The sequence below is a fragment of the Cupressus sempervirens genome, chromosome 1 (assembly GCF_028749045.1).
Source record: "Cupressus sempervirens isolate cs-2001-9-10 chromosome 1, ASM2874904v1, whole genome shotgun sequence".
In the NCBI taxonomy this organism is placed as follows: Eukaryota; Viridiplantae; Streptophyta; class Pinopsida; order Cupressales; family Cupressaceae; genus Cupressus; species Cupressus sempervirens.
The window spans coordinates 571,578,293-571,866,650 of NC_143118.1; the positions used below are offsets into that span (position 1 = coordinate 571,578,293).

The 288,358-nt window shown below is 35.8% G+C and overlaps 2 protein-coding genes across 3 annotated transcripts; both read right to left on the reverse strand.

Moving 5' to 3' along the window:
* Positions 1-30,050: 30,050 nt before the first annotated feature.
* Positions 30,051-235,304, reverse strand: LOC149578701 (S-adenosyl-L-methionine-dependent methyltransferases superfamily protein). Of its 2 annotated transcripts, XM_089831198.1 has the most exons (9): positions 235,015-235,304; positions 207,091-207,160; positions 202,511-202,648; positions 162,327-162,493; positions 122,683-122,767; positions 101,418-101,474; positions 87,748-87,864; positions 30,706-30,776; positions 30,051-30,608 (listed from the first exon to the last, which is right to left on the reverse strand). In XM_089831198.1, the coding sequence occupies exons 1-9, from the start codon at positions 235,098-235,100 to the stop codon at positions 30,209-30,211; spliced, it is 1,191 nt and encodes a 396-aa protein (XP_089687324.1). In that variant the 5' UTR covers positions 235,101-235,304; the 3' UTR covers positions 30,051-30,208. The 2 variants fall into 2 exon arrangements, with proteins under 2 accessions (XP_089687324.1, XP_089687333.1); XM_089831207.1 differs by lacking the exon at positions 101,418-101,474 and having other exon boundaries at positions 235,015-235,237.
* Positions 150,711-153,893, reverse strand: LOC149578702 (uncharacterized). The gene is made up of 5 exons (XM_089815436.1): positions 153,793-153,893; positions 153,578-153,628; positions 151,589-151,649; positions 151,379-151,463; positions 150,711-151,273 (listed from the first exon to the last, which is right to left on the reverse strand). Exons 1-5 carry the CDS (start codon positions 153,891-153,893, stop codon positions 150,711-150,713), a joined length of 861 nt encoding a protein of 286 aa, XP_089671562.1.
* Positions 235,305-288,358: the final 53,054 nt, after the last annotated feature.

A 288,358-nucleotide genomic window follows, 5' to 3' on the forward strand; every position in this document is an offset into this window, starting at 1 on the left:
ACAAAGAAACCAAGCTCATTCAAGATTCCCTTTTCCTATGTTTTTATTGGATATTGTGCACATTTTGGGAATTGGGGATCTCTTTTTTTCTATCTTTTCGAGGTATGGGATGCAGTACTTCTTTCCCTAGATGGAAAATTTAATTTATTCAAGGGGAGTGTACTTCTTCCACCATCCCATCCTTATACCTTTCACTTCATAAGGAAGCAGACACCTTCTCCCTACAATATCACTTACTTTAAAGAATTTCAACAATTTTGAGCAGCGCCTATCTATTCATTCCATTCTTATAGTGATTCTTCTCTTCCTTTTTCTTGCCAACTTAGTTGACCATTTTAGCTTTCAATAGAAGGCAGAGTTGTCTGGGTTTGATGAAGGTTGGTCATATCATGAGGATGATTTCATAATTATAGTTTTCAACTTAAAAAAATAAAGTGAGCGGGGATTTTCTAGATGGGTAAAGGAATAATCAAATACCATAGACATATTCCACTGAGCTACACATCACTATGTGAAGCATATGCTCCTACTTGGAGTAATAAGAAACAAGGTCCCCTAAAATCAACAAAAGACTCAAAATATCATAATAGAAACAACAAACCAATGACCCAACGCAACTATTTACAAAGGTCAACAAAGTAAAATAAGGAACCAAAAGGAAACAAGACAAAAGGGAAAATTTACAGGGTGCACCCAGAGAGATGCCAAAGAAATATTTATAAGAAATTGTACACATGTTACAACAAAAGGGAATGGGAACCCTTATCCTGCCTCCTCATTAAGAATAATGCTTTAGAAATTATCCATTAACAGGAAAGGTAACAGGTTCTCTAGTTAAGGTGTTGAGACAATAATTATTAGCCCCATAGTTCTCTACATTCTGGTAAGGTGAATTATGCTCTTGTAGGGAACTTTTACTTCAAAGCCTAAAGATTGTGACCATCATTTGAGTTTCAAGATAGACTCTTCAGATTTGGAAAATGAGGGTGACCCAAGAGGGCATATTGTATGCATGAATTCAAATCGATGCAGAGTTGAAGACTAAGACACTGATCATAACCATGACAAAGTAAGGACTGACTAAGGTCCCCTATTTTAGAACCAAAAAGGTGGTCAAGTTAGTGAACATGAATATTCGTTTACTAGGTTTTACTCTACACAAGTTTGAAAAAAACTAGGAATCGACACCAACCATTAAGGGTTTGGTTAATGGTTTTGACACTCCTTCTAGAGCCATTTAGCTATTGATAGAACTCTTTTTCTAAGCACTGCTGACAAAATAACAATTTTCACCAAACTAGAATGTTCAGCCAATATCACCTAAAAGAGCAGAGAGAGGAACTCTTGACTCCCAAGCTCCAATAAATCAAGTCTTTATTGTGTAAGGAATAGGAAAAGTTGGATAAGGAGGTGACTACATTTATAAGGTGGGCAAAGACTTTAGCAATTCTTTGTGAATATTGGTTCTGGAAATGGTTCACTTGAAATAGGTTGGACGAATGTCATAGAATGGAACCAAGGGTTACTAAAAGAAAGTAATAGAAAATAAAGAGCCTACAAGGTTAGAGATTTAATCTACCTATAGTCTACTTTTGCACCATTATTATTAACAATACATGCGTGCATGGTAGGATAACTTCAAGACATGCTTGATTGATGGATCTAACATAAATAAGTATTGCAAATGAAATAGTACCAAAGTAGACAAAAGGTCATTTAGATGTATCCAAGACAAGGAAGATAACAATAAAAAAATTAAAAGATCTCACTACTTTTGAAGATACACGAATCCCAAAGAAAGCACTCTAGGATTACTCCACTCTAATAACAACTCATAAATACTAGCATGCACTAGGTGAAATAAAGAGAATGTTTTCAGAAAGCTAATTTTTATTGATTCTCTCAAAGTGATATTACAAATGTGTATGGTTTTCAAAGAGATGTAACAATAGACCTTGGAAAACAAAATCAGAAATTCGACCAACTCGTTTTGAGTCTTCTATTGACATATTTGTAAACCAAATAATTACATCTTTATAGCATATCTACGCAAATATGATAGTCTAAAATATTTGCAAATGCTTCTTGAAAGAAAACATCCTTATCTATCTACGCTATTTAAGACTAAACACACAAGTATTACCTATGGTTTTTACATCATTGCAAAAATAAAGAAATATTTTCATTAGGGAAAGAAGGTGCAATAGAATCAGATATTCTTCTCATTTTCCAAGGCAAAAAAAAATTCACATTGACATATTAAATTTTTCTGAACTACTCCTATCCCACTTGGTAATTACTTTCCTAACAATATCAAGTGGTGATGATTGTGGGTAGCAAGGGAAATCCCCCACACAACCTTGTAAAAACAACAAAGAAGAGATCATTTCACCCTTGGTCCTCGAGTTAACAATTTATCAATTATCCAAGGTTCCTTCTTTTACCATCTTTGAGGATGATCAAAGAAATATTTACATCATTCGGCTCTCTCTTTAGCCCTCTGGAATTCTTCAATGAATCTCGAGATTGTAGCTCGATCAAGGATTCTAAATAGAGTCAACTTTTTGATTCTTCAAGATAATTATTTGTATCCTTGGCATCTGTCTCTATTGGAAATTTGGCTAAGGTGATGGACTTATGTTGTCCTTTATGGAAACATGATTTTCGTATGAACAAGGTAGATCATGAGAATGAAGTTCAGATAGTTATACTTAAAAAATAATTTAAGTATCTAGTAGTTCTACTAGTAGAAGAAAGAGAATTTTGATGTGCATGGTCAACAAAGGTAATATCATCACATGTGCAGTTAGGTATGGATAGTACAAATTTCCAAGATGACATGGGAAAGTGTGTGTAACGGTATAGATAGTACAACAATAGTTATGATCAATTTACTAGTTAGACAAATTAAAGAGAAGAATAGAGTATGACAGAGGAATGAAGCTTATGGGTTAAGGAATTATTTTGGTCACAAAATAATTACTTAACTAATTAGGGATGACAGCCTAGATGTTAACCCTAGTTCAGTGAAATTCAATTTTGTATTATGCCAAATGTTTGAATGCTTCAAGACCGATAGGGCAAGTTCTATAAAAGGAAAAGGTATAAGTAAAACATCATAATATGTGAAGTGTGTGAAGCTTTGTGTGTGATATGTGAGCTTATGTAAAGGCAATGATATGCGATAAGTGAAGTACTATGTGAACTAAATGGTGCAATTTTTTTTGTATGATCAGAAGATTTTGTGATGTACACCAGACATCAACAAGAGGTTTTTGTATCTATCTCTTTTTGTATAAAAGAACTAAATTGTATAATTGCATATTTGGGAAGTGGGCTCTTCTTGCATACATTTTATGGTTATATACACCAACTCCTAACAAGGTTGATTCTTTTAACAAGGCCTAGTCATCTAACAAGACCCAAGACACTATATATACTTCATAGACTCCTAATAGGGTCAACATTCTTAACAAGTTTCTTTTGTTTAGTGGATCATTTTGTAGGTACCAACCCCACCAAGGTTTTCCCTTGGCTAGGGTTTCCCTAGTTAAAAAAATATGGTGTAATAAGTTCTCTTTGTGTATGGTTATCATTAGTGTTCCACATTGTTAGTTCACTTTCACATGCATGTTATAAAGTAATTAACAATATTCAATTGTGGACAAAAGTTTGTAGAATATTGATTCACCCCCCCCACCCCCCTCCCCTCCCCCCTCTCTCAGCATTACCTATTTCTAAAAATTGGTATAAAAGCCCAATTACTCTAAAGAGGTTTAACAACTTGAGTAAGATCTCTATGAATATGGAACAATTAAGGAGGAATCTTGAAGAATCCCTTGAGCATATTGATCTTCTTATCGAAGAAAGAGAAAACTCGAAAGAAATGTATGAAGATTTAAACAATTACATAAGAAAATTGAAAGATAATATTGATCATCTCAATTCTAGAAAGAACCTAGATAACAAACAAAAGATAGTGATGAAGTAAAAACCTTAAAGAAAGAAAATGAGATTTTGAAACATAAGTTGAAGATGTTGAACTTAAGCTAAGTCTAAAGAAAGATGATAGCAAGATTGAATCAGATCTAAAATATGAGAATTTAGATCTAAGATCCCATCTAAGACAAGTGACATCGGAATTAGATTTTATCAAAATATAGCATGCAGAACTCAAGAAGTACAATACTATTTTGCAAGGAGAATTAACCAAGGCTGAGAAACAATTAGAAAAAGTATAATCCAATAGTGAGAATATTAATGAGAAACTATATTATTAGAGACATTCCTATGATAAGACTAGTCTTGGATATTTCATTCGAGAAAAATTAGCAAAGAAATCTAAAGCAAGACAAGAACTAGATCCATCTGTTGAAACCCCTAAACTTAAGAAGAATAAATAGAATGAAATTGAGCCAAGTAAATTTGAAGAAGTACCTAAAGAAGTTGAGTAAGAAAGCCAACCTGAAAAATGTGATGAACCCAAGAAAATAGAGAAAGTATAATCACCTGAAGAGGTAAGGTATGAATTCAAAGGTATATGTTTTATGAGTAATGAAATTGGTCATTTGAAGAGAGATTGTACACATGAGCCTTTCAAACCTATTACTAATTTCTATTGTTATAATTATCATGGTTTTGGTCATAAACCAATTGATTGTAGGAAACTTAAGTTTGATAGTAATAATAGCAATAGTAGAATATTTAGGGATACTAACCCTATAGGTAATGACAGAAGGAGATCTTGAAGTAGACCTAATGAAGGAGAAGGAGCTAATGGGGCAAGGCGAAACATTGTGTGTTACAAGTGTAACAAATTTGGACCTATTGCGAGTAATTGTAGAGCACTGGTAAATTAGGATGGACCTAATTAGAGGAGTACACATGTATATTAGTTATGTAGTAACTTTGGCTACATTACAAGACTTTGTAGAATGAATATGACAAACTTCAATAGAAACCCAAATTTCACAAGGAACAACAACAAAAATGACAAAAGAAATTATAGTAGCAACAACAATCAGAAAGATGCACTCAAAGAGAACATTGAAGAATTCAAAGAGGTATTTGTGAAGGAAAAAAATCCATCAAGTTTGCATGTGCTATTAGAAGAACATTGTTTTGATGCACCTAATGAAATATTCAAGTCAACCATTGTATATGCTTCAACCTACTTGAACTAAGCATTTTTCTATAGAGGATAGAGAACCAAAAAGATGAAACTAAAGATAGAGATTGAGTTGGAAGTTGTGAAGTTAGTAGAAGAAAAACCAGATTATGTAGAAGCTCTGGTCAAGAAGGCATGCCATTTGGAGGTCTCAAGAAGTCATATGACAAAGATAAAGTTCTCTGGCAATAAGGAACAACTTTTTATGAACTAGTAGTTGACCATTTAATGTGAAGTTCAAGTTGAAAGGATTTAAGGCATGCAAACAAGATTTCTTGTACCATTTGATCGAGTGAAGAAGTAAAGAGCACTTAAGAGTGAAAAGACAATGAATTGAAAAAGTGTTCTAGCACAAATTCAAGCAAGCCATTGTTACATGATTTCTAGGTACTTTATGAAGTTTTAGTTGTGTTTCTAAAATCGTTAAATCATCTATAATATAGAATGCCACAGTATGTGATGTGAGTGAGAGGCCTAGGTATAAGTTTAAGAAACGTCCCTACATTTCCTTGGAAGATGATCCTCTAGGCACATTTTCTCAAATTCTAGCTAATGTTCTGCATGTAGAAGATGTTAGAGCTTATATTCATTGTAAGTTTGAGAGTATTGGTGACAATGATATTTACAATGAGCTAAATGAAGTCTACAAAAATGATTTTTCATTAAAGCAAGGGTATGAACACCTGAAGGACATGAACATTATTAATCACATGTTTTATACTAAGTTTACAACCATAAGTGGACAAGGATAATTTTAAGAAGAATATACGAAGACATTTTCTAGGTTGGAGATATTCCAATTATGATTGACAGTGATATGATCCATAAGCTCATCGGTCTTAGTAATGAAGGAATTCATCCAATAAATGAGAAAAAAGAAACAGGTTGAGGTAAATCTTGGAGCAAAATCTGATGGAAGGAATATGAAAATAGATTTGATAAGATAAACTGATGTCAAATTGATCGGTAAGATAATTTCCTATAAGTTCAACTATAGTTCAAGAGTGAACTCTATGCTTTTTGGTTTCATTCACACAACTTATCTGATGATGGCTAAGAAGGAGAAAGTAAACTATGTGAGATTGTGAAACAACAACTGCTTTACAATATTTATAGCTTGAAAAAGACAAAGAGCACAATATTTAGATTTGAGTAATTGTTAAGTCATTTGTTTTTTCAAGTAATCAAACAATTCCTTGGGATATCTAACTAGGAATGGGATAGAAAACCCTACACTATGAGATTAATAACTTGTTTTTAGAAGACAATCAGAAGAAAGAGTTACTAAGGACATATTAAGGATAATGAAAAGATTTTAGTCTGCAATGAAAAAGAGTCAGAATTCCACCTGCATTAGTTGAAAAATATAAGAATGACATATGTTTGATGGTTGAAACAGGTGTCACATGTATGGAGGTAGTGGAACCAAGAGTAAAGCTCATAGACACCATGGGTTATGAAATGAGTGAAGAAATCATTAAAGGGTATGAAAAGATCCTACTTGAATTAAAAAGAGATACAGATTGTCCTAGATTAGGGACTTATGATGAGAAAATTAGAGAAGTACAAGGAGAGCTATATAGAAAAGACATCAAGAAGAAAGTTCACAAAAAGAGAGATGAAATTTTGAATGAATCTAGTATGACTAGAGAGGATTTAAATGAAGTTAAAAGTATTTCCTTGGAAATGAAGGCAAGTGGACAAACAAAAATATTGGAAGCTACACCTCTTGCAGTATTAGAACCTACAGAAGGTGTTATAGTAGTAGGGCCATCTAGTCAGGTCCCTACTACTCCTTGTGTCCTTGTGTCACAAGTACAACCCACTATTGCACAACCCTCCTAAAAAAGAAAGAAGAGGAGGAGGCAACCACAATTCAGGAGGAATCAGTTACAAGGAAGTTTGAAAGACTTTCTAAAGTTAAGACAAAACCCACTGAGTACTCATCTAAGAAAAGAACTAAACAATACTCTAGTGGACCGAGAAAAAGAAGAAAGTCATTGCAAATTATTGAATTTGATTCAGATGAAGAAAAAGAAAAAGAAGAGATAGAAGACAAACCTACAAAGAAGATGGTTGGAGAGGCAAGAACATCATCCAGAAAGAAGCCATGGAAACCCAAGGTCAATAATCTAAACATTCAAATCTTTGATAATGATAATTTTGTTCAAATAAATAAGTATTATAGTTTGTACAATAACATGGATAGACTACAATTAGAAAATGCAATAGTCAGAAATATGATTTTGAGAAATAAAATATTTAAAGATATTTAGAAGAATGTCTTGCAAGATTTGTACAATAGACTAATAAATAGGAGAAGGAAAGTTTTTGATGAAGATAAAAGAATTAGAGAAATTCAAGTTAGGAAATTTTGTGAAGTTAATGATGATGAAGATATTAGTAGAATAATGAAGGGTATTGATCCTTTGTCAACAAACAAAAGAAGAGTTATTCTTCTAATTGAGGGTAACTATGAAGAAGTGAATAAAGAGACCGAGGAAGCCATTGTTAATTACATGAATTATATACCTAGTACTATAGAGAAGAGCACAGAGTTAGGGGGAGACATTCCTATGAAAAGGATGCTAAGTTGAGAGCAACATCTCCACAAATCATAATTAGTACTAAAACCATGCAAGTGGATTGTACACAAATAACTATGGATGTGCAAGGAAATCCTTTTAAGGATTATGGACCAAGCATTGTTGACAATTTGGTCAATTACACTAGCTCTAAAGATGATAAAGTAGATAATGTACATGAAGAAAAGAAAAGAAGAGAAGATGAAGAAAGAAGGAAGAATGTTGAGGAGAAAAATAAAAGGAAAGTAAAAGAAGAAAAGAAAATGAAAGAGTCAGAAAGGGGGGGAAAGAGAGAGAGAGAGAGAGAGAGAGAAAGAGGCAAAGGAAAAGAAAAAGATAGAAGTCAAAAAAGGCAAGAGGAGGAGAGAAAGAAAAAGGGTGAAGACAAGAAGGAGGTAGAATAGGAAGAAAAGAAGAAGAAGAGGGAAGAGGAAGCCAAGAAGGAGGAAGAGAGAAAATAGAAAGAGGAAGAGGAAAAGAAGAAAAATGAAGAAGATTCAAAAAAAGGAAGTGTAGCTAGTTCCTCTAGGACATCTATGTCATTGGTAGCATTGGTTGGAGCAAATAATGATGATTAGACTAAACTAGTCTCATCGCTTAACAAGATTATAGAGAAAAATAGGAAAGTAAAGAGTCTATAGACAACCTTGATGGAATCCACACAAAGACTTGACAAAACATTAGCCACAATGATGAAAAATTATGATCCCCAAGATAGAGAAAATGTTGTGATACAATAATTTGATATAGAGTTAAACAGATTATCTAATATTGCAGTAATACAAGCTCAAGCAAGCCATGATGCACAACTATTCAGCACACTTTGTCAAAACATCCAAAATGACTTGGCAAATCTTGATGTACGCATTAAAGAACTAAGAACATGTGAACATGAAGGAAAGATAATGTATTCTAAGTGCGCATTGACATTCAAGTTCACTAAGCACAAAGATGAAGAGATGAAGAAAAATAATGAAGAACTTGAAGCACTAGTTAATCAGCTTCAGCAGTCAGACCAAAGAATAGAAGACATTGAGATACAGATTGAAAAGATCTATAGAGAGATAAGAATAATTGAGATGGAAAAAGAGAGGATTGTAAAAATATTTTCAGTCTTTAGAGAGGATCTATCTCTAAAAATTGGAACCTTAGAGTAGCATATAGAAGAATGTCTTAGAGTTGCAACATCATTTGAGAAGTTTGTCTATTCAGACCTTAATGTAGTATAGATTGCATCTTATGGACTTTGTGTCCTTAGCATATCAAAGGCACATAGATTCATGGATGAACTTTGAGAATGTGAAGAGCAGCTTTGATGATTGCATTGCATGACTATCCACTTGATAAATAGGTATTGATCAAAAATTTTAACTTGTAAATAAGTTTTGAATTTTGAAATCTGTCATTGATGTCAAAGGGGGAGAGAAAAGTGTGGAAAATTGTATAAAGCTAGAATAAATATGTGTAAGTCAAAGGGGGAGTAATGTAATTAGGAGGTATAAGGAAAGATGGTTAGTAAAATGATCCATAGGTTTTGCAATTTTTTGTCAAGGCCAATTTCATAAAGATTTTTTGAACAGATCAATTTTCTTTTTTGGACTTAGCCAATTTTCCTCATGTTTCCATCAATGATTAAGAGGAAGACTATTGTAAATTTTGCTAAGGTGATGGAATGATCTTGTCATTTATGGCAACATGATTTTACTATGAACAAGGTAGATCGTGAGAATGAAGTTCAGGGAGTTATACTTAGAAAATTATCTAATTATCTAGATAGTTTTACTAGTAGCAGAAAGATAGTTTTGATGTGCATGGTTAGCAGAGGTAATGTCATCACATGTGCAATTAAGTATGGATAGTACAGATTGCTACGATGATGCAAAAAAGTGTGCATAATGGTACAAACAATACAACAATAGTTATGATCAATTTACCAGTCAGACAGATTAAATAGAAGAACATAGCATGACAGAGAAATGAAGGTTGCAGGTTAAGAAATTATTTTGGTTACAAAATAATTACTTAACTAATTAGGGATGACATCCTAGATGTTAACCCTAAGTCAAAAAATTTACTTTTTTATTATGTCAAACATGTAAATGCTTGAAGGCCAACTTGAAAAGTTTTGTTAAAAAAAGGTATAGGTAAAAGATCATAATATAAGAAGTGTGTAAAGCTTTGTATGTGATATGAGAACTTATGTAAAGGCAGTGATAAATGACATGTGAAGTACTATGCAAACTATATGGTGTGGAACCTAACGTATGATCAGAAGACTACGAAGTATTGCAAACAAAAATAATGATTTTTTGCATCTATCCCTTTTTGTATAAAAGAACTACATTGTATAATTGCATGTTTAGGAAGTGGGCTCTTCTTGCATACATTATGTAATTGTATACACCAACTCCTAATAGGTTTGAGGCTTTTAATAGGTCCTAGTCCTCTAACAAGGATCGAGACACTATATATCTTCATGGACTCCTAATAGGGTCAACATCCTTAACATGTTTCTTTTGTTTAGTGGATTATTTTGTGGGTACCATCCCCACCAAGGTTTTCCCTTGGTCAATGTTCTCCAAGTCAACAAAATATGGTGTTATGAGTTCTCTTTGTGTGTGATTATTACTATTGTTCAACATTTTTAGTTTACATTCATGTGCATGTTATAAAGTAATTAACAATATTCAGTTGTGGGCAAAAGTTTGTAGAATACTAATTCACCCCCCTTCCCCCCCTCTCAGTATTACCTATTTCTAACAATCTCCAAATGTTTTAATTCCTCCTAGGCATAATGAGAGTCGAGCACCATCTCAGTTAAAACTTTCATGGACTCGATACTTAAACTTCTAGACCCTAACACTATTTCTTCCACATGCTCATCAAATTTGGTGAACATAGAATATATAGGGGTGTACCCCCAATCTTCTCATGGATCAAATCTTTTTATTTCCTTTATTAATTTTGAGAAGTTCTCCAATCGGTTCTGGAGTTCTGCATTCTTTGGTCTCATCATAGCACACAAAGGCTTTATTGTTTTGTTTTAGCACCCGATCAATTGATAACTAAAATGAAAATAGGAAATATCTTGTCTACGCAATATATCCAAGTCTTTTATGACCCCATCTCCATCCTATAAAATATCATTAAAAGAAGGCAAGAGCCTACAACACAATAGTAATATGTGAACCTCTCACGTGGGAGGTCTTGGGTTTGAATTGGCTTAACACATAAAAATAATTATTTACAAAAAATTAATAATAATTAATCTAGGCTTCGATCATTTATCAATCCAAAAACATATATATATATATATATATATATATATATCTCACTAAAAAAATACCTCAACCAAACCAATTTCGACTCTTCTTTTCATCACTCAACTAGGACATCCCCCACTTTCAAACCTAGACTAGCCTCTTTGAAAAACATAGCCAAGGAAGAAACCAGAGCCTCCCTTGTTTCCTTTACATGCTCGAAGATCCAACCATCTACCGTTATGCCCTTCTCCTTCATTTCTCTTAGTTTTACAAGATGCTATAGTGGTACTAGAGCATTTATATGTGAAGAAGGAGGAGCTAGTGGTGTGACTGAAATTGGCCAAGACAATTCAACCAAAAAGGCCTTGTAATCTTCGATGTCCATTTCCAAATCAATTATCCTCTGACCAAGATTATTATATGTATTGTATATTCTCCTTGATATGGTAAATATCTACTCGTTTGGTTTCCATGGTCTAACATCTCAGTGATACTTTACTAATTACACATTCTTTAGGTTAGACCCCTCCTTCATTGTGTCCCTTTGGTAGGATGGCCAACATAGCGACCACCTCCTCGTTGGGATCATCCATTATTTTGTACATGGTCTAAGCCTTCTTCTTTGGCCTATTAGTTTGGGTACTCTGGGCAACGGTCATTACATCTACCATATTTATCAATGAAATAACAAGAAGTGGACCTTCCTGCTTCTTGCTTTGTTCTTTCACTAGCCACACTGAGGAGTCTGATCTAGTAATCCATAGTGCAGTAGTTTCCAGTTTCTCAGCACTTGATGATTTCATGGCTGATTACACTCTTTGTGAAGTTTCACCTACACTTATTACCAAACTTGGGGTAGTCTTTATAATAGTTTCCCTCATTTCCTTTGGTTGGTTGCTATCCATGATGACTACATCCTGTGAAGTATCCTTTTTATTTTGTGAGTGCCTTGTGACTTCGGGTACCCTAGCAACATGTGCTTCATTTTTCTTCATCCTTGATGTGCTAGTCCTTGCCACAACAACTTTTGACCAATCCTTACAAGAATTTTCTTCCACTTGTCAAACTTATTCTTCCAAGAGATCATGATCCTTTTCCAAGTGTCAATGAAGATCTTCCTTTTCTCGTTCCTTTTAACTTTGGAAGCATAGATCAATTTCTTTGTTTTCTTTTTATATTCTTCTTTTTTCCTCTTGGAGGCATAAATCAACCTCCCCTTGTCTTTCTTCTTCTTATATGGTGTGTGGTGCTCCCTCACCTTCACCTTTTTCTTCAATCCTCTAAGTAGGATTGTAGTCCACTGGTGGACTAGACACCTCCTCAACTAGTACTTCCTAGATGTTTATCTATAACGAGTCCTCCAATTCTATAACATCATGGGGCTTTAAGCTAGGATAGTCCTCCTCAATTTCCATTGACATATTAAAACTCTCTTCACTTGAGTAAATAGTAGGGCTACCCCTTAGACCCCTACATTTTACTTTCTTTCTCCTTCTAATCAATCGAAGACCTTGATCTTCCACCTCCCCCTCCTTGTCCACCAGAATGGGCTTCACTCTTGGCTTTCATGGATGAGTGCATGAGCACTATTGAGGGGGACGAGAATTCCTGCTACACCTTCTTGGACAACTTCTCCCAATCTTTGGGATTCCTTGACTTTGTTCTTCAATTCCCTAGCGAGCCTAATGTGTGGTACATTATGTTCCTCTAGTCAAACCTATGGTTCACTAGTCTTTTTCTTTCCTTTATCCTAGCCTTATGAAGACAAAAGTTCTTCACACTCCTCAGCAAGGAGTGCACTTCTAGGACACGTCACCTTAAAATGATTGTGCCTCTGATTGATTACCTCTTCCATTATCTCCTCTATTGACATGGGATCCTCCACATCCCAGTCTATGGGAAGGAGAGCATGAAGGCCTTCCCTTGACTTTCTATTTGCCTCTAGTAGTTCCCTGTAATCTTTGAAACTTTTTTGAAATGCCTAGAGCTTGAAATCATCCATGTGCTTGGCAACCAATTGATTGCATTTCCTCTCCCAAACCTCAAATTTTGTTGGAAATTTGGGCCAGTAATCCTCTAGATGTGTCATGTAAAACTTGGTGCAAATGTTTGAGTGAGTTGTCCAACTTGAATAATCCAAATCATGCCTTTGCAAGTAAAACTTCTTCAAACCATAGGTTGTTAATTCCCTCTTCTCCTCCCTAGTCTAAACCAAGGTGTATTAATATTCTCTGCACCAAACAGGGAAAGAGATACTCATTACCTTTTTATCGCACACATACCATGAAACTCCAGTGCCTATCTAAATAAATCTAACAAAATCATGCAGACATTTCAAACCTGGGGAAGCATGAAAGGTTGTTCACTAAAAGGTGCCACCCTAATGTATGTGAACTTCTGGTATTTAGTAAAATAAGCACCCCATCCCTCTACTAATAATTTTGATGTATTCAAGATGTGGCCCTAATGTTGTCTGACAATAGAAGGGATCTATTAGTGATGAAGTAGTATTTTACCCTTGTATAATGCTTAAAACATTCCTCAAATGATAGCTATGGGTAATACCGCCATGAGGGTTGATTATCTACACTTAGTTTTATTTTCATCACTCTACTCTTTGTCAAACCTAGAATTTGAAGTGTTTGTTGAGCAATTAGCCACACTAAGTACGAAATCATCATGAAAAATTTCTCTCCCTTCCTCTAGTCTCCTAGAGGAGCTAGGTAAGCCTAGACCACCCTGAGTTAAACCTCGATTGATCATGAAACAAGAGTGTCCCAATCAAGTTGAATAGCCTCTATAGTAATGCCAACTAGAAAATAGTACATCAAGGGAGTGAACTCCCAAGCATGGGGCTTCTCAATAATTTTTCACAAACAACAGATGTAGAACTATATCAGTTCAATAAAATCTACCAAAGGCATTGAGACAGACATCTTTTAGCTATCCTTCCTCTGCTTCTTCAGCCAATTTACATTGATGAGTGTGCATATCTTACTCTCGACAGTGTTGAATTTCTTCATTGGTGCATCACAGTCTAAAACCTAGGCATCGAGAAAATCCACACATTGAAATCACTAAGTTACTGCCCCCCATCTGTGGCCATGAAGGGATCTCCCAAGCCTCTGGTAACCATCTACTTCTCCCTATCAAATCATTGGGCATAGATCATCATAATTTCGAGGCATTGGACCATGTAGAGGAAGATCCCATCTTGTATAATTCCACTAGCAACAATTATTTTGGCCATTATATCTTCATTCCTTTCTCTAACTTACAGGTTATCATAGAGTGCCTGGAAATCCTTCCATTCCCTGACATCCATCTCAGTGATATACTTCAAAGAGGTTTCCTCCTTGGAGGGATGTAAACCATCATCATCTTGATACTTGAGGACTAGTAGAAACTTCTCAAATTCTTGGTCCAACTTGGTCTTTTTAGATGAGGAGGATCCTACATCCTGCATACCTACGAGAACATCAAAAGATGGATCCAATATTTTCTTGCAAACACTAGACAGATGTCAGAAGCTCATGTTTAAATTAAATCGAGTATGAGTTACCCTATTCAAGTTTCAAGATTACCTTCCCCCATTTTGATTCCTTTGTTGATGACAATGGTGGAAGATCTTATCACCCGAATCCTAAAACATTATAATGACTTCACCAAAAATGGGATTTAGGGATATCATACCTAGTAGGAGGGTTACCTCAAATGAATGAGGAAAGTGGATAGTGCGTACAAATCCATGGACCTATAACATGATAACCAATTGTTAAAGGGTGAAACCTCACCTCGTGAAACCAACCTCTATTACCAAAATCCCAATCATGTGTCGCCAGTAAAAACAAAACAAATAGTGTAGATCACCATGTCATCCTATATGATCAACATAAAAACATAAGCATTTAATGTCTACATGTGTCACATGTAAGAATAGGACATGATTTGTTTCAGTTTCTCGAAACGACTAATGTGACCATCATTTAAATTTATATGAGCAACATATTTGAAGAGAGGTTATGAGATGCTCTACCAGAAGGGGAGTGGTTATGAAATTGGTAGAATAAGAAAGCAAACCCCCACCCACTAGCAGGATCACCAAACCATTTGTGAAGTACCACCAAATCATCACTACTCAACCACAACTTCTCTACTAGAGCCAAAGTTCAAAAATAGGAGCTTTAAAACATCATGCCCAACCCTAGTGGAAATGAGCCTAATTTAAGGTGATAAAATTATACCTACAAAAACACATAGAGGATGTGTTTGCAATTCCAAACATTATGAGAACCACCTAGTTTCTTGAACCTTTCCTATGCAAAGCTAAGCATAACACAACCCAACCAGCGGAAGTGCATGAAAACACCTTTGTGACCAAGAAAAAACCTGGCACCTTTAAAAACGAAAACCATTGGATAAGAGGAAATATCTTCTTTTAGACATAAAAATGGACACTGACCTCAAGGTCAAGAGGCCATGAAGTGGAACCCATTTTAATGCCCAAAAGAAGGTAATTCCACCTACCCTCCTATAAAATAAAAGAAGGGAAAAAGGAGTCAATCCTTGGTAGGAAAAACAATAAACACACCAAAGGACATGACATTGAACCACACAAAAAAAGAACAACAATGCAACCGCACCAGACAGAAAAAGCACAAACTAGAGAATGAAATCAAGAAGAGCTAATGGAAAAACATAAGGGAAAGCCTATTGACCTAAAAAACACCACACCCGAGGTTGAGTGCACCCGCAGGAATGCCTACAACAACTTTAGAATCCGCTTTACCAAAAACATATGATCCAAGCGAACAACAATATCATAGTATTCTAAGAATATGGAATTTGTCAAAAATTGCTTGTAGAGCATAATTTTTCATCACACAGTAAAGGTAAAACTGAGCTGCATTATTGTCTTAAAGAGCCTAGTAATTATTTCATTTAGGGTGTATTAATTACATTTTACTTTTTGGGTTAGGCTTTTCAATGTTCCCTCCTAAAGGACCCTAAAAATTCCTCTCGCCAGATTGAGAAAGATGAGGAAAGAACAACCCACAGATCCTGAAGTCTGGCCTTCATTTAGTTAATCATTTTAGTCATCTTCCACATCAGTGGGAGACGAAAGCTTCTCTGATAGCCACAGTAGGAGAGGGTCCTACTTCTTCGATGAGAGGTGTGGAAACTTAAAAATTGAGACCTAAACACCAACAAAGGGGACCCCAAATAGGATCCCAAAAAGTGAAAATAAGCGACCAAATTTTTTGCTAAGAAAAAGTAGGGATGTATATGCAGGGCATAACACACTACTTGGGATATTGCACTAGCTAATAGTTGCGAAGGTATCCCCTCTCTTTCAAACCTAATCAATAGGATTATTTACCAAAATGATAAGCATACGCTTAATGTAAAGTGGTCCCCATGGCTAAAAATATCATCAAATTAAACGTTGATGGGTGTTCTCATAGAAACCCTAGTGAATCTAGTATTGGGATCTCTTTGATGGATTAGAAAGGGGTTTTAATTGCATTTACAACTCAATCGATTCCTCGGGGAACAAATAACATGGCAAAAGCTCATGCCCTGCTCCAAGGTTTTTCCTTGGAAAATAAAATGATGATTAAGTATCTCCACTTTGAAGGTGACTCAATGGTTGTTATGAAAGCTTGCATTGACAGGTCATCCCGGAGTTGGCAAAATACATACATCCTCCAGTCTGCTTGGGCCTTAATTGATTCATTCCCCTCTATTTCCTTCTAAGACATGCTTCGTGAAGGAAAGAGTTTGGTTGATGCTCTATCAAGCATTGGATGTGACAACATATTCTTAGACTCAACAACATCAAGCATGGCCTACTTCAAATATCCTCGCCTTCAAGTAGCTATAAGTATAGACATAATGGTTTTGGATATCAATTGTCCTTCTAGATATGTTGGCTCATCCAACCTTTAGCGTTGAGCTTGTGTATGGCAAAGAATTTCATCTCTCCTATCAAATGAACAATGGAATATGGTTGATCTGTAATAGGTTGATTATAGCCACATGTCAAGTTTATGACCAATTGATATCACCCATTTATTAGAATTTCAACCAGTTGATTATTCTCTTTCCCACACTTTAGAGCATGGTAGATATATGACCTATTGATATCACTCATTTATCAGAAGTGTGACTGGTTGATTTTTCCATTTCCCATACTTCAGAGGATCTCATCTTATCAGTCAAATGGACAATGGAAAATGGCTTAATTATGATCAGTTAATTACACCCATTTATCAGGTTTGTGACTAGTTGATTATGATTCCAAAATATTTTGTTGTAAGTACGGTAGGAATATGTGATGTCATTATAAGAGGTAGTCATTTAATTTTCATACCCTTTCACAATTACAACAAAGCTCGTACACACAGTGTACATCCCAAGTCATATATCCTCTTTTTATGACATAAATGCTTATTGAAGACTAGCATGTAGGTACAATTTTTTCACTATGAATTGGTACTTCTACTAGCTATTTTTAATCATGGTGGGTAATGCTTAAATTAGTTCCCCTTCCACCTCCACACTAACCTATGTGAGCTTCTTTATATACATTTATGCATTATAAAAATTGCATTTACTCTTGTCATCAATCTCATTTCCCAAATATGGGTTCCTACCCAAGAAACTTCAAAATATGGCTCCAATTTTCTAAGTGGGAAAGGCTATTTAAGGACCCCATTTTGGATATCCATTTTTCCCAACCACTCTCATCTTCTTGTCCATTCTTCTTCAAGGCCATCAAATGTATTATTGGCAAGGAAGTGATTTGCCTATTTGAAAAAAGATTCATACTTCCATCATGATTGGTATCCATTTTCCTCTCTCATATCATGCACATTGTTCAGTGTTGGGTGGTCCTTGGAGATATTATCAATTTAATAAATTTCCCTCAAATCAGATTCAATATCAACCTGTTGGAGCTCGTGAAATAGTATGATCTATGGAATGGTAGTATGTGAGTTGATGGAACTTTCCTACAAGAACCCCTAATGGGTAAGTGGGAATTCAAGTATATCTTGGACAATATGAACCAAACCATTTGAATTCAACATATACACCCTCTCTAATTTGCAATGCAAAAAGTGGGTTGCACATTTTGCTTCAAGATTTACAAAAAAAAAATGCCAATCTTTAGGCTATTCAAACCATTCTTGCCCATGAATTCCACCTTTTTCCTTTTTCTTGGTTAGGGGCTCCATCTTGCAACTCTTGTGTTCCTAATGGCAATGTTTTCCAACCTCAAGCTCTAGTAGCATCCCCTATTTTAGTTCACCTAACAAGTGGCTTTGTTGGTGTGTTGATTCCCCAATATAATGTTATAGGGCAAATTGTCTGAGGCTTTCTCCAATATAAAAAGTTTGATGTTGTTGATTTGAGCTCCATGACACCCATGGAAGAATAAATTGACTCTTGAGATTTAAAAAAATTCCCTTGAGATGGTTACTTCCACTCTATTTGTTGCCATCGAATTTTCTACTAGGATGATCTCCATTTTCCCATGGTTTTTGCCCCTAGTATGTCCATTTTTCCCTAGGGTCAATGTGGTGATGACTGGGATGATATTCTTGAAAATTGTCCACTATTTTATTGGAAGAGCCATAGATTTTGTTCTCATGATATCACATCCCATATGGACTATGGTCTTGCATTCCAGTCCAATGTTATGGTTCATGGTTATGGTTATTCATACTTTTTGCAATTGATTATTTGGGCCTTTTGCCATAATGCAACTTGTGTTCAACCAATGTTTTGGGCCTTCTTCCATAATGCAACTTGTGCTCAACTTAGTCGGCCTATGGTTAATTCCCAGTTCAAATTCTAGGAGCACTTTGATCTTTCCACTATACAATATTTTGGATTTGAGGTAATCTTCACATGTCACATCACATATCTTTGCTATAGGAATTGGTTTTTGATTAATCACAATGTTAATTATGGAGTGTTTGTAACAACTTAAAATTGTATAGTCTTTAGGCTAGTTATTTTTTGGTGGGATCTTCTAATGTGTTGTTTCTAGCCAGAGTTATTAGGGCATTTTCATAGATCCAAGTACAGTTTTGCTAGAGTTGTGGTTTGAGGCTCTCTATACTTGCTACCCATATTGTGTTGGTTATTTCCCTCATGAAACTTGAACCAATGGTATTATAATATTAAATTAGTGGCTTGCCACTTTCGCCAAAAATAATAATAGTAATAATAAAAGAATAATATTAATATCACATACTCAACTTATATTTATTAAATGGAAAATGAAAGTCATCTAGCAAGAGTGGTCTAAAAAATAAAAGTTAGGTATTTGATATTAATCTTATAGAAATAAAATCCCATACAAATATATTAAAGGGAAAAGGAAAAAAGACATATAGCTCTAAAAATATCAATTTCATCTTCATTTTGCAATTTTCTATTTGGAAAACTCTGGAAAGACGCCCACTGACTTAGCTAGGGTGTGATTGGAGACTATGGGAATTCTGCAATAGTTTTTTCATGTTCCAGTTTTCCTCAAGCTTGAGCATTTATAGGTATCTATTCTTCTTTAGAAAAAAAAAAATTGGTTTTGTGATTATTTTGCTCATTGCCTATTTGTAAATTGGTTCCTAATTCTTTCATGGTGTGAGTTTCATATTTTGCTAACTTAGAGCCATTCCCATAGAAGATGTGGCTCTTCTATGAAGGAACTCTTAAGAACACTTGATCACCAATAAAAAAGTGACAATCTAGCCTATGAGCATCTATATGCTTCTTTTATTGATCATGGGTAGTAACCAAATTCTCTCTAATTCCAACAACTTTCTTCTCTATATTCTAATTTATCTCAGGACCCAAAACTACTTGGTCTTCCAATCAATCCCAACTCAAAGGGGTATGGCAAGGTCTATAGTACAAGGCCTACAAATGTGACATGCCAAGAGAACTATGGTAACCATTTTTATATGAAAAATCAACCAAGTGAAAATAGTCCTCCCAATTTTCTTGTCAATCCATCATGTACATATAGAGTATGTCCTCCAAAACTTAATTAATTTTATCAATTTGTCCATTAGTCACTTAATGATAAGTAAAACTACAATCAATTTGTGTGTCCAAAGCGTCTTGAAGAGATAACCAAAGTGTTGACGTAAACATTGGATCTCTATCTAAAATGATCCCGTGAGGAATCCCATACAACTGAATAATATCTTCCAAGAACATGTCAACCTTAGTATGCCAACCTTAGTGTGTCATCCTTAGTATGCTAACCTTAGTACAAAAACCTTAGTGCACCAACCTTAGTACACCATCCTTAGTATGCCAACCTTAGTACACCATCTTTAGTATGCCAACCTTAGTATGTTGATATGCCAACATCTTGGTACGTCATCCTTCCACATCGATGGGAACATTACAGTGGTATCAAAGTTGGTGATTCTACCAACATGTTGGAAGAATTAGGAGTTTAGTCCTAGATCACACTATGGCACCCAAAGATGCCATATTGTCTAGACATTTGATTGGAAGGCACATCTATTGGTTAAATATTCCAAGAACACTTTTTCATGCAAATTGATGGATGGTGACATTCACGATGACAGATACAAGGTATTTGATGACATCATCTACTACAAAGAAAAAATCTATTTGGTACTCAATTCCAAGATAAAATAAATGATTCTAGAACAAGACACTTCCACAAATATTGATGGATCAACACTCGATGATCAACCTAAGGAAAATATGAGTTGTACCTACAATCCGTCAAATAAGAAAACTCTACCAAATGCAAACTTGATCAAGGATTATTCACAGGAGCAATCTTTATAGTTGGTTGAATATGGAGCTTACCATTTGGCTGGGCATGAGGCATACATGATTTCCACTTCTTTGTGTGAGGGGAATCCTTATGGAAACTACAAGTTGTGTTTGAGCTATGAGATTCCCGAAGAAATTTAGGAGCATGATGATATGAAGGCTATGGATTTGATTGTCAAGGAAACTCAATGGTCTCCTAATCACTCTAGGCATAGCCATGTTTATATTAAAGTAGCGCAATGAAAGCTTGATTGACATTTACTTTTTTGCCTACATCCTAGTGCATGTACATGATCATGATGTGGCATGAAGGCTTCAATAGTTACTATTATCTGTGCTTGATTTTAGAACCCTAGAGCTGCAATGGGAAAATCATTTGATGATGAACTTCTTAGGGGCAAGAAATCTTTGGGTGGCGAGGATTTTTAATGTCCCAGATTTTTAATAAAATATTTTAATTTGGTTAGTAAATTAAATAATATCACAAGGAATTATTTAATTAATAAAGGGGCCCAATTTTATTAATTATCAATTGATATATGTCTTCTCAGCATTCTTTGTAAACCCTCAGGAATTTTCTTTGAAGGAGTATTTATGTGAAACATGTAGGAAGTTATTAATGGAGGTGCTTTGATTATTTCTTTTTATTTGTGAATTCCTGTTGGAGTTTTGGATTGTTCGACATTTCAGAAGTGGAAGATCTTCCCTACTTGGCTTTCAATTTTAGTGGAATTCAACCCTCGCCCTATTCCATCGCCTATAATACTTTGCTCAGATCTTGAAAATTGGAGTACCATCTTTGTTTACGAGTATTAATTGGATGTTATATGTATTCAATATCTATTCATTCTTGGCATTTATTTGATGAATTTTGTGTTCTAATCTTATTTGCATATAATTTTGTATTCTCTTTCCAAAATATGTGCAACATCCTCCATTCATCTTCAACCTCCCAATATGCCAACCTTATAAGTACACTATCCTTAGTATGCCAACCTTAGTCCTCCGACTTTAGTGTGCCAACCTTACTATGACATACTTAGTATGCCAACCTTAGTACACCAACCTTTAGTATGACAATCTTCGTATGCCAACCTTACTATGTCATCTTTAGTACACCCACCTTAGTATGCCAACCTTAGTACGTTGATAAACCAACATCTTGTACACCAACCTCCCACCTGGACAAGAACATTACATCCTCTAATTCAAAAAGTTTATCTTTATCAACTTTCCTATCATGTGCCACTAGGTTTTATTTTCCTTTTCCTTTGCTAGAAGCAAGTGAACATTGGAATGCTCTATGTCCAATATTTCGACATTTGAAAAAAGTAATTTTGAAATATTTTTTGCATTGCCTCTTGCATAAATCTTTTAATCAGGTTCTGCTTCAATCACAAGTTTATCCTTTCTCTTATCACCAACTAGTTTATCCCTTATCTTAGGTCTAACTTGTTTTCTCTTCAATTTAGCTTCTAACTCTAGGGAATAATAATAAGCATGTACTAATCCTCAGCATAATTAACTTATCTTGAATGTTAAGTCTCAAACTATTAACATACTTAGCCAACTTTTCCTTAGATGAATCTTAGTGTCGATATCTAATGATCATCTTGTATAAATCTTCCTTGTACTCCTTAACTATCAAATCCTTTTTCTTTAGATTTTATGGTTTCTTAAATAATTTCAATTTATATCCTTTGGTTTGAACTTGGGATTAAGTCTGGATACCACAACTCCCCACCTAGTGACCTTGGATTCACCATTTTCTTCTCTATCTTTCTACAATTCTTTCCATCATAAGACAACATGACCCTTCAACTTAATTTGGCATAACCTAACCTTTTGTGGATTCTTACCATATTCAATATCAAAGTAATTTGCAAGCTTATTAATCTAATTTATTAATTTCTCTTCTACAAGGAACTCAACTTTAGTTGTCTCAAGATCTTTAGTAGCTTCTTTAAATTCATATTTTATTTCAAGGTTCTACCTAACCCTGATCAAGGAATTTCAGGTCTTCATCCTTATCACATTTTTGAATCCCTCCATCATTTTCTCTCTTCTTCTAGGGTTCATTCTTCTAGGCGGCATCCTTGCAAACATTAGGAATTTACTTCTCAACTTTCATAATATACTCAGGAATATTAATTTTCCTAACATAATCAACAAATATACAAACACCTTCAATCTGCCTCAAATAATTTGTTAGTGCAATCCTTAAAAATTACCAACTTCTCCTTTAATTGATCTATCAACGCTTCCTTATGTGTGACTCTCTATGATTGTAGGCCGAGTCTACTTTCTACCACCTCACAATTAGGATATTTATGATTGAAAATCTTTAGAAAATAATCTAATCAATAGCTTTATCAAAAATTTGTTGTCATACACCATAAGAAACAATCCTGTCCTTAACCACCTTGCTCAATCCCTTTTCTTACATAGGTTACATCCTTGATTCTTCCACCCCACAAACAAGTTTGTAACTTTGTAGGATTAGGGAATCATATCTACAATCATAAGGATTACAACCTAGCTCTAATATCATTTGATGTAGTCAAGGCAAGATCAAATGCCAAAGGAGGTGTCTAACCTTGTAGCTAAATCACCATAATAGAAAAAACAAAACAAAAATGCATAATAAGGATATATGATCTTCTAAAATCACCACTAGAAAATAAGGATATATGATATTCTATTATCATCAAGTTGGCATGGAAGTGTAGATTACATATTATTCAATAGGCATGCCTCGTTACTAAGGAAAAAGCCTTATTCCCAATCTTCACAATAAGAGATATTATCTCTCTTCATTACCAATCTTACTACCTGAATCTTGCAACTAAACAAGAATTACTACCCTACTTATATACAAGATTGATGTAGTAAGGCATTGGGTGTCTCTTCCAAACTCCAACAATGGACTTTTATAGGCTAACTCAATCCTCCAAGGATTGGTTAGATAGGATATTCCAAAGACTCCTACCTTGGTCCTCTCTCTCCTAGAGACAAGAACTCATCATATTAGCTCACCTCAATCTGGTCTTCATAGTCTCCAAGATGCCCTAGTGTCTCACCAACACCCCCACACCCCTTCTATGGGATCTTTGCAATTCAAGGTGTCCAACACCTTCCACAAACCTAAAAGTACTTATTTTTCGATTATCTAACTTGGGTTTCACTCTTTTCCCTCTTCTTGTTCGACAATTCTAAGTTTTAGCAAAAATAGACCTAGTTGAATTAGCCCTATAAATCAGGAATTTTGCAAATGGTTCAAATTTTACCTTGACAAGGAACCAAACAAACTTGATATTTGGATACCCTTTTGGAAGAACTATCAGATTCCAAAGAATCTCATCTGGGTTCCACACATAGATGCCCTAACAACAAAACCCTCCTGTTTAGGCTTAAATCTAGGGTTTAAACTTAATCCACTTTGTTTCACGCTGAAAACTCTTCACCGAACCTGCAAACTGGGCTCAAATCTTCCATACTAGTTTGTATTATTCATTTAAGGTGCAAAACCTTGTATCTCAACACACAAGGTTAACCTAGGCACATTTTTTCTTCTTGCAATGGCTCAGCACTACACTTATTCAGCCATAAACTCACTATTTTGGCATCACAACCAAGGAAGAAAGGCTAGAGCACTTATTTACTATCATTTCACTCCTACTCCTAGCCATCCACAAAGACATAGCCAGTTGGAGGCCATGGATTGCTAGGAATGCATTAGAGGCTTCAAAACCCTAGTTGTTAAGAAAACACAAAAATTAAGGGAATGAATGCAATCAATTGATTTAACCTATTGTACTGATTCTAATCAATGACTTGAACGTGTGAGAGAAATCCAAGGACTTGATTCAATCAGTTCATCATGCAAACCAAAGAAATTGCTTGGAAAAGTATGGATCAACACTTTAGAAAAACACAAAATTGATCCAAAACTTGTCTTCTTGATTCCAACCTAAAAATTTGGTGATCTCCAACATATATATATTCCTCTAGACCATTTGGTCATTGCCCAACCACCTTTTCGACTTAGTTATGCATTCTTGACAACTTTTGGAAGAAATTGCAAAAATTGCACTTTTGCGACTTTTGAGCAACATTTTGCAGTATTATACAAAAGACTCCAACTAGGTGTGGAATGATTTCAAATCATGTTTATAGACTAAAGATGACCAAAAATGGTCAAATCCATCCTTGATATCTAAGAAATTGTGTAGATCATTAGGTATAGTTTAGTGCATTGGCCACAACATGTTGTGGTTCCTAGGTTCATCGATTGAATTGATGATCTTAAGTTTCCATATTTTAGGTTCTCGTTGTGGAATTCATATGATGACATCAATTGTGATTAATATTGTAATATGTTAAGCATGACCTATAGGTCATAATGTAATGTAGTGGTTATTTAATTCTAGATTAAGGTAAGATGCTTGAAATTAAATATAATATCATAGTTGATGTATCAATGATATTGTATGTTTCTTTATGAAGTCATCATATGTATGTTTGGATACCAATATAAATAAGGAAAACCCATTTGTATCTAAGAGTAGTTATGAGTTGTGAATGTGGAAACAAATGTGAAGTGTGGTGAATGTAATGTAAATGTGAACTTATTTAGAAAAGTTGATCTAAGGAGGTGTATACAGTAGAAGAGTGTATTGCTAAGGTTCAACAACTGTAATATGTAGTGGTTCAACTTTCATCCTTATTATGGTAACTATAAGCCCATTGAAAATGAGCCCTATTGTATATCTATAGAGTAGAAATTTGGTAGTGAAGTCTACTGGTAGTACCGCCCTTGTTGCAGTTAACATTTCTGGTAGTTAGCCCTTGTAAAAATCACCGTAACAGGTGTTTTCATTTCATGAGAATTAGCTTATGTGTAGTTTTTATTTTCCAAATTGGGTTCTCCATGAAAATTATAAATGTCAATAATATTGGTTTTTTCATGTTTTCATGATTATCTTTGTTATGATGATTTATTGTGGTTTAACTGAAAGATCTTAAGCATTGATTGATAGTTGTTGAGTGTTTATTGATAGTTTAAAGTTTTTAATAAGTGTGGGAGTAACTAATTCACCCCCTCACTTATTTGGCATTTTCAAAATGTTAGGTTCACTCAAATGTAATGTACAAAAATCAAATGCATTAGCTTATGTACACTAGGAAACAAGGCTTATTCCTTCCGACTTTGTGTAGAATAAAAACCCACCATGAGATATGTTTGAATGACTAAAACTTTTCTCAAGAGAATTAATTCAATATCATACTCTTAGTGATTATATCACTTTCTTGATATGAATTTTAGATCGAGTTATTGAAGGACTGGGTAATTAAAATTTATGCGTAAACAACTAGCAATGACTATTACCAAAAATTGAGAACTACAAAACATGTACAAAAATGAAAGCGAAATTATATTGTTCACCTATGCCTAAACTCTAGATTAAAATAAGAAGAACATTCTTAGGTAAGGCAAAAAATCCAAAAAATTGATCCAAATTGTAGGTTTCAAGATCAAGGTCTTGGGACTCCATACAAGGCTCTCGAAAAATCTCAATTGATGTTGGGAGAACAAGGTCTTCCTAGAATGAAAAAGTCAACCCTATTGACCCTCTCTTAGAATAATGTCCCCTTAGATGACCCATCCTAGGTTATTTTGCATGCCATTGCAAATGTATGTTTGTGACATTGTGTTACGTGTTGATTCCTTCTCGGCCTATCTATCAAGACCTATGACTAAACATGGATTTGCACACAAGAGAAGAAAAATAGTGTTTGGGGTTGTATAAAGGTTTCCCTTAGTCAAATCATGACTTGGGATTTAACCCTCCATTGTTGATGAATTGAAATGCTTAAATGGAAATGCTCAAATTAAGATGAATATACCTTTAATTGATGATGTAATTCTCTCTAGACAAGTCCTCCATGTGTTGATATAATAACATGATAAAACACCCTAAAATCATAAATTAAACATAATTAAAGATGCATTAGTGTAGTTTTACGTTTCTTGAATCAAATTTTCTCTCGAAGTGATACATTGTGTAAATGAAAACGAGATAATCTATGATGATGAAATGAAATAAGGAAGCCTTATATAGGGATCTCAAAGTAAAGTTAATTAACTAACTTTGAAAAATAATATTTTTGCATTGCAAGTAGTTTTGGATATGATAAGACCTCCTTATTATGATCCTAACTTTTTGGGAGAAAACATGGGACAAATTGTCTAATTCACCATCATCCTAAGTCAAGGATGCTCTATTCACCATCATCCCAACTAAAATTGACTAGATTTTGAGGAATGCAAGCTAAGAGTATATAGAGGTACGGTGTTTATGTACGAGGCCCCAAAAGCATTAGCACCAACAAGTATGATGTTTATATAGGGAAAAATGTGCCTTCAAATTTTAAATGAGGGGGGATTCATAAAAAACTAAAATCAAGTCCACGCATAGAATTAAGGTTCCAAAATAAAGTCGAAGCGGATTCATAATATTAGCTTAAATCAATAATAGTCGTATAGAGCATATAGGAATGACAAAAACCAAAGTGAGCACTACGAAACTTTGAAATTGAACACCTTAATTAAAGGTGTACAATTTACAATGTAATTTTAAGGGGTGCAAAATTTCATGTCGTCTATCATATTGAGTTTTGGGTACTATGGGGGTCATATTCCTTGTTTCACACATCCCAAACCTTATCCACTATATCCTTGTTGGGATGGGAAGCAATGCTTCAATCATTCAACATTTCTTTTTTACTTGAATGTTAGGTAACATCATTAATGAAAAAAATAACATCATCTTTGATTAAAACATGTTGAAGATTAAGGTAAGCCCCAGATGACTAAGAGGCATATATGTCCATATATGGGTTAAGATTTAGCTTATTAATATTTAAAATGGGTTCCTATTGCAATAAAACGTCATTATGGGAGGAAGGCTCATCATTACTCTTCAATGCTTAATTTTCAGTATAGAGATCATTGATGAAAGTATTAATGGTTTCCTCTTCAATAAGAGAAACACTAGGAGAAAAAGAGGTACAATTTATCTCAACATCATTTGAAGGGGGATGTCGATGCGTAATATGAAACATCCACTAAATATTTTTTTAGAGTAGAACATACTTCTGAAAATATCTTTGGAAATATCACAATATAGCAACATGAAATGTTTATGAAAGCTTTTAGAACTGAAACAAATGTCATAAACATCCTTGAGTTCATTGCTATCCAATACATTAAGATCCAATAAATCAATGCAAGGAACATAAAATAAAAAATGCCCCCTTTCAACAAATGTTTTTTTATAAACGTAACTAATTATTAGTAGCCAAATGTGAAAGTGAATCTAATTATGTAGGATCTATATAAATGAAAATTAGATCTGGAAACTTTAAATCAAAATGTGGAAGTAGTGTAGGGTTCACCAAAATAAAATCTAGTAAATGTCAGTCTTAGTCAAAAAATATAAACTAAGACTATGAAACCACTATTTCAAATTTTCATTGGGAGGATAACCAATACGATTTAACTTTAGTCCCAAAGGAGTGTTGGATGTTGTATATGACTGTTTAATTTGTGTTTGATATGATTGACAATATTAATGCAAATTAGGTAAAATGGTGTAAGATTGATGAGATTCAATAAACATACAATAGAAAACAAATACAAAATGCAGATCTAAAATCAAGAGAACCCATGACAAAAATCTGGAGCAAAAAGTGTCACACTATGGAACTAGGTAAATTAGTCTAATGGTGCTTAGATCAACTGAAAGTTCCACATTCTCACCTAGGAGGATCTCTAGATCTACCTACCTAAAATTTGGACAAAAAGTATTTCCTGTTCCATGTATATTTAGCTATAAAGTAAATCATGTCAAAATTGGCCGCATAAAAGAATGTCCTAGCCATGTTTCATTAATAGCAAGTAGAAGTTGGGAGGTAATCATCATATACTAAGGTTTAGCTATCTTGCATTGATACCACAGATGATAATTATTAGTGGCTATCCATAATAAGTTAGGGCATAATCAAATTTCCCTAATAATTTGCAAGCAATGGATGAGAACAATTAACTATTTACAAGTTGGACCAACTTTCACTAATAGCATGCAAGTGATAAATGTTAGGATCCATTGACTCAAAAGTTTCAATAAGCTATATAAATATCATTGATGTTCACATGTTTTTTACATTTGTACTCTACCTGATAATCACCACAAGCATTATCGGACACTAGATTCATCATCACTATTGGCAATGAATTAAAGACATTGAGCAATGGTGACATGTGGAATGCACCATCATTTCCTTTTCCAATAGGGATGGTACTTAAATGTTAAAGTGTTAGTGAGAAGTTTCGTGTATTCAGGTTGCTTCCACTTCTCATTACTCGCTAATCACTATGCTTGAGGCAATCGCCATGTATGAACAATTTGTACATGATGGTAACCTAGTGAATGCAAGTCATTATCCTATGCACCCTAGGTTATGGCATTGAGAATTTTCTCATCAATTGTCCAATAGAGTCCAATGGTTGGGATGGATATGCATTCTTGTTCATGTGGTTGGGATTGCAATGCACCTTTGCCCATGAAACCATGATCTGAGCAATCTTATTGAGGAATCATTCAAGCTTGTGATATCATCCATTAATTAGATACTTCAGATCTGCCTTGTTGATTTTTAAGCATCAGGCATGTCTCTACTATTTATATGTTCTATTAACGTAAGGTAATCATACTCTCATTTGCTCATGGATGTATTTGTAACTAGATTTCTCAACTTCTGTAATGGTCCATGTTAAGAATTTCTAATTCGTATTGCAGTTGCAATGAATTGGTCATGATATCATAAGGTAATACTAGATGCCCTTGATTGATGAAAATCACGTACCTGTATGATTCTGTCAGCAGTTGTGAGTACCATTCATTCATGGTGATAACCTTACAGGATTCTCCCATCTGCAAAAACATCATAAATGATATAGATGACTGGAAGGTAACAACAAAAAACAGATTTGTTAATATTACATTAATTCAGTAAGGTTTGTGCAGACAAAATATCTGAAGAGAACTAAGAGGGATTATTACACTCATTCTGCATTATCCTAACAATTATAAATTACTCTATTTTATTTTGAAGCCTGCATTATCTATTATCTAGACAATTCAATTATACCAATCCAACTTAAGATACTGACCCTGGTAATATTAAAATTTAGATAAAAAGTTATTTGCAAGGATAACACTACGTATCCACTTAAAATTCTTATGTGCAGTTAAAATTTTCTATTTAAAGTTCAGTTTTGTGGTTTTCATTGACAATGTATCTCAGGAATGCAGAGATGAGATCATGTACAAATTAACGGATGATCTATCAAAACTGGGCAAGTAAGGCAACAGGTTCAATGAACCCATCACTTTTGTTATATTTATAACCCTTAAGCCAGCTTCAGATGCTAATCTTAGAAAGCAATTGAATGTATCAATGTTCCTAATAACCGTTGCTATGTATGCAACAGGATGTGTATTGGTATAAAAGATGCTTGAATCTATATTTTCACTGCAACTATTATCCTGATTGCCTTCTGTGATCGTGTCCTCAAAAGAGCTTTCCTTGGAATTGGTTGTCAACTGCTTTAAATCTGAAGACCTTTTCCGCAGAAGTGCAGCCAGCACCCGTACAAGGGGTGGTACACATGAAGTATCATAAATAATATCTGCTCCTAATCTGTTGAACAGGAAATGATACCAAGAGAAAAGTAAAAATTATGTGTTAACCATCTGTTCAGAATCTCTCAAGATAGTAAACAAAAACAAGCACGCACATTACTTCTGCACCACAGTTTTGAAGGTCATCTTGAGAGGCTGACTCCCATTTTAGATGTCTGCATTCTACCTGCAATGCTCAACAGATATCCATGTATTAAAACTACAATCTTTTAAAAGCTTGGACAAAACATTTCCAAAAGGTCATCTTATCAAAAGAAACATTACACTGAATGTTAGTACACAGATTTGACAAAAAATGGATGGATATCAATGTGATCAATAAAGATCTGGTAAGCGAACCAATTATTCTTTCACTGTTTATATAATTTTGAAGTGGCTATTAGAGAACAAAGGAATAATATATCATTGACTGTTGAAGCAAAGTGGCATTTGATAGTCAAATTCTCTGGATCTGAGATCAAATACACACAAATAATAATAAAAATTGAAGTCTAATATAAAGAGTACACAAAAATGTATTATATGGGTTTAAATTTATACTTTAAAATATGGGTTGATGAAGATACCTCATTTAGCGACTCATCAATAACTACTAACCAAACTAGTATGCATCAATAACTACTAACTGAACTATTAACAACAAACCATTAAAATACGTAATATTAATACATATCAGCAAAGTAAGATTTTGGATCATATAATCTAGCTGCTATCAAACCCCCTTTGATTCTTGATCTCCATTCCATCTCGCCCCTACTGGTATTGATCAAGCAATGCTGAACCTTAATGAATCCTCCTAATGCCTAACCATTTGTTCTGCATTCCTATGTGAGTAAAACCAACCAGTCCTATATATCTAATGCTCTATGCCACTACCTCTCACAATCTAACAATCAATTTTTCTTTTCGTGCCAAAATCATATTGAATTCATCATTTACCAACATGCCTTTGACCATTTATACCACAAGCATTATAAGCAAGATACTTCATTGCCAAACTATACTGGCCACTATCCTAATGAATACTTGTACCTATAGCCCTCAAGTTCATCCTCAACCAATGACCAACTACTTTACCAAATATCAACAAGCCTCATTTTTCCTTTACATCTCTAGCACAGGTAATTCCTGTTGAAGGTATAAAACCACTCATCATGAAGACCTACTTCCACCCAACCATCAAGAGGTGGGAAGAAAAATAATATATCTCCAACAAACCAATATTACTCGTAAATATTCAAGAAAACAACCTATATTGAACACAACACACCAAACTTAAAAACATTTTTTAGAGTACCCCTTGTGCTCATCAGTTGTGCCTTTTAAAATAAATTGGGCTATCAAGGAAAACATCCAAGTTGGAGTTTTTGAGTCCAACTTTAACTTTTCCAAGGTGGTGGTAGCTGTGATCTGCTGGTTGCTAAGAAGTAGGGCCCAGATGATATCTCTCACCCAATCAGAAGACCATAAGCTTCCAAACACAAAATAGCTTGGTGTATTCCAACATAGTTGGATAAAAACTAATTTTGACAAGGCGGCCAAGGAAAAGTCGGGGCCTGCCAATTGCAAAGTACTGTTGAGAGATGACTTTGATTGGCTTCTAGCAGTGGTGGCACTGCCTCTGGGAATCCAGACCAAGCACAATGCTGAAGCAGCCACTGCTTATCATAGTTTTAAATTTGCTCATTCTCATGGGAACAAAAAAGTGTGGATTGAAGGTAACTCCCTCAACATAGTCCAATGTTTGAAGATGGCTCGAAAGCCTAGTTGGTTTATTGAAACCTTTAATCAGCTCTAGCGACGATACCTTTATATACCATATCTTTAGGGAAGGGATCATCTTGGCACATTCTTTTGCCAACAGAGAGGTCTCAAGGACTAATATGTGTTAGATGGTGAAGGAAAAACCCCCTTCTCCCTAATGTTGAAGACATCATAATGCATGATTTCCTCCATAGTCAATATGGCAATATCTCTTAACTATTTGACATTTTCCAAGATCCTTATTGGTGGTTGGGTAACTAGCCAATCAATGATGTTATTGGAAATCTCAGCCATTTAATGATTATGCAATGTCCCCATTTTTAGGTTCTCTAGAAGTTCAATTGTCATTGACTTTCAAGGTGCCAATGGGCTCAAAGGGTTTTACAAGAGTCATTATGATTAGACACTTTTGGATGTTATTTCCAACTTTTGGTTTGAGCTCCAAGATTCTTGGAGGGAGTGTCTATTTTAGGTAAGTTGTCCAATCAGATTTGTTTATCATATTTCATCATCGGGGTCAATCCTACATAGTCAAATTTCAAATCCAATGCATTTTTTTACAAGTCACTAATTGGGTTTACTTTTGAGTTATAACTAATTAATTCTAGTAAGGTTGCCATTTAATTGAATATATTTATTAGGCACCCTAGTGCTATAGCTCATTGAAAAAGGACAAAAAGTTTTAAATAATGAGAGCCTTAAAAGTGATTTTAGGCGATAAGGGCACAAATTGAGACAAAATGAACACCATAGGAGAAGGAAATTCTTTTATCCAAAATAAGAAGCTACTACATGCATTACAATAAAAACAGACCCAACGACATGCCCTATGGGCTATAATATTGTTAGATTTTGGAGAAAAACCCTTCTCATGATACCTTCTCTCAAACTCCACCAACAATTGCCTTTACACCTCAAGGGTGGGCCTTAAATAACCTATCTTAGGTTTAGTTAGGAATACAATTTATATTTTGACATTTGTCGGTTGGTGCCAAAACAGAGGTTATAGAATTCAAATTATAAGTCGGTGCAAAAAACAAAAAGGTTCTAGAAAAAGTAGTCCAACTTCCGAGAGGCATAACTTTTGATACAAGATTTTGATTGACGAACCGTTTTTGTTTCCAAAAAGCTCTTTGAGCGCTCTACAACTTTAAATACTGCACACGACCGTTCCCACTTTTTGGGGGCTGTATAAGGTCGTTTAGTGCGTCAAATTTGACTTCAAAATGTTTCTAGGTCTCCGAGCAACTTAAAACTTTCAAACCTTAAAACTCTTTGACCTGTTTCTTTTTTTGGAGCGCTTGAAATTTCAATTACAACCTTCTCTCCAACTCACACCCTCTAATTTATCATAATTATGGCTCACCAACAAAATAACCTATTTTCTGCACTTGCACGTATCCTGAGGACTGCCAAAATACCAACCTAGAAAATAATGGAAGTCCGAGAGTTGGAATCGCTATTTCGCCCAAATGGTTATCTAGAAATGCAAACACATCAGACAATAACTATCTCTAAACATGTTTTTGGGTGATACAAGGCTACCCTTACACCATTTGATGCTTCTACATCAAACACACAAGGTAATTTGAGAAGTGACCTTGTCATGTCTCAACTGGTTGTGAAAAATCCAAGCGGTCAACCTCCACCTTAGACAACCAAGTTGAGTCTTCCAGAGGTCGCACAAGTCGTCATTTCCACTTCACAAGATAGTCCTCATACTACTTGTTTCTAGTACTTTCCACACAACTATCAAGGATTTCTAAAATCTCCTACTTCCTAGAGGTAGGAATTAGACATTGCTCAAGTATCGATTCCTCCTCTATGCCACCTTGATACATTGTTAATTTTGCAATACTGAAAATAGGAGAAATGTGGATTCCATCTAGCAACTCCACCTCGTACACATTCCCTAAATCATGTTTCTTCAAAATCTTACAGGGACCAATCTTTAGCTTATTGTAGGTGCCCACTGTAAACCATTTTTTTCTCAAGTACATCATAACTTGATCCACAATTTGGAACTCCTTGTGCCTCCTCTTTTGATCTGCCCTAGCCTTATATTGCATGTTCATCCTAGTGATATGCTCACGCACTTCGTCATGTAGGTTCTTAACATATTCATCAAAACCCTATACCTCAGCAATAGTCTTGCCTCCTTGCCCCATCTTACTCAATTCTGTTGCAGTCCTTGGACTACTCTCATACATATTTTGGAATGGTGACCTACCAGTACTCCTGTTCATAGAATTATTGTATGTAATTTCTACCTATGGTAGATACCTATGGTAGAATCAAATCTCATCCTTTGGGCTTATCACCTATTAAACAAATTAGCAAATTACCCAAACTTTAGTTTACTACTTCTATTTACTGGTCAATTTTTGGGTGATGTGCAGTAGTAAACTTCTACTTCTTCCACAAGGTTCTCCAAAAATACCCAACAAACTTTGTATCTCGGTCTAAAACTATACTCTTTGAAAGACCATGTGAACCTTACCAGCTCTCTAAAGAACAAATCTGCAATGTGAACCACATCATGTGCCTTGTGGCAAGGAATGAGATGAGCATCTTTGAAAACCTGTCAACCACCACAAATATTGAATCATTACCCCTTTGTGTCCTTGGCGACCCAAGAACAAAATCCATACTAATGTCTTCCCAGGGCCTTGATGGAACAGGCAATGGTTCATAGAGTCATGTATTTTGACTTACTCCTTTAGTTGTCTAACACACTTGACAACTTTGCACAAACTTCTTCACATCTTGTGAGAACTAAGGCAAAAAACAATGTTCATTGACAATGGCAATGGTCTTATCTCAATCAAAGTGTCCTGGCATTCCTCGACTATGTTTCTCTTTGATCAAGTTCTCCCTTGTGAAACTCCTTGAAATGCACAACTAACTCCCTTTGAATAACATACCACCTTAGATCATATAGTCTAGCCACGTTGTCCTATCTAGAGTAACAAGTTCCTTGCAAGCCTTCCAAGTCTCTACAATAGGGTCTTCGATTCATTCAACCCATCTACCTCAACCTACATGTCTGTTAGTAATATTTGTCTCCTACTTAATGCATCTACAACCCTATTAGATCCCCCACTTTTGTGCTTCAATAAAAATGTATAGCTTTGCAAGAACTTGACCCATTTCAAATGCCTCTAAATCAATTTAACTAGGTTATTTAGGTATTGCAATGCCTAATGATCAGTATACAAAACAAATCCTTTTGGCTTTAATGCCTAAAGTATTGTAGAGAAATCCTAATCATAAACAAAGTACTTCTTTGCATCATTTAATTTTTCACTGAAATATACAATAGGCTTACCTTCTTGGCTAAATATGGCTCTAAGGGCACTACTATTGGCATCACAATCCACCTGAAACACCCTGTTGTAATCAAGGAGTACTAACACAGGTTGCTTTGTCACCTTCTTCTTCAACAACTCAAAACTCCTTGCAGCTCCTACACTCCACCTGAACTCTTTTCTATCCCCCTACATTATTTCAATTAGGGGTGCACAAATACTACTGAAATTGCTAATAAACTTCCGATAGAACCTAGCCAAACCATGGCAAGACCCCACCTCAATGGCAAACCTTGGGGTAGGACATTCTAGGATGTCCTTCACCTTCTTTGGGTCCATTTTGAGACCATCAGGGGAGACAACAAGCCCCAAATAGACTAACTCCCTTTTGACAAAGCTATACTTCTTCAAATCAATCAAAACTTTCTCTTCCCTTAGCTTCTCAAAGACTCTACGAATATGCAGCAAATGTTCATCTAGACCCTTACTATAAATCAAATTATCATCTAAATAAACAATAACAAATTTCCCCACAAATTTCTTCGATACCTCATTCTTAAGTCGCATGAAGGTGCTCGATGCATTGATTAGTCCAAAGGGCATGACTAACCACTCATATAGAACTTCCTTAGTCTTGAATACAGTCTTCCATTCATCACCCTCTTTGATATGTATCTGGCAATAGCCACTCTTGAGGTCTATCATTGTGAAGTACCGAGCTCCACTCAAGCAGTCCATAAGATCATCCATCCTTGGCAAGCAAAACCTGCATTTGATGGTTATCTTGTTTATGGCCCTAGAGTCTATACACATCATACACTCTTCTTCCTTCTTTGGTGCTAGTATTACAAAGGGTCTCCTGAATCAGACCTTTCCTAAACATCTCCTCAACTTGTTTGTTCAACTCCTTAGTATCAATGAAAGTCATCCTATGGGCAGCCTTGTTAGGAAAATTGGCTCTATAGACTGAATCTATTTGATGACTAATTTGCTTTACTGGTGGCAACCCCTTAAAGACATTATTAGATAGAAAATCTTTAAACTCATTTAACAGACCTAGAACCTATATTGGAACTTTCTATTACCTTCTTTATCCACCCAAGGAACTAAAGCATAACACAAGTGTTGATGTTTCATACCATCCAAAAAAATTCTTCCATCAACAAGACATACTGAATGTAGTCTTCTATTCATCACCCTCTCTGATTTGTATCTGACAATAGCTACTCTTGAGATCTATATTTGTGAAGTACTGAGCTCCACTCAAGCAGTCCATAAGATCATCCATCATTGGTAGGCAAAACCTGCATTTGATGGTTATCTTGTTTATGGCCTTAGAGTCTATAAACATCCTCCACTCTCCATCCTTCTTTGGTGCTAGTATTGCAAAGGGTCCCCCGAATCCTTTCCTCAACATCTCCTCAACTTGTTTGTTCAACTCCTTAGTCTCAATGGAAGTCATCCTATGAGCAACCTTGATAGGAAAATTGGCTCCAAAGACTAAATCTATTTGATGACTAATTTGCCTTACCGATGGCAACCCATTAGAGAAATTATCATATAGAAAATCTTTGAACTCATTTAACATACCTGAAACATCTATTGGAACTTTCCTATTACCTTCTTTATCCAGCCTAGAAACTAAGGCATAACACAAGTGTTGATGTTTCATACCATCCAAAAAAAGTCATCCATCAACAAGACATAACCTAGCATTACTGCATACCTTTTCATCTTCCTTCATTAGGCGTTTGAGTTTGTGACAAACTTTATCCTTCGTCAGAGAATAGGTGTTTGCATGACCATCATGTACAACACACCTGTCGTATTGCCACGACCTTCCCAACAACATATGACATGTATCCATCGGTATGATGTCACAAAGTACCTTATTGTGGTAGCTTCCAATTGTGAACTTCACCAAGCACTATTCATTGACCGGGACCTTGCGGTCATCCTGCACCCAGGCAATCCAGTATGGATGTGGGTGTTTCTCTCTCTTGAGCTTTAACTTCATGACCATATCCTTGTTGGCAATTTCGCTAAAGTAGACACTAGATGTTGTCATTTATGGCAACATATCTTCAGTATGAAGATGGCACACTTTGATGATTCGTTGATGGCACTCATACTTAGAAAATTGTCTAAGTATCATACTGATTATTTGGCAAAACAGATAGAGTTTTGGTTGGCGAGCTTTACCGAAGCCATAGTGGCATATGTGCACTTGAGGAATGATAGTACAGAGTATGATGATTAGGTATGCCAAAGCGCAGCTCAGTGCAAAGAGTATGGATAGAGTTATGAGCAGATTAATAGTTACGGCAGTATGCAAGGAGAACAAAGCATAACAAAGAAATGGGTATTTTGGGTTAAAGAATTGCAAAATAATTACTTAACTAGTTGGGGACGACATCCTAGATGTTAACCCCAAGTCAGCGAGTTATAATAATGCATTTTGTCTATATACACCAGGGACGCGCCCCGGCCAAAAACTCCATGATTCCAAGAAGGGGACGACCAAGAGACCAAGGAATGGGAAGGGGACATCCCCCAACCATGCCCAAAATTTGCAAATCACTAGGGGACGTCTCTGAAACTTGGGGACTTCTAGGAAAAAAGGGTCGTCCCCGGTACGGAAAGGGGGAGTCTAGAAGTCCCCTAACTGTACTGGGGACGGTTGTGAAGCTTAAATTTTTTTTTTCAAAACAAAAAGCTTTATTTTCCTTATCCTTACTTGGTCGTCCAATGGACTCTGCCTCTCCAAATGCCCTATATGGTCAAAAAAGACCACATTGTTGTTGTTTTGTCATTTGTTTGGTTTTGCATATGAAGTTGTTGTGTGTTGTAGCTAGCTAGGGTTTTCGTTCTGCAAGAAGAGGTGATTATTTTGCTTCCAAGAGCTTGAGCAGTAGTCTACTTCATTTTACTATATTTTGTTTTCTATGTTGAACTTGAACATGATGATGAAATTTTCTGACAGCCCTCTAGCCTTTGGGCATATTTAGATTTCCAGAGTTTTATGATATTGTTCACTACTAAACTTATATTTAAATATTTTTGTTCACATATTGATATGCATATTGACAATTAAATACTGGAATCGGTTATTATTTCCTAGATGTCATTCAAATCATGTATGTTAAGGTTCTATAATGTTTAAATGACATGCTTTATGCTTAGTTTCATATGAATTACATGTATATTTACAATTTGCAATGTATATTTTAAAATTTCCCTATATATATAGCTGTCCCCCCTCCCCTACCCACCAGCCCCACCCCCCACCCCCATCCCCAAAATCACCAAAAACAATTGTCGTCCCAAAAACCCACCTGCCATCCCCGTCCTAGAAACTCGAGGGAACATAGCATTTTGTAAAGTGTGTAAAAGCATGAAGGCTAACTCGACGATAATTTTGTAATTGTTAAGGTATAAAGGAAAGATTGGAAGTACAAAGTTAATGTGTTGAAAAAGTGTGAAACATATGTGATGTATGGCATGCGAATTCTGATGTATGGTCAGAGGAATGTGAACTAAAGTTTTGTGTTGAGAAGCGAATGCAATATCAGATATTGAGGATATCAACAGCAGTGTGAAAGAGGTTTTTGTATCTAACTCTTTGTCCAGATTGTGTATTGCATGTTTGGGAAGTGGGCTCATCTTGCATACATTTTGTATTTGTATAAAACAACTCCTAACAAGGTTGATGAGGCTTCTAACAAGGACCAAGACACTATACAGATGTATAATGTCCCCCATCTTTTAGACCCTAAATGGAGTTCTTAGCTTTTCGTTCTCCAAAGGCTAAGTGGAGAAATAAGGAGTAATAAATTAAATTAAAGTCAATAAATAAATAAATCTAAAGGTGACTTTATATTTAATTAATTTGATTTTCTAAAAGCACAACTAATTATTGTATTGGAAAAAGGGAAGCTTCTAGAGAGTGCATTTTTTAGAAGCACAACTAATTATTGTATGGGAAAGGGGGAAGCTTCTAGAGAGTGCAATTAAATGATATTTTATTTCCTTCTAGAAGGGTGAAGGAAAAGAGTAAATAGAGGCAAGAGCTTCATTGTTAGGCATCTGATTATTGTCAATTGCATTTGATATGAACTTGGGAGAAGAAACTAAGGGTTTTTGAATTCAGTTAGCCATTAAAGAGCGTCAATTCTTCAGTGTTTCAAACATTTGAGGTGGTGAAATATCCACTGAATTTAGCATTCTGGAGTTCTAGTTGTGCTTAAAGTTAAAGAATAACCAAAGGGTTTGAAGAATAGTGAAGGGCTGACGAGTGCAGACCTGAAGATTCATCTTTGGTAGCCATTAGTAATCGTTTTTTCCCTTGCTGCTACAGTACGCGTGAACAGTGTCACACTATAGTATTTATGCTTGATTCCGATTGCAACTTTCATCTCCATCCGTGGGCATCACTATTATCAAGTTCCTCTTGCAACTATTAGTAGTTAGCATTATAATCTTAGGCATATAATTTTGCTGTTGTAAGTGATAATTCAGAATCAGATTTCGCAATGTTGTAGTCATTATTGTAAGCCCATTTGTCTTGGCAAATTCATACCAACATTGTACATCGGAATGAATTTAAAGGAGATATATGTTGCATACCATTTGTTTGACGAAATGTCCATCTAATAGCATATATGATCAGCATAATTAGTTATATGTCAATTGTTTGTCAAAATGTCAGTTGCCTGTAGGTATGCATTCCAAATCTAATTTCCATGTATATGCATTGAAAATACCAAAAAGAATTGCACTTGCATATTAGTTCATTGTAAGAGGTGTCGTAATATCATTTGCGAACATTCTAAATTTCTTAGCATCATTCAAACTATATCAAACAATCTGAAACACACAAACATCAGAATAGAGAAAGGCAGCATACAAGTGTTTGACAATATTATTTGAGTTAAAATTAGTTAGTTTGGGCAAGGGAGATTATATTGGTATCAAAGCAATTTCCTGCCATCTTGTGGGGTAGGAAAATATTAATTATTGTCAGATTTGCTATTGCATTTGGAGTGACCAGCACTCAAGCATTTTCTAGCCATGATAGACATAGGAGGACTAACAATTCTAGAAGTTGGTGGAGTAATGAGGAAGTTAGCACGAAGATGAATGCTTTGCAAGAGAGTATGGAGAAACTTAAGCTTGATCAACAAAGATGGATAGAGAGCTTGTCGGATCCAAAGACAATTGAAAGCGCAACAAGGTATATGGTTTCCACTTTGGAAGGAAGGAAGCTCAAGTTTACCCCGACAGGAGTCCCTGATTTAGATGTACCTATATTTAGTACGACACTTGCTAGTCCTATCTGTAATGTTGACGATGGACTTATTTCACAGGGACATGCGGTTGTATCAGTGGTAGCAGAGGATAGCGGCACTAAGCTTCAGCAAGTTGAGGCTCCCAGAGTTGTTGCTATAGTTAGTACAAAGACATTTGATGCAGTTGTTACCACTAATACTTTTGGCTCTCTTGAGAACAGGATTATTATTGGAGATTTGTATGTGAGATCTCATGGTGTTGCTACAGTGGAGGAGGCAATTGCTTCCTCAGGTAGGATCGAGACATGTATAGAGTCACCCAACTATGATGTTGGTGATGTGGGTGTTTCAACGGAGTAAGTAGATGTGGGTTTATGTTCTAGTATTACTGGTTTGCAACTTGGGGTTGAGTCGTGTGTAGAGTCGGGAGCCTGCAATTGAGGCTCTGTCAGGATGTGTCAATGCAGATAGTATGGACACATTTGATGACCCATTTGATCATGCTATGAGATGTACTGGGTCTACCACCCCTTGTCAGATATTGGGTGATGACTCTAAGGAGGCTTTGGACGGGTCCCAGGATTGATGCTTATAGGATCTTACTATTGAGGTGGAAGCTGAGACATGCGAGGAGATTGATATGGAAAGGCCTTCCATTTCTTCGAATGAGTTGGTTGAGGTACATGGTAGTTGTATGTCGGATGCAAAATTGTGTGAGGAAGATAGCACACATATGAGCGATCTTGTGGTCGAGAGTTCTAATTCAATTTCCTATCTCAGTGTAGTTAGTGAGATAGAGAGCTTGCATAGGAGTCAGGGATTAAAGAGGCATCATGTGACTTGTCAGTTGAAGGTGAGTGATAGTAAAATTTCTTTAGGTCTTGAGCATTATGATGCTATTCGTCAGATGTTAGCTACATCTAGTTGGGGTGCTCCTATGTTTGATGAGCATGGTGATAGTACTCTTTCTCTAGCAGAGGTTCATGTGCTCTAAGAGGCTCTTAGGATCTTAAAGCATAGTTACTCTCAGTTGGTTGTTGACAGGTATTACCTTCTGGAGTGGGCTAGCACCTGCTATCAGATGTTGTTAAGGAAAGAGGAGGAGGTGGCTGAGCTCACCCAGGAGCTTGAGGTGACTGTGGACTCTCTTCAGTATACTCAATTGGCTCTTCAAGAGTCACAATCACAATTGAATAAGGTGACCATGGAGTTAGAACGAGTGCGGTCAACACCAACCCTAGACCCTGTTCAGTTACATATTGTGGTAGGTGGTGAGTTTTCTTATACGATTGAGGATGAGGGACGTAATGATGTGGCAAACACATTCGTCCTAGATATGAGTGTAGTATGTACAAAGGAGGTAAGAGCGTCAATGGACTCAGGCTCTCACGGTGATTTGCTTCCTTCTATTGGAAGTGAATCTATTTCTTCTCTTCATATAGCGGGTAGCATTGGACAGTTGCAATTGTCACATTTTCAGATGGATCAACTACGGATTGGGGGGGAGCATATTGATGCTTCCACATATAATTTCTACGATACTAAGCCATTCATGGAGTATTTGCTTGAGAGCTCGGGTTTGCGGGAGGTTTCATATATTATATACAAGGGTACTCTCATTCAGGGCTCTTGTGCTATACGATGATTGGTGAGGAAGATTGTAGAGACCTTGACTACAATGCTTCCTAATAGGGATTTGGTGGTTGGGTTTGTTGAGAGGGTTGCCTGAGATCCTGCCTGACCAACACTTCGAAGTCAGAGAGTGGAGCCATCTTCTGATTCTCAGTTTGATGATGATGAGATTGGGAGTTTTTATCAGCAGTACACTATGAGGAGTGCTCATCACTTTTCTTTTGACTCACAAGTAGAGGACTTGTTTTTCAACATTATGGCTAGTGACAGAAGGTTTGGTATTCATTATACCTGCAGAGGGCATACTTCTCTGCCAAGGGATGGAGATTCTAAGATATAGGGTATTGTGAAACAATTGGATGTGCTAGAGAATGAGATGAATCAAAAACACAAATAAATGACCCAACTAATTTCGAATCCGATATTTGAGAAGAGCATGATATCGTTTTTGCGAAGAGTGAAATGTAATGATAATTCATGTCAGGTTAAGTCAGATGATGTAGTGATTGGCATGAGTTTCCCGGATCATGTATTTGATGGTGATGCAGCGATAGTTAGAGTAGGAGCATGCGAGGATACTGTCATATCAACAGCCACTTCGATGTCCGTTAAGCCATCCAACGAGAATTTTAGTAGTATGCATGCGGTTGTAGATGTGTGATCTGATAATAGTACACTTGTTATTGTTGATGAGGTGAGTGATATAGTGATAGAGTCATATTATACTATCGATCAACAAAGTGTTGATGTTCACTTTACGAACAGTCCTATGTTCGACATGGATGCAACATTGTCTTATGACAATCCAATGTTTGAGGTTGATTTTAATCACTCACCTGAGTGGAGTTGGACTCAATTTTCACCATTTGCAAAAATTCAATTTTGTGTTGCGACAGTCAATAAGGTTCCTATGTCCACAGATTTTGACGTAGCTACAACTATTGTTGATACAGTTGGCATGAGTGTATATGGTTCTTCTGTAGCTACTTCTCTTCAAGGGATTGTTGTTCAAGATTCCAGTTCAGTATATATTATATGGGTGGGGACCAGGATGAAGATATTTCTTGTGGGGTTTTCTTCTAATGATATTCTAACTCCTACATCATTAGCATAGGTTTTGAGTGTTATACTGCATCTTATGTTGTTAGTCCTGATGATGTTAGTGGTATGCAGTTGGTTCAACATTGATAGGGGTATCACATACTACTTCATTTGGGATCCAAATGGAGGTTGGAGTTCATTGTGTTGCTGGATTGCTTGAGAACAAGCAATTTCAGGAAGGGTGGACTGTAATGTCCTCCATCTTTTAGACCCTCAATGGAGTTCTTAGCTTTTCGTTCTCCAAAGGCTAAGTGGAGAAATACGGAGAAATAAATTAAATTAAAGTCAATAAATAAATAAATCTAAAGGAGACTTTATATTTAATTAATTTAATTTTCTAGAAGCACAATTGATTATTGTATTGGAAAGGGGGAAACTTCTAGAAAGTGCATTTTCTAGAAGCACAACTAATTATTGTATTTGGAAAGGGGAAGCTTCTAGAGAGTGCAATTAAATAATATTTTATTTCCTTCTAAAAGGGTGAAGGAAAAGAATAAATAGAGGTGAGAGCTTCATTGTTAGGCATTTAATTATCGTCAATTACATTTGATATGAACTTGGGAGAAGCAACTAAGGGTTTCTAATTTTAGATAGCTATTGGAGAGCATCAATTCTTCAGTGTTGCAACTATTTGAGGTGGTGAAGTATCCACTGAATTTGGCATTCAGGAGAGCTTCATTCTGGAGTTCTGTTCGTGCTTAAAGTTAAGGAATAAACAAAGGGTTTAAAGAATAGTGAAGGACTAACGAGTACAGACCTGAAGATTCATCTTCGGCAGCCATTAGTAATTATTTTTTTCCTTGCTGCTACAGTACGCGTGACCAATACCTACGCTACAATAATTATGCTTAATTCCGATTGCAACTTTCATCTAAATCCGTGGGCATCACTATTATCAGGTTCCTCTTGCAACTATTAGTAGTTAGTATTGTAGTTTTACGCATATAATTTTGCTGTTGTAAGCGATGATTCATAATCAAATTTGGCATTGTTGTAGTCATTAATGTAAGCCCATTTGTCTTGGCAAATTCATAGCAATATTATACATGGGAATTAATTCAATAAAGAAGATATATTTTGCATATCATTAGTTTGACGAAATGTCCATCTAATAGCATATATGATCAGCATAATAGTTGTATGGCAATTGTTTGTCAAAATGTCAATTGGCTGTAGGTATGCATTCTATATCTAGTTTCCATGTATATGCATTGAAAATACCAAAAAGAACTGCACTTGCATATTAGTTCATTGTAAGAGGTATTGTAATATCATTTGCGAACATTCTAAAATTCTTAGCATCATTCAAACTATATCAAACAATCTGAATCACAAAAAAATCAGAATAGAGAAAGGCAGCATACAAGTGTTTGACAATATTCCCTGAGTTAAAATCAGCCAGTTTGGGCAAGGGATATTACAAGATGTAATAGAATCCTAACAGAGTCAATATGTTTAGCTAGATACTTTTGATTAGTGGACCATTTTGTGGGTAGCATCCTTACCGGGGTTTTCCCTTGGCCCAGGTTCCCCTAGTTAAGAAAATATGGTGTTATGAGGTATCTTATTGCATGGTTATGTTTATTGTTTAGCATAAATTAGTTTACTTTCATATGGAAGTAATAAGGTTATTAATATTACGTAATGACTGTCATCTAGAAATAAAAAAGAGAAAGGCATCAAACACATAAGAGAGAATCACAACCAATAGCAAAACAAACATTTGGACCAGTATCAGGTCATCAGAGTAAAGTCCAAAATAAATCTTTTTCCAAAAAAAGGTATGACATATAACTTTTAGTGAGAGCTTATATTCTTATCGACCAGGTAGATCTGGTAGAGGACACTATAATAAATGTCAAATCTCTTATAGAGAAGGACATTTGCAATCGAATGTCGGAATCCCAAATTGGATTCGAGAGAGTGATTTATAGAGAATCCCTTAGAAGAAATATATATATATTGTAGTGGTCAGTCATATGCATATGTTAGAGAAGGGACTTGGTAAGAGGTGGGATCTCTACCTTGCAAAAATTCCAAAGATTCCCGAGGCCTTAATGAAACACGTCCCATATGATGAAAAATTTAGATCTTGTAGTCACTAACTTATCTTTTCTCTAACTCGTTTAAGACTGTTTATATATATATATATTTCTTTTTTGTGTCATGCTAACATCTTGTTGCAGGTTCCAACACTTATCCTTGAGGTACATACTAGGGTCAATACATTCCCTTCTTTACTCGGTACTACATTACCATGTGGCTGCCCCACATACACCTCTTCCTTAAATGCTCCATTAAGGAAGGTGGGACTTCACGTCCATTTGAAATACCTTCCATTTGCGTTGGGCTGCAATTGTTATGACAGTGCACATAGTTTTCATTCCTTCAACAAGGGCATATGTCTTATTATAGTCTCTACTAGATTGTTGTTTTTAGTTTGTACCCCTTAACCACCAATCGTGCTTTATGCCTATCTTATTTTCCTTCAGCATTGCATTTGGTCTTATAAACCCATTTAACTCCAACAACTTCCTTTTTGGGAGGTAAATCAGTAAGCACCCAAGTTTTCTTTCTTTCTATTGCAGCTATTTCCTCATCCATGGCTTCACACCACATCTCCTCTTTCACAGCTTCTTCAAAATGAAATGATCACTATAAGAAATAATGCAAAATTGATGTTCTCATCAATATCTCCTTCATACCTTTCATCTTGGTATATCTCCCTTAGAATCTTGGTATTTCTTGGCAATAGGGAAGCAAGAGTGGGACCAAAACTCTCACTGTTGTTGTTGTTTTTGTTTCATCCAAGTTGTGTCAGGAGTCACTAGGAGCCATCTGTAACTCTCTGTGTACCGACCCGAAACTATCTAGACTCACTAGAAGCCAATTCTATGGTTGTCTGTAGCTGCTTTCCTTTTGCTATCAAGAGCTACTGGAAGTTGTCAAAAGTCATTAGTATCTATTGTTGCTTCATCTTGTTGAACATCAAACTCATCTTCTTCATTAATAATAGGCACTTTATTTGAAGTGCTTGAGAATTTATCCACCAAGCCATCCCATGACTTATTTTCAATGAACTCTACATTTCTTAAAATGATGATCTTTTTGATGACCAGGTCATATAACCTATGCCTTTGATTCTGAACTATAATCAGTGAAGATACAATTCACACCCTTGTCATCTAACTTTTTTCTTTACTCCTTTGGCACGTGTGCATATGCTACATACTCAAACACTCTCAAGTGTCGAACCGTCCATCTATGTTTGACCATGCCTCAACAGGAATCTTGTCATGGATTGCTTTTGTTGGACACCTATTTATCAAATATTTTGTTGTTGCTACAATGGCTCCCCAATATTTAGTTAGTAGAACCTTTGCCTTCATCATGCTCTTTGTCATTTCAATAATGGTCCAATTCATTTTCTCAACCACTCCATTTTGTTGCGGAGTATAACTGGCAGTAAACTCCTTGATGCCATTTTGATCGAAAAAATATTCAAAAGCACTGACGTTATACTTTCCTCCTCTATCTGACCTTAGGACTTTGACATAATGTCCACATTCTTTTCAGCTTGGGCTTTAAACCCTAAAAACTTATAAAAACTTCAGGCTTCAAACTCTAAAAACTTACCAAAAACTTCAGACTTATTTTTCATAAACTACACCCATGTCCTACCCTAATAGAAGTGTGTTGCATAGGGCCAACTAAATCAATTTGTGTCATCTCTAATGGCACCCTTGCCCTTCTAGAGTTAACAGATTTAGAGGAAAGCCTATGTTGCCTACCCAAAATACAAGCCTCACACTTGCTAGTAGACTCTACAATACATGGAAAACCATCTACCATTCTTTTCATAGACAATAAATTCAAACTAGTATAAGTAAGATGTCCATACCTAAGATGCCATAGCTTGGAGGGGTCTTCTTCATCACCCTCTTTAGAGCTGATTTTTGTTGTACTATTGTACATGCATGCTTGAGAGGTGATGCAACAGACTAACAAGAGAAACAAGTCTCTATCCTCAAAGGAAACATTTAGTTTTTTGTCATTTGGACTACTGCAGCTATTATATTTACTCCCATCTTTCTTGTGAATGACACATTTGTCATGCTCCATCAACACTTTCTAACCATTTTGAATGAGTTGTCCAACACCCATGGAATTGTGCTTCATACCTGGGACAAAATAAACATTTTGAATCTTCTTCTTCTCACCTTGCTTGGAGCGGATTATGATGGATCCTTGCCCACAACTAGAACAATTTCATTGTTCCCCATTCTAACTTCAGACTTGAAATTTCTATCAATGAAAGAAAATAAATTTTCATTTTCACGTGTGTGGTTGCTACAACCACTATCCAAATACTAGACCTCAAGGTTGCCTTTTTCACCAATGTTGCATATGATGAAGGTTGTGGGATTATTTGTTTCACCCACATTCACATCAGCCACATTTTGCACTTTTCCTTGACTAATTGCCTTGCTTTTTCCAACACTCATTTGCACAATGCCCAAATTTAAGGCAAGAATAACACTCGGCGTTGCTTTTATTAGAGTGGCGGTTCTTCTTGCCTCCCTTGGGGCTTTTTTGAGAGATGCTTGCTCCCTCATGACTGCCTTCTCATCCTTAGCTTTTACAACCTCTACCTCTAGAGCCTCATCCACAGCTATTTCTTCCTCTGAGCTTGCCTCTTGCATTGGCTTGAGCTTTGAAAGCTTGCTCTTGGGAAGATGGTGCAAATCCACTAATGTGCACATGGGTTTGGAGAGAACCCATTAACTCATCCATAGTTAGTGTGGAGAGATCCTTTGCCTCTTCAATAGTGATCACAAGACTATCAAATATTTGGGGCAAACTTCTCAATATTTTCTCCACTATTCTCTACTCGTCAAACTCCTCCATTTGACTTCAACTAGTTAAGCAAACTAGAGACTCCTGAACTAAAATCTGAAATGGACTCGTTGTCCTTCATAAGAAGATTCTCAAAGTCTCTTCGAAGCATTTGTAGCTTCACCACACGGACTTTATCAGTCCCTTTAAATTTTTAAAATTTGTTTCAAGGATATCCCATGCATCCTTTAATTAGTTAGTTGCTTCTATTTTGGGATAAATTATCTTTGTCATAATTGCTTTAATGAACCTTAATGCTTTTGCATTTTTCCTCCTTGACTTTTTCAACTGAGCTGTTTAATTGTCTGTGACAGCAGCAAATCGAGTTGATTCTATTACATCAACAAATCCACTGACCACTATGTCCCACAAATCCTTTACAACCATAATGGTTTTCATCTACTTTGCCCAAATATCATAGTTTTGTCCATTAAAGAATGGTGGTTGCTGCCAGCTCTTTCCTTCATCTCCAGTCATGTCTCCAACAGAAAAAATTTTAATACCCAGAAAAACAAGTGCCCAAACTCACAAGGATTCAGGTCCAAATAGCTCAGGTACCATATAAAACAAACAAAATCCCCAAAACTAGGAAAACACGGAGACTTGAAACTCTGATTTTTCCCGAATCCGAAAATGCACAGAAAAATAGATTAAATGCAGACAATAACAAATGACTGGAGGTGTGCAAGATTCTTTCTTGCTTTCTTTCTATTAAATTTGAAAATAAATTTTACAACTATAAATCTGAAAACTACAAACCCTGAAAATAAAACTAATGATTGAATGTACAATCTGTGAACTAGCTTGCAGCATTCTGGAGCTGCTAAGAGCTCTTACAAATCTGCTAACATAGAGCTACAGGGAATGTCAAGAGAAATCATTGCTCCCTCCACATTCATTCACAAAAACTCACACAATGTTGCTGCACACTCTGAAAATTCGTTTTGTTGCTGCTCACAAAACTGACTTAATGAAGTATGAAAAAATTCTTTCCTTTTGTCTATTTGGTGTAGACAAATCTTTCCCACAAAAATTTCAAATTTCAAACTCACCTATCAGCATTAATAAATCTGGCTGTTACTATTGTATTTTTCTGGAGATGTTAGGAGCCTGCTGAGGGTCGCTTTCAACAAAAACATTTACTCACTGCTATTGACTTTTGGCAGCTTGTGACAGATATGTGGGTGTCAATGACCCAGGGAAAAGACAATTTATTTTTAAATTCCAAAATCAAAAAATAATTCCCTAGGTATCTAACTAGTGTTGTTTGTGTGGGGTAAGTTCCTAATCATGACTTTCACATTGCTTCTCACTATGGCTGGCGAAAGGAATAGGTTACAGCCTATAATCACTAGTGATATAAAAAGAATCTCAAGGGTTCCACCACAAAGAAATCAAATAATCTGAATAATATAAATCAGTTCAAGAAACCCCTCATATATTTTTTCCTCCAAACATTCTATAATCCTAAGTTACCGATGCGTCAAGGAATAGGGGGGATGCGGATGCGGATGGGTTTTGGTGTACAGACATGGGAGGATGCATGGGGGATACTGCTAGGAATCATGCCCTTCTCCTGCAGATGCGTGCAGGTGCTTGGGAGAGCATCTTGAGAACATCGGTTGAGCATCCGGGCAAATCCTGTGAGCATCCGGATGCTTTGACCAGCCAGTCACTTAAATGACTTGATAAAACATGTGCTTAATATGTTTTTTTATTATATTTTTTTCTCCTATTTGCCTCACAACCCTAAAACGGCCCTAAAAGAGGCCATTCATCGCCCATTCTTCCCATTTTGTTTGTAGCTGGGCTCTCTTCTCATTTGGTCTCCATTGTAGCATTTTGAAAGCAAGGTCATTAGTTTTGAAGAGGATCATTTGTAAGGTGTCTATTGAGCTTCCACAAAGAACAATTAAGCATCTAAGGTAAGCATTTGATCCATTTGATGAGCTTTTTTACTGATTTTTTTTTAGATCGTCATGAATCTTTCAAGTTTTGGAAGAATTTTTTCAAGATTTTTCAATTTTTTTTTTAAAGAAATGAAGGAATAAGTGTAGCCATCTTTTTTTAGTATTTTTGTATTGTATATTTGCACTTGTATGTTTCATGTTCATAGTTTTCTTTAACATTTCTAAGTTATTTTTTCTATTTTCTTATTAGATTCATAGTTTCTATTGTGCAAGAATGACCAATACTGATAGTCAAAGTTCAGCAGCAAGGAAAGCTGAACGAAGTGATAACTTTAATATTGATGTGGCATCTCCATTATGGAAATGCAATGTATGTCATAGTAAACCATTCATGAGCTCATATTCTCGAGTCAAAGCTCATTTTATGGTCCCTAATCGTAAAGGAATAGCATTGTGCAAGGAAAGTAAAAATGGAAAAAGGTTGAGAGATGCACAGTTAGCCGGATTCATAAAAGAACAAGAGGTGGTTGATAGTGAGCAAATCAAAAACAAGTTTGTACAAACCTTTATCTACAAAGAGCAAAGTGAATGTGCCGACCGATCATGTTGTATCCTCCAAACATACATTCTAGGAAGTGGGAGAGGAGGAGGATGAAGTAGAAGTTAGTACCCACAAAAGAGATCTGTTGGATCAAGCATTCAAAATAAAGGCAAGAGAGATTGTGGATGAAGCAATTGCACGTTGCCTTTATGCCAAAGGTCTTCCTTTCAATTTGGTAAGATCACCATATTGGAAGGAAATGGTTGCAACCATCCTTAGAGCACCAGCTAATTACATTAACCTCAAGTTTGAAAAGGTGCATACTACTCTTTTGCAAAAAGAAAAAATTTCTATATAAAAAGCTCTTCAACCAATTAGGACATCATGGAAAACTTATGGCATAACTATTGTGTCTGATGGATGGAAAGACACAAGAAACCGACCATTGATAAATGTGATTGTAATGTCCCCCAAAGGAGCAATGTTTTTGAGGTCTATTGATTGTGAAAGACAAGTTAAGGATTCACAATTCATTTCTAGCATTCTTATTGAGGCAATAGAGATAGTGCGAAGTGAGAATGTGATCCAAGTGGTCACAGATAATGCCACGAATTTTCAGGGTGTAGGTGCTTTGGTTGAGTCTCAATACGACCATTTTTTTGGACACCGTGCAGAGTCCACTCTCAACTTGGTCATGCAAGAAATTGGCATCCAAATAGATTTGGTAAAGCAAATATACCAAGAGGGAGAGAAGATACAAATGTTTGTGACAAACCACCACACATCACAATCTATATTCAGATCATTCTCCAAGTTGGAGTTGTTGAAGGTAGATTTAAAATTGTAATTACTTAGTTTCATTTATTTATTTATTTTGAATAAGTTTTATATTCATGTTCAATTATCAATTTTATTGTTTATAACTTCGTTTTCTATTTGATGTCATATTGTCAATTTTCTTATAGGTAGCTAAGACTAGATTTGTATCTCCTACTATTGTTTTAAAACAACTCCTCAAAGTGCAATCAGCATTGGGCCAAATGGTTATTTGTAACCAATGGTTTATATGGAAGGCTTCAAATTCAAAGAGAGCCTTGAAGGTCAGGGGTATGATCTTGGATGAGCATTAGTGGGTTCATGTGCAATTTGTATTGAATTTCACTAAGCCTATCATGACTATGCTATGCTTCACCTATACAGATGTACCTTGCTTGGGGGATGTGTACGATGGCATGAACAACATGGTAGAAAAGGTAAAGCTTTCCATACAAGCACATGAGACTAACCCCAGAAAATGTCTAACCTTGTGCAAAAAGATGGAAGATATCATTCATCATTGTTGGGGAGAGGATGATTACCCCATTGCACCTCCTTGTATATGCCTTATCTCCAAGGTACTATAGCCAATAAATACTTGCTATGCTGAATAGAATTGTACCATATGCACATGAAGAAGTTGCTACTGGGTGCTATACTGCATTTGCAAGACTCTTCTCCAATGATGAAATGCACAAAAGGGTGAGGCTAGAATTTGGCTTATTTGCTTCAAGATCAAAACTTACTCCATATGTAATAAAGGGCCAAAATGACATGGGAGCTATCACATAGTGGTACATGTATGGTCAACCATTCAAGCATCTATAACCTCTTGCAATCAAGATCCTGTCACAAGTAAGTTTTCATTATTTATTTATTTAGCAATTGTATTATACACTTAAGTGTTTAACATTCTCTAATTTGCTTTTCATTTGTATGTTTAATTTTAAATTTTTATGAGGACTATTTAGGTTGCAAGCTCTTCTTCTACTGAACAGAATTGGAGTACATACTCCTATATCCATTCAGTGAAGCACAACCGTTTGGGCTCAAAGAAAGCTAAAGACTTGGTTTATATACATACCAACTTGCGTCTTTTGTCACGTAAGGAGGATGTAAAAAGGAAGGGTCAAACAAGCTTTGGGATGTAGCCCCTGAATGTGCAAATTTGGATGCAACACTTCAAGATCTTACTATGATGACAGATGATGATGTTGCTAATATCATAGCACATGCATCTAGCACAATTGGAACCTACTGAAGTCGTTTTTGTACCACTACATTACATATAGCGATTGAATACTTGGCATGGAATGTCAAACACTCAATCCCTCTCTTCAAAAGTTAATACTCATGAAGGCATGAGAATAACTCCAATGTTCCTTACACCTATGGATACTAACTCAGTTATCAATGTGATTTGTTGGTAATCATGTAGGCAGCCTTATGTAGTTCATTCAAGGATGACTTGAGTTTTTGAATGATGGTGATGATGATGGGTTTGTAAAATATATGGGTGCCAAATAATGTTGATGGTGGTGATGGTGGGGGTGTGTCTACCAATGATGCTTCTCCTTACTTCCTTCCTCAAAGCTCCAAATACTAAACTACTCACTGCTCTACTCCTACTCCTATGAATGGAAAGATTAGCAAATAGACAAGGATCAAATCTAATGAAAGCTAACCAGAAGCTCTACCTCCATAGATGCAATGATTCAAGGGAAAATGACTAGATTACCACGCAAGACTTCCGAACAAGCCACTAGGATGCTAGGGGCCTAGTTATAGATCCCTATCAAACATCCACTAATATTACCATGCAACTATCCATCTATTCTTACTCTTACTTAGCAACTTTCTCAAAATGAAATTTACTTTAACAACTTCAAAGGAAATCTAACTTTAACTATTTGGAAGTAGAAACCATGCAATAACACCAAATGTTCTTAATCACCATGCAAGTCACAACAATGATAAAAAGAAGCGATTTTGGTATTATATTAGAAACAATTTTCTCTGACCCTTAACAAATGAGAGCAAATGGCCTTATATAGAGGCCCAAAATTACAATTGACGGTAGAGATAAAGAGGCAAAACCAATGATCAAAATTGGGTCCTAGAAACCCTACTTAGAGTTGCCATCCCATCGACCAATGAGAAGACGCCATCTCATCAATGGACCAATGAAAAAAAGGAAAAGTGGCAACCAATGAGAAGGCACCAAAATGGTAGAGATAAAGAGGCAAAACCAATGATCAAAATTGGGTCCTAGAAACCCTACTTAGAGTTGCCATCCCATCGACCAATGAGAAGACGCCATCTCATCAATGGACCAATGAAAAAAAGGAAAAGTGGCAACCAATGAGAAGGCACCAAAATGGTAGCCAATCAGAATCAGACACCTATCCTACCCAAAAGAAAGGAGAATTTGCCACTTGGGCTTACATCAAATGATCTTCGAATATAGTTCTACCATTTTGTTTCATCTTTTTAGCCAAAGTGATGAACTTGGCTAACATGTCAATGACTTTCTTCATGGAAGGGCAAAGTGTATGCTTCATCTTGAGCTCAGCTGAATTCATCATGTTGCTTGCTTCTTGTAGTGTTTTCTCATGATCCTTCTCATATTCTTTCACATATCCAATAAAGGCATTGAGGGAGGCAAGGGTGCCCAAATGTTTCTTTTTTATGGCAACCTTCCCCAACTCATCCAATCTTGATCCAAACTTTGTCTCATTGACGTCCTCCTCTCTAATATCTTCAAAATCAAGCGCGGCCCCAACATCGCTCATCATGATTGAAATGAAAGTGTCAACGCCTGGGTTGTGCTGTGCAATCTTGTTCCATACCTCTTCAAGTATTCTCAATCTGATAGTCAAGAAAACAAACCAAGACTCCACCGTACTCAATCCTCCTCCATCTATCAACTTGGCTCTTTCCAAATATTTCTCTAGTAGCTCAATGAATGCCTATAGCCTGGGAATGGCTATCTTTGACAAGAAGGAAATCCTTCCATTCCCTTTCAAATGTTTCGCATTTATCTCTAAAAGCCACTAATGACCCAAATGTCGAGACAAAGGAAGGCAAGAAATTTTGCCCATCTTGAATTGTATCGCGGATCCAATCCCTGACTTCGTTCAACTGGGCTGATATCTCTTCTGTGTTGCTTCCGCTGTTTTGAGGAAGGGCTGCCTGGTGCAATTGTTGGATAGGCTAGCAATCTCTCCAATATTTGTTCTCGGCCTCCAACTTGATAATCTTTTTGTTTTCCCTCCTCAACCTTTCTCTGATTGAAACCATGCCTTCCTAGATCTCCTCACATTCCATGTCATCCGTGATTCTTCTCAAGTTATGCTCAACTATCTCATATTCTTGAGCTACAATCTCATCCAATACCTTGCTAACCGTTGGTATAGCAATCTAAACTTTTCGGTGACCATCATCATCATTCTTGAATACCTTTGCCACCGTTTTTGCAATTTGTTTATGGTTCTCACTATCACCCTTTTCCATTAATCCTTGGATATCTTCAACTATTCGAGTAGTCACTACCTCGCCTCTTGGCATAAACATTTTCCTTAACCATAGTGGTGCAGTGCATCTCTCCAAATCTGGATTCGGTTCGACTAGCAAAGCATCACCAACGGCCACAGGCGCCTGGCTTATCTGCTCAATATCAATTGGCCTCTCTTCTTCTTCACTAGTAACCATCACATCATCTCCATGTTGATTCTCCGAGAGAGGACAGTACTTGGTGCTATCACTGTAACCGCTTGAATCTGAATTAGAGCTCACCTCTACCATGGCCCCTTGTCCACTTGTATTATCTTCTTGGCATATGGCCTCAATTATGCTCTCTTGGCGGCGCTGCATTCTGTTTCATTGTTGGAGGTTCTCAATGTTCTTTAATTTTCTCAACCTCCAAACCTCTCTTTTTGCTCTTGATCGTTCTTTGTTGTTGGCTACTGCCCTCACCTTTCTATCGACTAACTCCGCTGAACCTTCCTTTGGTTTCATCTTCTCATTAGGTGTACCCTCTAGCTTTGTAATTTCCTTAACTTCTCATTGTACCACAACTCGGTGTGTCGATCCACTGTCCTTGTAACTGCCTCCAAGGAAGGATCCTGATGATCATCCCAATCCACTAGATTCAACTCCATTCCATCTACTATATCATAATCTTTTGTCAGCACATTTTCATCACCTTTCAGTTCATCAGGAATATGTAATATCCTCCCCTATTTTTTCCCAAATAAAGAAACTTGCAAGCTACTTTATGATATCAATTAATTTTCTTAATAACTCAACATAGCATTTTTGTCAAACACTTGGCACACATACTACAATATATAGGAAAATCTAAAAATTCTTATTTGCCAATTAAATATTGATTTTTGCCATGTAAATGTGCTCATACAATTGTTTAACATGCTGCAACAAATATCAATCTCGTATTCAACAACTACGATGCAAAAGTATTAAAATCTGACAAAAGAAACCTGGAATTAGTTGTTGTAGTATTTTTGCAGATGTAGTTGGCAGCCTTCCAAACCCTCAAATCAGCAAGAATAAACAATAAACTTGTTGCAAATACTGTTCACGCACTGTAGCAAATTCACTATTCATCCGCACTGTAGCAAAACACTATTCATCCGTACTGTAGCAAAACACTATATGAAACCCCGTATGTTTGGAAACACCGTTAATCCTCCTGACTGTGTCTTTCAACAGTGAAGAGAATGCTAGCAAAGAGGGATTCCGTCCTCCAAGCCCAATAAACAAATATCTAGCAACATAACGTTAATCTTCATCCAAGCATACTAAAAAGAAGCTCTTCCATTTCTTTTATAGTGTTCTCACAAGAGCTCAGTCTTTCGTTTTCTCAATGTGGGATAAAACATAACTCCCTTTATGTAACTTATGTCTCCAATGTGTTATAAAGTAAAGGGGACTCTTAATTTAAATATTTTCCACAAACTATAGTCTATGCATTAATAAAGTTAAATATTTAAATTTAACTTTATAAAATAGCTTTATTAATGCATAACAAATCTTATCAATGATAAACAAGTCTTCTTGTCGATTTTAAACAATTACCATCGAAATACCGCTGCCACTAGATGTCCGACCATGTCCAAGATGACTTACTATAAATAGTAAGTATGTCCAAAGTTGCCTCAAAACCCCTCACAAAGGCCTACAACTGAAACTATCTAGGCCAAATGGCCTCTAAGTCCCTTTAATGTCCTGGTTAGCCTACGAGACTGTGGGGAAATAGGCTAACGACAACATCATGCTATGAATGCTAAAAAGGGGACATTACAGAATATCAAGGCTTCTCCATCTGATTGCCCTCATCATGTTTACTAATAATCTTGAGAAAGCTAACTTTTTCACATGAAAGTCATCCTGGGCATTCGCCCAAAAATCTTCTATAGTAGAAACATGTTTAAATGTATTTCTGTGAGATACCTTGATAAGACCATTAGGATCGAATCCTTGCCTTGCTCTATACCATCCTAGATGATACCATTCTAACTCTTTCTACGCAACTGCAAAGGCAACAGGATTGGGGAAACTATCATTGCCAATTCTAAACTAGAAGGTAATCCCTGTCTCACCTTTAAGTTTCATCATTTTGTCATAATGCTCAAGTTGCCTAGCCATCTCCATCAAAACTACCTTGTCGGGTGGGTACCTTGGAAATTTCTTGGGACAAACTATACTTCCTACTACTCTAATGTATGTGAATTGTGGAAACTGAATGAACCAACTCCCATACTTCTTAACTTTTGCTTCTACTTCCGATGAGAGCCTCTTAGTAGGTGTCCCTTCTAATATCCTTACCATTTTCATGGCAAATGCATCACAAAACATCTTATAATCCTTAGTGTTGTGCAAATGAAGTTGTGGATAGCACTTGTGCACCAAACATTGCCTCGGCCCATTGCCAATTACTCCTAAGGCCTTAAGTCCAAGATTTTCATATAATCTTGCAATCAGATAGAAAAGATAGGACCCCATATAGAATTGCTTTTGATTTTGCATGGTCCTAAGTTGCAATTCGAAATGTTCACTTATGATACTAGGCCAATCAAATCTTCTTTTTCCATTTTCAATTCCATCAATAAAATAATACATCCAGTTCTCAAATTGCATACCTTGAGCTAAACCCATGATCCGACAGAGAAGCACAATGAGATTGCCATATTCTGATTTGAAATTTGACACGATGAGCCTTGATGATCTGGTAACTCCCTTTTTGCCTTCATGTAACCAATTTTTCTTTAGGTGAATGAAGAAAGCATCCTAATTATCCTGAAATGACTTGGTCGCTTGATCCATCATTACCACTGTCATGCCTTTGTACTGGGGGAAATTATATGCTTCTTCGACCACTTGTCCGCCGATGTTGGCCAACACTCTCTTCCCTTCATCAAAATGATGGATTTGGTAACAATATCAAACTGGAATACACACTCCATTACCAATTCTAGACAAGGCAAGGTAGAAGGGAAGGCCGCCACGTGTACAATTCTGCTTCTATAGATTTTCTTTGCCATGGGAGATTGCTCTTCATTCAGTCTGTCCTTTAACTGTATCATGTTCACTGTACTGATATTGGTGTCACCTATTTGCCTCACTTTCGAAAAGAAGGTGGTCTTAGGCATCATGTCTTCTTGTCTTTTTTGGTGTTCGCTCCCTTTGGGTGCTTGCTTACACTAACATCTACCATCCCAAACACTTATTTCTGCCCCTTCATTTTAGATGATATGGACTACACTTATCGATCTCCAACCTCCTTTCTACCGATGTAATCTAGCTTATTTCTACCTCGCCCAATCCTATCTCTACACTTATCAATCTCCAACCTTCAACCTAGAGGTGGGACTACCACTTATTTTTGCCTCTTCGCTACCTTAGGATGGACTACACTTAATATCTCCCAACTTCAACCTAGGGTGGTCTAGCTTATTTCTGCCCCGCCAAGTATCATGAAATCTACACTTATCTCTCCAAACTTCAACCTATCAATGAGATGATGAAATGGTGGATGATGAATGCAAGAAGAATATAAGGAAAATGAAACCAAGCAAGAACAAGCGGTGGAATTCGCCTTTAAACAAAATGAGTAGAATTTTACCTTAATTTTGTCTTTTACCAATAATCGGGCTCTTTTTGAATTCGGATCAGATCTCGAAAACTTCAAGCCTCCTTGCAAATAATGATGCCCTAGCAAAAATCAGAACTTTGACGTCCTTGAAATTGCCCATATATTTGCCAAAAATCAAACCTTGGATCATGTATCTCCTTTACCACATAAAATCGCCCAAATCTAGGGCAGAAATTCGCAGCCTCTAGCAAAAATCTAAACTTTGAGAAATTGCCCAAGCAAGATAAAATACTCAGATCTGCTCCCAAATCGCTTATGGCAGAAATTCGCCCAAATTGGAAGAAGGAAAATGGTGCCAAGCAAGGAAAATCTGCTCCAACAAGAAAATCGCAAAGGCTGGAAATTGCCTCTTCAAGAAAAACCGCCCAACACATGAGGAGAAGGAAGGTGGAATCAGGAGATAAGATGGGGGGAGCCTCTCTTATACCACAATTTCATGTCCCTCCAAGCTAGCCGACTTGCCCTGGACGAGAACAAAATTAAATTAGCATCCTTGGTAATGGCCCAAATTTAAATGCCATGCTAAATTTACTTATAGCTCAAAGTGAAATTAACATATTTAATTGTCGGTTGTGATTAAAAATTGCAAAATAAAACAAGGAAAGCCTAGGAGTTGCCAAAATTTTCATTTAAAAATGTTTTAACAATTAAAATATCATTAAAATCAACTCTAGCAAGCCAAAATCGAGTTTCAATTTTAATTTACCAATTTCTTTTGAACATTTAGAAATCTCCAAAGCAATATTTCAACTGATTTAATGAGATTTTGCAATTTAATCCACTTTTAATTTTGCAATGCAATTTTAACTTTTAACCAAAATAAATAATTTTTCTAGCATCCAAAACTGATTTTCCAATTTTTAATTTTACTATCAAAAAATTTCATTTTCATTGAAAAATTCAAGATTTTCAAAAACAATTAAATCTAAAAAAAAATATTTTGAAAATGCTCAAGTCTATACAATTATTTCCACTTTCCAAAATCCATTTAAGTCCAAAATTTTGCAAACTTATCCTACCGAATATTGTTCTAACCATCGAAAATGTTGTCTTTGAAATTTGTTTGGCCTAAGGATAAAATTACATTTTCTGGAAAAAATCAAGTTAACACCGGGTAAAAAAATAAATACAACCACATCCCTCCTGGCCCGAAGGTGTCCAGAGTGTAAAATTATCAAATTGAAAACTTTTGGACAACTCTAAAAAAACTTGCCAAGGCAACCGAGAAAAAAGGGGGTCCCCAAAATTTTGGGGTGATGGTGTGAAAACCTCACAATAGAACCATGCACGGTTCAAATGAACTTGCAAGTGTTGCAACAAGAGGAGATGATGAGAATATGGATTTTTTTGAGAATCCTTATGATTTTGAATGATTGAATGTGATTTGTGAATTTTGAGCCTCAACTCTTGATTGATCAAAATTGAACCGTGAACTATGTTTTGATTTTGGAATTTGAATTGCATTGGAATCTTGAACTGGGGTAATTTACTAATTAGACATTACTGTTATTTCAATTTGATTATGATAATGATTCAATGAATGGTCTATTTTTGTATAGTTCTTGTATTTCTTTGCATACATAAATTATAGTTGACAACATTACATACATACATATATTAATCAATGTTACGGAACTCAGACTCACTTATGACTCGAAAAGTCAAAATCCAACTCAAACTCGAACTCAACGACTGGAATCAGCAAGGACTCAAAAAAAAAAAATGCAATTCAAAGATTTTTAAGAATTTTAAGATATTTTCATGCATCTTTTAGTCAATTAACATCAAATACATAAATATTGAGATAAATAGAAGCTATTTAATACACTACACAATTTTGCATAGATCACATAAGTATAAAAGCGAATTTCTGAAGGAAAAAAACTGAATAACACAATATAAAGTAATAAACATAGTGCCACTGCGGTGTCAAATGTCTACAATATTCATGGATTACAAAATCCATGGTATCAAAAGTTCCAGGCCTAAGCTATGCGTCCTAATTAAGAGAAAATATATCATTGTTTCCACATTTCGATCTGCATACCCAAATGTTTATTGTTGTTTATAGCTTCTTTCTAGATTCACATCCAACACCAGATGGCCACAACGCTTGTTTGGTCACTATATAAATTCACTTAATTGTTCTTCTACAAGTATAGTACTCGGAAATGCAGATGTTTGTGTTTTTTGAGAAAATTGTGAGTTCATATGACAGCACTAGGTAAGTCCTAGCTTAGTTGTCTCTCATTATTAGTTGCAGTCAGCAAGTAATACTCGGCCAGCATAAAAACACCACATCCTTGAAAATACAGCTCCAATGAAGACTAATAGAAAGTTCAAGACTTCTACTTGGTGAGGCCTCACAACTCCTCATATTTTGAAGTTGAACCCTAGGCAACTTAAAATAATTAACTCAAACACAGATTTTACCTTGTAGCTCTGAACTAGATCCAAGACCATGTATTTCAATGGCGTCAATATCAACATCATAGAGGGTTTGCATCTTCCAAGCCCAAGGGACATATTCTCCGAAGTTTCACAATTTCATTCAATCTCCAAGCATAACCAAGCATGCTGAAAGAGAGCATTTTCGTCTCCTTTATAGCATTTCCTAAGAGCTTTTTCACTCACATTGACAATGTGCGATAAACAAAAATCACTTTTTGCCCCTTCCCATGATTTTGGGGGTCTTTCTCTTTTATTTTTTATTGTTTTTTGCTCTTTTTTGCTACACCCACCAGCAAGAGTCCTGAGCTTGAGACTCGGCAAGTCTGGCGAATCCACGTGGACTCTGCCAGGACTCAAGCGAGTCCAAGTCTAGAGGCCATTTGCCTTGGAAAGGCTATATATATATATGTATGGACGCAACCAAACACATCCAAAATCCCCCAAAAAAAAAATCCACACATCCATGCATCAGCACCCCGCATCCACATCAACATCAAAACCAGAATCGGTAACTTAGCTATAATCTAGAGGACTCTTTAAAAATCACTATTCCATTCAAAAAGCCAGCTGTTGCTCCAAAAGGCCCTACTATAAAACTAAAGACAATATTTGATAGGCACGATTAATGGTTTGTGTCCATAATTTAGAACTTTTTATTCTCTTTTTGACAACCTATTATACTATGGAGCCCAGTGATTTTTTAAATTATTTTCATCTAATTAAGAAACCTTAGAAAAATAATAAAATTAATGTCAATAAATAAACATGAGTTGCATCCTAGCACCCACTAGTATATCCTAGGATCTCCTAAGACACCTAGGACCCCTTAACACCTCTTAAGACTCCTATGAAAAATTAATGTATCCTTGGACACCTAAGGACCCGTCAATGTATCCAAAAACTCATTAATGTATACTACAACACATTGATAAATGCAAAAGACGTTAGGATCCCTTAAGACATCTAGGGACCCCCTTAAAACATACTAGGACCCATTAATGTATCTTAGGCTCCTTTAGGACCATTTAAGACATTCTAGCACCCATAGGGCCCATTAATGTATCCTAGGACATATTAGTACATAGAGAACCCGTTAGGACCTTTTAAGACACTCATTAGACCTTAAGACATGCTAGGAACCATTAAAGTATCATAGGACCCTTTAGGACAAGTTAAGAACACCAAGTACCCTAGGACCACTTATATACATAAGATCCCTTAAGACATCATAGAACCCATTAATGTATTGTAGAACCCCTTAGGACTACTTAAGATACCTAGGGCCCCTTAAGACATTCTAGAACCCCACAATGTATCCTAAGATGCCCTTTGAATCATCAATGTGTCCTAGGACTCATCCACTCCCATTAATGTATCTTAGGATCCCCTACAACCCATTAATATACCCCATGACCCATTAATACATATATTGACCTGTTAGGACAACTCAAGGCACCGAAGACCCCTAAAGACATCCTATCACCATCTCCATTTCATCTCTCTCCCCCTAATTATCCCCTATCTCTCACTCTCTCCACTACCCAATATCACCATCTCATCCCAACCCTTTCCCCTCTCACCATCTCTCTCTCTCTCTCTACCTTACCTCCTCTAATTCCTGCATCACCATCTTTGTCTATTCCCCCTAATTATCCTCTCTCTCTTTCTACCTCATTTGTCTCCTCATCCTCTCTCCCCCATCCCCATTCTTCCTTTCTCCCGTCTCCGTTGCTCATCTCACCATCCCATATCTTCATCTTTGTCTATTCCCCCTAATTATCATCTTTATCTCTCTACCTCATTTGTCTCCGCTCCTCTCTCTATCTCATCTACACCCCTCTCTCCCCCCCATTCTTCATCTATTATGAGCCCTAATTATCCTCGTTATCCCAACTCCTCCTCTCTCTATCTTTTCTCTCCCTCCCCCTTATTCCTATCTCCCATCTCCCTCCCCCTCTTACCATCTCTTTCCCCAAATTATCATCAATCTCTACCTCATCTCTCTCTCTCTCTCTCTCTCTCTCTCTCTCTCTCTCTCCAAATCACTCATCTCACCATCCCATCCCATCCCCTCCATCTTGCAACCACGTCACCATCTCCATCTCATCCCTCCCTCTCTCTACCAAGAGGGGAGAAATTAGTAGAGAGAGGGGGGCAAGAAAGGAAGAGACAAAGGAGAGATATACATAAATGCAAAACAAGGAAAAGGGATACAGATGGCCTAAAGGGGGATATAAAAGGGGGCAATAAGAGAAAGATAGAATTACATAAATCGAGAGAGGGCAAAAGAGGCATAAGAGACATTTTCTCTCAGGTCATCTTGGGCAAAGGTGTACGAAGGATCAAAGACAAGGAAACCCTATATGATGATTTTTAGAAAAAAATGAATCTCATTAGTAGACAATATATATGTTTTTCATTATTCACTACTTTTAACTATTCCAATTCTCATTGGAGAAAATTTGAACTAAAAAAGAACGATTTTGTATGCAAAAGTTTGATTACTACTAGATCAAAATTAAGGATTAACTTCAGATCAATATGGTTAAATTTTGGTCTAAAAAATTACCTTATCCTTGAATCTTCTTCACAAGGCCAGTAAAAAATCAAAATTACGATAAGAAATGCAAAATGTATACTTATTTTACTAAAAAATGTTTATTAATTTTTTTTCAAAATAGACATCTGACATTAACAAATATCTGATTGGTTGGGCATTACCAAACCAAATTTAAAATTTTGTCTTATCCATACAAAAAATCAAAGAGGTTTTTGACATGTTTAGCAAAATCGAAAATGCATTTTTATCTCATTGCCACTTTTTTGCCTCGAATGATCTTGCCAATACCCAGCAAAAAGTGAAATCTTTCCAAAACTTGAGTGGTGAGAGTGGTGAGATATAGTCAGCTACCCTAATCCCAAAGCAAGCACTAGCGAAATTCTCAAACATTTGAAATTGGAATTGGCAGACAAGGGCATTTCACCTATCCACACATGCTCCTAGAATCTAATGGTTCTTCTGTCCCCAATTACCTACTTCAGTCCAGACCGAATGAAGTTTCTCCTTTAATAATGTCATTCCAAATTTTAGAGCCTCTAGGATAGGTCTGATTGTCAAGATTTTTATCAAATTTCTGTGAACTTAAGTATTTCAAAGTTATGATGTCACACCAATCAGCCTTCTTATGAACTGTCAATTTCCACCCCATTTTTGCCATTAGAGCTTTATCATAGGAATTATCTTTCTTTGCCTAATCCGCCTTCTTTCTTAGGTTTGTAAACCATGTCCTAACTAAAAAAACCATTCTTTTCTTTTCTTCCATGTCTGTCCATAGGAATGTTCTCTGAATTTTTCGTATTTTATTAGTAATTGTACCTGTTATTTTAAAAGAGAAAATATGGCATAATACCTTGTAGAGACAAGGACCGTAGTTAAAGCTTTCCAGCATTATTTAGAAGCTTTCCCTTCCATGCAACAATCTTTCTCTGAAGACGTTCAATGGTAGAATTCCAAAAGGTCAGAGAAACCTCATTGACAGTAAGGGAAAAGCCCTACTATCCTAGGAGACCAGCAGTTTGACATCCAAGAATTGTGTGTATCTTGTCTTCTAGATCCTTCTTGGTGTTAAGAGATGAAGATTGTTTTTCTGAAAATTAATATGTTGACTTCAGGCTTTAGCATAATCATTAAGAAATTCCTTCCAAAATCTTGCTTCAGCTAGGAAAGATGGTAAAATCAATAAACTTGCAGGAATGGTGAAAGAAGCCTTAATCCTCTAGAGTTTGCCAGTATTCACCAAGCTCAAAAGTTTATTCCCACTACTTCGGCAAGGATAATAAAAAGGTAAGGGGAGAGGATCACCTTACCTTAATCTTTTTTCTACGCCAAACTGCCCTCTAGGAATACCATTTATTATAACAGAAAATTTGACAATCCCTTTGTTGTCAGCATAATTGCATTTGTGGGGAAAAGAGATTAAGTTGTTAGTTAAGTCGTTAGTGGCCGAGGGGTAGGTCATTAGGGCCGTGACGGTTGAGTCACCCGCCTTCGGATGGTATATGTACACTCTCTCGATGGATGAGAGGTACGGTGATATGATGTAATGTGATGTCTACTTTTGCAAACAAAGAAGAAAAGTAATGGAATACATGTTGGTTTTCTGATATCCATTGCCATTTACTTTCCCTATTATAACTTTCATAATATAGTAGCATGCATAAAACTAGTTACCCATAGGCAGTAAACATCTGACCATATTGCCTTTACGATAATGGGAAGCAAGACAGAGTGGATGCCAAATGGAATGCAATGGGGCAAGTAATAGACTACAAGGAGAGTAGTTGTCACGAAAATGAGAACCCAGAGTTATTCAAAGGTGAACGAGAATTGATGACTGACTTCATCTTAATATTTCAAGCATCTATTCAGACACACATGCAAGAGAAGCTGCACGAGAAGAGATACCTGAAGGTGTCATCTGGAACACCCTCATAGTAAATTCGACTGTAGACCGTTTGATGCATTGTCTCCCATGGTTGTTGGCATAGACATTCTTGGCATTTTAAAACAAACGAGAGGAAATAAATCAGGGGAACCAATAACAACAAGTACTTCAAGAGTACTACCACTGAAGGGAGGAACCACGAAAGGAGGAAGAGGAGAGAGATGAATCCCACTGTAAGGAAAATATGAAGTTAACCCCGAGAGGGAAGATGAATAAGGAAGAACACATTGTTATGAATATGTTCATACAATGACATAGATTGTATAAAAATAATAAATAAACAAAAGTGTTCATTGACTTTATCATATGTTATTTTCTTGTCGATGTGTAAGGAAAACATTTACGCCAAATCAGTTGAGTAAAAATAGGAAGCCGGAAAAAAAGTACAAGAGTAGGAGGCAACCCGAAAAGCAATATTATTACAACAAGCATAAACACGATGAAGGTTCAAGAGACTCATGGAGGAACAACGAGGGAGCTGGTTTGTGAAGGCGAGGTTATCAGTAGTGAACACGACAAGGAATTTTGCCACCACGAACAGTGGAACAGTGAGAAACATAGTGAGGAGAATAGCGAGGAGGATTTTATTGAGGAAACAAGAAGTCTATTTGAGAATCTAACCTAAACCTTATATACGGAGGCAAGGGATGATGCCTAAATGAAGGAAAGAGGAAAGGTTGAGGGTAGAGAGGCCGAGGATACTAGTTCCGCCACGAGTGTCGAAAGAACAGAGGGGCGCCAAAATCAAGGAAGCCTGCAAGGCTTGAATACTTCCAATAGTTTGAGGACGTCGAGTGTGTGGGTGCCAAGAACTTCGAGTAAAACAAGCTCGGTGGTACCAACACAATTGATGGTACCAAAACAACCGGTAACTAGACTAGTTACAATGGCGTAGAAGCAAAGAATTACCTAAGTTTAGAGGTGACAGGAAGGAAGATCCCGTTCCACATTGTAAAACATGTGAAACGATTTGGAAAGCCAATGGGGTAACATACCAAAACGACTGGATAAGACAATTTCCAAAGACTTTGCATGGAATGGCCATCGATTGGTTATCTGGTGCAAATTAAACAAAAATGACCACATAGGCAAACCTCTAAAAGAAGTTACAGATGGAATTTTGACTGTTCGGAGATGATAATGAAATAGTGGCCAAAATTTATAACACAAAGCAAGCAAAGGATGAAACCGTCTGATGCGGTTGGTGATTGAAAAAATTAGTTGGGAAAATGGAAAGCTAGGTAGCAAATTGGCTAAAAAAGTGGTTTATTGAGGGATTGTTACATCCCAATTTTTTACCTAATTTAAAATATAGCCATTGAGGTTCACATGAAGTCAGTTGATGGTTAATTTGGTTATAATCCTATGAAATGAAAAGATGGTTAGTCGTTATAATTTCAAAATGAAGATAACAGGCTAGTTGATCATTTGTCAGGAATTCATGGAATGGAGAAGATGGTAAACTGTTATGATTAATTATGATTAAATAATTGATTATGATAATATAATTTAACTGTGGAGAACTTCCTTGCAAGAAACACGTTAAAGGGATGGAAGCATTGTCAGAAAAGAATTAGGCACAAGAGCATCACCATCATTGGGCAGATGGGTTGATAACCTAGCGATTGGAAACAGGGTACATCCGAGGGACCCGCATGAGCTATTTAAATGAATAAATTGAGAAACATAAAATAATTGAGTTAAAATGTAATACATACCTTTAGAGATTGTTTATTAATTTTTATCTTATCATTATAATAAACACTTACATACGAACACATCAATATAAAAATGAAATGGCACCAATAAATTATAATCTAATGATGTCACTTCATCAATAGACTTATGTGAACGTATGTAAGAACGTATTATAATAATAAAATAAAGTCTATAACTCTTCAACTCCTTAATTCTTTTCCTCTTTATTTCTCTTCTTTTCAAATCGAATTAATGTTTGAAATTGAATGGAGATCTTCAGAAACCGATGGGAGCCGGAAAGTCACGGCTAGCTCCTTAAGAGAACTTGTGATAGGAGTCGAGTCATATCAAACCTCAGCTTACATCTTTTTCCTGCTAAGATTCTACATATGTTCTGTTTGCTTAAGCTGAGTTATATAATGTTTTTTCTTATTTCCGCCATTACTTGCAACTCCCAAACCAAATCCATAATCAAGTCGGGCAAAACACGACTCCCAGCCTTGCCATTATTTTGTAATCATTTCCATATGCATGCTTGCAACAAGCCGAATTCCAAGATATTCTAGTTATTGCCTATATCCACCGCACTCTGCAAATGTCGTATCCAGCTTGATTTGAAATTGTGTATCTCAAACTAAGTCGTCCAAGAGTTTCAGCTGGAAGACATGTGGGTATCAAATACAAGCCAAGGCCATCAATAACCAAGTTATGAAATGCTTCCACTGTTTTATTTATTTATTTTTCAGAATGCAAGACACAGTGCAACTGGCTAGGCATGGTAAATCATTATTTGGACAGAGATTATCATTTGTAGCACTGTTGTTGGCCACCTTCACTTTCATAGAGCCTTTCATATTCGTTTTTCTATATGTATATTTTCATTCATTGTATCTCAGACCTTCAATAAAGAAGTTGATGGTAACTTAGGGATCTCAAATAAAACAAGAGCCATTACAAACAATATGAATATGAACAGCAATAATTATTCTGTTTCCGAACCATAACACACATAATATAAGAGAAGTAAGGATTATTATGCCATTGGTTATTAGAATCAATTATGGAATCTTTAAAGAACATAATCATGTAACCATAGATAGTGAAATGTTGGATGCATATAATCTTCTTGTATAATTGACAGAACTGATTGTTCTGAGAATTCCAAACACCTAAGACTCACCTAACTGTGTAGCCAAGGAATAGGGTGAAAAGGTGAGAGAAAGGAATCTGCAATAACATGAAAACAGTATCAATTATGACAACAATGTTTATCATTTTTAATATGAATTATTTAATAGCTCATGCATGATCCTGTTATTGTAACTTCTGCTATCAAGTCTAGTGTTGTGTTTAAATAGTAGGATGCTTAGTAGATGACATATGATCCCTCTCTATTCCGGGTAGGGAGGGCTTTTCTCATTAGAGATTGTGTGGGGATATGTTATGGTCTGAGGTTGGGTGGTTAAGCCCCTGACAATGTTTCACCTCTCCCAAAGTTGTCGGACGTACAACAGACAAAGATAAGCTATACATTAAATTGTTTGTTGGAAATAGGTATTATCACTTTTATGATGTTTATGCAAGAAGGTAAGATTAATTGAGTTAATTCATCGTTACAATTATTTTACACCTAGATGCGAGAGATAGATTTATGAATTGTTTTTCATTTATATGAATATCGAATATGAGCATATTTTCTAATCTTGAGTTATTGCCATAGTCAAGTAATCGAAAGGAAAGGAATGATACAGCGGTATATGAAGCCCTAATTGATTCAATGGTAATTGGAACTGTTAATGTTATAATTCTGTCGGATAAATTATATTATATATATATGAGATATATAATATATGACAATGTTATATATGGAATAATTATCTTATATTAAGAGTGATATATATATATATATATATATATATCATTATAATATATTGAGAGTATATTAATTGTGTTATAACTATAACTAATGTAAATTAATATATTAAAGAGACATGTCTCTTCAAGAGGCATGCCTCTTTATATCATATATATATTCATTGGAATAGTAACTTGGAAAACACATAAAAATTCTACAAGTGCTATTACAAGTTACAGATCCTATTTCACTAACATGGTATCAGAGCACATTCAATCTTAGGGATCTTTTGATATCTATATGATGAATAGAAAAATACTGCGATAATTTTTCCTGAGTTGAAGCAGAGTGAGGGCAGGTAAATTGTAGACACAATGGAGACGGCCTTCAAACAGGCAGATACTGTTAGTACTGAACTGGAATGTTTCTGACCATTACACAAGCAAGAGGAATTGACAGCTTCTACCAGAATTGAAAGCTTGCAATAATCAGTCAAGCAGCAAAAAGAACTTGAAAGACAACTACAGATTCGATACGAAAATCTGCTTGTCAAACAAGCTAATATGGAGAAACTTTAACAGGAATATAAGGAAACAAATCCTTTTTTTAGACAGCACTTGCATTAGAAAGACGACACAAAAATCGATCTGCATGCATACCAAATTCACGGTGCAACTATTGGTCCTCATGTAGATTCAGGCCTACGTGTTTAAATATCTGGGCATAGATTCATGAGGTTTTATCCACCACGGCAGTGGTAAGTAAGAACACCATCAGACTTCACGCATCTTCTCAACCTTCAAAGCTAATGACGACGGACACAAAACCCCCCAGTCGAAAAGTATTTTTTGTGGGATTCAATCAGGACCACGGGTGTGTAGCCTATGGCACAGATGGAGGGTTCAGAGTCTACAACTGTGAGCCCTTCAAGGAGACCTTCCGGCGGGAGTTCAGCGGGCGGAGGAGGCATAGGAATCGTGGAGATGCTCTTCTGCTGCAACATCTTGGCCATCGTCGGCGGGGGTTCGAACCCGCGATACCCATCGAACAAGGTCATGATATGGGACGACCACCAGGGGCGCTGCATCGGCGAGCTCTCCTTCAAGGCACAGGTAAGGGCCGTGCGTCTCCGAAGGGATAAGATCGTTGTGTGCCTGGAGCACAAGATTTATGTCTACAATTTGGCTGATTTGAAGCTCATTCTTCAAATCGAGACCTTGCCCAATGCAAAGGGCCTTCTTGCTCTCTCAGCTTCCGCCCCCAATGCTGTGCTCGCTTGCCCTGGCCTCCACCACGAGCAAGTGCATATTGAACATTTTGGTTCTGGCCAAGTTCGGAAGACTCTGGTAATTGAAGATTTAAATGGTGAGACATCATTGCGAAATGGGCCAACGCGGGCATTCAAGCTCCCTGTCAAATAGAGTTGCACAGATATTGTGAGCATCTTGTCTTTAAGAATTTAAGAAATTTTGAGCACGGTGATCAGCCCATATATTGTTTCTTAATTAAGATTTCCAAGGTAGTTGGAATATTTTGGTCTCGAGCATCTCTCGATTGGAGAGAAGCATCTGCCCCTCTGTAGGGGACTGCAGAGCAGCCTTCACTTGTCCTACCATAATTTTGTGTGGATCAAACTACAATCAAAGGTGGCAAAGGAAAATTAAACTCTTTTACTCCCCCCATGTGGATTGGTCAACAGATTTACATGGAAGATGAGCATATATGTGTTGATACCTGACACCCAGCATGGAATCCTCTGACATGGGCTCGCTAATCAAAAATGTTGAGAAAATACTCGTGTAGAAATCAGTGGTTGTGATTAATGTGTGTGTTTCAGTTCAATTTCACACTTGGTGCGATGACTTGTTACCTGTAGTTGGATTCGTGTTGACTGAGCACATAATGTGCCAGAGATGGGATGAGCCTCACAATGGACGCTTTGTCGTTGTATTGATTGGGAGTACTACATATGCATTACAGTCTGCATGGATTCAAACTTAGTGAATTGACTATAACATCGATGTTGAAAAGGAAAATCATCCAATTCAATGTATTTGAGTTCACGCAGAAAGGGCACTTGGAAATGATAGTGAAAGATGAATCGTACAAAGCTACGAAGGAAGTTGATCGGTTTCACCTGGGTTTCTTCCTAAGCACACAAGAGGCTTGGATCCATGTCCTTCATGAGCTCTAGTGTAGCAACATCTACTATGTCTTCAAGAGTACAATCATAATCGAGAAAAGTTGAGATGAAGTCTATCATATATGATGAGATACAAAATATGTTCAATAATATAAGAGTGAGAAATCTAACATTGTAAGTGGGAATGATAACCAATGTTCTATTTCCATTTGAACCGTCCTTATATGCGGAGCAGACAAGACGTCCTCATTGGAGTAACTTATATTATTATTGCAGATAAGTATTTATTATCCTCGGGTATTGCATGTATCTACTTATTGTAGTCTCTCTCTTATTTTATATTTCTATAATTACTATAAAGAGCTATTTGCCTTGATCTTTTCCTTTCTCTCTGAGGATGTTCCTGCAGGAAAAGAAGATTGGTACATTAGGCATGCTACCAAATATTGTGTAGACTCAATCTAATGATAGTAGCTTCAAAGAAGCTGTGATTTAGGATTCATTACTCATCTGATGATCAGGTTGGATAATTTGAGTCTCTTGAAGCGAATATCCTTGATGATTGACATTATGGGAGGGAGTCTGACAGTTCACTAGAGGCAACCTTGGAGAAAGAGAGGGAGCAGAAAATAAAATGCTTCAATCAAACTTTTGACGATCTTGGTTCAAAAGGGGTAGACCTTGTTGATGGATTCTCCACTAGTCAGGAACTATAACAGCTATAGGACTATGATTCATGGGATAAAGTCTCATGTTTGTAGGCTGGAAGACCTTATGCTATCAAGATACCTATTGAACTAGGGAAGCATTACATGACTTGCTACCAAAAGCTTAGAAGGATGATAACAGATTCAGAGGAAGTTTGACACTTCATCGGAAAGAACCTTTTGCTAAGAAGTCAGAAAAGGTTATATCAAACTAAGAGGGAGAAACCTTATTCTCTAACATGTTTTATGGTGAATGTTGTGACAACACCACATGACAGTATTCATGGAGACCTCATGGGAACTTTTGATGTCATACATGTATGAGCCTGTCCCCTATGTACATCATGAAGAAGTGACAACTTTTAAATGATTATCACTTGTATTAGGAGAAGTTGTTGTAAAGTGACGTCCTTACAATAACTTGTAGCATGATTCATTTTTTGTGAAAGTATTTCATGTAAGGGCTTTATCTTGTAAATCAACAACTAGGCGGTTGATATCATTAATTTGATTATCTACAAGTTGTTTGTATAGATATATTTTCGGTACTTGGTGTATATCATGCCCTGATATTTTGATAGGCCATTACCACATTGAGTACTTGGTGGATATCATTTAGTTGATGTTCTGATAGGCCATTACTCAAAGTATTTGGTGAATATCATTTGATTGATATTCTGATAGGCCAATGCTCATGTTACCAAATATGATATCAAATAGTAATTGGTGAATATCATATGTTGATATTCTGATAGGCCAATACTTACATGATATCATATTCTAGAAATCTTCTTATCAAAGATTTCCTATATAAATTATTTTTGAAATATTACCTATGGTGTAATATCTATGTGTTTTATCCTTCTTCATTAAGAGGGAGTGTTAATGTTATAATTCTGTCGGATAAATTATATTATATATATATGAGATATATAATATATGACAATTATATATATTTAATAATTATCTTATATTAAGAGTGATACATACATATATATATATATATATATTGAGAGTATATTAATTGTGTTATAACTATAACTAATGTAAGTTAATATATTAAAGAGACATGTCTCTTCAAGAGGCATGCCTCTTTATATCATATATATATTCATTGGAATAGTAACTTGGAAAACACAAAAAAATTCTACAAGTGCTATTACAAGTTACAGATCCTATTTCACTAACAGGAACCCTAAATGATACAGTGGTATCAGAAGCCCTAATTGAATCAATGGTATCAGAAGCCCTAATTGAATCAGTGGTATCGGAAGGCCTAAGTGATGGAATGGTATCAGAAGCCCTAAATGATCCAATGGTGATCATTGCCCTAATTGATACAATGGTTTGTGATGCCCTAATTTTATATAGTGGTTTTTAATAGTAATCATCATTTGATTTTGATATAGTATTGGATGGTAATCGTTATATGATTTTGTTATAGTGGTATTTGTGGACTAATCTGGGTGAATGCAAAAGACTTCTTACAATGATTTATCGGTTCAAATTCCCTGGTATGTGGATTTAAATTTCTATAGTAAATTCCTTCGTGGTGTTTTAAGTTCTTAGTTAAGAAATTTTGATTAATTGATTTTAACCGTCAATCTCTTTCATATGAACGAAACTAATTTAACTGTCTTCCTATGACATTGAAGTATAACTATATTCCTTTAAGTATGTTAGTTGTTAATTAAGACCTGGGAAAACAGATTGTTACATGGATTAAAACCTTCCCTCGGGAGAAAAATGAAGACTGTACCACCCACATTGTACGTCGATGCTTACAACAAAGTGATGGACTAGGAAAGCAAAAATAAAACCTCAAAGAATAAGAAAAGTAAAGCATCTGACAATGACGAGGATTCTTCCAATGAAAGCAGCTGTGAAGAGTCAAATAAGAAAATCCAAGCCCTCCAAAAAAACGTGCTCCGCATGGTGAGGGACCAGTTAGGGTGAGGAAGAAAGGAGAAAGGCCATACTAAGAGGGCATGCTTAAAGAAACTCTTCTGCGACATCTCCCTAATAGCAAATCATTCCACCATAGAATGTTTGTACAATATGAAGACACTGAGCCATCAACAAGTTTTGTAGACACAAGAACCATCTAAGACAACGACAAGAAGGGGGAACACACAAAATGCCAATATGACATCATTCAACAGTTATCGAAACAACTGACAGGAAGGAAGAGGTCATGATAACAATAATACCGATAACGACAACAACAATGGAGGCCGAAACCGCATTCAATATGATGCTAGTAGGCGGCCAATGATACAATGTCATACATGCAACCAATGACGGCATTTTGTGAGACATTGTCTGAGAGGAGAAAATCCACAATTCTAGGAGACCGCGATGATGTGAAATGTCCAAAGCCTGGGGTGAATCTCCTAAACATTAAAGCCAACAGGAAAGAGGTGTTGGCCATCACTCGAGGGTGAGCAAGGAAGGCCACCTACTCGAACCCAAAGGCTAACAAAAAGAGGATGCGAGAAACGAAGGTGGACATAGAGAAAGATGATAGTAAGGACACATAACAGCACCAGTACCTCATTGAGAGGCTAGGAGGAACAAAACATATACGGCACATGATTCAAACCAAAATCTCAAAAACGTTAAAGGGCCTCTTTGCAGTCATGCCGCAACTAAGAGCCACCCATCTAAACATGACATTGTCTCTGACAATGTCAAATGGGACTGAGCCAAAGGGAACCTACGTTTGAGGAGAAAACCCCCTCAAAAATAAAAACTCTCCCAAGACCTCAAAGGACCCGATGTTATTGGAGGTAAACATTGGTAGACATCTTGTAGTTTTCGATATCCTTGACACCATCTTGACTGACACCATCGTTGATGGAGGGTCTAAGGTTGATGTGCTACCTGAGGCAACATGGAAGAGACTAGGGCAACCTAGACTATGGCCACCAACCTTCCAACTTGTAGGCACGGCTCAGCATGGGATCGAACCCATCAATACATTAATAGCACGACAGGTAATGATCGATACTTAACCGTTCATTTTAGATTTCACGATCATCCCACTGAAAGGAAAGGGTAAGATGCCATCCACGATAGGGGTTGGCTGGTGCAAGCTAAAGCTAACCATGATTGGAAGAGGAACACCTTATCGATGGAAAGGAGTGGTAGGAAATTCACAATTGACCTGATAAGACAAATGGTTAGCAAAGTGTTAGCAAAGACTTGCAACTTCATTTGAGTTTGAAGCGGAGTAGGAGGTGGGACCAAGGAAAGTGTCGTATGGAGCCTAAAAAGGAAAGAATTCTCGAACTAGAAGGGTGCTCTGAAGATGACCTAAACTCAATGAGCTGACTCTTCCACTAGAAAATGGAAGACTACAAGTTATTCCACTATAATATGTAGTGGATGAAGGGGAGGAAAAGCACTCATTCCCAATAGAATACAAAGAGTACAAGGAAGGGAATGCTCAGAGAAATGTAACTCCAGCACACAGATTCGATAAGGAAAAACCAATCAGATATGAGGAACCTTCCCTCCACGTCACGAATTTAGGAGACAAGGCTAACCCCAAGAACATTCTTGTGGGAGATGATTGATACCCCATCCTAAAGGCAACTGCATTCAAAATTTTCATGCGATACAAGGACACCTTTGCCTAGACATATAAAGATTTGAAGAGGGTTCCAAGAAAGTTATGTGCCCACTAGATCCCGTTTGTGCAAGGAGTCGTACTGTACGAAAGTGGCCATACAAGATGAACAAGAACTATGCTGCAAGAGTTACGATAAAATTTAACTCATGTTAGATGCAAGAATCATATTTCGCATACAAACAAGTGAGTGAAGTATCCCCAATTGTTATTTCATTAAGAAGGAAGCGAACCAAATCCGAATATACGTGGACTTTAGGTGCCTGAATGCAGTCACCATAAAGGATCCGTTTCTGATACCATTCATAGAAAACATTTTGGAAGAAGTTGTCGAACATGAAATCTACTCCTTCATGGATGGATTCTTTGGATACTACCACATATCCACCACAGAGGAAAAACTAAAAAATAACATTCGTAGTAGAAGATGGGGCATATGCTTAAAATTAGGATGTTCGAACTCTCTAATGCTTCAGCGACATTCGACAAGATAATCCTGCTATCTTCGACAGAATGTCAGTCAGGAATCTTAAGGCCTTTTTGGACGATTGGCCTTTTTGGACGATTGGTCCATGACGACAAACACCTGGTACCCCTTTGAGAATGCATGGAGAGATGCAGATGGGAAAGACTTGCACTTAACCCCAAGAAGTATAGGTTCATGGTACCTCAAGGAAAGCTACTCAGACATATTGTATGAAAGGTCAAACTTAAGATGGATCCAAACAAAGTGAGAGTGATCATTGAGATGGAACCATCTACGGATGTTACCGGAGTGAAATTATTTCTTGGGCACATCACGCATCATTAAAGGTTCATTAAGAAATCTGCCCACGTGTCTGACCCATTGGATAAGCTGACCCAAAAAGGGGAGCCATATACTTGGGGAATAGAGCAAGGAGTCTTTCAAGGAACTCAAGACAAGGTTAGTAGCTTCACCCATTCTGACGTACCCCAACTACAACAAAGAATATCATGTCCATGTCACTGCATCCAATTTTACAATTGGGGATACAGTGACCACGGTTTCAGCCATCCAATATACTTCACAAGAAGGCTAATGTCGAAGGCAGAAAAGAACTACAATACAACCAAAAGGGAAGCCTTGGGAATCGTCTATGTTGTACAAAAATTTGAGAACTATTTGTTTGTAACACAAAAAAGAAAAATTATGTGGATCACCAGGCCTTAATGTACTTGGTGAATAAGTTGATCATCAAGGGAAGAGTAAGTAGATGGCTACTTTTATCACAAGAGCTCAAATTTACCACTATAATTCGGCTTGGGAAAAGCCACGTGAGTGTAGACCATCTTTCTGGTATCAAATTTGGGAAGCCATCAGAATTAAGACTTTTCAAATGTCCATCTTTTCTAATTTAGAATTCTACCCTCTTGGTATATGAGTATCGAAGACTATCTTTGCATAGGATAGTTCCCTCGAGAGATGCAATCAAGTGAGAGAAGGAAACTTGTCCTAAGAAGTAGAAAAACTAATAAATGGGTTACTATACAAGATGGGACCCGATCAAGTACTCCGACGGTGTGTCATGGAGGAAGAGGTTCCGAGTGTGCTGAGAGAAGCCCACAAAGGTCCTGCAGAGGGCATCAAGGACCCAACAAAACCTCACAGAAGGTCCTACTTGCAAAGTTGTGGTGGTTGTTAACGTACAATAATGCTAGATAATGGGTGGTGAGTTGTGACACATGGTAGAGAGATGGGAAGCCTTTAAAAGGAGACTTCATGCAATTGAATCTCTCCAACATGCAAGAGTTATTTGAACAATGGGAACTCAATTTTGTCAAGCCACTTAAGGCCAGTAGAGCATGCGGATGTCAGTATATTGTTGTAGTGACAGAATATCTGACCAAATGAGTCAAGGCACGAGCCCTCTGATAATTCAGCCTTAAGCACGATTAGGTTCATCTATGAGCAAATAATTACAAGGTATGCAATACCCATTCAAATCACTAGTCATAGAGAGGACATTTTGTAAAATCACGTTTTAAAGTTGCTTACCATGGAGTTCAAAATTTTCCACTCATTCTCAAGTCCTTACTATCTGAGAGCCAACAGCCAAGCAAAGGCTACCAATAAGATATTGGTATATGTAGTTTACAAATCATGTGGAGTCCAAGAAGATTGGGAAGAAAGGTTACCATCAGTATTATGGACCTATCACACAACATATAAAGTCACTATCGGACAAACCCCTTTTCAATTAATGTATCGACAAAAGATGTCGTACATGTTAAATTCATGGTGCCAAGTCTAAGAATAACCATCCAAAACAAGCTAGGAGATCTGAAAAGTTTAAGGAAAAGACTATAAATCTCAATATGTTGGATAAATGACAAATGAATGGACAATCAAGGTAACCCAGTAATGCAAGGAATGGTGCAATGACAAACACCTCAAATGGATGAGGTTTACACATGGGCAGCTTGTCTTAAAATACAATTTGTGAAATAAGATTAAGCTAGGCAAGTTAGGTCAATGGATTGGGATCTATAAAGTGTTCCAAATAATGGTGCAATCAAGTTATGGACTTTAGGTGGGAAGTGAAAAATACCGTCAATACCTCCAAACTAAAGGTCTACCACAAGAGGCAAAAAACCAAACACAACTGCACATGCCTAGGTAGACAAGGCCAAGCAACTTCAAAACAAAAATTTAAAAATAAGGAAAAATCGGCCAAAATCACCGAACGGTGGGCACTGCCAAAGAATGAATGGGTGATTTTAATAACGTCTACGATGCCAAAGCAGCGTATGGGACCGCCTAGAAAAGCACACCCCCAAATAAAGTATGAGAGAACATTAATCCTTTTGAAACTGCTTCTTTAGTTCCACTCTTTGGCAATGCATATTGATCATTAGATTTGCTGTCTTGTCAAGTTGTGCTTCCTCAAAACTGAAATATAAATTGCCAATTGCAAGGATATCCCCGTAGCTGAAGCGGATGTCAATGTATGTTGGGCATTCCATGATAAAGTGTCTCTCTATTTCCAACACTCCCATGTCGCAAAATAAGAATATTCTCTACTCCCATTCTTCCTTTGGCAACGTCCATCTACCCATTTCACACCTCAAATAATGAGAAAATATTCTAATTTGTGTTATGAGCATTTTAGCTTTCCAATTTATATTTTCCCTTACGTATGGTTTCTCCACATGGTCACTTGTTGGATTAAATTCTTTGATATAATATATTCTTTTTTGCGTCCTTTTTGTTTTGACCATATGAGACTCCTAACATTTTCAATCACAAACTTTTTTATACCTTCATTGTTATATGGGCATTCCTGCATACTAATATTCCATTTGACATTTTGTTTCATCCACATATTCTTTTTTGTGTCAAGTCTTTCCTCTATGATCAATTTAGGCCATCGTTGATTCTCCATTCTTTCAATTTTCTTTAAATAGCATAATAACCAAACCATGGTTGTTGCCTCTAAAGGAAATATAACGGCTTCAACCAATAAGATCTCGTAAAGAACCATGGTTTTAATTTTGAGGTTGCAAATTACTAAATGCTTTTGAATTCTTTCTACTTGTCGCCACTTCTAATCTGACATGTTGCTACCCCATATCACGCATCCATAAAGGATCACCAAGGTAACCAACAAATTGAAGAGCATCTTTTTGGTTTTCCAATCCCATAATTTTGCATTCCTACATCTATTTTGTAGAGAATACAATGCTTTCATAGGAACACCACCGAACACTAGCCACACTTCAACAGCATAAACACCATCGTCGATGGCATAAACAGTAGTCCAACTCACCGTACGGGTTAGTTCCACATGATGAAGAACTCCCTAATGGTAAGGGTAGCGGAGGATTGACGCCAATAGTAGTAGACCAACCGTCGTACAGAGCAAGAGAAGTAGACATGGATCAAAATAACATTGAGAAGGTCATCGATATATTTACATGCCACATAAGTAAAGGGGTCTATCGTGCGGTACTAGTGAAGGTTGTCAACAACAAAGGTCATAGATCTTGGGCATTGAGTTGGAAGCATTCAAACATCTTTAAGCCACATGAGGACACATAATACCACATTAAATGAGAAACCCCATTTAAAGGATAGGTAAAGCTCGCCAAGGGTGAAACCGAACCTTTGGCTGAGGGTGTATGACTACATACCATCGAGCAACGAGTAATACAATAGAGCTACGACGTACGTTATGATTGTATGACATTCCATATAAGTTGTACATGTTGAGAGAAAAGACATGTGATACAAGAGAGAATACAAAGCCACCTAACGGATCCCAATACACTCAAAAGAAGAAAGTACAAAAAGCGACGAGAAAGAAAAGCAGTGAAAACAAGCCCTAACTGTTTTTCTCACCTTGCACATAACAACAAAACAAGTGACAGACCGATATTGACAGATTTAGCGGGAAAGAGGAAGTGGTGAGTGTAGTTACAAACAAATTCGAGCGTGGACAAGAATGCTCACACACTCCCATTAGGAATAAGGGTTGCAGGTGGAGGAAAAATAGATGCAAGCAGTAGCACATAAAAGAAGAAATTATCACTTAAGGTTCCAATAGGAAAAGACACCACAATTAGTAGCCTTTAAAGGGCTCAATGGCTTGGAATGTAGGAAATGGTGGCAAGAGACTCGTGAGACAGACTTGAAGTAGATGTTGAAGAAGTTTGAGGTGCATTGGGCCATTCAAATGCCTGTTTTTGCCATTAAAGACTATGAGGGCTTCCTACACATTATGTTGGAGACTTTTGACAAGCACTCACGCATGACCACAGTTTGGTATCACAAGAGGAACTTGACCATCTCTTTCAAAGCCATAGAATTTACACGAGTTTTCGGTGTTCTTGGGAGATATGGGAAGAAGATAGAAATTAAGGCCAAGAAGATGAAAAAGGGAAGAAAAAGAGTTCTAGATAAATTTTATATTTCAAGAACTCACACAAAGCGAAATGGATTCAGTAGCGGTTGCAACCAAAGGACGTGGGATAGGAAAAACTTTTGTGGCAGAGGGGCACTGGCGATGTCTATTGGACTTGGTCAAAAGTAGACTAACAAGGTAAAGTAGAGCGTCCAATATAGTAGTGCCTCAGTTTGTGCTCATGAATGGGTTAATGAATGGAGTGATCTAAGACTGGGCATCTCTTCTTGTCGACAAGATGTACGAGTTTATGACTTTGCAACACCACACATTTTACATGCCTCACTGTTTTAGCGGTCTCTTCCTGGAGGCTACACGGAGACAAATTCTAGTAGGGTAGTTAGAGGTACCACCCCAAGGGACTTTGGCACCCAACGAGCTACCAATCATGGATTGGCGACACCTAGATAATGGACAATCCAAAAAGAGGAAATCTTCGATCAAGTCTAAATCAAAGGACATTGACATCGAAAGAGAAGCCACTTCCAAGAGCTTGATCTCATCAGGGGATAGTAGCAACAGACTGGGAGAGGACGCATTCGAGTCCTCAACCCTTGAACTAATAGAGCCTTACAAGGTCCTCTTCACTCGACCCCTCCTATCGATGATAGTTAACACCACATCCATTCTGACTTTTGGGAAAACCTAGGCATAGATAGGCATGACCCCTTTGGGAGTAACACATGCACCACCCTGAGTGAGCGTGGCAAAGGGACCTCTCATAGTGGTTGCTAGGGTTGACGCAAAGTCAGAAACAATGTGTCACCACACAGGACTACGCCAAAAGTGTTAAAGCTGGTAGAGCAACACCACATCGAGAAACCTACAGAGGTGGGAGAGCCTCAAGTATGATTAGATGTGTTGGGGTTGGATGTAGTAGTCACAGTAGATGCGACATTGCTACCAAAGCTGGCTATGGAGGATCCAGTGGCCGAAGTAATGCCTAGCCAAGACCCTTCACTTGAGAGTATGAAAATTTGGCTCACTCGACAATTCAAGATGACACTATTGCCACCTATTGGAGTCACCACTTTTCACCCGCTAGGGATGCACCTCCTCCCGAAGTCATGGATTTGGAAGAACCAATGTCACCTGTAGGAGACCATACTTGTAACCCCTGCACTAGAAGCCGCAGCTGAGATAGAGAGGGATGGAGATCGTCATGTCGTTAAGGTCCACAAGAATGAGAGATTGCCAGCACTGGAGTCCTCTTAGGTTGTAGTGGAGACCTTTAAACCTCCACCATTGGTTTCACATGGGGAGTTTCGAACAGCCTTACAATTGTCAAGGAATCTGCCTAGTGAGGACATTGAGACATAACTTTCGGATGTGATAGCTCGAGGTCGTCAAGTGTTGATCTCTACGCAGGCTCAGGCTCTAAAGGGGGTTGTCTAGAAGTTGGAGCAGGTATTGGCATTCATGAGAGCGGATTGTTTCACAACCTTCACGACTTGTTCTAAGGCTCTTAGATAGCCAACCATGGAGACTCCACAGATGCTATAGGACTAGGTTATTGGTGAGCTAGTAGTAGAGAGTTGAATGGTGGCCTTTAGCCGAGAGATCGAATAGGTCTTCCAAGAGACATACTAAACTCTAAAACGACAAGAGGTTGATCAGGTAATAAAACAAGAGAGCTCAAGAGGAGATGGCTACCCAATTAGGGATAGTTGAGGGGCATTTTGCTCACCAGAGGTAGGAGTTAGCTAGCCAGTAGATGGCTTGGGCAGCAGAGAGCATATTCGGTAGTCGAGATGGAGGCCTCTAGGAAGGAGAATAACTTGTGTTAGTAGCAATATGATGAGTAGAGGACAGAGAGGAGTCAATTGCAAAATCAATTAGCTAAGGTGAGCAAGGAGGCAGACACCAAAGAAAAGGAACTTGTGGAGGCTACTCTTATGAAGAAGATGACCCTGGAAAAACTTATGGAGGAAGAGTAAGACCTGAAGGCTCATACTAAGTAGGTTTATGCGTTATGAGCACGCCTAGCTTCTTTGGTAGGATCGCAACCACCATCTTCAAGGACACTCCCTCATCCCCTTCCTTCTTAGCCTTATTTTTCTAATTTATAGACTTGTCCAACATTGTCCTGTTTGCGTTGTTAGGCATCAGAAATGACTATTTTTGTGGGGGATGATGTTGTCAGCATAATTGTATTTGTCAAGAAAATAGGTTAAGTTGTTAGTGGCCAAGGGGTAAGTCATTATGGTCGCAACGATTGAGTCGCACACCTTCAAATGGTATATGTACATTCTCGATGGACAAGTATAGTGATATGATGTAATGTGATGTCGACTAATATAAACAAGAAAGAAAAGTAAAGGAATACATGGTGCTTTTTTTATATTCATTTGCATTTACATTCCCTGTTACAACTTTCATAATATAGTAGCATACACCAAACTAGTTTACCATAGGCGGTAACACCCTTCACATACTTTAATTAGATAAAATAAACTCTCATTGAAACCTAGTTTATCTAGCACTCTATAAACAAATTTCCATCTAACTCTATCATATGCATTAAAAATGTCAAACTTGAGAACCATTCCAATGATCCACATTTATTCATGGAGTGGATTATTTCACGTGTAGCGATTACTGCATCAAGAATTTTGCGACTTGGCAAAAATCCTTTCTAGCTTTCAATAATCACGCTATTAAGAAAAGGGTTGATTCTATTTACTAAGACTTTGGCAAAGACTTTTTAGATGGTATTGCAGAAACTAATAGGTCTGAAATCCCCAATTCCTCTTGGCTTTCATATCTTAGGTACCAAAGCAATTTACATGCTAAGATTCCTCAACAATTTCCCTATCCTAAAGAAACCCTTTGTAACCTTGGTAATGTCAAACTTTTCATTTTTTTACAATTCCTAAAAAGATGCCAGAGAGAATTCATCTAGTCCCATGGCACCTCCCATCAAGAAGATCGAATGTTTTACCTCCTTTGAAAGGAGCAAGGAGTTGAGCATTATCCTCTAGGCAAAGAGTTGCTTGCAAACATTGAAGGATTTATTCCTTATAATACAATCCTTTTTCCTTTGTTCTTAGCGAGCATTGCAAATATAATCTATAGCCACCATTCCCAATTGCTACTTTTCTATGATGCTTTCATTCCAATTATATGTCAAGCCTTGTATCCATTTTCTCCTATGTCTACTAGCTAATTTGTGGAATAAAGTCAAGTTCCTATCCCCTTCTTTTAACCATTGAATCCTTGGCCTTTGTAACCAAAAAATCTAGATTCCACTAAAATTTTCTTCCATTTATCTCCTAGAGCTTCCTCTTCTTTACATCTTTCTCCTAGAGCTTCCTCTTCCCCTTTTCCATTTGATCTTGCACGTCCTTCGGGCTTGTGCCAATTTCTTTTCTTAGGGTGGAGATATCTCCAAAGGTTGATTTACTCCAGCCTCAAACATTTTTTCTTACTACAATTAACTCTTTACATTGCAAAACCTTGGATGGGGATATTCCACCATAGTTCAATACAATTTCTAAAATACCGATACCAAGACTACATTAATTCATACTTGGATGTATTTCTCCTTCCAACTGAAAAGTATTGGATTGTGATCCAAAACTATGCTTGGAAGGACCACCAATATAGCATTATAGCCCATAACCTAGTGCATTGAGACCAAAATTCTATCTAGTCTCACTTGAATTAAATTTGCTTCCTTTTCTATTATTTGATCAGTTGAACTTTTGTCGATACAAATCTACATACAAAAGGCCAGCCCTATTGATGAAATCTGTTAAGTTGGCCATATTGTCCAATGGTCAATTGCCCCAAATTCGTAGAAGGAAATAGTGTTGTATTAAAATCACTAGAAGCCATCTAAAGTGCTTGAAATCTTCCCCAAACTCCTTGTTTACCCAAGGAAGTATTTGGTGCATAGGCATTGACCAAGTTTCAGACTATAACTAGCATCTAGGTTAACCTCCAAGAAGTTGGTAGCGTGTTCAATCGGATTCTTTTGTATTTTCTCGGATCCCATTATAACAATCCCTTGCAAGGCAACTCTGGATTCTCTAATGAAGTAGGAGGAGCACAACCATATTTAATCCACAATAGTGTCAAAGTTCTACTTAGTCATCTTCACTTCCTATAAAAGAAGAATCTCATTTTTTTCCTATAAGCAGTTCCTTAGAGCATATTGTTTATGAGGGTTGTTTATCCCACTCATATACCATGAGAGGATTTTCATTTCTTATTACTGAGATTTGCACCAAGGGTCACCCGCCTAATATTGGTGATTTCCCTTGCAATTTCCTTATGTTTAGAAAGTCATATAGAAAAGTCTGATGTCCCATTTCCAGCATCTTAAATTCCATGCTCCTTTTATCTTTGGCCCTTTCTTCCACAAAATGTATCAAATTAACATTTAGGGTAGATAGGGATGTTACTGATTCCAATATCTCTATCTCTCCTTTATTCAACAGCCCTCAACTACTATTCAACAACTCTTCTTGATTGTTTCTTAGGGGAAAGTTAGGTTTCCCCTTTATTCAAGCAAGTCATTCCTTTACCAACTTCCCTTTTCTCTTTACACCAATCCCCAACCATCTCGTTGCTATTGTCTAGGATGATCTTTCCCTCTGTTAAAGGGGTAGTCTTCATTTTTAGCTTATCAAAGACTAGCCCTATCTCTTTCTGCACCATATTAGGACTTTCAAAATTAGTAGGGATGGTTTAGTCTACCCTTGAAAATGAGCTTGTTATTCCCTTTTTGGTATCATTATTTATTTCTTCTCTTACTGGAACAGAGGATTTAAGCTTTAGTTTCCTTTTCTCCACCATGTTAGGGTTTTCAACCTTAGCAAGGATTTTACCCAAAGAGCCATTGCAATCTGAACACAAATGCTTGGTTTGGATGAACACAAATGCTTGGTTTGGAAAAAATTTGACAATAAATTGTAGCATTCGCATGAATGAACATGTGACTTCTATTCCTTAATTTTGATTCTAAAACAATAAGATTTGGAAAGGTTTTAAGAATAGTGACATTGACATAGAAGTGGGCATAGACTAAAATGGCTTTCGTCTTCATTACTTCATAGGTATTCACATACTATCTAAATGTGTTCTCGACCCACTCGAATATTTGTTTGACCTAGAACTCCAACGACAATCCTAGCATTCTAAACATAGGTACTCTATTATTCAAGTCTGCCTCTGGGTCAAAACCTAGTTTCCATTTACAGAGGAAAAGGTCATGCTTCCCATAAGCTCAGGTTTTCAAGAGAATGCTCTAGTCAAGTAAATTTAAACAAGTAATCCTCTTGGCACTGCACTAGGTAAAATGGTTCCTTACAGATTCCAAGTGGTAGCATTCCATTTACGAAACATCTTGGTAGAAGTTCTAAATGAGAAGAACTTTCCCATTAGAGCCTCATTCCAAGACTTTTCCACATGGTCCACCAGTGTGTGTGGGAGTGAGTTTAAATCCCTCCTCTATTGGTAGCAAGTTCAATGTAGATTCCTCTTCAACCAATGCTTTTTTTTTTTTTTTCCTCACCAATACATTCTTCCATTCAACATTTTAGCGAATATTTGCTGGTTTATTTGGTTTACTTAACCCCTATCTTTTATGGGCCTTGACATATTAGGAAGATCCCTGGTTGTAGAGCACCCCCCCTGCTCCCCCCCACTCATCTTCTCCCCCATCAGCCACCATGAACAGTAGAGTTGTAGAGCTCAAAAAGTTATTCTCTTGAAACATTACAACTTGGTATGACAATATGTGATGAATTTTAAAAAATCATGTTTGAGTGATCCCTTTCACACAAAATATTGGGACACGAGTTGTGTTGTCACACTAGTGCATACACCTCTATTATGATAATCAATGATTAGAAGTAAGCTTCTAGATAAATTGTAAATTGAAAAAATTAAACGACTTGTTGAAGCATAAATTGTTTTAAATCTTTCTAGGTAAATTGTCTAAGCATCTAGTGAATTCTAAAAGTAGCTTGCACGAAGTACTAATGATTACTAAGTAGATCACAAGTTTTTCTCACATTTTTCCATGATTTCCTAAGTTCTTGCCACATTGTTGCCAAGTTTTGTAATCATAGCTTTTGTTTTTAAGTTGGTGAGTTTTTGCTGAATCCATGTTTTTGTACCATGCTCAAGCTATCTATTGAACAAGATTATGGATTGTAGATCCTTAAAGTGTTTGCTAACAATAATACTAATATTTTTTATGCTCTAGGCTTGGAGAAGCTTTACATTTTGCAGCTGTCTTTATTTTCAGTGGAATCTATAATAGGTGATTTTTATGTGAAAACATAATTTGTGAACATAACTAATCAATAACTTTGCCCCTCTTACAAAGAAAAGAATGAAATGCAAAATAATCATCAAGAGAGTCCACAATGAAATTATAGGATAGGAAGGAAAATATCCTTAGACATGATTACAGTATCTTAGAATTTATAACTCTTCAAATTTGATCTCCTTTAAATTTTAATATACAACACCATTTGAAAGACAGTATGTAATAAAAGGAACTTGCTGATCGAGGATCTTGAAAAATTTCTTGCTCCATCTTTTCCATATCACTAAAAGATTTACTATTGTATGAAAGAGAAGAAAGGTTAAATTCTCATTGAGTGTGTAAACATTGAAAAACAGAATAGGAAGGGAAATAGCCTTCGAAATTATACAAATATCTTGGTCATTTATTTCAATCTGTAACACTTCAAGTTTCATCATATAAGAATTTTAATGTACTGAACTCTTTGTAACAAAAAACAAAATGCCTTCTCTAGCAAAGATGCAAGTGTAACTCACCAATCTATGGTCTTGATGAAATTCTTGCTCTGTCTGTTCTGCCATTACTACATGATTTATTTGTAAATTATGTTTCAAATTGACCAATGCAAACAAATCCCCATCGCTAAGTATGACCTGCATCAAATATATTGTTTCTAATCAGAAAAGTTTGGATATTTCATCTTTCTAAGGTAATGGCATTTAAGCATCAAGATCTCATCATAAAGTACATGATCTATGTTGTCTCCTTATCATTACTACAACATTTATCATAACAGATATCAAGCACTACAGGTTTAGCTGAAATTGTATATTTCAAATGCTGATAAACTTTCTAAGCCCTACATTAACACCTTAGTGAAACGTATGTTTAGGGGTCACGAAGGCACCCTTGGTTTTAAAAATCCTCTTCACACCCATCCCTCAAATTCGCTTACTCCCCCCGCTCTCTCTCTCTCTCTCTCTCTCTCTAAATTAGTGCCTCTCTTTCAACAATCATGGAACAGTCTGATAATCTAAAGTCCCTGCTGGTGTAGATACTAATCTGTCTCAGAATTCCAGACATTAGGCATTATTTCTAACTTCTTAGTCAAGTAAAAGAAAATCAAACTAGACTTTTTATACTAGTGTCTCTATGAAATTTGCCATTGTTGCAATTTGATTAGAAGGCGAGGATTCTTGTTCTCTAGCTCCAAACATGTATATTCACCATCCATAGTCATTGAGCATAAAACGATTGATTAAATTTTCAAGTTAACCATACAGAATGGATCCAGGTAAGTAACCTGTTATGGCCTTGAATCCATGATGGCATCACTATGCAGGACATATATTTAACCTAATTAACAGAAATTTTGTAAAACTAAAAGCCATAAAAAATATAATCAAAATAAAACGATGTCCATGTATGTATCAAGATCTTGAAGATACTTAGTAATAAATATAATTATAAACACAATAATTGAGTTGTTAACCACATTTTCCAAATTTTCACATCGTAGAATTGAGTACATCTGCATTTGATATAATTAATGAAATATATAGATACAATTCAAAATGGTAAATATTTCAAGGCTTTCATCTAATAATCTTTCTTTACAATAGGGCATTGCAAGAGGTAATAACATTATATTTTCTTGGATGATGATGGGAATATTGAAATCAGAAGGCATAATATCTGAATCGTGATCTTTTAGTTGCATACATCAGTAAGCTTTTCAGTCTAAATTTGTATGATTGAGCTCAAAATGGAAAATGACAGTCCTGGAAATGTCTTACAATATATTCCTGCCAATATCAACATGTAACGTCAGCACAGCAATAACAATTTATAAGTGTGATTTTTTAAAACTGTTTCAAACATTGTTAACATTGGCAACACAGTTTCAATATTATCAGACAATATGATTGAGTTAATCTTAATGAATGCCCCTGACAGAGAAAGTTTCACTTTGATTTTCTACTACCTGTAATTTCCCTTAAGAAATTCAACTTACAAATAAGAATATAAATCAATCTATAAGCACAATAACGAGAATAAGATCTCCAGGTTAGTCCATGGCCATATATATCCCTCGTTATTATCATAACCCTTTATTATTGCTTGTATACCACCTTCCATTGCATTTTTCAAGGATAGTTAACTAAAATATATTGGCAAGTTCTGGTGGATATTAGACCGCATAGCAAAGGGCAGAAAATTACAAATGTTTATATGTAACCATCACCGTACACAAGCCATTTACCAGAAATTTGCCAAGGTGGGACTTTTGAAACTTGTTGAGATGCAGTTCACATCTTATTTTATTCTTGACCGCCTCTGTGAAATCAAATAAGCTTTGTGTTCCACTGTGCTTAGTGATGCATGGGCAGCTTGGTGACAATCTACAATTAATACAGCACTTGAGGTGGGAAATTTGGTTCTTGATTATCGTTTTTCGGCTGACATTATTAGGCCCATATGTAAGATGATCAAATTTGCAGACTCAAACAGGCAATATTTGGGAGAAATTTATGAAGAAATAGATTCAATATGTGAAAGAGTCAAGAAACTAACAGATGCTAAAGATCTTTCTTTATATCTGTTGATAGAAGAAAACTTACATGGAAAATGGAACAAACTAAACACACCCCTTAATTGTGCTGCATATGCCTTAATACACAAACGGCATAATACACGTGAGACCAATAAGAGGGCATCATATGAGGATAGAAAGTTAACAAAGGGATGCCAGGCTGCATTAGAAAAGGTTTATAGTTGAGGTGAGGAGGTTTCAGTTATGAGATGTTAGGTGAATAAGTTTTCATGTGGGCATGGTGATTTTTTTCAGTAGAAGCTTTATATGATATACAAGAAAAGAAAGACCCTAAAGAGTCCTCATGGAATAATAGAGGTGAAAATCCTGAATTGCAATCATTTGCAATAAGATTGTTCTCACAAGTAGCTAACTCTTCAGCTTATGAGAGGAATAGGAGTATATATGGTTTTTATTCATGCACTGAAGAGGAAACAATTGGGGTCAAAGAAAGCAAAGTACCTAGTGTACATTCATAGCTCAATTTTCTCTCTCATGTTGATTCTGCATACATGGTACGTCTTTCGACAAGATGGGACCAAACTGCACCTAATGGAGAAACTGCACCTAATGGAGAAATTGCAGCCATGTTGGATGAAGGGGTTTAACCAGATGGACTTAGTGAATTACGCCAAATCCTACTACCATCAGAGGAACCTGATTTGGAGAGCGATGATTATCTAGAGAACATCATAACTGAGAACCTTGATAATGATGATCAACACATTGAAGTTTAGATCATAGACTTCTGCTTTTTGTTTTTTATTTTCATACCAGATCAAATCACCAGTATATTTGAATTTGAATATGTAATGATAATTGAATATGATTATATGAGATATGTAGTGTGAGTTTGAATTTTTTGACTCAATATGACACAATGACATTAGTGATTTGAATTTTCAGATTTGATATTTGATTCAAAGATTTGTCTATTTAAACTTTAAAGTTCCTAGCTAATGCTCAAACGTAAATTTTCCCATTGTTATTGCTTTCCAAGTACCCCCGTCTCCTATTTTTGAAAATTAGCCCTACCAAAACCAGTACCAGTTTGCAAGTCTCTTCGTCTCCTGGTGACCTTAATAAAAAGTATTTTTTTGTAGTTACTTTTAGTGTTGGATGGAAAATACATTAGTAGGGAATTTACTGGAAAAGCAATTTATTCTATCATTGCCAATTTTCAAAAACCCTTGTGCAGAGATTTGATGCAACATCTTCCTTCAGGACAAAAATTCTCTCAGTTACTTTACAAAAACTCTCTCAGTTCCTTAGGGATTGGATGACAAAAATCTTATAGTTCTCGGTGTTGGCTTCACCCAGATGTCAAATTCGACCTTTATAAGACTGTCACAGATATAATAGATCCAAAATAACACAATTTTTCATCTGCATGTTTATTCTTCTGAATATATCTAAGGAATTATAATATATTTTACTGACCAAAACTCCCTTTTGTACCATTTGTAACTCCACTGCAGACTGTGCAAACAAAAATGGCTCCTGAATATAGAACATTAAAAATTCCCTTACACAAGCTATTGTTATGAGAAATAAACTGAAAATGTTGTAAGTGTCTACTTGAGAGAGACCGGAACATGAAATAGAATATCCTAAACTAAAAGTGATGCTATGGTATGGTGAAGGAAGCACATGTATGGTAAAGTAAACACTGGTATGTGTGTGTTTCACTTTTGAACTTACAGTATTATTTAAGTATTTTTTTCGGAAAGCATTGAGATAAGATAGGCTTTGATTTTGATTTCAGCTCAGATTGTGATTCAAACTGGAATCAGATGATTTCATCATGCTATATATATATACCTTGTATTGTGAATATTCTTTTAAATGTTATAAATTGCAAAGGTTCATCGAGGACAATGAAACACAATTGAGGGGGTATGTTACATCCCTATTTTTCCTTACTTGTAAACTGTTCCTTTTAGTTGTTGAGACCCCATGTTAATTAATTGTTATGGTTTCATGTGAAATAGAATTGTTGGTTATTCGAAATAATTTCATGGGAGCTTGGAATAATGGTTTTGTTATAATGTTATACAAAGGGCAAGTGGTTTAGCTAACATGATTATTTGATTGTGATTAAACAACTTAGATACTGTGATTACCTTGATAAACTTCTTTGTAGGAACGCGACAAAGAGGAGAAGCATTGCCAGAAAAAAAAAGGGCATGAGGGCACCACCTACCATTGAGCTAACAAGTATGTGATATATATATATATTCTTAGTAATACTTATACTCTATATGTTTATCATAATGATACTTTATTAATATTTATAAGAATTGTTCTTATCTTGATTTATTCTTAGTAATTTCTTTTATTATTTAATTTCATATATATATATATATATATGTGAAATTAAATAATAAAAGAAATTACTAAGAATAAATCAAGATAAGAACAATTCTTATAAATATTAATAAAGTATCATTATGATAAACATATGAAGTATAAGTATTATTTCCATCTTACGTCAGCGTTTTAATTATTATTTTCAGCCTTGACTATGTTTTTAATATTATTTCATGCCATTGGCCCTTATGATTTCCAAGTGGCTATATTTTTTTTCTCATCAGGCTTTTATTATATTTGTGTTGCCATATATATCTTCGAACCTTATAGGCTCTTGAATGTAACCCTTAGCACTGCCATCTTCTTCTTTCTTGCTCATAACCGAGCACGTTATGAAAGAGACAAGTTCTTATATGCGATGGTTTCTTCATGCCAAGAATCATCTTATTCTCAGTCCACTTATAGTTCTGCAAATTTACTCCATATCACATCTGCAGTCGAAGTCAATTGCAATTCCACTACCATATATTTATAGCTGCTTATCTGACATATCGTGCATCATTTTTTAGAATACTTTTGACATAAAGCCATGCAACATTTTTGCAGATATCTTTCATACAACGTCGAGCATGCTTGCTTGAGCGGTGCAAGCATATAGTGTCATGAGACAATATTGGAGGTTGCACCTCTTAAATCCTTGCTCTACAATTGCACCCTTGATTCACATTTATTACCAATTGCCAAGGGTTTGTTTAGAACATACAAAGAAGCAATAATATCTATCTAGGCATGCATTTGTATTCCTATTCTTTACAATTGTTATTAGAGCCTCCGAAATTTGAGCTTGAGAATTAAAAGAAAGCAATGATAATATAGGTAGAGTCTAGCTCCTAATGGAGTGTCTTTTATTTACTCATGTTTGTACATGCATAAGAGTTTGAAGAATCTGTTACATTCAGAATTAGTTTTCTTATTAGAACTTTATTTAACTTGGAAAGAGATCCAACCAGCAGAATGCTTATACAGAAGCATCTTCTATATGCCTCTCAGATAAGAGACAACACTCTCAGGAACAGTCAAGCAAGACAATTATAAAGCAGCATGAATCTTTTGTATTAATGTTAAGCCAAAGCCTAGATTGGGGCAGAATGTATTTGGTTGTGATTATACAATGTTTGGACAGCCACCGTAAGATTCATCAAGGAAGACCAGTAATGTTGAGATGAAGGGTGGGGGCTGATGATCAATCAACAACAGGTTATCCCTTCCAAATAAGGATGTTTACCTATCAATATTCGATGATTTGTATCTAATGATGCTTCATGTCTCTTGCAGGTATGAATAAATAAATGAAGAGGGAGTGCCGGCTCAAAAAGGAATGCAAAGTGTGAACAATAGTGATCGAGTTTGGACAAACCGCTAAGAGCAGGCAGAAGAAATACATTCATTTCTAAACAATTTTCACATGATTATCATAGCGTGCCTTTCAGAGTCAGGCGGCAGTCTGCAGGAGTAGTTTTGGAGAATTATATTATCGTACCCGATGAAGAAATATACACAGGATGAAGTCAACAGGAAACGCAGGAAAGTTGCATTTGGAAAAAAACTCTATTTCACACAGAGAGTTGGAAAACAAATAAGTCTGAAAGTGTCGTAACCAAGTTGCTCAAAACTCACAGCATTCTATTGCGCACCTCTCAATGAAATTGATTAGAAAAGAAATATCTTGCATATGGGAAAAGACACATGAGCAATCTCCACATTTCCACGGACAGACTGTGAGTATCTTCTCAAAGCCACTCCATAACTTATACCCAAGATTAAATGAATTGGCTGATATTATAAGTTATGTGTTTTATAAACTATATTATAAATTTTATCCCTAAGAATAGCTTGGAATAGATTTGCCAATTAGTTATTTGTTAAGAAGGGTCATGTTGTTATGAGGAGAATTTAGTACCCTTTCATTGGCTATAAATATAGATGTAAAATCAAACAATAATTCGTATTCATATCCATATACAATTTCCATAAATTTTTCATACTCAATATACAAGCCCATTTGATATATTATATTCTTTCATTGGCAAATGAATGAATTTTTTAACTAAGCCTGTGGATTGTGAATTATGAAAAAATTCTTGTGTGATTCTGAAATCAAATTGCATTGGATTGAACATCTGTGAGGAGTGTCTCCAGTGCAATTTTATTTCCGACATGATCAGTAAGAAATATTTATTTTATTTTTTATTTGCATGAAGCTTAGAGTTGAATAATTATATAGTTTCATCCTTTATAATTACCTTTTAAATTTTATAAATAATTTATATGATAGATATGTGGACAGGATCAATTATAGCATTTTAAAATTGAACATCATAGATATTGAGAAATATTTAATTGTTTCTGAATCTATACCTGGTTTGTCTCCGAACCACAGGAGTTAAAATACATTCTAGATTATTTTAAAAGTGTGTCCATATATTTGATCTGTCACATCTTGATTACTAAATTGTTTATAATTGATGTGCATAGAATTTTATAAAGTTGTATGTTTTAAACTTATAATATTGACTCTATCGCCCTTTGGCACTGGTCTTTATATTTTCCATAATTCGTAATCCATACGCTAGCAATTGTTTCATATCTTTACTTTGAAGAATTAATATATTCATTTGTTGCTATCATCTATAATAATTGCTTTTATTTAAAACATTCATATATTCATTATTCCTAATTTGTAATTTGCAAGTTAAAAGCTTTCTATAATTCGTGTCATTTGGAAAACTTTTGTTGCATTTGTATTCTAATCAATCTGCTATAAAGATCTTCAATCTAAGTTATTGTCTAGGATCAGGTGCACCCGCCTTGGCCTTGCCGAGCTAGAAGCGTAGGGGATTTGGATCGCATCGATCAATCCCGTCAAGTTGGCCATAAACGGTTGGATATCCCAACATCAAGTGGTCACGACTCGTAGGATTCCAATCTGCGGTTTTGGGAACCAACAGCACCTTCACAATCTTGCTTCTGAGCATGCAACCAAGAAGGCAATAGTTTATGGAACAATAGCTCATTTGGAATATAACATTCTTACCTTCAAGAGAGCAAAATACCAACACCTGCGATCAATATTACTTTTTCTCTTTCTTGCTTCGCATTCTTCTCTGCGAGTTCCATGGATTTATCCAATGGACACATACTATCCGTTGTCTACATTCCACATTTTAGATAGCGCTTTCACCTTCTTCAGGAGTTGCTTGATCATATTTAGTATTTCAGTGCCAAGATTCCTGCACCATAATGGCAGTAGCCAATTGATACGATTCTTGCTTTTCACAGCAATCAGTGATCGTGAATTCCAACATTGCTCAGGAACCATTCAAGCCTTCGCAAAGGACGACCTCCAATCAAGTCATGAAATCACCACTATTGAACTTTATGTTTCTTTTTTAGATGATATAATGAGGCGTAGTTGAAGCTTGTTTGGAGAAGTTATAATAATGTTGTTAGAACCAATCAAGATATGATCCAATGTCTTTTTTCTTTATGTATAATATTGTAAGAATGCTCCAGAACTATGGCATTCGAATATAAGAAGTAATCTGTTCAGAATCATGAACAAGTGGAGTGCGAGCTTAAACAAGGATATCTGAAATATATTCCTTGAGATAAGAGACCACATCCTTGTCAATCAAGAATAGATTTTCTAGAATTAATTATCTTTTATGATGCCAAGGCCAAAGTTGGGTAGATGCATTGGTTGTGATTATAAATGCTTATACATCCAAATTATCTTTTATGATGCCAAGGCCCAGGTCAGGTAAATGCATTGGTTGTCATTACAAATGCTTATACATCCACCTAGTGATTCATCCAAGAAGACCAGCATGGTCGAGATGAAGGGTGTGAAATGGCAATCAACGAACTATGGTTTATTCTTGAATGATAAAAGAAAAGAACAAGCAGTAACTTAAAAGTAATAAGAGATGTTTAAAGACCGAGTCAGCTCATGATAATCCATGGTATAGTCTTGTTGTCAAGTTAAGCGGGGTGATCGGTTGCATAGTGCCCTCACAAATCCTTGGCCAAGGTAGGTTAGTGGAATGCTTGTCGCTGTGATCACTAGAGGTCAGAGTTGCTGGTCGGCAGATCGGTGTATGGAAGCCATCAAAAACTTAGCTGGTTATTTAGCTAACATTCTAATAATACCAGGATGCTTAGTGGCTGAACAATGGTGTCCCAAGCCTAATCCCAAGGTAGGGAGGGCCTTTTTTAGTAGAGATTGTTTCAAAAAACTTGAGGGTCCGTAGTTGGGAGGTTAAGCCATTGGCAATGCTTCCCCTAATCCTTCGGTAGCCAAGGCTTGCACAACTCAAGGTTAAAGTCCATATGCAAGACATTCAAAATTTGGGTATTTTACATTATATTTGTGTTCTGCATTTTCAGCTGGTTAATATGGTTAAGATTAGTTTCTCTTTTATTAGGATTAAGAAGTAGTTAAATCAGTTATTACTTTACTTGAATATGTATAAATTGAAATGAAACGATAATCATGCATAGATGATACTAAGGTCATTATAACTGTGTTTCATGTTACCTTGAAAAGAAATGTTATTTTGATTATTTCTAATTCATTATATTTGTTTGAAATTTTAACTTGTTACAAGGGGTGAATCAGTACAATCAGATATTTCAAAACTTTAACTACTAATCTATAGCACTGAACCACCAACTTCCAAATGACTAAACATTTAGCCTGTATTAGTAAATATGACATAATAAGATCAAATCACCATACACAGATAACAAATGAGAAAATGATTTTGGTCATGCGGAAACCCTTGTTAGAAGGTAAAAAACGTGGTGTGGATGATACCCACAAAGCTTTACTAATGCAATAAAAAAGTTTCCTTGTTAGGAGCATACAGCTACCAATTCTAAGATTTCAACCTATTAGGACTGCCTTTGTACCTAGCTAGAAGTACAAATAGATTTGTTAAGACCTGCTTTGTTAAAGGCCTTGCACAACTCTTTTGACTTGTTAGGCCTCACCCAATTCAAAGATTTACATGTTGTATTTATTAGGAAACAACTATACCTCTAATTTGATTCTACACCATTGTGCACTTCTCTGCTCTGTACCTTGATCTCAACTGCTTGATCACTCTATTTTGACTTCAAAGTCTCAATCACCTTTTGTCCTTATAACTCACTGTGTTCACCGATCATTCTCTTCTTTTCTAACCTCTCGTCACTTCTCTCTTTCTTCAATTACAAAACTAGTCATTTAATAACATTTCTCTTTTGCTTCTTAACCCTGACCCTTCATTTGAAATTTTAATTTCCCTCTCTTTTATCATGCATTTCACATATCTCAATCATTTAATCAAATTGGGTCGACCTTACCTGTCTTCCACTCTGATTGGTCAAAAAGTGTTACCTTTCACAATATAACCGTACATATTTTCTTTGTACTGATCCAATGATCCAACTAATATCACTTGCCCTTCACTTCATGGATTCACATTATCCAATATAATTGCCTTGCTTTGACCAGTTTGAAAGTCTTCCAAACTCTGTCTTATGGTCACCGATCGTCAATCGTGATAGGTGTTCTTCCTTTACCTATTAAGCTATACCTATTAAGTTGTGGCTTTACCAATGTACCTATTGTGATGTGCCAACTTAGTTCTCATTGACCAATGCTAAGGATACTATAATTGCGATCAATGACGACCATCTAATTATCATATATTAGGTAATGCCAATTATCACCTAATGATCTTCCATTGCCAATAATCTCAACACACTTGTCATCGATAAATAAAGAAATCGGCCATATTGTCTGGTATTAACTCTCTCTTCTTTATAATAATTGCCATCTCTGTTTATCATGATTGTACTCTGTGATTGATCAACTGTCCCAGTAGACCATAAACTGCAAAACATAATAGTCAATCATTTCATAACTGTTGCCATAGATACTTGTCACTGCTTCAAGAATAATATTCAATGTCTTAACATGGAATATTGAGTCGCACTACATTAATTCTGGCTAGGTTGTTTGATTGATAACTGCCATTCTATCATTGTGGGTATCATATCAGTTTCAGCACATACTACACATTCTCAACATATGTTGTGCAAATACAGCAAGTACTTCACTTGTTGTGTACTTTATTAGCTATTTTCGACCATGCTTAAATTTATAACATTCTTTGCAAATATTTATCAAGGTTTTTATAACAAAACGACTCAGATAAGATAAGATAATATAAGATAATGATATTAATGTCCAACAAAAGACCAAAAAGAGGTCTATGGGACTGAAAGATTACAACAAAGCAGGATTGAAGCCAGCAAGAGCACACAAAGGTGTCTGAAGAAAAGCAACAACAAAAAACAAAAACAAGCAACAGAAAGCAATAGAAGTCTTTCTTGGGTGAGAAGAAATCAATCACAGAATGATACACGTGTCAATGCGTAGAGGTACTACACTATCCCCGACCTGTCCTAGAAGAGTGTCGCTGGTGCCTATAAGCAGAACGGGATCTAACGCATCTAGAAAGATCACTAGGCCGAATAGAGCTAGAGGGCCTTTTCACACCACGCAAGGGGGATAAAGGTGTAAAAAAGGCAGTAATGAGCTGAGTAGATGAGTGTCGGTGTGGAAGTAGAGTCTGAATCATGTTATCCCAGAGCAAGGCATCTCTGATCATAATAGCTGAAGAAATCATAGAGAGAGAAGCACTCTCTGAACAAACAAAAGAACCTCCCTCTGATCTCATAATAAATAGGGCATCGAAAAAGAAAGTGAGCCTCATCCTCCACCTCCCCTAAAGAACAGAACAAACAAGTCCGCTCCTCACTGTCAATATGATGATCCAACTGAGCCCGAAGACGATGGGAACCAACTCTGAAAGAACCTAAAGAGATCCGCAGGGCATGAGACCAACGCTGTGAAAGATAGCTAGGTCGGGCAATAATCCCATCTAAGATCTACAAAAAGTGTGTCGCATAAAACGACATCCGTGGGCGTAATCCACCGGGAGGGTTAACCCAGGTAGCAGTAATGTAACGTCTATAAATATCAAGACGAACATGCTCATTCAACTCCTACCGAGAAGGGAGAAGATGAGCAGGGGCATCCAAAGAAAACTCAAAAGGGGGGAGACGATCAATATCAATCCCAATCGAACTCAGCAAAGAAGAGACTTTTGCATACCAACACCGCGCACGAGCACCAGACTCAGCAGCCGCCATGGAAACCGAAGAGCAATAAGCTAAATAGGAGTAACGATCACGGTCTCCAACCATATCAGCAAACCCACGAAGGCGATGAAGAAACCAAACTAAGTCAAAAATGGCCACAAGTCTGAAAGGATGAGCCCCGAACTCAGCAAGAATGATACCATGAGGAGTAGATCTATGACATATCTTAATGTGCCGCAAGAACAAAGTTTGGACCCGCTCAATCGAAGCCCAATCAGAGCTAAGGAGAGAAGGACCCCAAACCACAGAACCATAAAGAACAGTCGGTTGAACAAGAGCATCTAGGAGAGATAGGTTAGATGAGGTATCCTGAAAGTGATGTCTGAAGCACTGTTTCTCAAGCAAAGCAAGAGAACCCATGCCCTTATTCACTCTGGGCTAAATAGCAGGTCTCATGCTAAAACGTGGTCCGAAAAACATAACACCTAGATACAAATAGGATGAAGTAATCTCAATCTCCTGGGCCCGAAAAGTGAAGCGAAGATAAGAGGTCTTTAAACAATTAAAGACCATGATCCGAGTCTTACCCAAGTTAACCACCAACTGTCTCTGATCACAAAATAAAGCCAATCTATCAAGAAGTCTCTGTAACCTGTCAGGAGAGGAAGCAAGGAGAACAATATCATCCACAAAGAGAAGGATCGAGATTAGAACCTGATAAAGATAACAACCATCACCCGAGAGCGAAGACTCCAAGAGGAAGTCCTCCAGCCCATCAATATATAACCCAAATAAAGTAGGAGAGAGAGGACAGCCCTGCTTAACCCCAATAGTACAATGGATCGGATCTGAGAAGCCATCAAGAGTCCGGAATCTGCCGACCACAGTCTCATATAATCTCATAATAGCAATATTAATATCCTTTAATTGAAGTATATTGAGTATTGCTTGTTAGACTCCTTGTAATATCTGATATTTCTAATGATCAATGCCGTTGCTTCATGTCAACAACTTCATCTCTTGTATATTGACTATTGTTCAAATTGATCTGTGTTCAAACTACAGATTCAGATATTATAACTGTGACTAAACATCTTGCAGACTAACAGTTTGAGAAAACTATGGTTTTCCCTTGACCACCTTCAAACCGGTCACTATAATAAATCAGTGAATAATATGCAGTTAGGTTCATAAAGTCTTCATAAATCTGCATAAGATTTTTTCATACATCTACTCACTAAACCTTCAACCTCGTTGTCTTTTTTGATAATAGTTCAGTCATAGTATCAATGAAAATAGTAGCAATCTCTTGAGTGCACTTAACATCAATGACAATATTTCAACAATATTTCCAACAGCACAAATATATTATTAAGTAATGTGCATCTTTGGGCACATGCCTATATTAACAACTACTAAGTAGTCAATAAAATATCCTTTACATGGATAAAACATATAATAGATTGATAAAAATGAAATCATGATTTGAATAAAAAGCACATAAAAACTATACATTAACATATGCCTTTTTTCTATTGATGTTTCTAGAATCGATTGTGTAAAAAAGATTTTCATCAATGTTTTGGATCACACATCGTGATCCATCATCAGGATGAAGAGAGGAGGCAAAAGGAGAAAATGATGGACCATAGAGTGTGATCCGAAAATGTTGATGACATAAAAATTTACACAATCGATTCCAGAAAAAGCAATTGAAAATTCTTATGGATTGTTTCTGGAAACTTACTATTATTGATATATACTTTCCATGTATGTTGTAAAATTAAGAAAATCAAGCAAGATATCAGCCAAGAACACAAATGTTATTTATTATGATTACAAACATTCTCTAAAAAGCATGGTATATTTTACAAATATTACTCTTCAACTAAAAGTCCTAAAATTGAAATTTTGTTCCAAGAAATTAATAAAAAAAAGATACAATATGGTAAAGTATATAGAAAAGTCACAAATGCAGGATTATTGTGATACAAAATGAGCTAGAACTCATAAATTTCCGTAGCTACAAACATTTTAGCACCAACTTCAATTCTGATTTAAATCATTAACAAAATATATTATGAAACAAACCTTGGAAGCCTTGACATTGGCAAGGCAAATGCCAACTAATCCCGCACCAGAACCTATCTGTTCCATAAAAAGATATAATATATTTAGATAATTTTATGTGTATTCCTTAAGTGGAAGTGTGAACAAAAAAATGTCTATAAGAAAATTCAAGATGTATGATTATCAAAAGTATAAACAAGGGACCATGATCACAATAAGTATTGTGATTACTGAGCTCTTATTAAGAAAAACATTTAAGAAAATTTATACAATGATTTTGTTCACCTTATTTCATTACCAAAACAATTGTGTCCCATATGATAAAGTAGTCATCCCAATCATGTTCATCATTGTACCTAAACTCAAACTTAAAGTGGTTGTAACAACTGATTCATAGTTGATATTCCATTTATAAAATAACTACTATATAATATCTATTATAGTTTCCTATCTCAAATTCAAACTTTAACCAAAGTGTAAACTCTATGAGTGGGGCCTTTTAAATTTGAACTAACCCGAAATTTAGCTTCATATGAGGATTATCTCTTGTACAAATATTGTGGTATCACCAAATTGTTTATGTAATAGCTTAATTTAATTAATTAATTAATTGGTCACAAAATTTAAATAATATAATAAAAGGATCTTTAATTAATTACTTTAATTAACAAGTATAGGGGGCCAAATTAATAAAATAAAAATATTTGTATTTGGGGTCTCGATTGATTTATGTGTATCTCAGGCCCATCTTTTATTTTTTCCACAGGTATATGTGTTGTCGTGTCAAGACTTATTGTGCACCCTCAGAAGTTTCACCGCAGGGGTATTTATGACCGGTGTGTAGAATCTATTTCTCATGCGAATTGAAATGTTTTTTTATATTGCATATTCTAGTTGGAGTTCTTTGTTCGCCATTTCAGAAGTGCAAGACCTTCCCTATTTGGCTAATCGCAATTTTGATGGGATTCATCCCTCACCCTATTCTACTCTGGCTGATTAGTTTTGAATCTCACAAATCTGGAACAATATCTTTGTTAAATTTGGAGTTCTCTTTGGCATATTACTCTGTCATTCTTGTGGCATCCAATCTCTATTACGTGCTCACATCTAAACATTTAGAACTTTGGTTGATCACCTCAAATAATAGAAACACACATTGACAAATTTGTAGTCAATGGAAGGCCATACATTGGTTGATAGTCTAGAAGTTGAGACTGTATGGTCATATCGTGCGGGCTAAGGGAATTGAGATCGTGGTACAATGTCCTACATCCGAACACTGCCTAAATTACACCATACACACAAGAAGGACATATCAAGACCGTGTGGCACTTTCTTTTGCATGCCATGGCAATACCATACAACCAACAGTTTGTACTTGAAGCCTTGCCTGCACCGTACTTAGGGGACTGAGAAAGGCATTGTAAGACAACATCGTGTGATGCTGAAAAATCTCATCCATTGTACACCTTGTTGCGCAAATTAGTTTGACTATATAAACAACAAATAGTGAAATGATTGTACAATTGGAACAGTCTGTACAAGTTGTCTAGTGGGAATTTGGCATAGAAAAGATCAAACTATCAAACAACATACTCTCCCTTGGTGTCAAGACATTACAATGCTATTAGAGCATGTGATCATGCCAGCGTGTTGGGATGATTGAAAAATTTTGGGATTTGGATCACACTATGGCACCCAAAAAATGTTGGACAATCGTGGTTGAAGGCACTAAAAAAGATTGGCAAAGAGCTCAACGATGGTATTGACCTTCCTCCAAATTTATTAAAAGTATGTTTGTGTAAGGTAGTCCAATGACCAAAATTTATACAAAGGATCCTTTCTCCATTTAAGATAGCCTTAAGTCAACCCAAGATATTGGGACACCATGATAAGGACATCGAGCCAGCAATTACAACGTGTCTAAGTGAAGTTTTGAGAATCTTGGCCCCTTGAGTACCGTATTGTACTAATCATTGAGTACCATGATAGGCGTATTGTACTAATCATTGACATCTTTCTAAGCCTTGATAATATCAGTGGTGAACTTTTGGTAGCAGATCTGCAATATTAGAGAATTGCGCAAAATGTCCAAGTAACCTCCTATTAGATCTATAGTTGCAAGAGTTGATTCATGATATGTTTCATCACTTCTTGGTCACAATCAAGGAACTTCATGATACTAAGGATTCGGTTACTTTGGGGAGACTTATGATTTCTTGCATTGAAGAGATAGATGAAACATCCCAACCTATCATATCTATGTTATGCATTTTTCACAATCTAGAATGTATTCCATCTATTGCAGCATATATATTGATCAATAACATATTCAAGCATTGTGAAGAGAAACTAATGTCTCATTTGTAGAAGTGAGAGAAGGTAGACAAAGGCAATTAGAATGATGGTCTACATGAGGGGGATAAAGGCATAATCATAGGCTCGTACCAATCACACGAGGATTTGCTAAATTGCTACTGCATAAACACGTGGTGAACACTTACGCCTATATGACAACTAGAAAGGTGAAGATGATGCTTGCACGATACCTACCAAGTCAACATTGACCGATCAAGGAAACATGAGCTTTGCCTCTAATCCTTTACATGGACCAGGCCTATAGTTGGTTGTATATAGAGTCCTTCCTTTTGTGCAACATGCACTAAAAGTAATAATTATTTTTCAGAAAGAACAACCACCACATGGGACAAACAAGAAGCAGATGAGCTTGAAGGTTCCAGACCATTCTCAAGAATTGATGAATGGCATGGTGACAGGATTGAAGGGAGTTCCGACATTGATATCCTCAAAAATTGGCGACAATGGAAGATTTGTGAGAGGCCTCAAGATCCAAGAGATATTCAGAGGAATTATTTACAGTAAAATCCTTGTTTGTTCGTGGTCATGTCCATGTCTGTCGCCATGTCATTGTCTATGTTTATGTTTGTATCTGTGTCTGTAGTCGTCTTCACATTTGTGTCTGTGTTCGTGTTCGTGACCATGTCTATGTCTATGGCTATGTCCATGCTAGTTCCTGTTTTTGTGTCCATTCGTATCTATGTTTGTGTTTGCATCTTCTCTACATCTACATTCGTGTTTCTGTATGTGTCTATATTTGTAGTTGTGGTCGTGTCTATGATTGTGGTCATGTTCGTGTTTGTGGTCATGACTGTGACCATGTTCATCACTATAACCATCATCGTGTTTGTGGTCGTGCCTGTGTTTGTGTTTGCATCTTCTTTGCATCCACACGTGTCTATGTTTGTGTGATTGTGCTTTTGTTTGTCTCTGCATCTTCTCTGCATCCAATGTCTATATCTATGTTTGTATTTGTGCCCATTTAGCGACCATCCCCGTGTCCATATTCATCTCTGCATTCGTGTTTGCACCCATGTTGTACCTCTGTCTGTACTCATGCCCACATCCACATCTACCTCCACATTTGTTCACATGTTTGTTGCGTCTGTGTTAGTGGGCGCTCTGTATCTACGGCCATGTCTATGTCTGCGTCCATGCTTGTATCAGAGTCTTTGTCTGCATGCCTTATCCTCGTTCGCATCTATAGTTGTGTCTAGGGGTATTTCTTGCTCAAAGGTGTTTCTTGTTTTTATTTGGAGGTGTGCCTTTCATGCTCCAAAGGTGCACCCACACTAAAGAGTTTCCAGCTTATACCGTACAACCAAGACATCAACATCATTCCCAACGATCACCAAATCTGTACTAACCTACAACCCCTCCTATCAACACATATGGTCAATTCTTTCAGCCAATATAGACTACCATCCAACCATGTAAGTCATTTTCCTTCATACGCTCTGGCATTGACATTGCATGGCAACATTCAGTCCTGTGATAGAGCATATAGGTACGAACAAATGGAGTTTATGGATTGGGAAGCTGTCTAGGGACAAGATTTATCAGTATACCAGAAAGAAATTAGTGAGCAACTATTTGCCAATGCTTAGGTGGAATTTCGTAGGTGGCAATGTGCAAGACATGTTAGGGACAACCTACAGGAGATCATGGATAATGGTCTAGAGTTACATAAATGAAATCTTAGTTCTAGAACACATTTTTCAAGAGTTGTCGAAGGTACCAACTATACAAATGGATGTTTGGAGCTATGTGATTTTGGTGCTTGCCCTCTAGTTGGGCATGAGTCAACCCTGACTACATTTTCTTCATGTGAAGGACTTCCCTGTAAAAGCAACAAGATCTACTTATGCAATGTTGAGTATGATAGCATGAAGCCATTAGATCTCAGAGTCGATCTAGTTTATGTTTGGCTTTTACGGAATCCTAGTGACTATGGATATGAAAATGTAGGACAACCGAAGTTCATAGCAATGTTTAAATCAAAGTGGCGCAGCGGAACTTTAATAACAATATTTTTGGAGCACAAGTTTGATGGCATTTCACTCCTCTCGTTTATATGGTTGGTTTGGGACCTTGGAGCTGACAACATTAGTCTAACGATAGATTGCTTGAGCATAAGCTATCTTTGGGTGGCGAGGATTTGTGATCTCCCCAAATTTTTAATGTAATAACTTAATTTAATGAACTAATTAAATGGTCCCAAATTTTACATGATATAATAAAAGGACCTTTAATTGATTACTTTAATTAATAAGTATGGGGTCCTCAATTGAAAAAAAAAAACATTACTTGTATTTGGGGTCCTCGTTGATTTATGTATACCTCGGGCCCATCTTTTATGTTTACAGTAGGTGTATGTGTTGTTGTGTCAGCACTAATGTGCACCCTCAAGAATTTCTAGGAGTTTCCCACGTAGGGGTATTTATAATCAGTTTGTAGGATCTATTTCTCATGTGACTTGAACTATTTTAATGTATTGTGAATTCCCCACTTCGAGTTCTGCTCTGTTTTCCATTTCGGAAGTGAAAAAATTTCACTATTTGGCTAATTGCACATTCGATGGGATCCCTCACCCTATCCTACCTACTTGCTTGGTTCTAGATCTAGCAAATCTAGAACAATATCTTTGCTGAATTTGGAGTTCTCTTTGGCATAATACTTTATCATTCTTGTGGCATCCAATCTCTATTACGTACTCACCAATGAATATTTATAACTTAGGCCCATCAACTCAAATAACAACATGCATCAACAAAATTGTAGTCAAGGCCATACTTCCATTGGCAATCTAGAGGTTGAGACTTAGTCAGGAAATTGAAATCACAATACGGTGTCACCCATATGAGCACTGCCCAAATTACACCATACACACATGGAGGACATATCACGACCATATGGCACTATCCTCTATATGCTAGGGAAAATATAGTACAACCAATAACTTTGTACTGAAAGTCTGGTTTGCATCGTAAAGAGGGGACTGAGAGAAGCATTGTAGGGCAACACTGTGTGACACTGAAGAATCCCATCGATTGTATGCCTTGTTGTGCAAATCAATTTGATGGTACAAATATAAAAGAGTGATTCGACTGTACAAGAGTAACAATCTATACAAGTTGGCGAGTGGGAATTTGGCACAGAAAAGATCAAACTATCATACGACATACTCTCCCTCATTGTTGGTACACTACAAATATTGATGTGAATGCTAGTATTCTTATTCAAATTGAGGTGGGTCATGGGTAATGGAGAAAGAGAGAGTGTCAAAACTAAATTGAGAAATATGTGAGCTCTATGTGTAGGTCTTTTTAAAATTTAAACTTACTCAAAAATTGAGCTTCATAATGCAACGAGTCTCATTCGTAGTAATATTGGTATCAACGGCAACATACTCTTCTTCAATTTGAGGTGGAGTAAGGGGAATAGAAAAGGGACGGGGATCATCTCTCTCTCTCAAACACGCACACACACACAACACAAATTTTTCTATCAAATCTCATCATGATAATCACATCTCCATTAAACAATAAGAACAAGAACCTTTCATGGTCTACCATCACTAAGTCAATTCTTATCATCTACCCTTTGTTAGAATATATATAGTCCACCGATATAACTGAAGGGTATCACAATTAACAATCTTATACAATCTTTAACCATATGAGTAATGTAAACTGAAACCACAACAAGATACTCACACAATGACACTAGATATGTTAACTAGGGAAACCTTTGATCAAAGGGATAACCCTGATGGGGATGGTACCCACAAGATGATGTACTAATATAAATATTCCTTGCTAAAGGATAGACCCTGTTAGGAGTTTGTTACAACTTTTAGTACATATGAGTCCCTGTTAGGAGATTTTGAATCCCTGTTAGGAATTGTAGAAGACAATTGGACCCACTGCCCAAACAGCTTCAAGGGCAACACCAATGAAACCGCTGTCCAAATGATCTATGTATTATTACTTGGAGAATAATAGAGCTGAAATGCACTTCCTTCCTCTATCTTTGTCCTGCCAATCAAACCTCTGCTCCTTCAGATCTTGTAACCAGATCTTGAATCTTGCATCCAATAATCCCTTCGATCTCTAACACGCATTCAATAAGCACTCTGCTCCTTTTCGCACTTTGCACTTGAACAACGATCACAATACTTGAACAGACACATACAAACAAGGAAAACATCTTTCCTTTATACCGTATCTTCATAATAATTCATTGAGTCGGCCTTGAGGCTTTCCCAATTAATTAAAATAAGATAATTCATTTAGTTATAATTACAATAGCACTATCAGCTCATAGTCTATACAAAACTTCACCCGTGCAATAGTACAGCTTGCGCACTCGCTGACCTCGTCATCTAACTATCTTCTATCACTACCTGACTGGGCATCTCTTCATTACATATGGGATGTAAGATAGCCAACAATCATCAGGAATTGCTTTACTAATACTCTATCTCTGAACTGCTCTTTGTAAATCAGGTAGAACTTTTGTACGCCATTGACTTAGACTTTGCGCACTTAACCACGTCATCAAGACACTGTATTGTACATGTCCATAAATGTGCATGACCAAACAATCAAACCATTGTCTGTACCATCAAGATCTATGTCTATTGCTCTGCCAATCTTTACAAAAAAAATGCTATGTTGACATCAATGACAAACACAGTCATGACTGCAACATATCAATACTCTCCAATGCTCAGGATATTTCCCCAATGAGCATTCATGCTAACACCCTTTTATCTAAGAATCAACCTCCATTGAGCTATGTGAATATCAACAACCAACAAATGTTACACATCGTAGATTTTAAGCAAGATATATATACCATTGCTACAAGACCTGGACTGAACTCAAACTCAGTGTGCACACTTAGCAAAAGCTTGGCAAAGACTCAGTAAAAAAACCCGATAAATTCAAAGATTTTTAACGATTCAAAAATTGTTTCATGCACCCTTTAATAAATAAACCCTAAAGACACAAATAATCTCATCAAATAGAAGCTACATTCAACCATAGTTGCATTGCTCTAAGGGGCAGGGGGGCATCGAAACAGAGGAACAGGTTTCTATGTTGGGGGGACAAAGTGGCCTCAATTTTGGGATAGTCGAGGGACAATGGCAAGGGAAGATGGGGTGTATGTACTATATTATATACATATGGTACTTAAAAAATGCTAGTTGTGAAAAGATTATATTAATAAACTTAAGAAATTAGAGTGTATTAATGAACATAAATGAATGATTATATTAATAAACTTAAATATTTAATACACTCTAATTGTGGATGAACATAAATGAAAGATTATATTAATAAACTTAAATATTTGGAGAATCACTGTGTATTAATTTATAATAATGCTCTTATATCTTCTTCTACACCTCTACCACCTTGGTGTTGATCAAGACTTCATTAAGTTAATTGTTTATTTTACTCAATCAAACCCGTCCCCATCAATTGACTAGTCAAAACACATTACAAATGATTATGTGGCTAACGAGGATAATTGGTATTGAAGGTTAACGGTGAATGGTTGTTATAGAAGGTCATTGCAGAGGATCATAAGGCTTTTCTAATGCAACATGTCTTATCATCTCAAAGGATAAGATATAAGATGGCAGTTCCATCATTCTTCCAAGACCATCAAATAATATACTTGTTTCTATAATTCATATCGGATCAACTCTACGAGTATTTGCCACTTTGGCTAACTTTTTATGAGTTCATAACTCTATATAAAAGACAAAACCAATTGACGTCTTATATTATAATATCAGAAACAGCGTAACATATTTATATTGCACAGGTGAAAGGTTCAATTTTCAGAAACAGCAATTATATTTCTGGAAGCAATAACCTATTGGTCCCTGCATATTGATAAAGGATATATCAGACTGTATATTTACCATCGTAAGTAATCGTGTCTTCTGTTTGTCCAGACTAAGAGACCACAAAGATTGCCTTCATACATTATCAATCATCTGAGAGCACAGCCATCATAATTGCATAATATTATTGTTCTATAAAATACAACAAAGTTGTCTTAACCCTTTCTACATACTTAAATTGTCATATCTGAAACAACAAGTTCTGTAAAGGCGTCGTATGAATTTGCATAATCAAACTACAATATCAAAAATCACCAAACCTGCACTATATTCAAATCATTATATTGGAATACATATTAGTGGCTGCATGTAGGAACCTCTACCAGTTCTAAACTCTAAATCGTACCATAAATCTCACAAATGTAGCTTCGGCATTCTGTCAAACATTTGATTAATCATCTGAGACTAAAATATTTATAAATTCTGCATAGACATCATATCAAACATGCATTGTATCCTATAAGAAAAAAAATACTATTCTGAAGTTCGTATACAAAGCGTTGGTATTCTGTTAAATACTTGATCAGCCTTATAATTCTGTAATATTCACTAATCAGACTAGGACATTTTAACGAACATTTTGTATGCTTCCTATGATTATAAACAAAACACAGTTCCTTTGCTGAGTCATGTGCCTGCTATTACTATAGTAGATCGTAACGACAAAGACGTCAAATTCTGCTAGTAAATGCAAACAGTTCTCTACTAACTTGTTTCAGATTTGGATAAGAATCAGATTTGACATATGCATATCCATATAATTTTGAAAACAATGCTGGCAGCTGATAAATCAGTTATTAGTTCAAAAATTACTGCAGTACAAACATTCAGACTTAAATTCTCAACTGCAGTTAGCAGGCCTCCTTCATACCCTTCAGTTCACTATTTGGATATATTATGCCTGCTCCAGTAGTATGCCTGGGAAGTGAAGCTACTTCTGTCGCCTTAGTCTTTCAACAAGAAGAAAAGCTTTTGCGATGCTCTTCAATATGCATCAAACCTCTATTCCAAACTATGTGATTAAACTCAATGGATAATTCTGTGTCGAATCCACCTCTCTAAAAAGATAGGGTTTCTGTCCAACCCTTGAAACTCCTTAGCGGTCTTGTCCTAGGAATTTACCTTCACTGTCACAGCTGCAACAATGGAGAAATAGCTTAAATTTGATAATCTCATAACATGCTCTTGATGGAAGACAAGGTTTGTATATAATGACTCCTGAAACTCCAAGTGAACCTCCATGCTCAATGTGGGATAAATCATTTATTACTTTTAATTCCAGAAAATGTTGGAGAGCTTTATTACATAAAGTGACTTTATATTGTCATTTTATAAGTCACTTTATGAAAATGACTTAAATGCACTTTAACCCCCCTTTATATCATTATATCATAAAGTCATTTAATATTTATAAACTTGATTTAAGTTTAATAATATAACTTAAACCACTAAACCCCTGATAATTTCCAACATCAACTCATAGGAATTATCCATCCATTTTCAAAATATAGATATGATGCCAACTAATTACCCTGTTGACTTACTATAAATAGTGAGCATGAGCAAAACATCCAAGTGACTTACTAAAAATAGTAAGTGTGAACCAAAAAGTGCTAAATGATATCTAGAGGGCACAACAAAATAAAATAGGACACAAAGCTAAATAAATAGATAAAATTGGGGACATGTAATGTCCCCAATTTTAATAAAATACTTTAAAAATTAACAGTCCCAAAATTTAAATAATATTATTTGGACCTTTAATTATTTAATAAAGGGGCCCAATTTTTATTTATTATCTGTAGGTGTTTGTCATGTCAGCATTCTTTTGTAAACTCTCGAGAGTTTTCTCCGAAGGGGTATCTATGTGCAGCTTGTAGGAAGTTGTTAGTATGTGATTTGGATTATTTCTTTGTACTGCAAATTCTTGTTGGAGTTCTAATTTGTTCGCTGTTTCGGAAGTGAAAGATCTTCCCTACTTGGCTATTATGGTTTCGGTGGGATTCAACCCTCACCCTATTCCGTCTCTAGATTACTTTGCTTTCGATTTGGCACATATGGAGTGTCATCTTTGTCTGAGAATAGACATTTCTTAACTTGATTGCAATTATTGGTGTTGGCAATTATCTATGCGAGTGGCGAATGTCTTGTCTATACTATTACTTCCATCTACACTAAGGCTCGACATTATTAATGATTATGCACTCCAAGTCCATTTCTTTTCACATAAGACCATCCAGTTCCTTTTACGTACGACCACCCAATTCCTTCCCTGTACGACCATTATCTTTCCACCATACAACCTCCTCCTTGTCTCCATTCAATGTAGTTACAAGCAAATTGGTCAGCACACAAGTTTCTAGGTGTAATAGAAATAAATTAGGTTGTCGGATAGAATTCGAGACATTACGGTGGTATCAGAGCTAGTGATCTTGCCAGTCAGTCGAGTATTGAGTTTAAATTATGGCATCGAGTAATGGGTTGGTCAACGCACTTAGAGAGCTAAGAAAAAGTCAACAAAGGATCTACACATGGGCGAAAGAAACACTCAACCTCTTGACGTGCACAAGGCCATCGGTGACAACATTCATTCCTAGGGCGGAGCAACAAATAATGTGAACTCCCACAGTTGAGAGGTTGAAGAAAATCAAGCAACATTGGGTGATTGGAGGATGGTAGGGGGGATTATCTATAAAGGATTATATAAAATTGCAAATGAACTATCTATCATCTTAGCAACTAAACTCTTCAACAATGGTCTGAAGCGAGAGATTGATAAGTGGCTACAATATAAAGTCATACTGGCACAAGAGGAAAATGAAGAGTCACATGAGGATTTCTAAGAATTTGTTGCTATGCCTACAAGTGTAGAGCACTTGAAACTTCAAGATGACAAAAACGATGAAGAAGATGTGTGCACTAATTTCATCAAACCAACACTCGTTGATTAACTTGATGGAAATTCTCTACTAGCAGTTGCTCAACTTCATGAAGATGCTATGAATAATTCGTCGAAGCAACCACAATCGGTTGAATATAGAGTCAATCCTTCAGTTGTGCCTAAGTCATGCATGACTGCAATTTCTCCATGTAAAGGGCCTCCTAATTAAAATAATAGGATCTACATGGGTTGCAAGATTCCGAAGGAGGTAGATAATTACATGAAAATTGTAAACTTGGGCATCGATGTAGGTTATGACTGGCTTCTTTGGGATCCTAGTGCCTACGGACATGACAATGTAGCACAACAGAAATTTGACAGGGATGTTCATATTACAATGGAGCAACAAAAGCTATGGTCACTCTTCACCTGTATGATGGTAGTCCTGACAAGAGTACAGCAATAGTGGTGGAGTACGATGTACTAGGATACGTATTGATGCAAAACCATCCTCATGGAAGTAGCAAGATTTACCTAATTGATGAGACTCCAGACAGAGGAGGTTGGTGTGCGTGATCCCATGAAGGTTTTGGATTGGAGCCAAGATGTGTGTTATAATTGGCTTCTATGGGGATCCTAGTCGTTTTGGACATAGCATTGTCTATATCAGAGTGCCACAGCGGAGGCCTAGTGGTGGTCTACTCCTCTCAATTGAATTCAATTATGCTCATGTGATCTTGAAGAAGCATGGAGTTTCCAGAACTTATAGCTCTCCACATCCACAAGCAATCTTTGGGCAATGAGGATTTGTAATGTCCCCAATATTAATAAAATACTTTAAATTATTAAAGATCCCAAAGTTTTAAATAATATTAATTGGACCTTTAATTATTTAATAAAGGGACCCAATTTTAAAACATTATTCGTAGGTGTTTGCCATGTCAGTATTCTTTTGAAAACCCTCGGGAATTTTCTCTGAAGAGGTATTTATATGCAACATGTAGGAAAATGTTAGTATGCAATTTGGATTATTTCTTATTGCGAATTCCTGTTGAAGTTCTTATTTGTTTGTCATTTCAGAAGTGAAAGATCTTCCCTACTTGGCTAATTCAGTTCCAGTGAGATTCAATCCTCACCCTATTCCATCTCTGAATTACTTTGCTTTGGATTTGGCACATCAAGAGCGTCATCTGTCTGAGAATACACATTTCTTAACTTGGTTGCAATTATTAGTATTCGCAATTATCTGTGCAACTGGTATTTATCTGAGTGTCGAATGTTGTGCTTATACTATTACTTCCCTCTACACTAGGGCTTGAGATCATTGACGACTATGCACTACAAGACCAATTCCTTCCCCTTACGACCATCCACTTCCTTCCCTATATGCCCATCCTCTTTCCACCGTACGGACTCCTCCTTGCCTTCATATAATACAGTTACAAGCAAATTGGTCATCGCACAAGTTTCTAGGTGTAATAGGAATGAATTAGGCTGTCAGATAGAATGCGAGACATTACATTACACTACAACTGTAAGAACTTTAGTTAAGTATCTCGTAATCCTGGTTGATTAAAAAGGGGACATTACATTTTACTTTTTCTATTTATCTCATAATCATATTTTGCCTTAGCAAATGACATTACATTACATTTTTCTGAATGGACTACATTCTATATCCTCATCATTAGAGGCTCTAAACCACGTACTACTTACAATAATGGCATCTATCATAATTTGCCAATACATAGACCTAATTTAAAAGAAGTGTTAACTTTAAAAATTCAGACTTGTTTAGTAAATGGGCCCTTCATCTGGTGGTGAAGTTGAATGGTTCTCAATGAGCCCAGCAGGGATCGAGTGTTGCCGAGTGCAAGGAACCAACATCATTAGGGATGAGGTGAGATCATGCCCCAAGCAATTTTGGTGGAATTGATACCCCTCTATCCTTGGCTCTTAGCCGAAGAGGTTTCCGGCACGAGTGAGCCCATATCGAGTTGCTAAAACGTTTATGTTGTGGCTTTCCTCGTTTGTAGCTTGTAGGTTTTGTGCCTCTGTTGGGTTGCCTCAAAGATCTGATCCCTCCATCTAAAAAGAAAATTTAAGATTTTTAATGTTACATACCTTTTTTTTAAAGATTCAAAAGATAGAAAAATGAAATTTCCTTATTTTAGAAAACACGAACACCTAGCTACATGAAATGGAATGGTGTTGTAGAGCCAACGACTTCAATTGTATGTCTTGCAGTGTCATGCTTCCCCATATTCCATCCAATGCTCTCAAGTGATGGTTGGAATTCTAAACATGTCCGTGGAGCAAAAGTTGAATCTAAATGGAATCATTTGTTTTGATGAATCTAAGGTCCAATGGTCACACTCACACTTCCCATAGATGTGGAAAAGAGAGGAACTGAAGAACCCTCTCCACCAATGTTCGTCATTTCTTCCTTTTGCTTCCTTTTTAACGCTTTTTTTAATCTTCAAAAGCCTCTAGGTAACATTGTACTTAACTTACGACATCAAGCAGTGTAATCCACATGGTTTAGCATCATGGTATGGTATGTGTGCAAGTTGATACTTCAGCCCATTAATACCACCATTATTTTTCGTTTTGCAAAAAACACACATTTTCACTTATTTTAGTCTAGGGGTGGCATGTTTCCAGCAAGGAACCTTTCCAACTAGGCCTCAGGTAACTATGCTTAAAATTAATATTTTGGATCAATTTGTAAATGAATTGAAATTTGCACTAAGTTATAAATGAAAAGAAAAATAGCATGGATACTTTCTAATCGAATTAAAATTAAAAAATTAAAGATTAAAAATAAGGGCAATTAGGATTTATAGTGTAAGAATTAAGGAAAAACAAAAAAATGACTAAGATTTGATTGTTGGATGCCTAGGATTTCTTGTTCTGTCCATTAACCTAAAATGAAATAAAAAAGTTAAAATGTACAATAAAATAGAAATTAAAAATTAGAATAACGCAAAAACATAAAATTCTAACTTAACTCTTCAAATTTGGTCTGAAAATTCAAAATGCAGCTCCAAATGAATAGAGGCCTCCAAATCCTTCTTAAACTCCTCTGAATGAATGAATGCAAACTACTTAACCTGTCCAAATGATCCACTATCAGTATCTTCTCTTCAATCGATTTGTTGATTCTCTTCAATGCCACATTATTTTTATCCAAATCGCTCTTTCTCTATTTGTATGCTTGAGAACAATAGGAATGTGTTTTTAGGGTTGAGAAGACATATAATCAGTTTTTGATTAAGGCAAAATTGTTTTTTTTTGGTCACTTTTTAAGTGTTGGGTACATGGTATGGTCCAGGGCTTGGGATTCGCCATGTTCGGCAAGTCTGGTAGACCTTACAGGTCTGCCCATATTCAGCAGGCTCGAGTCCCATCATATTAAACCTAGGACAACTTGCCCAACCCTAGACTCTATGAGTTCAGGCGAGTCGTAGATCTATGATATATACACAATTGAAACACATTGTAGTCTTAGCAAAAACTATGCCCTTAGGTTTACGAAGTTAATGTAAATTGCGTTGACTTATCAAAACCTCCAGCCTACTCACTTATCAAGATGTTGGAAGATCATTAATCCATCTCATATATATGGAAAATTTGGGGATATTTATAGGCATTCTAGGTCATTGGGATTTCATCACAAACATATGAAAACCATCTATTGAATGGCATCTATCCACAAAAATCAACTATACAACAGTTGACACTCAAATACAAGGGATAATAAGTGGCATGCAATTGTCATGACATCCCTGCAGCTATTTAAGTTGACAGTAAAAATCGCATTTCCTTAATCTTTGCATAATCTCTTTATCAAGTTCATCACAGATTCATGATCAACTCTTATTATTAGGCATTTGCAATGATAAGTTGGTAATAATGATGCTATCAAGAACTATGGGCCTCAAGTTAGGCAACCTTTCCAAGCAGCTACATGCATCAATTCATTAACAGAAACAACGTAAAATAGAAGATCAGAAGTTATACCATTAAAATAACAACATCAAATCAGATTAAAGAAATACTTCTAGCATCCTGCTCAAGGTGCTTCATCAAGGCACAGATATTCCAAAATATTCCAAGGAACTAAAAAATCTCAGGAATGCAAAATCATTTTCAGACATTAAACTTCGGTGCAAGCCTAATGAAGTTTCATTTGAGTAATTTTCAAAAGAAGTTCAAGAGATTCTCGAAACAAACCCCTGTTGTATGTTTATCTCGTATTGAACTTTTTGGGTTTGAGCTCTACCTCCAAATAAGGCCACCATCAAACATTTTAATGACTTGGTAACAATTTAGAAAAGTAAAAGTGCAGCGTAAATCATCTTTGACAGTTACCAACACCCATGACCGATGTTCGGCCAGGAATAACAATAGCCAGCCACATATTGGTTAACAGACATCCAAGTTGATATTTTCTTAGTTGCCAATTCGTGAAACGAATCCAATTCGGGTATGCAAATCGGATCCATGGATACGGGATTTTTTTTTTCCCAATAATGATCCATGGAGGATTTGTGTATATAAACATATAAATATATATATATATATGCATTACAAATTTATATATACTAAAAAATAAGAGAAATATACATAATTCTAAAACTAAATCATTGCATAGTATGAATATGTGATTCTAGTATGCATCTATGAATCTAGTATACTAGATAATTGATCTATTTTCATGATTATAAAGAAAATCAGCACATTCACATTCATGATTTTATGTTTTTGTGCCTTGTATTGCCACGGATTCATGCTAGATCCTCACGTTGACCCTTGGATCCGAGCAAATTCATTTCATTTTGTTAATTGAACTGTGTTACAGGATGACATATGGATACAACTTTGAAATCTTGAATGTATAAAATATATATATTAATGTTCTATATATAAAAGGTATTATTAATGAATAAAAAATTGTGTTTAGCCAATGCTTAGACATGAAGATTTCAGGAGTCAACTAAATATTAATATCGAAGATTTGAATTTGAGAAGGTTGAATTTACGGTTGTGAGGATGTTGGAAATATGTGAATACATAAATGCAATAAACAAGTTAATATAATGAGTGCATATAGTGGGAGTGAAGAGAAGCACAATTCTTTGAGGTATTTTGTTCTGCGGTCCAGGTGGCCTGTTTGTGCTTCCAATTTTTGCCACATGTCCAGAAACATGAATATGCAACCCACCTGTAAGCAAAGAAAAGTTTTGTGTTGAAAAGGAAAACTGCATGTGGGAGTGAACTATTTTCTATATTGGAGTCTTTAGGGGGGTTTGTGAGTAGGAAAACCTTGAACATAATGTTGAGATACTGAAATCAGTGATGAGAAATCACCAATGTTGAACATGAAAATGCCTCAACTTGTATACTATGGGTAAATTGAAAAACATTTTGTAATTCCTTTTATTTAAAAAATTAACATGCATGTTAGAACATTATTCATGATGCAAGGTTTAATATATTTGTTGTCATTGTTGTATGAAAGGGAACTTTATTTCTTGAAATCTTTGGGTTGGATAATATCTCTTGGCAGGGTTTCTCTGTCAGAATGAGCTAGATTGTGATTTTTATTTGTTTACTCAATGGTTGTGCGCCTTGTGAACAATCATATTACACTCAATGGAAATGCCCTATCAAGCTTGAAATAATTTATATCCCAATTGCATTAGTAGTGACACAGAGAAAAACTTTGACTTTCCCACGTAGAAAAAATAGCAATTGTAAAACATATATAAAGAATTATTACTATGAAGATAGAGGGTAAGAGTTAACTTATAAAATTAAATTAAATTAAATCTTTAGCTGTATACATACATACATACATACATATATATATATAGAAATGCTCAATAACATGTTTTCATGATTCAAACATATACAAATATTATATATTGTTTAATTTTTTGGAATCAGATAAGGTCTTGTGGTTATGACCTCCCCAATTTGAGTACAATATATAATTTTAAAAATAAACTTAATATTATTTAGACAATGTCAATTCAACACATCTAATTAAATTTATAAATTTGCTGACGCTGAATTTGTACGTGATGATGAATAAGAAAACAATTAAGACAAACAACAAAATTGAAAAAATAATAAAACAAGTAATAAAAATATACAATATCATTTAATATTCCTAATTAAAATCAAAAGCACGAAATTGAAATATAGGCTTTATAGTGGGAGCTTTTCCTCCCAAAGTTTCCCTTCCCACCTAAAATTTGTCATCCTACATGCTTGCCTAATAGCTCTTTCCAACGATGATACAGCTAACCTAACTTGCCTTTTATGCATCGTACACCTGGCAACTCCTCATTTCATACACTCATGCCTTCTATCTTTTCCTGCTCGATCATTTGCAAGTTGGAACCCTTATTTAGTTCACATCTCTATTCCTAATTTTTAAGTAACATGTAATTAGCGCTAAGTTAAAATTGGCCAGTTGCAGCAGCCAGAAATATCAATTTCTTAAATTCCTCTATCTTAGCCCCGATTTCTGCCAAATTTGCAGCGAATGAATCATTCAACTCCACATCTAGAAGTGGAAATGGTGATGCAGAGTCATTTGCGGAGAAATCAAAAGCAAGGAGGAGCATACTTGTGGCATATTATATTCGGGCCAGTAAATCATGTAGCCTGCAAACTAGAGGTTAATTCGTTATCTTCCTGGCTGATTGACAGAAGCAGTCGCTCAGATATTTGCAGCATAAAATGGCCAAAAGGTTATATGATTCTGTTGGAAGGTCCCTCGTTTCTATGCTCTAGGAAGAACACAATGGCCCATCTGCATTTTGGCAGCATTATATGGTTACCTATTCGTGAATGGCAGTCTTTTGGTCTTTCTGAAGATGTAAAATGCGCCCACAATGCAGCGCAATGAGAAAAATGCGCCAATTAAAAGAGCCATGATAACTTTCTTGTTAAACCCATTTGAAAGAATCTCTGCAAAGCTTGTGCAATTTGGTAAATTCAAACGGCCAGAGGCTGCACATAGTCTAGGATTTCTCAAAAATAATGTTTCGCTAAGGTTTCTATAAAGCTCGTTGGTTGGGAAATGGTCGGTTCAAGTTGTTGTACGAAAAATTTAAGAGGTGGAGCATCTTGAGTTTTGCAATAGAGGGTGGGACTGGCCATGATAGTTTACTGAAGGATAAGTCAATGACCTCAAAGCTCGTGAGCTGTCCTAGTGATTGTGGTACTCTTTCATCCAAGTTGTTTTTGGTCAGGTTCAGATAAAATACACTTTTTAACAGTATGAAAATATGGAAGAATTTTGCATTGTCTACTTCCCTCAAATTTTCATAAAAAATGTGGGAGGCGTCTGGTCCCTATCCTTAAAAAATAGCATATTTTAAAGTGAAGTCAAATTGCGTACTTGATAACACAATTGGTACAAGACCAAATTGCAAGGGATCAATAAGATGTTTCTCTACTTACTTTCCCTTTATTTGGTCTAGGTGTGAGGAGTGTTTGGTCTACTTCCCATTTTCCCACTACATGCCCAAGCACTAAGGATTTTTTAATTAAATTGTAATCAAGATCTATAAAATGTGACCATATCTGTATAATTAATATATTTCATGCTTTCAAATTTGTAGCCGATTATTTAAAAATGGACGGAAGTTGGGAACATTGAAGAGATTTGCACAGAGAAACTAGTGAGAAATTTCAGTGTTGTAACATTCTACTTTTGAATTTGGGCGGTCTCACAATTTGAAAATGGCATGCACTGTTAAAAGTAAGAAACATTAGAGCTAACAAATATGTTGACATTGATGTCAGATCATTTCTTTGTCGTTTCTAAACCTTCCATTTAATAGTTTTAATTTACGGATGATGTATAAAGTTTTGAATTTATTAATTTATTGTTAATTAAAAAAAAAATTCCTTACCTATTTTGTTCTATGCCAATAGAAACAGAGATAATTAATTGTTTTATGATTTCAAAAATATTTATAAATTATAGATACCATATATATGGTGAAAACATTCTCCAATGATATTGGTTAAGATTTATTGCTTATATGTATCCAATGGATGCATTAGTTATCCTGCCGTGGGCAAGAACTAATAACATGCATAGATTGAATACATCTATAATTCTCAAATGCAAATTGAGCTTGTATCTTCTAGCACACACCTCACATAACTCTTTGGTTGCAAAGTTTGAATTTTATTATATTTCCCCCCAAGAGCACTTTAACTGTTGCCAAGTTTGAATTTTATCATATTTCCCCCCAAGAGCACTTTAAGTTATAAAAGTTGACATATAATAAAGTCAATTTAGTAATTTTAACTCCCCCATTATTCCAAATGTGACCTTTACATTAATATAATGATATTTTGCAACACAAGGTCCTTGTTTTTATGTGCAAACGATTCAATACTTCTCATCCCGATTCCAACGAGCTATAACACTAAGGTACTCATTTAACAGTTTCATTAGAAATAGCAACCTTAGTGCACATGATTAAATTATAAACAATATCGCATCTGACTTTGTGAAAATGGCCCAACCACACCGGAAGTGATATCTGACCGGCCAGGAGTGATCATGACAATGAAATATGATGTATGATCCCAACTAGGTGACTTTCTAAAAATAGACACACCCTCCAAGAAGCTTGAAGCCCAATCCAAAAGTGAGAAATAACATCTGAAAGCATCATATAACTCCTGTAGATCCTCTGAGATTATTGGAATCATCCATCGACTTACTATAAATAGTAAGTCCCTCAGAACAAAGCCAAAACCCACAACAAGGTCCTCTAATCACTAGTATAGCCTAAAAGTACCCAGTGATGGGCTAAATTCATTGACTCTATTGCTTGCTCAAAATGGGGGCATTACAATACATGACATAGAACATGGATCCACCATTTGAGTAAGCATCTGGGACTTAAAATCCTCCAACGCACATGCATCATGAATCATGATTCACATCATGGCAACTACTTTCTTCTCATAATTCCAAGTAAACTGATTTGTGGGAACTTTGGACCATGGGAATATAAGACAGTTTCTCTCATTTCATTTTGCAAGAAGTAAACCCATCGTAGTTGTGATTAGCAGAAGTTCTATGCCTTTCAATCTCCAAACCTAGATCATTTGGTGCTTTAGTTCCACGCCTTCTCTCCTTGACTTTATCCCTCATCTCCATGTGGGTTAGAATTATACCCCTTTGTTGACCTGACACCAAAGTTATAAATTGTAACTTTGAATAAGTTATCACTGGATGATCAATTGGTCACTTAATTGTGCTAATGTGGGGATATAGCAAAACTTAATTCAGGGAAACTCCAAAGCAGCTGCATACTCCACAACTAGGTTCCTGATCCTCCAGGCCTCTGAATCTATGTTGCCTTCTCTTGAATATAATTAACCAAGGAATAAAAACTCTTGCGCATTGCTGTCTAAAGATTGTCTAGCCTATAAATTGCTCCAGATATTATTGGATTGAAAGTTTAGAGAACTGAGGTGATCCCAAGTAGTTCTTCCACTCCAGCTTTCTTGTGATCATACTTCAGTTCCCCATCCAAGCTCATTTGCCTCTATCAAACCATTCAGCTTTCAACTTTGCATCTCTATTAACTTTCCTAGCAATTGCCTTGAGGGGGAGGGGGCACGCTGCAGGCATTCTTGTACTGTTTTACATATTCAATAAGTTGCCTAATAATAGCATACAAAACATAAATGAAGCAGTGAGCCATAAATCTAAGCACTTTCTAATTTGAATGAAATATATATATGCTCAACTCTAGGATTTTCAAAATAATTGTTCCCTAACCACTTAAAGCCCCTGTGGTTACAAAATATTGTTGTATGTGCCTTTTTTAAACTTTTTATGGCAGAAAAGTTGATGGATCCCTCTTTGCATGATTTCAGGTCCTTTCACACTTGAAAATGATTGATATACAATGTAATTCAATAACAACAAAGGGATCTCATCATGTGCTTTTTCATTTTATGTAGAGTGATAAGTTAATGCATATAATAAATGGTACATGCATGCAAGAGAAATAAATAGAGATCATCCTATTTAATTTATACACCATTCAAAGTTTGTTTTCATAATAGGTTGCTACCTCAAAACAACATCTACTGGAAAAAATCTGTGGATGGGAGAGTATGAACTCAGATAGGAACAAACTTGATGGCCAAATAGAACACCTGCAAGAAATGAAGTGTACAGAAGCAAACTTATTGTCAAAATAATGTATGAACATTTTAAAGCACAGATCATATACTATGAAATTATTAATACGAATTTCATCTGTAATGTAGTAGGCATTTCATCCCATGAAAGATGCAGCAAAGTATAAACCTTCCAATGATATTTCACCAAACAGATGTAATGTGTAAGTTTCCAGGACGGGGACCATAAAAAATATAGGGAAATTTACAGATATACGTTACATTCATATGAAAGTATGGATAAAGCATGTCATTTAAACATCATAGAACCTCAACATACAACATTTCATTGTTTCAATACAAAAACATAATCAAGTTTTAACTGATTCAATACTCTATATGCATTCATAGTTCGAAATTTATTGTCAATATGCATGTAATGATAATAAAATAAGTTTAACATTAACATACAAAATGCCCAAAGGATTAAGTGCTTGCATATAGTTTCATGTTCAATATAAAAATCAAAATACACAAAAGCAAGGCTTACTGCTGCTCCTATTCTACTTCTGCCAACATTGTATCAAGATTGGAGTCATCTGAGTCATTTCCACTATCATGCTCCACTACAAGTGCATCCTCATCCAACAAAATCCCAACCAATCCTGGTGGTGCCTCCTCCTCAACATGGGCCACACTTTCAGGATCAGCATCCCACTGTAAAGCTGGAGTCTGGTTATACTCAAGAGTCTAACAATCCTGAAGTTAAAGAGCACTATGCATGGCCACTAGCTTCTCTGCTTGTCTATAGGTAAGTCTTATCCTCTCGAGAGAGTGGATAAAGGCATTTATAGACCAATTATTCTCTATAGCAGAAGAATTAGCAACTTGTGCAATGAGGCAAGAGGCAAGCACGTCAAATATGGTGTATCCCTCCCATGCCATGTCCACCACCTGATAGGACCTTTTTGTGCCAATAACACTATCCAATCTCATCAGTGGCATACTCAATGTTGGGCCATGAAATTTTGTGAAGTCAAGTGTGTGCAAAGTATGGAAACCTCCTCCCTTAAAAACATCTCATCACTTGTAAGAACCCATCTAATACCTTTGGATCAACACATGGAAGCACCATTGTGAGATTGTGTTGTGAGGTTCTCACACCATCGCCCCAAAACTATGGGGGCCCCCTTTTTTTTAATCGCCTTGGCAAATTTTTGGATTGTCCAACAATTTTTTATTTGATTTTTTGAGATTTTTTAAGCCATGGAAACCTTCAGGCCAGTGGGGAGAGGTTTATTTTATCTCCACCCAGTTCCAACTTGACTTTCCAGAACAACCAATTTCATCCTTAGGCCAGACAAAATTTCAAAGAGCAACACTTGGTAGGATAAAATTGTAAATTTTGTACTTAAGCGATTTCTTTTGAAAAATTGGATATAACTATGTAAATTTGGATAATTTTCAAAAGGTGAAATTTTGTTAGATTTGAATTTTGGAAAATCTTAAATTTTTCTTTGGTGAAAAAATTAATTTTGTGGAGATGAAGTCAAATTGCAAAATCGATTTTAGACTCTAGAAATGATTTTATTTTTGTCAAAAAATTTAAATGGCATAGCAAAATCGATTTGAATTAAATTGCAAAAAATTGGCTTTAATGGATTGAAGTTGCCTTGAAAACTTTTTTGCCTTTAATGAAATTGGTAATTTAATATTGAGAAATGGCTTTTGGCTAGCCAAAATCCAATTTTAATGACATATTAATTACTAAATCATCATTAAATGGAAACATTTAGCATCTCCAAGGCATTATTTATTTTCTTTTTGCAATTTTGGTCCAATTGGCAATTTTAAAAAATTTAATTTTCATCATGGCACGGTTAATTTTGGTTAAGCATTTATTGTTGGGCCAGATTTATGATTTAATTTTTTGATTTTTTTCCCCTCCAGGTCCAAGTTGGCCAACTAGGGAAGGCGTGTGGAGTTGGGTACAAGAGGAAAATTTTTCCTCTTCTCTCCTCATTTCTCTTTGGTGTTTGGCGATTTTTGGCAAAGGGCAGATTTCTTCTTCCTTGGACGATTTTTGCAAGGGCGGATTTCTTCTTCCTTGAAAAATTTTTCCAAGGGTAGATTGGTATTTTCCTTGGATGATTTTTTTGCAAGAACAGATCTGCACTCTTTTGCTTGGTGAATTTTGTGGGAGCCGAAATTTGTGGAAGATAAAATTCTGATTTTCAAGAGGGGCTGTGATTTTCTCCTAGAGCTAGGACCTCAAGATTTGCAAACGGATTGAAATTCTCGAAGTCTAATCCTAAATTCCAAAAAGAAGATGCGGCTATTGGTAAAAGTAATTTCAAATCATTTAGAGTTGAAAGGGGTCCTTAAGCTGATTTCCTTCTTTCGCTCTAGTCTAAGAATTGTCTCCCTTGCTTCTTCTTGCACTCATTCTCCACCACTTTACCATCCCGTACTAGGGCGACAAGATGGAGGATGTTAGTACAAGCAAGAACCCTAAGGGGACAAACACTAAGACAAAGAGGATATGATGCCCAAAACACCTTTTTTCTCACAAATGAGGCGAATAACCGATGCCAATGTCGGTACAGTAAACATGATACAGGTAGAGGTGACTTTTAATCATTTAGAGTTGAAAGGGGTCCTTAAGCTGACTTCCTTCTTTCGTTCTAGTCTAAGGATTGCCTCCCTCGGTTCTGCTTGTCTGATTGTCCACCACTTTACCATCCTGTAATAGCGATGAGATGGAGGATGTTAGTACAAGCAAGAATCCTAAGGCGACAAACACTAAGAAAAACAAAGAGGATATGATGCCCAAAACACCTTTCTTCTCGAAAATGAAGCGAATAACTGACACCAATATCGGTACAGTAGACATGATACAGGTAAAGGATAGACTAAAGGAAGGACAATCCCCTTTGGCAAAGAACAGAAGGTGGTTGCACATCACAGCCCAGGCGTTGATACTTCCATTACAACCATGATGAGCGACATCGGAGCAGCACTTGATTTTGAAGATATCAGAGAAGAGGACATCAATGAAGCAAAGCTTGGATCAAGATTGGATGAGCTAGGAAAGGTTACTATCAAGAAGAGACATTTGAACACCCTTTCCTCCCTCAATGCTTTTGTTGGATTCGCAAAAGAGTATGAGAAGGATCATGAGAAGACACTACAAGCAGCAAACAACGTGATGAAATCGGCAGAGCTCAAGATAAAGCACACAGCTTGTCCTCCTATAGAGGAAGTCAACAAAAGGCTAGCTAGGTTCATCGCCTTAGCTAAAAGAACAAAAGAAAAGGGAAGAGTCATATTAGAAGATCATTTAATGTAAGCTTAAGTGGCAATTTCTCTTTCTTCTAGACTAGGACAAGTGTCTATTTCTGATTGGCCGCCATTTTGGTGCCTTCTCATTGGTTGCCACTTTTACACTTTTTTTCATTGGTCCATTGACGAGGTGGCATCTTCTCATTGGCCGGTGGGGTGGCAACCCTAATTAGGGTTTCTAGGATTCAATCTGGATCAACGGTTTTGCTTTTGATCTCTACCGTTGGTTGTAATTTTGGCCTCTATATAGGGCCATTTGCTCTCATTTGTAAGGGTCGGAGAAAATTGTTGCATAAGATAATGCCAAAATCGCTTTCTTTCTCATTGTTGTGACTTACATGGTGATTAAGAGCCTTTGATATTATTGCATGGTTTCTACTTCCAAATAGTTAGGGTAACATTTGTGAGAGAGTTATGTTGGAGGATTGTTGCCAAGATACTATCAAAATTGTTCTCTATTCATTGTTGTGACTTGCATGGTGGATATACATGATCATTTTGGTGTATTGCATGTTTCTTCTCATCTCTCAAATTAAAGTAGAATTTTATTTCATGTTGCTAGAGTATAAGTAGATGGCTAATTTATGCTGATGTTGGTAGATGTTTGATAGGGATCAATACTAGACCACTAGCATCCTAGCAGCTGGTTGGGAAACCTTGTGTGGTAAACTAGTTCATTTTCTTTTGAATCATTGCATCTATGGAGGTGGGGCCGCTAGTTAGCCTTCATTAGATTCGATCCCTGTCCATTTGCTAGCCTTCCCATTCATAGGAGTAGGAGCAGAATAGCGAGTAGTTGGGTAGTCGAATTTCACTCTAAGAAAGTTAGGAAGGTAGAAGTCATTAGAACTATTATCGCCGCCTCCTCGTGCAATCAACATTATTTGGCGCTACATCCTCCACCATTACCATCACCATCAACATCACCTGGCACTCATACAAAATCATCACCATCTCACCAAAAACCCAAGTCATCCTTGAATGAATAGCGTAAGGCTGCCTACGTGATTACCAACGAATCACATCGATAAACTGAGCGAGTATCCACAAGAGTAAGGAACATTGGAGTTATTCTCATATCCCATGAGCAATAACTTTTCAAGAGAGGAAATGTATGTTTGATACTCCATATCGGATATTCAATTACTAATATGTTATGTAAGTGATACAAAAACTCGCATCAACAGATTGTCACACCATCGCACCATTCCAAATGAGACCCCTCTTTTTGCTATGGCAATAGGAGTAGTGGTCTTAAGTGGTCTTGGTAGCAATTTTTTAGACTCCACATCTAAGAGATGAATTTGAGCAACTTTGGCTCATGTAGTCAAGATAGTCAGCGTATGAGCGATAGTTGGGCTACGCTAGTGTAATCTTAAAGCCTGATGACTCCCTGGATATAAAGAGCAAGACGCTTATGATCTAAAAATCTAAATGTGGAGAAATCTTAGGACTCCCTAAAAAATTGTAAAAGCCTCCCCTTGATCTAAGAATAGATAGAACAACAAAATATGAAATGTTGCTCAAGCTTAAGCTCTCTAATGTTGAAGAGCTAGCAGACCCTATTCTCTCTATCAAGCTAATGATCAGTTTCAATGCAAAGCCAATTTGAGCCCATTTTGAAGGAACCAAGAGGGATCCAAAGGGAATGGGACCAATGGTCGAATAGGTACAAAGGAAAGAAATAATGATCAAAACTTGAACCTCAAGAAAGTGTGTTGCCTAGAATGTCACCCTTGGATAAATAGCCTCGTAGGGATTGACCCAAGTAATGTGAACAAACTATCTATAAATGTCAATTTTGATATACATCTCCAACTCTTGTTTGGGGAGAAGGAGATGACATGGGTTCAAGAGAATATTGGTAAGGGGAGAAGGATCAATCTTGATGCCTTAGACCCAAGAAGGGCATAGGTCTCAGCAAACCAGCCATGGACCCTCCTAAAGGAGACCACAACAACAATAGACCCCGAGGAGCATAGGCAAGTTAGGGCACATGTAGTATCCCTCATAGGAGTCGGTGAACCCTAAAGGTGATGTAAAAACCAAACCAAATCAAAGATGATCCCAATCCTGAAGGGACAAGCCTCGAACTCTATGAGAATGATATTATCAAAATGTTCCTGATGCGACAATAACAAGTATAGGGTCCCTGATCTCTGTCATGTGTGAAACAATGAAGTACGGATACACCAGAACTGGGGTCGTACGGCAATGTGGGTTGAAGAGAGAGAAGTGTGAGTGGTTGCAAGAGGCGATATGACTAAAGATAAAGTGGTTGTACAGTGGACAATTGCAAGTCGTACAGGGGCAATTGGGTAGCCATATGGTGAAAGATTGTTAGGCCATACGGTGAAGATTGCCAGGTCGTAGGGTGAGGATGGATGCCGTAATGGAGACAGAATGATGTATTGTGCAAGTGGTATAGGGAAATAGAAGGTGGTATGATGGGTGTGAAAGCCGTACAACTAAGTTGGAAGGTCGTATGGTAGACAGAATACATCGGCTGTACAATGAAAGATAGGTGATGTGTTGGAATGAATGAGCAACACAAGAAACACACAGTTAGGTATCTGAGACCGATACGAAACACAATTTTGTTCATACACAAACACAGAAAATGTTGATGAAATCCACACAATAATAGAGACTTGAATGCGAGTAATAACTGCCAGAAGATAATGCTCCGATTTGCCAGATACGAGCGAAGTATTACATGCAAAAAATGGAATAGGGTGAGGGCTAAAACCCACCAAAATCACACGAACCAAATAGGGAAGATCTTTCACTTCCGAAATGGCGAACAATCCAGAACTCCAACAGAAATTCGTAGTACAGAGAAAATAATCCAAAAAGCATACCAACTACAACCTGCAAGTCGTGCTTAAATACCCGTCGGGAAACTTTCTGAGGGTGTACAAAGATAGCCAACAGCGACACACTACAAAAACAAAAATAAAATGGGTCCGAGATATATTAAATCAATCAGCTCATTACAAACGTTTGATTTATTATTTATTTTATAACGGGAACATTACAGTCCGTCCCAAATTTTTCTTGTCCTCAAGAAAATGCATCGTTGGGTGTTGGAGAATGTGCTCGCCTTCCCATATCGCGTCGTCCAATGGTAGGTATTGCCAGCGTACCAAGTATTCCTTCATAGTGCGGTTTCGTAGGGCTCTCTCATGTACTTCAAGGATCTCGGCTGGTTGCAAAATGAGCTTTCCTTCTTCATTGAGTGGCGGAAGGTCGGTAGCAACTATGATGTTTTGCCCTATGGCTTTCTTCAGACAAGAGACATGGAAGACATTATGAATACGGCTACCCTCTGGAAGTTCCAGCTCATAGGAAACTTCACCAATGCAGCGAGTTACACAATAGGGGCCATAGAATCGGGGTTTCAGTTTCTCTTTTCCTCTTTCCTTTAGTGAGGATTGTCGATATGGTTGGAGTTGGAGATAGACCAAATCCCCCACTTCAAAACTTCTCTCTATTTTGTGTCTGTCGGCGAACATCATCTGTTGATTTTGTGCCCTTTGTAGATTTTCCTTTAAGCATCTTAGAATGTCTTGTCCCTCCCGAAGCCAGTCCCTTGCCCTTGGTGCACAACTATCACCCAGAACTATGTCGATGAAGGAAAGGGGTTCGTACCCGTATAGAGCTGTGAATGGTGTCATTCCAATGGACATGTGGTACATGGTATTGTAGCAATATTCCCCCAAATGGATCCATTTTACCCACGCTTGCTGTTGTACCAAAACGTAGTTCCGAAGGTAGCCTTTGAGCCATTTGTTCACGATCTTTGTTTGTCTGTCTGTCTGCAGATGATAACTTGTACTTGGCGATAATTCTGTTCCTGCCATCCAAAACAACTCTGTCCAGAAGATACTGATGAATCATCCATCCTGATCACTGACAATGTTTCGGGGTAACCCATGCAGATGAAAAACCTCTCTAAAGAACAGATCAGCAACTTGTGCGGCCTGAAGGTCGGAGGGGATGGCAAAGAAATGTGCATACTTTGTCAATCTGTCAACCACCATGAAAATACAATCCTTTCCGTTCACCTTGGGAAGCCTTATTAAGAAATCCATCGATATACTTTCCCACTTATGTTTGGGAATTGGCAAAGGTTTGGCAGCCCAGCAGGTTGAGTATGTTCGGACTTGTTCTGCTGGCAAACCGTACACTCTCTTACATACTGCAACACGTCCCCTTTAAGTCCTTTCCATGAAAACCTCTCCTAAAGACTTTTGTAAGTTTTGAGGAAACTCGAATGTCCAACTAGGGGTGAGTCGTGTACTTCCCTCAAGATTTTTTGCATTAACTTGGATTCTAGCACTAAATATATCTGGTTTTTATAGTAGATGATGTCATCCACCACTCTGTACCGATCATCGTGAGTGTGGCCATCCATTATTTCACATGCAAATGTATTTTTGGAATATTCCACTAACAGAGGTGCCTTCCAGTCAGTTGAAATCTAGTCTAATGAGTAGATGGTGGGTTTTTGGGATAAGGCATCTGCAACCACATTATTTTTCCCTTTCACATATTCAATGTCAAAATTAAATGCTTGAACCCTGCTTACCCACTTTTCTTGCCGTTCGTTCAAGTCCCATTGCTCCAGAGAATATCTCAAACTGTTGTGATCCGTACAGACAACAAACTTGGCACCTACCAGATATGGCCAGAACTTGGTTAATGCATGAACGATGGCAAACATTTCTTTGTCGTAGATGGAATATAGGCGTTCTGTTGGCGTAAGCTTCCTGCTCTCATAAGCAATGGGGTGTCTATCTTGCATCAGTACTGCTCCAATGCCTTCTCCGAATGCGTTGCTCTCCAAAATGAACAGTCGGGTGAAATCAGGGAGTGCAAATATAGGACAAGTGCTCATGGCCTCTTTTAGCTTCTCAAGGTAAGTTGTCTTTTCGTTCCACTGGAAGGACCCCTTTGTCAGATCCGTTAAGGGTGCGCAAACCTGAGAGAATCCTTTAACGAACCTCCTGTAGTAACTGCACAGTCCGAAAAATCCTCGCAAATCTGTCAGTGATTTTGGGGGAGGCCAATCGAGGATAGCCTAAATCTTCTCCTAATGCACTTGAACCCCGTATTTACTGACAACATGCCCGAGGTACAATATTTCTATCATACCAAATTCACATTTGGACTGCTTGGCAAACAAAGACTGTTCCTCCATGATACTTAGGACTTCATTCAGATGCTTCAAGTTCTCCTCCCATGCCCTACTATAAATAAAAAGATCATCAAAAAATACCAATAAATACTTACGCAATTGTTTGTTGAAGATGCGATTCATGCATGATTGAAATGTGGCAGTGCATTGGTCAATCCAAACAGTATGACTAAAAATTCATAATGTCCGTAGTAACAACAGGAAGCCGTCCTCTCCACATCTTCCTCCCTCATGCAGATCTGATGGTATCTGAAACGGAGATCTATTTTTGAAAAATAGACTGCACCATGCAATTTATCCAGCAACTCATCTATCCTTGGAATGGGATATTTGTTCTTTATTATTTTTTCAATGCGCAGTGGTCCACACACATGCGCATTGTCCCGTCCTTCATTTTGACCAAGACCACAGATGATGCGAATGGGCTAGAACTAGGACAGATCCGTCCTTTCTCTAGCAATTCCTAAATTGTCCTTTCGATCTCATCTTTGAATTTCTTGGGATGGCAGTACAATGTGGTTATGACCAGCTTTGCCTCTGATTCCAACTTGATACTGTGTTCAAACCCTCGATGAGGTGGTATGCCAGGAGGAATATCCATAAAAACTTTATCATATCTACTTAAAATATCCTCGAGTTCATCATCCTGTGGAGGTGTTCGATGCCCCTTTATAGGTTCCGCCAAGATAAAGCAATGCGCAGCCCACGCAACCTCATCGTGCCGAAAAATTGCCTCCATCCGATGCATAGAAACTTCCTTCAAACCTTCATTTTCCATTCCTCGAAGGACAACCTTCTTTCCGTCAACAACAAAGGTGAAGTCCATATATTTTAAACTCTGAGTGTATTCATCAAGTGTCTCCATCCACTGTATGCTGAGAATAACTTCCATGTCAGCAAGGTCCACTATGAAGAAATCTTCAGTCACCGTGTGATTCACCATTGTGATACTCAGCTGAGGAACAAGGCGCGTTCAGGGCAGAAAAGTCCCTCTAGCAACCTTGACCTGAAAGCCTACGTGCATCTCTGTAGGTAGACTTCTTCGCTTTACCAAGGATGAGTTTACGAAATTTAGAGTAGCTCCGCTATCCAACATCACCCTAACCCTTTGTCCTTGAAGGGTATCCCGTACACGAAAATCCGTGCACCTTGGGCTGCTGAAAACCGTGCAACTCGGGCTGCTGGCCAAGGAAATGGTTCCTCCGCATTGTACCAAGGCTGCAATTCTCTCTGTATGGTTTAAACTAACCATGTTGGCATCATTGTGGGGCTGGTTATCTTCGACCGGCATTTCTTCCTGTTCATCCTCATCATCAGACACGACCTCAATGTAATGGATCTTTCCCTTTCCAAGGCATCGGTGGCCAGGCTCCCAAGGTCCCTTGCAACTGAAACATAATTTCTTCATTCTGAGTTCCTACTTGGTAGCATCATCCAACGACGGCTTCTTGGAAGAAGGTTTGTCCCTCGGAAACGTTTGCAGTTTGGAATGTGAGTAACTTCAAGAGGATGATGCCGATGACAATGCCATACTTCGTGCTTTATTGATTGCTTTCGATAGGGTGGTCGGATTGAACCCCTTCACCCAACCTTTTAGAGGTTCTGTCAATCCGTCCTTGAAGAGCACTACCCGTCTCCTTTCGAAAATGTCCGTGACCAAAACAGAGAGTTTTTGAAATTTCGTAATGAATTGATCGACCGATCCGGTTTGTCTCAGTTGTGCCAAATCTTTGAAATTGAGCTCTAGATCTATACCATCAAATCGTTCTATCAATCTCTCTGTGAATTCTGCATAAGTATTTATTTGATCATGCCCTAATGTGATGGTGTCGTGATGCCACCATTCATGCACAACTCCTTCCAAGTGTAGCACGGAAAAGTTGATTGCTTCTTCTTCTGGCATAGGATTCAGTTGGAAGTAGGTATCGACTTTCATTACCCACGCTTGCGCAGATATGGAACCGGATCCATCAAATGGAGACAAATCTACCTTACTCAACTTTCTTCTAAGATCATTGTTAAAATATACTCTTTTTCCGCCTCCTAAATATCTCATTCTCAAATCCGCGTATATCTTCTTCAAGGTTTGCATTCTTCCAATCTTCTCTCAGTTGTTCTTGCATCTCTTCGAACGTTGGTTGTTTCCCTCCATGTTGTGCCTCCGTCCGTGATGGAAAAGTCGGCATGGAAGGTCGAGAGCGTGTTGGATGAGGGTTTGATTTACCCAACACCAAGTCCGCACTGTGACCATTTTGTTCCCCGAATATTTTGTTTTTCACCAACTTCTTGAGAGTTTCTTCGATGAATCGCTGCGTATCGTTGATCTATGCCTGATTCCTGGAAAGTTCCCTCAATAGTGCCACGAGTTCAGCAGTTGTCGATTCCAGTTCAGCAGCCATTTGATCAACGAAATGTGTCCTCTTCCGGCTATAAACTCTCATTCACTGTCCACAAGCTGGCAGGATCGAAGCGCTTTGATACCACTAAAATGTTCCTGATGGACAATAACAAGTATAGGGTCCCTGATCTCTATCGTGTGTGAAATAATGAAGTACGGATACACCAGAACTAGGGCCGTACACCAATGTGGGTTGAAGAGAGAAGTGTGAAAGGTTGCAGGAGGCCGTACGGTTGAAGATAAAGTGGTCGTACAATGGACAGTTGCAAGCCTACAATGGCAATTGGGTAGCCGTACAGTGAAAGATTGTTAGGTCGTGCAGTGGAGATTGCCAGGCCGTACAATGAGGATGGATGTCATAATGGAGACAGAACGATGTATTGTGCAAGTGGTATAGGGAAATAGGAGGTCGTACAATGGGTGTGAAAGTCGTACAACTAAGTTGGAAGGTCGTACGGTAGACAAAATACACTGGTCGTACAATGAAAGATAAGTAATGTGGGTGAACGGATGAGCAACACGAAAAACACACAGCTAGGTATTTGAGACCGATACGAAACACAATTTTGTTCATACACAAACACAGAAAATGTTGATGAAATCCACACAATAATAGAGACTCGAATGCGAGTAATAATTGCTAGAAGATAATGCTCTGATTTGCCAAATCCGAGCGAAGTATTACGTGCAAAAATGGAATAGGGTGAGGGCTAAAACCCACCAAAGCCGCACAAGCCAAATAGGGAAGATCTTTCACTTCTAAAATTGCGAACAATCCAGAACTCCAACAGGAATTCGCAATACAGATAAAATAATCCAAAAAGCATACCGACTACAACCTACAAGCCGTGCTTAAATACCCATCGGGAAACTTTCCAAGGGTGTACAAAGATAGTCAACAACAACACATACTAGGGAAACAAAAATAAAATGGGTCCAAGATATATTAAATCAATCTGCCCGTTACAAAAGTTTGATTTATTATTTATTTTATAACGGGAACATTACAATTATTTTGAATAGACTGCTTGCCCTAAACAATAAAACCATAGAGCACAGTAGGTATGATAAGAGTGTTTGTAAAGGTCATCATGGACATGGTGGCCTGTAAATACTCTCGAAAACACTCTCTCTCAAGAAGGGCCAAGGAAACATACCCCTTGTTGATAAACGGCTAAAGGGAAGGTCTCATGCAAAACTTAGGACGAGAGAACTTGAACCCTAGGTATGCATAGAATGAATAAATCTCCACCATAATGCCCTTGAAATAAAGGAGGTGAGAACTCTTGAGAACATTGAAGAACATAACGTTAGTCTTCCTCAAATTGATCGTGAGATGTCACTGCTCACAAAAAGAAGTGAGATTGTCCAATTGTCTCTGCAAACCGTCCAAAGAGGAGGCCAAGAGCACATCATCATCCAAGAAGAGTAGAACAGAGATCAAAACCTGGTGAAGGGGGCAAACATCTATTAGAATATATAGTCCACCAATATAACTAAGAGGAGGGGGGTTAAATCAGTTATTCAACTAATATCACAATTATCAACCTTATTAAACTTTAACCATATGAGCAATATAATCAGAAACTAGAACAAGATACTCATGCACAATTAACACCAGATATGTCAACTAGGGAAACCCTTGATCAAAGGGAAAACCCCGGTGGTATTGGTATCCACAAGATGATGTACTAATAAAAACATTCATTGTTAAGGGATGGACCCTGTTAGGAGTCTATTAAAACATTTAGTACATATTAGTCCCTGTAAGGAGACTTTGAATCCCTGTTAGGACATTCCAACTCTATTAGGAGTTGTGTCAACCCTATTAGGAGTTGTAGAAGACAGATGAACCCACTTTCTAAACAGCTCCAGGGGCAAGACCAATAAACCCACTATAAAAATGATCTCTGTATTATTCCTTGCAGAATAATAGAAATTAATAGTACTACTCCTTCCTCCTTCTATGTCCTATCAACCGGACTTTTGCTTCTTCTGATCTTGTAAACAGATCACAAATCTCACATCTAATAATCCATTGGATTGCTTATTCGCATTCAATAAACACTCTACTCCTTTTTGCACTTCCTTAATTACTTCGCATACAACTTACATTACAAACAAGCAAAACATCTTTCCTTTATACTATATCTTTAAAATAATTCCTTGAGTTGGCTTTGAGGCTTTCCCAATTAATTATAATAAGATAATTAATTAATTTACAATTACAATAACATTGTCGGCTCACAGTGTATACGACTTTTCACACATGCGACACTAGGATTTGCGCATCTGTTGATGTCATCATTAGATTGTCATGTCACTGGCTGACCGCGCATCATCAGATTATATCTTTGTTAGAAGATATAATGCAAACATCAAAAACCGCTTCTCAAATACTCTGCCTCTATACTGCTCTCTGTAAAATAGGAATAACTTTCGTATGTCTTCGACTTTCTCGTTGCGCATTGAAACATAACATCAGGACACTGTATAGAACATGTCCATGAACACGCATCACCAGACAATCAAAACATTGTCCGTACAACTAAGATCTTTGTCTGCTACTATGTCAATCTTCACAAATTTACTGCTATGTTGACATCAATGACAAACACAGTCATGAATGCAACATGTCAATACTCTCCAATGCTTTAGGATACTCCCCCAAAGGAATACCATCTGCATTCATGCTAACACCATCATCCACCAAAAAGTGATCCAAAAGAAAAGCCTCCACCTCATTAGAGTAAATTCTAAATAGGCCAGGGGATAAGGGCAGCATTACTTGACCCAAATGGTACTTCAATGAAGTCAGAGAGCACACAATGGGTCTTGAGGCAGCCAAGAACCTCTAATACAATCTCATGATAGCAATAAACAGGATCTCCAAAATACCAATGCCCCTAAGTCTCTAAAAGGGGTTCGTCCTTGAAATAAAATCAAGAACTTTACAAAAATCCGGAAAGTAGTATACACCTTCTAGGAGCAGTTGCAAGCCTCCACAATAACACCCCAGAGAGTCAAAACATGGCTCATTGTCTCGTAATCTGATTTAAAACAGACTTGCCCCTCGTACTGATTCCATGTTGGTTCCAACTCCCTAGAGAGTAGAGTGTGAAGGACTACGGCATACAATTCAAAGGTATGGACAAACATAATAGTCCTATAATTGTTGGGGTCAGAGGTTAGCCCAACCTTGTGGATTGAATAGACAATGTGATGTGATAAAGAGTGCAGAAAACTCAGAAAGTCCATGTGAACCACATAATTGAAGAGATCTAATAAGTAAAAGCCACAAATAAGTGAGCCAAGCTTAAAGATCTCAACTTGGCACCCTTCTTTGTCATCTGCTCTGTTGTTGTTCATCATTCTACCTACTTCCCTAACATTCGTGCAAGTGAAAATATGAAAATAGGGGGAGGGGCAACCTAGATGAGGGGCTAGAAGGGGATATCATAGAGCTCAATGGTATAGGAGACCACAAAACTATGGTCCATCTCAAGGGCAAGGTGACAGCGGAAATGAAAAAGAGAAAGCCAATAGAAGTTGGGGAAGTGAATGAGGGAGGCCCAAACGGTACTTTCTGCTCTAAGAGATGAAGTGTTTCTGGCAACAGAGTGAGTGACAGCGTATAGTCTTCAGTTGGGTGTACTAAGGGTGTTGGAGAGTGAAAGCATAGCATAGGCTCATATGGAAATCCTTACAATTGTCATCGTACCTTTTGTTCCTAGGGAAAGTATTCCTTTGTCTGGGAGAGGTGAAAGAAAAGGCTAGTGAGGTAAGGGATAAACAACAAGGTGGTTTTCCAAAGGGAGGCAAAAAGAGGGTCAAACTTGGAGGTGACAGAATCTAAGGAGGAAAATTAGGGATTAGGGGGGGAGAAGTTGTCTAAGGTGAAGGGTGAAGAGGTCTAAATCCCCACTGCCAGAGAAAAACAACACAGGGGTGGGGATGGGGGGGCGGTGGTGTGGAATAACAAGTGGAGCAAGTAGGAAGGGGAAAAGAAAACTAGATGGAGAGGCTGAGGAGAGTGTGATCAACAAGAGGGATGAGGATGACAGAAAAGAATTGGATGAAAGAGAGGAAAGACTGGTTAGACCACCATGGGGTCTGCAAATGAAAATATGAGAGATCGAAGCAGCCCACCCCATTAAGGATCACCAGATCAGAAGACTAACAAAGATGGTGTCGCCCATACTTCATGAGAGGTCCAAAAGCATTGTCGGAATATCTCTAAAGCCCTAAAGTAGTAGGATCAGTTTCTTTGATACATATGGTGTGGGTAGTTTGATTTTGGAGAGGAGTCTTTGCTTCCTAAGACCAGGCATTGATGAGCCAAGAATGAGACTATGCCCATTGGAAGAGACCTAAGATATGATATCTATAAGTTGGTAAATGGGTCCCCATTAGTACCATTGTGAGATGTGTGCGAAGAAATAGTCTGAGTAAAGGAACACACTGCAATATAAAGGTTTCAGAGGAGGTAGACTACGTGACAAACCCAAACCCAAAGGGATCTAGCAAAAGAGTCAAAGTAGACAACTAAAGTTTGACCACAAAGACACTCATTGACATGAAAGGTAACCCTATCGAAACCACAAATCCAACCAATGGATCTAGTCTCACAACTGAAAGAAGAAATTAACTAAAAGCCCATGATACTGGGAAGAGGACAAGCAAGACTCTTGTGAGTCTTCGTAAGGAAAAGAAGAGTAGAAAAATCAAAGAGCATCATGAATAAGCCAACAAACAACCAGAAAGTCTCATTACCGTTCCAGTAGTTGACCTATAGTATTGTATTGTTTTTATTCCTAACAGACCCTTGTATTGTGAACATCATTTACCTATATCGTTAGAAAATGGGATTCCCACCTAGGAGGAAAGGAGTCTCTAATAACCACTTTTAGATTCAGAATAACTACCCACTTCCCTTTGCGTCTGGCAACAACAAGTTCTCTTGAGCAATCTAATTTAGCCACTTGAGATTTCGTGAGGTCTTCATTTAAAAAGATCTTCGCAGGCAAAGAGAACAACTTCCTTCCAACTTTCGGAACCGGAAGCCTATCAACTACAAAAAGAAAACGCAAGAACAAAATCGAGTCATATGACCTAGGCACTGTCTAAGGTGATGTCATTATGTTCAAGTTGTTCACTCATAAATATATTTCCTACAAACATCAAATCAATAGTGATAACTGGGAAGCTCCAAAATTTGAGATTCAGATCTCGCATTCACCTAGTTCTCTCTTCTATGAGCTTTGATTTTCTCCATGCCAGCAAAAGGTGGAACACTGTTGTTATTGCAAACAAGGCCCAAGTTTGGATTTTTTTTCTGTCTCACTTGAGTAAATCTTGCAAGCTAGCCAATTTGGACTATTTATTCTTCAGTTCAAGAATGTCTTCCTTGACTATGGATTACTCAGTATTGGCGTGAAGAAGCTTCCTGAGATTTGCATTTCAACCATCACTAAAGAAATCCTATCAAAAATTTCCTACATGGAAAGTTTCAAAGAGTTGTTCTCTGATTTGATTTTCTCAACTTGGTCAAGTCCAAAATAGAGGAACTTTTTCATTTCTGCTAGTAAGTATGCAAGGGTGTGACCACAAGAAGAGGATCGTTGAAAGCCTCCATGGCACACACACCCCACTTAAAGCAAACAACCAATAGCAAAGTGACAGAAACAAACCAAAAGACTGCAACTTGACGACGGAAGAAGAGAAGTGAAGTTGCTAAAAAGACAAAGGAAGACCGCAACTCGACAAAGACCTCAATATGGCAACAATAATAGAGTAGAAAGCGTAGACAAACAGTCAAAGCTCCAGAAGGAAGGAACAAGGCCAAAGGAAACCCACTGAGGAAGAACTTGGCCACGATGAGGAGAATATAACACCAAACTACAAAGAGAGCTCTACAAAAAAAGGGAGGGGCAAAGGCATGACACGACCTGCATACTTATGGGCAAGTAGCATAGATATGCTTGGCAATGGACCCGTCAAATGTTGAGCAACAGTCGCGTCGGGCGTTGGGCAAACACCCTAGGCAAGTGCAAAATCTTCTTGATAAAAAATTGATAAGAGGTAGCTTGCATTTCCAACACACTATAGAATTTTTGCCGCATCCATGTTTAAGAGCCTCTTGCATCCCTTTATGAGAAGCTTTGGTTTCTACCAAATTGTTAATTGTACAACTCAATCTTTCCAAAAACAAAAAGGCAACAAATTTATCCAAGTGCCTAGCAATGCCTCCCATACTAGTATGACCTAGATTACCCCTTAAAGGACCATTTGTATTCAACTTACCATTCCCAAGGGAAGAGTTATACAAAGTCGATCCAACTTATATTTGCAATGAGGATTTTCTCAATAAAAGATCTCATTCTTAAGTAAGAATATAAGGTAGAAAATCTTATGCTTGATAGATTGAGCCTTATTCATTTTGGTTTTCTCCTAAATATAACTGATATTCTACTGCCTTCTCAGAAGATTCTGTAATCTCTCCTTCCAAATGTTCCAGAGCATAAAGAAGATGGCAGATCATATTGTAGGAGTTAAATTTTGACCGTTAGGTGAATGGAATTTCCATGTTCAAATAAGCTATTCAAAAGACTGGAAGCTGACCCAAGGAAGATTAAAACCTTGTAACATGACTTCCATTAGTAAACCCCACATGGATAATAAAAGAACAAATGTATAATGGTTTCCTCATTGTCCAAGAATAAAACACAAGGAAAGGGATCATAAAAGCCACTTTTTATAAGTCTGCCCCCAATTACAACTCTTTCCTTTAGCACCAATCACACAATGAAACTCGCCATAGGAGGCTTCCATATGAGTTTGAAGAGGTCTTTCAACGGGTGACATTTTTGCTTATGCCATCATAGTCTAAAGATATTGAATACTGACTTTTAGGATTATTTTCACAATCAAGGGAATTTCAAAGTGAGGAAGTTGGAAGTTCAAAGAGGGCGACCCAAGAGAATTATGTCAATCTGAGGTTGTTCAGGTAGCTCAATGTGGATTGGACAATCCAAAGAGGGAATCCAACATTGTCCAATCTCCTAAGGATGAATAGTGGGCTAACAGCAGTGAGCAACTTTGATCCATCCTATTGGTTACAAAAAATTCCCGGTAGTCTTCTATTTTAATTTTTAGGAACTTATTACTGATAGGTGGATGTCTGTACCAAGAATCGGTCCAAAAGTTGGCACTTGACCATTATGTACAACCGAAAACAAATGCTTTTGTATAAGAGCTTCAATCCTATTTAGAACAACAAGAATGGGTGATCCATTCAGCGTCATTTTTGACTTGATTTGGTTTATTCAACGCCTCAGAGGCTTCACAGACTCGATTGTGGGCTAGCGCAAATACTCATACCTTGCTTAGTGCTCATCACGGGACATAGCTAGCTCGATTGGGTCGACTAGGACTCGTTCTTGTACACCCAGGCCACTATTTTACTAAGCTCGATTGGGATTAACATCGATCGTCTTCTAACATACCAGTTCTCGTTGGATGTTCCCGCTCACCTCCTCCCCTCACGGCAGAAGCTGAACGGACATGTCAGACTCAACATTTACAGGCAATACATCTCCACGACTTGGATCAGCCCTCCCGACAATTAACGCCCTCGGATGGCCTTCTACTAAGAGCATTTTCTGGAGATTCAGGATGGTATCATTATTCGCCCCTCTTATTTGAGCCGCCATTGGTGCCATGCCCTCATCATCGCCGTGGGGTCATTTAGAGTCGGAGCCCACCGACTTTTTTGCCAGACTAATCACCACCTAACCAAAGAGGAACGGGTTTGCCGCCTTTTGCACTTTATCCGAGATGGAAACAGAGATCCATTTTATCTTCAGGTGTCCCATCTACTATGAGATCAAAGGTAGATTTCACTGCCTTTTCAGAGATTGCAAATCCCTCTCTGCATTTTTCAACTATTCGGACTAGAGGTGCCTTGCACTCTACCTCCAGGAGGCCTCCCAGCTCAGAGATCACACCTTACAGCTCTGATTCCCTCCGAACCAGACCTTGGATTGGCTCATCACGAGCTTCTTTCCGTCCACGCCCACTTCCAAGAGCAAGAAACGACCCCATCCGCCTGCCTCTGGACACACTAGATCGATTAGACCTCGGCATGGGTTCCTTAAACAGCAGCACCCTACCCCCACGGTTATACAAAGGCAGAGATGGAGCCAAACCCAGCCCTTTGCTCATCCTGGTCCTTATCCCTCTGTATGGGATTTCTTTGTACCGAGAAAGGACTGATGGTCTTTCTCTCTTTCTTCTAGTTGTTTCTTTTCTCTTTTTGTAGCGCTTTTTTTTCCGGTTACCGTTTGGTGCTCCTAGTGGTTACTTTTCTTCACTGTACTGTTGTATCTTTCAATCCCTTAGACCCTTATTAGTCTCTTGTTGGACATTAATATCATTATCTTATCTTATGTAACCTAAGGATAATTGTTGATCTATTATTCTCTACATACTTAGCTAAGATATTAGCTACCCACAATGCAGAAGGAGACATCAGCATTCTGCATTAGCTTAACTGCCATAGCCTTATTGTGCTTGGTGGAGAATTTGAAAACTAAACCACCCTCCAGCCTGGATTGACAAAAAGTCTCCCATTTAATAAAGGACTGCATAATTTTCTCTTGCAAACCACTTCACATGAATTGTTGGCAAAGGGAGTTCAATTGTTTTAAAATTGAAATCCACCCTAGAATTCAGAAGAGAAGAAACGTATACACGAAAGACTTGGAAGAATGCCTTAACCAATGTTATTCATTCTGCTATTGAAAGCCATTTATTGGTCCACTTTTCTGGTTTCATCCTGTTTTTTTATAAGCCAATACCAATCTTTAAGCTGTTTGGCTACAAGAGAAAGCCCCAGATGTCGAAGCAGAAGAGATCATCTTTCAAAGTGGAAGAAATTGAGGATTTGATCCTTCAGTTAAGAAAAGTGATGACAGATAATGATAAATTTAGCATTATTAACCAGCCAACCAGTAGCTCTACGAAAAACCTTAAGAAGTTTCTGCAATTTTTGAGCTTCCAAGCAAGTACCTCTTCCTAGTAATGTAGAGCCATCCATAAACTGAAGATGGTTGAAAAAGCTAGCTCCTTTTGGCCCATCTAAAACCAGTCATTCCTTTTTCCTGACAAGATTTAGTCACTCTTACAGCATTCAATGAGGACCCACAATGTTACCTTTATAGATGAAGTATCAACTCTGTTTAATCACTTGACGAACTGCAAAATCTTTGAAATTCATGAGTAAGAACTAAACAGAAATTTGAAGTGGCTGTCAGCTAGACAGTTTTATAAAATCTATATTGTAACTTGTAAACATGATAATGATTGATATTTGATAGTAAATGAAAACCTGTGTAATTAAAGATTTTATTTTTGTTTGACATTTGGTTGAATATCTGTGATTCTATGTCACTAGTTTCATTCATTCTTTAATTTCCAGATTAAATGTAACTTTAAAGTTTCAAACAATTAAATTTCTAGATTTTCCAAGCACCCTTGTGCAAGGACCCAAAATATTTAACGGGAAAGAAAGCCTTTTTATTTACACACCCTAAGTCACTTTTAGTCACATACCTAGGTCGCCACAACTGTCCCCAATTGCATCTTGAAAATATGAAAATCAGAATAACTTTTTAACTTTGAGCCAAAAAAATGATGTCATACGGATTTAGCAAGTTTATCTAAAACGATCAAAGTTATAACAAGTTTTTAAAAATTTTATGAAAAAATACTACGAATTGATGAAAAAACAACAGTAAAAGTTTCGGCAAGTTCGTCCCCACTCTTCCAAGCTTGAAAGTACATACACTCTTTGAGTACTCTACAAATATCACATTTATGCTCTCACCAACCAAAAGTTGAGAGTGAACATTATATTCTTCACTAGGACAAAATCTAGCATCTTTCCTTCCTCCAAAAGATAGAGATTATGGAACACTTCATTTTCAAATGCCCTAGTTACTATGAGATTAGGAAGACATACCATTGCCTCCATACGAACTCAAGCAACACTTCATCTACCAGCTTTGGATACAAAAACTAGTAAACTCAAGCACTTTATCATTGGAAATCTATGACTCGTCAACATAGATCCTTATAGGGATATTGTAAAAGTCCTAGAGCCCCCACATTGATCACCTTCCTTTAATCTATCCAAGATACTAACTGCACCCAACACCCATTGGATAGCACTACTTCACCCATCCAAGTAAATAAATGTATGAGACAATAATTCTCCTAGAATACCACTACTACTTAGATGCCTCTACACATTATACCCTTACAATGTTGATTTCATGATTCTATTCCTCGGCATCATGGCTCTACTTGACATCACCAACCTACTTGGCGCAGGAGCACCTAGTACTAGATGAACACCATGAGACCAATGAGCAATATCACAAGGATTTGAGTTTCTAAGATCACTTTTGAGGTAATAAGAGTCATTTCAAATCATTATGAGTCAATTTTGTAAGGCAATGTAAGCCATTTGTCCAACACAAATCAATAATGTCTTGATAGGGTCAAAATGGTCAAAATGCCCAAGGAAGGGTCTAAATGGATGTTAAAAAAAAAGTCTTATTTAGTCCATCTTAGAGTGATTAAAGTGTCCATGCAATATTTGTAAAGTTTGGAAGTAATTTGACAAAAAATGTAAAACTTGCAAAAAGTGTCCAAAACGGGTTACAAGAATGCAATAGGTTGGTTCAAAAGGTAGTTCGGAAGTTATAGGAGGTTGGAAAAGGTTTGCAAAACCATGCCTGGTCGAAATCAAGAGGTGGAGAAAAGTTTGAGGGATTTTGTCAAGATGTACTCATTAAACCCTCAAACTGTTCAATAGATTGAGAGGTTTGTGACTAGTTGCAGAGCCCTGGAGACTAAATAAGGTTGTAATTTCAATTTATAATCTATTTTGTATGATAGTTTAATGAGTGATCTCTCCAATGAATCCATTTTCAGTCAATTCCACCCTCAATGAGGGTTACCAGTTTTGTAGAGAATGTCACAAGTTTTAACTTTTGATTGAACAATGGATCTTGCCATAAACCAGACTAAAGTTCTGTCTTAGTATTATCTAAAGGTCAACCAGAGCGACTGAATTGATTTTTAGTTGTGAAGAAGTTATTAACAACTGTGTATGGAAGATCATGGTGAAGATCAGGTTGTCAGGGAATGTGTTTGACAAGTTTCAATCAAATGTTTCTTATGTTGGACTATTAAATATTGATCTATCAGGTATGTAAGTGATTTGATATTGTTTCTAAGAGCTTTTATCACTTTTCATAGTGTTTGGAATGTACAAGGAAAGAATCTGCGATCCCTTTGATAACTGTTTTTTCATGGAGAATATGTCAGAGTTACAAGTCTGATTCTTGTAACAGTCTGTAACTCAACAATATGTTGTTTGTTTCTCACCTTTGGACATTGACAATTTCAAGTTTCATAAGATTGTGTAAGTTGATTGAGGTGTCTCTTTGGATTTGGAGTGCTAATTCTTGAAGCTGTGATAAGGCAGCAAGGTAATGTACTGACTGATGGTAATTGAATCTTAACCTTGTAATTCTATTTCTCCATTTAAGATCGTGCATTACAAGTATGGAGTCATTTAAAGGGTCAGACAGTTAAGAGAATCAATTGATATAAAAGAGAATGCGATCCATTTTCCAAGATGTTGATGTCATTAAGGTTGTTGAGTCCCAATCAAGTGGATGAATTGTAAATTGGAAAAACAGGGTAGATGTTTAAACTTAAAGAATGTGATCAGCCAATGGATCCTCATTCTAATTGAGGGTGTTAGTGTGATCAGAAATTGATAAGGCATCTTGGGATGTTTGAGTTCCCTTGAGAGACCTACTTGTGAAAGAAAGTTCCTCTTGAGACTCATTTAGCGGGTGTTGTTACCAAAGCAAAGATGAAATTTGACCTTGGGTCATGGTGAATGTAGTGCTTCCCTGTGAGCTCTGCATCACTACTCCTTCCTAATCACCTCAAGCTATGAGGATAGACACATTACAACTTTCTTCATTACTACATAGGTTGCACCAACATTGGATTTTAAGGGAGGTTCTAGAGGGAGTTCTTTGCTTTCTGCTCGCACCACCATACCTATTCCCCCAACTTTTGGCACTTGTCATTGCCAAATCATGTATAAACTATTTCACAATGATCAACAATGACACCAACAGTTTCTCTTTGCCAAGCTCTAATAGAGATTCAGATATTTGACCACATTAGTATCCTACTCTTCAGTGTTCATCAGCCCTTGCTTTTTCTAGGTTTTGTCCCCCCAAATGACTGTGTATTGATTTCCTAACTACTTGTGCTTTTGTTGTATTGCTTCATAGGTTTTTTAGTCCTTTAATCAATTTCCTAATGTGTTGTCTTCCTAGAACTTTCTACCATACACCAACATTTTTTAATTCACACACACTAATTTTTGGTCACCTGTCAACATTCATATATAGTTCTAACAGATGGATTATGGAGGTGGTGGACATTGTTAGCATGGACAAGGTATTAACCATTCATATCGAATCCAAGATGACTCCAAATAGAACAATGCTAAGCTATCCTATCACTGCATCATCAAATACTCCACCATAATTCTTCTGACCCTACACCACCCATATCCAAACCATATCAGCATGATAAAACAAGACAATGAGGGAATCTCACCCTCAATGTGCTTTAGCCTGTTCACCCAGACATCCACCTCAAAAGCTTAAAAGTGTTGGAAATGTTGAAGTTATAGTTGTGAGACACCTGTTGCATTCTGCCATTAGCAATCTCAGAATCATTTGTTGATGCTTCTAGCTGTTCTGTGTTGAGGCGCCATCCCACTGCTAATGCTATGCATATTCATTGCATTACGTGTTTGAGCCTTCCCTTTATTCTTTTCTATGGTCACTGGAAGCATTTTGACAAGGTGCCTTCTTTGAATGACTCAGCACCGTACCCATGCCTTGCTGTCAGTATTTCATCTTGGCATCCTATTTGGCTTCATGCATATACTGTCTCCTTGCTGGCTGCCTTCTTCGGATGTTTATTGTGTTGGCATCACACTTACATTGGTTTAATGTTGGCGGTTATGATGTCATCGGTTTCCCTTATGTCTTCATCGATTCATGTTATTTCTTTGTCTCTTGTGTAGCACTGATTCATTAATTGGAAGTGTCGTTTTGATTCATAACCATCATTTTTCGTTTAACCTTTGTGGAGACTTTGGGGTGTATTGTGAATCCATCTATCATCATATTGATTGTGCAATAATCATCTGAAAGCATCGCTGCTCTGCTCACAATTAAGGTAAAACAAAAAGTTTCAGTGCCGTGTATAGTTTCTGGACTCTGATTTTTTTTGGTGTTCTGTTCTTGAACAGAACCGTAATACATATATGTTGATTGAATGTAATTCTAGCAATCAGTTCTTAATCATCTAGCTATTTGTGAAATACTTTTGTGAGCATTTGTGTATGGTAGCTAGCTATATATCAGAAGTGGAGTAATCTGATTATTCACATTATCAGGCTTATTGATTGATTGATTCTAAAGATTTCAATCATCAGCAGATTCTTTTAATTGTTTCTAGGATAATTCCTTAGTGTTATCTGTCATTTTGAGTTTTTGTATTACATGTGTTGCAATCTTATATTTATAATTCATAAATTTAACATGGTATTGGAGCAGGTTTAAGGAAACAATCCAGAACCAGAAGTATTTAGTTATATTTTTACTCTTTTTCTATTTTCCAATTGTCTGTTTCATCTTTTACAATGGTGAACCATTAGAAAGTTGAAGACAGATTAGAAGATTCTTCAAATACCCCTAACTGGATATTTGCTAGATCCTTCCCAAAAATATATTCCAAACTAAAATATGCAGATATATTACCAAACTCAAACGAGACCAGTAGAAATTCCAAACGATATGTACCCAGCTACTTCTTGAATATAATATTCAAGACTCAAACATAGGCAGAAATAATACGACACTACAATAAAACCAGCACATTCTCCACAAAAAAATAACCATTCTTTCCAAGATACTATTCAAGATTTGAACATATGAAAGTGTGTTATAAACCAACAGCATAAAACCAATAAACTCACATACAACTCCTTAAAACAACGTTATTGCATTATACAACAGCAATACAATAACCAGCAGTAACAACTCCAATCTTAAATATAGTTTAACAGTCGGATTGGAATACTAGAATAAGAACCTCTAAGCACATCTGAAACACCTGAATTGATGTCTCCCTGGACAATGGATTTGCATCCACTATCTGCCGCCACGAGGGGCTACGTCCTCATACTAGCTGAAAGTTGAAACTTTCCAAATACTCTCGCAAGAGAGAACTGAAATCTGAAATAATAAATCAAGCATGCCTAGGAATGAGCCTCTTTCCCTTTTTAATACACAAACTAAGACTCTTTGACTCCCCTCTGGCTTTCGTCTTATTCCCTTATGACTCTTCAACTTCCCTTTGGCATTTCGTCTTGTTCCTCCTTGACCTTTTGCCCTCTTTATATCATTAAATTGACCTTTTAATAATTTGAGTCTACGCTCTCATAGTCAATTTTAACATTATATATAATAAGACTTCAATATTTCTAATGTACAAATCTCCCCTCCTTTAAATTGCTTGTCCTCAAGCAATCAGTAACAGGATCCCATATGAGTCTGCAAGTAGCCCTGTAGCCCAATTGAAAACAATTCCAGCCGTATTGCGAAGCAAGGTGTCACTCTACAATCTATCTCTCAGTCGGATCCCTGGATCCCATATAACTCTCTGAAAAAACTTTGCACCTATAAACTAAACAATTCTGATTATCCTCGCATCCAATTTCAAATTACGCAGCATTGTAACAAAATCCTCAATAAGCCATAGATACATACTGTCAAAATCTAGATCCCAAACCCTATTGTCATAACCAGCCAATATGATAAGGTAGAAATGTATCAATGAACTATGCATAACCTAGTAGATGGTGACAACCCGACCTAAATAGATGATGTAATAAACAAGTCGCTCAAAAACTAAGAGTAACACCTTGGGTGCATCAAATACCATACTATCATCATCAAACTAGAGAACCTCCGGGTACATAGGTACTATGAATAAGAATGAAGCTGAAAACTCGTTCCTGAGATTGAAACATAACTCCCATCACTACTACACCAAAATCTATCCAAAGGCTGACGTATGCAATCCAACCAACTCATTGTATGGTGTGAAATCGGAAACCCTACTAGATTCGATCCAATGACGATCAACCATAGTAAATTCACCACTTCCATCCTGTGACCCATATTCATTGCTAGGAATCATACCAGGATTCCATATCCTCAAATCAAAATGATAACCAAAAGGAGAGTCCTTGTTTATCTCAAAAAGGGCATTATCAGAAATCCAATCAACATATACTTCAAACAAGGGGTTGTCAATAAGCTAAATGTGATCTGAAACTTTGGTACTTGGTCTTTTAGGACAATTGTCCAAGTCATAAGTTTGTTGAATGCTATCAAGCTCAACAATGACTTCTTTGACAAATTCTTGCCTCACCTTACCGTCATGTTCCCGAGAGTGATTCGTGACCCTGATCTGATTTTCTGCTTCCTGAAGAGAAAATCAAGTTTCATCCAATGCCTCTTGAGTAGACTTAATCTCCCTATCGAGCTCCATAATCCCATTCCTTTCCTTTTTCAGCTGATCAACATGTATTTCAGCAACCTTATGAATGTTATCCCTGTCAGAAAGCAAATATAAATAATCTAATTTCATAGTTTCAAGAGTTGTTTTAATCACTTACAAATCAGAAACAAGCCAATCTGCTTCCACTCCCTTTTGAACCTTTCTATAGAGATCTTCCAACATCTTGTGAGTACTGTCATAACGAACCAGTGATGCCACGACCATGTCATTACTAACTTCAACTAATTCTTTAAGGTATGCATGTCATTATTGTCATGTTAAAGAGGTTCATCGTCTTGTAGTGTTATCTTAGATTGTTCCTCTGAATTCTAGTCATGGGCATAGGAAATATAGGGTTCATCACACAAAGACCCCAACCTGTTATTACCTTGTGTGCAACCAACCTCATCAACCTGCTTGTCAAACCTAATCTCCAAATCACCAACGTAGAAACTTGCACCCTGTATCACCTCTTCTACGTGATCACCAAAAGGCTGCAAATCAATGGGGGTTGACTGCTCTACTTTTTCAAGACCCTCTATTAGATGGTTTTGGTCTGCTGGAAATTCTTCATACACATTCTTGCACTGATCTTTTGCAAGGAGATCCTAAACCACTTCCAAATACTTTTTTTTTGCCATATTCGTCTTATTTTGCTGCTCTAGATGAAGCTTCAAGTAATTGTTGAATGGAAAGTTATTCTGAACTTGGTTAAGAAGTTTTTTATATTCTCTGTAAATGTTGAGAATTTTTGCTCTTATATCAAAATTTTCACTTCTGTAGGCTAGTTTGTCATTAGCATGTTGTGGATGTCCATGTTTATCATAAATCTTTCTTTAATATTTATTGGTTTTCTTTACTTTACCCTTGGCATAGTTATCCTTCCTATCCCCTATATCTCAATCAGTTGATCTCAGATCCTGTTGATGAGATGGGCTAACTTTTGAGTAATCAAAATTTGTCACTGGGTAGTTAGGACCTGACGCGTCAATTTCCATTGGGCCTGATAAGGTAGGAAGTTTTATCTATTCAATTTCAAAGTTTTCAAGCATCTCCTGCTTTCGAGATTTTAGTTGTTCATGTTGTGTCTCCTTCGCAGTAATATGTCACTTTTGTTTTGCAATGTTTGTTGTAACATTACTACCTTGCTTTTTCAGTTCCTATATAACACTTTCGCACTCATCTACCTTTGATTTCAACTCTTCAGCTTCTTTTTCACTTCATCTAGTTCCTGTCCAAATTCATTCATTGATGATTTTACTTCTGCCTCCTTATTTTTTACCCTTTTAAGCTTTTCTTGGAATTTACTCAGATAGGCTGTCAATTCTCAATGTACACAACTTTTGTGAAGGGTACCTGCAATCTTTAACAATAAACAGAGTTGTTGCTTTCATATCAATACGAAGCCGATCCATCAAACTCTCTTTTGTCACATGATATAGCATGTTCCCAGATCTATCCTTGACATCAATAAATCCATATTGCTTAAGCCTATCTTCATTATCTTTGCCCAGGCGACCCCTTATACCTCTATCTAATGCATATGGTGCACTAATATTGATAACAGTGTCAATATCTTTGTACTTGGAAGCATAAAGCAAAACTGCATTCCCACCTTTACTGTGCCCAATGATAGTGTTTACTTTGAACTCCTTCCCTCTAAAATATATAATTACAGATGGCAAATCTTCAGCCTCCTTCCAATAATTTCCATATAGAAACTGGCAATCACTTTCCCCGTTTCCAGCAGAGTCAAAACGAAACATATTGATTCCTTTATTTGCTATTGCAGATGCCAAATTTACCAAAATGTTATCATCATGTATTGCACGTATTGTTTTGGGATTCCCGTGCACAACATGACCTTCTATTCATGCCTTAGAGTCCTCCTGCTTCAAACTCATCAACTCAACCAAGGAATGTAAATAAACTTCACCAAATTCTTGGTTTAATCCTGATACAATGATTCTACTTGTCCACTCCTCATAACCGACTTCCACAAGTGCCCAGTTCCTTGTACCTGTTTCAGTTGCGTCTTCTTCCAGAATTTCCCGTGCCTTCCAATAGATTCCTTTATTCCCGCAAGGACCTCAAATGAGCTCGAATGTCTTTGAGTGCTCATCCACCTTCCCCAACCTCAAAATTTTATGCTCCCACTCCGTCAATTCTACTAGTAACGCACCCAAATTTCAAGTGAATTCTGATACCACTGGAAATTTATTACTTCCAAATATCCACGTCTCCTGCAATGGCCAGCAAATCCCATAGCAATGGTTATGTTTAATTAGTCATTACAAAGTCGAGCATGAAATCCAACTGAGATAACTCCCCGCTATAACAAATCCCCTAGAGAAGTTAATGTGTATTATCGATGGTAGATTTTCGAGTTGTAATGTTCATGTTGTCAGTTCTCATATCCTTCTAACACGAAAAACCGTTCACTGGACCAATATTCAAAAATAATCTCTTTGCCCTGCAATGTAGCTTATTTCGTAACTGTTTCTGAGCATGATAGTCAAGCCCAAGATGATATTCATAAAATGGTGTCAATGATTCTATCTTGCTAAAAACTCCTGACTGTGTGTTTCAATCCAAGCAAGCAAGAAATATCTTCCCCTTCTCTCTCATCACCCAATTCTCGACTCCTCAACACATGGCTATGAGTCTATAAGTGAAAGTCATCAACTATGCTTGAAATTTTATGCCTTTTTCGTAACTCCCTATTCCTAGTACCCATCGTCTTCATTCAGATAATGCATAAGATATGGTTACTCCTATTGGTTCCCAAAACTGCAGATTGAAATCCTACGAGCCTTGCCTGCTCGATGCTGGGATATCCAACTGGTTAAGGCCAACTTGACAAGATCGATCAACGTGATCTAAATCTCCTGCACTTGCGGCTCTGCAAAACCGAGGCGGGTGTACCTAATCCTGGAACACAACCTTATATCCAAGATGCTTAAAGCAGATCGGATAAAACACGAATACAATGAAAGCTTTCAAAACGGCAAGAATTATAGAAAGCTTTAAGATTGCAAATTACGAATTAAAATAAAAGTAAATAATTGTATGAATGTTTTTTAAATAAAAGTGATTATTACAGATGATTGCAACAAATGAATATATTAATTCTTCAATGGAAAGAAATGAAATAGTTGCCAGCATACGGATTATGAATTAGGAGTAAAAGACCAGTGCTTAATTAAATGGGCAATCAGAGTCAATATTATAAGTTGAAACGTACAACTTTATAAAGATTAATATATTTTAACTATAAACAGTTTTTATAATTCAGACGCGACGGATCAATTATATAAACGCAATTTAAACTAGTCTAAAATGCACTTTAACTCTTGCAAAGACAAATTAGACATAAATACGGAAATAATTAAATATTTCACAATATTTATGTATATCTACTTTAAAATGCAATAACGACCCAGTGCACTTATCCAAATATTAAAATATTTATAGAAAATAATAAAAAACATTTATAAAGGATGCAACTTATTAATAATTTAAAACTCCAAAATTTAAAATAAATAATAATGTCAAAAATAAAATCACAATAAAGACATTCCTTACAGATGATCCATCTATTGCGAACATATCCGAGTCACACAAAATCCACCCATTAACTCAAATCCACAAGCTTAGTTCAAATATTCATTTTTCCACCCATTGAAAAATATAATACATCATAGAGCATAGGATAGGTAAAATTTTAAAATATAAGAATGAATTTTCTCGTAAGTCTCTCTTTTGGTTTGGCTTTTACATCTCATATTTATAAGTTTTAGAAGGGTGTTCGTTGCTTTATCAAACATTGTACCTTTTCATAATAAAAACTAACTAATGTTTATATATCAAAACCAAGAACAACCACAGGTTTATTCATACGTTTTATATATAGTAAATGGCAGATGTTTATAACTCTTGTATTTGTTGTGCTTGCACGTAACTCCACCTTTTCTCCATACGCGTCCACAGTCTGACATCCACAAGTGAAAACCTGTCTGTATCTCGGCACTCCAGTAGTTCCAACAAAATCCGATTCATCTTCAAGTCTTTTGCCAATCTCCCCACTTTCACATATCACCGGCTCAATCCCGACATGGCTCCTCTCATTTCATCGTGTAAGAAGAAGTATTGACTTATCCTCCTTCATTACCCATTACTCAAGCTCTCAACCTCCCTTTCACTCGCGCATGTGCTCCTAACCCTGCAATAGACACACCAAACATTAGATATGACCAAAATTAGAGAAAAATACATCCTGCCTGCCTCAAATAGATTGCAAAACGATGAATACACCAGTCTCCTTGCTTTCACAAGCTAGATACATCCTACAATGTTCCTCAGATCAAACTCCTTAGTCCCACACACTTCAAGCCTGCAAGCCTGTTCTCTTCATCATTGTCAAACAATCTATGCAAGAGCTCCTTGGGTACGATTCTGAAAACAAAGCTACAGACCAGTGGATCCATTATTTAGCTGCTCAAATAATTATTACTAGATATATAGAATTTCTAAAGGACAAAACTAAACCTGATGGGAAAGCTTGAAATGCATCGGTAAAATGCATCAATACTGAGAACATGCTAGAAGGAAAGAACTAAGACAAAAACATGTTCATGTTCCTGTGAATGGAATTGCCCTTGATGCAATACATCAATGCTGCTCACACCCTGGTTGATTTATGCATTCTATATCACTTGCAATACACACATATTGAATTGAGAATGAATAGATCCTAAGCAAAATAACAAAATCCGTAATACTTATCTCTTCTGAATTCATGCAATTTTCTTCATTGTCATCTACAACCTCTTGATATGAATAGAATCCCACATAATCTCTAGTCCAAGCATGCAACAAACATGCAAGAAATGCTCATTTCAGTATGCACAAACTCTTTACCTCCTATTGGTATACACAAGGCAAGTTTTACATATTTCCTTAGCAAACTCCCCTTGTATCAGATTTTCTGGAACATTTATATCTAATGTGTTTCAAATTGTCAATATTCATTATGCATTATTTTGCATACATTTTTTTGTTCTGAAAATGTTCCTTGTGCATCTAGGATACAGGTCTAGAAACATTCCACCATTTCTTGATATAATATACATTTGTCCTCAGAATTCCTTGCTTGAAGTGAAGACAACAGCTATATTGCAGGCCTAAGGTTGTGAAATGGTTGCAAGTGATGAAAAACTTCCAATAAATGCTTTAACCTCTGACATTATTTGACATGATAATTCGAATAATGCCTTGATAAAAGAACAAAAAGATCAATTTGAAAATCCTGCCCAATGGTGGGAAAAATGCCTGTCACAGTAATCTCATTCAATCCTATTTCCCTATGGGAATTTGTTGTAAAGGATATGAAAGCCTCCACTTGTAGGATTCTTTCAAAATCTTCATACAAGGATATTTCATCAAATTTCCAACATCATTTCACAAATGGAGACCTAAATTTTTAGGCTCCATCAACTCCAACACAAGTATTTATTTCCAAGGACCGTCAATGCTTAAGTCGACCCAGAGATGGGAATATCTTGTCTTCGCTAATGTACAGTCCCTTGGTAGTAACAAATATGAACTTTGTTTGGCAATACCATAAAAATTTCAAACAGTTCGTTCAATTCCGTCCAGAAGAACATTCACGCATATTATTTGCCAATCTTTGCACCAAAACAAATATCTAGAAAACCCCCAACAATGGAATATTTTGACCTTTATCGTGTCACCCCGTGAATAAGTTCTGAGCATACATCTAGACTATAAGGAAAATATATCAATTCATTGCTAACCCAATTCCTTCTTTGTACCTGTAACCTTAACATGACAACTATATCGAGTTTTACAAATAATATACTTTTTTTCTCCACATATTTCTTGTGAGTGATTGTTGTAGCAATATTATGGCCGCCCTCCTATAGCCGAGCCTCCACCTTTTCTTATGTTGCACAACATATATGAGAACGAGTATTATATATGGCCAGATATTTTATACTCGTCTTTCCTGCACCTTTTGTGGGTCCTGGCCCTGTGCCTTCTCCTTGTTAATGAACAACAACTTCCTCCAATATTCCTCACGCTAGCATAAAGGACCTTGATTGAAGCAAATGCACTATACTGCCTACCGATTACTAGAGAAATAATGTAACAGTACTATCAACCGATTACTACTGAATGTGAGAGAAGCTCATCTCTTTTGGTTCCTCAATTGATGCTTACATCCTCTGAAATATCAAACAACCCCGTTCAAAAAGCCCTTCGCACTGGAATTTGGATATACCATAAACTTTAAAATCCAATTTCAAGATAATCTTTCAAGATTTGAATGGAAACATAGAGACGATTTCAACACTATTCATAAAATTGATAACCTTTCTAGTAAACTTGCTTCTGCCCAACAAGATGGCAGGTTTGAAAGCTCTAATACCACTAAAACATCCCTAACCAAATATTTGCTCGATCTTTCCCAAAAATATATTCCAAACTAAAATATGCAAATATATTACCAAACTCAAATGAGAGCAGTAGAAACTCCAAACGATATGTACCCAGCTACTTCTTGAATATAGTATTCAAGACTCAAAACATAGGCAGAAATAATACGATACTACAATAAAACCAACAGATTCTCCACAAAAAAAAAACCGTTCTTTCCAAGATACTATTCAGGATTTGAACATATGAAAGTGCGTTATAAACCAATAGCATAAAACCAGTAAACTCACATACAACTCCTTAAAACAATGTTATTGCATTATACAACAGCAATCCAATAACCAACACTGACAACTCCAATCTTAAATACAGTTTAACAATCAGATTGGAATACTAGAATAAAAGCATGTAAGCACATCTGAAACACCTGAATTGATGTGTCTCCGGACAATGGGTTTGCGTCCACTGTCTGCCGCGATGAGGGGCTACGTCCTCATACTAGCTGAAAGCTGAAGCTTTCCAAATACTCTCGCAAGAGAGAACTGAAATCTGAAATAATAAATCAAGCATGCCCAGGAATGAGCCTCTTTCTCTTTTTAATACACAAACTAAGACTCTTTGACTCCCCTCTGACTTTTGTCCTATTCCCTTGTGACTCTTCAACTTCCCTTTGGCATTTCATCTTATTCCTCCTTGACCTTTTGCCCTCTTTATATCATTAAATTGACTTTTTAGTAATTTAAGTCTAAGCTCTCATTTACAATTTTAACATTATATATAATAAGACTTCAGTATTTCTAATGTCCCAAAAAGGGGACATTACAGTTCTTCAAAGTTCTCTTCCTTGAAATTCAGAATCCTTATTACTCTTGAAGAGAATGATCTCCTTGACGATGTCAATTCTGTTGTAGTGGAACCTTCTGAAGAAGTTGAGAAAGCTCAATGGAAAAATAACAAGGTCATGCTAAAGAAGATTCTGATTGATTCGGTTAAGGATCATTTGGTTCCCTTTATTTCAAAGTTGAATTCAGCCAAAGATATGTTTCAGACTTTGAAGGACCTATATGACACCACCTGTAGAGCTCCAGCCCTGAGATGTCTACTTCCGCATGTTAAAATGACTAGAGGAGAATTAGTAGTTTCATACTTCAAGAAGATTACAGATTTGAAAGATCAGCCCAGTACAATTGGAGAATCCTTTACAAATAAAGATTTGGTCATGTTTTCCATGAATGGACTTCCCCATTGATGGGAATCCTTCATTCAAGGTGTGGAAGAGAAAGAGATGAACTGCCCAAATTTGATAGGTTGAGAGTTGATAGCATTCAGGAAGAATTCAGACTAGAAGCTAGAGGCGATGGATGTAAAAATCATGATAAAGATGATCATGTACTTTTTGCCCACACTTCAAAAGGCAAAGGAGAGAAAGGAAAAATCAAAAGATTTAAAGAGAAGAATTTTGAGTAAGCTCCGGATTCCAAGAAAAAGAAGGATCTTTCTAGGATCAAGTGCTTCAGATTTGACAAATTCGGACACTTTGCTAGAGATTGTACCTCAAGGCGAAAGCCTCAAGCAACTACTGCAAATGTTGAGAACTCTTCTCTTCAAAGAGAGTCAAGTGAAAATTTTCAAGGATTCTTATTTATTTCTGCACTTTCCAGCAATGTTCCTATTAACAGCGATACATGGCTGATTGATAGTGGAGCATCTCATTGCATTATTAGCTATCATGAGCACCTCTCCAACTTTAAAGAAAAAGATTCTCATCTTCATGTTATCGTTGGTAATGATGCATGTTATTCTCTGAAGGATGCTAGTTCTACTTCCTTCCAGTTGGATTCTGAAAGTCCTCTTCACTTGAGGAGTATTGTTTTTGCTCCTAGCATTAAGAGAAATCTAATTTCTATTTCAGCATTAGAAGACAAGGGTTATCATGTTGCTTTTATTAATGGAAAGGTTCTTTCATGGAAGGACGCCAACATTCAGTTATCTCGTGAGATTGGTGTTTGTCATGAGAGTCTTTACAAGCTTTTAGCACATCCTATTCAAGCATAGCTCATGATTCTACAAGTTCCAGTGAGTTGTGGCATAAAAGGTTAGGTCACTTAAATTTCAGAACCTTGTCTTCAATGGAGAAGGTGGTGGTTGGTCGTCCAAACCTGAACCAAAACCATGAAGATGTCTACAAGGGTGTGCTCTAGTTAAAAACATTAAAAGTACTTTTCATAGAAGTGAAAGTAGAGCAGAGGAAATCCTAGAGTTTATTCATTCTGATTTATGTGGTCCAATGCTAGTTGCTTCCCTTAGTACTTTTTGGAATTAAATTACGTTAATTGATGATTTTTTCCATAAGTGCTGGATTTATTTTCTCAAGTCCAAAGAATTTGATGAAGTGTTGTCTAGATTTAAAGAATTTAAAGCACCTGTTGAAAATTTATCTAACAAGAAGATATAGGTTCTAAAGTCTGATAATGGAGGAAAATATGTTAATGGTATATTTCATAAATTTTGTGTTGAAGCTAGGATTAAGAAAGAGTTTTGTGTCCCTTATAATCCTCAAAAAAAAGTTGACTGAAAAAAAAAAACACATGACAATTGTTGAGGCAGAAAAGGCTATGATCCATGATCAAAAGTCTTCAAACTTTTCTATGGCCAGAGGCTTGTAGGAGAAAAGTATATATTCAGAATCGTAGTCCTCATTAACTCCTAGACAACATGACTTCTAAAAAAGCATTTTTAGGTATCAAACCAGATATTAGTCATCTCAAAAAAATTGGATGTCTTATCTATATTCATGTTCCAAAAGATAACAGAACTAAGTTAGAACCTTCAGGAAAGCAAGGCATCTTTGTCAGTTATACTGAAACTTCAAAAGCATACAGAATTTACATTCCAGATCAAAAGCAAATTGAAACCAGTAGGGATGTCTCTTTTAATGATGATGTAGCTTACAAGAAATTCAAAGAGTCTAATATGGAAAGTGATAAAGAAGATATTGAGCCTCCTCAAGACATAGATATGGCTGATCCTGATTCACCTTCAAAGATGCAGAAGGAGATTACAGATTTAGAAGACTTGGTTGATCCTATATATCTTATTTATCCTATAGATACTTTTACAGGTCTTAGTAATATTTCAACTAATACGAAAAGACCATTGTGGGCAAGCCATACTATGGAAGAGAATGAAAAATATGCATCCCCTATGGGCACTTCTAGAAATAGTAAAAGGCCTCATAAGTTTGCAGGATATGTAGCTTTCATGAGTCACATTATAGCATCTGAGCCTTCTAATTTTGAATAAGTTTCAAATCGGTAATTTTGGAAGGATGTCATGATGGAGAACTATCAATCCATCATCAAAAAATAAATTGTGGAACATTGTCCTTAGGCCTCAAGGAAAGTTTTTTTGTTGAGTGGTTGTTCAAAACTAAACATGCGACTGATGGGAATGTAGAAAAATATAAAACTAGATTTGTAGCTAGAGGATTCTCACAAAAGTAAGGCATAGATTATGAAAAAACTTTTGCATCTGTAACACATTACACTTCTATCAGAACCATCATAGCTGTTGCAGCAGTTAAGGGTCGGAGACTTCATCAAAAGAATGCGAAAACGTATTCTTGAGAGGCATAATTGAATAGGGAGTATACACTGAACAACCAAAGGGCTTTGTAATTAATGACAAAGCCACACATGTGTGTAGGCTGAGAAAGGCTTTGCATGGCCTTAAACAGGCTCCTCATGCTTGGTATGAGACAATTGATCATTATCTTTTGAGCTTGGGCTTCCTAAAGAATGATGCTGATCCAAATTTATATTTCAATGTATGTGATGAGAAAGTGCTGATCTTAGTGATGCATGTTGATGATTTATTTCTCACTACTGATTATGATCTCATTATTAAGTGTGAGGAGTTAACTTATGAATTTGAAATGAAACATCTTTGTCTCTTGCACTATTTCCTCGCACTTGAGGTATGGCAAAGATCAAATGAAATTATATTGAGTCAAAGAAAATATGCTATTGATATTTTGAAGAGATTTAGTATCTTAGAGTGTAAGTATATGGTGACTCCTATGGAAGCTAATCTTAAAAAAGTTACATGAGATTGCAGCCATTTCAGATTAAGTCGATCCTACTATGTACAGGTAATTAATTAGTTCCTTAATGTTGTTGGTTAACACAAGGCCTGATATATGTTATATTAAAAACTTAAGTCAGTTCATCTGTGAACCAAGACAGATTCACATTGTAGCAGCCAAACACATATTGAGATACGTTTGTGTACTGTGGGATATAGTTTTAAATACTCTTCATGTGTAGAGCTAAACTTGTAGGGGTTCTCCAATTCAAATTGGGTAGGTTGTGCGGCTAACAGGAAGAGCACTTCAGGATGTCGTTTCATCCTAGGTTCACTTATAATTTCCTGGTGCAAGAGAAAACAATCTTGTGTTGCTCAAAGTACAGCTTTGGCAAAATATGTTGTAGTTTGTCTGGCTACAAGAGAAATTGTATAGCTTCAAAAATTACTTACATGTTTGTTTGAGCAGCCTCTGGAACCTCCACTGATTCTTTGTGATAACCAAAGTTTGGGTAAAGCTTTTGGTTTATCTAGTTTCTCATGATAGAACCAAACGTGCAGAAATTAAATATCATTACTTGAGAGATATAACTGAAAGGAAAGCAGTTGAGCTCAAGTACATTTCTAAAAAGGAGCAGACTGTAGACATTCTCCCCAAGCCACTTCCGAGAGTGAAGTTTTGTTACTTCTAAGATGTGCTTGCTATCATGGAGAATGATGCTCAAGCTTGATATCATGGAGAATGATGCTCTTGCTAATAGAGAATCTCAACTTCGGTAATTCTTTGCATATGATTAATGAATTCTTCCAATGAGAGAAGTTTGAGGAGCAATCCCTTGTTAGTGAGTTTTTCTCTGTGAAAGAAGTTTGAAGTGAAATCCCTTGTTAATGAGTTCTTCTCTGTGAGAAATTTGAGGTGAAACCCCTTTTTCCACGACCTAGGAGAAGCTATGGTGGATCCACCCTCTGAGAGTAGCCATGGTGGAAATCATGTGACTCCATGATTAATCTTTGTTTTTTTATTCATTCTCTAGGATTAGCTATTGTGAATATTGTTATGCGGAAATAACAATATTTTTTGAGAAAATTTGTAACGAGATTTTTTTTGTTGACATCTCTTCTGGTTGCAGCTATGTGCACTTGTCATGAGATGACATATTGAAGATCTCTCTCTTGCTAAGAGTTAGTGTTGAAGTTACAGCTGCGAGACAGATCTACGTACCTACTGCAATCTGCCATTCACAATTTTAGAATCATTTTTCGACCCTTGCAGTTGCTCTTGTTGAGTGTATTCATTTCATTACGTGTTCAAGACTTTTCTTTATTCTTTTCTATGTTCACTGGAAGCATTTTGACATGGCACCTTCTTTGTATAACTTGGCACTGGGCCCATGCTTTCTTGTCCGTATTCCATTTTGGCATCCTATTTGGCTTTGTGCATATACTATCTCCTTGCTGGCTATCTTCTTTGGATGTTTATAATATTGGCACCACACTTATTTTTGGTTTAATGTTGGTGGTTATGAAGTCATCGGTTTCCCTTATGTCTTCATTGATTCATATTCTTTCTTTGTCTCTTGTGTGGCATCGGTTCATTAATTGGAAGTGCCATTTGTTATGTAACTGTCATTTTTGGTATAGCCTTTGAGAAGACTTCAGGGTATATTGTGAATCCATCTATCATCATATTGATTGTGCAATAATTGTCTGAAAGTATAACTGCTTCGTTCCCAATTAAGGTGAAACGAAAAGTTTCAGTGTCGTGTATAGTTTCTGAATCTGAGTTTTTCAGTGCTCTATACTTCAACAGAACGGTAATATGTGTGTGTGTGTGTGTGTGTGTGTTCATTGAATGTGATTCTAGCGATCAGTACTTGATCATCTAGCTATTTGTGAAAGACTTTTATGAGCATTTGAGTATGGTAGTTGGTCTCATACCAGAAGTGGAGTAATCTGATTATTTACATTATCAGGCTTATCAATTGATTGATTCTAACAATTTCAATCATATGCAACTTCTTGTAATTGTTTCTCAGATTTGAATAAAAGCACTATATCTCTATGGGCTGGATTGTTTCCCTCGAGGAGGAGGGTTTTTCTCAGGATCATTCCTTAGTGTTATCTATCATTTCGAATTTTTGTATTTCATGTGTTGCAATCTTATATTTCTGGTTCATAAATTTAACAGGAAATTGCCTTAATTATAAGTCGAGACAAATCTATCAAGACAATAAAGAAAAGAAGCAAGAGTTAACTAAAACTACAATTAAACTAGTAAAACAAAAAAATAGAACAAAAATGGTAGAAGTGCAGTATATACCAAAGTTAAATATCACATGTGCAGGAATCATAGTTCTTAATCAATGGAAGAAGCATACCCTGTGCCTCCTTCTAGCATGTTAGGGGATGACCTCAACATCACAGTCATTATCACTGATTCTCTAATCCATTGATTGTCAAATGGAGTTGAGAAGGAATCAATAAAAGCAGGAAACACAAACTTTAAGGTTCTGTAACATTTTCCAGTTTGAGACAAATCATAATCCTGCAGAATGCCAGTTTCACATGACACCTCAGGTAAACTTCCAAAAATAAACAAAATCAACTCAATCATTCCAGAAAATATAAACTCTAAAAACAGAACTAATTTTGCAGACGACTAAAAAGAATCTACTGGAAAAGAAACTGAATATTCTAACAAAATGCTATCTCTGTCAAAAGATAATGAACTAATTTGTGTAACAAAATATTTGATCACAGATTAAAATTCCAAATACAATTTGACATGAATACATATAACGAACATAGATATAATAACATTTTTATTGATATAAAGCAGTGTGATTAAGTACCATAGCAGACTGATATAATGAAAAACCCAAGTGAATAAGTGAAAAAAGAAAGACTTCTATATGCCACAAGATAGTGGCTTTCTCTGCACATGAAAAATTTCTTAAGAATCATGTTACATGAGATTTAGACATTAGAATCCTATTTTACAAAAGGCAGTGGAGATATTCTTAAATTGGTGCAAGAACACCCAAACAAATTGGCAATCAGCACCACCCAAAAATATTTCCTGTTTGTTTCTTTAGTTTGGATTTGTTTGGTCTGACTTCACTCTAATCAGTTTAGCAGAATTCATAACGAGGGTGAAAGAGAAATTTTAAGATACAGATAAGAACTGCAACTGCCTAGAAGATATCAACTTCATGGTCTGTAGAATTCATGGACTACAATGATAACAGGATATGTACAAAAATGTTTTTTCCAAAACGCTTTAGAGTCCAGGCACTAATGAGCAAATCCAATTGGCAGCTGTAAAGCCACACCCCATAACCTTATTACTTATTAGCGGCATCACAAGCCTGTAGAGGCCTTAAACCAATTTCAGATATCCTTTGAAGCATAATGGTTTCTCTTCTGGGTAGACATGTACACTAATGTAGAAGCACAGGCAGGACATCAAACTGTTCCATAGAATGCTCATTGTAATATGGTCTCATCGATTGCGATTACTGGAGGATACAAATAGATATGTAGAAAACGTTGTTGAAGTGCCTAAATCAGTGACAGTTGTCGTGTAAACAAAAGTTAATGTTTTATTGAAATATTCGCATTCTTTGAGGATACCAATAAGCTACACATGATGCAATGAAGGCCAGCCACCTCAAATTCTGATGACATTCCATGAACAGGCATCAAGCATTTGAAGAGGTATATAATTGCAAGATGCAAAAGCTAAAAAGAGGCATTGGTGATCCAGGCTGCATGCTAGATAAGGGGTTTGTATGGTAGGTAGTGGCAGAAAAGAGGAGAAAAACTTACGCTGCTTGAGTTACTATACTCTGTCCAGCACACAAAGGGAAATCAGAAATAGAGAGAAGCGTGACTACATAGAGACTGGGAGAAGTTAGACTGCCCCGTGGAGACTCCACAAGGGCTGTGCTGTGAAAAGAGAGGCATTGCATGGCTCACTATGGTGCGAAATAAAGTTCAGGCCAAGAGAACAGTTGAGAAAGAAAAATGTGAAGGAAGAGGTAAGTGTGTGAGAAGGGATGGGAGTGTTGAGCAGCAGTTAAAGATTGGAAGAAATAAACTGCAAAAGAAACTGAGTGAAAGCTTCATGAATGATCCATTGCTTGAAATTGTAAACTGCGTTCACTTTGAATAGGTTTTGATGAATTGTTGTTGAAGCCTCTTTTAATGGCAATGTACAGTTGAGAATTTGGTAAAAGTTTCATATTCAAATATTGCTTCTACTCTATTCTATCTGGTAAGGCATGGTAAAATACTTTTCCATCATAAATCATGAAGACTGTACGCAGAGCTTTACAACATGCACCTTAATCATTTGAGGACCGATTTTAAAAAAACCTTTACCTTCCAAAAATTTTCCAACTTCCATGCATCTAGACCACTAGATTGTAAATTTTCAAATGCCTATTTCACAATCATCTGTGACTGATTTTTTTTAGCAGTGCCAGGTCCACCTATATAACTAGACATATCCATACATAATTATAACCATATCTCTTTTCCTGATCAGAACAATCATGTCTATTGGGTTTGGAAATCTGTTAACACTTGGATTTATCCTTTTGGACAACAATAAACACAACAGCAAGTAAGGTGAGACCTTTCTTTGAACTATAGCCTATAAGAGAAAGCTCCATTGTAAAGAAAGAAACTTGATCAACAACCCTTGAACACTAAGCTATGCACACAATTTACAGCAGTTTAAAATATAAATAAGGTTTTTGTGAGGGGTTCAAACATGCAGTGCAAACAAGTCCCTCTTTGACAAAGGATGGGTGCTCTCACCTTTTTTGAATTAGCTGGTTCCCAGGAAGGCAGGAAACTGGTTGGGGAGAATTTGGCAGGACGTACAGATCCTGGAGGAACTGGAGGAGGTACTGAGAAGAATCTACAAAAGAATGATGGGACAGAAAGTATCTTTATGGCCAATATGGACAAGTCTATGTGTGATTCAGGCACATGTTGTGGGGTCCAAGACCCTCTCTTGGATTCCTCTTCTGCAATTCACGCGCCGGGGCAGGTTTCCGAGAAAGATAAAACCCCTTTGGTTATTGTCGAGACCAATAAGGAAAAGTTTTCTGAAGGGCCAAAGGTAGGGTTTTCAAAGCAAAGGACTTGGTCTTCTCTTTTTGGCAAAAAACCTAATGGTAAATCATCCTTTCCACCGGTGACTGCTAAATCTTGTTGGGAGAAAGGTGAGTTTCAAATCTTTATCCCGGATCCTTTAGTTGATTTTTCTGTGTCTTCCATGAATTTTACTCTAGTGGGAAAATTTTTAGGGGCTAGACCAGATTTAGAGTCTCTAAGGAAAATGGTCAAACAGAAATGGGTTATTAAAGGGGATGTTGATATTGCTCCCATGTCGAATGGCTTTTTATCGTTTATTTTCAACTATAAGGAAGATATGAATCTGGTTCTCTGTGGAGGCCCGTGGTCATTTGGGAAAAGTTCTCTCACTATTAAAAAATGGGAGCCTAATATGGATTTATCAGACTCTTTTTTCTTAAACACCCCGATTTGGGCTAGACTCCCTGGCCTCCCTTTAGAATTTTGGCATGAAGATATTTTTAAAGGTATTGCTAGCTCATTTGGTGAACTGGTGGCTTTGGATAATGCTACGGCTGCCAGAACCAAACTTCATAGTGCCAAACTTTATGTTAAGGTGGCAGACTTGAATCATCTTCCAGAAAAGGTGGAATTAATTTCCAAGCTTGGAAAGAAAACACAAGAAATTATTTTTGAAGCTCTTCCAAATTCCTGCTATGCCTGTAAAAAACAAGGTCATCTGGTTAGAAATTGTCCCAATAAAAGTAAGAATCATTCAAGAACCGAAAAGGAAGTGAAGAAGGCTAAAGTTTAGAAGAAAGTGTGGAAACCTAAAGTTTCTCACTTGAAAGAGAAGGAGGAAATCATGGTTTCAAAAGCTCAAGATGAAGCCACTGATAAAGATTTCGAGAATAGTCAAAAGGAAAGGAATAGATCCGTGGGGAATAAACCTGTGCTACAACCTAAGAAGAGAACTCTGGAAAAAGTGATAATGGATCCATGTTTCAATCTGTGAGGCCAGAACAAAATATAGAAGACTTCGCAGATTTATCGAAACAAATTGTTATTTATAAAAGGATGGAAGATCAATGGGGAGATTTAGATGAGAAGGAGAATCTTGAGGAAGGGGAAATCCTGGCTGACTCTGGAGATCTATTAGAGGAGACAGATATTACTGAGTGTAAAGATATTGTTCCTTTTAGGAATGATCTTATCCTAGAAGTTTCAAAGGAGGAAGGAAAAGACTCAAAGCATAAACCAAATCAAAGAAAAAAGGCTGAAAAAAAGACCAATTCAATTTTTAAGGGGGTAGAGACTAGAAGCAATAAAGTGGATCAGCAAGTTAAGGTGAAACCTATTAATCGTACCTCGGAAAAATTTGGAAGTAGAATGGATCAGCAAACAAAGGTGAAACCAGATGTTGGTATCCCACATAAAATTGGAAGAAGATCCTCTAGGAAAACGAGAGAATTAGAGAGTATGCAGAATATTGCTGATGGAAGACAAGCAACTATTATGGATTTTACCCCTAAAAAACAGTAATGAAAATTATAACTTGGAATATTAGGGGGTTGAATAGCATCCATAAGCTTGATGTTGTCAGGAATTTTGTTAGAGAGCAAAAGCCAGATTTTCTTTTATTGCAAGTAACAAAGATGGATAAAGAGAAAGCTTAACAGATTAAATTCTTTAAAAATTACTCAATAAATGCTAGTAGTTCAGAAGGTGTTTCAGGGGGAACTCTAATGTTATGGAAGAAAAATTGTTATTCAGGTTCCATTTTGAATGCTAGTAAATATCTAATGGTAGCCAAAATTACTAGCATTGATCGTAAGGAAGATAGGTATATTGTCAATATATATGCTCCCAACAATAAGAACCTTAGAAAAAAGGACTGGGAAACTCTATCCAATATAAAAAGTAAGGATTATCTTGGTCGATGGATCATTATGGGTGATTTTAATGTTCCTCTCTATGACCATGAGAAAAAGGGAGGAAATATGAGTCAACTGGAAGGTAGACTGGATCTTATGGATTTCATTAACAAGGAGGGTTTAATGGATATGGACCTCCATGGAATCCAGTTTACTTGGAGTAACAAGAGAGTTGGTAATGAATGTATTCAGGCTCGTCTTGATCATGCTCTTATCTCTCCTAACTGGACAAAAGATTTTATTTGTAAGTTGGAAGCCTATCAGAAGATTGGGTCAGATCATTTTCCTCTGATCTTTACTGCTGTAAAGATAAACTTCAAGAAAAACTTTCCTTTTAGATTTGAAAAGATGTGGTTGCAGCATCCTCAGATTGAAAGCAAACTAGCTGAATGGTGGAATATAGACATTGAAGGTACTGCTCTCTATAGAGTAGCTTCCAAGCTCAAAAATGTTAAAAAAGAAGTTAAAATATGGAACAAACACTGTTTTGGTAATATTTTTGAGAATAAATATGCTATCAAGGAAGACATCCAAAAAATTCAGGATAAAATTCAGAAGGAAGGATACACTCCTGACCTTATTACAGAAGAAAATGATAAGTTGGCCCAATATCATGACATCATTACTAAAGAAGAAATCTATTGGAGACAAAGATCAAAATTGATATGGTTGAGCAAAGGTGACAAAAATACCAAATTCTTTCATCTCTCTACCCTCAAGCACAGAGCTAAAACTCACATTTCACATTTGAAAAAGGGGGATCTGAAGATTACTGAGGATAAAGACATTATGGAAGAAATGGTTGCCTTTTTTTCTTCTTTAATGACTGTTGATCCTAATATTAATCTGGACCACCAAGCTGATTTTCTCAAAATGATTCCACCTTTGGTTTCGAAGGAACATAATAAATTGTTAAGCTCTATTCCCAAAGATGAAGAAATTTTCAAAGCTGTTTGTTCTCTAGAAGGAAACAAAGCACCTGGTCCAAATGGTTTTCCCATGTTTTTCTTTCAGAAATTATGAAAACTAGATTTGCAACCAATTTTCTCACATTGAAATCTTTGCTTGATTCAAAGGGAGGTTTGAGACGCATGTTTGTTAGTGAGGAGTGGATTGCATCATCATATGCAAAGACCACTGCAGGGATTGCTGCACCTAATCATGTTTTTGATGAGGCTTCTTTTTGGACACCGATTGTTGATATTGTGATGGTAATTTTCCTTTTTGTTCTCATTTCAACTTTATTTTGTTTATGAAATAATCTTATAAATTATTGTTCATTTTTTAAAGAAAAAACTTAAAGCTGATCATTTCTCTTCCAACTTTCATAATGATTGCAATTTGTAAAGCCACTTGTTGTTCTCCTACGAATTGTTGATGGAGAGAAGCCCTCAATGTGCTACATTTATGAGGGCATGGATAGGGTGAAGGAGGCCATTCGCTCTTTTTTTGCAGGGAATCGAGATAGGTATGGGCCTATATGGGATGTCATTGATAGACGTTGGCACAATCTACTTCACAGACCTATATATGCAGCGGCCTACTTTCTTAATCCAGCATACCAATTCAGCCCACATTTCAAGGCTGATGATGAGGGGTGGAGCGGCCTCTAAGATGTAGCGAGAATGTCACCTGATTCAACAGTTGGAACAATTATAGTTCTTGAGATTGAGTTGTTTAAGAAAGGTCAGGGGGACTTATTTGCACGAGAGTTGTGCAAGAAAAATAGGCAGAATTAATGCCTGGTAAAAATCTTTGATTCTACATCCTAATTTCTAATAGTAATTCTATTACCATTTTAACTTGATAAATTCAAAGTTATTGATATGATTCAAAATTTTCTTGTTTTAGATGCATGGTGGGAGATGTTTGGCACAAAGGTGCCAAATTTACAGAGGATTGCGATTCACATCTTGAGCCAACCACCTAGTGCATCAGAATGTGAACGTAATTGGAGTCTATTTGAGCACGTACACTCGAAGAAGCGCAATAGATTGGCAGTGAAAAAATTAAATGATCTTGTCTTTGTTCACTACAACCTTCGCCTTCGCCATAGACAGATCCTTGGCATCAATACATCACCGATTGTATTAGAGAATGTTGATCCTCATGCAAAGTGGAACACAAAGATGGCTGATCTTGTCTTCAATGATGAAGATGTGGAGTGGGTAGATCAGGTGGATCGGGAGGCTGAGGTAGTAGCGATGGCAGTTGAGGAGGCTAGAGCACAAGGAGACAGAGTGCAGGACCCTGAGGCTAGGAGTGATGGATCCCAGTCTGATGACGAGAATTATGTGGGTGAAGATGAGGATGATGATGAGGATGAGGTTCAAGCTCAGCCTCAAACACAAGGAGAGAGGATGGCTCTAGAGTCTTCCATGACTTATATTAGGCGCACTCGTAGGAGGACATAGACTACTATGAGTCTTAGTCTTCTAGTTGTTATTTTTATATATGTTTTGAACTTTTGAATTTGATATCATGGATTCCGTAATCCATGAATATTGTAGACATTTGAGTCTTTGACACTGGAGTGACACTATGTTTATTACTTTAAGTTTATACTTTATAGTTTATAACTTTAAGTTTATATTGTGTTATTCAGTTTTTTTCCTTCAGAAATTTGCTTTTATACTTATGTGATCTATGCAAAATTGTGTATGCGTATTAAGTAGCTTCTATTTATCTCAATTATTGTGTATTTGATGTTAATTGACTAAAAGATGCATGAAACAATCTTAAAATCCTTAAAAATCTTTGAATTTCATAGGTTTTTCAATTTTTCGAGTCCTTGCCGAGTCTGGTTGCCGAGTCCGATTTTGACTTTCCAAGTCAGAGGCGAGTCCGAGTCCCGTAACACTGCTACATACACCTCTCATATCAAGAGGTGGAGGGAACTCAACAAAACACCAACCTCCATCAAAAAAGGAGTTCAACAAATCATCCCTTCAACTCCCTAATACATAACCCATGTGAATGCCCCACCTGGGTCCCAAGTTACGACATGTGTGATGTCCCTAATATCACCCACTAACTCCTATAATACATGTGCCCATGAAGCAGATAATATCGGCCAGACTACCTCACAAATCATACCACCATGTTGGAAACCATAGAGTAATCCAATAGTAGCTGTCGCAAGAGGGAACATCTCAAAAGAGAGCGACACAAAAAGCCATCATATCTCAACTCCCCCAATTGTATAAGGACATATATCACACCAACTATCCAAAACCAGTGCACATGAAGAATCCCTCAAAATCAAAACTTATCTAAGAAGATCATCAAACTCCTATCAGACAACTTTGACCTCATCTTCACCATGCCAAGATTGGTGAAGCCCATCAATGGAGCCCAACCAAGCTACACTACTAACTCTATCAATACTTGGGCCCCCAAGCAAACTACTCTGACATCCATCATCCATAAGAAGATACAAACCAGTAAAGGAATTTACAACCTCACAACTACATCCAACCTCAACAAGACCCCTACGGATGTGTCGACTCTACAAGTTGCCCAGCTGGTAGCAACTGGCACCATAACCACTGTGTAAACCTTTATCTACATGAGACATTTGTGTCGAACACTTACAACCTCTAATCCTATCTTCTGATGATGGAAGACCTTCATCCCACAATGGAAAGTGGAACCTTTGAGTCAATCCACACCTATGCCTCATCAAGTCCTCTACATGTGGATCAAACGAAAAGTGATCAGCACTCCTCACTATATAGTCATAGTGCATACCACAACCTTGTTCGATGACCCATCATACACTACTATGTGCCCACTAAATGTGGATGAAGAATGCCCATGTTGATCAACCCTCTTGCTAAAATCACTATCAACCTCCACAACAACCACATATGAATATTGGATAAGTGAGAGTGTGTCAAAATTAATTCCTAATTAAGCTCAACAATCTGATTTTCTGCCTCATGAAATGATGCTAACAAAGCCTCTAGGATGTCCTTAGTATTCTAAGCTCTCAAGAAAGGATGACCACTTCTTCTTCCTTCTTCCTTAATGCTTCAGAATAGATCTCTGTGAGATTGAGAAGATGATAACAATCTGAAAGAAGATGTAGATAGTTTGATGTCTTTGAGAACTCCTCTTTGAAACTTTTTTGTCTTCTCTCTAATTGTTCCTTCCAAAAATGCTTTTCAACCTTCTCATATATTATCAAAATATGATCTAGTAGGTGGATGAGGTAAGTCAAATGCACATGAGGTAGAAAAAAATGTTTCATCATACATATCCATATCATCAATGTCATCTTTCAAACCCATATGTGAAAAAGAATTAAGGGCAGCACTACATTCAAAAATAAATTCATCACAAGAAGGTTACATAACATACATAGAGAGCCTTAAGCCCGCATCAACACTCATAAAAGATATTGACTTTGTGGACAATTTGGCTAAGAGGAGAATATGAAAATGAATTGAGGTTGTCATTTATGGCAACAAATCACTTGTATAAAGTCAGCATATTATGGAATACAATTTCAGTTTGAAGACTTAGAAAAATGTTTAGGTATCACAGAGTTCATCTGTCAGCATAGACATTGTTTTGGTTTGTGTAGTTCCTAGCCTGCGATTGGGCACGTGCACACTTGAGGGAAGCATGAACAGGTTATGATGATTCTACATATAATAGCACAATTCTTGATGAGTAGTACAGACAGAGATATGAAGGATTTAGTGATTGCAATTATGCACAGACAGGACAGAACAAAGTTAAGGAAAGAGGTATTTTAAGTTAAAAAAATGTTTTGTTTACCAAAACAATTACTTAGCCAATTAGGGACGACATCCTTGATGTTAACCCTAAGTGAGCAAAGGTCAATTCTGCATTTTGGGACACGTGTGAAAGATATGAAGGCTGACAGAACTGAATGACATTGTATAAAGGAAAGACTTGGATGTGAAGTTGTGTGCAAGTATTATGTGATTATAATGCTATCATGTTGTGATGCGAATTTGATGTTAAAGCAGAGAAAGATCGAAGTATGTGAAGTTGTGTACAATGAGCTACAAAGTACAAATCAGATATAGAGGCTATCAACATAGTCAAAGGTTTATGCATCTATACCTTTGTGTACAAAATCTTATTGTATATTGCATGTTTTGGCAGTCGGCTCATCTTGCATACATTTTGTAATTGTTATAATAACTCCTAACAGCGTTGAGGTTTCTAACAAGGACTAGTCCTCTAACAAGAACAAAGACACTATACAGATGTAATAGACTCCTAACAAGGTTTGTATCTTTCACAAGATACTTTTGATTAATGGATCACTTTGTGGGTACCATCCCCACCGGGGATTTCCCTTGGCTTAGTTTTCCCTAGTTAACAAATTATAGTGTTATGAGCTGAATAGTGTTATCATTATGATTACATTTCAGTTTACTCACATGTGCATGTTATAAGGTTATAAAAGATATCAATAGTAGGGCAAAAGTTTTTTTGAAGACTGATTTACCCCAACCCCCCTCTCTCAATATTTCCTATTTCTAACATAGTCCTCATCATTGACATATTGGACAATCTTCTCTATTGCATTATGAACATGCACATCAAGAGCACTAGTGTAGGCAAACCCACAAGAAACCTCTGCCTCCATACTACCAATCAAAAGATCTATACCATATTTAGTATCTTCTACATGATCATGAGAAGGCTGCAAATCACTGGTAGTTGATTGCTCCTTTTTCCCAAGAGCATCTGAAACTTGTGTAACATTTTTCTCTCCCTAGTCTACCAAATCTTGTTTGAAATTTGGTTCACCTATAGGCTGATTATTGTCTGCTGCAAACTCCCCATACAATCTCTGCACCCATCTTTTGCAAGAAAATCCTGGGTCAACTCATAGTACTTTTTTTTTGGGACATTATTCTTGTTCTGTAGCTTTGAATGAAAATCCACATAATCAATGAAGGGTAAATCATTCTGAACCTATGAAGGAAGTTTCTTATATTCTTCATACATGTTGAGTATTTCAGTTCTCTTATCGGGTTGGAAAATCTGGGCCATCTTCTAATATATAACTTAACAAGATCTGTTCTGATTTTCCCAAACCATATATTTTCCCCATGACAACAAACTCTTTCTTCCAAGGAATTTGTTAAATGATTTGTTGTTTTAGACAGTAACTTTCTCAGAAATTGGAGGACCCAAATTCACATCACAATTCCCATATACACAACAGAGGCATTCTCACAAGCACTTGCGTAGACATAACTAATTTGAAACATTCGCTTATTCCACAGGGCCATTTCGTCAAACATTTTGTCAGCCATTTACCAGACCATAACATACTGAAATAATTCTGTTGCTCAGAGGCATTTATTCACAAATTTTGCATAGAGTATCAGTTCATTGAAGTATCTACATCTGGCTGCTACAAAACAGTAATAGAAGATATAATAATACAACTCTTGCTCACACTCAATGAAAAGACATATCAGGCATTAAAACAAACACTAGGCTGATTATAGCATTTACAATCCTTACTGATTCATCATCGGTTAGTCAGAAAACACTTGCAAACAAGATAAGTCCTGAACTTATTCAAATTTGAAGAGCTTACTGTTTTACAACTAAGATGTGGAACTTCAGCAATCTTATAGTTTGATAACTGAACAATGCAATCCCACAGCACCTAGACTCTGCATTGTTTCTTCCTACCAAACGTATGGCTTATAACAGCACACCACCATATTGCCTCCTAACATGTCATCCCTTAATTAAACATGTTGCAGATGGTTGTGTAAAATAAGCTATCTAAGTTTCAATTCTGAGATGGTCTCTGGCAATATGCATCAGGCATAAACAGCAGAACTGGAACACCCTTGTACGCTTAAAACAATCTGTTGAGAATATCAGCCCAGACTGAACTTTCAAGTTGGCAGTCATTTAATCTCTCGTTGATTTCAGCATGCAGATTCCGCACTACAACTACTAGTATATTGCAGTCATTAAATCTCTGCAATATACTATCCCTTGTGTTCTGAATAAACTCCACAATACTGAAGAAATTTTATTCTTTTGTAATATAGTCTGGGTAGCCCTCAAAATTGCACACAGCACCTTGGGATGTCTTGTTGAGTCTTTGTCTGAGATATTCCAAGATAACCCTCTGATAAAACTCATGACATATCCATCTACTCAGATAAGATAAGATTATAATATTAATGTCCAATAAGAGACGAGCAAACGGGTCCAACGGACCAAAAGATACAACAAGGAAGAGGAGCAACCCAGCGGGAGCACCAAACGGTGTTTGAGAAAGAGCAAACACATCTGATAATCCGATGGAGGAGGAGAGCCTGGACCCGCTCAACAGCTGCTCAGTCAGAATCAAGAAGAGAAGGTCACCAAACCACAGAGCCATATAAGACCGTTTGTCTGACCAAAGAGTCCAAGAGAGATAACTTGGATTCAGTGCCCTGAAAGTGATGTCGCAAGCATTATCTCTCCAAAAGGGCAAGGGAGCCCAACCCCTTGGCAACCCTGGGTAGGAGGGCAAGTCTCATGCTCAGAATAATAAGATGGGAAGGCCACCTAAGGTACTCGTTCATAGCAAAACAATACAATTTCAAATGTTTGGATGCAAATATTTAATCACATACACCATTCTTGCCAAGGGAATTTAATATTCACTACTAAGAAAAATTTATAATATATATCAATGTGCTTCAGCAATATATTTGTGTTTCAACAATCTTGGCCAAAATATTAACAAATCCCAACTTTAGTCTTCACAAAATAAGTCAGACCCATATCGCACATTATTCCGTTCAGCCTTAAGGTTGCAAGTTAAATAGAAAACGCTCAGCTTCGAAGATTTATTTATATTTCCCAACTATAGTATGTAGCCTCAATACTATTACTCCAAATTTCCCAAGCCACAATAAGCCAATGATAGCCACCAACCTTTCAAATGTCACAAAATTTATGTCTTCCCAATACTAACACAAATCTTATGTACTGATTGTCGGAAAGTATAATTGGAACAATTGTTATGTTGTCATTGATGTCAAACCTATTTATGAGACAGTTTGCTATCTGATCTAAGTGTCATATACATTTGATTGATGAATGGGATTTGAAGTTGTTCATAACAAAAGTATCTAGAGGATAGGTTGGGTTATGAAGAGGAAACAATAAATGGACAATTGATTAGTTGAACTTTGTAAGATAAATTGATTATTTAAATCATGTTGCAAGTGGAGAATATAGTTACACTAAAGCCTGGAAGGAGAAATCAAAGACAGAAATGCATAGGCTTGATCAAAAGATATAAGAATTTGAAGTATATGTCGAGTGATACTAGTGTCGACCGAGCGCCAAAACAAGCCAAGCAGAATTAGTGTTGACTGAGCATCCGTATCAACCGAGTGACAATGTAGGTGCCGAGCAAGAAATTTAGTAGCGACTAAGTAACCCAGTGATGACCAAGTGTGAAAACACAGTGTTGGCCGAGGAACAATTTTTGAGAAATCGTAATTTCCAATCAACTAAGTTGACTTCTAAATATGGAAAGTGCGTTGAAGATAAGGATCGATAAGTTGAAGCATTTAATGCCAAGAGAGTGTTAGGTAAATGATCTAAGGAATGGATTCCAAGAGAAGTTTCTACAAAAGAAGAGGATAAACAAGATGACGATCAGATACATTATATGTGATGGACTTAATCATAAACCCTAAGATCTACGATGATGTTTAAGCGGCAAAAGATCAGAATTACCTATTTAAGGAGGTACAAGGGCAAACTTTCAATGCGTGAGTGTGTATGTGTAGAGTGTATATGCGTGTGAAAGAGTTCAAGAGAGTTAGAGCAGTTGCTGATGTTATTGACTAGCGAATCTAAGCAAAAGGTTGAGAAGAGGTGAAAAGTTGAAGAGGTGAAGAGTGATTGTTTGAAGCGTTGCCAAGCGAATCAAAGACTGGGATGACAATGCAGGCCAGACAATGAATCAGTATGTATGAGCCGAACTGAAATCTATACATGCAAAGTGAGTTGTACTTAACAAATCAAAACCTATTGTTACTTTCTAACCATTGTAAACAGTGTTTGAAATCCTTTAATCAAGGTTGACCTAACAATCATATTCAAATTCTCTAACAGGGTGACATTCTAATGGGATGTTCTAAAGTCCCCTAAAAAGGCAACTCCTAACAAGGTGATTAAATCCTTTAACAAGATCACATTTAACAGTGTGTTTTGTAACCTTTTACAGGGTTGGCTCCTGACAGAGCTCACTTCAGAAGAGTGAAAATTAGTGACATGTTGCTGGTGATTTTTCCCAAAGTGGGTTTCCACGTTAAATCCTACTGTCAAACTTGTGTGGATGTTATTCATGGTGTTTTATTGATTAATATTTCCATTTTGGACGTCTGATATATTTAGAATAGTGGACAGCTAGTTATTGTTACTAGAAGTTCACTATAGAGACCGAGCTATGAAATGATAAGATCTAAAGTTGTTTAAGTGATTGTTTGTTCAATTGGTACATTTGGACCTTGGATAATTGATTCACCCCCCACCCCCCCTTCCTCTCAGTTATGCTAAACTTTCTAACACTGTTGTCCTCAATTTTGACATTACAAAATTGAGGCAACCCTACGGAATTTTCTCGTGGATTTGTAGTTGCATCCTCTTTGATTTAACACATTGATGAGGCATCATGAAAACAATTCATTATCTTCAAATTGTTCTTTGTGCAGTCTTGTCTATGTGATCTTTTGACATTTTCCGTCAAGATTATCCCCAATTGTTTGTAGGGAAGAGTTTTCCTTCTCCCATTGCAAACACTCAATTTTTGGTTAACTTTCTCGTCTTTTCTTTGTTTTTCTTTGAGTTGTAAATAGTTTTTGCTTTTGTTTTTGCCTTAGGTGAATAGCCCTTGGAATTTTGCTCGATTAATTGGAGTTGTCTAGCTTAAGTTATAAGGAAAAAGTGGGGTTTTTCTAGTCAACTGCATACTTTTATTAAAAACTCTATAAAAGTGCGCTTTTTATTGACAATTGCACGATATAAAGTTATATTTAATATTTAAAATGGATTTTGTGATTCATTTTAAAATTTCAGCTCATTCTAAGTTGATTTGACCATAGTTTTTATGTTTTATGAAAATAGCCTTTTTTAAAGACTAATTTTTATGTTACTTTATTAAAAACTATAGTTAAATATTAAATTGATGGGGAGCTTCTTCACCTAGAGCCTTTTTGCTCTACCAAGGCTAATTCTTAGCCTTGTTAGGGTCTCTTCTCCAACCCTAACCTAGAGGACTCTCTCCTAATCCCCTTCTTCCAAGAAACTCACCAATTAATTCAGGTTTCACTCCTTAACCTCAAAACACCACATTATGCATGTCTTGGCCTACCAAGCCAAAAGTCCACCAAATGCCATGAGCAAAGAAAAATCAAGTTTGAACCTCCCTTATGAGGTTCTTGGCTCATTCCAAGCCATTTTGCATTCTTTTGTTAAGTCTCACACACCCACAATCCAATTTTATCCTGTTTGCCCTTGTAGCCCTAAGAGCCCCTATTAGCCCTCCCAGAAACAAGGAACCTTCATTAACTCACAAAATCTCTTAACAAGGCCTATTGATGCCTTCTAGACTTTGTTTCTAATTGATCTAGGCTTGAAGATTTTCCAAGTCTTATGACTCTGTGGTGTCCGTACAATACGTTTTCAGAAAACCCCTATTTTGAGGGTTTCAAGGGCAATGACAGCAAAACACTTACCAAATGTTCTAAACCTTGTATCAAACCTTCTACTCTAGTTTGTAGACATCTAATACCCTACTCTACCATTGCCTATTCAAGATTGGCACGTGCCAATCCTCTGTTCATGCTAGAACTCAGTTGCAAGCATCACTGCGCCTTGCCAAGCTTTGACTTGCTTGCCTAGGGCTCACTTGCAAAAATAGCAATCTGGCTCCCACAACCTCCAAAATTGTTATTTACATAATTTACAAAGGTCATTACTTGATTCCCAAAGGCCATAGGTTTTCGACCATGGGAAATCAAGCTTTAGTCATTGCCATGGAACTCTATCAAAATTTCCGCAGGATTGAGGAAACTAAACAATTTTCAAAACCTAATTAAATGACAACTAATGATCAAAGCAAGTTTGCATAGAATCTTCACAAGATCAAAAACCACTAATCCATCAAAAACAATAAGCACACCAATCAAACTATCCAAGAAATCCTTCAAAAACTTGTTTCCTGTCAGCAACTTCTTGTTATTTCATCAATTGTTTATACCTCCACACAACCAACCCCTTCAAATGAGTTGGATCATGCTAAAATAGATTTCAACTAACTATTCAAACACTTGGGTCGAGTTACAAACACTCATCTTGCCTTTTCCTAGAAAAGTGCAAAAATTGCAAAGTTGTCAATGAGCAATTTTGACTTTTGTCAATTTTGCATCCTAGGCCTCCAAACTCATCTAGTTTGGTTTCTACCACCATGAAATGATCCTAAAACATCTAAGGACCCTTTTCTAGACACTTCTTGCCCTATTTTAGGCATTTTGCCACATTTTGTCCTCTAGAGCAATTTTTAGCATTTCTAGGCTTAACAGGACCTAATTGCTTTAAACATAACTCAACCCTAGCTCCTACCTAATCACACCTCCTAAACCTACCTTGGGACTTTATACTTAGTCCTTATTCACTAAATGGTTGGCTAGACAATTTACAAGCCAAAAATTGTCCTAGGGTTTTGCCTTACGCCAAGGTGCTCCTGCACCATACTCCCTCTCCAAGAAGAAGCCTAAGACACCTGTGGGGAGAGGAACTCCTTGTTGGTGCCATGCTTTTTGAAATCACTCACAGCCACCCAAGTTGCCTCAGCTTCAAGAGTGTCTTTCCATTTCACCAGATGTTCTTTGTAAGCTTTGTTTCTTGTGTTCTTTTTCACTCTAGAATCCAATATCTTCTCCACTTGTGGTTGCCTCTTCTCAAGTACCTGCAAGTCTAATATATCCTTGTGTAGCTCTGTTTGATACTCCTCTTCCTCAATATCTGGACCCTTGTAAGGTATCAAATCTTTAACATTAAAAATAGGAGAGATAGACATGTCTTTTCATAGGTTGACCTTATAGGCATTGGAACCATACTTCTCCAACACCTTGCATGGCCCAATCCTCTTCATTTGTAACTTACTAGGGATGCCTTTCTATAGTCTAGCTTTATTCAAGTAGACCATGACCAAATCTCCTATTTGGAACTGTAAGTCTCTCCTCCCTTCATCCTTCTTTTCCTTCAACTTCTCGTTTGCTTCCATCAAGCTGCTCTTAACCTGATCATGGATATCCTTCATAGACTGAACAAAATCATCAACATGCCCACTAATGGTGTCATGTGTTGGTAACTCCATGATGCCCCTTGGATGTGACCCATACACTACTTGGAAAGCACTCAATTCAATTGTTATGTTCTTTCTATCATTATAGCCAAACATTGCCTAAGGTATCACTTGCTCCCAACTCTAACCATATTCTTTGGTAAGACACCTAAAGAGGTTGCCTAGGACCCTATTAATGACGTCTATCTACCCATCAGTTTGGGGATGGTAGGCATAACCATGAGCTAAGTTTGTACCCAATCTCCTCCAAAGGGTCTTCCAAAAATGCCCCATAAATTTGACATCTCTATCCGCCACAATGCTCACTGGTAGCCCATTAATTCTGACCACCTCTTTGAAGAATAGACTGGCTATATGGCTAGAATCATGCATTGTTTTGCATGGGATGAAATGGCTCATCTTGTTGAATCTATCAACTACCACAAACACACTATCTAACACTGTCTTAGTCCTAGGTAATCCCACTATGAAATCCATGTTGATGCATTGCCAAGGTCTATTAGGAATGGGTAGTGGTTGTTAAAGTCCTACATTGCATGAAATGCCCTTTGCCTTTTGACATATACCACATTGCTCTAAATACCTCCTCACATCTCTGTGCATCTTGGGCCAATAGTAAAACGTTTCCACTCTTGTTGAGGCCAAAATGCCCACTCATGCTTCCATTGTGTTTCTCCTGTATGAGATTCTCTCATGGATCCCCTTGGGATGCACAATTGTGTTTCAAAACCTAATTAAATGACAACTGATGATCAAAGCAAGTTTGCACAGAATCTTCAGAAGATCAAAAACCACTAATCCATCAAAATAGTAAGCACACTAAACAAACTATCCAAGAAACCCTTCAAAAACCCATTTTCTGTCAGCAACTTCTTGTTATTTCATCAACTGTCTGTAGATCCACACAACCAACCCCTTCAAATGAGTTGGATAATGCTTATATAGACTTCAACTAACTACTCAAAACCGTGGGTCAAGTTACAAACACTCGCCTTGCCTTTTCCTAGAAAAGTGCAAAAATTGTCATTGCAACTTTGCAAAAATTGCAAAGTTGTCAACGAGCAAGTTTGACAACTTTTGTCAATTTTGCATCCTAGGCCTCCATACTTATCCAATTTGGTTTCTACCACCATGAAATGATCCTAAAACATCTAAGGACCCTTTTCTAGACACTTCTTGCCCTATTTTAGGTTTTTTGCCACATTTTGCCCTCTAGAGCAATTTTTAGCATTTTTAGGCTTAACAAGACCTAATTGCTTAAAACATAACTCAACCCTAACTCGTACTTAATCATACCTCATAAACCTACCTTGGGACTTTATACTTAGTGCTTATTCACTAAATGGTTGGCTAGACCATTTACAAGCCAAAAATTGTCCTAGGGTTTTGCCTTACTCCAAAGTGCTCCTGCACCATAGATATAATTACATGAGACAACTTAAGTGTATAAGTGGGATTTTTATTTCATATTGCATATTTCTACATGGAAAATACTCCATGAAACCCACTTTCAATAAGTTCCAAGTCCTAGCATCATTAAAAGTGTGCTTTTTAAATGTGATTGCATAAGTATGTTTAAAGTTCATTTTTAATAATTAAATGCATATGTGCTTTTAAATCACTATTTAAAGTGGGTTTTTGAAACTCATTTACATACAAATGTAAAATCAATACGAGTTCTTTATTCATTTTAAACCAAAGTGGTGATTTTGGACCCAAACATATGTTTTTAATTAAAAAATTATGCTTTCCTATAATTCTAAGTCATAAGTGCCGATTTTTGAGCCAACTGCATATTTTTATAAAACATGTAAATGCTATTGAAAAGTGTGTTTGGACTTGTAAATTCCACTTGGAACAAAAGTGGAGATTTTATATCGGGTTGCATATATTTCTCAATATGCATATGCTTCGTAAAATCATATTTTCAGTAGCATTTGAAATGGTCAACTAAGAGTGGCGATCATTGGTGGATATGCATTTATTTTATAATATGTTTTTGCTCCCAAAAGTTGCATTTTCCTCGATTGAAGGCTAAGTGGCGATTTTCTGAGGAGAAGCATATTGTTTATTACATGTTTTTCATTCATAAAATCCCATTTTTCACTTGCAGCATGGATTTGGAGGGCTTTTGTCCATCTTTTTGACATGCAAGCATTCCCCAAAAGTGTGTCCATGTATTAGCAACACATTGGCACATGTAATCCTATCACATTTTTTACCAAAACACAAGGCATTTTTGGGCATTTTTCACAAGTGGCGATTTTGGGAGTGATTGCATGTCACATGCTACATGCATTTGGTCAAAAACAGCCCATCTAGGGCACGTTTTTTGCCAGAAATAACTTATTTGTGAGTATTTTCTACATTCAAATTCTTCCAAAGAGCTTTCTAAGGTAAGGGTTTTTATTTCCAGCTTGTTCTTCATCATTCTGCAAGCTAGTTTCTTGCCCTAAACGTCATTTTTATGTGTCTTTGCATTTGGAGGTGCTAAGTCCAAATTTGTTCCACATTTTGGGCATTGTATTTCTCTAACCATCTCCACATGTCCAAATTCGAGCCATGTTATGACGATTTCGAAATCTATTTAAGTCTTGGCTTAAGACAAATCTAAAATCCAAAATCTCTTAGATTCTTTTTAGATTTGCTCAAGATTTGGACAAGGTTTTGTGTTTCTCATTTTTGGTGGACTTGAGGTAAGATTTCCTTAGTTACTTTTCTAAGGCATTAGTATATATTTGTCTTGAAAGTTCTTGCAAATCTTTGTCATTTCCATTTTCAGAGTTGCATTTCTCTTGTGTATATGAAGTTGGTCCTTCTATCTTCTGTCTTCGTCTCCAAAGTTGCATATGCAATGTCTCATCTTACATACATATGCAGTTGGGTGTAAAATCTCATTCTTAAAAGAAAGATAAGTTTACTTATCCCTTAGATGCGAATGCAAGTTAAAACCCCACATTAAGCATTCCATGTACCTCCATATGGCTGCCCTATGGTTGAAGAAGAATTTCCCACGTGCTTGTCGGATACATAGTATGACTTACACCTATCTAAGTGTAATGTCCCCTTTTTAGCATTCATAGCATGATGTTGTCGTTAGCCTATTTCCCTACAGTCCCGTAGGCTAATCAGGACATCAAAAGGGCTTAGAGGAGATTTGGCCTAGATAGTTTCGGTTGCAGGTCTTTCTGAGGGGTTTTGAGGCAACTTTGGGCATACTTACTATTTATAGTAAGTCATCTTGGGCATGGGTGGACATCCAGTGGCAGCGGTATGTCGATGGTAATTGTTTAAAATCGGCAAAAAGACTTGTTTATCATTGATAAGATTTGTTTTGCATTGATAAAGCTATTTTATAAAGTTAAATTTAAATATTTAACTTTATTAATGCATAGACTATAGTTTGTGGAAAATATTTAAATTAAAAAAGTCCCCTTTATTTTATAACACATTGGAGACATAAGTTACATAAAGCAAATCGGAAAGGCAAAATAGAAGGGGCAGCATTGAAGAAAATTATTACAGCCATCTACAACCAAGTTCCTTTATTAGTATTGTCTTTTTAGGGTGTTCTAAGTTTCAACTGTAAGTGTGCATTATACCAGCATTATCATTTTGTAATCCATGGCCATATTTCATGAGCATTGTAAAATTTCATTGCAAATTAAGAAGATAATAGTTGCTGGTGTCATTTAAGCAAATTTAATATCATTATTTATCAGCTAGTTAGTTTGCATGCCAACTGTTTGTAAAAATGCCAGTTGGCTGTAGGTGTTCATTTCTCATGCTTAGATCATATATATGCACTGAATATTGTCAAAATTAGTAGCACACTCATGTTAGGTCATTGTGTAGTCCATTGTAGTCTTCTAGCACAAGATTTTCATTGATGCAAATTGTAAAAAAAGTCATTTGAAGCTAGCTGAAATACTATATCAGTCATACGTCCCTTGCATGTGAATTGTTTGATGAAATTCCTTGAGCTTTCATCAGCATTTTTTAGGGCAGATTTGAGGAGGGTCATTACAATGGTATCAAAGCTTGCTTGCAAAGTGTTTGATGAAATGTCAAACAACTGAAGTATAAAGATTTTTAGTGTTTGAAGAAGTTATAACCTATTGGGGTTACTACAGTGGTATCAGAGCTATAAGTCCTGCCATCCTGTGGAGGTCTTATAGGGAATTTGGAATAGCCAGATAGAGAGAAAAATGTTTGACAAAATGAATGCCAGTCCAGATCAGGGAAAGAAAAGATTCTTACAATTATTAGACACCTTAGCACAGGGACAGCGATCAGCATAGCAAAGAGTACAGGAACAGAGTCAAAGATTTGAGCTTATGATGCAGATGATGACTTGTCAAATGGGGTTGAATGCTAATGTGGGTGGAGGAAATAATCAGAATGGTAATAATCAGGATGGGGCACATAATGGAGGCGAACAAGTTGGGAACAATTTCGGTCATGCACCCCAGCAAACTAGGACAGTGAGTTCACGGCCCACGATTCCCATATTTCCTCCTAGAGCTCCAAAGCAGCCCATACCAGAGGCCCAGATCACTAATATACAGAACCAGCTGAAGAGAGATTGGGAAGCTGGAGGTCTAGATTTTATTGCTGCAATTACCTTTAGGGTGTATATAGATGTGCGGATGAAGCATATGCCACGTGGACATGACAGGAACCAGAGCTATGAGCTACAGAAGAAAGTAGGGAAACTTCAGTTACCATATTATGATGGCTCGGGGAAGTCTACAGCAAGAGCTTGGGTTCAAAAGCTTGACACATACTTTCAAATGAACCCTACGCCTGAGAAAAAAGCTATTAAGTATGCAGCAATTCACCTGGATGGGTTAGCACACAAGTGGTGGCATCATGGTATGGTCACTATGGGTCATGCACACATTACCTCGTATGTGAAATTTTCGGAGAGACTGATTGAACGCTTTGATAAGCCTAAGGATCATACCTTCCCTATGACAGGCAGAAACTTGTATGAGGAGTTTAACAGACATGCAGATTCGATACAGGGAGACTTCAGCACATTTTCAGGTAATGGTTTATTTGCATCATCTTCACAGGTACAAGGGGTTACAGACATTGTGCAGGTTGAGCTAGAAGGTGATATCACAGGCACACCGGATTGTGCGATTGACACAGATAGTGATTCCAGTACAGTTGGGCTAGATGAAGTTACAGCAGTTGAGGATACTATCATGTTTGAGGATAGTACAGTTGATCAGAAAGTGAGCATTCAGGACTTTGCAGAAAATGAGTATCAAGCACAGTTGGATGCTTCTTCACATGAGATAGAGGAGAGACAGAAAGGAGTCACAACAGGTTCTTCTTGTGACGACTTACAACAGATCAAGGAAGATGCAGTGAAGAAGGAGGAGAAGGAGGTTGACTGGCTTTTTCATGAGCTAGAGGATACTCGAAATTCCTTGGTGTGTACTCGGTTGGCTCTCCAGGATTCTGAGAGACACATGGACGAGCTTTGTCTTGAGGTGATTTCAGTTCGAGAGTTAGCGCGTATAGCAAGGACTCAATTTTCTTTTACAGTGGAGTCACATGATGATGATATGAGTATGTCTAGCATTCACACTCTGGATTCAAATATTGTAGACGGGTGCGTGAAGTCAGTTGGTATTGTTCACATTACTCAGGTGAGAAGTTTACTTGAATTGCCAGCTGGTTTCCGTTCATGGATTAGATGTTGGGATCCTTATCTTAGTACTTGGGATCGTTTTGACCAGAGATATCTATCATTCCTTGGTAGTAGTATCTATTGCACCATCATGGACTTGATTAGTAGTTTGCCAGGTGTAGTTCTCATCCATGTCAGCAACTTGTTTGATGCTGGATTTAGTTTTTACACACTTGTGTTGGGCATTGTTCATATATCCAATCGACCATTCTTGTTGGAATGGGTTGATGATCTCTCAGATATGATAGAGCCTACAGAAGAGTCCCAGGATCTGAGTATTACAGATGATAACTATTCTGAGGTTACTCCTTTGGACAGTGTACCAGGGATAGAGTATAGGATTTCGACCAGTCGGCACAATCATGTGTCTAGTCAGCTGAGAGTTGGCGAGCGAGACATTTCTATCGCTTGCGAGCATTTCGATGCTGCTTGTTAGTTGTTAGCAGTTTATGGATGGGGTTCTCCTACTAGTGATGAGCAGGGAGGCAATTATCTTTCCTTGACAGAGATCCACTCTTTATGGGAGGCTATCCGAATTCTGAGACAAAATTATATGCAGTTGGTAGCCGACAGAGATTATCTTATGGAGTGGGGAAGTACAGCATACGATGCATTATTGGCCAAGGAAGATGAGGTGAGTGAGCTTACTCAGCAGCTTGAGGTGACTTCTAAGATTCTTGAGAGTACATAGTTGGCTTTGGAGGAGTCACAGTTTCATTTGACTAAGGTGACCATGGAGTTAGAGCGACTTCAGTCTTTACCAGATTCTGTACAATCACAGACCGTGGTGTCTGGTGATCCACGGATGTCCATGGTTGAGGTTGATAGAGGTAGTGGACATGAGGATATATCTGTCCACGGCACTACTCTTGGCATATTTGGTCCATTTCCACTAGAGGCAGATTCAACTGAGTTGGGCGCTGCGGCTGAGCATTGTGATATGTTTGACTTGGAGGGCACAGAGACTAGTGATGTTGTTGTTGATTCTGCACTCTTGGCTATATCATCCTCTGACTTAGCTGATGATCAGTCACAGTTGGTCATATCACGTCTGCAGGATGACTCTTTGACTGAGATTGGTTCTTTTTACCGGCATTATACTAAAGGATATGTTCATTGGTTTGCTTTTGATCCATGTGTTGAGGAGTTGATGGCAGACAGGTTTGGACTGGGCTCTCATTTTTGCTATCTACCGTATAATGACTATTCACCATCAGCAGTGCATGGGTGTTATGGTTATGAGACAGTGGCCGGTAATCTGCAGAGTTGTGTTAACTGCAGCAGATGTACAGTGTGTGGATTCTCTGTATTTGGTGCAGTTTCATGTGGGAGTGGTCACTATTGTAGCAGAGTTGGAGTGTGCATTCCACATAACACAGTGGGTTTTGTGGATGGTGTTTATTATGTTGACAGTTTGGGTGATCTACTCTACTTGGGGTCTAATATTTTAAGAGTTTGTGCCTCGTGGGTTCCTGACTGTGGCAGTAGTGGATTTGGAGTTCAGTTGCACTGTGATTCACGATTCATTTATGGATTCCTCTTGGTTAATTTTCACAAGTTGTTGCAGGAGCCTATGTTGACTGGCAGCACTATAGTTCATGACTACATTTGGGATCCAGGTGGATTGATTGGGTTGTTGTTTGACCATTGCTTAGGGACAAGCAATTTTGGGAAGGGCGGACTGTAATGTCCCCTTTTTAGCATTCATAGCATGATGTTGTCATTAGCCTATTTCCCCACGGTCCCGTAAGCTAACCAGAACATCAAAAGGGCTTAGAGGCCATTTGGCCTAGATAGTTTCAGTTGTAGGTCTTTCTGAGGGGTTTTGAGGCAACTTTGGGCATACTTACTATTTATAGTAAGTCATCTTGGGCATGGGTGGACATCCAGTGGCAGCGGTATGTCGATGGTAATTGTTTAAAATCGGCAAGAAGACTTGTTTATCATTGATAAGATTTGTTTTGCATTGATAAAGCTATTTTATAAAGTTAAATTTAAATATTTAACTTTATTAATGCATAGACTATAGTTTGTGGGAAATATTTAAATTAAAAGAGTCCCCTTTATTTTATAACACATTGAAGACATAAGTTACATAAAGGGAGTTATATTTTATCCCACATTGAGAAAACGAAGGATGGAGCTCTTGTGAGGACACTATAAAAAAATGGAAGAGCTTCTTTTAAGCATGCTTGGGAAAATCAAAGAAATTGGGAAATTTTCTGGAGATCATGTCTCAATAGTTTGAAGGACGAAATCCCTTCAAGCTGAAAATCTTGACGCCATTGAAAGATATGATCTTGAGATTCAACAGGGTAGCAGTCTAAAAAAAGAAGATACGAAAAAGCAGCCCGAAAAAGCGGAGCCAAAAAAGCAGGCCAAAAAAGTAGTCCGAAAAAAGCGGAGCCGAAAAAGCAGGCCGAAAAAGCAGTCCGAAAAAAGCGGAACCGAAAAAGCAGGCCGAAAAAGCAGTCCGAAAAAGCAGTTCGAAAAAGCAAATCGGAAAGGCAAAATAGAAGAGGCAGCATTGAAAAAAATTATTACAGCCATCTACAACCAAGTTCCTTTATTAGTATTGTCTTTTTAAGGTGTTCTAAGTTTCAGCTGTAAGTGTGCATTATAGTAGCATTATCGTTTTGTAATCCATGGCCATATTTCATGAGCATTGTAAAATTTCATTGCAAATTAAGAAGATAATAGTTGCTAGTGTCATTTAAGCAAATTTAATATCATTATTTATCAACTAGTTAGTTTGCATGCCAACTATTTGTAAAAATGCCAGTTGGCTGTAGGTGTTCATTTCTCATGCTTAGATCATATATATGCAATGAATATTGTCAAAATTAGTAGCACACTCATGTTAGGTCATTGTGTAGTCCATTGTAGTCTTCTAGCACAAGATTTTCATTGATGCAAATTGTAAAAAAAGTCATTTGAAGCTAATTGAAATACTATATCAGTCATACGTCCCTTGCATGTGAATTGTTTGATGAAATTCCTTGAGCTTTCATCAGCAATTTTGAGGGCAGATTTGAGGAGGGTCATTACAGTGGTATCAGAGCTTGCTTGCAAAGTGTTTGACGAAATGTCAAACAACTGAAGTATAAAGATTTTTGGTGTTTGAAGAAGTTATAACCTATTGGGGTTATTACATTAAGCATGCCATGTTTCCATTTCATTATACTTTACTCCTCATTTGCACATTTTAAAACTCGCTGTCCGCATATGCAATCCACTCCAGAAAACTTGTTTTTGACTATTCTAGCCATTTTTAGCCATTTTGAGCTTGACCTATTTGTTCATTCGCTCTCCAGAGTCATCCCATACACTTTACCTATTCATACTTTGCCCAAATCCATGTTTTTACACATCAAAAGTCAGAAAAGGGTCTATCTATGCTTGAACATACGTTGGTTTTTCTGGAAACTCAATAACAACATGCATAACCCCAGACATGCAAAAAGGAAAGAAGAACGTGAAGTAAAAGTGATCAAATGATGGAGCCTACAAGAAGGTGAAAAAATGGTTTAAAGCATAGAGTGTTTTCAAGGTAAAAAGGGTCAATGAACACTCAACGGAACAATCAAGGATACATATTCATTTTCCAGTTTGAGGTGCTTCCACCAAACATGAGCACAACAATCGTAGAGTATCGGGCATCTTGTAGCACCATGAAGATCAATAACGCTTGATGTAATAGAATGTCTTGTAAGACGCTTAGAATATTATTTGTAGTTGACATGCTAAATGTGATGAAAAAACTGGATGTAATTGCATGTGATAGTATAACGTGCAAATTTGTAACATGTAATCAAGTTAAGCGCAAATGGGGTTGCAAGCTTTGGGTTTAACCATGGAGGAAACTCCGTAGTTAAGCGCGCTCAAGCTAGAGTAGTACTGGGATGGGTGACCTCCCGGGAAGTCCCAGTGCTTCACCCTTGTGAGCATCACCTAGATCCAATGAGTGCTAAGTGTTCCATTTATTCTCATGAGAGATGGATTCATGTTGAATCACTACTCATGAAACATGGGTTAATGAGTTTGACTCAAAATCACACAGTTAAATCCTGATAGCAATATCACAATTTGACTTACTGTGGAAATTATCTCCTACTTATCAATTGATCAGCTTAAGGGGCTTTCTAATGAATGGTTCATAAGGCACAACACTTGGTGAAGGTTTTGCAAATGGGGTTGCAAGCTGTGGGTTTAACCATGGAGGAAACTCCGTAGTTAAGCGCGCTCAGGCTGGAGTAGTACTGGGATGGGTGACCTCCCGGGAAGTCCCAATGCTTCACCCCTGTGAGCATCACCTAGATCCAATGAGTGCTAAGTGTTCCCTTTATTCTCATGAGAGATGGATTCATGTTGAATCACTACTCATGAAACATGGGTCAATGAGTTTGACTCAAAATCACACAGTTAAATCCTGATAGCAATATCATAATGTAATCAAGTTGCAACTGCATTAGGCATGCAACTTTGAATAAAGTCAAAGTAGTTAGTTAGACATAAGTCAAGGCGGTTGAGGTTGTTCCACTTTTTCCTCCACCTTTCTCTCTCCTAATTTCCTGTATAAAGGAGAGAGCTCATTGTAAATAATCATCTTTTGGCAAGGCAAGAAAATTCTACCAATTTGTACTGTGCACTCTAAGACTTTGTGCTTGAATGTAAATCTAAATTGCTATCAATAAAAGAGGCAACTTGTTTTCAAACTTTGTGTTGATTCAAGGTGTTATGTGACAACATTTTCTGGATATTGTGAGTTTTAGAGCTTTGATCAAGAGGGATATGAATTTAATCGTGCAGACTTTGAAATGCCTATTGCATTCAAAGCCAATTTGAACTTTTGAAGACTTTGTGCTGCAAAAAGACAAATTGTAATAGATAGAAGTGGCTGTAATCACCTAGAGTTGTAGAGTTTGAGCTTCAATTGTAAGTGTTGTTATTGAATTTGAGGGTATCCAGTGAGAGACTTTGTGCCTTACTGATTATTGTGCTTGAATCTTCATTCAAGACAAGTGCAAGAGACTTTGGGTTCCTGTTTTTGTTTCACAAAATATAAGAAGTAAATTGCTGCCCCTGGTGTTGCTCTTACGTCAATTCCAAGGTCATTGGTATTATCGTAGCAATAAGGCACTTTCTGTTAAGTTGGAATGTTAGAGTTGTAGGCAAATCATTTCTAAAAAAAGAGAAATTGATCAAGAGAACCATCCTTTTTGCACTTTCAGTTAAGTTCCTATTGTAGCCACCTACGGTAAGAAGGGAGCCTCCCCTATTGCTGAGAGGAGAGAGAAATCTAATGAAATGTTGCCTAAAGTGACAATTTTGTAAGTCGTAGTCAGTGACGTACAAAAATTTGAGCCAACGTATACCAAACATTTATTCACTCTTAGCTTTCACAAACATTAAGACAACCAATATATTTGAAAGATATATCTGTCGACACGTCAATATATTACCCAAGCACTTAATTAAAATGCTACCCCTTTATATTTGTTTCAGTTTAGAAGTCAATATGTCAGACAATAAGATTCCTCGTGCCAATATTTATTCAAACCCACCAATACTCGTTAACCTTAATTTGGCTGATAGTTAAATCTACAGCAAGGTAGAGTAAATGTGTAGCCCAATATGTTTCCTCATCTATGGAAAACCTTATATAAGATACACATGCCCGATTAAAATCAACTCCTAATCTAAATTCGCTACCACATTATTTGATTATTAAATGTCTCACACCATAGCTCGAATAAGAGTCAAACTTAATAAGTTTAAAGTAAGGTCCTGCAGGCAACGAGTCAAACCAATCTCCAAAACAAAAAATAAAATATTCACTTCATTTTTCCCACAGATTTTATAATACTATCTGGGATTGTTTTATTCCGAATATTAATTTTTGACTTTTCTCTGAGAAAATAAAATCTCTTCGTCTTGTAGATGCTCCAATAATGCAAATAAATGTGATAGCCAGGCAAAAAAAGAAATGCCAAAAATTATCAAATTGCACTTCTGATAATCATAAAACCCCCCTAGACTAAATGCACTGGCTTTGATCAAACCTTTTTGACAATACCCAACAGGATGGCAATTTGATGTTCTAATACCACTATAATATCACTAACCAAATATTTGCCCAGCTTTTGGATAAAATCTCAAAAAAATTAAACAAATAAATTCATGCAATATATCTAAGATTTCACCAGCAAAACCCCATTGAACAACTAGATAAAAAGAAGTCTCAAAATATTATTGACATAAATATCCATCAGAAATACATTTTCAAAAATAACATTTCATTGAATTTCTTCAGCAAAATAACCAAGAAGTCCAATTGTAAATACAATAACTACAGCAAGATTACCTCGAATACAATGTGAAACACTTGCACGATGTCTCCAATCGACAATGGTTTTCCGTCCACTACCCGAGCTTGAGGGTTTCCATCTTCTCACCTGCTGAAAGCTATAGCTTTCCAAAAATTCGCCAAGAGAGAGAATGAAATCCAAATCTCAAAAACCCAGAATATTGAAAATGAGCTCCCTCTTCCCTTTTTAAGCACAGCTAGGTCACTCTTCACATTCCCCTTCATGTTTCTTTATTTCCTTTTTAAAATAATATTTTTCCCTCCATTCAAGGAAATAAAGTGCCCATAGATAATAAAGTGACATTAACAATATGAACTTAAGTTATAAAGTCACTTTATAATAAATTAGTTAAATCTTTAGATATTAAAATCTCTAATCAGATGCACTCGGATATGCATGTTTGATAGCCCATCGGAAAGGTCTCGACACAATGCTCCTAGCCCAACCCTGGAATACTAAAATTGTTGAGCTTGTTGACTTACTAAAAAAAGTAAGTGTGCAGAAATCCCATTGAAACAACCCCATTTGTCTATCAACTGAAACCGTCTAGGCCAACAACTGCTATGTTCTCATCGAGAACCTAGTTTGTTCATGTGACCAAGGCAAAATGGCTTAATGAGGCAACAAAACTCACTGGCCTAGGAAACAGGACATGACAAAGATTTTCATCCTTAGGTTTAAAAATTGAAAGCCAAAGCTTCCTAGTAGTTTGCAGAGAAACAATAATCTAGCGTAAACCAAGCATAATCAAAATGAGCTTCTTCACGTTCTTTAATAGCACATCGTTGTTACCCTTCGTTTTCCCTCTGCCTATCTCTTGGAATTCATTTTCTTTATCTCTTTATTATCCACCTCCTTTAAACTAAAATGACTTTATTAATTGTTATTAAGCTCCATTATAGTCATTTTAATATTTTATTAAGTTGCCATTTACCTTCCAAGTTCCCAATAAAGGACATTGTAGTCCTCTATCCTTAGATATTGCTTGTCCTCAAGCAATCACAAATCTACGCACCAATACCAAGATCCCATATAAATCTGCAAACAGCTCTGGCACGTTCTGACACAACTGAAATCAAAACCTGCCACATTGTGAAGCAATATGTTCAGATGTAACTCATTCATCAATAAGATCCCTAGATCCCAAGGTGAATTTGAAGAACTATTGCTCTCATCACATGAAGTCTTCAGCTCATTCTTTGGTTTTCATCTCTATAACCCATGATAATTGTCATCCAGAAAATACAATCTGAAAATCTTTTAGGCTGCAAATCCTCTTCCAGAAGTAGTACATCTCATTCCATGATGGAGTTTAACCCTCTTTACACCAACCATTCATTTTCTTCTTATTGCCATCATAAAAATATTCAACTCGTAGGCTAAAAGAGAAATTATATGCACTCCTCATTATGTAATCAAGCAAATAAGTGCCACCTTCTTTTGGTAATGGTTGATAATCACATCTATTGGACTCATACCCATCATGCTTTCGCTGCTCTACTCTATCAAAACTACAGTATGGAAGTTTGTTATCCCATAAAAACAAGTTTGCAACCCTGCTGCTACAAATGGTATCAGCATAATTGATCCCAAAAATCTGATTTTAACCTCTTCAAGAATGCATTTCCTATCAACTGCTGGTAAGGACTTGTCAATGTGCACTTCCAATGTTCGAAAATGACCAAATGTCACACTCACCATTATGCCATCAACTCCTAACTTCATTGAAAAAATCATTAAAGGAAATGGATCCATACTTACAGTTCTATACGTAGCAACGAATTCTTGAAATAAATGGTACTTCCTACGAGGATTACTTGCATAGAACATTTCAATCTTCCTATGTTCATCAAAACCAATCAGCATACTACTGTTTGAACTAATGTAATTCTCATTATCTGTCTTGTTTGGTGAATCTCAACTCTTTCTAATATTTTAAATTCTTTAATCCTAGTTGTCCCAAGACTGTAACTACTAAGAAATCTGCCTTCAGAGAATGTCATAGCAACTATTTCATTGCTGCAAATTGAATCATTCATGAGTGTGACTCCTTGCTGGTCCTTCTCTTCATTGTCATTGTTTAAATAACAAAATGTGAAAACATTGTGTATTGTTTCATACCTACCAAGAGCATTGATCCCTTCAATAATTTGCATGATCTCCACACTCTTAGGAGTAACTTCTTGTTCTTTAGTTGTTGATAAAACAGACGTTTGATTTTACATTTTGTATACAAAGAAATGAGTCATGCTAAGTGAGTCACAAACATCATCCACATTTTCCTTGTCTTCCACAAGGTTCATAGCAAGATCCTCAATTTGATTTTATGCTCTGTATACAAAGAAACAAGTCATGCTAAGCTGGTAACAAAGATTATCAACCTCATGTTCCTGTCTTTCCCAAATTTGATAGCAAGATCCTCCATTAACTGTTGTAAGTAGTCTGATTTCATTCTTTCAAATGATTCTTCGACAGTGTGCAATTGAATGCTGGTAAAACCACATGCAATTCTTCTTTGCCCCTCATCAATCTGAGTTTTCCAAATAATATCTTCAATGTATTTATGAGAATTTTCCACCCTTGTTAATACTTGCACAACATTCTCCTTTGCGACCAACAATTTGTCCTTCAAATCTTGCAATGCTATGGGCCTTGTTCAAATTCACATTCATATAGGGTGCATGAGCTGTCACACATTTCATTTTCTGATTTGTTCTCAACTGTGAGAACATTATCTCCATCACATTTTTCTGTCTCTCTAGAATATGTCATGCACTCATCATGTAGTACAAATGGGACAGCATTATGATAATAGATGGATTCATCAAAGAAGTTTCTCTCTTCACATACTCTATCTATGCAGATCTGCAAATCACCAATCACCTAGAAGGATTGATTCTTCCTCCACCTTAGCTGAATGGAAACCATTATCCTTTGTGCTATCATCATGCTCAGTAATAGATAAATTTGAAGCTGAAATTTTAACTTGTTCCCCATGTGTCATGGCACTGCTTTCATATGTGACCTTTCCCTCATGACCACTTGACTGCAATATATCTTAATAATTCCACAAATGTGTTCAAGTGTCCAGGCCTCCTAACATATGAAACAAATTTACTCTTTCCTCATTTGGTTCTTACTTTTTTTAAAAGATCCTGCAATCTGTAAGCCCATTGAGATTAGTTCATCTTCAAACATTTGTTACTTGGACCTTCAAATTTTATGCTCAACCAATCTTCTGATTGGAACTGTTTGCAAATATCATCGTTCTCGTCTAAGATTAAGAACATAATGGTTTGCATACAATCCCTCACCTTGTCCAAATGAAGTTTCCTAATTTCAGTTGAGAGACATTGAAACATTTGAAGAATCGTTTTTCCACACCTGAGATCCAACATTATGATAAACAATCTAGTTCTTGCCATAGTTTCTAAAATCTTAGCCCTCTTACCAAAAGTGAGGGCTTTCATATCATGTAACCCATGTAGGCTCTCCACAATTAGCTATAGAATCTACTTCAATGTGTCATCATTATAGGGTGCTACAGAGGCTGTTATACTTATGATTTCACTATAGCAAGTAGCAACTACAAATCTCACCTCTTCAAGCAAGTATTAAGAGTTACAAAGCCCAATTCGAAAGCCTCCAATCTAACTGGTCTACTTTGGACAAATAGGAATCTATTTCTTCCAACTTAGAGTGAACACCATCCAGAAATACCAAACTCCAATTGCAATCCAAATATATAGCTAATTCCCTACTTGCTTTTCTTTTTGCAAATGCCTAAGTTGATCACCATTAAATGTGTTATTAAATTCTTTCGAGAAAAGATCACTTTTTCGATCTGCCATTGTCTTCATTTTGCTTACTGGACTACTGGAAGAAGCTACCTACGGACCTGTGTGGCTACGCTTCAACCTCAATAAACATGCTTCGTTCCCAATAGGAGCAGGACAGAATCATGAAATAAATTGTGCAATTTCAAAGCTCTTATTCCTGAAACGAACATACACCACAACATTCATCGACAATCAATTGACATCCAAGAGATACCACTTCAACATTGAGTTCAACTTGGTAGTCTATTCTACACATGGTCTCTTATCTCTGGATAATGAAGGTACCTACAAAATTCACACACATATAGAAGACTCCACTGTAACTTTTGAAAATGATAACAATCTACTCGATGATGCAAAGAGAGTAACCGTCCAACTCCTGATTTGACAGAGGTGACAATGATTCATGACGTTAAACCATAATTTGAGAATCAATGTTTCCCACAATAATTTACTGTTGTAAAATACAGATTAGAATTGTAATGAGAAGCTTTGTTCATAGTAACATCAAATGTTGATTACTTCAGGCTCGAAATGAAACCACTACTCCTGTGTGGTAAATTAACACCAGCCCGAAGGTTTCCGTCTTCAAATTCAGAAATTGAAAGCTGCAAGCTTCCACGTTTCTCCAAGAGAAATCTCAAAATCAAACTGAATCCAAGCATGCTGAAAATGAGCTCCTCCTTATAAGCACAACCTAATGACTCTTCCTATTCCTATGCTTGTCTCTTCATTTTTTATTCTCTTTCTTTTAAATTGCAATTTTTCCACTTAAGAGAATAATATAGCTTTATAATAATAAAGTGACTTATTAGTCCCTGCCTATATACAGGCAGGGAACTAATGTTCCCGGTTGCACATCACAATTAATTTTTATGATTAAAGGTAGAGAACTTATAAAGTTCAAAAAGCACTTTATTTTTTAATTAATTTTTTATCAGCAAATCCAATTTTTCGATTGGTTACCAACAATTTTGGTGGGGATAAATTTGATTTGTTAACTCTGAAAATTAGCAAAAATAATCTCTAGAATCCTTCACAGGCCCCAGCCGATGCAACATCTGCTTGCTGGAGTGCAGACAGAAATCTCGAGATCTTTCTTTCTATTTTACCTTCTCCCAAAAAGCTGCACAAGAATTTTAGAGTTGCAGGTCCGTTTTGTCACTGCATTTAACTAAGCATTTTTTTCCTCCTCCTGACAAACTGTTGCGTGTGCTGGAAGATAGCAGTTTTTTGGAGCAACTTTAGATTTCGATGTGACAACTTTATCTGACTTTTCACTTAGCAGTTTTTTTAAGCAACTTTAATAAACATAAGCACTCCAAAAAGAACATCACAAGAAGGAAAAAAAAATTGAGAATAAATAGAATAATAAAATACTTTTCAATTAAAACGAATGAAAGCCATTGTTACAAGGGACATGAGTGAATATATTATAAGGGGTGTCAACATCTTGATTATTTTCTATGCACTCTTTATATCAAATATTAAAACTATCTTCATATTGTATTTTATTTTGATTATTTTTAATCAATCTTCAAGCAAGATTATAAAGAACAAAAGTTACAAGTAGTTAAAATAGAATCATTTTGTAGATTTGAAATATTTCATGACTGACCACAACTTTTATTTTTATTTTTAAAATTATATTTATATCACAAATTATTCTTATTCATAATCTTCTTTAAAAATGAGTGTCCAATATTTGTTCTCTCTACTAGCTACTTAATCTTAAGATTTATTCCCTCTAATGACATTGTAATAAATAATAATAACAAGATATTATTATTGAAAATAATAATAATATACCAAGTCAAACTCATTGATCTATATTTAATTCTTATATATTGATAAACAAAATATTCAAACTAGAAATAACTGCAAACTGTATATAATAATAATATTACTTTATGAATTATCATCCACCATTACAACTTCCAAATCTCATTGTCAAAATTGATATATTGCAAATAAATAAATCATTATTTATCGCTAGAAAGTTGTAGTTATTGCCCACAAATCAGTCATTCTAATAATTTAATTTCTTCTTACTTATCACAATAGGTAGGGACTCCAGCTCACCAAGAGCCCTTGCTAAAATGTATTTTAATTTAAAAGTCACTTTATTAAAACTATGTAATCTTCAAGCATTAAAATAATTAACCAATTGGATACTAAAAACCATGTGTGATATATCGGTGAGATGCTCCAAGTCCAACACTTAAAAGTCAGAAATACGAAACCCTATTGACTTACTATATATAGTAGGTATCTGGAAACCCGTGCTATATCAACTTAGTTTGGCCTGAATCTGAAAGTGCCTAGGCAAAAGCTCACACTAAACCCTATAAAATCCTGGTTAACCCACAGGACCATGGTGAAAGGGTTATCGACGCATCAGGAAGTAATGACTAGAAAAATGGGATTTAAGTCCTCCCTTCCCGAAGATCCCTTTTCCTCAAGCATATTGTATGTGCATGATGTGACCAAAATGCCTCAATCCCATAACAACCTCAAAGAGGTTGCTCCACAAAGTCATTGTGCTACTCTAATACAAATATCACATCCAGAACCTTGAAGCCACTCATCAATACCCCATAATAGAAATGCATCAATCATACTAGTACTAGGATCCCAAATCACCCCATGTGCATGATCAATTGAATCAACATGTCATGTGTTGCTATCATTTACGAGAAGATTCTCAATCCAACGAAGAACCTCACTCTAGCTGAAATCATAAGCACCACTAAGATCAAATGAAGGTGAGAGCTAAACATTATGCCAACCAGCTCCCTCAAACATTACTAACCATGAGAATGTTCCTCCTAGGTTCCACAAACAAACAAACCATCCAACCTCGCAGTTGTATATAATATCTTGTCAATCCAAACATAATAGCTTGAATGTCCAATATGTCCAACTGCCACAGCACTACCCCTCTAGCATGTATCCCAAAATAGTAACTGTACTGAAGAAGCAAACTAGCAACACTATTGGACGCACCAAACCAACCACCTATCCCACACCTATACAATAATCGAAATAGAAAGTCCTTTGCGGGTGGGCTAAATGGAAAAGAAAATGCATTCCATACAATGTGGTTTTAATGAAATGCACTAATGGACTCATCTGGGAATCCTGAATCAGCACTAGAATTCCTTAATTGTCTCTCTGTACTAGGAGCCATACAATGCACATCCTTGTGTCAAAAATCATGCCATTAAGCATAGTCAACATACCAAGCTCAACAATCCCATACAGAATAGATTCTACCCAAAAGTCATCATCATGCCTAACCTCTATGATGGAAGAGCTATCATGGGCACAAGATTGATCGTTACGACAATTTGGTTGAGTCCTCATTGCTTAAAGAGGACAACGTATCAATGGATACTCATGTGTACTATCTTCTCTCTTTATGTACCACGTAGCAGGGAGGATTCGATGAGCTATACCATTGCTCAAGACCGGTGAACAGAGACCAAATTCCACCAACTATAGGATTTAGAGCTTGCATGTTCACTCTCTCTATTGCATAGATATTTGATGGTTTATGTATTGAAGTTGTTTTAGCATTATATTCTCATGGTTTCCATTTCATGTATATTAACGTAATTGAGTGACTGTAGCCTCAATATGCATGCATTCAATGTTGCCCAATATGGAGCTAGCTTTCTCTTTATGTCCTATGCTAGTGTAGGCATGCCCACTCTTTTGTTGATCTAAGAATCCTATTCCTTGCATGTTTTCGCAACGACTACTCGTCTTAGACTATGCTTGATTCTTTCAGGTGGTGACAAAAATGATGATGCCCTGGGATGCTTTTAAGTCCATTATGTCATAGAGCTCATCAAGAGCTTTTTGATGCTTTTTGAACGGAGTCAGTCGGGCAAAAATGCAAAAGTTATGGCTTCCAAATCAAGGCCCATATGATACTAGACATATTATTCGTACAACCCAAAACACCATTTTGTATGGGACCCAATCTTCTTTTCTACCATACATTATCGTATGGGAATACATTATTCTACAGGACCCAATCTTGTGTCTTACGAGACTGATTGCTCAATGTGTCATCCTATGTCATAACACGAACGATGGGCACTTCTGCCCATCTTTCAGAAAACCTAATTAATATCCTAGATACCCTTTTTCAAGTATAACGGACTAGCTTGGTATTTGTTGATGAAGCTTATCTCCTTCTATGTAGAACTCACGCTTTTGTTTTTGGATAGAATGGTAAATGCATCTATATGGTTAACCAATGCAGGAATTGCACTTTAGGCTTAAAAAGAACATCTTGCTTGGGATAGATAGTGTAGTATCTCCGTCTTATAATTTGTGCATATTCTCTGAATCTCATGAAATTATCTCGAGAACACGTGTTCTTTGTTCTGAGTAATTGATTAGTGGCTTGAGACTCCTTGGAAGTTTTATAGACTTCCGCTTGTCTATGTGGACATGTAGTTATGCCATGTTCCTTGACTTTCTTATCTAGTTTTGATGCTTATTATTGCACTTGGTTACTCTACATTGTCAATAGGTAACTTATTATATAGAAAAAATAATATTTAGTGTATCTTTTATCCTTGTGGTCCAAGTATTTCCGGGCAAGGCATTACATAGCTAAAGCTAATGATTAACAAAAGAGCTATGTTGATGCAAAACATTCACCAAACCAATTGAAGTTGGGGAGAAGGTTCTCTTAAGAGTGAAACCCCATAAGAGTTCTATAAGTTTTGAGAAATAGTCTAAATTGGCACCTTGATATGTTGGACCATTTGAGGTCTTGGAACTTATCAACCTAATAGCCTACAAAATTGCTCTACCACCGGTTGCACAATGTTTTTCATGTCTCTTATTTAAAGAAATATTAAAATTGAATCATATAATTGACTAGAACCCCATGTGCAAGATCAAGGAGTGGTAGTCATAGAGCCACTCAAGGTGCTCAAAGTACATAAGCTATGATTAGTATTTACACAACCGTGAGGTGAATCAATGTAAGGTCCAATAAGACCAGTATGGAGAGGATGATGTTATGTGGAGGATTATGATGAGATCCTTCAAAATATTCCTAATTTGTTATTGCTTAACATATGTACTAAACTTGGGGTACCGTATTAGTACATTGATTAGAGCAATTTATATTTCTTTAAATAATTATAATAGCTATTCGCCTATTTCATGTATAGTGTGATGATAGATCACTCGGGCCAACTCTGTATATTCAAAACTGATCCCAACAAACCCCTCCAAAAGGGTAGGACCTACCAATGAAGAGGATTGGAGGATAGGGAACCTTCTAAGAGGGTCCCTACCTGAAGATCTGGTACAGGGGCCTATGGTTAGTAAACCTCTTGTTGGTTCCCAAAACCACAAATTGGAATCGTCCGAGCCTTGCTAACTTGATGCTGGGATATCCAACCAATTATGGCCAACATGATGGGATTTATTGATATGACCCAAATCCCCTGCGCTTCGGGCTCTACAAGGCCAAGGCAGGTCTACTTGATCCTAAACCAATCACTTGAATCCAAGATTACGTATAGCAGATAGATTTGAATGCAATAAAAGTCTTCTAAAATGGCAAGTATTTTTAGAAAACTTTTGACTTGCTCAAATAAGTACAACTTTAATAATAACTTCAGAATATAGAATACTTCAAATTTGTAATTTCTGAAAATAATAACAAATATAATTACTTATAATTCACTAAATAAAATAAAAGTGTATGCGGATTTTTTGTAATGAATATACTAGTTTTCAATGGAAAGACGTGAAACAATTGCCAGCATATGGATTCTGAAATCACAAACAAAACAAAGACCAGCACCAGATTTAGGAAGGAAATAGAGTTAGTATCATAAGTTTGCATGTACAAATATTACTTATAGAACAAATATGTTTCCGGTGCACCCAAGCAAAATGTTAAACACACACAATTTAGGTTTTTTGCACATGCGTGAGTTATGTTTGTTGCACATGCAACTGGCTTTAATGTGCCTGTGAATCTTCATTCCACAAATATCCAAAGCATTTTGAAATAACACCATTTGAACCACACCTAGCTAGGAGGACCAACCCTATCGACAATCGAGTCGGCCAATCAAATAGATCCTCTCAACCTAATTGGGCAAGGGAGAAATCAATCTATTAGCCCAACCCAATTGGGATGTTAGTGGGTACAGGAAGAAGATTCATCCTATGAGTGAGGAAAGAGTATCATTAGCGTAGAGTATACGTATAAACTATGAAAATCAAGAATGACACCTAAGATAAGAACCACAATTGTTGTCAGTTATCTAGTTCAAGAGAGAAGTACCTTTGATGTCTAGTCAATTAACTTTGTATCTCAATGTAGTTATCTAGTTCCCAAAATATTCCCACAACTTCACCCTGGGTGGGCAACACCAAGATGAGATAGATCCTAAGCAGACCATTCGAGATCGTGAGAGATGAGTTCTTGTGAACCAATACAAAAAGCTCAATGAAGGGGCACCTCATGAATGGTAAGTGGACCATTCAAGCTCGTGAGAGATGGGCTCTTGTGAACCAATACTTATTCATAAAGTTGATTTCATATTACCACATTAATAATTCCTCAAAAAATCGCACTACATAGGATGCATAGAAGAAATGACATAAAAGATAGCTACAAAGCTCCACAATGAGTAGATCTTAAGGAACAACACTTGCTACAGGTTTTACATAGAGGGTAGCAATCTAAGCTGGCCTCATTGTGGCGAAAATTCCATGCACGCCTATAATTCGGCCAGAATGGCATTGGGATGGTGACCCCTTGATAAGATGTTCAAGTATTTCACATTGCAATCATCACCTAGATGCAATGAGCATTAAGCAGACCATTCAATCTTAGAAGAGACTAATTCTTGTGAGCCACTGGTCATGAAATATATATCATGATGATAACTGAATATTAATATGCAGCTAATTCATGAAAACCGATATAATATTGTTTCTCAAAATCAGGTTTCTTTTTATTTTTATATTTATATTTGTAAGGTTTGGAACAACTAAATTTGTCTTTTAGTTGGAATATCTTTGAGAAGCAGTTTGTGGATTTGCAGTCAGTTGTTTTCAGCTAAATATTGAAGAGGAGATTCCTGTTAGAAACATAATAAAACTAACCTTTTTGAGCCTAGAAAATAGAAATACAAGGAGAATTAGCTAGTAGACATTTAAACCCCATAACACATACCATTAAATCCTTGATTTACCTTGTAATTAGTGAGATAATGTGCATACTTTTCATAGAAAACATCCAGCACCTCCTGAGACTGAGACTCTGCATCAATTATGATTTGCTTCAAAAGACTTTTAACATAAAACTCGCTGAGAGGATACTTTCTGCAGATCTTTAAAAGTGACATTTGGTTAGCATGATAGAACTCATTTGAAACCCACAGAATGAAAAACAAATTTGACAATATGGACAATATAGAAATTACACTAATATGCCAGGTCAAGAAAACAAAATTCTAAGTAAATCTATAACAATCAATAACATACCTAGCTGAATATTTGGTGTAATTAAAAGTTACATAGACCACATCCTATTGAGTGATCAATGTAAATGTATCCTCATTTGAGTTAGGCATTCAGGAGCACTACATTAGCCTTTTATTTCTGTAGGCTAACTGAAGAGCACATGGGGGGTAAATCAGTATAATAACAAACTTTTAATTTTGAAACTTGGTTAGATGCTATAGTAATAAATTATCACCCAACCGTGCATGATCTAGCAAGTAAGAACACAAGATTTAAATGGAACCGTTGTGGGAGAAAACCATGGAAAAACGTTGCTTTTATAAACTCTCCTTTACAAATTTGTAGGCACCAACCCACAGGATACACCAATCCCCTTGATTTATAGGCACCAACACCAACAACTAAGCACCTAGTGAGAGACATCAGTCTCTACTTTCAATGGGCACCAACCTACGAATTCTTTGATGGATGATTTGTCTTGTGCTTCACACATCTAACTCTAAAAGATGCAATTCATTCCTTCACAATTCTGAGTCCTTCCACAAGTCTAAACACTTATTTCCTTAATAAACAGTTAATGCAATGTTTTCCTTTGTATTTATGCCTCTGGGTTTGCTGTAGTCTTCTTTACAAATTTAGTCTAAAATTATGCATCTTATATTACTGTTATACGTGTAGATTTCTTTTATGATTCTCCATATATTATTTTTATAATTCTACCTTGATCATTTATTTATTTTCCTCGTCAATTTCTCTGTGCTTGAATATGGATCCTCCCATAGCAGACATATATATTCTTCGTAGATCTGCTGGTGTATATATGATGTCACTTATTTTCTCCACACACCAAGCTGCATATGTTTCCTTTCTTACATCTTCATTCACAAATCTGCATTCATTCTCTTTTTCAATCTTCTTGTGCTTGAATGATATATCTTTGTGTCTCATTCTTCTCTTGTTTCCTTCACATTCCACATTCACACCTTATACCTTTATGCATCATGAAGAGAGACATCTGTTTGAATAGAGATAACTCTCTAAAAAGACATAACTTTCGGTTATGCTTATTGCTGCACTTTGATACTTTAATCACTGCCATTTATACTAACAATCTCTGCTTTTTATATAAAAGGCAACTTCTGTCTATTTTCAAACATAAGTGGTTATATTAGTCTCTTCTTTTATCAATTGATGCTTGGAATTGCTGTGTTTCATAAACCTTTCGTCAATGTCTAATCATAATCATATCCATGCTTTTCCCTTTTTCACTACTTTATTACTACCTTAAATAGCCCCTTTGATATTGATTGTTAATTGTTGCCATTAACATAGCCTTTTATTTAATAATTGTTGCCTCGACAAATTAATTTCTGCTTTGTTATATACATAATTGCTGCCATCCAATATTATCGCTGTTTTTTATGCTTGATTATTGTCTTAACACAAACATTTCCAAATCTGTTATTTCACGTACTTTGTCTTATTCCTCGTCTTTTTCTTCCATTGCCTTAGAACACCCAGAGCTGCATTAAACTTCAAATTGATATTTGTTTATTTGACCGCTGCCCATTGTCTTGAAATCATTTCCAAACAATCTTCTTTATTAGTGATCTTGATGTAGTTTGCTCATGATCGCTACATGGTCTTCAAGCATGATTGGGCAGCAGCATGGTCTTTGGCATTTTCTATATCAATACAAATATTCTTACTAATAGCTGCATTGTATGTTTAGTTGCTCCAAGAAATTGTAATGTCCCCATTTTTAGCAGGTTCCTACAGTTGGCTAAGTTAGTTCACCATAGCGACCCTCGTGAGCTGACAGGGCATTTTGGGGGTCTTGGTTATGGATTTACTATTTTTAGTAAATCTATTTTTAGTAGTTGCTATTCTTGGCAGTGTAGTGGGTGGCTTGGCAATTGGTCGTTGCCTACGGTTGATCAAGTTAATAATTACATGAGCTCTTATTTATTTATTATTCATTGAGTTGCATTATTATAATAATGTTTATGTTATTATAATAATGACTTTTAGAGATATTTCTAAAGAGCAAGTTGGAAAGTTTCTAGTGTTGAGTTCTTTTGGAAAACTTTTACGTTTTCTAAAGTGGAGTTTTATGAAAACTTTTGCCAACGAAAGCTTATAAATGAGAGCTCATTTCATTGGGAAAGGCATGCTTGAATATTTTATATGCTTTTGTTGCCTTTGTGGCTTTTCTGAGTTCTGATATTATGTGGCCCTTGCTGAAGTATACGGGTTTCGAAGCTGGGTTATGCCTTTAATCCATAACTGAAGTTATTGAGGATTTAAGTTCTGAAATTATTATTAATATCTCTTTCTGTATATACTGTGGTTGGGAGATACTGAGTTTCCTCTGAGTTTGTCTTGCAATTTGCTGCTGAAGTAAAGTAAATTGTAATTGCTTCTTGGACTATGCCATTTCTCCTATTGTTTTCTACTGTGACTAAGGAGAAAATTAGAGTTCTGCTTATTGACTGGTTTAAGGGAAATTCGCATGCAAATTGAACCGCAACGTTTAAGTCTGGAGAGTTGATGCTGAAGATCATTACCTGATATTCAAAGGACAAGTAATAATCAAATTTTGAAAGCTGTGTTACAATTCAAAGAGGTGAATCTAGGCAATTTTCTTATTGTCTATCTGCATATGTATATTGGGGCTGAACTTCGTTATCATAGGTCTGCACTGATTTGTGCGACCAGTATTTATGTGTTAGAGCTGCAACTAATGTAGGAGACAGGTGTGGCATTATTTGAGATCTGCAAGTCATTACAGAACCCTGCATTCACTTCCAGATTGTCCTTGGGTATTGAAAGACTGTTCACACACAGCCAGGTTCCACATTGTTTATCGTTAATTAATGTATTTGCTGATTAATGTTGATCCTGGTATAAGAGTTGGCTTTGAGCAAATAAAGCTTATCATTTCTTGAACTTAATACCTTACCATTGCACATTTTATTTATTTGCATTCAAAAGGTATTAATATATATAGTAGCAGTCTATGTTCTGGTTCCTTTCAGCGGCTATAAGTATGTTTGCCAAGTGTTTGCTAAAATGTCAAATCTCTGATTAAAGAAGAAAATTGATGTGGTTTAAGTATAACCAAGTCAGGGTTTTTACAGAAACGATCACAAAGTTCCTACATGATCATGGATGAAGATTACTGTAGCTTTTAATGTTTCACATAAATTGCATATCTACTAAACAATAGCATGATATCATAATCTTGATTGCTTTAGTTATTGAAAATCTGAAACATCTGTATACAATCGCCTACTTTGATCCTTCTTTCTTGGGCAATTAGACATTTATATGTCTGTCTTGCATGTGATTTAACGATCTTAACAAAATCTTCAATAGACTTGACTATATCTGTACCATACTCATGTAATAAACTGTACCATGAATGTCCCCACGTCTTCATATGATTATGTATGCATGCTACTTTCCACATCATGACACATCTTGAAGGACCTACATCGCATCAATATACAGGTCTTGAATAATGCATTCATATTTATTTAGCTTTCTAATTTGTATCATTATATTTTAAATTGCAAAACCTATAACATCAATAAAAACTTCCAACAAACTTCTCCATACATCAAAAACCCTTCTTGACTATTCACTTCGACATCAATGACAACTTTCTAAAACTTTTTTTATTAAAAAGGAATATTTTAGCTAACTTAAGTTGCATTATGCTATGTTTGCAGATGATTATAGTTAATCATTTTTTTTAAAGTGACCTGTGCCAAAAGCAGAAATAAAATAAAGTCACATTATGTGGGCCAAAAAGATTTTTATTTTAATAAAGGTGAATTTTATAATTATAACTTCTTGAAAGTTCCTGGTGTAGTTATAAAAGAGGAACGAAGGAGCTCATTTAGAATCTGGATATTTTTATTTCTCTCATTGAAAAATTTGGCCTGTGTGTTCAACTTTGAACCCTACAGGTATTTGGCCTTGGAGAGGAAGGATTTCTTCCTAGTCAAATCTATGGTGGACTCGCACATGACTCGCAACTGTTCTTATCATATAAACCAGAATTTTATTTATAATTGCCAGCTTCAAAGTCCCAGGTACAAAGTAATTGAGATTTGCCAGCAAATAATTAATTTGTCAGTACGAAGTGTGTAAATGGTGAGAAAGCAGATATTATGGTGTTGTAAGTGCAAAGTAAGGACAGAAGTATATACTGCAGTGTGTGCAGTGGATACCTCAGTCAAATAAAACAATTCATTAAATGAAAAACTCATGTGTCAATGAGTACAAATGAAGAAGCGTTCACCTTATTATTTATGCATTCTTCATGAATAAAATTTTGCACTTCTTCTGTAATTAATCCTCTGCCCAATTCTCTGCAAATTCATGTGAAGATTGTAAAGATGTGAGTTTCTTTGGTATGCTTCCAAATCCTTTCCTCTAAAAATTTTGCCAAGAAAATAAGAAACGTAAAAGAAGCTCCAACTCAATGCCACCAAGAAATATATATGTTTAAATGTGAAATAAAAATTTAGCCTATTACATCCATAAGAATCACAATAAAACTCTCAAAAACAATCTGTACAAAATTCTACATTTTTTTCCAAATACTATGAACTACTATTTTAGGCAAGGCTAGGAATCCTCATATATTTTGTATCACACATAATGCAGAGTTTGTAGGAAGGCCAAAGCAGATGACATCAACCACACAGGATAAGATGTAGATTAGATCATTTCCATGTCCGGATTCTATAATGATAGACTTCAAAGATATTACCCCATGCGAGAAATTATGTAAACATCATTATATAGACAAACAGAAATAGGCAATTAAATCATCTTTTAAACTCGTATTTTTATCTCTAAGACTTCTGCAGAAGGGTCTATTCAAGCTTTCAATGCATACAAACATAAGTCTTTAATATAATTAGTCATTAGTATTTTCCTTTCTTTTTTAATTTATGATCATTCTCCATGGACTTCTTCACATATAATATTTTAGTCATTATAATCAAATTAAAAACAAACACCAATCATCAAACCTTACTTTATAAAACCAAAGGCATATAACACTTCAGTCCAGTCAAACATTATAGAAATTAAGTATTGTATTGTAGGATAAAGTACAATTTATCCAAATAATGGTTGGAACCATAAAAAAAGGCTTGTGGAAACAAAAACAAGTAAAGCAGCATAACTAACTCCAAGGCACAATGGGTTAAATCAATGAAAAATAAAGCTTCCAGCAGAGACCCAAAGTAGCTAGGAGTGGAGATGTTTGCAATTCAAAAAGATGACTATTTTTATCCAGTGTTTTGGGTGAATCAACCAATAACATGGCAAAGGCCTTGGTTATATAGAAGTGCTTCATTTTAGTGAGACCTCTCATTATATCCCCAAGGCTATGATGGAAACAAGATCAAAAATATCAGCCACCATCTAAGTAAGAAAACATATTTCAAATTTGAAGTTGAACAGATTTCTTAAGAACATTTGATGCATCTTAGGGCATGCTGTAATGTCCCCTCCTCGAGCCAAATCAGCAGAGGTGACTATTAGTCCATTCCCAGATTCTCGTAAGCTAATTAACAACAGTAAATGGACTCCTTAAATTCTTGGAGTGTACCAGCTTAGTCTTTCCTCGTTTTTGTTGATGGGTTTGAACCCGATTGATGTTATGGATTGCTATTAAGCTTTTTGAAGTGTTTTCAAACTTCCAAGGTGTCCTTCAAACTTCTTGGAGAGTGTACCTATTTTTAGTAAGTCTCTAAGATGGCACTAGTCTTCATCCCATTGCCTCAATTTCATCTTGCCATGCTCATATTGGGTTTCTGATGTCTCAACAGTATTTCCGCAACATGAATGGGAAATATATAAAATATACACTAAGTGCTACTAAAGTGCTAATTTCAATGTTTAATTATTTTAATTGTCAAAATTCATGAAATCACTTCATGTCACCATAAAGTGGAAGCATAAAGAAAGGGGACTAAAACGAGAGACATTATAACCATCCAAAAAGAGTTTTGGGTGGAAAATGTATTATTTAAAATTTCAAAGTGGATAATTTTCCTTCTAAAGCTATAAGAGATCTTGGACTCTTATTTCAAAATGCTAAGGTTTACACACAATGAAATGCAGTCAGGTTGAACGTGTGAATTCTTCCAAGGATTGATTGACGAGATCCCTCTTTTGGTGCTAGGTTTGGATCTGAAAGCCAATCCCTAGCTAGGTTGGAATGATTCTTGTTAAGAATCACCATTGTATTCACAGTGCTTGCCAATTCAGGATTTCAGAAAATGCATATATTTGAAGTTTTTTATTGTCTTTTGGGGTTTGCATTCGCTGAATGTTTTTAGAGTTTTTTGTGAGTTTAGCTGAGTTTCGTACAGATTTTAAGTCTGGCCGTACAGCTTGCCTAAAGGAGTTTGTACCATCCTTTTAGCTGAAAAATGGTGTTGAAAGGTTCCAAAAACTATTTGAGACTTGTACACAAGGATTTCCTACAGCTGGGTGCTGTTTTAGGAGTGTTTTGGAAAGGATTCGTACTCTATTTTTTTTAATTGAATAAAGAGGAGTCATACTTATCACTCTTAGCTGGATGTGAAACTTCAAGGACAATTCATTGGGTGTTTGATGGTCTTTCAATGATGGACAGTGGCACCAAGACTTTTGAAAGAGGGTTTAAAACAGTTTTAAGGTGTTATTTGATGATTTGTATGCGGTATTTGTTGGATATTCCATTATCTACCAGTATAGTTTGGTTGTTTATCTATTTATTATTAGTTTATTTTTTAGTAATTTGATAATCTATATTAGATACTATTTGTTATTTGTTAGTTTCTAATGGGACCTGCAAATTTGTAACTATTTTATGACTACTTTATAGCTGTATAGACCTATTATTGTGTAATAAAAATTCAATCAGCATCATAAACTCTGATATGGTATCAAAGTCACCGTGACAAAGGGATCGTAGGATCTTTTGAAGATACTTTTACTCACCCAAGAGCAATCAAGGGAGACATGTAAGAAGCTGAATTATTCTTGTGGGCATTTGTTGAGCCCATCCATGTCAACACTATATTTATGAGGTTAAATAGGTCACAATGGAGAAGTATACACAACTGGTGGTGCAATTAGAGTGGTTGGACTGAGGTGAAAATGTTATCCCAATTTGTATTATCACCCTAAAATGTACACACCTAGCTCGTACTCATTTTGGGGCCATTTTGTGCCTATGTTAGTGTGTTTCTATGGTGGGACCTAATATTGCTCTTATATGTATACTTAATTCATATATGGGTCCTCCTCTTCCTTCAGTCTTACTTTAACTTGAGGTTGACTCTAACTTCTAGATGGGTCCTCGTCTTCCTTCAGTCTTACTTTAACTTGAGGTTGACTCTAACTTCTAGGCATGATTTCCCATTTTCCATCCAACCAAAAAATCATTTCTCGCCTGCGACCTATTAATTTATTTTTGAGTTTCAAGCATTGCTCCGACCTCACAGCAACCTGCATTTTCTCCCCTTGATCTTTTTCATCTTCCTTGACATCCCTGCAAAATTTGAGCTCATTTTTCCTAAAAACGAGCTGGTTAGCCAACTTGTCCCTCAAGACAAGTCGACTAACCAACTTGTCCCTCAAGTTTTGGGCCCAAATTTTGCCCAAAGCCCTGTGACGAGGTTTCCATGCTAGATTTAGATTCATATTCGGCCTTGATTTGATTTGAGCACCGAAATGGAGGGAGTTTCATATAGGACATCTTCTCCCCTCATTTGATCCATGATTATGCCATCTATTATTATGCAATGAAGTCATCCATCAATCAAGTGCAAGCAACTTAGCAACCAAGCATTCAAGTGTAAGGAAGCAATTAAAAGCCATCAAGCATTGAAGTTTCATTCCTCTCAAGTAATCAAGGCGTTTTCTTCCATAGATCTAGCTTCTTCCCCTACTGGAGGCCAAGCAATGCATTTTTCTATCAAGGAAGGAGATCCACATTCATCTACCAAGCTTTCTTCTTGTCTCTCTTCCCCAATCAAACATTATGGCAAATTTCACCGTCTACTTCATAAGGATTTGTCTCTTCGTTATTTCCTTTTGGGTTTTTATGTTTAGTCAAATCTACTACATCAACATCCTTGATTACATTTAAAGAAGTAATTGCATCTGCATGGTATGATATATTTCATTGTCTAGATCTAGCCTCTACTACATGATAGTGTTAGGATTAACCACAAAGAAAAATAACAATTACATGCAAATATAACCAATATCAAAAAATAATAAATCACAGAGAAGAGAACACAAGACACCAAGATTTAACGTGGTTCACCCAATCCCTGGGCTATGTCCACCAAACAGCAAGTCCAATATCATTACAGTCCAATGACTACAACCTAATTACAATCTGTAATCTGTTACAGCTCAATACCGCCATAAGAAGCAAATTTCGCATCACACCTTAAGGAAATCCCTAACCCTGAGCTCTTTTATGCTAGTATTTTTACCACTTTAGGGTTATAATTAATTATTACATGTCGGCCCAAAATCCAGATAAAATAGGACCCTAAAGAATTATGAAGAATGTAAAGTACTTCCCTGATCTGTCACCACAAACTAATAGATAGCATGATTTTCCTTTACTTCATTTCATGTCATTGCAAAGTTGATTCCTAAATAGAGGTTTGACTAAGGCAAACCCCTTTCTTCAACCTTCTTCCCCATTTTTCTATGGGCAGAAACAAGTTGTGAAGTTGTGATTTTGGATCTAAGTAATACAAATGCAGCCACAAGATTCAGGAAAGTTTCATCATTTTTTGCAAGAAACAAGTCAAAAATTGTCCCTCAAAAGTCAACTTGTCCCTGCCATTTGTTAGCGAATATTTCAAAATAAAAAGATTTTGGTCCCTGTCTTCTAAAAATGAAGTTACAACAAGATCCAAGATTCCAACAACTGTCAAATTCATATTCAAAGTCCTACCTTCTCCATCTTATTTCCAAGTGCACTCGTTCTTACTTTTTTTTCCTTGCACTTACTTTAATAGATCAAATCTATCATTTATACTATCATATCACATTTCATACCACCTTTGGGGATCCAAACCCCCCTTGGTCGTACACCTTGCATTAACAACCTTCTTCCTTTTGCTCGTATGAATAAGGTTTTTCTTAAGGGTGGATTTGTATTTCAATCTATAACTGAAAACTTTGGTGAGAGATCTACCTTTCAACATTGCTCAACATTTTCTTCTATACAGCTACAAGCATTTGAGTGGAGGCCCCACTCCTGTTATCAGCTTTCTAGTTTCTCCAACTCCTATGCCATTTTTTGGTAGATATAACAAAGGCATTAGGGCATAAACCAAAGATTTGAAGCCTCTCCTTAAATGAGTTTCAATGGATTTGTATCAATCGTTACATTGAAGTAATAAATGGGAAGACAATCATCAAAAACATGCCAATATTTATCAAGTGATTACATGAGTGGACCTTGCGGTGATTGAACTATTGGCCATGTGTTTGTTCTAGGCAAGTGACATAGAAAGTACCAGAGCATCCAAGTGTGAAGCACGTGAAAAGAACAAGTGGAGTTATTTTTCTAGTCAAACCAAACCTATGGTCAGTTCTAATCAGATCTAGTAAAATTCCATCCAAGTTCTTTGAGGTTGGCTTTAGGCCCAATCCTCACTTACTAGGTCACTCAAATGGTCATGATTGATGTTTAAGGCATAAAACTAACGTACAGTTGATTTGTGTTGCAGATTTTACTAACTTGGGTGCTAGGTCTTTGAGTAAAGACTAAGTCAAACTTACCATTGACCATATAAAAGACTATTATGCAAAAAATATTACGAGAGGAATGCAATGCTTTGATGGATGAAATGAATCACTCAGCCTATTTACTTCACCTCAAGAAGAATAACAAAGTTTGAGAAGTATTGAAATCTAACTATGGGTACGGGAGGAGCTAATCCCATTATATTAAAGGCCAGCATCAGCAAGTTATTGAAGGAACAGACTAATAGCTTCTACTTCCTCAATTTTTATCTATATGTATCTTTGTGCTTGTTCGTTGGTCCTTATGTTGAAGATCCTCTAGTTCTACTATTCTTAGCTGTGTAGAATTGCTTATTTTCATTCAAACGTTGACTACTCAATTTGCAATCAAAAAGTAGGTGTGCATTATGTTATTTTATTTCTCAACTCTTTTTAAAATTGTTTATTTATTTGTAAAGTATTTCATCTTCCCTTTGGATTTTGTTGGCATAGACATGTCTTGTGCTGCAACATGGAAATTCCAAAATGTAAATACATCATCTAAAAGGATTGGCTCCATGAAGACGTTACTCTTTCACTGGCAAAGGCAGATCTATGAGGAACAAGGTGTTCGTGGTATTGATTAGATACTCATGGAACACATGTGATAGCTGGAAATGATCCAGAAAGCATATGTATTTGGACAAAAAGGGCCAAAAATGGGATTCAAAAGGATGTATTGCATGTGATCAAAGATGGGCTTTTGTTTGTATGGTCAAGAATATAAGCTAGATGCATAGGAAATGTGTGCAAATAACGACTTTGGTATTTAAAAGAGTGACTTTTTACCAAAATCGGTTTCTCTAGAGGTAATTAAATGTAGTAACTACTTGAGGTGCACATGCAATTGGGTTCGGATGATGTAATTGCATGTGTTGGAAAATGGATGAAATGTGGATTGTCATGAAAGGTGAAAGGATGTAGATGCACTTGCATTCTTGGATAGGATTCTTCAACTCTCTTAAAAAAAAAGAAACCAAAACAAGCAACAAATAAACAAGCAAAACTAGGAAGAAAACAAAAACATACCTCTTGCTATTGACTCAAACATGACAAACTTCAAGATGTTCTTCTACATGCAATTTCATTTTTGGAGTTAGGAGGATTTTCAAGCATTTGTAATGAGAAGGTTTCTAAGAAGGTTTCACACTTATTTAAAGAGAAAATGCAAAGGACATGGCAAGCCTTGGAACAAATGGACAAAGATGAGCCAAATAATGCAACAATGTAGCAAAATAAGAAACATAAGAAAAGTTGGAATCTTCTCCTTACTTGGAGCTTAATAAGCCAAAAATGGAGGAAAGAGAAGTTGAAATGAACAAGTCTTCTCCAAAATCAGGTTCTCCAAGTACATATGCATGTAAACAATAGCTTTTGACCAATTAAAACTTGTAAATGGTAATCTCCAAGGTCAAATACATGGGCGTTTTTGCATGTATTAGGCAGAATGCAAATTAGAAAACCCATGAAATGCAAAATGATTTAATGAAATACATCTCTTTGGGCATTTGTGGGAAAAAAATGTGCCCTCCAAATGCACATAAGCAAGTTGTTTTAGGGGTCCTTGCTGAAAAACATGATTCTCACATGTCAAATCTTGTAACAAAACTCCAAAACACCTCCTACAAATGCAAAGGCATGGGCTGGAAATGCATTTCTGGACGTTTTTGGTCAAAACGTGCCCTTTAGATGTCAACGCATGAGGTGTTTTTGGCTTTGGAATGCAAAAACGGATTCCCGGGATGCCATTACATGGTTTATAGTGCACAATTGCACTCTGTAGAGCCCATTATATATTACATTTTGGCTGGAAAAAGCCATTTACACACAAATCATGGTCTTGAAGGCCCATTACATATTTTAAAAATACACTTTTTTATTTGCCCACGTCTACAACTTAGCTTCCTAGAGCAAATTGCACTTTGCAAGTACTATTACATGTAAAGTGTTTTGCATGTAGAAGGGAGTTTTCATGTAAAAGGACTCTTAGAAGTCCATTACATATTTAATATATGCATTTTGAAGCCAAAATCGGACTCTTCAAATGCATTTGCATAAAAACATGTAAAAAGACATGTCATTAAGTTTGCACAACTTAAGTGATCAATTTAGCACATGTCTAATTGTTTTTTCAGTTAATATTACTTAAAGGGGTCAGATAACATATTTACACTATATAGTTTATATATCATGAGCAAATATTATACAAAAAAGTAATATTTAACTTATATGTTTTAACTAAGTTACCATTTTCACTCATGCCCACTGGAATTCAATAGTCGATTCCTGTCAAGGTCGGGTTCTAATCGAAATCATTTCAAATTCGTTTTTTTTCTGAGGAATTCACTACATATTCGTCAAAATGGACCCTGGTCAAATTTGCAACAATTTTTGCCAGGCACTCGTTGGCGATGATGTGCCCAAAATGAATGTCGTGCAAATGACCTACAAACGTAGACCACTTTAATTGGATTTTTAATACTATTTTTTAATTTTTTGCTTTTAGGATACACGTGTGATAACCATTCTTCCAAGTTTGTTATGCGAGCGCGATAAATTTAAAACACCATTTAATATAGAACTTTGTTTTTACTGATTGCAGATTCATCTTCTCATGACTAACATGAGCCTTTGATAAAGCGATGGCCAATGAACATTTTTCTTCCACTGAAGTCAAACTTACAAATCATTCTTCATGCGGTCCACATGATCCCTGCACTTTTATTTTACATAAAGATTATAGCTATTTCTTTATGTTTGTCTCTGTCCATCAATACTGTTTAGAAAAATTATCAGTACATAAAGTTATAAAAAACTCATGTTATAAAATTTATTGGTACTTGATGGCTTTCTGAAGACAAAAAGTTATAAAGTTTATACAATCTAAAATTGTTTATAATATACACATTTCTTTACTTCAGAAGTTCTACATGTGCAAACTTAATATCTTTCTATTTGCAATTAAACCATTGAAATCATACAGTACTTTCCCAGTGCTTTGCAAGACTTGACAACTTGATTAACAATCATCTTTGGTGCTCTCTTTCATATATATAAAATCTTGTACAGACAAACTGAAAACAAACCCGAACCTGAAAAAAAAAATTGAATGAATTTTGACCTAGAATGTCAAACCCGCATCAGAACCAGAATCCAAACCAGCAACTTAGTGTTTTAAAATAAAACATAAAGTAAAACTCAGTATTAAATTAAACTATATAGTGATAAAGTCACTTAAGTGATAAATTTAAGTAATAAAGTAACTTAAAAAACATAACATAAAGTCATTTTATGTTATATTTTTCAAAAAGTGAATGTCAACATTAAAATATAACATTGATATTTTAAATAAGCAATTGCGCAAAGATAGTTCACTTTTTGGCCACTTAAATGATCATATCTTTTGGCTACTAAGTCTGATTAAGCCCTAAGATGTATCGAATCGAAGGGAAAACCGAGTGCAAGAGATTGGAAGAAATAAAGAGACTAAAAGCAACTAGAAACACACTAAAAAATGCAATAAAGGACGTTGAAAGCCTCAAAAATCAAGCATAGGCTTAGTCAAATGAAAAATGAAATGGACTTGATAAAAGCCTTCAGTAAAAGGATTCATTATGCAAATTGGGGCTGATTGGTTGATCGGCCAATTAAATAATGAATTATCTCAAAGATATGTGAAACTAAGTTGAAAAAGTTTCGTACTATTACCTAAATGATGGGGAGCTTCTTCACTCTAGAGTTTTCTTACTCTACCAAGGCTACTCCTAGCCTGCCTAGGGTTACTATTCCAACCCCAACTTAGAGGACTCTCTTCCAATCCCCTCCCTCCAAGAAACTCACCACTCAATTTATGTTTCACTCCTCACTCCACAACTTTGACTATATATCTTTTGACTTAGTGAGCCAAAACACCACCAAATGCATTCAAAGGGCCCAAATCAAGTTTATGCCATCCTTCTATGGTTCTTGATGTTTTTCACTTCATTCTGCATCCTTTGGGTAGGCCTACCATACGCACAACCCCAAATTGCCTTGTCTGCTCTTGTAGCCCTAAGAGCCCCTATTAGCCCTCCTAGAAACAAGGAACCTTCACTAACTCACAAAAATTCTTAACAAGGCCTATGGATGTCTTTAGGCTTTGTTTTCAAATGACTTAGGCTTGAAGATTTTCCCAGTCTTAGGCCCCCATGGTGTTCGTACTGTATAATTCTAGTTTACCCCAATTTTGAGGGTTTTATGGGCAATGACAACAAAATTCTTACCAAATGCTGTAATCCTTGCATCAAACCTTCTTCTAAAGTTTATGGACACCTATCACTCTACTCTACCATTGTCCATCCAAGATTGGCACGTGCCAATCCTCTGTTCTCATTAGAAGTCAATTACAAGTCTTTGTTGCACCTTGCCAAGCCTTCCTTGCTTGCCTAAGGCTCGCTTGTAAAAATAGCTTCTTGACTACCACAAACTCCAAAACTATTATTTAAATTAAAATACAAGGGTTGTTACTTGATTCCCAAAGGCCATAATGATTTGACCATGGAAACTCAAGCTATAGCCATTTTAGTGTTGGTTACTCCAAACTGGACAGCAAAGAATATAAAAGCTAACTAAATTTGAAAACCTACTGAAATGACAACTTAAGAACTAAACAACCTTGCACAGAATCAACACATCAATCCAAGCAACTATTCCATTCAAAACGCTAAGCTATTCAATCAAGTTTCCTTGCTCAATCCTTCAAAACTACGTTTTCTAATCACAGAGTGCTCCACATATAGGTGTTGTCTGTATAGATGCCTGTCTAACCCCTGGAAATGAGTTAGAAGGTGTTCTTATAGGCTCTCCTAACCACCTTGTCCTTTGGTTTGAGCCATAACTACCCATGTTGCTCTTTCTTCCAAACTGTGCATAAATTGCTATTGCAATTTGCAAAAATTGCAAAGTTGTCAATGAGTAATTTTGACAACTTTTGCAATTTTGCAAACTAAGACTTCAAACTTGACCAGTTTGTTTTCAAACCTCATAAAATGAACCTAAGACACCTAAGGACCTCCTTTGAACATGTCTAGCCCCTTTTTAGGCATTTTTTCCAAGTTTTGCCTTATAGAGCAATTTTGACCAATTTATGCCTATTCAGACCTAGTTGGTCAAAACTTGACTCATACTCCACACTCACCTAACCACACCTCCCAAGACTAACTTGGGACTTTATATGTAGTCTTTATTCCCTAAATGGTTAATTAGACCATTTACAAACCAAAAATTGCAAAGTTGTCAGTGAGCAATTTTGCAAACTAAGACTTCAAACTTGACCACTTAGTTTTCAAACCTCATAAAACGGACCTAGGACACCTAGGGACCTCCTCTAAACACTTCTAGCTCCTTTTTAGGCATTTTTTCCAAGTTTTTCCTTATAGAGCAATTTTGAGCAATTTATGCCTATCAAGACCTAGTTGGTCAAAACTTGACTCATACTCCACACTTACCTAACCACACCTCCTAAGACTAACTTGGGCCTTTATATGTAGTCCTTATTCTATAAATGGTTGGTTAGACCATTTACAAACCAAAACTTGAGTCAAGGTTTTACCTTACCCCTAGGCGCTCCTGCACCATTCTCCCCTTGCAAGAAGAAGCCTAAGGTACTTGTGGAGAAAGGAACTCCTTGTTGATGCCATGGTTCTTGAAATCACTCTCAGCAATCCAAGTTTCTTCAGCTTTAGGTGTATCTAGCCATTTCACTAGATGTTCTTTATAAACCTTGTTCCTTGTACTCTTCTTCACTCTAGAATCTAGTATCCTCTCCACTTGTGATTGCTTCCTTTCAAGTACCTACAGGTCTGAGATATCCTTTCTTAGTTCTTCCTAATACTCTACTTCATCCACCTTTGGACCCTTGTAAGGTATCAAGTCTTTGACAATGAAGATGGGAGAGATAGCCATGTCTTTGGGCAAGTCTACATTGTAGGCATTGGGTCCATACTTCTCTAGCACCTTGCATGGCCCAATCCTCTTCATCTGCAACTTACTGGGGATGCCCTTTTGTAACCTAGCATTATTCAAATAGACCATCACTAAATCTCCCACTTGAAATTGTAGTTCTCTTCTCTCATCCTTCTTCTTTTTCAACTTCTAATTTGTCTCCATTAAGGTCTACGTAACCTGATCATGCACCTCTTTCATAGATTGAACAAAATCATCAGCATGCCCACTAATGTTGTCATGTGTTGGTAGGTCTCTTAACTCCATTATGCCCCTTGGATGTGTAGCATACACCACATGAAGAGAACTTAAGCCTGTTGTCCTATTCTTGCCATCATTGTAGGCAAACTTTGCCTGAGGTATAACTTGCTCCAAACTCTGTCCATACTCCTTGGTAAGACACCTTAAGAGGTTGCCTAGGAGCCTCTTGATGACCTCTATCTGCCCATCTGTTTGGATATGGCAAGAAAAACTATGAGCTAGATTTGTTCCCAACCTCTTCCATAGGGTCTTCCAAAAATGCCCCATAAATTTGATAAATTTGACATCTTTGTCTGCTACTATGCTCCTTGGTAAACCATGTATTATGACCACCTCCGTAAAGAAAAGATTGCCTATATTGCTTGCATCATGTGTTGTTTTGCATGGGATGAAATGGCTCATCTTGTTGAACCTACCTACCACCACAAACACACTATCTAACCATGTCCTAGTCCTTGGCAATCCCACTATGAAATCCATGTTGATGCACTCCCAAGGCCTATTAGGAATGGGTAGAGGTTGGTAGAGTCTTGCATTGGATGAAGTGTTACATCCCAATTTTTGACCTAACTTGAAATATAGCCGTTGAGGTTCGCATGAAGTCAGTTGGTAGTTTAATTTTTTATATCTGAGGAAATGGTAAGATAGTTAGTCGTCGTGATTTCAAGTGAAGATGAGATGTTAGTTGATCGTTAATCACGAATTCATGGAATTAAGAAGATGGTTAACTGTTGTGATTATTTAAATAATTTATTATGATGATAATATAATTTAACGGTGGAGAATTCCCTTGTAGGGATCATGTCAGTGGGGTGGAAGCATTGTTGAAAAAGAATTAGGTAGGAACATCACCATCACTGAGCAGATGGGTAGAGGACCTAGCAACTTGGAACAAAATACATGTACAGGACCCGCATGAGTTATTTAGTAAATAATTTAAATATAAAAATGATTTGGCATCATTATAATTTAATAATTTAATAAAGTGATGTTTATAAGTACATACAAGATTTTAATACTATTCGAGTTATAATAACATTAGAATTATTATAATATTCGAATTACAACCTTCCAACTTTATTCTTTTCAATTAATATTCTTTGCTTTTAAATGATAACATTTGGCATGATTAATCGATTAATATTTGGCAATTCGAATTGTCTTTCCAACTTCTCTTCAACTCCTTATTCTTTTCCTCTTTATTTCTTTTTCATATATTTTTATATTTGTGATGCATTTGAATGGCTTCTTATAACTGATGGTAGCTGAAAAGCCAAGCTATTTCCTTTATTAAAGAGTCTCCTTGATCGTATTTCATATAACTTACTCCTTGTAATAACCCCAACAAGTTATAACTCCTTCAAACACCAAAAATCTTTATACTTCAGTTGTTTGACATTTCGTCAAACACTTTGCAAGCAAACTCCGATACCACTGTAATGACCCTGCTCAATTCCGACCTTAAAATGCTGATTGAAGGCTCGAAGAATTTTGTCAAACACTTTGCATACAAGGGGTCATATGACTGATATAACTTTTCAGATTGCTGCAATGACTCTTGTTTCGATTTGCATCAAAGAGAATGCTTACAAAAAGACTCCAGATTGTCTAAACAATGACCTAACATGAATGTGCAACTAATTTTGACAATATTCAATACAAATATGTGACTTAACTACTTGCAAAATGCAGCTACAGCAACTAGTAATTATGACAAATACTTTGAATGCAACCTAGGATGGCATTAATGCACTTACAACCAAGTGACATTAATATAAACACTTAGTATGCAAAATTATAACATTATTCATACCAAAAAGAGAACTTACAGCCAATTGATATTTTGTCAAACAATTGGAATGCAAACTAATAAGCTGATCATCAACTCTAGGGTTGCAATATAGATAGTCTAAAAATTACAACGCTCTTTCAATTGTAAAATCCTAGCCTTCCTTTGATACCAATAATGCCAAATGGCAAACAAAGACAAGTACAATGTGAAATAGTGAAGTGCTGAAGCTATATTTTGTACTCAGCTGAAAACCTACATTTTTCAGAAGATATGCCAAATGAGAAGTGAAGAACCTGATTGTGGATGGCTGTAATAATTTTCTTCAATGCTACTCCTTCTGCTTTGCTTTTTTCCGATCTGCTTTTTCCACTTGCTTTTTCTGGATTTGCTTTTTTGTTTTGCTTTTTCAAACTGCTTTTTCAGCTTGCTTTTTTTCGATTCTGCTTTTTCGGCCTGCTTTTTTCAGACTGCTTTAAAATGGCTTCCTATAATTTCGGCCCTACTAAAAATGCCTCCTAAAATGCTAAAATGCTGAAAATGGCCTTAGGCCCAATGATGCCCTAGCTAAAGTGATTGAATTATCACCTCCAAATGTGCAACCCTTCAAAAGATATTTCACTTCCTTAGTTATGCAAATCCAAGGGAGTTTTCGTTCCCAAAGATCAACTGACTATCTGAAACCACTTGGCTCCACAATAGACTATGTGACTGAATCACAATTTGATGTCAAGAGAGAAATAAAAAACTGGATGATCAGAATGAAGCCCGGGGTGCCTATTTATTCTTTTTTCTCCACTTTCTCCAGAAACTTCTAGAACATTATTTTATTTTATCTATTAAGTGACTTTATAAATATTTTACAATTCAAGTCACTTTATTAAATTAATTAAATATAAAATTACCTTTTAATATTTATTTATTTGATAACTTTATAAATAATTAACTTAATACCACTTATTTATTTAATTAAAATAATTAATTAGTCATCCTCATAAAATATTCATTATTTTGGACAACCTAATTAATTAAATTAATTAAATCAAATTGCCTCCAAAATGGGGACATGACACTCCTCTCAGCAATTTTGTGTCTTTCCTGCCTCTGTTGTACGTTTGAGAGAATCAAAGATTGTCACATTTGTGTGACTTATTTATTTCCATATCCGTCAATCCATTCTGGCATCTCTAACCACGGGAATCAGTTCAAGGAAGATGGAGATTATCTTCTCCAATCGCGGGAGCTAGAAGACTAGATTGTTTAGCTCACGTAAGCCATTCTAAGTTTTGTCAATCAAGTGTGTATTCGATTACGTTTATTTCTTACACTTCACCAGTCGGTGTTTTGCCTTATACTTTATGTGATTAAATCTGGTTGTAAGTTTATACAGACCGAATAGGAGAATGTTTTATATTTATTCTCTCAGATGGAATACATAGAATCAGTACCATTCTACTGTTGTTCTTTAGTCTTTGAATTTGTGTCAGCCGAATGTTTTATAATTATTTTCTCAGAGGGACTTCATAGAATCTGTACCATGCCACTGTTGTTCTTTAATCTATGAATTTGTGTCGACCATGGTATGAGGAATGAAACTATAATGATACGAGTAAATGATCCTTGGAATTTATATTGAGTCGGATGCGTAATGAAGAGTATAGTTGAATTTGAAAGTCATATTCTTATATTACAGTGATAAATCAAAGAACCTAAATATGGAATTTTAAGACTCCGATTGATCAGTAAAATCATTATTTAAACTCATGCATATTCCAACTAATACTTTTAGTTTTTTTCTTCCTCTATCTAAAACGAATTAATCTTCTTAGATGGTTGAGAATGAAATGTTAAGAATAATTCACTATACCATCTACTAATATATATGGAGTATTCATGATTTTGTCAAATAACAAATTTTAAACCAGAGATTCAAAGTTATTTTGAACCAAGATAATTTGGAGGGTATTCAAATGTTGCAAGGCTTAAACATATCACTAGGCATGGAATTAGAACATAATGACACCGAGGAAATTCACCTGGCAGAGAGGCCAATGAAAGGTGAAGAGGTGAAGATTTAATCTTTAAACAAAATCAAGAAATCAGATTTGAATATGAATATTTAAAAGCTCATACTTGATCCTATTGTTGTAACTCTTGTCGTCAAATCTTGTGGTGTGGATAAATACCAAGAAGCCCAGTGGATGGTAAGATTTCCCTTGTCTATTCTGGGTAGGGAGGACCTTTCTCATTAGAGATCGTGTGGGGATAAGATTTGGTCTGAGGTTGGGTGGTTAAGCCCCTGCCAATGTTTCACCCCTCCCCAAGATGTCAGATGTGTGTCAGACAGAGATAAGCTATGCATTCAATTGTTATCGGAAACAGGTATTATCACTTTTATTTATGAGGTAAGATTAAATTCAGTTATTTCATTGTTACTATTATTTTACACCTAGATATAAGAGATGGATTAATGGATTGCTTTTCATTTATATGAATATTGAATATAAGTGCATTTCTAATCTTGAGATACTGTCACAATTAAGTAATCGGAAGGAAAGGAATGTGAAGCCCTAATTGATTGAGTGATAGCTGGAACCCTAAATGATACAGCGGTATTGAAAGCCCTAATTGAATCCAGCAGTATCGGAAGCCCTAATTGAATCCATGGTATCGGAAGCCCTATTTGAATCAATGGTATCAGAAGCCCTAATTGAATCCATGGTATCGGAAGCCGTATTTGAATCAGTGGTATTGGAAGCCCTAAGTGATACAACGGTATCAGAAGCCCTAAAAGATTCCAATGGTAATTGATGCCCTAAAAGATTTCAGTGGTAAGTGATGTCCTAAATTTTATGTAGTGGTATTTAATGATAATCGTCATTTGATTTTGATTCAACAAAATTGAATAGTAGTCGCTTTGTGATATTGTCATAGAGGTATTTGTAGACTAACCTGGGTGGTTGCAGAAGCATCCCTTGTTTTGATTTCAACCTCAGTTTCCATGGTATGTGGATTTCAATTTCTGTAGTACTTTCATTTGATGGTGTTTCAAGTTTTTAGTTAAGAAATTGTCTAGCTGATTTTAACAGTAAATCTTATTCACATGAATATGAATGATATAACTGTCTTCCTATGAAGATAAAGTGATAACTGTATTTTCTTTGAGCGTGTTAGTTGTTAATTTAGACTTGGGAAATCAGGATGTTACATGAAGTGCCCTTTGCCTTCTGACAAATTCCACATTGTGCCACATACCTCCTTACATCCCTTTGTATCTTGGGCCAATAGTAGAATCTTTCCACAAGGTCTAAGGTCTTGTTAAGGCCAAAATGCCCACTGATGCTTCCATTGTGCTTCTCTTGTATGAGATTTTCCCTCACAGATCCCCTTCGTATGCACAATTGCTGACCCTTGAAATATAACCCATTTTGCAAGGTATATTCAGAAAAGTCACCATGGGAATGATTTTCAAAGTTAGTACATACCTTGTAGGCCTCTAAAAAATCAGTGTCTTCCTCATATAAGTCCTTGAATCCATCTAGTCCTATGCTCTACAACTTGACCTCTTGTACCGTCAACAACCTCCTGCTCAAAGCATCTGCCACCTTATTGTTTGTGCCCTTCTTGTGTTTAATGGTGAAAGTATAGGACTGCAAGAACTCCATCCATTTAATGTGCCTCAAACCAAGCTTCTCCTGTGAATTGATAAAGCTTAGTGCTTGGTTGTCAGTAAAGACAACAAACTCCTTAGGCAATAGGTAATGCCTCCACTTCTTAAGAGCTTGAACAAGTGCATAGAGTTCTAGGTCATATGTCGAATACCTTGTCTTAGCTTCATTAAGTATCTCATTGAAAAATGCCACTGACCTGCCCTCTTAGCTTAAGACTACCCCAACTACTATGTTGCTAGCATCACACTCCACCACAAATGGCTTCTCAAAACTAGGCAAAACCCATACTGATTGAGTTGCCACTTCCTTCTTCAACCTCTCAAAACTTTCATCTGCTGCCTTGCTCCATGTGAACTTGTTCTTTATGCCTCCTTTAATGGTGTCATTCATTGGTGCACAAATTTCACTGAACCTCCTCATAAACTTCCTATAGAACTGTGTTAGGCCATGAAAACTTTTGACCTCAGTAACAGATCTAGGAGTAGGCCAACTTAAGATTGCCTCTACCTTACTTTTGTCCATTTCCAGACTTCCTTGGGATACTACAAAACCCAAATACACTAGCTCCTCCTTCATGAACTCACTCTTCTCAAGGTTTACTATCAGCTTTTCCTCTTGAAGCTTCTTCAACACCATTTCTAGGTGTTTCATATGCTCCTCCTTTGTCTTACTGAAGATAAGGATGCCATTCAAATACACAACAATAAACACTCCTAGACCTCATTCATCACTCTTGTGAAGGTACTTGGTTCATTGGTAAGGCCAAATGGCATTACCAACCACTCTCATGAAGGTACTTGGTGCATTGGTAAGGCCAAATGGTATTACCAACCACTCATAGAGACCTCAGCAGTCTTAAGTGCAGACTTCCATTCATCACCCTCCTTTATCCTAATCTGATAATAGCCACTCTTGAGATCAATTTTAGAAAAGTATCTAGCTCCGCCTAGACAGTCCATTAGGTCCTCTATTCGAGGAATTGGAAATCTATAGCTAATTGTGATTCTATCGATTGCCCTAGAATCAGTACACATTCTCCACTTACCTCCCTTTTTAGGTGCTAGGACAACTGGTATTGCACATGGACTGATGCTCTTCCCAGTCAGCCCCCGATCAAGCAACTCTTGGACTTGTCTTGCAATCTCTTTGTTCTGCTCTGGAGTCATCTTGTATGCAACTTTGTTTGGCAATGATGCTCCTGGTATGAAGTCAATTTGATGACTTATGGCTCTCTTTGGAGGTAATGTTGGCGATGCTCCATCACAGATTATATCCTTGCACTGATCCAATAGGTTTTGCACCTCTACAAGTACAGGTGTTTGTGAAGTTGGCTTCTCCTCCTTGGGCTTCATCATGATGGCATACCCTGCTCCTTCACCTTCCTTCAAATCCTTGAGGAATTCATTCCCACTCATCAGCAATGTCTTAGCAGTAGCCTTCTCTACCTTATCTTATTCCACTATGGACTGTATCCTATAGGTGACTCCATCCTTCTTGAAACACTATTTGTTTTCCTTCCCATGATGCACTGCCTCCCTATCATATTGTTGAGGTCTTCCTAATAGATGGTAAGCATCCATGGGAAGCACATCACATAGGCTCTTGTCTTCATACTTACCAATAGTGATATCTGCCCATAGTTGTCCATTCACTAATATGTTCTGTCTCTTGTTCAACCAAGTCACCCTATAAGGACACACATGGGTAATCTTTGTTAAACCAAGCTTTTGTACTGCCTCCTCTGACAAGACATTGTCAGTAGACCCTAAGTCTATGATCACTTTGCATACCTTACCTAGTATCTTGCATGCAGTCTTGAATAGTGCTCTTCTCTGCTTGGGTTCCTCCTTTACAAGTTCCTTAACCAAGACTCTACTCAACATGAGGTTCTCACCCTTCTCTATGTCAAGGTCCACTTCTCCTATTTTTTGATTGTCTTCCTCTTGGAGATAAGTGATTTACTTCTCTCCATAAGATACAGATGCCTTTTGTGGACATCTATAGGGAGGATGCCCCAACTTGCCAGAGTTGTAACACTTCATATTGCTGAAGTGTGAGCCTCTGCTGCTATTCCCATATCTACCTCTGCCACCATTATTGGGTCCTCTACCTCTACTAGAGCCTCCCCTTTGACTGGTCTCACTGGTCTGCTCATTTCATTTGGAATCTCCATAGCTCCTCTGTTCATTGGTCCTTCCACTAGAACCACCTCTTGAACCACCTTTGAAATCTTTACCTCTGCCTCTGCCTTTGGAACCTAAGTCTCCTTTCTTCCTTAATTTGTCTTCCACCTTCCTAGCCATCTGAAAACAATTTTGCAATGTGGTGAGATCGAACAAGCTCATTTCATCTTGGATAGACTACTTAAGGCCATTTAGGTACCTTGCCACCTTGATGCTCTATGCCTCTTGTACCCTTGATCTTAGAGCCAATCTTTGAAACTCTGTGCTGTAGGTAGCCACATCAAGATCCTTCTGCTTGAGATTCTGCCTCTGCTTGTGAATCTACATCTCATAATCTTCTGGCAAATAGGTCTCCTTTATCTTGGCTGCCATAGCCTTCCAATTGTCTATCTGTCTCTTCCCCTCACTCTCTCTTTCCTCTTGCACAAACTTCCACCATGTCAATGCTTGGCCCTTCAATCTTGATTTTGCAAATCTCACCTTCTGAGCCTCTGTTGTCCCTTTACATTTAAAGTAATTTTCAATACTCTCAATCCACTCTAGGACCACCTCTGCATCCATCTTGCCATGGAATAATGACACGTTCTCAAGATTCTTTCCTCCAAATGCTTTGAGGGCTTTGAGGAATGGTTCTTGCTCACCAAGTGGAGGATCAGGCTTAGGTATTTCATCCTCCAAGCTCACCTGCTCTTTACCCTTACTGAAGTCTTTATCTTCTTTTGCCTGGGTTGCATCTTCCATCTCTTTTAGCTTATCTTTCATCTCTTGTATGGCCTCATCAAGAAACCTGGTTTCCTCCTCCATGAGCTTCTTCTGCTCATCTACCTACTTAGCCAATTCTACATTGGTAACCATCTTTTAAAATCCACTTGATTTAGTGGAATACAACATACCATCACAAGCCACAATCTTATGGCTCTGATACCACTTTGATGGGGAGCTTCTTCACTCTAGAGCTTTCTTGCTCTACCAAGGCTACTCCTAGCCTACCTAGGGTTACTATTCCAACCCTAACCTAGAGGACTCTCTTCCAATCCCCTCTCTCCAAGAAACTCACCAATCAACTTAGGTTCCACTCCTTCTCACTCCACAACTCTTACTATACATCTTTTGACCTAGTGAGCCAAAACTTCACCAAATGCATTAAAAGGGCCAAAATCAAGTTTATGCCATCCTTCCATAGTTCTTGATATTTTTCACTTCATTCTGCATCCTTTGGGTAGGTCACCAATCAACTTAGGTTTCACTCCTCACTCCACAACTCTGATTATACATCTTTTGACCTAGTGAGCCAAAACTCCACCAAATGCATTCAAAGGGCCAAAAATCAAGTTCATGCCATCCTTCTATTATTCTTGATGTTTTTCACTTCATTTTGCATCCTTTGGGTAGATCTACCATACCCACAACCCCAAATTGCCCTATTTGCCCTTGTAGCCCTACGAGCCCCTATTAGCCCTCCTAGAAACAAGGAACCTTCACTAACTCACAAAAACTCTTAACAAGATCTATTGATGTCTTCAGGACTTTGTTTTCAAATGACCTAGGCTTGAAGATTTTCCAGGTCTTAGGCCCCCATGCTGTTTGTACTGTACAATTCCAGTTAACCCTTATTTTGAGGGTTTTATGGGCAATGACAACAAAACTCTTACTAAATGCTCTAATCCTTGCATCAAACCTTCTTCTCAAGTTTATGGACACCTATCACTCTACTCTACCATTGCCCATCCAAGATTGGCACGTGCCAAATCCTCTGTTCTCATTAGAAGTCAATTACAAGCCTTCATTGCACCTTGCCAAGCCTTCCTTGCTTGCCTAGGGCTCGCTTGTAAAAATAGCTTCTTGACTGCCACAAACTCCAAAACCATTGTTTACATAATATACAAGGGCTATTACTTGATTGCCAAAAGCCATAATGATTTGACCATGGAAACTCAAGCTATAGCCATTTTAGCGTTGGTTACTCCAAACTGGACAGCAAAAATGTCAAAGCTAACTAATTTTGAAAACCTACTAAAATGACAACTTAAGAACTAAACAACCTTGCACAGAATCAATACATCAATCCAAGCAACTATTCCATTCAAAATAGTAAGCTATTCTATCAGGTTTCTTTGCTCAATCTTTCAAAACTACGTTTTCTGATCACAAAACGCTCCACATACAGGTGATGTCTGTACAGATGCATGTCCAACCCCTGGAAATGAGTTGGAAGGCGTTCTTATAAGGTCTCCTAACCACCTTGTCCTTTGGTTAGAGCCATAACTACCCATGTTGCTCTTTCTTCCAAACTGTGCAAAAATTGCTATTGCAAAGTTGTCAATGAGCAATTTTCACAACTTTTGCAATTTTGCAAACTAAGACCTCAAACTTGACCAGTTTGTTTTCAAACCTCATAAAACGAACCTAGGACACCTAGGGAACTCCTTTGAACACTTCTAGCCCCTTTTTAGGCAATTTTTCCAAGTTTTGCCTTATAGAGCAATTTTGAGCAATTTATGCCTATCCGAACCTAGTTGGTCAAAACTTGACTCGTACTCCACACTTACGTAACCACACCTCCTAAGACTAACTTGGGACTTTATATGTATTCCTTATTCTCTAAATGGTTGGTTAGACCATTTACAAACCAAAACTTGAATTAGGGTTTTACCTTACCCCTAGATGATCCTGCACCACTATATTTTGTGGTGACAAAATGCAAGACAACACTGCCTATTTTACTACCTGCTAGAGTTGGCTCCTATTTCAAAAAGTATCTTGCAAAGTGGCAATCTCTCTTCCTACTTTGAAACTCTAAATAGCTTTGATTCTAAAATTTCTAGGGAATTTCCCTGCTCTAGGTAGGTGGGGGTTGTTTATGCGCATAACATTTCCTTTCATCTCTTCAAGAAGTTGATTGTTGTGGCTACAGAGCTTCATATGGATGGTAAACAAATTCCCACAAAAGTCAAGGGCAACTATTAAGAAGCTATGAAAAGACCTAGGAAAACAAGTGAAAAAAATGATCATCTACATAATGGTTATAATAGAGAATTCTCCTTGAAGTTTGGAAAAGGGTGACAAAGCTTTCATATACTAGATATCACTTTGTGAAGCAAACACAAAAGGTTTCATTTTAACCTTTTTTAATGCTTAATCGTCTTAGGCATAGTATTCAATTAAATTTTTCTTTCCGGATGTCTTCCAAGAAGCTCCATACAAGACAATAGTGAACAACTATGCACACTCTCTTTAATCACACAATGACACTTTCAAGAGTCTCGACTTTCATAATAGCATTGTCAAAACCTACAATCCTTCCACACTGTGGACGAAATACACATCCATTACACCATGCTCTTAGTTTAGCTACACAAATATTCAACATATGGTTACATCTAATCAACATGGTTGTACGAACCAACTAGCATCATACAAATCCACTCAAGACACATAGGAAGAGTATCATGCACACATGACACTATACATTCTACAAACAAATCTATTAATTGGGGCTAATCTACTAACATACAAACCAACTCATATCATTCAACCTAGACTACTTGTATGTCACAACAACTATAGCAAATCAAGTCTATGCACTATTTATTACCTAATCACCAGCCTAATCTTCCTACCATTGCCTCTATATATTTTTTGTGCATTCACACATCCACGAATATATGACAATTCTTGTCATGCATTTGTGGTGTCTCAACTATGTTTTAGCTACAAAATTATCTACAAATGCTTTGCAAATCAAGCTTTCCATCAAAACTAAACCTGCTTTCATTGGCTCAGATATGATTTTGCCTACATGTGAAGTTGCCTTGGGATTTCAAATAGCAATCAATTCAATGGTGTCAAAGCATAAGGATCAATTTTTTGTAGCCTGTCATCAACTATATCCATACAACTAGCACTTCTATTGCGATCATCATGAAAATGCAAAGTTGAACATTCTCCAAGAATGAGGATTCTTACAACCCTCTTTCGAAGGAAATCATGGGATCCATCTAGAGATCAAATCTATCCAATGTCAAAAGAAATAATTGAAAGATATTCACTTAATTTCAAAGGTGCAATTTGCTGACCTTGTTCTAAAAGGCTTAACTACAAACAAAAAAAGAAACATCTACTTGACTCTGGCGCTTCATTGAACTCTTTGCTCTACCCACTGTTTGCTCGTGCTTGTTTCTACAATTGTGGGAAAAGATGGGGGAAAAGGTTTTGGAGTTTTCCTCCCTTGATTGTGCATGTGCATGACTGTGGCTACTAAATCCAAAAGATTTCTCAAATCACAAGCACCATCAAGCTAATCTCGTATCAGTTACAATTGCATATCCCCTATTGTTAGCGCCTTAGAGATTAAACACCAATCTTCATTGACTCGATAATAGACAAATTTTCTTTTTTGCTCGCCAGCATTCATTCAAAGTAGTCAACCCAACAACCAACAGAAAAACCACTTTCAAGGGTGATCTATGCAAAATGTGATGTCCACAACAATCTGCAACAGTCTACATAGGAGTAACCAATTGTTCCTCACACAAGGCTAGCCTTTGTAGAAGGAAATGTTTTATTCCATATCAAAAGACTACAACCACCATCGAAACTACAAGCACGTGAAGCCTCTATAACTCCGCTCTCATGACAAGGATCTCAATCTTGAAAGGAAGCTGGATATGCAGAAGCAGCTTCTTGCACCAATCTATGTGCATTCATTTACTTAAAACAACCATTGAAAAACAGATTTGAAAGAAAACCCCACACTCTTAAACACAACTGAATGTATTATCAATACATAGAATTTACAATACAATTGCAGAGCTGTGCTCTTGCAGGAGTCTTCACACTAACCAATCTGCACTACAAAACACTCCAACATAGAATATATTTATAGACTGCCAGGTTGGGTGCCCAAGACTGCCATGTATCATCATCCTATCTACTAGATGCATGCAACTGCAGAAAGGAGAACATGCATGACATCAAAGGAGAACATGCATGACATCAAACTCTAACCTCCACAAGCAATTTGAACCTGCACGTGCAAAAGAGCAACCTAGTAAATGTAACAACACATGCAAGTTGTCTATAACAACATACACAAGCAAAACTGCATCCTGCTAAATGTAATAGCACATATATAGTGTCTATCTCAACATGCACATGCAACTGCAATGCAAGGCACTTGCATACATGCAAACTCAAACAATATATGGAAAGTGTCTACATCTAGAACTCCACCTATAAATAGCAACTTCCAAACATGACTCCTCAAAAAAGAAACTACTAATTTTAATTGACAATCCCAGATAAACTAACTATCAATTATGACTCTAATCAACTCACACAAAGTGGGACACCTACCTCCTAAAAAATTGCAACGTCTATCCAGCAGAATATATGCACCCAATGTGATGTTTTTCTTTAATTTATTAATTAATTTAAAAGTCACAGAACCGTTGTTCTGTGACTTTCCAATTAATTAATTAATTAAAGAAAATGTCACATCCAGTGCATTTCTTTGGCTATTTAGCCACGGACCTAAAAAATAGGTACCATGTCACCCATGCCACTTCACATGCATGAAGACATGTATGAAGAAAACTCAAGTTGCCACTCCCATATATGAGATCACTGGGGGCACAAATAATTAAGTAAATACGTAAATAAATTTAGGATAAAAGAGTTAAATAGTCACCAAAGAAAAGCTAGGAGTCAAAAAGGTTGAGACACCTTAACCCCAACACATCTAACTACACAAAACTAGTGCCACGCCATACAACAACCGCATTAAAGTGGTCTCAATAATACCCAATAGAATCCTACACAATACAATTTCAGCATATGTGCAAAAAGCAACTCACGCTGTCAGCAAGTCATTGACTCTGATAATCTATACTATTTGTGTTCCATCTCTTGCTTACAAAGACAAGCTTCTCTTGACATGGGGAGGCAAGTTCGATGACAACTACTCCTTTTTAGCACTAGATTATGGGGGTAAGCTCTATTCACCTTCTATAAGCATGTGTGGTTAAAATTAAGATCATTGATCCAAACATTTAGTGCACCAAAAGACTCCAAATCTCACTGGTTCCCAGGTAGAACTTAGAAGTATACATATTTCAAATATTCTCTGATTCTGGAGTTTCATAAAAAACTTTCAGTGTACACCCACAAGCTATCAACAAGAATGCACATCAAGAGTTGCACCCTACACACAATTAGTCCCACTTTCTATGCTAACACACATGGGTGAGTAATGAGGATGTCACTCTACAAAAGGGGCATAGATACAACATGCAATAATTCAACATGGTTGATAGTCTTTCAAACAAACGTCCACTACTTCATTTGTGCACTAGATGCAATAGAGGCCATCAATTAACAAGAAAGAATGAATGATCTGTGCACAAATCCACAAAACTCACACTATTGTGCATTGCTCTACTAAACTCTTCTCGTGCCAGATTATTCCCATGCGCACACAATACAACACTAAGATGTTTTGTACAAGGTTGAGAATCTGAAAAAGGCTTCACGCACATCTATGCAAGCATTCTTATATGAAGCATCAGAGTAGGCAATCCACACATGTACTTTTCAATCATGTTGCACCACTTTCAAGAGTTAGCACTTCAACTTTGACAACAACACTTGGTTCAGCTGCACACACATCCAACATTTTGCAATATCAGATCCACATGAATTTACAAACGAATTGGCACCATATGGATCTTCCCCCTACCACAATTCTGTCCACATGGAAAGCATGCATGCATGAGAGTTCTCATCAGATTGGCAGATATAGCTGATAGCCTACTGTATAAATACAGAAGATGCATACATTTTATAAAGTAATCTACTGCTGGGCCAGGTCAACCAAGCTAGTGAGCCAACTAGTATCATTTGGCCTAGTTTGGCCATACTCCAGAGAATCTCTGGTAAATCAAGTCCAGGCATTGTTCACTGCCTGCTCATGAAACTATGCTTTCCATTATTGCCTTCATGAACTTTTTGTGCGTTCACATTAAATCAATGGATATAGCACATTACTTTTCATGCACATGTCCTGTCTCTACTTTCCTTTAGCTGCAAGGCCATATAACAATGCTTCTGCAACTTAAACTTGCCATCAAGCAAACCTATTTCCATTAGCTTAGCCATTACTTTGCCTACCTGTGAAGTTGTCCTCCAATTTCGTGTGGAAATTGGATAAAAGATATGATAGAAAGAATAACACTTAAGTCATAGCTTAATTCATTCACAAAGTGAGTTATGTGCAGATCTTATTAGAAGAGTAAAACAAAAAAACATTAATCCTGCATGAATTTATCAGACTTTGCTAAAATGAATTGACGCCAAAATGAAACATTCATTCCCCAAAAGTGCATCCATAAACATAAATCAGAAGATTAGAGAAAAAGAAAAACCCAAAATAACATCTAAGAAAAGTAATAGCAACAACTACAACAAATTGTTACATGTAAAGTTAAACCTAGCACCCACTACCAAGAAGAAAATGGTAAAGAAATGAACACATGAATTCCACTCAGACCCAGATATAATTCCTTGTATTCTCCCACTCAATTAAGAAATACGACTAACCGTGCATGCCAAACTCTACAAATTTGTATAGAATTGCATTAAGCATATATTAATTATGATCAATGTGCAGAATACATTAGTTTTTTTCTCCTTGCTATGAGTTAGGAAATCAGATTCAATGTAGTAGATACAGAGTACATGAAATAGGGTTAATATATATTCCCGCCCAAGAAGTAGCTACATATATCAAAGGAGTTTATCTGCTCAGATATAATCGGTCTCTGCAAACAACAAATACACTAGAGCGCTAATTAAAAGAAAAATGCAATATACCTATAAAATCCCTATCCAGTACAAGGTATAGGTGTATAGGTAAGATTGAGTTTGTTGTTAAGCTTTGTCATGATGTCAAAACTGACGAACGCTTATTCGAACAAGACTAAAACTCAATAGGAAACATTCTTCAGTGAGCTTCTAGAGGAAGGCCTCCGGCACCCAATAAACGTCTCTCGGCAGTAGCCTACAAGAACTACCTTCACCTTTCTCTTTTTATATCTAGCTATGTTATTGCAGAGTTCTATTAACTAGGTTAGCTCGCTTGACGGTAAAACAAAATCAACATCATTTGTTTACAGCAAAATACCGTTGTTGTAGGAATATGATCATCCCTCACTCCTGCAAGTCAAATTTCCATGAAGGAAAATATATATCCTCTAAATTCATAAGTATTCCATTTCGAACTATGCATTGATAATATGAAGAACGATATTCAGTCTGATTACATGAAGCCCATACAAGAACATCTAACAGCCTCATCATTATTGAGGATTCGACAGAGAGTCCTAATAGTTGTGAAAATAACAAAAACACATTTAACCAATATTCCATGTATATAGATTTCAGCTGAAATTTTACAGCACGTGATATTGAAGCATCCAACTGAAGGAAAAAAAAAAATGCTGCATTAGGAGGCTGTTGTTAACCTGACAATAGGAATAAGGAAGTTAATGGGTTCCATTGCAAGAAACGCTGATACGAGTCTAAACTCGCAAGAATTTGGATCCTCCATAAGGCCCGCTACCTTCCCTCCACTGGACTTCGCAAATGCTATTGTCGCGTTCTTCAAATTATTCTCAACCCAAAGCTTGGGAATTCAGTGCTACAGTCATTTGGTACTTTTGCTCGTCATTAAAAATCATGGGGTATAGTCTACAGTGCAACTTTACCGTATTTTAAATGTATTTCAGCGGTTTAGAATAGAAGTGAGACTGCTGACGGTGCATATAAAAGTTGCCCCATGGCTAACCTAGTAATTAGATATAATTTTTATATCATTAAATATAAAATAATTTAATAAAAATAGAATTAACAAAGGGCGCAAGCGTCAAAGTTCCTGTTTTCATTATTTTATGGTTGATTGAAGTAAGTTTTGATTAAAATATAATGTATTTAGTTTAATAAAATAACAAATAAATAGTAATGACAAATAGAATATTATAATGGTGAGCTAAATTAAATTAGAGTATAATCAGTATATTATTAAATTATATAATTGCAATGATATATATTAATTAAAATAGTAAAAGAATATATAAATAAATATTATAGTATCATGGTAAATTAAAATTAGATGACATCGAAAAAAACATTTATGAGACCAAAGATATTTATGAACTAATTATATATAAGATATAGATAAAATTATATAATTTTTTTTAAAAAGAGTTAAATTGATTAATTTTAATGATGAAATTGTTTGATATATCTTGTTTAAGCGATAAATTCATCTAATTGAAAAAGGTGGACAATATTCTTAAGCTTAAATCTAATGCATAAAAATAAATAAACATAAATTAATTTAAAAATAACATTTATGCTTTAAAAAAACCAAACACACTTATCATAAATAAAGTTGATAATATATAAAGCTAAACAATTTGAACTTTATTAAAATTGATACAAAATTAGTATTATGTATTTTAAAGTATAAATTAAAAATATCAATATAATAAAAATTATATATAAAACAACTACCTCAAACTGTTTAATACATACATTGAGCGAGAGTCTCCTTCGAGGATCTGAATGCTATCAATTTCGACATCCTCAAGTCTGAAAAAACAAGCAGGGTCTCACTACGAATCGATCTGCCCATGAATATGGCCACGAATGATATTGAAGATGAACCCGAAGAACTTATGGTCACACAGAAAGATTCAAGATGGGGTAGGTCTCTCAGTAGTAAGGACTTTTATATGTAATGTGTTAATATAGCTTGAAGAATCCGGTCTTAGGTCTGGTTTAAGTAGCTAGAGTAGCTCAGTAGTAGTATAAACTTTATGTTATACTCTGTATCGGACAGATTGATACCTCCTAATTTTGCGCTCTATTTTGGGAAGACTAAGGGTCTAGGATCTAATCTCCTCCCATATAAAATCTTTTCTATGGTATATATATGAACACGATAGAATTTTGAAAGTTTAAAACCCCCCTGTAACTTGGGTTTGGATGGAAAACGTGTGTCTTTTAAACAGTAGTATTTAGTTTAAAAGTATGAATGTTTTAGATGCTCCAGTTGGCTGTAAGAAATTGATCATCTGATTAAATTTAGGACTTCATGTAGTAATAATTTGTCTCTGTGTTAAATTTCTTCTGGGTTTCTTCCGCTTCCTTTTAGAATAGTATGTGTATGTTTCTTATGGTTCCCCTGTAAGTTTATTCTAGAAGAAGTGCTTAATTAGAACTTTCATCCTATTGATGCTTCCTATTATGATTGATTTCTGAGTTTGTTTTTTATTATGTTGATGGGATTATCATAGATTAATAACAGTGCTCTGATCTAAAATTAGAGGATATGCTCTTTAAAATTCCGTTGTATGAATAAGGCTACTATTGAGATATCTAGATAATCTTTCTTGAGCAAGATTAACTAGGCCTATTTTGGTTGGAGAAGCACTTGATTAAACTGTTGGAGTATTTATTCTCAAACCCTCAGACCAAACAGGGTATCCTCTTGGTATGCCTTCGTGAAAGAGTGGATTAATGGATAATTCTTAGGAATTATTTGGATAGAGATTTAGTCTACTGGATTGGTCTTTTATCTTGGTATGCCTTCATGAAAGAGTGGATTAATGGATAATTCTTAGGAATTATTTGGATAGAGATTTAGTCTACTGGATTGGTCTTTTAAAGTATTTGGATAGAGATTTAGTCTATTGGATTGGTCTTTTAAAGTATATGCTATGAGCAGTCATCTGTGATTAATCCTATGACTTGAGGTTTTCACAATATCTGTGTCTTGGAAAATACTTTATTACTGCTTTCCCAGCTTTTGGTGTTTCACAGGTATTGATCAGGTGATATCCCATTTTGGTAATTATTTTTTCTCTCCCTCTCTTGTATTTCAAATTTAAATTAGGAAAGATGAGGTATTTTTTGGATAGATTTCCAAAATAATTTGTAGTAAAGATGCTGATAGATCTTCATAATCAGACAGAATAGTTTATGATTAACCAGTCCTTTGAAAAGGTTTTTAGAAAGATAGGTATATTTAGCATAGGTTGGCAAGGAATGTACTCCTATAAACAGAGTTGCAGTTTAATAGGAAAGATTTAGACAGCCAAAAGATGGATACGAGCAGATTCTTTTGCTTTAGATCTTTCTTTTAGGTTGGAGATAAGAGGATATTTGTATTTTACTCGCCTCAAAAGCAAATGTAAATAATAGGGGTATGCCTCGAAATCGTATGTATTGAAAATTTGAATTTGTGATATTATCTACTTGGGTATGCCCCTTTTATCATTGTAAAAACTGGGGTATGCCCCTTTTATCAATGTATAATATAGGACTGCGGTCCCGGGCAAGACTGGAGGGTTTCTTTCCCCATTCTTCCCTACCAATGCCTGTCAGAATGGGGGACTTTCTGTAAGACTTTGATTTAATTATAATTTAATCAAGGCTTCGGTCGTTTATTGATCAAAAAATATATATATATTATATATAAAAATAAAAAATAAACAATAAATCTATTATATATAAAAATAAAAAATAAACAATAAATCTATTAAAAGCATTGGTTTATATATGTCAAAATAAAAGAAACTAAATTCTAATTTAAACTTATATATAAATTAAAATTAAAATAAATATGAAATTAAGCTATATAAAAAATAATTTTTGAAAATTGACAATTTAAAAGAGTTAAAATGTCTATATTTGATTAAAATACCTATACTTGATTAAAATATTTATATTTAATAGCATTTTACAAATTACAAAACTAAACATCAATTAAAAGTGATTGTCTTTTTAAAAAAAAAGTTGTCCACTAGTCACAAATGTGGAAAAGGTAAAATTGAAATTAATGCATTCATGAGGTGTTAGGAAAATGATTATTTTTTAATAAAATTTATCCATTTGTCACAAGAAAAGAAAAGATAAAGTTGCAATTAATGCTTGCATTAATAGAGGTGTTGGAAAAAATAGTTGTATTTTTGTTGAAGAAAATTAAATTTTTTCATTGCCTTTTTCCTTATGAGCCAATAAGGTTTTCAAAAAATTGTATTTTTCAATTCCAAAAAATCATGCAAATTACAAAACCTTTTGCAAACATTACTATATGAATGAAATCTAAAATCTGATTGGTGCAGCTATTAATACAATGGACTAAGCGAAAGCATAAGTTACCTGTCGTAGGCAGGAACTAATAATTATGTATTAAGGAGTTCTTCTAATATATAAAAAAATTTCATTTAGAATTAAAATTATTGTTTGATTTTTAACTAATTTTTATATTATTTTAATATGGTTTAAAATATTTTATAAAATAATGAATAATATAAATTAAACATTCTACCGGTACCATATATTTTTCCTCATTAAATAATTATGTGGTGTAATTAAAAAGTTATGAATTATTCCAAGAATAACAAGCTCTATAAATACGGGTAGTGCTTCCTAAAATACTAGATTGTTTTGTCAAACTCGTCTATAAGATCTTACATCTTTAGCGAATGAGTATTAAGATAAATAATTTTGATAGTTTTATAAGCTAAAAAATTCACATATAGACTTTAGAAAAAACAAAAAAATTGCATATTCTTTTTAATCACAATTTAATGAAAATTGATTGCAATAGTATTTAGCCTGTCGACAAACACTAATTAGTCTATCAACAAATACTAATAGCCTATCGATAAATAAAAAATAGACAATAAGCTCCAGCCACAGCAACAATGGACGGATCTCAATGGTAAGAGTAAAAAGCACTACCACCCGACTGCGTGGTAACACAAAAAGGTCCACTCCCACCACGCTGAGGAGATAGTCTCAAGTTCCACACAGGATAACAATCCCAAAAAATCAAAAATAATATCTAAGTCGAGGAAATCCTAAAAGTAATCTAACTCAAAGGTTCCAAGATAAATTGACATCTAGACCTAGAGGCAAACACAGACACGTAGGAAATCTATACTACTAGTGGGCAAATGTCATTGCACGAACCAACTCTAGGATTACCTGACTAGTCTTTTAATCCTCCTTGCTGATGATTACCTCCAAAAATACTAATAATAAGAATTGTTATTATTTGTTATTAGTTCTTGCTAAAGCAAAATATATTACATCTATTATATGCAATAGTACTTTTTAATAAATCAATCACATTATTTGGAAACTTAAATTCATAATCTTTTTAGAATTAGTTGGAAACTTTCCTCATTTTAATATTGTATGTGAAAATTTTGAACTTTTATAAATTTATTAGAAATTTAAATTTTTAAAGAATTTTCTCTTTATTTCATTTCAGTTAAGATTTTATTTTGCAAGCATTTGCAACAAAGGAAAATGAAGACATGTTCTACGCTAGTATAGGTTTTTTTTTAATCAGTAAATGGTCGAAGCCTAGGTTAATTATTATTAATTGTTGGACTTAATTATTATTATATGTTAAGCGAACATAGATTCAAACCCAAGACCTCCCACATGAGAGGCTCACAAGTTATCATTGTGTTGTAGGCTTTTGCCTTATAGTTGACAAATGTTAAATGTGTTAATATATTCAAAATTATTTATATAAATCTTAGAAAATAAATTTATTAAAATGAAAATTAATATGCATGTATCAATTAAATGCATTATGAGTTGACTTTTTAAGTATGCACATTCGTTGAAATTATATTGAAAATTGTTCTTAAGATATGTTTTTGATAAATTTGTCATCACTATGAATTATAGTACAATTTATATTGATTCATTAGGTAGCATTTTAAAATATGCTATGCTCTTCTTTTTTTTCTTTTTTTTCATGGTTATATAAGAATCTACTTGTATCTTCTAATTAAGATAAATTATATGTGTTGACATTAAAAATTTACATATAATCTTAAATTTAAAAATAAAAATAAAAATTATATTTTAAAAAAATCAAATTAATAGTATTATTATTTCCCTCTATTATGCATATATACTAAATTTCTATTGGTTTATTGTTACATGTACAAAAGCATGCAACTGCTAGTTATCTACATATTAAATAATTACTATGTTTATCTTTTCTTTTAAAAAAATATGTATTAAGAAAGTATCTACTATTCAATTACTCTATTTAAATCACACACAATTCAAATACAAATATATTAAGTTAAATCTAAAAAAGGTGACATTAAATTTTATATATATGACCGGTAAAAGGTAAATGCCTGTGTATCATATAGCTCAAGAAAAATAACAAAGTTTTACCCTGTTCCACTACAGGTGTTGAGGAAAAAAGAACAGGGTCAAGAAAACCCCTGGTATGGCCCGGGACGTAAATCTTGTATATTACTTACACTTGCCTTCATTAGGGACTTTAAAAGGGAATTACCTCCTTTACATAATTTTGGGGTTATTCCCTCCTTAATATTCAAGCTAAATTATGGATGATCTTCACTTTTGTATCCTTCCTCTTTACTGCTTGCTTTGTTGTTTCTAGCAATCTTTGTATACTTTCTCTACAAGCTTTGTTAGTCATAAAGAACAAGTTCAAAACCACCTCATTATTGTTAGTTTAGATAAATAAATCATATGTTGTGCTTGTAGGAGTTTCATGTGTTAAATATATCGTCTTTGTTTTAGTTACCTTAAGTGTTGTTTGTGCTTCACAAATTGGTTTTTTGGTGTGTATATTCTTATTGGGTGGATAGTTGTTTGAGGATTAGTATGAGGTATATTGGATAGCTCAGTTTGATTTCTTATTTTCTAAAGTATCTAATGCTTGAATTATTTAAGACTTGGGGGTTATGGTTGGAAATCATCTAAGTTTTAAGTTTCCTCTAGTATTATTTTTGATGATTTCCTTTCCTTCCCTCTTCAAGTATATTATAAGTTGCAGCTCGATGTTTTTCATATGAGTTTTGCTTTTAAGAATTTGGGGGCATAGGTTATAGTAAGTCATTAGTTTGATGTCTATTCTATTATTGTCATTATCATTGATGTCTCGCAAGTTAAGTGGGCTTTGCATTTGTCATCATGATTTCCTTTGTTTGTTATTGCATTGTTGTCAGTTCTAACTTTTATATTTCTTATTTATAACAGTTAGCATAACCTCTTAACACTAATTTTCAGGCTTAATGAGACAGATTCCAGGCTTAGTCCATAGTATGAATTAATTAGAGTTCCTCTGCAGTTTTCAATGTTCACACTACATTATTGATATAGCTAATACTAGACTAATAGGTTGGGATGGAATTTGACCTGTTTATAAAAAATTACCAATATATGTATCAATAATTCTCTTTGTTTAAACTTTGATGTGAATAAATCTAGGTGCACTCAATCTTAGGGAGAATGTTTAGGAGTCAGACCAAAGAGACTATTATTTCACTACCTCCTTATATTTATTATTATACATGAACTGCATTCTCATTCTGTGGTGTTTCTATTTTTTTTGTTAGACAATTCTCAGGAATTATGCTCCCACTATAAATAATTTTAAATTTCCAGCTCATCGACAACAAAAAAATGAATTTAATCACACTATTGAAACCATTGAAACAATAATTATATTTGCCTCATATAAACCTTATTCTAAGAATCTATAAAGTTTTAGACTTTATAGTTCCAATATGCTAGATTGCCTAACCTCATTGTTGAAGATAGTGTCATTGTCTCCTTCTACGCCTCTATTGGCAAGAGAATCTGCAAACTTATTACCTTCCTAGTATATATATTGAATTTCAAGATCAACAAATATGTCTAGGAGAGGGATGGAATTTTCAACTAGTGAATTAAGTTTCCAACTAGGCATACAATATTTCCTAATTGTGTTTAGGATTATTTGGGAATCTCCTTCTATGACTAGTTTGTTGATACCTAGGTACAATCCTAGTTTTAGACCATGTATCAGTGCTTTATTTTTTGTGATGTTATTAGTTGTCACTCCCAGGCATTTAGAGATTTTAACTAACCATGCTCCTTAGTCGTAGTTAATAATACATCCAAGCCCTAATTTCCCTGGGTTGCCTCTGGTGACACCATCAAATTTTAGCTTAGCACAACCTGGGGGAGATTTGACCATTTGCATTCTTCTCTGCCTTGCTTGCTAGATTTCATATATATGAGAGAAGGATTAATAAGATTCATCCAATTTTTCCTTATTTCAGCATCCTAGTGTCCAAATGTGCCTTCTTCCTTATGAACATATAGTTTTTGTTATGTTGGCTTCTATTTTGTTTGAAAGGGACTCTTTTGATAGGGTTTTGTCGAGGAAGATTCACTTGTTTCTTTCTTTCCATATCTCCCACATTAGGATGGAGGGAGAAATTTTCCATAAGTTTTCCTATATTTTGGATTGCGAAGTTTCTGGCTAGCTAATAAAAAATTCTTCCATGTTTTCAAGAAATGTTGTTTGTCAATTGAGCTTTTGGCATAAATCTTGTCAACATGCTTTGGCAAAGGTGCATTGATAAATAAGATGATTCAATGTCTCCTTGCTATTTTTGCACAAGATGCATCTAGATGGCCCTTCAAAACCTAGTTTTGGAAATCTATCTCCAGTTAGTAGTGTTGTTGCCCATAAGAGAATACCAACTTTAGGGAGACAGGTTTTATCCCAACAAAGATTTAGGGGGATTTCCAATTTGTCCCATCGTTGAGAGTTTATGATTACTTCATATCCTTTTTGGAGTTTATATTTATCATCTATTGATGCTCCCCATATCAGATGGTCTTGCCTATCCTTGTATTTTATTGGTCTAGTTTTGACGAAGTTGAGATATATATGTTTCTCTTCTAGGGAGAGGGTTGATTTTCTATGCTCTTCCACTCCCAATATCCATTTATGTTTTCCATGTAATTGCTTACTTTCTTCCCCCATATGTTTGAAAGATTGTTAATGATATTCATTAGGATTTGATGACTACTTGGGGGCGAAGACCATCCCAGGAGTCTTCCCAAAAGCGAGCTTCTTCTCCATTCCCTATATCCCATGTTTGATTCTTACTAATGAGAGGTTTACATTGCATCATAAAGTTCCATAATTGTGATCCTTTTGGGGGATTTTTGACTTTGAAAAGGGATGTGGGATTGTTACCAAGGAGATGTTTATGATATAAAATTTTGGCCCATTTGCTATTGTGTTCATGGTACATTATCCAAACCATTTTTGCACCCAGGGCTTCATTTTGCCAATTTAGGTTTTTGATTCCTAATCCTCCTAGTGTCTTGAGTTTACAAATATTGTCCCATTTAATGAGTGCTCGTTTCTTCTTGTCTTCTAGACCATTCCAAAAAAAGCTTCTCATTTTCTTATCTATTTTATTTTTTGTTCCTTTAGGCAATGGAAGGTGTGATATTTGATATATTGAGATTGAGGATAGGACAACTTTTATTGTAGTTGTTCTTCCCACTTTTGATAACCATCTTCCTTTCCAAATTTCAATTTTGTTATCTAGTTTCTCAAGAGTTTGTTCTAATATGTTTGTTCTTCTAGTAGAATCATTCAGAGGGATACTGAGATATTTGCATGGGAATAAGCCTTTTTTATATCCCATATAATTACACATTCTAGCCTCAATGTTTGGTGTTGTATTGAGGAAGAAAATTTCTAAATTACTAGCATTTACAAGTTGGCCTAAGGCATACATATAAGTTTTGACTAGTAGTTTGATGTTACGTGCTTCCTCGATTAAGCTCTCACCTAGCACAATGGTATTATTTACAAATTGTTGATGGGTGATGTTAGTTATTCCCTTAACTAATTTAACTCCTTTTATTTTCCTTTCCTCTTGCAGTTTTTTGATTGATCTACCAAATGCTTCTGCTATGCTGATAAAAAGAAATGGGGATATGGGATCTCCTTGTCTAATTCCGTGGGAGATGTTGAAAAATCCTTCTTGGGTTCCATTAATTAGGACATCGATTTTTGGTGTCGAGATACAATTGAAAATCAAGTTTATCCCTTGGTGTAAACAACCAAAAGCTTCGAGTGTCTTACATAAGAATCTCTAGTCAACTTTGCCATATGCTTTTTGAATGTCCAATTTCATCAACATACATGCATCTTTTCTAAGTTGAGTTGAGTGGATCATTTCTTGGATAATGGTGATTCCATCCATTGTTGATCTTCTAAGGATGAATCCAATATGTTCTTCTGAGATGATTTTTGATAAGACTGTTTTAATTCTGTTTGCTAAGGATTTTGAGAGGATTTTATATATGGTATTATAGAGAGCTATTGGTCTATAGTCCCCTAGTTCTTTATTGATTTAATTTTTAGGTATTAGCATGGGAAAGGTGTTGTTGATTTTAGTTAGGATCGAACTTGAGTTTCAAGTGGCTTCAATTTCTTTCCATAGATCTGACCCTAGAATGGGCCAATATTTATGAAAGATGAAAGCTCTGAATCAATCTAATCCAGGGGATTTATTAGGATTCATGTTGAAAAGGGTCATCATGGCTTCTTCCAAAGATAGGGGTTTGTTGAGCAGTTTGTTGTCCTCGTTGGTTAATAATTTTGGAATAGATTGTAACATGGTGTTTTGAGTTCTTCAGTTTGAATGTTCATAGTTGTTGAGAGTGTTTGTGAAATATTTGACAATTTTTTTACTATTGGGTGGGGTCTTCTATTGCTAATCCCAACTCACTTTTGACTCTAGTAATTCTCTTAATATTTCTATTATTGAGGGTGTTGTGAAAGAATTTTGTGTTTCTATCACCTTCTGCTAACCATTTTTATCTTGATTTTTATTTCCAGTATAACTCTTCTTTTGATATGATAAGTTCTTTTTTTTAGTAGCTCCTTTTCCTTTTGGTATCTTTCATTGTTTAAGCCAGATCTTATTATTTCATTACTTAGTTTTTCTAATTCTTCTTCATTATCCAATTTGTCTTGAAAAATATTTTTATAGTGTTTTATGTTCCATTTGAGGTTTTTTTTTCTTTTAAGTCTTTAAGTTTAGATACAAAGCAAAACATTTTGGATCCTTCAAAAACACTTTCTTCCCATCATAATTTAATGTTTTCCATGAAAGTCTCATCTAGGAGCCACATCTTTTCACACTTGAAGGGATTTCTTGATGGTTTACTATGTTCTAAAGTTTCTAGTTGTATTGGAAAATGGTTTGATCCTAAATGTGGGAGGATCAAAGATTGGAGTGTTACATCCAGGTTGCTTAAGTCTCCCTTAAACATAAATTTATCTAATTGCTCAACAATGTAGGTGAAATATTGCCTTCTATTATCCCATGTGTATATCCCATTTGTTGTCGGGATATCGATTAGGTTCTCATTATCAAACCATTCTTTGAAGTCTTTCATGGATTGGGTAATTGATTGCATACCTCAAAATATTTCTTCCAATTTTAAGATTGCATTAAAGTCTCGTCCAATACATATGTTACTCTCCTAGAAATTCCTCATGAAATTATTGATTTCTTCACACACTTGTTTCTTTTCTACAATTGGGGTGGGGCCATAAACATTAATTATTATTATCTTAATGCTATTTTTGAAGTTTAGAACTCTATTTCCCATCCATCTCTCGGTTGCTAAGATTCTTTGATAATCTAATTTCCTTGGGTCTCATACTATTCAGTTCCTCCAGATACTCCTATTGATTCTACCAAATCAGTTTTCCATATTCCTAAGGATTTACTTAGCTTTCTACCTTCCTCTTTGATTTTTTTTTTTTATTGGATTAGTATTAATTCATAGTTGAATAGGTCGAGGTTGTTCTTAAAAAGGTGCTTCTTATTAGGAGTATTGATGTCTCTAACATTCCATGTCATTATTTTCATTACAGGGTGGGAAGGTTTTTCCCCTTCCTTGCATTTAGTAAGTCCTTAATTTTACTTTGGTTTCCATCTTTGGCTATTTCTATCCTTAGTTCTACCATTGATTTCCTTCCTCTTTTTTTGTGTTTTTTCCCCATAGTTGGGATTACACAAACCATCTTTGTTTACTTCAATTCCCAACTTGTCTAGGAATTCAAATTCTTCTAATTCTTTTTCTTGCCTTTTTGTGCTTAGGTTGACAAGGAAGGGGTCTTCTACTTCTTCTAAAAGTTTATTTATAATCTTCCCACTTAACTTTTCCTCTTCTTCTCCCTTTATTTGAATGTGCAATTTTTTATTATCTGAATCATTAATAGTGTGCTCTCCTAGTCCAAACTCTTCCCAATTTATAGTATCCTTATTTTTTTGCCTTGTAATTTGGAAACAAGCATTTCTATTTCTAGTGGTATGAGTAGCTTAGGCAAAGATGTTTCTTGATCTTCCACTGGTGCAAATGGGTTGCTTCCATTCTCTGGTGTCTACTAGAATTTATTATTGTGAAAGCTTCTGGGGCTATCTTGTAAGCTCTCTTTATCTTTCTATGGTATTTTTGTGTTGTTGATTCATCTGCATGAGCCATTACTTCATTGGATCCATAGATTGTTTCTTGGGTAATAGTTGTTATTCCTTCTTGGAGTTTTGGACTCTTGTCATTGTCAATGTAGTGATGTCGAGTGTTTTCTTTTCTTCAAGTTTCCTTTTCATTGTCTGTATTTAGATTATCTTTACTTAATTTCTTGAGTTCTTCATTTAGTGTTTGGAGCTCTAAATTATGCATTTTTTGCATTTCTTTTTTATTCTCTTGAATCATGTCTCTTCCTTTCTCTTGGATTATGCTCTACATGTTCTGACTATTTCGAGGAGATTGAAAAATAATTTTTAGGCTCGATATGTTCTCTACTAATTCCTTCTCATTTCTATTTGAGAGTTTGGAGATTTCTTGCTATTTTCTTGATGGAATGTTTGTGTTTCCCATAACTCAAGCTGATCCATGATATCATTATGAATCAAGATAAGCTCATTTATTAATTGATTGTATGTTTTCAGGTTTTCTTTTATATCTTCAATTGAGATGTTATGTTCTACACATTTTTCATAGAGTTGTATCTTTTTTATTTCCTCATCGTGCTTAGAACCTCGAAGCCTGAGGCAATCCTCGAATTTTTTATCATTTATTTCTTCCTTATTGATTTCATTGGTTATTGATCCTCTTTCTAGGATTAGTTTTCTTGAGCTTATTGGTGTTGTCTAATTCCTTGTTTCCTCTATGACTTGACTTTCTTCTTCTTCTATGAGTTTTCCCTCTTGACAAGTCATACTCTATATTTTAGTCTCATTTCTATTGAATTGTTCCAAGTGTCCTCCTTCTATGGGTACTTTTGAAGGACCCTTATAGTTTTCTTCATTATGATTTATTATTAGGTTTCCAAGGTTTGTGTTTCTTTTTATTGGTATTAGCTTGGATTTTGATGGATATGATGGTTGTGGTTTATTAACAAGAGTTATATTTTTTATTTGGCCTTCAAATTTTTCATAGAAGGTCATAGATTGATTTGTTTGTTATAATTATAATTGAGCCATTCTCTTCATTTTCAGGATTTAGGTTAACTAGAATTTTTCTTAAGATATAGTTCTTTTTACCTACCTCTATCCCTACGAGATTTCCTAATGTTGAACCTAGCCTTACTAGGGTATGGAAGCAGAGTATTTCCATGGGAATGTTTTTGACAATTAACCATTTTAGAAATTTGAGATGTTGAATTGAGGCCTTAGAGAAGTTTGGTGTCCATTTAATATAATTAATCAAGAAGTCTTTAAAGAAATAGGGAGGTGTTGACAATAACTTATTTCTAACTGATTCATAATTGCAATGAATATACACTAATCTATGAGATAGAGAGAGTATACTTACCTATTACAGATTGAACGATTGAAACTAGTCCCCCAGTCATTCTTCTCTATTTTTTGAAGCATCTTGATATGCATACATTCCTTTATTTTGGCATTCATGTCATTTTTCTTCCATAATATCATTGTTGATGATATGGTGTTTTTAGGCTCTTCCTTTTTAGTGCTTGAGGAGATTTGGCTAGGTTTTTGTTGAGTAGCGATTAGGGTTTTTTCTATGTGAAGGGATATAGGACTTGGGAGAGATGTTCATGGATATAGGGCATTCTATTGGTTTCTTGTTGTTAGGATTTTGATAGATAGTTTGATCTTGGATGGGTTTGGTTGGAGGCAAATTTATATGTGAATACTAGAGATGAGGCGGTAAGGTCCTCTACAATTTTGGGTTCTTCCCTATAGGTATATTAGTAGCTTCCAAGACTATTGTAGGTTTTATGGGGTCCAAAATAGGTTTTTGGGGAAATCCAAAACAATTGACTGGAGAAGATGATTGGATGTTGATAAGGGACCAATCTAGAGCATTTCATATCTGTTTAGGGCGATTAAAAGTGTTTACAAAAGCATAATTACCTCGAGGTTTCTGGGATGTCTAATTAAGTGGTTTAGAGCCCATTCTATTTTTTCCCCTTGGATTGTGTTTTATCTCCCATGAATCTGTTTCACTACTTTCTCTGAGTGAGTGAGTTCCTTTGTGCCCTAATATTCTAATCAGTGCTTCCCTTGTGCTTTTTGTATTGAAGCATCTTCCAACTAGGACTTTGATCTGTGGGCAAGTTTGGGGTCGATTCAATTGTCCTCTATCTTTGGATTTCTTTATCCTTTCTTCATGTTGTTTTGAGTATGTAAAGAAACTATTTTTACCTAATGGAGCTAGTTTCAATTGCCCATGACCTAGAGTGTACTGTCAATTAGTATTCTAGATATTTTTCAAGGCATCGAATTAGTTTGTCGTGTGGAAGGTGAACTACGATTTTGAAGGTAATATATTTCCTTTCTACTTTTTTGCAATGTCGCAAATATTGTACATAGTCATATTTTTTCTCTGGTTTTTAAATATCATTTTAAAGTTTTATCATTAACATTTTTAACTTTTATTATGACTTTCAAAATTTATATAAGAGTTAACAATTTTAGACATTCAGTTTTAATTTGAATATTTAATAATAAAAAATTAAAAAAATTAGTCCTTTACTACAAGATGTTTCATTAACTTTAGTATGAGAGACTTTGTGCAATTATACACCGATTTCAAAATGGCAGAAATTAAGAACACAAAAATCTTTAAGTACATTTTTTGAATTTTTTGGGTTGGATTTTAACCTTACAAATTTTAATTACTCCTTCTATATGTACCTCTTATATATTATATCACTACATGTCTACTTATTGCATCTTCTTTTGATGCAAATGCTAGTAATTTTAATTTTTAAAATATTTTTGAGCTTCGTTATTATTGATACTTATGAATCCACAGTAATTATTATAATAAAACCATCATTTTTCTCAATAAAATAGTCAAGCTTATCTAACATAAAAAATTAAAAATAACATATTTAAATACGATAAAGACTTTCATTTGTTTAATAGATTCCAAAAATAACTAACATTAATTTTCAAACTCATCCTAATTATTTCAAACCTAATATTAATTTCAAACTCATTCTACTTATTTCCCCTTTTCTTATCCCTGCTACTTTCAACTACACTTTTGTTTTGCGAGAACTAAAAACACAAATAATAAATCAAGTTCAACAATTCATAAATCATAATAAAAATGATGTTTTCTCAATAAAATGGTCAAGTTTATCTAACATAAAAATCTTTAAAATAGTATTTTTAAATATGATAAAGACTTTCATTTGTATAGTAGATTGGAAAAGTGGCTTACATTAATTTTCATCCTACTTATTTCATACCCAATATTAATTTTAAACTCATTCTACTTATTTCCCCTTTTCTTATCTCCACTGCCTTCAACAACACTTTTGTTTTGCTTGTGTCTCTTGTTAGTTTAGGGAGACGATACAAACTATGAAGGTTGGAATCCATGGCCAGTCATATGTTTCTAATTTGGTACACTTATATTTAGTTTAGGAGAAATATCTTGTTGATGTTTTTTCTTAGATTCGGGATTTCAAAGCTTCTTCTTTTTTAATCTTAGTTTGGGTTGGACATTGTAGATTCCTTATATCTATCTAAACAAAATTGGAACAAATTATTGAACCTCTTAAGTATATTATCTTTTGTGAGGTAGATCTATCTTTTATAGCTCAACCATAAAAGAGGGTTTGTGCAGAGTAAGATATTACCTTAATGGCCCGTTTGGTTGCAAGAATAAGTTATCTTCTAGTATTCACACATTCTTAAAATAGAATATGCAATATCGTTTGGACATGTTTACTTGACCTAGAAGACGAGTTAAAAGATGCATATTCTTTTTTTGGTTACACCAATTGAAATATGAATTGGAATAAGTTTTTTATTTTTTAAAAATAATTTAAACTTTTAAAAGTTTGGTAATATTTTAAATAAACAAGATTTTTTATTTATAGAAACCATCTTTTTAAATATTTTTTACAATGAAAGGTATACCACAACCTTTGAAATTCAAAGGACATATTATATCATAAATTTTAATTCTAATTCTAAATTAAATCAAATTATTTTGAAATCATATTCAATATTGTTTATAGCTACTTAAATTCTAAGTGAGATTTTTAAATATGTATGTTTATTATTTTAAAAAATCACAAGTTAATATTTTAAATTATAAACATTTGATAACATTTTCTAAAAATTTAAATGTTAAATATAAGTAGAAATTTGAGTATGAGATCAAAATTAAAATTATTTATTTTTAAATATATTCAAGAAAATAAAAAATACAAAAAGTTGAGGTTATTAATATGATATTTTTATTTTTTATTTTTTAATCGGTAAAAGGCAAATGCCCGTATATTATATTATTTAGATAAAGTTTAGCATCATGTTTGCCCCATTTGACTGCAGGCATCGGGGGAAAAAAAATGGGGCCAAGAAAATCCCTAGTATAACCCAGGATTGAAGTCATGTATACAACTTACAATTGCCCTTATTAGGGACTTTAAGAGGGCATTACCTCCTTTACAAATAATATTAAGGGCATACCCTCTTTAATATTCAAAATTTAGGAATTATATAAGATTTCCTTAAAGATTTTTCATATTCTGAATTCCTTCCTCTTTCTATTTAGCTTCCCAAAGTATTGGCTATGCAAAGTTTTTTGGATTCCTTCTTTGTATTGTATGTCAATCATTAAAACACAAGATCTATACCAAATCATCAATGTTAGTATGTCTTAATCATCTATTATAGCCCTCTTTTTAGATATAGCTTGATTTACCATGAATTTATGTCCTTTAATAGTGGTTAATTACTATCTGAAATTCAAAATTTGATTATTATGGATATATGTATAGAAGTCAATTTAGAGGAATTATTAATTTATTAAAAATTATTTTTATCAGGTGTGTTCTTATTTTCAATCTTATAGTTTGGAATCTAAAAAGTCATGTACTGACAAGTTTTTTAAGATTGGGACCTTAAGTGAAGAGATATTCATAATTGCCTTTGATTATGAATTGTCTTTAGTATTATATTTGACAATTTTCAACTCTTTAGAAATTAACCTTCTAAATTGTACTTGATCCCATCTTACTTTAAACATTGTTTTGATTTCTAACTTACTTCAAGAAATCGATCATATTTGTGTATGCCTTTATGTCAATGGGAAACAAAGCTATAGTAGCTAAAAATGTTTGAAGGTGTCCAAGATATTCAAAATCTTTCATCTTAATGGGTCACTGCTTAATTATCTTGTCAATATGGAGATTTGAAGCCTTAAGCATTGTATTGCTATTACTCAGTTTACTCCTTTTACATACTGTTTCCAGATTCCATTATATTGATAGTTTTGGATTTCTAGTTCTTATTCTATTCATTTTTTATTTCATTAATACTAGTTTAACTTTTTTAAATACTAATTATGTTATGCCAATAGTGTTTTGACCTACTCTGAGCATTCCATTGATGAAATATGGTGAATCATTCTAAATAATTTTTTGCATTTACTTTGATAGAAGGTTCCTTTAGAGGATATCATTACAGTCTTGTTCATAATTTTACTTTCTAAAGTGAATTATCATTTTTACAAAGCTTACAAGCTTACATAGAAGGCTCAGACTGTGACTCATACATTCCTAAAAGAAATTGTTCCTAGCAATAATTTTGGTTGAAATTAAATCACATAGTTGAGGCTAACAAGATCAATACTTCATTAACATTGATTTAAACTATTATATATCTTCACTTTACAAACTAGTAAATTCCTTAATGATATTAGTCTATTCTATACCTAACCCCTTCACCTGATGCAAATTTCATCAATTTTGTCCAAACTAGTGATGAGCAAGAGGAGACCTATTTTATGACAAAATGACTTCTTCCCCAAGACAAAACCTATACTCACTTGAAACAAACAAATAACTAATGCAATTCATCTCTCTTAAAGACCATTATAAGGCCTTTTGCCTCATCTTCAGAGATGTCCAATTCCCTAGGTAGTAGGATGGTGGCATTCCTCTTCTTGCTTGACTTGTAGAAATTAGGCAACATGACCAACAACTTGTTCAGATCAGTCAGATCTATCTTTGGTGATATGGGATTTCCAAAGGTGTTTAGGTACTGATGAAGGCAATCACGATCAGGTGCCTGAATTATACATCTCCATCTAAGAAGGAAGTTAATGCTTTCCACCATTCTTGGCCACTCCATGTTAAACAGGGCTCTATGTTCAGATCAGTCAAATCTATCTTTGGTGATCTAGGATTGCCAAAGGTGTTTAGGTACCTATGAAGCCAATCATGATTATGTGTCTGAATTATACATCTCCATCTAAGAAGGAAGTTAATGCTTTCCACCATCATTGGTCACTCCATGTTAAACAAGGCTTTATCCTTTATAAATAGGGAAGGATGCCTAAATACTATAGCATGAATGAGGCTGACTGAGGGGTCAGTCATGTATGTCTTAGGAAAAGTGATCTTAAGATCACTAATAATGCTCAAGACTACTTCATCTAATCCTAGGAGCCAAGTTTCTATGAAGACATCTCTATAAAAACTAATTATCTCCCTAGGTCAAATTTGAGCTTTGAACATATATGTGATCAGGGTTCCTATCGCCTCCCCATTTGTTTGCTAGGTAAATTCATAATTAAACATTTTCTCACCTAAAGCCCTGATCAAAGATAGTCTAGTCATGTCATCTATAGGTTTCAACAACTTGTTCCATCTCTCTGGTACTGTGCAATCTTCAAATGAATGATATAAGACAACTGTTGACTCCATTCTAAACACTCACTTCTCAGATACTAGCTTATACAACTAGGTAGAACTGAAAAGCTTATGGTGTAAATGTATGCCTATGAAGTCTCTCAAACACAAGGTTTTTGTGCTTTGATTACTCTGCAAATTCTAAAAAGTGGCTTTCCCTGTTGTTATTATTGAAAGGTTTGGAGGAAGTTTTAATGATTTCCATGTTTGATCACTTCAATGTTGTATCCTCCCTCCTCACATATATTATTTCTAGATTGGATGTTTTGCACACCAAATCTTGCTGGATTATCACAGGCCTCATGATTGCAAGATTTTGAAATCTTGATATGATTCTAGATAAAAATGTGCCTTTCTTTCATTACCTTAACTTAGTGCCATACTTATATTTTACCAAGTGTCTTGGATGACCATTGGTTCATTATACTTTTAAATGTTCTTGCCTCTTTTTGACTAACTTGGGATTTGGGGGTTTCTACTTTGTGCCATATAGGTTGTCCTAGACAATCTTCTTTATTAGTAGGATTATCTTTCGGAAATTTTCAAAAGTGTTTTGAAGATTATATTAGGTTTCTACTAATTATTGAGATTTCTTAAATTTATAAGATTTTTTAAATCAGAATTGAGATACCATACTGAGTGGTTTGGTTTTTCTAATTCATTAATAAGGACCTATGTTTTATGTTTTACTAAGAGGCTATATTTATTGTATTATTGTTTTAAATTATTTTTATTTGGGGCTATGTTTTGACCATTAAGATTACTTCATCATTTGCTTCTAAGTTTTCTAGAAGATCCGCCTCTCTATTTCCCTCTCTGTAAATGTGTTGAATTTTGATTTCTTCATATTTATCAATAAGTTCAATGTTTCTTCTAATTTTGAATTTAATTTCCAATTGGGTGTATTTTGTTTTCTAATCACATTTAGTATGATTTGAGAGTCTCCTTCTATAACCATATTTTTAAAATTTCTATATAGACCCAACTGAAGACCCTCCTTTAAAGCTTCAAATTCCACTATATTATTAGAGACAATTCCTAAAGGTTTTGCTTGCTTGATAATCCATTCCCCTTTATCAAAATGAATTATGCTTCCTAGACCTACTTTACCTAGGTTTCCTTAGGATGCTCCATCAAAGTTTAGTTTAAACCAACCATTAGGTGGCAGTTTCAATATAAAAGCTTCTCTTGCTTGCTTGTTTTCTTTAGGATACAATAACAGGGGATTGATTAGGTTAGTCAAATTTTTTCTCATGATTGCACCCCAATTATTAAATGATTCATTCTCCTTACTCAAATTTCTTATATCATTATTCATTATTTTGACTATACCTGCTTCTACTTTATTTAAGAAGGATGCATCAAACTTTCCTTATACCTTTACAATTACAATATTACTATGCAATTGACCTTGATGCATTATTACACTTTACAAAATACAAAATGTACTTTTTCTGACTTAGGGTTAACATCTAGGATATCATCCCTAATTAGTTAAGTAATTATTTCATAAACAAAATAGTTCCTTAACCCAAAATACCCATTTCATTGTTATGATATGTTTTGCCTATATACTATTGTAACCGGTAAATTGTCCATAAATTTGTTTGTACTATATGTGCTGACCTAAAAACTTGTATAGGTCATCATCATACTTTGTAATATTGTTCCTCAAGTTTGCACATGCCAATATTACTTCTATGAAGCTCGCCAACCAAAACTCTATATGTTCTACCATATAATTATATGATACTTAGACAATTTTCTAATTATAAACTTCATAACTTATTCCTCAAGGTCTTCCTTCTTCATACTAAAGATATGTTTCCATAAATGACAACATCCAATGTCTACCTTAGTCAAATTACCTACAAGTTTGTGATTAAACAATCATATAATCTTGTCAAGGTCCAACAAATCAAGTGCCCATTGTAGTTCCTCAAACTCAACCTTGCCTCTAGGTCTTTTTGTTATGTCCTTCTCAAATCCTGTTCATAAATCATCTTGATATGGCACTCTACTCAAATATAAACTATCTTACCAATAAGGTTTGACATCAATGACAACATAATGATTGTTCCAATTGTAGTTTCCAACAAGATGTCTATTACTCCTCTTCTTTTCAACCACTAATAGTTGATCATCCATGAACACATATATTCATAAATTCAAAATAAAGAAACCACCTCTTCACAAAGGATCAACCACTAGATCTTCTAGGCTCTTCCCTCTAGTAGAGTGTGTTTTTTTTTTTGATATGCAAAACTGAAGTTTGTGGGTAGCTTTACAATCTCAATTATGTGCAACTCTCTCTAGTAGATTTGCCAATATGTTGGTTCTCAAAATTGTTGGTTGAATTCCTACAATCCTTTCCTGTTCAATGTTGGGAATCTCAACACAATTTTGACCAATAAAGAAGACTGAATCACAACTATTTAATCTCCATAGTTCTGGCTCTACAAAACATAGGTGGTTTTACCTATATCAATGTTCCTTAAGGCAAGCTTGAAGATTAATAATGCAAACTTTATAATTGATACTCTTGAGTTGGTAAGTATCTTCTCAAGGAGAAATCAAATTTGATTTTTTTGAATATATATAAATAATGGGGCGAAGTGGGGTATGTATGCAAATGGGTAAAATAAGGAATATCACCTTCCACAAGAATGTACTTTTACTTAGAAGGAACAAAAGACCAGGCCTTTTTCTCTTGGGAGAATAGAGTCAATTACAATATTTACTACAAATATTAAACTATTTGGAGATAGATACACTACCATCAATTGTTGGACAAAGAATATGGAGTAATGAAACCCTAACTAATTGAATTTAACTTTAGAGGATGAAGACCAGTTATATAAAATATACACATGCATATGAGTTTCACTTTTTAGGGCTTGCCCCAATTTCAATCTATCAACAACAATATGAACCCAAAAGGGCATGTCACACATAACAATAGTAATGATCAATTCCTAGTCTTTGGAGCAAAAACATCATATTTTTATTGATTCCAAAAATAACTATAATTGGGTTATGATTGGTTGTAATATCTATCCTATGTTGCATGTACAATTTCTCTGCATTTTCTTTTCAATGTTCAAATTCTTTCAATAAATTCCTATATATATTCTAAAGTTTTGGTACCTCTTTTTATAGAAAACAAATGGGTACAAAAAGCTTCAGACCTTTACAGAAGAAATCAACTAATAACTAATAACAACCATTGGCCAAAATTTACACTAAAGCTTTAGAAAAATTATAAGAAAACTATATTTCTTGTATCATGTCAAGAATTTCATCAAAATACTAGTTACCCCGAAGATCCTAGAACTATGCAAGAATGTTGCAGACTTGGGCCTTGTACTCCTTCAGCTCCAATTCATGGGTATCACTAGAAAATCTTACATAACTAATTCATAATTCCTAGGCAACTGCATATATGCTATTAAGAACATCCAATTGGTCTTCTTGAGTTGGAGTTAAATCTGGTTGCATGATTGGCTTTGGGTTATCCTCTATATTGTAAGCTTGAATTGGAAAATTCCATATAAAATATCTTTGAAACTTGCACACAAGAAACACAAAAGCTACACTACAAGAATGTTGCTGGTGAATGATCTCATAATTTCCTTTTAACAATGGTCAGGAGATGCATTAATTTTGACCAACTATCCACACATGCCAATATAAATAAATTGTCACATCTAATTCACTACAAATTTAAGACAAATATAATATACTTAGCCATCTCACACTCTTATGCTATTATGAGTCTGAAGAAATAATTACATATTTTTCCCTTAACATTGATATTTGCATTTATTGGTTTGAAGTATTCTTCCTCCTACGAAGTCACATAATCAAGACAATATTGCTCCTCTATTCAAGAAATTATGAGATCGAGCTATTAGAAAATCATGAGCTATGAAATCATGAAAATGTACAAGTGAAATTATGTTTGATGAGAAATTGCAAAATCAAAAAGCTGACATTTGATACTTATAGAAATCACGAAATTAGACAAGCATGATTAATTCACTTTCAAAATTGTGAAATCAAATGCTCCATTTTATCACCTTTTTGATACTTTGAATTGTAGATCTTCACTATCCTACAAATTCCTCTTATATAAGACACCAAAAAAATGCTAAATCACAGGTCTTCCTACTCCAAAGCTTCGAAAATAGGAAATGGCTTATTTTGAAGAACAATTTTCTAAAGCTCCATGAAATATCTCAAGGCCAAATGAAATAGTCCATATCATGGACTCATCCACCTATCTCATCTTCTCCTCTCTCATCAACTAAACATTTCAATCACATAAATATGTATAATGTGTTAGTGCACACTTGTTAAAATTAGTTTAGTAAAAATATACATTTTAAATTAATTGTGCTTTGAAATTAAATGTATATGCTTATGATGACATGAGGAGACCATGGCTCAAATTTCCCCTCCTCACCTCTTGCATTAGATGCCTCATCATGAGATGCTCCAACATCTATACCCAAGTCCATTGCATCCTCCTTGCAAAAATTGTATTGATATGTGTCAGAATTAGTTAGAGGACCCAGGCATAAGTTCTTGTATGTAATGAAAGTGTGGGACACACAAACATGGCAGTTGTTGGCTGATGAACTTGTGCCAACACCATCAAGACAAGGAGGCAACATTGACCTAGACAAGGAAACCAATAAAGAACTCAATGAGTGGATGACTCTAATAGCCTCTGAGGTAGCCTCTATAGTTACATCAAGATGTTGCACTAGAAAAGGGGAGGAGACATGAGTGGGGGGGATATAGGTGCCCACTTTCTTCCTTTGTCCAAATGGTCTATCATGGGGTGCTCCTAATCTTATGCCCTAGTTGGGCCTCATGCTCCAATAATTCCGAATTTTCCCAAGTACAAACTTGACATACAATTTTCTCAAAAAATAAAAGGACTCTTCCAAATTGTTGTGTTGTAGTTTGTCAAAAACCATCCACCAATGATCCCAAAAGTGGGCATGCCTTGCCTTATGTGTACACCATTTTATTGATGATTTTTGTTTGTGGCTTTTGACTGTAATGTTAGTTTTTGGGTTCACAAATAGGTTGGTCAAGTCAACTTTACTAATGTTTAGGGTTGTAACCTCGTCATAATCTAGTGTATCATCAAATTGTGCATGCATCTCATTGTGCCAACAAAGAGTGACATTATGTTTCTCAGTAAGTATCTCAATGTTTTCTCTATGGAGTTCCAAGTGTCTAGTATCAGAGACAATACAAGAATGTTTTGATACGTCATTTAAAACTTGCATAGTTCATTTTGATTCTAGTTAATCAAATCTTCAGAACGAAGAGGGTTTTGAGGGCGGAGTGGATCATTTGGGCATGGTTGTAGTTTAGGCAGAGGTGATTGTGGTTCATTATTTTGTAGGTCAAGGTTTTTAGGATCATTTCTATTATCCATGCCTATTTAGATTAGAAATACATTCAAATTACAAATGTATTCAATTAAAAAAAAACCCTATTTTAAAAAAACAAAATTGAATAAACCCCTCTTTTGAAAAAGAAGAATTTGATTGAAAAAAAATACAAAAATGGAAAAAGATTTACTTACTTGGAGTTCAAATTGGGTGCGCCAAATCTAATGCCTGATAATAAATCAAACGCTCCAAAATAATTGGTAAAAACTAGTATAAAATGAGCCTGCGGATTCATATATTTATCACAGGTATCAGGTATCTGATATTTTGGGTATCCAATTGGGAAAGGATACTTAAATTTTCTATGGTGATAGGCTTGGGGGAAATAAGTCATAGTATATTTTTGAATCATTTTTGGACATTCAAAAAGTGTTTTTTCTCACATCGCCACTTTTTGGACCCCCATGATTTTACACAGATCCCTAATATTCCTCTTAATTTCAAGGTGTGTTCCAATGATGACTCTTTTAGATCCCCCATCTATTTATCCATAATTCTTCTAACCTACCATCCATTATCCACCCATAATTTAAAATTTATTCACTCTTTTGATCCAATCCTTTGCATAAATCCTTATCCTCCATCCCCTATTCATTCCACTTTCCTTTTCCATCATACTACCAATATCTATGAAAATATGCAATACACACACATTTATTTCTGTGTGTGTGTATGTGCATGTATATATGTGTGTGTCTGTATATATATGTGTGTATATGTGTACATATATGTGTGTGTGTGTGTGTGTGTGTGTACACACGCACACACATATATACACATATATGTATACGTACATACATACTTACACACACACGCGCGCACACACATGTATACCCACCCACAAACACACATACACATATCCATGGAAATAGACGCTTGACTTATCCTTTCATCTCTCCATAAACTTCAAAAAATATTCCTTCAAAATTTTAAAAATTTTTTTTAAAAAATGTAATAAGTGTCTATTGGTGAAAATTGGGTAAACAAGTGCCTTGGGAAAGTACCATGATGAAAACCTAGAAAACATGCATCATGTGTAATCATTCCATCTCATTGCTTGCCATACTTGGGGGTATGTACTTCCACCTAGTCATCCATTTCCTACCACATCTATCATATCTTTTACATTCTCTTATCTTCTTCCCCTTGCAATTTTTTCTTGGGAAAAATCTTTATCCATACCATATTGTATTATGTACCTTTCGTATCCCTTATCAATCAACCATTATCCCATCTAAGTCCACTATCCCCCTTTCTCCTATCTTTGATCTATACTATCATATTCCTTCCATTCATCCATATGCACCACCCATATCCCTTATCTATTCCCCATCCATAATCTTATACATCTTCCCTTGAATTTTTCTATTTTTGATATTGTCACCCTATCCATATCCTCCATATTATAGTCCTTATCATATTTGGTTTTTCCATCCACTACTTGTAATCCTCTATTGTCTCATTTTATTTTTCATGTATTTGATCTTAGCACATATCTATATCCTCCATCTCATAATCCTTTTTATATTAACTTCTTCCATCTACTATCTATAATCCTATATTATCTCATTCTCTTTTCCATGTATTTGATCTTGACACTCTATTCATATCCTCCTTTTTATATTCTTTGTCTTATTCTCATGTTCCATCAACTACATATAATCATATTTTAGTCCATACTTCTTTCCATGTATTTGATCTTGATTATCCTACACATTTACTCCATTTCATTTTTTCATCCATATCTTTCCCATTAGTATCCATACCTTATCCATATCATCTATCTTGTATTCCTTATCCATCTACCTTTCATATCTTTTATCTTCATGAAAACTAGAGGCACCCAAACTTCCATGCATGATTTGGACAACAAAAGACTTCACTTCCTCAATATAGATCCTTTCCATATTATTTTTCCACTTCATATGTCCTTTATCCACTATTTATCCATAATTAATCCTCTTACCATATCACTTCCCTCCCCTCATATCTCTCACATGCTATCCTTTCATCTTACACATTATTATCCTCCATCTTTCCATCCTTCATTATCCTCCTTCTAGTGTGGGGAATTTAACTTCTTTTCCAAATTGTTCTTGGTTATCTATCCCTATATCAGCCATATTATAGTTTTTCATATCTTACCCTTGCCTATCCATTCATTACATCTATCTACTCTCCAATCTATCCTATCCATCCGTTCATCTTTTTACCAAATATATCCTTCCATCCCATATCATTCCTTAGTTCTCCCTTGTCATTTCTCTCAATCCACTTATCCTTTTTTTTTTATATCCCATCCCTTATTCATTCTTTCATCTTATTTAAACCATCTTTTCTATCAAATATATCTATCTTCTAATGCAATCAAATTATTCCTCTTCCATGCTTTCCAATTTCATCTTATATAAGTATCTTCTCTTCCAATCCCATTTCATCCAAATAAATTAAGAAAACCCCTATGTACCATCTTCAAATGGAAACACCCATCATTTAAGACCTTTTAGCTCCTACCCTTTTGTGACCTCATGGAACATGGATGGATTTTTTCTCAATCAAACCTTTCTCCCACTTAGTCTCACTTCTTTCATTTTCATCAATGTATTTTTTGAGACCTTAGGGTTACCGCATCTCATGATATCCCTAGAATAGGTTAAACCAATTTGATCCAATTCATAATTTCTTGACCTAATTTTACCTATTCCCCATGGATTTTGAGTATCGAGGCTAATTTTGTCTCAGAGATTCTAATTTGGGTCACCCATCGACTTTCTTTGTTTTCATGCCCAAAAACTAGTATAAAAGAAGCCTAGGCACCTCATTTTCAATCACTTGACATTAAAGGAAATCCACTTGACATCCATGCATTTCAAGAATTTACAAGAACTCAATTAAGTATATTTTTATCAAGAATTCAAGGCATTCAAGTTTCAAAGATCCTTTGTGAGCATTTCCTCTTCAAGATATAGTATTTAGTTTTCCATCAAGGGAAGAGGTGTACATTGTGGCATTCATCATATTCTTCATTGATTTACATTTTTTTACATGGATCTATAATGTAGTTTTTGTAGATCTATTTCACTTGTGGAGGGTTCCTACATCCTTTATTGCAAATTCAACATTGACAACACACAAGTATTGCAAAATCTTTATTGACAAGGGTTTAATCAAGAAAGGTGAATATTTATGGTTGTCTTACTTTAATTTATTATTTACATCTAAATTTTAAGGTTGATTCCTCAATCTAGGAATTTATTAAGCCAAGCTCTCATAAAACCAAAACAAAAACCAAATTTTACTATGTGTAAGAACATGATATCTAAATTATAGTTACAAATCCGAAAACTACCCGTAGAGATCTTCACAAAGAAATTGGCTTGAATTTTCTACAATGTACCTAGAATTTGTCAATCTCCTTGTAAAGTGTCTGAACACTTTACCAAAATGTTGAGATGTTTCAAGAAATCTTAGAAAAATAGAGTTTTTTGTCATGATCACTGGTTTGCAGTTGGAAATCAGTCACAATTTCAAATTCACAACTTTTTTAGAGTGAAAAGGCATCTTCTCTCACATTTTTCAAGGTAAGTCCTTTATCATTTATTTTACCTTTTAGCATAGACCTATTTTTATATTTTTATTGGGGTGATTGCATATATTTATCACCTATATCTATCTTAAACTCGTCAATAAACCAATTAGTTCAATTTACAATCACATTGCATATCTTTATTCAATTAACATCACGTGAAAGGGGACTTGCCTGCGTACTTCCTTGTACTTTCTTGATATAGTTTGGTTTAGTATTGGAATACGTTAATCCCTAAATAGGTTTTTCTAATCTAACTTGGTTATATCGAGAGTTATGTTAGAAGCTCCTCTTTGTCTTGTATTTGAATGTTTAGAAAGCATTAGTCTTATTTTTCACACATCTCATTGAGCATTTACAATTTGGCCCTAATTATTTTGGTAAATCTGATTTGTGCCCCTTTTTGTGGAGTTATAATTTCTATTCATGCATCTATATCTACTTTATATGCTATTTTATCCATTAGTGGTATTTAGATCTCTTTTTCCATTTACATTTTTCTCATGGTGGAAATACCGACAATCTTGCATCCTAGATTCTTGGATTTCATTTCTTTCATAGTCATTGTGTTTCCTTTAAATGGGGTGGTTATATTTATTTTAAAACTCTCTTGATGATCTCTAAGTCAATATATTTAATTCATACACATTAGTTTATTCCTTCATTGAGGCTCATATTTTCAAACGTGATGTTGATCAACCTTTAGGGAGTCATAATGTTCCTAACCTTGACAATGATATTATTCAAGGTGGGAGATTTGGCAGGGATGAACCTCTAGAAGATAACGTTGACTATTCTCTTCCTCATGAAAAAGATAATATGGTTGATACATGTCCATTTCAACATGACTCTTCTTATCCTAAAATATACTCTCATCTTAGGGACATTTTTCTCCTAGTAGAGATGAATCATTAATGAAAGTTCACAAGGATGAGACCATTACTGGTCTCATTATTTACTCAATAAATTCATATGTTTCTTCTTAATATAATGATGCTACAATGGATTTGAGTAATAATGAAGAGTTGTTTAGTTGTTTAAGGTAGAATATAAAGTAGATATTTGGTTAATTTTTAGTAAATATATATGGTGAAAATTACTTCTAATATAGCTCGATAAGTGTGCAAGATACTAAAATGCAACTAAATGAGTTATTAATTAACTCATGACAAGAAAAATATTTCAAAATGAATTTCTACAAAGAGCTCTAGACAACCACAAAAGAGAACTCCACACACATTGAAGGCTTTGAAGACACCATAAAAATAAGAGGAAGACTCTTTTATACAAGAAAAATATTCCAATAAATCATGGACAATAATTTATTTCCTAAATCAGTGGGAAAATATTTATTTTGTGCAAGCTGGAGTTGCAAATTAAATTGTGTTATCTTTCTCCAAAAAAGATAACTCAAGTTACAAAAGTATTTGAATGTTTTAACATGATTATAATTCTACATTTATGATAAATTTAAATGATCTAGTCAAATTTATTGATGATAAGTTCCTAGATTCATGTTGAGAACTTGGAGAGTTTCTAAAATCAAGTGTTTAGGAATTGTCAAAAAGGAAGTCCCACTGAAATAGCCATAGCTCACTCATTTCTTAATGAAATTGAGATCTTCAAGATGTTATATAAACTATACATGAAGATATACAAATCATCTTTCATCAAGTTGGTGTGATTCTCAACATAAAATTCATAGTGTATGGATGGCGATGACTAATTCAGACGTGCACTAATAAATGACATCAATTTAGTTAAAAACCCATTATGTATAAAATGACCATATATCTCTCATTTCTTGATGAAATTGAGAAATTAAAAAAGAAATGGAAACTAGATAAAGAGGGAAACAAATAACTTTGAGGGTTTGACATGAATCGGAAAAATAAAGAAGCAACAAACATATGAATCTGATTGTACTTGAACTGACAAAATGGTGGGCAACAAGATCAATTTTTTCAGAGTTTTATAAATGATCCCATAAAAATTGGATCTTGAATTAATTTTTTTAGTAGATTGGTTGGGTAGATATATAATTTATTTTCTATAAATACATTGTAATCATTTGAGTAAAGTATGAATATTAGGAACGCTTTTTAGCCCGAGGAAAAATGATAGTTTAGTTTCATTTCCAACAACAATGTAATTTCTTGTTTTTCGTATTTAATTTAATTCAAGCAAGCCTTTCATTTTCAGAAAGTATTATTTAGCTTATCCTTTTATTTTTCTATAGTTTTGATCCCAACAAGAGTTAATTATTTAATCCATTTCAATTACTACAATTTCAATTGCGAGTAGATTATAAATTCCCTTTTCTACAAGTGTAGATTAGATTGTCAAGTAAAGTTTCATAATTCTCCTTTGCATATAGCCTTGGACACTACCTTGGATTTTATATAAGCTAAATTATGCAATTTGACAAATAAATAACATTGCACATCATTGTTGGTGTCAATGCTAGGGATAGGTGTCATTGGAGAACCAAAGAAATTAGCTTGGCAGGCGTTTAGATTTATAATTTCCTTAGGAAAGACTTGTCTCTGTATCCCCCCAAAGTATTAGATCTAAAAAAACCCCAACCATTTTGTTCAAAATAGTCTTTGTTGGAGAACCATCACTACAAAGTACTTATAGAGAATATTTCTTCAAGAAATAAATTGTTGGTTCATTTCTTTCAAGAGGTGGAGAAGGAAGTGAAGAAATCCTATCTTCAATTCAAAAGATTGCAAAGGAAAGACTCATTTAGAGACCTTCATCATTTGGCAAAGGTTTATCAATCATATTTTTTAAGTCAAGAGAGGTCTTCCCAATAAAAATTTTGAAGAAAAAGGGATTGTTTCCTATGACATATGCACTAGATCATAAGGAAGGATTGAAAATCCTTTGAAATCAGCCAACAGATTTTCTAGAATAAAAAGTCACGAAGAAATTTTCTACTGTAAAAGAAGGTGAAGCATTGAATATCAAAAAAATTGTCATCTTCTCTCCATTATCTTCTCTAAAAAATTTGAATGCATGGGAAATATTGTGAGGAAGGGAAGATATTTCTTAGCACCAATTTTAATGGTTTTCCATAACCTCTTTATATTATTGATTAAAGTAGGTTAGAATAGGTTTTCATTTCTGCAAATAAGTGTTTATGCACATGCTATTTCCTTTTCTCTTAGGCTATAAGCATGCACTTTCCTATACAATTTTCTGCTCTCAAGGGTTGGATTAGATATTTTGATATTATGGATGTCTTGGTGGAACTTTGAAGTCTAGTTCATGCACTAAAAATTCAATAGAATGGGAAAAGAAGATGAGGAGGAAATCTCAGTTATTTTTTAGCGTAGAAGATCAAGATGTAATTCTTAAAAGATGAAGAAACTTCTTACATGAATAATGGGGAAAGTGAGCTACAAATATTCCACAGTGGATGAATGAAAACTAAGATAAATTCAGGTATTTTCGTTGCTATTTTACTCTTACTCAACTTAAATTTCTTTCATTTTTATCAACCAACTCATAAAGAAGAAGAAAAAGTGCCTAACATTATATATTAAGGCTTTTAGAGAAATCTAAATATGATCAAGAGCTATCTAGAGCTATCCATATCAGTTAGGAAGCATCTAAAAATAGAAACAAAAATAGTATATAATTTTTAATTTAAACTCTCATCATAAGTTGTAGAGGGACATGCACCATCTTAGGTGTTGGGGAGATGATGAGACCATTATTGGTCTCATAATTAACTTAATAAAATCATATATTTCTTCTTAATATATTGATGCTAAAGTGGATTTGAGTAATAATGAAGAGTTATTTAGTTGTTCAAGGTAAAATATAAAATAGATATTTCATTTATTTATAGTAAATATATGTGGTGAAAATTACTTCTAATATAGCTACATAAGTGTGCAAGATATTAAAATTTAGCTAAATGAGTTATTAATTAACTCATGCTGAGAAGAATGTTTCAAAATAAATTTCTACAAAGAGCTCCAGAGAACCACAAAAGAGAACTCCAAACACATTGAAGGCCTTTAATACATCATCAAAAGAATAAGAATACTCTTTTAGACAAGCAACACATCCCAATAAATCATGAACAATAAGTTATTTCCTAAATCAATAGGCAAATTATTTGTTTTGTGCAAGTTGGAGTTGTGCATTACATTATGTTATCTTTCTCCAACAAAGATAAATAAATTTAGAAATTTATTTGAATGATGTAACATGATTCTAATCTATTATTTATGATAAATATCAATTATTTGGTTGAGTTTATTGATGGTAATCTCCTTGATTCAAGCTAAGAACTTGGAGAGTTCCTAAAATCAAGTTTTTTAAAATTGTCAAAAAGGAAGTCCCAGTAAAATAGCCATATCTCACTCATTTCTTAATGAAATTAAAATATAAAAGATGCTATGGAAACTATTCTTGAAGATATACAAATCATATTTGATCTAGATGGCGTGATTCTTAACATAAAAGTTGTAGTTTATAGATGAAGATGATTGATTTAAACAGGCAATAATAAATGACAATAGTTCAGTTAAAAATCCATTCTCAGTCAAATGATCATATATCTCTCATTTCTTGTTGAAATTGAGAAATTAAAAAAGATATGGAAACTATATAAAGATGGATACAAATTAATCTAAGGTTTTGGAATGAGTCAATAAAGAAGCAACAAATATCTAAATCTGATTATACTTGAAATGACACAATGGTGGATAACAAGATTAGATTTCTTAGAGTTTTGTAAATGATCCAATAAAAATAGGATCTTCAATCCAAATTTTTAGTATATTGGTTGGGTAGATATAGAATTTTTATTATATAAATACATTAGAATAATTTGAGTAAAGTATGTGGGATTACAAAGGCTTTTTAGCTTAAGGAAATATGATAGTTAAGTTTCATTTCCAACAACAATAAATTTCATGTTTTCTAGATTAAATTCAATTCAAGAAGGCTTTTCATTTTTATAAAGTATTATTTAGCTTATCCTTTTGAGTTCTTATAGTTTTAATTACAACAAGAATTAACTAATTAATCCATTTCAATTCCTATGATTTCAATTGTGAGCAAATTAGAAATTTCCTTTTCAACAAGTGTAGATTGGATTGTCAAGCAATTTTTATTAATTCTCCTTTGCTTATAGCCTTAGACACCACACTAGATTTGATATAAACTAAATGATTCAATTTTATAAAGCAACCATATTGCACATCACAAAATCCCTATTCGAAGGATTCCTTGGGAAAATAGGATAATGTCAATCTCCTTAATGCCCTCTCTTTTATCCACAATCCTATGAACAATCAAGAAATTCATCAATAAACATTTTTAGTATTCATCAATGTCTTCTAATTATACTCTAATCACCCTAAAAGATCATCATTCCATAAATCTTAAAGGGGAACCTAGAAATACTTTGGATTGTCATGTGGTGTCTCACACCTACCGTACAAGAAGTAATCCTCAACATACTACTCTCCCACCTTGCAACCTACTTTTCCTCCACCATCCTATCTTTCTCAAAATATTAGAATCAAATATGATTTGGTAGCATAATTATGTAATTCTCTTGCCAATATTTCCCTTTGGGAACCTCTTCAAACATCTCCTACTGATGCAAGAGCATCTTGGGTCTAGGAGCAATCTTGCATTAACCAAAAATATTTCTTGTTTTCTATACATGTCTGTTGTTTGTGAAGTAGCCGTTACTTCTTGCAGTTTTGTGGCATGAAAAGTTAACATCTTTTCATAGACCTATCTTCATTCTAAGTGCAAAAGCCCATGGTGTTTTTTTCCCTATTGAATTGTGTGTAGTTCTTTGTGGTCTCTATTTCCTTTGTTTCTCTCCCTACGTGGCAAGTTATTTCTCTTGGCACAGTTTTCTAAGTCATGCTGGTGTATTGCAAAGTTAGGAGCCAACTCCTTGGACACATGTGGATCCACCTTCGAGTGCATGTCACTTCATGTTTATGTTTACATTGGCTATGGTTTACATCTCCAAATGTTGGACATATAATATAATTAAATGTTTGACTCATTGACTTGTAGCTTAGCCGACTATATAAGAAGTTTGGTTAGAAGTAGAAGGTAGTAGCAATAAGAGGATATCAAAGAGGAAGATAGGATATGTGTTTGGATTATTATTTCCAAATTTTATTGTATATGGCCTTAACCCATAAGGCTTCATAGCTGGGCATGTTGCTTGATTTCTTCTAATTATTAAGATAGTGTGGTAGCCAGTTGCCAAGATATATGTTCAATGTGTTTCTCATTAATTACACCTAAGTAAAAGTTTGGAATCTTACCTTATTTTATGTTGCTTCCATGTGTAACTCTATGAAGGGGGTGTTTGTAGGCTTAAGTTGAGTTGATTCTCCTAAGTTTTCCCCTCTCCTTGTGGAAGGTGGTATCAAAGTGAGTTTTTTTCTTATGGAATGGATTGTGGAGAATATTATTGGATTGATTGTAAGGTGGAAGATCTGAGATCTGACCTATAACTTGTAGAAGATTATGATCTTGAAGGAACTATTATCAAAATGGTTCATGGAAGAGAAAATGTATACAATGGTATAATGGACATGTTGAGGTAGACTTCAACCAGGCTTGAAGTTGTAGAGATAAACCAAAGAAGAGGAGTACATATTGAATATGTCAGTGATGAAGAAGAGGCAACACCCAACCCTAATCTTGAACCTGAAGTTGAACAAGATGAATAAAGGCTTCTAAGAGTTTTATCTAGAGCAAATGCTAGAACTATTGTTGAAGTTGCTTTCTATGATGGAATACATGGGACTAATGTGGTATAGGATTGGATCTCTAAAATGGAAAAGTATTTTGAGTATGAAGGTACTCCTGATAATAAAAAGGTTAAGATAGAAGTTACAAAATTGAAAGGTCATGCATCTCTTTGGTGGGATCATTTTCAAACTAACAAATGAAAGAGAGGAAAATAAAAGATCAAGACATGGATGAAGATGCTTGGAAAGATGTAGAAGTTTCTACCAATAGATTACTAGGTTATCTTGTTAAGATGTAAAATTTAAGGCAAAAACACATGAGTATGATGGAATATACTAAGAAAATCTACAAATTGGATATTAGATCTAGACACATGGATGAAGAAGTTGAAAAGGTGGCTAGATACCTGAATGTCCTAAGGATATCAATTTAAGATGAGATTAGCTATGTTAAGATGAACAGTGTGGAGGAAGCATATCAATTTAGTTTAAAGGCCGAATAAAGATTGATAAAGAAACACGATCAAAGATAGAGGAAGAGGTGGTAGATTTTAGAGAAGTAGAGCCAAAACTAATGGAGAAAGTAGTAGATCTAACAATACAATGCAAGATAAAGAATAGAAGGATGAACCTACTAGTAAAAGAGGTAATTAATCTAGATGTAGCTATACTAGTTATTCTAGGAATAACAATAATGGAAAAAGGGAAGAAAGATCTTGATTTAAGGGTACTTGCTACAAATATGGAGAAGAAGAACATAGAGCCTTTGAATGTACTAACTCTGGAAAGAAGACTAGAGGTAATAGCAAAAATACTTTGGCTTTCGAAGAAGTTGATGAAATATCTAATGAACTTAAGAATGGTGAGAACTTGATGGTAAGAAGAGTCTTGTGGAATGAAGAAACTGATGAGGAACTTGTTTCAAGGAGAAGTTTATTCAAAAGCAGATGTACTATCGCTGAAAAATGTTGCAAAGTAATCATTGATAGTAAAATTTTTGATAATTTGACATCCAAAGAGTTGGTTAAAAAATTATAGTTGTAGAGATTGAGACATCCTAAGCCATACCATGTTGCTTAGATCTAGAAGGAGTATAAACTACTTGTAAGTGAACAATGTCTTGTCAAATTTAAAATTGAGAATTATCGTGATGAAGTCTTGTGTGATATCATGCCTATGGATTGTTGTCATATTCTTTTCGGTAGACCTTGGCAGTATGATAGACAAGCTTTGTATGATGGTATATCGAATCAGTATACTATTTGGGTGAATGAGAAGAAAAAAATATTGTTACCTTTGGTAGAGAAGGTGGATGAAAGTCATTGTACTACAATCCAAGTATGTTTGGTTGAGGGTAATGAGTTTACAAGAGAAATGAAGGAACACAATGTTTTATATGCCTTAATTCCAAGGAAAACTAAGAAACAAGATGAATTAGAACATGCACCTGAGATTGAACCCTTGTTGGAAGAGTTTCATGACATCATTTATGATAATGTACCATATTATTCACCTCCTATGAGAAGTATAAGTCATTGAATGGATTTGATACGTGGAGCCAATTTTCCTAATAAAGAACCACATAAGTTAGCACCTAATGAGAAGATTGAGCTAAATAGATAAGTACAATAATTTCTTGAGAAAGGATTGATTAGAGAAAGTTAGAGTCCTTGTATAATTCTGTGGTCTTGGAACCTAAGAAAAATGGAGAATGGAGAATGTGCATTGGTTCTAGAGCTATAAATAAGTTTTTCTTGGGATGGATGACATAATGGATAGTTTGAGTGGAGAAAATTATTTTACAAAGATTGATTTGAAAAGTGGATATCATCAAATTGGGATCAGAGAGGGAGATGAATGGAAGATTGCTTTTAAGACTAATGAAGGATCACATGAGTGGTTGGTTATGCATTTTGGTTTAACTAATGCACCTAATACTTTCATGAGGCTGATGAATGAATTTTTTGAAACATTCTTGGGTAAGTTGGTAATTGTATACCTTGGTGACATTTTGATATTCAATAAGAGAAAAGAAGAGCACCTTGAACTCATCAGCTAAGTATTACAAAGATTGAAGTAGGAAACATTGATAATTAACCTGAAGAAATGTTCAATTATGAAAGAGGAGATTGTGTATCTTGGTGTTAGAAAGGTTAATCTTTCCTTGGATGTATTAATTGGGATAGTCCAAGGATCCCTAAATGTAGTTTGTCCTATTGTACACATGTGGAGGACATGTCATTGTTTGTCCTTTATTCCACATGTAAGGACAACTCTTTTTTATTCCTTTATTTAGTTTATCCTCCTTAAGAGGATTGTGACACTTTGCACTCACCTATTATGAATGTGGCATTCATAGAAATGGGAGTTACAAATGCAACTCCTTTCTCATCTCTATATAAGAGATGCTCCTCCTTCTTTTTTCTTCACTCTTATCACTTTGATGTTATTGTATTGAGCTATTTTGATTCAACACACTCTCTCTCTCTCTTCTTTAGGCATTTGCCTTCATTCATAATACTCACAAGGGGTTTTCTTTGCTTTCCCTTATAAATCCTTGTCTCCATTGTTGAAGCATCTTGGTGTATGCTCTTGGATTTTGCTTATCTTATGGTAACATTGTTTCACACTTAACTTACTTGGATTGTTTCTCGTTCCTTGCTCAATCTTATCATTTCTTACATGGTATCAGAGCTGGGCTATCTAATCCTTGTTTTAAGTTTTGTGTTGAAGGTTGCCATTCATTGGAGCACACCTTATTTGGAGACGTCATTGAGAGAAGAAGTTTGTGTTGCAATTTTCTGCTTACTCTAACATCCTTTGTGTGCAGATTTTAGTGTATCATTTTTTTATCAGTGCTTACTAACCCTCTTTGGAAGGCTTGCCACCAAAGGGTTTTCCTATAAAAATTTCAAATTTTTTTTTCTTGTTTTGGAAGGCAAGCCACCAAAACAAGAAATATTATTTCATATTACTCATTTATTATAAAGTTGTGCATTTTCTTTTTAAAAAAAATTATTTCTCTAATATTATTATTGTAGGGTATTCTTAAATATCCTAAGTGTTATTTTTTTAATCCTACATACAAAAGATTCATTAAACCTCTTTATACTTCTTTTAAAATTTAATTTATATTTTAATCATTATCTCTTTTGCAATTTACAATATATCTACTTTAAAATTTAAAAATTTATTCTAAAATTTTTTCTCTTTTAAAAAAAATCTATGAGATTTTAAAACAAAAATATTCCCATTCTTTCCCTCCCTTCATTAAGTTTTTTTAGTATCTTTCCTTAGATCGATTGTTGTTTCTAAATAAAATCTCATTCTTTTTACTTTTAAAAGAAACTCTAATTAGAAAGGATTAGCGATAGATTAGATATTATTGCATGAGATTTTTTCCCTGAACGCCTTTCAAAGACACAGGAATTCCAAAACTATAAGGATCGCCTGTAAGCGCCTTCTGCTAGCTGCGTACACAATTAGGGTTTCTGCATTGTGAAGAGGAATCATTGTTTCTGCAAGCCTTCTCCTATTCATGCTCAGACTGCCATTTTCAAACAGATTTTTCGCTCTGCGAGGGGTTCTGCTTGTCTGTGATGCCGAAGCAGAAGAATTTTTGAATGAGTTGAATGCAGTCCTTGCGGTCCTTGAAAAAGTAGATGCTCCGAAACGAGTTACCATTGAGATGAAATAGTTAACAAAGGTAATGTGATTGAAATTGTGTTGCGGCCACGAGATCGGCTTTGAGGGTTTTATTCTGCGTTAGGGTTTTTCGCCTAAATCTTGATTGAAACCCTCGAGGTCAAGTTTGTGACTTGAATCTTCATTGAAATCCTGAGTTGATGCATGTGACATTTTTTGATACGTGTCACTTTTATTATCATTTTTTCTATAGATTCATTTTTAACTTTGTTCCAAGTGTTGCATCTTAAATGTTTTGGGTGCTATTTTTATCAAATAGCGTCAGAAGCATTTGAAATTTCGTTTTCTTCTTGCATGCAATTGTGTTGCATTCAATCATTGTTTTTATTTGGCATATCATTAATATAGGCATCCTAAATATAGAAAATTAGATTCGTTGTCTTTTTTAGGCTATTATCATCCTCATAACGCTTCTGTAGGATTCTTTTTTAGGTTTATCCTTGTACTAACGTTTTGTTGCAGAATTATTTTTTTGTTGTTCAGTTCCATCATCACGTTTTTTTAATTCAAGTTAACGTATAAGTCATATTTGTATTAGGGGAGGCATTTTTTATTCATAAAAATGTCAACCTTAATTCCAGAAATAAAACTTAATTATTCTAATTATCATTCCTGGAAAATTCATATCTCATTCATTTTTCATTTTAAACACCTCTTCGAATTAGCCACTGATCCTTCTCTTGAGCCTGGTTCAGCGGCTACCCAAGACGAAAAAGATACTTGGAAATCTAAAAATGAAGAAGCTTTAGGTTTAATTGGTATTTCCATTATTCCAGATTTATATGTGTTAATTGCTCACTGTTCTAAAGCTCATGATGCATGGTCCATCTTGCAAACCAAGTATGACAGTGGAGATGAATACCGCAAAATACAGTTGCAGGATCAACTTGAAGATCTCAGGTATGCAGATTTTAAAAGTATGGATGAATTTTTGTTAAAATTTGATTCTCTTAAAAGCCAAATTATTTCCTTAGGTGTTCAATTAGAGGACATTCGTTTAATTCATCTTATTCTTAAAAAGTGTCTTCCTAGACAATTTCAACAGTTTATAACTAATATTCATGCCCAACTTGCTATTCCTACTTTAACTTCTCAGTTAACTTATGTTATTTTTCAAACTTTACTAAGACAGGAAGAAGCTAAGCTAATTCAGTTTGGTACTCTTAAATCAACTGAACATGCATTTGTGTCTCGAAATTCAAATAATAATTTTCGTTCCAATAATAATAATAACAACAAACAATATAATACTAATTCAAATAATTCCAACAATAAATTTCAAGTGAAATATAACAATAATAAAAATCATCATAATAACAATCGTAATACTAATAATCAAAGGAATCATTCCAATTCCAAACCTCATTGTTCTTATTGTGGCAAAGATGGTCATATTGTCAATAACTGTTTTAAAAAGCAAAATGATAAAAAACCTATGAACAATAGTAACAATAATAAAAAATCAAATCATAAAAAAGGTAACTCTACTGGTTCTAATTCTCGTCATGCTTTTACTTGTAGCTTTAATCTTTGTAGACCTTTAGAATGGATTGTTGACAGTGGTGCATCACAACATGTAACTTCTCATAAAGAAATTTTTGATTCTCTACAACCTGATATTGCTAACATTCCTATTCAGTTAGCTAATAATCAGACTTGTAAAGTTGAAGGTTTAGGTGATGTAACTATTCCTAATGGTAAATTGCATGATGTATTATATGTACCTGATTTGGAAACTAATTTGCTTTCTGTTTCACAGTTATGTCAGGACTATAAAGTTGAATTCTACAAAGATACATGTTATGTCATAGATCCTCAAACTCAAAAAGTGATTGCTCATGCTAAAATGGATAATGACAATTTGTTTAAATTCCATGAATTTTCTAGTTCATGATATTCGTTACATACTTCTATTGATTTCAATATATGGCATGAAAGACTTGGCCATTTAAATTCAGATTATATTACCTTCATGCAAAAGCACAATATGGTTGATGTCTTGCCTCACATTATTCCTTCTAAGATTGCCTGTACAGGTTGTATGAGTGGTAAGATGCATAGGGAGCCCTTTCCAAGTGGAAAATCATGGCGGGCAACTCATAAGTTGCATCTTGTCCATAGTGACCTATTGGGCCCCATGGAGAATAACTCCATCCAAGGTTCTCGGTATGCACTTACCTTTGTTGATGATTTTTCTAGAGGAACTTGGATCTATTTTTTGCATAGCAAGGATCAAGTTCTTGATATATTCATTGAATTTCAGTTATATGTTGAAAGGCAATCTGGTTTTAAACTCAAAATTCTCAGAACTGATAATGGAAAGGAATATGTGAATAATGTTTTTCATTCTTATTTGAAATCCTATGGAATTAACCATGAGCTTACTATTCCTTATACACTGCAACAAAATGGTGTGGCGGAAAGAAAGCATCGGACCATTGTTGAAATGGCTAGAAGCATGTTGCATGCTAAGAATCTGCATTATAAATTTTGGGCTGAAGCCATGTTTTGTGCAACTTATATTCTTAATAGGACTCCTACCAAAGCTCTCAAGGTTATTACTCCAAAAGAGGCTTGGTCTGGTAGGAAACCTAATTTACATCATTTGCGAATTTTTGGATCTATTGCTTATGTTCATACTCCTAAACAGAAAAGGCATAAATTAGATGCTAAGTCATCTCCTTATATGTTTGTTGGTTATGATGAAAACACTAAGGATTATCGTGTTTATGATTCCACTACTAACAAAGTTCAAGTTGCTAGAGATGTTTGTATTGCAGAAAATGGAGTCCATGACTGTTCTGCTACACATGATGTAGAATTTAGTGGCACTAAAATTGTGCTAGTGGAGGACCAACCTCCTTCTCTTAACCCTACTCCTACTCTTAACCCTTCAACTCAAGTTCCACCTATTATTTTTGCTCCTACAAGTAATGATATTCAAGTAGCTACTAATGATGCTTTTATTGCTAATGATTCTTCCTCTAGTGATAATTCCATTGCAACTAAACATAAACCTAAATGGGCTCAAAACTTAATCAATGAAGGTGATGATTACATTTCTAGATTTGGTGGAATTAAACATAGAAGGATTAATTATTGTAATTATGCTTTGATGACTACTATTATGAATTCTAACGATCCTAAGTCCTTTGATCAATCTAACTCTCAACCTCATTGGCAGAAAGCCATGCAAGAGGAATATGATTCTTTAATTGCTAATCAAACTTGGAACTTAGTCAAGTTACCTCATGGAAAGAATATAGTTTCATGTAAATGGTTATACAAAACAAATTTGAATACTAATAATGAAATTAGTAAATTTAAGGCTAGACTAGTTGCTAGAGGTTTTTCACAAATTGAAGGATTAGACTATAATGAAACTTTTGCTCCTGTTGCTAAAATGCCTACTATCAAATTAGTTCTTGCTTTAGCATCTAAAATGAATTGGCCCATTCATCAAATGGATGTTAAAAGTGCCTTCTTAAATGGTGATTTACATGAAGAAATCTATATGGCTCAACCTCCTGGATTTGTTAAGAAAGGTAGTGAAAATCTGGTTTGCAAATTGAACAAATCTATTTATGGTCTTAAACAATCACCTAGAGAATGGTATTCTAAAATTAATTCTTTCTTTATTTCTCAAGGTTTTGCTAGAAGTAAGAATGATCCTAATTTGTATATTAAACATACTAACGATGATATTATCATTGTTATTGTTTATGTAGATGATCTAATTCTCACTTCTAGTTCAGATGCTTTGATTTCTTATATCAAGTTTCAACTTAAACAGAAATTTCAGATGACTGATTTAGGTATCTTACATTACTTCTTAGGTATGCAAATTTGCCAAACTCCTAAGGGTATCTTTCTTTCTCAAAGCAAGTATGCTCATGATCTTTTAGAAAAATTTAAGATGAATGACTCCAACCATGTTTCAATTCCATGTGAATTAGGAACTAAATTAATGGCTGATATGAATACTCTTTTTGTTGATGAAACTTTGTTTAGACAGTTGGTAGGAAGTTTAAATTATTTAACTCTTACTAGACCTGATATTGCTTATAGTGTTGGTTTAGTTTCTCAATTTATGTCTAAACCTCAACAAACTCATTTTAAAGTTGCTAAACGAATCTTAAGGTACATTAAAGGAACTATTAATATGGGATTATTTTATGATGCAAATTCTGAATTTATTTTACATGGCTATACTGATTCCGATCTAGGTGGAGATCCCAATGATGGGAAATCCACTTGTGGTTATTGTTTCTTTGTTGGTTCAGGTGCAATTTCTTGGAAAAGCAAAAAAGAAGACTCTATTTCCCTTTGCTCAACTGAAGTTGAATACAAAGGTTGTACAATGCAGCTAAGGAAGCTTTTTGGATTAGAAGACTTCTTGACGATTTGGGTCTACCTCAACAATCACCTACCCCTATACATTGTGACAATCAAAGTGCTATTGCCTTGGCAAAGAATCCAGTTTATCATGCACGAACCAAACGTATTTCACTTCAACATCACTTCATTCGAGAACAAGTTGAAGACAAGCAAATTACTCTTCTTTATTGTAAAGGAGAAGATCAAGTGGCTGATATTTTAACCAAACCACTTTCTAAAGAGAGAGTTCAGTTCCATTGTAAAAATTTGGGTTTACAACCCGTTGATGTAAACTCCCCAAGTAAAGATTAAGGGGGGGTGTTAGAAAGGTTAATCTTTCCTTGGATGTATTAATTGGGATATTCCAAGGATCCCTAAATGTAGTTTGTCCTATTGTACACATGTGGAGGACATGTCATTGTTTGTCCTTTATTCCACATGTAAGGACAACTCTTTTTTATTCCTTTATTTAGTTTATCCTCCTTAAGAGGATTGTGACACTTTGCACACACCTATTATGAATGTGGCATTCATAGAAATGGGAGTTACAAATGCAACTCCTTTCTCATCTCTATATAAGAGATGCTCCTCCTTCTTTTTTCTTCACTCTTATCACTTTGATGTTATTGTATTGAGCTATTTTTCTCCACCACTCTCTCTCTCTCTCTCTCTCTCTCTCTCTCTCTCTCTCTCTTCTTTAGGCATTTGCCTTCATTCATAATACTCACAAGGGGTTTTCTTTGCTTTCCCCTTATAAATCCTTGTCTCCATTGTTGAACCATCTTGGTGTATGCTCTTGGATTTTGCTTATCTTATGGTAACATTGTTTCACACTTAAATTACTTGGATTGTTTCTCATTCCTTGCTCAATCTTATCATTTCTTACACTTGGTTTTGTAATTTTAGCTGATGGTTTGAAAATGGATCATGAAAAAGTTGGAGTAATTCTTTATTGGCATACACTAGAGAATTTTTGAGAGGTAAGATCATTTCATGGATTGACTAGTTTTTATAGGAAGTTTATTAAAAAAATTAGCTCTATTTGTAATGCTATGACAAAGACTATGAGAGGAGATAAAAGGTATTTCAAATGGACGCATGGAGCACAAAAGAGTTTTGAGACATTAAAATAAAAGATTGCAGAATTGCCTACACTTGCCTTGCTTGATTTTAGTGAAGTTTTCCAAGTTGAACGTGATGTTAGTGGAAGTGCAATTGGAGCTATTTTGAGTCAAGGGGGAAGACCTATGGCTTTCTTTAGTGAGAAATTGAATGATGCTAAGAGAAAATATTCAATTTATGATCAAGAATTATATGCTATTGTTAAATCTTTGAAGAAGTGGATACATTATTTGATGCCCAAAGATTTTGTATTGTACACTAACCATAAATATTTGCAGTATTTGGGAATTTAGAATAAGTTGAATCAAAGAAATATGAAGTGGGCTGAGTTCTTGCAGAATTTTCCCTTTTCATTGAAGCATAAAAGTGGGTAGTTAAATAAAATTGTTGATGCATTGAGTTGAAGAAAAAAATTGTTGACAAAGATGAGAGTTGAGGTACTTGGCTTTGATGACCTGAAGAGTTTGTATGAGACTGATCTAGATTTTTTAGAACTATGGAAAGTTTGTAAGGAATAGACAATGAGTGACCAGTGGACTAATTATTTCATTCAATAGAATATGTAATTCAAAGGAATTCAATTATGCATACCTAGAGGATCTATGAGAGAGAATATAATCAAGGATAAACATAGTGGTGGACTTGCCAGACATTTTTGGGATTCATAAGACTATGAAATTGATTTTTGAGAGATATTTTTTGGCAATATATTTATAGAGATGTGTAGAGAATAGTTAGAGGTTCCAGAATTTGTCAAGTAGAAAAAGGAACTAGTCATAATGTGGGATTGTATTCACCTTTACCTATACCTAATAGACCTTGTGAAGATGTGAGCATGGATTTTGTTCTTGGATTACCTAGAACTCAGAGAGGTAATGATTCTATTTTGGTAGTGGTTGATCGATTTTCAAAAATGGCACATTTCATACCTTGTAAGAAGATATCTAATGCATTGCATGTAGTTGAGTTATTTTTCAAAGAAGTGGAAAGATTGTGTAAGAGTTTTCCTTAGGGAAAAATTCATCCAAGAACTAAGAACTCAAACACAAGCACAACTGTAGACCAGAAAGAGAGAGTATGATCAGAATGATGATATATTCATTCAACATGCGTTGAGTGTACACTAGGAATGCCTGTATGTAAAGGCCTCTAAGATACATCTAGAATGCCTTGGAATTAACATCGTGATAAGTCATACAACCAGATACATGTCCAACAGATATGGGTTGTCCTCCATTAAGCACGAAAGTATGCCGTGATGAGAGGATAAGCCTACATGGGTGTAACATGCAAATCAGTGTTGTAGACAACATGTGCTAAAAAGGGAGTGCAGATAACTATGTTGTCAACATTAAAACTTAATGAATGATGCAAACTTTAGTGTTGTAGATGTCATGTGTTGAAATAGAGTTGCATACTTCTGTGTTGTCAACATGACAACTCAAAAAGGTGCACAAACTCCTAAGTGTCTCACAAAATAAAATAATAAAATAATGCAAAATGCATTAACCTAAGTAAACTTAAGTAAGTGTAAATAGTAAATACATATTTACACCAACACCCCCCCTTAAGTCCAACTTAGGGGAATTCCCTTAAGCTTACAAAAACTAGTATGAAATGCAGAATGGGTCCCAACTACTAGGCCATGTTAGGTACCCATGTACATAATGAAGATGCAATCTCTCATAGAGCAAAGAAAGAGGGAAAACCTCATGGGAAAAACCCTCCCCCAAAAAGAGAGATGAAGAGGATGCATATATGGATGGAGTAATCAAGACCCCCCATTACGACATACATCTAGTATATACAAAAGAGAAGAAGGAGAGAGACAAAACCTCAAAAGAGGAAAAAGTGCCACCCATAAGAAAGAAGAGGAAGAGAGATAAGGTAGCCCCCCCCCCCCCCCCCCCCCAAATGAAGAGTGCTGACTAGTGACTGCCACTCCAAGGAAGAAGCTGGTCCAAGAGTGCAGAATGATGTTCCTCCCCTTTGGAAGAAACAAAGGCAGAGGTACAATCTTGAAGATGTATGTTGGTCTTGAAACCTACTCTAGTATCCCTGTACTAATGTTGATGCTTGACCCTTCCAACTGTGCTGAAAAGAATGAATATAGATATGGCAAGGATGTCTGTTGAACCTATTCCAATGAACCATCTATCTCCTATACTAATAAAGAGACCTCTGACAATTGTTGTTCATCAAGATCCACAATCATGCCTACCTATGAAGATTGATCATGTAGAGAATGGACATGAGGGTCAGAGTGAGCCCTCACAAAAATTGTAGAAGGATCATTGTCATCAAAGAGAAGATGTAAGTCCTCAAGACTACCTCCCAAGTCTATGGTGTTTGAATCCACGAAAAAACTTGCAATGTCTACCATGTCATCATCAACTGTAGTTGGAGCTGGAAGACAAGATGTACCATGCTATGCTGGACCTTTCACTATGTCAAAGTAAGCATGTGGAGTATACTGATGATGTGACCTCTCACTGCAACTGTCGATAGAACCCCACTTGTCTGAATCTATTGAAGCACTATCACTGGTGTCACTATCAGTTTCCATTGTATTTGAAATGCGAAGAGGAGTAGAGGATAAGCTAGGTGAACTTTCCTCAAAGTGAACATCCTTCTCCACAAAAATCTCATGAGTCTCTGGATCCATTAGTCTGTAAGCCTTAACATTGTCTTCATATCCTAGTATGAAAGTACAAGGCCTAGGTGATGGTGCCTTGTATCCCCTAGAAGATAATTTTGCCCATGCTGGACAACCGAAGATTCTAAGGTGACTCACAATTGGTTTTCTATTGCACCATGCGTCAAAAGGAGTCTTCGTGTCTAAGGCATTATGAGGAGTCTTGTTAAGTATGTGAGTAGCACTACTAATGGCTTCAACTTCTAATGTTGGATCAAGAGACTTGGATTTTATCATGCAACTTGCCATGGATTTGAGAGTCCTAATCCTCATTACTGCAACATTTGTCTTGTGTGGACTTAATGCTGGTGGATTCTGAAGATCAATTCCCTCATGTTTAAAAAAGTCTCTAAGTCTTTGGTCTACATATTTGTTCTCATTTTCCACCCATAGTACCTTGATGGATTTCCTTGATTTATTTTCAACACGAGTCTTAAAGTCTTGAAGCTTATCAACCACTTTGCTCTTGTGATGAAGGAAGTAGACCCATGTGAATCATGAAAAGTCATCAACAAAAGTAAGGATGTAGTGGCCTTGGCTAATTGAAATCACTGCAAAAGGTCCTGCTAGTACCATGTGAACTAACTGGAGAACAACTGGTGCTCTTGAAGACTTGCCTTTATCATACTTTTCCTTGAGATGCATATCTATTGAACATGATGAACATTCACCCTTAGAAAAGTTGATGTTAGGTAGAGCTTTGACAATGTGTTTTGAGCAAAGTTGTTGAAGAGAGTGGAAGGAAAGATGACCAAATCACTCATGCCATAAAGTGGTTTGTGAAGTAGAGTGAGTTAACAAGGCTTGAGAAGGAGACTTAGGCACAAAGTGGGAGCAGGAATAAAGCCTCTTGTCATCATTGACTTTCCCCACTGTAACCAATGAATCATCTTTTAGACTATGTACCATCACTGAATCTAGAAGGAACTCAACTTTGTGACCATCTCCAAGGTGAGTGATTTGGTAAACTGATAGGAGATTGGAGCTAAGGTTTTGAACATAGAGAACATCTTTGAATTCCCCATTGTCCATTTCTACATGTCCTTTTCCTTCAATTACCATTTTAGTATCATCTCCCACAAAGATGTGTGGTACCTTTGACTGCTTCAATGAAGAGAAGTCTCCCTTTGAAGAACCCATATGGTAAGAGGCACCTGAGTCAAGTATCCATTCTAAAGAAGAACTTTTGTTTGCCATAAGTGCTTTCCCTTTACCCTTTGAAGAGGTTGGAGTTGAATCCTTGGAAGTACCTGGCACTTGAATTTTGTTCTTCATGGGTAGGTTTTCCAACTCATCGATTCTTTTATTTTTGTAATGATGCTCGTCATGATTTTTCTTTTTACAATATGCACAAAAAAGCTTGTCCTTCTTTTCATTACTTCCCTTCTTGTTGGAAGAAGAACTGCCTTGCTATGAGGAGGATTGTTGTGTCTTAGATTGTGATTTCTGCTTCCACTGCTTCTTCTTGTTGTTGCTAGAACTTTTCCTTCCTTGACTTGATTGGTGCTCATCACTAGCCACCAAGGCTTTGGTCTTTGATGTCATGAGAAGTCCTAAATCCATCAAGTGAGATTGTTCAACAATCAACATCTCTACAAATGCATCAAATGAAGGCTTCTGGTAAGCAAATCCCATGGTTAACCTGTGAGTATTGAAACTTGAAACAAATGAAGCATACTCTGAAGCTAGCCTTTTCAAGATGTGATGAATCAACTTGTCATCCTTCATGGGATTTCCACAATGTTTAAGTAGTGCTCTATACTCATTGGCTTTGTTGATGTAATCTTGAATTGCATCAAATTTCTTCGGATCCAAGAGAAGTAGATCGTCCTCAATTTGAAATCCCTTTTCTCCATCCACCTTACCATACAATGATTCAAGTTTGTCCCAAGCTGATTTGGATTCTATACAACTAGCAATGTGAAAGAAGAGATCTCTATGTACACAACTCCTAATAATTCCTAAAGCCTATTGGTCTTATTTTTTTCCATTCAATGAGTTTGTTAGCATCAGTAGGTTTGGTAATTGTACCATCAACATAAAGACTATAAAATTTTTCCATTAATCTACTCCATGCAATATCTTTCCATGTAGAATAATTGCGTGAAGTTAGAGGTGGACATTTAAATGAACCCATGATGCAGAAAATGAAAAGAGCACAAAAGAGAGACACAAGAACACAATACACACCCCCACTTTTCACTCAATCAAAAGACCCCCCCAAAAAAGATGCTTTTGGCACTTTATAAGTAGTGTGTGTACAATGGGCCACTTGTCAAAATGAACAAAGTGGACTTTCTAATTTTGATTTTACAACTACCTTTTAAGGCCCAAATCTGTCACTAAGCACTGCAGCTCAGATGTACAACAATTCTAAAAAGTAATCGAAGCTTTATAATGCAGAAAAAGCCCTAGTTCTTAAAATGAAACTTTTGTCCACACAACCCAAGAATCTAACTATAGATTTGGAAAATAGACAAAAAAAAATGCACTTTCAAAAAAACTAGAAATTGAAAAGGTGACCAGATGAGCCCGTACGGAGCATTTGAAGTTGCAAATTGCAAGATTATGCAAGTACAATCACCAAAAAATATAATTTCTAAAAAATCCTTGCACCAAAACCAAAAAAGAACACCACCACTAGAAAGTTTAAAAAATTCTACCCAATAAAAAAAAAGCACCTAAATTGGAGTTTGAATGACCAAGTTATGGGCTCGCAAAGTCAGGCTGCCAAATCAAAAAGCAATTTGGAGAGGGGTCTGGCAAGACAACTGCTATCTTAAATTTGACGATCAAACAACCGTCACAGTAGTTCAAAATTTCCTGGGAATGATGGTCAGATGATTGTCAAATTTTTTCCTGTGAAATGCTAACGTCAACAAAAAATCAACCCGCTTGGGTGACGTGGTAGTACAGACTACTGATGTGGCACATGGTACAGTCATACGAACCATACAAAACTGTATGGAAATGGTAGACATGGTAGGGTACATAATTGCCGATGTGTCACTTGTGTGGCTGGTGATGTGTTGAACATGCGTAGGTACAGTTGAAGCTGATGTGTCTTTACATTGACATGGCCCTCTGTTCCACATGTTAGGAGCTTGTTGAAGCAACTACTGCATGGTAGTTTAAAGGTGTGTATGATAGGTAGACATGGACACAATGTGGTGGATTATTTGTGCTCGTCGAAAAGTGTCACAGAGTCACCAGTAAGTATCACAGAGCCAAAAATGAGATGTCGTTAGCAAAAATCCCACATCATTCATGTGGAAGCTTGTAGCACAATTTAAATGTAAACGTCTATAGATATGTAAATAAAAAAAATGGCGCCAGTGGATTGTAAAGTAGTCATTGACCACCAGTTCTTGCTCGCCGATGTTTGGTGTGGTTCGGTCGGTGGAAATTTTAGGCCTTAAATTTGTGCTCGAAATTGATTGGTACAATTGTTGAATTTAGATAGAATGTTCACCCTGTAACAAATGCCACAAAATATTCCTCTATGTAGGGCCGAGATTTGATAGCCCGGTACTTGAAAAAAAATTTCTCTGTTGGCTACTCGAAGGGAAATTTTTTTTATCAAAATAATACAGTAAAAAATTTATAGAGAAATAAAATTACAAATTTGAATAATAAATTAATTAAATTTACAAATGACCATACTTGTACTACAAATCAAGGTCTCCAAGTGCCGATTTGCAAATTTTTTTTTGCTTCACGATCAACTTTGGCCTAGGGTAGCCAAGTTTATAGTCGATCTTCATCGAATCAATGTTCTAGATGCAATGGCGAGGTTAGATCTAGCTCTAAATACTCCTAATTTTTGTAGTACTCCAAATTTGGGTTGAGGTTTTGAAGCAACAATGGTCTCGAACGACTATGTGATTAGAAAATACGCAAGCTCTGATACCATGTAAGAATTTGCCTTAGGGAAAAATTCACCCAAGAACTAAGAACTCAAGCACAAGCACAACTGTAGACTAGAAAGAGAGAGTATGATCATAATGACAATGTATTCATTTAATATGCATTGAGAGTACACTAGGAGTGCTTGTATATAAAGGCCTATGAGATACATCTAGAATGCTTTGGAATCAACATCATGATAAGTCATACAACCAAGCACATGTCCACCAGATATGGGTTGTCCTCCATTAAGAACAAAAGTAAGTGCCATGATGAGAGGATAAGCCTACACAGGTGTAACATGCAAATCAATGTTGTAAACAACATGTGCTAAAAAGGGAGTGTGAATAACTGTGTTGTCAACATGACAGCCTAGGGAATGATGCAAACTCCAGTGTTGTAGACACCATGTGCTGAAATAGAGTTGCATACTTCTGTGTTGTCAACATGACAACTCAAAAAGATGTGCAAACTCCTAAGTGTCTCACAAAATAAAATAATAAAATAATGCAAAATGAATTAACCTAAGTAAACTTAAGTAAGTGTAAATAGTAAATATGTATTTACACTAATAGATTGAATGGTTTGCTTAAGACTATCGTTTCAGATAGAGACACTAAGTTTACTGTTTATTTTTGGAGAACAATTTGGAAAAAGATGAATACAAAGTTGAAATTTAGTTCTACATTTCACCCTCAAACCAATGGATAAACCAAAGTAGTGAACACAATTTTGGGTAAATTGCTAAGATGTTTAGTTGGAGATAATCTTTCCAATTGGGATTTAGTTTTGGCACAAGAAAAGTTTGCATACTATAATTCTATGAATAGAATAACTAAGAGGACACCTTTCAAGATTGTTACTAGATTTCATCCTAAAGTAACCACAAAGTTGAGGGATTTTCATGCTAAGACAAGAAGTTGTGCTGAAGTTGAAGACTTTGCAATTTTCATGAGGAATTTGCATGATAAAGTTAAAGAGAATTTGGAAGATAGTAATCAAAAGTATAAATAGAGAGCTGATAAAAGGAAGAGACACAAATATTTTTAAGTTGGTGATGAGGTTATGATTCACTTTTGGAAGAATATAATTCCAATTGGTACCTATAGTAAGTTGAAAATGAAAAAGTTTGAACCTTGTAAGATTCTGAAGAAGTTTGACAATGGAAATGCTTATGAAGTAGAATTACCAAAAGATATGGATATATCAACTATATTCAACATTGCAAATATCTTTGAGTACTATGAGTCAAATGATGATAATGGAAATAGCCCAAATCATCCTAGAAAGCAAAAATGCAACATTGAGAAGATTTCGAATAACAAAGTAAGCAAAAGTTCCAAAGGAAAGGACTACATGGAATACCTAGTTTAGTGGAAAGAAGAACTAGTTGAAGATAGTTCATGGATTACACAAGCTGAGTTGGATCTTCTTGATTCAACATAGAATATGAGTAGTGCCTAATGTGGACATCAGTTCTTTGTTAACCCTAGGTGTTTGATGCAAGAGCATCTTGGGTCTAGGAGTAATCTTGCATCAACCAAAAATATTTCTTGTTTTCTATACCAATCTACTATTTGTGAAGTAATCATTATTTCTTGAGGTTTCATGGCATGCAAAGTTAACATCTTGTTGTGGACCTATTTGGAATCTTCATCCTATGTGTGCAATCCCTGATCATTTGTTTGTCTCAGTTTGCATGTCTTTCTTTGCAGTCTCTATTTCTTGCATTTCTCTTCCTGTATAGTGTGTTGTTTCTCTTGGCATAGTTTTCTAAGTCATGCTGGCATTTTGTGAAGTTAGGAGATGAATCCATAGAATCATGTGGATCCACCTTGAGTTCACATCCTTCATGTTTATATTTTCTTTGGTTGTGGTTTACATCTCCAAAGGTTGGATCTATAATGTAATTAAATGTCTGACTAGATGACTTGTAGCTTAGTTGAATATATAGGAAGTTTGGTTAGAAGTAGAAGGTAGTAGCAATAAGATGATATTAAAGAAGAAGATAGGAGGCAAGTCTTGATTCTTATTTCCTAATTTCATTATATATGTCCTTAACCTGAAAGGCCTCACAACTAGGCATGTTGCTTAATTTCTTCAAATTATTACAACATTGTGGTAGCCAATTTCCAAGCTTTATGTTCAATGTGTTGCTTATTAATTACACTTGAATAAAAGTCTAGAAGCTTTCCTTATTGTGTGTTGCTTCTGTGTATAACTCTAAGTAGGGGGTGTTTGTAGGCTTATGTTGAGTTGATTCCCTAAGCTTTCCCCTCTCCTTGAGTCACCTACATATCATGAAGCCTCATGAAAATCTTAAACCACTATTTCAACTACACCTCCTAATCAAGATAACATCAATACCTTTTGCAATGAATGAATGCTACCCCTATCCCACCTCAAATAGATTTCACTCAGGATGGTTTTCTACCTAAAGAAGTTTAAGATATATATGACACTCTTATGGTAGTTTTCCTCATAAATGGTAACCTCCTTTATAGAACCTTAATTAATAATGGGGCTAGACTTAATTTTTGTAGTATGGACATGTTTAAAGTGATTAAAGTTGATCCTTAAAGTATCCAACCTGACAATTTTCCTACATGGATTTGATAAGATTTATAAGAAAACCTTAGTTATCATAACTTTACCTATAAAATTAGCCCTAGTTGTCTTGAATAATCCATTCCATGTTATGCCTAGACCTGTTAATTACAACCTTCTTTTGGATAAAACTTGGTTACATAATGTACGTGCTATTGTAATATCCCCACTACTAGGTTAGCAAGAAAGGAATAAAACCTGCAAAAAAATGTTAGAATAAAACAATAAAGTGTCTAAGTATACTATTCTACCCTTTATCTTAACACCAAATCTTAAAGATGTCTCTAGATTGGGATTACTAACCCTCTTAAGGATCTTTGCATCCTAAATGATATATCATTAGTTCTAGTACCATCTTTGGTTACTTCGTCCTCTTCTCTAGAGTGTTCCCTCTAAGGTACTCTCTAGAAGAAGCAACCTATAGTGAGGGCCCTTAACACATATGCATATGTTGACATCATCAGAATATTTTGGCCATTATATCAATCTCAAGCATGCCGGTCAAATGGAGATTATATCAA

Excerpts from the sequence above, each read along its gene's own strand:
- LOC149578702 (XM_089815436.1), bottom strand. The coding sequence starts at position 153,893 with ATGGATCCACTGGTCTGTAGCTTTGTTTTCAGAATCGTACCCAAGGAG. Across the intron at positions 153,629-153,792 it reads AACAGGCTTGCAGGCTTGAA|GGTTAGGAGCACATGCGCGA; the intron begins GTGTGTGGGACT and ends TGTCTATTGCAG. Across the intron at positions 151,274-151,378 it reads CGGTTATGAGGAGTGGACAA|AAGGTCATGTTGTGCACGGG; the intron begins GTAGAATCATTG and ends AGGCATGAATAG.
- LOC149578701 (XM_089831198.1), bottom strand. The coding sequence starts at position 235,100 with ATGGAGGATCCAAATTCTTGCGAGTTTAGACTCGTATCAGCGTTTCTT. Across the intron at positions 207,161-235,014 it reads TTCCTTATTCCTATTGTCAG|AGAATTGGGCAGAGGATTAA; the intron begins GTTAACAACAGC and ends ATGAATTTGCAG. Across the intron at positions 30,777-87,747 it reads TTCATCAAGACCATAGATTG|GTAGAATGCAGACATCTAAA; the intron begins GTGAGTTACACT and ends TGAGCATTGCAG.